The sequence below is a fragment of the Schistocerca serialis genome, chromosome 7 (assembly GCF_023864345.2).
Source record: "Schistocerca serialis cubense isolate TAMUIC-IGC-003099 chromosome 7, iqSchSeri2.2, whole genome shotgun sequence".
NCBI lineage: Eukaryota > Metazoa > Arthropoda > Insecta > Orthoptera > Acrididae > Schistocerca > Schistocerca serialis.
This window is the reverse complement of record NC_064644.1, coordinates 264590066-264878423: the sequence shown is the minus strand read 5'-3', so window position 1 is coordinate 264878423 and position 288358 is coordinate 264590066. Positions and strand designations below refer to the sequence as shown.

General features: G+C 41.2%; 1 protein-coding gene and 1 non-coding gene across 2 annotated transcripts; one reads left to right on the top strand and one right to left on the bottom strand.

Annotated features, from left to right (window-relative positions):
* The first annotated feature begins 44744 nt into the window (after window positions 1-44744).
* Window positions 44745-44819, top strand: Trnas-cga (transfer RNA serine (anticodon CGA)). Its single transcript has one exon. It is a non-coding gene; the product is annotated as a tRNA-Ser (tRNA).
* Window positions 44820-57287: 12468 nt separating this feature from the next.
* Window positions 57288-224645, bottom strand: LOC126412093 (SURP and G-patch domain-containing protein 1). The gene is made up of 13 exons (XM_050081513.1): window positions 224495-224645; window positions 224135-224408; window positions 200439-200578; window positions 200267-200365; window positions 180202-180864; window positions 179994-180126; window positions 131819-132060; window positions 123345-123452; window positions 115875-116008; window positions 103791-104039; window positions 101881-102041; window positions 78937-79066; window positions 57288-58182 (listed from the first exon to the last, which is right to left on the bottom strand). The coding sequence occupies exons 2-13, from the start codon at window positions 224401-224403 to the stop codon at window positions 58156-58158; spliced, it is 2355 nt and encodes a 784-aa protein (XP_049937470.1). The 5' UTR covers window positions 224404-224408; window positions 224495-224645; the 3' UTR covers window positions 57288-58155.
* Window positions 224646-288358: the final 63713 nt, after the last annotated feature.

Genomic DNA, 288358 nt, shown 5'->3' with positions numbered 1-288358 from the left:
ACTTAAAGGCTTCTTCAGAATGATTAAGCATGATGCCTATCAGCTTGCAGAAATGGGTTGCATAATCCCAGTGTCTTGCCATCTTTCCAATTCCTGAGCAACTTGCACACATATTGCCCAGGGAACAGGTCATACATCTGTGTTTCAAAGACTTTTGCCCTTCCTATACCTGGTTGAAATTTTTCCTTGTACTTACTACAAAAGCTGGAAATGTTAGTGTGAGGCACAGCTACGTAAGCCAAGGACTGAATTACTTATCCATTGTAGGCAGAGCATATAGAGGTAGGTTGGTGTAGCATTGGGCTACCGATTGTGGCATAAGTGTCTTTATTTATCAGGGAAACTGAAGCACCTCTGCGCAACTGTCACTTAATTCTCATATGTTTCATTTTTAAATGTACAAAAAGTTTGTCCACCTGCTGGCATTTTGCAACAGAAGCTTTCCGCAATGCGGAACTACTTGGTTCGACTCATGCCCAATTGAATGGCTGACCTGTACTGTGTATACATGTTAACAGTATTGCATGCTGCCACATAAATATACAGTTTTAATGTGACATTCACATCGACACTGAAAGCATTGACAATTTTTCCTATCATGCTTCAAAAAATACTTAAGAATTTTCTCTCAAACAATGGAATGCAGGATGGAATGTAACAATGTTATGAAAAGGATAGTTGCTACTCATCATGTAGTGGAGATGCTGAGTTGCAGATAGGCACAACAAAAAGCTGTCACAAAATGAGCTTCCGGTCAACAAGGCCTTTGTCAGAAATAGACAACAGGCACGTTCACACACTCATGCAAAAGCAACTCTCACACACATCACCACAGTCTCTGGCAGCTGAAGCCAGACTGTGAGAAGTAGCGCATGATCGGAGGGACAGCTGGGTGGGGGTAAGGAGGAGTCTGGGGTGGGGAGGGTTTATTGAACCATATTATTTTTTCATTCTTTTCTTTTCTTATATAAAAGCTATATGTAAACTGAATGATTTATAGACATTGCCAAAAATAAATTAACAAGATGTTTTGTGGCCAGGATAATGTTTTGATACATCATTAAATATCGCTAAACAAAGTAGGAAATATGTTCTTCAATTTATTAATTCATGTATCTTCATAGTTTTGTTTCAAAAAGTGGTAGCGTACGGATGTATATTTGGATCCGTCATACCAGCATTGTTAAAAAATGTGTATTTCAAAGTTCATTAAAAGTGTATAAAAGTTATTAGAAAAGCAATATTTATTCATACAGTTAAGAGGTCAATTCCTATCTGTTCATCATTTCACTTACTGCTGGCTTCCTGCATCAAGAGGTTTGGTGCAGACAAGAAGAATTTACGTGGTATCCGGCGGAGCGTTTCTGCATCAACATTGTCACAATCAAGACTAAACACAATGGAATTAATGTGAAGCAGTACATTATGCAAATTATGTTTATTGATGTTGAATGTATTGATATTAAAAGTCTGTTGATTTTGGTACAGTTAAAGTTCAATTCATAAATTACCTTCAAAATTTTCTCAACTATTCTTTCCAATCAATTTTTCCAATTATTCAAGCAATTATAATCCATTTCCATATCCCTGTTCAGTGGTAACTGTTTAAGGGATGGCACCAAGCAAAATGTGAACTGGCCTTTCAATTGCTGAGATAATTTTTTTGAGATTAATAATAATAATAATAATAATAAAATGTCGTGTGACAAGGGCCTCCCGTCGGGTAGACCACTCGCCTGGTGCAAGTCTCTCGATTTGACGCCACTTTGGCGACTTGCTCGTCGATGGGGATGAAATGATGATGATCAGGACAACACATCACCCAGTCCCTGAGTGGAGAAAATCTCTGACCCAGCTGGGAATCGAACCCAGGCCCTTAGGATTGACAGTCTGTCGCGCTGACCACTCAGCTACGGGGGGCGGACTTGAGATAAATGATTCATGTTATTTTTGCAAGGAACAGCTTCATATTATTGTTATGTGTCCACGAGATTGGGACTAAAAAAAAAACCATTGGAGGAGCAGATTAAAATTAAATTCTGCCAACAAATGAGATGAGCTGAGAATGCTGATTTCAGGGGTAAAGGGAAGCTGCTACGCTGTATGCTTATATGGCTATGCTTGGTGCCATCTCTCTGGTGGTAGATAATCTCTTTTCCTTCCAATTAATATCCTTTACTGAAAGTGCATTTCAACAGAAAAGACAACAATTTGTACAAAGTCATCATTAAAGTGCAAAATAAGTCATTTAAATTTTATAAAACTGTGTCAGATAATAATCAGATTCATTAGTAAATTCACAGCTAAACCTACTTTAATTGGAAAGTACCAATACAGAAAAAATATCATTTTTGAAAAAAATTTATTCATAATTTTGTTAAAAACTATTTGCAATGGAGTCAAAGGAAATGGCCATTTCATTACAAAATGCAATCTGCCAAGATGTCAGAAATCAGAGCTTGGCAACAGTTGAAGGTAACACGCCAACTTGTGCACTGGCCAATGGCAACTTAAACAAAAAGGTTGGCGTCCCACTATCAATAAATGATGACACTGATAATTTAATTGATCATGATGTCACTTTTATGACAGTTGATGAGACAGTTTCTCAGTTCTCATCAGGAAACATTTTTTCAAATAGTGAAACTGAAGGGTGCGACAGCGAAAATTCCTTTGATTACCTGCTCAAGACGTCACGAATGCAAGAACAGGAAACAGTTCATAAAAACAATGTAAATGCTAGTGGGACACACACTTTGACACAGCTCATGCAACAAATGATACAACAGTTTACAAAGCAACAGGAATTTCAGGAAAGTGTAACACAACAGTTTACAAAAGAACAGGAATTTCAGGAAAGTGTAACATAACAACTTAAGGGTATGACACAGCAGTTCACAAAACATCAGGAAAATATAGGACAACAGTCTACACAGCAAAATCAGGCATTTAACAATTTCAAGAATAGTATTAGTCAACAGTTCAGTGATGTGAGCGAAACTATACGCACTGAATTATCTGATGAACTATCCAAGAAGTTGACAAAGCTAGGTAAACAACTAAAACAAGAAATAATTACCGACATATCCCACAATATAAATACAGTAACGGAAAGAGTATCATCTGTAGATGATTAACAGGAACAACTTGCAGGTGAGTTACAGAACCTTAGTGAAACATATTCTCAAATTCAGGAGACACAATCCCAGTAAGATACATTGGTAAAAAATGTGACAGATGCAGTCAGCAAGCCACAAGACATGCAAAAACTCACATACAGAAGTACAAAAGTTACATCTAACAGTAGACCACTTAAGCTTACAGTCAAAATTTGCCAAAAAACAGAGAGATAAGATATGTACACAAGTAAAGGAAATAACTGAAAAAGCTGAAGGCGGGGTGCTGGACAAGGGCAGCACCCTTGCTGATAAGTTAGTGTCAGAGTGCAAAAATTATGTAAATACAGTAGAAGAAGCTCTAAAAAAAAAAGAAAGTTTCTAGCTAAAATAGATTCAGATTTAAAGGAAGCAGAAGAAAGGTTATGAGGCAGTATTGCTAAAACAAAACTTGACAGAAAACAAACCCATGCTTTTAGGGAAGTTAGATACTTTCACTGGTGATGCACAGCACATAGCTAGCCCATCGAAGGAAAATAGCAAAGGTTGCAGAATGCAGCAACACTTGCCAGCAGCTCTACCTGTCAAGCAAGCACAATTGCCATGCACTACACCACAAGCGAACATAAACACATCTGTCACTGGCAGTGTGGCATGTTTGTCAACATTACTTGCAGATGAGGGATTACTTAGGCATCGACAATTTCTGGTATTTTTCTCTGAGGGGGAAAGAACAAACCCCATGGTCTTTATCAGAGCATTTTGGAATGTTTTACCTCGTACCTGGACCAAAGCCCAGAAAATTAGATTTGTTGTTGGATACAAACAGGGTGACATTCTATTACGGGCTACGGACATGGCGAAACATTGCAACTACTATGAACAGTTTCAGAGAGCTTTTCTGTATAAATATTGGTCTGAGGCTGTACAAGAGAGGCTCAGACGTGAAGTATTCAACCCAGTTCCATTTGATAGCAAATATGGAAGCTTAAGGGGCTATTTTGACAAATATTTAAATAAAACCTGATGCTGGACGAACCCAGTGTAGACATGCTGAAAATTTTAAAGAGTCGTCTTCCCGCCCACATTAGGGGAAAACCTCATTAACATTCTGGAACATGACACCAAATACTTTCTGTCTGTACTGGACTCAACAGATTTGATATATGAAGAGAGACCAGTACAGCCCAAGCCTGTTAATATGCAGATAGTGCCACAGAGATTTATAGACCAATAAGTGAACAACGGATTCATAGTACAACACGGATTGCAACCTTAGCCCACACAGACCAATAGTAATGGTGGTGATAATTACAATGGCTATGGCAAAAGCCATAAATTCAAGGGCAGATATAAAATAAATGGGCAAAAATTTAACAAAAACAACTCTAACGGACAAGTAGAGCATGGTCAGTCTGTACAATATGTACAGATACAAGTTACTGGCAATAATCAGCCGATCACTTGGCGAACATGAATCAATATCAGACAGTCAAATAATCCACAGACAGTGGAATTCAGCCAGCAAAGTAATGCACATGTGCTGAATAACATGCAAAGGCAGAGAGAATTTCAATTGAGAGCTTCAGAGGATACTAACTGGTGTAATCAAACACCAACAGTCCATATAGCAGAAGTTATGCCTAATCCAGAGACTGATGCCACAGCGATGCCAGAAAACTTGAACCAGTCACGGTACGCCCCCGTTCTATAACCTGGGAGGAGAGTGGGGCACAAGCTTGAGCAACACTTGCTTCATCAGATACGATCAAGGTAGTGATGTGAAAGATGATCTGTATCAAAGTAATGAGGATACACAGGAAAACTTGACAGAGGACAAGATACCAGCTACTATTAAAGCCAAAATAGTTAGTTGTTAAGAAAATTTTTTGATTTATTGTTTTTCTTATATGTCAAATGTGTAAGCAGTAAGGCAAGTTATTGTAACAAGGAAGAATTTTGCTTTTATGTTTGTCTAGAGATGATGATACTCTAAATACAACGCTTCGCCTTGCATGTACCCAGTTGTAAGCAGATAAATGAACTTGTGAAATGCAGGGTAGCATGCTATGCAATAACTCACTGCAACGCAAGTGATATCGGAATGACGCATGATGCAGCGCATGCGCACTGGGGAGCAAGCTGGTCAACAAACCGCAAGCGCATGTGCACCAGACAGGCACAGCTGGAAGTGTTGGAGTGCCCAAAACAAACAAACCTGATGAGCTACATCCCGCACTAGCATTTGTAAAGCCTATTGAATAAACAAGGACATAGCAGAGAAGGATATTGTTACATTCCATCCTGGATTTTCCATTGTTTAAACTAGGAGATGTTTAGTTAAGCTACACTATGATATACATTATATCTATACATGCACAATATTTACAAATTTAAGTATTGAAAGTTCAAGCACTAATTATACTTGATCCAGGTAAACAAGCAAGTAGAATATAAGTGGTAAACAGAATAAGATTCCAGATTTATAAAGTAAGTAGAGATGCATACATGACATTAAATAAGTTTTGTGATAGCATGACTGCACACTGAAGTGAATGAATACATGGTTGATTATATGAAAAAGGTATTAGTAGCCCATCGAACCACTATACACTTATCTACAAATATCTACTTTTAAGTTAGTATTAAGTTTTTTCTTCCAGGGAACGAAGCATTGGCAAGCCCTAAAGTGAAGGAAGATAAATGCTTGTAGCGTATTAGGTACCATATAAACATAAGAAAGGACCACACCACAAGTAAATATGGTTGTAAGTTTATGATAAGTGTGAAAGTGATAGTGCAAAAGTATGTGAAGATGAAAATAGCTGCAGTACATAATCAAGGGGTCGAAACCTAACTACTGGGAGCATCAACTACCCATGAAAGCATCAAACAGCTGAATCACATTGAAATTTTTATGCACCTTTGTAACTTATGTGAACATTGTTTTATGCTCATTATACGTAACATATCATATTGATGATACAACTCTAAAAACCTCAGCAAATTAAATGGTTATCCTTTATACAAATGAATGTAACAAGTAAATACTGAGCTGCACTTTTAAACACTGAATAAGTATTTGATACAGTTGGTATGGTCAGATATGAGCTGTGCATAGAAACAACAAAGTATTTTGTTCTTGGGATCACAATTAAGTCTATTAATGAGACGTATCTGAGCACATAAATGCTTTCCATGGAATTTCTGCAACCCTGTAGTGTGTAGATCCTTCGTGGAGAATGCTAGAGAGGCGAGGCCATGTGTAGTTATATGAACGGCGCATAGTATCTATTGTAGTGACTACTGTGTATTTCTTGGATTCTTTTGAATTAGTAAATGTGTTCCAACAAGAAGTCATTGTAAATTGAAATGAAATGTATGTCAATTTATGCTATAAATGAAAACAGGATCATATTATTATATGAATGCTATATGAAGCAAGTATAACCAAACGAGAGTAAAATGTGTACTCATATAATTGGAATCGAATAATGTAATGAAAATGAAATCTAACAAACTGTGCTAAACCAAACTGACAAATAATGGCTCTGGATATAAAAAGTGGAGATAATATGTTACAGACTGTAATGTATATGAGCAATGTTAATGGCATGTCAGCAAATGAATAGGATAAGTGTATTTTGTAATTGTATTTGTATTTTATTATGTTATGTGTACAGTATGTGGAAAGGACACTACAGAGACTGTATGTAATGCAACTGTATGAAAGACACTCAAAAACCAAGTGCAAAAACATATGAAACATGGGTACAAAGTGTTAAGTGTACATGTGTTAAAACTATACATGGTTGTGCCTGTGGCAAACTAAAGTTGGCAATACTTCATATAACATCAATTTTCTGTGCTCAACAGTGTCGAGAAAGCAGTTGTCGACAGAAGTCGAACATTCAGCTGGGCTCCCCACGGAATAAGAGAGAGGGAAGAGGTGAAATAAATTCCTCGGCCTGCTGATATGGAAACTAGTTGTCACCGCATTGAATATTTCACAAAGTATCACGCCGCTAAACACGAGGTTCATGAATTTGTGCTGTGAAAGCCACTGCAAACACACGACATGGACACTCTGGCCTTGTACTGAACCTATGAACACAAACTGTGATGGTAACAGACATTGGGCTGCATGCGCATACTTTAAAAGCTGAACACTGTGCAGATGCTGACTGACAACAATGGGGCTATGCTGTTACAGCAATAACTTTATTAGGAGAGAAAACTTATATATGTATGAGGCGCTATCCAAAATTTTCAGGACTGGTGCTACCATCTGTTGAAACTTTACCTTTGGACTAATGGTCACCATCACCCTCGAAGTAGTTCCCATCCGCAAGTACACACTGGTCCCAGCATTTCTGCCACTGACCAGATGTTTTCTGGAAGTCATGTTCTTTGAGGGTGTTTATCACCACCAGCGATGCTTCTTGAATCCTCTCTAGAGTGTCGAACCGACGGCCTTTCAACTTGAGTTTCAGTCTTGGGAATAGCTCGAAGTTGCAAGGTGCCAAATCCAGTGAGTACAGTGGGTGGGGTACAACCGCCATGTTGTTTTTTGCCAAAAAGGTCCTGATGAGCAAGGATGTGTGACAGGGTGCATTGTCGTGATGCAGCAGCCAGTTCCCTTGACGCCAAAGTTCAGGCCATCGTCGCTGCCTGTTTTCATGGAGCCATCACAAAATGTCACAGTAGTACACGGAATTCACTGTTTGCTTGGGTGGGACAAATTCTTTGTGCACAGTTCCCTTGGTATCAAAGAAAACAATGATCATACTCTTCATTTTGCTCTTCACCTGTCTCTCTTTTTTGGGTTTTGGAGAGCCCGAGCTCTTCCAATGGGATGATTGTTGAGTTGTCTCTGACTCATATCCGTACATCCAGCTCTCGTCGCCAGTAATAACCCGTGACAAGAAGGTTGTATCATCAGATGAGGTCTGACAAATTTGATACACATGTGCTGTTCAGTTCGTGGATCCATCGTAAAATTGCCACACACCAGACACAGAGTATTACGGAAATCACTGTGGACACACAACACGTCCTCCCAGCTGAATGCCACTCCGCACACTGGCTCATCAGATATGCAGCTCTCGCCACCTAGCGGGGCAAAGATCTGCTACTACTACTTTCCAGATGGCAGCACCAGTCCCGAATATTTTGGATTCCACCTCATATGTTTGAAAGAAGGTGACATGTCTATATAACTTGATAACCATTCAGGATAACTCGAATGGCCAAAAATAAAGGCTGTGCCCATACTGGCCAGGATTTTCAAATGTCAAAAAGGGAAATAACCTCAGACACAGTGCACTTCCATATGATGTCAGTACACAATCAGGGTCAATTTTATTGAATCATATTATTTTGTTGTTCTCTGTTTTTCTTACGTATAAGCTAAATGTAAACTGAATGAGTTACAGACATCACCAAAGGAAAATTAACATGTTGTTTTGTGGCAAGGATAATGTTTTGATACATCTTGAAATATATCTCTCTGAAACAAAGTAAGAAATACACTCTTCAATTTATTAATTCATGTATCTTCACAGTTTTGTTTCAAGAAGTGGTAGTGTACAGATGTATGTTTGAATCCATCATACCAGCATTGTTAAAAAATGTGTATTTTAATCATTCATCAGTGGAAAAGGAAAGAAGTAAAGAGACTTGGTATGTTGGTGGAATAGCAGGCTGTGTAGAGCTGGATTGGGAAGAGGGAAGGGGTTGATGGGTGTTTTACATATTATCCTTGATTTTCTGTTGTTTGATTTTGCATGGCCACATTTCTTCCATCCCTAACCCAGTGCTGTTTTCCTTTGTTATTATTTTCTAATGCATTACTATACTCTATGTCTGTCCTCCTTTCTCTTCTTTCTTGTGTTTCTCTTGTTGCCTTACAAACCACACTGCATGCTCTACTTATGAGCCACACTGTATCAACCATCCCAGCTGCCCACAACAGATGGCTACAAGACCATGCTGATTGTTGATGCAGCATGTTATGTCCCACATTACTCCTGCTGCTATCAGTAATCCTATACCTTCAAACTGATCACTCTTTGTGCGCCACTCTCCCACATTTTTGCAGCTTATTTCTCGCACCTTTCCTGTGCCACACAATCTTGTATCTCATCGTACCGATCCCTCCCCAAACCCTACTCCTTCTCCTCTCTGTTCCAGTTCACACCAACTAATTTCTCCTAATCCAGTCACATCTGCTGTCACCCATATACAAACGTATCCACCCACTGACCTGCAATACACACACACACACACACACACACACACACACACACACACACACACACACACACACACACACACACACATGTATATACATATATATTAATCTTCTTGGGTCTCACTGTGACTTCACGCCAGTTTCAGTTGGTTTTCATGTTTCACCATCGACGTACTCCCTCAGATTTCATCTTGTTTCCCCTTATTTCATGTGTCTTCTTTTTTGTCACTATCCCCACGTATTTGGGTGTATTTTTGTGAATTTTTTGGGACGTAATTCTACATTATTTACGTATTTTTACAGTTTTTCTACCACCATGGTTCCTTGCTCCTTCCATCAGAAAAGTTCCCTCATCCATAGCCAGAACCCACTCCCAGACACTATCCCTGTGTTGTTGCTTGGCTCATGGGACCCCCACAAATGGCCTTACAATCAAATTACCCATCTCTGGCTGCCACCCTTCCTTCCACAATGACCTTCATTTGTTCAAATTCCACCAGTCTTTAGCCTTCACCAATACAATCCTGCAATACCACATCAATCAAGCCAAAATCTCCTTGCAATATCTTCTCTCCATCCGTAAAATTCTGCTGTGTGAATCCAAAATCCTGGATCCCATAACACACATTGAAACTCTTGCCCTCCAGGAACTCAAGCAACATGTACAATGCAACCTCAAAAAAACTCTCCACCCTGCTCACTTCCTACTACTGCCTTGGATGACCACTGTCCACTACCTTCACAACAGCCTCCAAACCTTCCCCATGTCCCATCATAGCTGACAAACCTTGTCTCACAGACATACTACATTTACACTATCCTCTAAAACTCATTCCTCTTGCCACAAAGAATCCAGAACCGAAGCAGACCCAAAGCACAGTTATGAACCTTTCCTCCAAAAGCCTTAGCCCCACAGGTATATCAGTCCTTTCCCACTCTTAAATTCAATCATGCGGGACTTGTTAAGGACCTTCTCTCCTTCTCCTGGTCCCAACAGGGAAACACTTTTTTACACCAACAATATCAGTTAGACTCAACGAAAGACCAATGCTAAAACCTGCCTGACTCAGTTCATTCCTCCATCCAGTTGTAATCCATGCCCACTGTCCCCAAATCACCCCCCCCCCCCCCCTGTAAACCTTCCAGAATTTCTGAACTTCGAACTTTGCCTCACCATCATTCCCCATATCCCTCAACATGCAAAGTAACCTTACAGCCACGGAAAGAACCACAATCCACCATCTAAAAACTGATCCTGACATAATCCTACCTACTGACAAAGGCTCCACCACTGTTGTTTTGAACTGTAAGCATTACCTGCCGGGAGGACTCCTCATCTGTCTAATTTACCTGCAAACCCTGCCATAGTGACCCCATTCCAGAAATCCAGCAGGATCTCCAGTCTCTCCTCAAATCCTTGGGCCTATTCCAGAACCTCTCCCCAGAGTCCTTTTGTCTCTTCGTCCCTACCACTCCCTGCTCTCCTACCTTCTACATGTTTTCAAAAGTCCATAAACACAAACACCCAGGACGCCCCATTGTGGCCAGTTACTGTGTCCCCACTGACAGAATGTCTGCTCTCGCAGACCAACACCTTCAGCCTATTAGCCACAACCTATCCTCCTATATAAAAGATACCAACCATTTCCTCCACTGAGCCTCCATAGTCTCTATTCCTTTATCACACAGTGCCCTACTCATCACTGTTGATGCCGCCTTCCTTTACACTAACATCCCTAATGCCCATGGTCCCACTGCTATTGAACACTACCTTTCCCAGTGCCTGACTGAGTGAGGTGGTGCTGTGGTTAGAACACTGGGCTCACATTCAGGAGCCGTCCTGATTTAGGTTTTCCTTGAATTCCCTAAATTGCTTCAGGCAAATGACAGGCTGGTTCCTTTGAAAGGGCATGGCTGACTTCCTTACCAACCCTTCCCTAATCTGATGGCTCTGATGACCGATGACCTCGTTGTTTTGTACCCTCCCCCAAATCAACAACCCAGTGCCTGATGGGTTCCAAACCAACAACCTCCTTCCTAATCGCTCTGACCAACTATATCCTCATCCACAATTACATCTCCTTTGAAGGAATTTCCTAAAACAAATCCAGGGTATGGCTATGGCCAGCCACATGGCAACATCTTATGCCAACCTGTTCATGGGACATATAGAGGAATCCTTCCTTCTTAACACCAAGAATCCCAAACTCCTCACCTGTTTCTGATTCACTGATGACACCTTCGTATTCTAGATCTAGTTGAGGGCACCCTATCCACATTCCTCCAGAACCTCAACACCTTCTCCCACAGTCACTTCACCTGGTCTTACTCAACCCAACAAGCCATCTTTCTCAATGTTGACCTCCACCTCAAAGATGGCTACATCAATACCTACATCCATATCAAACGTACCAACCACCAACAACACCTCCACTTCAACAGCTGCCACTCATTCCATACTAAGAAGTCAATTCCATACAGTATAGCCACCTGTGGGCATCACATCTGCAGTGATGAATGGTCCCTCTGGAAATATACTGAGAGTCTCATTGAGGCCTTTACAGATCATAATTACCCTCCCAATCTTGTACACAAACAGATCTCTCCAGTCTTAATCTTTCTGGTCGCCTCCTAAAGTCCCACCATTCGGCAACACAGAAGCATTGCCCTTGTGACTCAGTACCACCCATGACACGAGCAACTGAATTTCATTCTCCACTAGGGTTTTGACTACCTTCTGTCCTGTCCTACACACTATCCTTCCCACCCCTCCCACAGTGTTATTCCACAGCCCATAGCACCTACACAACATCCTACTCTACACAACCTGTACTCCCAAACTTCCCTTGCCTCATGGCTCATATCCCCGTAAGACCTAGATGCAAGACCTGTTCCATATGTCATCTCACCATCACCACCTACTCCAGTCCAGTCACAAACATCACCTATCCCACCAAAGGCAGGGTTATCTCTAAAACAAGTCGTGATCTACTAGCTAAGCTGCAACCACTGTGCTGCATTCTACGTGGAGGAGTTAGAGAAATAAGTTTCCCCTGTTGACTGTGGTCAGATTTGTGTGAGAAAGAAAAAAAAAGAGAATGAGACATTAAAGATAAGACATATCTTTATTTTTCTACATAATTTCCAAGTACATTGAGACATTTGTCATACCACTTTATAAGCTACAAAAAATCAGGGCGTAGCATATGGAAGAAGCATTGAACAGCTTGTTTGATGTCAGCATTGCTGCCAAAGTGCCTTCTGCTGAGAGTCTTCTTCAAAGGAGGAAACAGATGGAAGTCACTTGATGCGAGATCCGGACTGTAAGGCGGATTGTGTAGGCGCTCCCAACCAAGAGTTGAAATATGGTTTTGGTTTGCTGTCACCGGGTGTGGTCTTGCATTGTCATCCAACAGCAGAACGCCAGATCTGAGAAGGCCAGGCCACTTTTTCTGAATCACCTCTTTCAATTTCGACAGAGTGGCACAGTACCGCGCAGCATTGATGGTTGCATCCTCCAGAAAGTCCAACAACAAAACTCCTTTGGCATCCCAGAAAATGGTGAGTAGCACTTGTCCTGCAAATGGAGTGCTTTTGAACTTCTTTCAGACAGGTGATGACAGACGTTTCTACTCCATGGATGTGGCCTTTGATTTGGGCGTGTAATGGTGGACCCACGTTTCATCCGCCGTCACAATCCGAAACAGAAGGTTATTTCCAGATTCATGGTAACACATAAGCTGTTCCAGGCTGAATGCCATTCATTGTTCCATGTGTGTCAGGGTCAGTTGGCTGGGCACCCATCGTGCTGACACCGTCCTGTATTGGAGAATGTCGTGGATGATCTTGTGAGCTCGCTCATGTACGTTTCCAAGTTCTGCCGCTACTCCATTGATAATGATACGTCAGTTCGCTTTAATCATGTCATCCACCTTCCTGATATTTGCATCTGCATCTGTGCATGTCCGTCCAGGTCTCACTATGTCCTGTGCTTGCTGACGTCCATCACTGAATTGGCACCATCTCTGCACTATTTGCCTCAACTTCACACCTGACCCACACACCTGAACAAGGCAGTTCCCATTCCAGGACTACATAGCCTTCTATTCCACCAACACACACCCAGTCTTTTTACTTCTCTCCTCTCCCGCTACCCCCCCCCCCCTCCCTCTCCTCCACCCTCCGTCTAACCCACTGACTGTACCTAGCTGCCCTCTCCTCTTTCCACATCATTCCTGCACCCTTGCACTAGCAAAAGCTTACCATCTTCCACCCTTATCCTGCTATCCCTCTCGCTCCCCATCCCACCCCAGCCACATCCTTTCCCCAGCCGGTTGTCTCTCCCATCATGTATTGCTGCTCACAGTCTGCCCATGGACCTTGTCGTTGGTGGGGAGGCTTGTGTGCCTCAATGATACAGATAGCCATACCGTAGGTGCAACCACAACGGAGGGTATCCTGTTGAGAGGCCAGACAAACATATGGTTACTGAAGAGGGGCAGCAGCCTTTTCAGTAGTTGCAGGAGCAGATTGACTGATCTGGCCTTGTAACACTAACGCAAATGGCCTTGCTGGGCTGGTACTGCAAACAGCTGAAAGCAAGGGGAAACTACAGCTGTAATTTTTCTCGACGGCATGCAGCTTTACTGTATGGTTAAATGATGATGGCGTCCTCTTGGGTAAAATATTCCGGAGGTAAAATAGTCCTCCCCCCCCCCACCATTCGGATCTCTGGGCGGGGAATACTCAGGAGGATGTTGTTATCAGGAGAAAGAAAACTGGCGTTCTACGGGTCGGAGCGTGGAATGTCAGATCCCTTAATCAGGCAGGTAGGTTAGAAAATTTAAAAATGGAAATGGATAGGTTAAAGTTAGATATAGTGGGAATTAGTGAAGTTTGGTGGCAGGAGGAACAAGACTTCTGGTCAGGTGAATACAGGATCATAAATACAAAATCAAATAGGGATAATGCAGGAGTAGGTTTAATAATGAATAAAAAAAATAGGAATGCAGGTAAGCTACTACAAACAGCATAGTGAATGCATTATTGTGGCCAAGATAGATATGAAGCCCACACCTACCACCGTAGTACAAGTTTATATGCCAACCAGCTCCGCAGACGATGAAGAGATTTGACGAAATGTATGATGAATTAAGAGAAATTATTCATATAGTGAAGGGAGACGAAAATTTAATAGTCACAGGTGACCGGAATTCGAAAATAGGAAAAGGAGGAGAAGGAAATGTAGTAGGTGAATATGGAATGGGGGTAAGGAATGAAAGAGGAAGCCGCCTGGTAGAATTTTGCACAGAGCATAACTTAATCATAGCTAGCACTTGGTTCAAGAATCATAAAAGAAGGTTGTATACATGGGAGAAGCCTGGAGATACTGACCCATTTCAGATAGGTTATATAATGGTAAGTCAGAGATTTAGGAACCAGGTTTTAAATTGTAAGACATTTCCAGGGGCAGATGTGGACTCTGACCACAATCTATTGGTTATGAGATGTAGATTAAAACTAAAGAAACTGCAAAAAGGTGGGAATTCAGAGAGATGGGACCTGGATAAACTGACAGAACCATGGGTGGTAGAGAGTTTCAGGGAGAGCATTAGGGAACGATTGACAAGAATTTGGAAAAGAAATACAGTAGAAGAAGAATGGGTAGCTTTGAGAGATGAAATAGTGAAGGCAGCAGAGGATCAAGTAGGTAAAAAGATGAGGGCTAATAGGAATCCTTGGGTAACATAAGAGATACTGCATTTAACTGATGAAAGGAGAAAATACAAAAATGCAGTAAATGAAGCAGGCAGAAAGGAATACAAATGTCTCAAAAATGAGATCAACAGGAAGTGCAAAATGGCTAAGCAGGGATGGCTAGAGGACAAATGTAAGGACGTAGAGGAGTATATCACTAGGGGTAAGATAGATACTGCCTACAGGAAAGAAGATTAGATGGGTAGATCACAAAACTAATGAGGAGGTATTGAATAGAATTGGGGAGAAGAGCAGTTTGTGGCACAACTTGACTAGAAGAAGGCACCGGTTGGTAGGACATGTTCTGAGGCATCAAGGGATCACAAATTTTTACATTGGAGGGCAATGTGGAGGTTAAAAATCGTAGAGGGAGACCAAGAGATGAATACACTAAGCAGATTCAGAAGGATATAGGTTGCAGTAAATACTGGGAGATGAAGAAGCTTGCACAGGATAGGGTAGCATGGAGAGCTGCATGAGACCAGTCTCAGGACTGAAGACCACACCAACAACAACAGGAAAATTAACCTTTGGAGAAAAGAGAACCACTTGCATGAATATCAAGAGCTCTGATGGAAACCCAGTTCTAAGTAAAGAAGGGAAAGCAGAAAGGTGGAAGGAGTATATAGAGGGTCTATACAAGGGCGATGTTCTTGAGTACAATATTATGGAAATGGAAGAGGATGTAGATGAAGATGAAATGGGAGATATGATACTGCGTGCAGAGTTTGACAGAGTACTGAAAGACCTAAGTCAAAACAAGCGCCCGGGAGTAGACAAAATTCCATTAGAACTACTGATAGCCTTGGGAGAGCCAGCCCTGACAAAACTCTACAATCTGGTGAGCAAGATGTATGAGACAGGCAAAATACCCTCAGACTTCAAGAAGAATATGATAAATACAATCCCAAAGAAAGCAGGGGTCGACAGATGTGAAAATTACTTAACTATCATTTTAATAAGCCACAGCAGCAAAATACTAACACAAATTCTTTACAGACGAATGGAAAAACTGGTAGAAGCCGACCTCGGGGAAGGTCAGTTTGGATTCCATAGAAATGTTGGAACACGTGAGGCAATACTGACACTACGCCTTATCTTAGAAAATAGATTATGGAAAGGCAAACCTACATTTCTAGCATTTGTAGACTTAGAGAAAGCTTTTGACAATGTTGACTGGAATACTCTCTTTCAAATTCTGAAGGTGGCAGGGGTAAAATACAGGGAGTGAAAGGCTATTTACAATTTGTACAGAAACAAGATGGCAGTTATAAAAGATGAGGGGCATGAAAGGGAATCAACGGTTGGGAAGGGAGTGAGACAGGATTGTAGCCCATCCCCGATGCTATTCAATCTGTATAATGAGCAAGCAGTAAAGGATAGAAAAGAAAAATTTGGAGTAGGAATTAAAATCCATGGAGAAGAAATTAAATTTTTATGTTCGCTGATGACATTGTAATTCTGTCAGAGACAGCAAAGAACCTGGAAGAGCAGCTGAATGGAATGGGCAGTGTCTTGAAAGGAGGGTATAAGATGAACATCAACAAAAGCAAAATGAGGATAGCGGAATGTAGTCAAATTAAATCGGGTGATGCTGAGGGTATTAGATTACGAAATGAGACGCTTAAATTAGTAAATGAGTTTTGCTATTTGGGGAGTAAAATAACTGATGATGGTCGAAGTAGAGAGGATATAAAATGCAGACTGGCAATGGCAAGGAAGGCGTTTCTGAATAAGAGAAATTTGTTAACATCAAGTATAGATTTAGGTGTCAGGAAGTCTTTTCTGAAGGTATTTGTATGGAGGGTAGCCACGTATGGAAGTGAAACGTTGACAATAAATAGTTTAGACAAAAAGAGAATAGAAGCTTTCAAAATGTGGTGCTACAGAAGGATGCTGAAGATTAGATGGGTAGATCACGTAACTAATGAGAAGGTATTGAATAGAATTAGGGAGAAGAGAAATTTGTGGCACAACTGGACTAGAAGAAGGGATCGGTTGGTAGGACATATTCTGAGGCATCAAGGGATCACCAGTTTAGTATTGGAGGGCAGTGTGGAGGGTAAAAATTATAGAGGGAGACCAAGAGATGAATACACTAAACAGATTCAGAAGGATGTAGGTTGCAGTAGGTACTGGGAGATGAAGAAGCTTGCACAGGATAGAGTAGCGTGGAGAGCTGCATCAAACCAGTCTCTGGACTGAAGACCACAACAACAACAGTCTGGTTTCAGGTGCCGGAGTCTGTGATCATGTGTGTGAGAGATTCGTGTTTTCATGAGTGTGTATATGTGATCGTTGTCTATTTTTAACAAAGGAATGTTGGCCAAGGTTCATTTTGTGACTGTCTTTTTGTTGTGCCTATCTGCAACTAGCATCTCTGCTATATGGTGAGTTTCAACTATCATTTTCAGAATTTTTCTCAGAGTATGGTAACACACTTCATGTTCCATAAGTTTAAGTTGTTACTTTCACTGTTCTTACTGGTCTTACTCTTTGTCTGAGCTCTTTTCTGAACTACTTGAATGCTGTGTGCTGTACAAGAGACTGAGTGTCTAATGCACTGTGAACAAAAGAAATACAAATCAACTCTGTTGATTCAACAATTATTTGAGATTCCACTATAGACAGAACTGTTTTCAAATTATGGTCAGGCAGTTTTAGACTTGCAGCATGAATGCATGTGTCTGACAATTCTGAGTAATGGTATCACGTAACCTGTCAGTATAGCAGATTCCACACAAATATTTAAACTAACAATGCCTGGTGAGACATCTGAGTTCCACTATCCACTGATTGTCTATTGAGCAGGCTGCTGCTTCCAATGAAGAAATTTATACTGTGCAGCTGCTATATAGTTTTGACTAACGTAATATTTCACAAGGTCATCATGCTTGACTGTCCCGGGAACAGTTGCTCCACAGAGTTTAATACAGGGGGAGCAAAAAAATAAGCATTGTTCCATACCTACTATTTTGTAGGCGGTGAAGTGTGGCTCTAATAGTGCCCTGTAGTCTGACCATTCTTCATCTTGGCTGTGGTATGGGTGAAATTTTGAAGCAGCTTGTTTCTATAGCAAGGCTGTTAGTTGGCTGATAGTGAACAGCAGGTATTCTGTCTGCTGCACCTGAAACAGTGCAATATCAGTTAGAGACATTTCCTGTGGTGGTTCAGACATGTTGAAGTGTAGGACACACACACTAATACAACAGGCTAGAAGCAGAGCAACATATTGAGAGAAAAAGCTATGCAATAGCAGACAGCTGGCATGAATTATGAGCCACTTAAATGCTGTTTAGGTGAAACTACTTCCATCTGGCCACAACTGTGTGTTTTTCAATTGCTCGTTGAAATGACACATTAGATTAGAACATGTAATTTTGGTTCACTTTATTACATAAATGAATAAGAGATTTACTTAACTTTGATACACTTATTTGCCACTGGACTACTGGATGACTGCTCCAGGACACCTGGAGTGGCAAAGAATCACTTGATGCTCTAATAAACAACTGCTCTCTTGAGGTACAATGTCGAACATTATGCAGTACATTTCATCAGAAACTCTACTGTCACTGTCCTACTTGATGATGTTGAGCTCTAGCTCAACACTATATTAACCACAGTGTGAGGGCACTGCTTCACTGAGAGTGGAAACGTGGTCGTCAGGAGCTCCTCCTGTACATAGTTATGGATTGCAGCAAGCCCTTACTAACATCTGCGGTATTGATTCACATTGCCAACTTTAATGTGGCAATGTGATATCTGTACAATACGACAGGTTCCACATATATGAGTGGCTTGAAGATTTCTTAATTAATAGAATCCAATATGTTTTTCTTGATGGCAAATGTTCATTAGAGACAAGGGTATCATTAGGAGTGCCCCACAGAAGTGTGATAGGAACTGCTCGTTCTTTGTATACATATATGGACTTATAGATATGGTGAGCAGAAATCTGCAGCTGTCTGCTGATGATGCTGTAATGTACTGGAAAGTATCATTGTAGAATGACTTTAGAAGGCTGACATAGACAGAACTTCTGTTAGGTGTGATGAATGGGAACTTGCTCTAAATTAGAAAAATGTAAGGTAATGCAGATGAATAGCGAAAACAATTAGTTAAATGTTAAAATACAGTTTAGTGATATATTGCTTGACCAGTTGCAGGTTCATTCCATTTCATATTGTTACTTCCATCTCACCATTTCTACACAGTAACTACTCCTTTCTTCATTCTGTTTTAGTTTTCTACATCTTTCATTTTCTGACCTATTTGTCTTTTGCCGTGCTCCTCCCACATCTGTTACGTATAATGCTCTCTTATTAACTTGTGTGTGATGTTTTGGCAGTAGTTCTGTCTTGCATATTACCCTGTCTTCCACTCTTAGGTTTTCAAATATTGTCTGGTGCAGTTCCCAACGATTAGTCTTTCCTTCTTGTTCCGTCCTGTAAGTCTTCCCTGACCCAGAGTTCTGGGTGACTTTTCCTAAATCTAACCGTTTTCCTAAACCTCTCCAGTGGGTTTTCCTTCACCCGTCTTCCTTTTCCTTCAACCCTTATGATTGAAGAAGGAGCCTCTGGCTCCAAAAGCTTGCATATGTAAAACCATTTTTTATATGTGTCTTCTCCTGCCATCGCTTCTCAAGTAGATTTTTATCTTTCCAATTGTAGTATATTTACATTCTGGTTGAATTAGTCTTGTCATGAGTTTAATTACAAGTGTGCAGGCATGCCACATAAATACAGCAACTACTTTTCTTTGGTAGGGTATTTGCTTCCTGCTATACAATTTATGTCTGCCACCAAACTTATGTTGGTGAATACAACAGAAAACTGGTGGAGCTGCTTTCCCACACAGAACAGTTGCTAGGCTTCACAATGCTTAACAGCAATCTCATTGCTTGTGTACGCTGCTCTCCCAATTGGGACTGCAGCATTCCCAAGAATGCAGCGCAGCTACACCAGTATGTTCAGTCAGTAACATGACCACACATTTGTGATGCTGCTGTCCCAGTTTGGAATGGCTCCGCTACCGTTTGAGAGAGCAGCTCTACCAAACAAGATACAGCTGTTGTCTGGTGTTTTGGAGCAGACAGGTCACTATTTAGGAAAGTAGCTTTCCCAAAAGCAGGAGAGAATATGCCTTAAGACATAATTACATCATTGTAACTGCACTTATCACAATTGCATATTTTACCCACTCTGAATTTTCTTCTACATGTACAGCTACATACATACTCCCCTAGTCACCATATGGCATGTGGTAGAGAGTACCGTGTACTACTACCAGTAATTCCCTTGTCTATTCCACATGCAAACACAGTGAGGGAAAAATGACTATCTACACTGAAGAGCCAAAGAAACTGGTACACCTGCCTAATTTTGTGTAGGCCCCCCCACAAGCATGCAGAAGTGCCACAACATGACATGCCATGGACTCAACTAATGTCTGAAGTAGTGTTGGATGGAACTGACACTATGAATCCTGCAGGCCTGTCCATAAATCTGTAAGAATATGAGGAGGTGGAGATCTGTTCTGAACGGCACGTTGCAAGGCATCCCAGATATGCTCAATAATGTTCATGTGTTGGGAATTTGGTAGACAGCAGAAGTGTTTAAACTCAGAATAGTGTTCTTGGAGCCACTCTGTAGCAATTCTGGACGTGTGGGGTGTCGCATTGTCCTGCTGCAATTGCCCAAGTCTGTCAGAAAGCACAATGAATATGAATGGATGCAGGTGATCAAACAGGATGCGTACGTACATGTCACCTATCAGAGTGGTATCTAGACGCATCAGGGGGGAATTTGGTAGACAGCAGAAGTGTTTAAACTCAGAATAGTGTTCTTGGAGCCACTCTGTAGCAATTCTGGACGTGTGGGGTGTCGCATTGTCCTGCTGCAATTGCCCAAGTCTGTCAGAAAGCACAATGAATATGAATGGATGCAGGTGATCAAACAGGATGCGTACGTACATGTCACCTATCAGAGTGGTATCTAGACGCATCAGGGGTCCCATATCACTCCAGCTGCACACAACCCACACCATTACAGACTCTCCACCAGCTTGAACAGTCTCCTACTGACATGCAGGGTCCATGGATTCATGAGGTTGTCTCCATACCCGTACATGTCCATGCACTCGATACAATTCGAAACAAGACTTATCTGACCACACAATATGTTTCCAATCATCGATAGTCCAATGTCAGTGGTGATGAGCCCAGACAGGGCATAAAGTTTTGTGTCATGGAGTCATCAAGGGTACATGAGTGGGCCTTCGGCTCTGAAAGCCCATATCGATGATGTTTTGTTGAATGGTTCACATGCTGACACTTGTTGATGGCTCAGCATTGAAATCTGCAGCAATTTGTGGAAGGGTTGCACTTCTGTCACGTTGAATGATTCTCTTCAGTTGTCGTTGGTCCCATCCTTCCAAGATCTTGTTCCAGCCACATTGATGTCAGAGATTTGATGTTTTATTGGGTTCCTGATACTCAAGGAACACTTGTGAAAAGACTGTATGGGAAAATCCCCAAATCATTGCTACCTCAGAGACGCTGTGTCCCATTGCTTGAGTACTGACTATAACACCACATTCAAACACACTTAAATCCTGACAACCCGCTGCTGTAGCGGCAGTAACCAATCTAACAATTGTGCCAGACACTTGTTGTCTTATATAGGCATTGACAACCACAGCATTGTATTCTACCTGCTTACTTATCTCTGTATTTGAATATGCATGCCTATACCACTTTCCTTGGCTTTTCAGTGTATATGCCTCTATAATTTCTTTGATCTCATTGTCACAGTTGTTATGCAAAATGTACATTGGCAGCAAGAGAGTGGGTGGTGAGAAGCAAGGACATGTTGTAGCACTAGTTCCCACTTGCGGAGCTCTGAGAAACTGATGTCTGAGGGAAGAACCCAAATGGTGCATGTACTGAAACAGGCACCGAGGTCACAACTGCCATGTTGTAGAGCATGCTCTGCAACAGGATATGGAGTGTTACTGGTATACATCATCTACCTATGCCCATTCATCCTAACTGATAACTTTGTGGTAGTCATGCTGATGTTAAAGGCCGAACAGTGTTTACATAACAGCTGTGTCATTTCACAGGTGGCTCTCCTTTTGATAGTATATGTTTTGCCAGTTACAGGGCTGGTGTAGATGGTGGCAGGAAGGTGCATAGGACAAGTCTTGCAGTGGGGATGGTCACTCAGATCAGAGCCATAGAGTGGGAGATGGTTGCAGCAGGAGCATAGGATCTGACAAGGATATTGCGGAGATTGGGAGGGTGAGGAAAAGCTATTCTAGGTGTGGTGGGCAAAATCTCAGATCGAATGGATCTCATTTCAGGGCATTATTTTAAGAAGTCATGGCCTTGTCAAAGTAGCTGATTAATACATTCAGAGCAGGATAATACTGAGTGACAAATGGACTGCTCCAAAGTTGTTTTTTGGAGGGATCAACAGTATCATTATCAGTGGGATAATTATGTCTAATAAAGGCTGAGGTGAGAATGGTGTAAAGACTCTGCATCCAAACAAATATGTTTGCCTCATATGCCAAGGCTGTATGTGAGGGAACGTTTGATGTGGAAAGGATGGCAACTGTCAAAATGTAAGTGCTGTTATTTTTTAGTAGGTTTAATATGGACAGAATTGTTTAACTGTCCTTTGGTGAGAATGAGATTAACATCAAGGAAAGTGACACGGGTTTCAGAATAGGACCATGTGAAATTTAATTGGGTGAAGGTATTTAGGGATGCCAGGAATTTCAAAGTTCAGCCTCACCATGAGTCTGTATCACAAAGATGTCATCAATGTATCTAAATCAAACCAGGGGCTGAAGGCCTACAGATCCCAGCAAAACCCTCTCCAAGTGACCCATGAAAAGGTTGGCATAGGAAGGAGTTATCCTGGTTCCCACAGCCACACCCCTGATCTGTTTGTATGTCTACTCCCCAAAGATGAAATAGTTGTTGATAAGAATAAAGTTGATTAAGGTGAGCAGGAAGGTTGTCATAGGTTCGGAATCACGTGGGAGATGACACTGTGGTAAAAGTTTTGTACCTGGTCCAACCATACTCAGTGAACATGGGCCAACCAATCTAATAGTTGTTCAGTTTGGACTTCTGTTTGATGGTTTATAGTTCAGACTCAAGTAATGATAAATAGTGCCACTCAAGTCTGATTATCCAATAATCTCATTCATTGACAGCTCCTGGCTATAACTATGGCAGCTGTAGACAGTGGAAGTGGAAGTACCTCAACATCACACAGACAGTTCACAGAAACAGTATATGTGTACAAGTATTGGCCTACTGTAAAATAGCACCATGATACTGTCACATACAAGGTAACACATGAGGATGCAAGAGGTATGTGACATACTGTTAAGCAGTCATAGTTCCATCAGTCACTATCAGCCATGATCTGAAATCATACCTGGTGGGTTACCCACACCATAATGCCGGCTGGAAGACTGCTGTACATCTCCTGATCATTGGAAGAAAGGGTTCTCTCCTCATGTCACTGTTGTATTAGCTAACAATGGTCATCCAAGGTAGTGCAAAATTGTGATTCATCACCAAACACAATGCAATACCATTAGACAGCAGGTTATGCTTCCCATTTGTAGCACCACTCCAGACAGAAAAGTTTGTGTTGGGCTGGTTTTGACAGCCTTCGTAAAGGATAGTAATTCCCTAGCCCAGCTGCTGCTGATTTCTGACCAATAGTGTATGATGACACAGAATGTTGCAGGAAGTCATTACCTGTTCTCAAATGGCACCCGCAGATGTGAAAGGATTGTGAAGTGCTTGGTGCACAATATGGCATTCCTCCCTTGTAGTCATCAGAAGTGTCTACCTGAACCTTGACAATGAGTGTTCCTACCCTCACACCCCCATGCAATCCGACATCAGGGCACTGTCACACCAGAATGCTACCCAAATCTGGATATTACATGACTCGACCAGCTTGCTGAATGGAGACTCACAATGAGGTGTATTTCAAACTCTGTCAGATGCTGATAATACTGTCTCACATGAGTACTTGCCATACCCATGTCCTTCACAGTGATCACTCAACATCAGACACTGTTCATACCCCTTGCACACCCACCAGACCTGATAACAACAGTACAAATGAACAATGCTAAGGCACTCTGGTGATCATTCTACCAGTCACAGAGACTTGCAACTCTAATAATTTACATACGCACTGACAGTGTGACTGTATCTTCTTGGTACTTCTCTTTTCTTGTCAGGCAATGTATAAATGAAAAATACATAGTAATACAGAACATCCATATCATTCCTGTAGTTTTATATTTTTATGTTGATATTTTCACATGCTTTTTTATAACATAAGTGCACATTTTAATTTTTAGCACCAGCTGCAAAGAACTCTTCAGTGCCTTCTGTTTTTAAAAACTGGATGAACCATAATTTGGCTCAACAAAGATAATGAAGATATCTTTCGAATCTGTACTGAAGTGCATGAACAAAAGTTAATAGTTTCAGTACACAAGCCAATAAATCAAAGAAAGCTCAGTTTGACAGTGGATTTTCAAATGAGAAAGACAGAGAAGATTTGATAAGGACTCATGCAAGAAATTATTTTCATGTTAATTGCTCTGAAGCATTAAAAAAAATGATGAAACTGCCAATGTTGTTCAGTCAACATTGTCATTTCATTTGCAAAAAATTAGGGATATTTGAACTAGAAGCAGACAACGACAATTCCATTTTTAGTCAAATAAAATATCAGGATTGTAGTTGCAAATATGCAAAGAAAAGCCTCGAGCCTTGTTTGTTCACTGAAACGTTCATCATTTTAATCTCGTCACACAGGAGGGAATTGAAAAAGTTTTGCCAGCAAGATCAGTTTTGGAATAGTGAAACATTTAATAAGCTTTGCACAGGACTCACTGAAGTGCTGTGCTCAATACAAAGAGCAACAGACTGAAGCTGAGAAAGAAAATGAAAAATGTTACCGTCTTTTTTATCAGTCCCCTGTTCTCCAACAACGTATATATTGTTATTAAAAATGTTACTGAATTGTGGTTGATGTTTTATGTTTATGTTTGCTTGTGGATTCCAGGTAGGCAGGTAGCAGGGATGATACTTTTGTTCATTGCAAATAAAGTATTAATAATATTTATTCATAGAATTGCGGAGAATGTACACAAGACATTCACACTACCAAACAGCTAAGAACAAACTGACCTTTCATGAAACACTCCAAAGATAATTATACACTGCGTTTGTACACAATAATGTGTCACTTGAAGGGAGAAGTCCCCATTGATGCCCCCCCCCCCCCTCCCTCCATTGTGGGGCACCATTAGGAAAGACTGGTGATACTGTTGGAATCTCCTTTTCTCTTCACTCAGCTGCCTGATCATGACTGGCCATATTGCAGCAGTCAGAAAATCAGAACATGACTGAACTATTTAGTTGACACCCTGTTCTGACCAGTTGTGAAGCTGGCGGCTTGCACAGACAATAGTCAATGAACCAAAACATGTACATTAGTACAGTTGGTAAAGATGCAGGGATGATAAATTCTACTACACAGTTGAGGCTTTGTCATACAGTAAAGCATGAGGTAAACTTTGGTTTATTGGTAGAATACTGTGGAAGTGCAATCAGTCTACAAAACAGATTGCTTACAGATCACTCGTATGACTGGTTCTAGAATATTGCTCAAGTATTGGGACCTGTAACATATAGGACTAACAGCAGATATTCAAACAATCATTCTTACAGCATTCCATACGTGAATGGAACAGCAACAAACCCTAATAACTGGTACAATGTGATGTACCCTCTGTGATGCATCTCATGGTAGTTTTTGCATAGTATAGCTGTAGATGTAAATATAATGATACCTGTAAATTGTCTTAAGAGCACCCATGGCAAGGTTTCTGTAAATTGCTCTTTGTGGCATATAATTGCTGCCTTGAGGATACGGTGCCAACTCTCTGGAGCCCATTGTTCTCTGGGTGATAAACTGTCATTCTCAAATGTTGGACACCACAAAGATTACAAAATCTCTCAAAACAGGACTGACTGGAACTGACAGCCCTTGCTTATTGCAACAGATACATGACAGCCAAAAATCCAGGTTTGCAGGAATGCTGTTTCTGTTTTGGCTGTAATATCAGGTAGTGGCACTGCTCCTACCCAGTGAGTAATGCAATCTATTGCTGAACATATGTAGTGATAACCGACTTACTCAGGCATAGGTCCTACGAGATCAAGCTGGACATGTTGCAGCCAGCCTTTTGGTATGTGATATTTGATGTGCACCCTACTTTACTTCATGATTCTTGATGCAAGCTTGGATCCACATCTTGCAGTCCATCTTCACTTTTGGACAGATGAAACTTTCTCTTATTAATAATGGAATTGGTTGTATGCCTGGGTGAGTCACTATGTACAGATTCTCAAAATCAGTCTTCTGATATGTTTGTGGAACTTCCAGGTGTAACATGGGAGACATCACACCATAATTGATTAGCAGTTCTGGGGATTGTCACTTGCTCTAAGTCAAGTTCTGTAGCAGAATCTTGTAGTAATTCCTTGATTTGTCGGAATTGCTGTTGTGCTGCAGAGGGCTCTTCATAATGGATGCTGACTGCTACTGCATTTATGCCCCAGAGAAAATTAGCCACAACATTGTCTGTGCCCTTAAGATGCTGAACATCTCTAGCAAACTGGTCAGTAAAATCTAGGTGATGGAATCAGTACAGGATACAGTCCTTGCCTGGGTTAATAATGATGCTAAGATGTAAACTTCTTCAACCAATGTATTTTATTTCTTGACACTGAAACGATATAACCTGATAGCAGTTTCGAATCCATGAAACATGAACAGTTCAGATGGGCAGTGCAACTCAAGTACTTGCCCCCTTCTTATATGACATCCTGGAATTCTTCCCAGGAACAGGATATGGATGCATATCCATTCAGCATGCTAGGTGATGTAAATAAACATGACATTTTATTACTCAGAATGACATAGGCAGTCTGTTGCGAATATTGGATCAACAGTGAGCCCCAAACTCCACTCTTATATACATTTTCAAACAATTACTTCATTGTCAGTATTCAGTTTTTTTAGTTATTACAGTTAAAAAGTATCTCTTCAAGTTAATTAGACATATGTGCAGAAATGTTACAATTGCTAATATTCACTTGGTAAATACAAATCGGCCAGAAAACAATGTTATCATTTGAATTTGCATCAGATATTCAGAACAAACAATTAACTTAACAATTTCATGAATTACACAAAAAACATTAAGCTGTATTCCTACCTTGTTTTTGGTATATCTTTGATTAGAGCTTTTTCTCGATATTAACAGTAATTCTGTCTTTTATATTGAAAGTATCTTTTGACAATTTGTTTACATGCAGTGGGTTCCATTATTTCACAAAGTCTCACCATTATTTCATTAGGTACAAAGATGGATAACAGCGGTTCTCATGTTATTTCAAACATTACATAAAGTATTTTGGCTGATATGGTATAACACAATTTCATTATGTGTTAATAAAAACATAATATGACAATTTCAGATGTTCCTACCAGTTGACTGAGTTCCACAGGTTTATTATATTGGTATTCCCTAATCATTTACATATCACATCATTCAGGAGGTAGATATTACTGGTTCTGACATTATAATTAACTTGTTAACTGACTTGCCCTCGATGAACTGAGAGTTGTGTTACTGATCTGTTCAATATGAATATAATAGAGGGAAACATTCCACGTGGGAAAAATATATCTAAAAACACAGATGATGTGACTTACCGAACGAAAGTGCTGGCAGGTCGATAGACACACAAACAAACACAAACATACACACAAAATTCAAGCTTTCGCAACAAATTGTTGCCTCATCAGGAAAGAAGGAAGGAGAGGGAAAGACAAAAGGATGTGGGTTTTAAGGGAGAGGGTAAGGAGTCATTCCAGTCTTGGGAGCGGAAAGACTTACCTTAGGGGGAAAAAAGGACAGGTATACACTCGCACACACACACACACACATATCCATCCGCACATACACAGACACAAGCAGACATTTGTAAAGGCAAAGAGTTTGGGCAGAGATCCTCTCCTTCCCTCCTTCCTGATGAAGCAACCGTTTGTTGCGAAAGCTTGAATTTTGTGTGTATGTTTGTTTGTGTGTCTATCGACCTGCCAGCACTTTTGATCTGTTCAATATGTTTTTGAAATTGGTATGTATGTTTAAGTGTCCACTAGTGACCAGTGGTCTGTAAAAATTGTGACTGGTCTGTCATAGATGTCTTCCTGGAAATGCTTGACTGCCTTGTAAAGTGTTAACAGTTCCCAGTTGTAAGCTGGCCACTTAGGCTGCGATGACCTGAGCTTTGGGAAAAAAAAACTGTAGCGGTTGTTGCAACCAAATGGAGCTGAAGATATCACATGCATCAATGTAATGGCTTGGCATACTCTGTCTTTTATTTGCTCAAACGCAAGTTACATTTCACTGGTCCATGACAATGTTTGTTTGCCAAGAGCATATTTTCCTGCCAATGCGTCAGTTAACATTGCTTGTATTTCCACACCCTGAGGTTGTGTTGATGGTAGAAGCTGATCATGCTGAGGAAGTGTCTCAATTCATGGAATTTTGTTGGCCGAGGCATCTGATGGACAAGATCTGTATGATGTTGTGTGTGTCTAATCCCCTTCTTTGCCACAGTGTGTCCAAGAAAGATGACTTCTTGTTTAAGGGAATTGACATTTTTCCTCATTTACGACTGCTACAAATTACTCCAAGGTTCCAGCCAATTCTCTCTTCAGTGCAGTTGCACATCATGTGCTTGTAATGAGCACTGTGTCTAGATGGCTCAATGGTTAGGGCATCTGTTTAGTAAGCAGGTGACCTGGGTTTGAGTCCCAGTACAGCAAAAATTTCGACTTTCCCCATAGATTTAAATCAATACCCACTCACAACCAATGTTTGTAATTCCTTTGTGTCTTAATTAGATGAATGTGCTCTTCATTTTCTTGGAGGACATAGCAATGTCATCCAGGTAAGAAAATCAAAATGGAAATTTATGGAGGATTTTATCTCTATGACATTGCCATGTCTGAATGGCTTTTTTTAGTCCTTAGGGCGTAAACAGAAACTAATCTAGCCCCTAAACAGCATAATTATCATGGTTTTTAGTATTTCTGTGGGGGCCATTGGGATTTACAAATATACTGTCTGGCAGTCCAATTATCACTTGCTGACGTGCGTACAAAATCTTGCGTATTAGGTATTGGTTACTTACCAGATACTATTCAGAATTTAAAAGACTGGTAATACCCACATGGGTGGTACAAATCATCTTTTTATGGTACAAAATGTATGGGGGTTACCCACAATTTGCCCGAAGGCTGTAAAAATCATCAATAGTAACCTGTAACCTGTCTGTGACTAGCCAGTGAGACCTGCGAAAAACTGGTGGGCCTTACATAAAATTTACCCTATACACCATATCATGTCTAATGCCTCTCTTTGTTCTAGAAACATTTGTAACACTGATAACATTGGGAGATGGGCATGTGCACTGTTATGTATGTTCCCTGTATCAATCTGCAGGCATGGTTCCTCATTAGTTCCTTGTGCATTGTTCTGAACAAAATTTTGCTTCATTTCCTAACATTTGATTTCATCTGATGCATTTGCATTGGGTTCTCACACTAGTCATCCACGGTTCTTTCAATTCGTAATGGCGTCATCTTGTGACTTTCAATTTATTTTTTGTGGCGAATACTTTCCCCCTTCAATTTTTTAACTCCATTTTAGTATCTTTCTGTTCCCTTTCTATGGTAGACAACTTGGGTTTTAAATATTTGTTTTCTTCATATAATTCTTCTTTTCCTTTTCTTTTAGTTTCCTACTTCTTTTTCATGACACTGGGATTAGATTTCAAAGCACTATACATATTATTTAATTATGAAAGGTCCTCAGATTAAATTCTGGGAGTTCAGGTTTCATCTTGACTGCGTGTAGCTTCACTGTATTTGTATGGAAAATCTCAGATGAGTTGACATTGTTTTCTGTGTTCTTACTCAAATCTGGTATATCTTCATGCTATCTGTCAAATTTTCCGTTGCTTGTACTGTTGTGTATTTGCTCTGACCATTGTTTTGCACAAGCAGGAGGAACCTTATCCTTGCTTTTTTCATTTTCTTGTTGCTCTTACTCACTGTTTCACAGTTGTAGACTGCATGCTTGTATGTGTAGGTGGTCTGCTGATGACTCCTCTCACCAAATCTTCACTGCTGGTGTGTCAAAGTGTGCCATCTGCTAGACCAGAAGAGAGGTGGAACTTCTTAAAATGTCAGCTCCCATTATTGGTTCATTTATGCGAGCAGTTATGAAGTGGCAGGTGAAAGTTTCTCGCAATCTGAGGTCAATTATGCATGTGTGACTGTTTCATATAATTTGATGTGCATGTCATTGGGCAAGCAAATGGAGTACGGTATCCAGAATCTGTACTTGAGATGCTTCTTTGGGAAGGGTGCTCACCTCTGAGCTGGTGTCAATAAGAAAATACTGGTTTTGCTATATTGTCCAGGATGTATGATCTGCAACTGTACTGCATAGGTTGTTTGGCCAACCCATCTGTATTGGTGGTGTATTTTTGATGTGTCATGACCCTTAGTACTTGTTGTAAGCAACGCCTCGTGTTTGGGTGAATGGATGGCGCAGAAAATTCATGTACTTGATTCCCAAAGAGCGTATGAAACCAAGACAATGATGTCTATTCTTTCTCCTAGTTAGTATTCCTCACCCCGTCAGCTGAGGGCATGTTTGATGGTACTCTCACTGGTTGATGCAACCTAGTGTTTACCTGTGATGTCACTGTTATAAATTTACATGAGTTCTTAGTTGTTGTGGCAGGTGGACTGGGAACTGCTGCTGCCTTTATTTGTTGCCCCATCCACAATAGTATTGCTGTTGTTGAATTGCAAAATTTCTATATGCTACTTGTAATCTAATTTCTCACAACTGATTTTTATGCAAAATCATCACTGTTTGAATATGTGGTGATAACTTATTTACCAAAAGTGCCCAAAGTGTGGTGTCTGACACGTTATTTGGATCTATTGGTTTACGTAATTGCCTCGAAAACTCTGAAAGCATTCTGCTGTCCAATTTTCCTGTATATACCACTTGCTGTGTATGGTGTTCTGGTGATCCAGCTAACTTATTGAACAACATTGCTTTTGCCGTATCAAATTTGCTGGTGGCAGGCAGTGACTGTATCACGTCACTAATAATGTAAGCATATTCTCTGACTTTGCTGAGGAGTGCAGTAAAACAGAATCATCTTTCACTATGCCATGGTTGCCAGACAGTGTTTAGGCTGAAAGGACTGCCTCACATGTACTTTGCAAAAATACTTTCTGTTTGGCATTTATTCTGTCCATTGGGGAGTTTTGGCAAATAAAGCCTCATCAATTGTACACAATGTGCAAGCATCACAGGAAATTTTTTCACATAGCCTAGCTGGCTGGGCTTACATTTTTGTATTAATGGGTTTAGCTGCATTAATTGCAGTGCAGATGCACTAATAAAAGTAAATGGAGCATTATTGCACTGGTGTGAATTACCAGGGCACGCAGAATTTTCTATGTGAATAGTGCCCTGTAGTTTTGGAATGTGTTATTTCTAAAGACACTGAGAAGATCAAACTATGCTGAACATTGTCTGTGCAAATGTTTTGTATTGTTGACACTAGGAGGAGGCTGACCAAGTTTGTCATTTTCCAGTTTCATAACATTTATTTTCTGTGCAGATTTGTTGAAAGCATTTGGAGAGCCACAATTAAAGTCATCAAGCTCGTAAAATTGTCCAGGTAAATGTTGTTCATTACAACAGGCCTTTGTCATTGAAAAGCACTCCATTGCATATCTCAAGTTTTGCCGAAAATAATTTGCTTACTTGCCTCAGGTAACCAATGTGGATTCCAGGTAGCTAGTTGCCAGGAACGATGTTGGTTGCATGGAAAACATTAACAATATTTATTCACAGAATTGTGGAGCAAATTTACAAGAAATTAGCACTATCAAACAGCTAAGAACAAACTGATATCTCATGCAATACTTCCAGTATATTGCTAAACTCAAATAGTGTCTGACACTGAGTTCATATAAAATAATTTCTCATTTGGAGGGCAAGGCCCACACATATTTTTATTTTACAGATGAGCAGAATGAATAAAATCCCTGGAGTCTATAAGGGCAAAATATAAACAACTGGTGGCGTTTTTGTATGAACGTTCTATTGAGAAGGAGACTTTGTTATGGTACCAATCAAATCAACAGGATAAAATGATTGATTGCAATGTTTGAGGGCAGTTTTAATTTAACAATGTGTATTGAAGTTTTTCAGAAATTTTGAACACAGAGAAGTCTGTTGCATGCGCCACCAATTATTTATTAATATTTGATTCTGCATATAGTCATCAAATGATGGCTTTTGGAAATTCCATGTTGTTATAAAGGCATAGTACATGTCACATTTGCACATAAAGGTTTAATACATAATGTACTTAACTGCAAAGATTAATACATAATATATACAGCTTTGAATTCTTTCAGTGAATAGGGACATTTATTTACAAGAAAAGTTTTTAATTTTGTTTTAAATGGATCCCCAATATATTTTCTTATTGACTCTGGCAATATTTTGTACTCTGTTTCACCCATATGCTACAAGATCTGTAGTGTCCATCCTTTTCTAACTGAAATTCATGTTGAGGAGTTCAGCCAAAAATAGATAAAACACAATGCTCCCCTCTCTTTGCTGATGTGCAGTGGCATGTAAATGTTTTTAATCATTTTAATAAAGTCTTTATTTACTCAAAAGTCTCTTTTAGTGAATATTCACATTCGTAGGTAGGCTCGTCAACCGTATTTTATTGATTCATTTTGAAATTGCGTGCACAGGATTTCTAAATGATAATCTGGAAATGAATTTAATCTGAAAATCAATTGGACTTCTTTACAAAATTTGGCAGATTATATTTCGCAAATAGTGAGAAAATCAAAATTGACGAAATGGTGATCAACACCGACTTTGTTAAAAAACACAGATCAATTCCATTTATGACAGGTGGCCTCATTTACATTTATTCAAAAACTGTGGGACTGAAGGGAAAGGTAACTTTAAATCAGTAACACATTTAAACCAACTTGATTATTATCTCAATAATATTAAACACTTACACAAGGGATGACTTCCAAGACAGTACAAGAGTTTAATCAGCTTCACAGTCAGAGTGAGCCCAACTTTGATATTATTACCATTTTTGTAAACCAAAAACAAAGATTAATTATTGTGGTGTAATTACATGTACTTTAATTTTTTATTCTCTCTTTGGGTTTATTACCCTGATTACTGTTGTATGATATCTGTATTATGAAATATATATGTTGTATATGAAAAAAGGGATGCTATAGTACCACAGTGAGCTACTGACAGAATGCACTCTGTTACTTTTAATTTTGTACTTTGTCTATAATAACTGTTCTTATTCTTTTGTTATTACTATGTACATCATGTTATTTGTGTGTGACTCTAATGGGTTACAAAAGTGTGATAAGTCTATATACGTATAATGAGTACACAGTGAGATATTTATTTTTGATAAAGATATCGTGACAGGTTTCCTTGTATCCCAAACAGTATATCAACTTATTAGCTCTCTTTTGTACCAGCAATATTCTGTTCAAGTGCTCATCAGTGGCACATCCCTGCAACTCTACCCCGTAACTTATAAATGGGAAAATCATCCCGTAGTACCCTGTTTTTAGCATTTTATTACATACAACTTTGAATAGTTGGCTAAGCAAGCACAATGCGTGCTTATTTTCCTGCACACATAGTTAACATAGTTTTCTTCTTTACAATTGCCATCCTAATGCCGACCAAGGAATGTAGAGTTTCATTGTCTGTATACAGAATTTCACAAATATTTCCTAGACATCTGTGGCACAAATTGCCTACTTTCAACTCCAGTAATTGCGTTTTCCTAGCAAACAGAACACAGCATGTTATTGTGAACAGAGAGAAATCTTCAAACATAAAAGTAACTTTGGACATGCCCCAAGAGTGTGTTATAGGACCATTACTTACCACAAAATAAAAATAAATGACCTAGTAGATGATCTCAGACATTCCATGAGGCTTTTTGCAGAGATTCTGTTGTATACAAGGAAGTCACAATGCTAGAAAATTGTAGCAAAATGCAGGAAACCAGAAGACAATCAGTATTTGGTGGAGTGAATGGCAATTGACCCTCAACATAAAAAAGGTAACATATTGTTAATACATATACAGAGAGACCCTTTATTGTATGGTTACAAAATTGTAGAACAATCACTGGAAGCAGTTACTTCCATAAAATAGCTAGGAGTATGCATATGGAGTGATCTGAAGTGGAACGACCACATAAAATTAATTGTGATAAGGCAGATGCCAGACTGAGATTCATTGGAAGAATCCTCAGGAAATGTAGTCCAATAACAAAGGAGGTAGCTTAAAATTTCTCTTCAATATGGCTTATGTACCTGACAGGAGCGATAGAGAAAATAGAGAAGGTCCAAAGAACAGCACATTTTATTAAAGGTTAATTTAGTAAGCACCAAAGTGTTATGGAGGCACTCAAGCTGTTCCAGTGACAGATGTTGCAAAAGAGGTACAGTCTACTGTTAAAATTTGGAGAGTGTGCATTCCTAGAAGAGTCAACCAATATGTTGCTTCCTCCTACATGTATCTTGCAAAAAGGCCATCAACATAAAATTAGAGAGATTTGAGCCTACATGGAGGCTTACCAGCAATCGTTCTTCCCACAAACCATATATGGCTGGAACAGGGAAAGGGGGAAGTAACACTGATACACAAAATACCCTGTGCCACACACTGTAAGGTGGCTTGCAGAGTATAGATGTACTCACCAAGTGACAACAGAACACACACATAAAAACCGTTGCAAAGGAAGCTTTTGGAGCCGGTGGCTTCTTCTTCAGGCAGAAGGGTTGAATGGTGTGTGTGTGTGTGTGTGTATTTGCATTATGTTTCACTTACATTTTCTTTTTCTTATCTTCATCACTGTCAAACAATGTGTATTGAGCTGTCACTGTCACTGTTTCACTGTTTACAGCAGTAAACAGTGAAACTGGGACAGTGACAGCTCAATATATAGTGTTTGACAGTGTGTTCACTTACATTTGTAGGTGAAACATAATATAAACAAACACAAACACACACACACACACACACACACACACAATTAATTAATGTCCTTTTGTGACCTTCTTCAGTCTCGGGAATAGAAAGAAGTTGCAGAAGACCATGTCTGGCAGAGAGAGTGGCTGAGGCAACGTAACAGTTCTGTTTCTTGCCGAAAAATCATGAATAAGCATTGAGTTGTGATTGGGAGCATTATTGTGATACACTTTCCATGAGATTTTGCCGCAGTTCCGGTCATTTTCTTTGCATTGCATCACACAAATGGGGTATAACTTCCTGGTAGTATTCCTTATTGACTGTATGACTGGCAGGAACTCATGATGAACTATCCCATTGTAAACAAAGAAAACAGTGAGAAGAACTTTCACATATGCTCAAACCTGAAGATGCTGCAACAGCAGTGAAACATTTTTGGGTTAAAAAACAAAATTGTGTTTTGCTAAAGGTGGACCCTATCCAAAACATATGTACTGTTAAAGCAAACAGGGGAAAAAAGAGCTTCAACCCTAAGATGATTAGAATCATGAGTTTTTCTTCAGCATTGTTCTTTAGTACTCTTGATAACTTAAAATGTATTGGGATTTTACTGTCATCACCATGCTGCCCTCTGAAGAAATTTGTTGATATACAAGGTGTGATCAAAAAGTAACAGAAATTTTTTAATTTTGTGGGCTTTATCCAAAAAGATGGATCAAAGAATTTGCATCAACTTTTGCTTGAAAAATGGAGTCAAGTGCAGCACCACATTCGAAATGTTGACTGTGGCTTTTGGAGAATCTACTATGAGTAAGACAAAAGTTTCTGAGTGGTACAAATGTTTCAGAGGGTAAAGGAGACATTGAAGATAATGACTGCTCTGGACATCCTACATCATTTGCTGATGACAATGTGGAAGCAGCAAAGAAAATGGTTGTGGAAAATCACTGAATCACCAGCAGAGAGGTTGCTGATGATGTTAACGTATCCATTGGCTCAGGCCAAGCAATTTTTTGGATGGTTTGGGCATGAGATGTGTAGGAGCAAAGTTTGTTACAAAATTTTTGAATTTCATCCAAAAACTGCATTGCACAGATATCACTCAGGAGCTTCTGAATGAAGTCAACAATGATCCAGAACTTCTAAAGAAGATAATAACAGATGATGAAACAATGGTACATGGATATGGTGATGAAACAAGGCTCAATCATCTCTGTGGAAACTGCCTGTAAAGCCAAGTGCTCCCATCACAACTCAATGCTTATTCATGATTTTTCGGTAAGAAACAGAACTATTACGTTGCCTCAGCCACTGTATCTGCCAGACATGGTCTTCTGCAACTTCTTTCCATTCCCAAGGCTGAAGAAGGCCACGAAAGGACATAAATTTGGCATCACTGATGAGGTACAAAACAGAATTGCTGAAGGAGCTGAACACCATAATGAAGAGTGAGTTCCAGAAGTGCTTCCAACATTGGAAAATGAGCAGGCACAAGTGTATTGTATCTGAGACAGATTACTTTGAAGGGAAGAATGTTGATGTTGATGAATAAATAAAGATTCTGTAAGAAAAATTCCTGTTACTTTTTGATCACATCTCGTATATCAAGAAGATGTAAGCTTCTCATGAAGGAAACAAGGGTCTGGCTAAAATACCTTAAAAATAGATTAAAAACAGTCTTGACTGCAATAAAATGTTTATTTGCAAGGGTTATCAGTGTTGATCAGAATGTGACCATCTTCAGATCATTTGCACCATGGTGATGAATGGAGTAGGTGGTGTAGTGTAATGTGCGTTATTCATGAGGATGACGTATGCTCCAGTGAGGACACTCAAGCTGGCAAAAGATGGCCATGTCTCTTACAAACATTTCATCTAGTGGGAACAAATTACTGGGTGTTCTGTGATCTTTGCAAATGGTGCGTATGCTGTGACGTAACATAACAGGGACAAGGAGTGATGTGGCGAGTGCAGCAGTACTTGTTGGATGTGGGTGTTTATGCGTTGGTGACACCCCTTGAAGGTGTCATGGTCACCTCAGAGAAAATAGACATGCTACAATGTAAACACCCAAGACAAATGAAGATTGTAAATCTTAGATCTAAAGTCGTGTTTGATGTGGTTGAATGTATTAATCAATGTTTTTGCACTTATTAGTTACTGATATTTGGATCTATCTTCACAACTGATGTAAGTAGTTGGAACAATACAGAAGATTTTCGTTGAAAACAACTTCATCATTTAGTGGTTGGAAGTAGTGTGAAACACTTACAGCATCACCCTGCGTGGATACGAAGTCAAGAAGAATAAGTTTGTGCATTGCTGTGGTTCAGAGAAGCCCGACCATGAGAAGAAAACTAAAACGGGGCTGTATTGGAAAAAGAACAATCAAATGTAACTTAGACCATGTCACACTGACAGACCCACCATGCAGTGTTCCCTACTCATGGTGTTACAGCCAAGACACCACATACACATACACGGGAGGAAATGCAGCATTGTGACTCCATGAATGTCAACTGCTTGAGCAGTTGACATTTGTGGAGTCACATATGCTGTTTTGTTCACTGCCTGCCAACATGGTGTAAATGGTCTGAAGATGGTCATGTTCTGACTGTAAACGGTAACCAATATTTTATTGGAGTCAAGGCAGTTTTTAATCCATTTTTAAAATATGATGTAAGAGAACTGGGCCCAGCAGACTCTCTTGGGGGACTCAAATCTTTAACTTATTCTGGGTTCGAAAGACGTTTCATGGTATGACTAAAGATCGTTCGTGAGACTTCCATCCACTGAACTCTGTTTTTTAGGTAGAAATGAAACCACTTATTTATTATGTTCCTTATTTCTAGTGCATCCAGATATGTATCAGTATTTTGTGGTCCACTATATCAAAAGCTTTGGCGAAGTCAAGAAAAATCTCTGTAACTTGATATCCTTTGTCTAATACTTCTAGAACAGCATTTATAAATTGAGTTATAATTAATCCTGTGCTTTTTACCAGATCTCATGCCACCTTGTAACATGATATAGTAAAACTGTTTACAATTTCTGCACATGCTACCAGCATGACACAGATTTTGTATGCACATGTTTCCCATTGATCCAGTCAACACAATTAAGGAATTTCCACTGACTCCATAACTGGTTAACTATGGACTACAGCTGCTCATCTTTGGGAGGAACCACATATAATATGCAGTTGCTCCCAATTTGCCTTTTATGTACCTTAAACTACTCTTACAACAGCTATATCTGAGCTTCTATTGCCTTGAACTAACATCCTGTCTGTTTGCAGTTTTTTGGGCCCACTGCATGGTACATGTCTTTTAGGGACATTATGTAATTACAATTTCAAAACTGCTGCTAAGTTGGATCATTTTATTCATAACAATAGACTATTTCGGCAAATTTTCACCATCAGATTATCTGTACACAGTTTTGGTACAGCATTTCTAACATTATAGGTAAACATTAATTAGTAAACATTACTATAAAATTGATGATATCAATATAATATAATATGTCTGCTTGTGTCTGTATATGTGTGGATGGATATGTGTGTGTGCGAGTGTATACCCGTCCTTTTTTCCCCCTAAGGTAAGTCTTTCCGCTCCCGGGATTGGAATGACTCCTTACCCTCTCCCTTAAAGCCCACTTCCTTTCGTCTTTCCCTCTCCTTCCCTCTTTCCTGATGAGGCAACAGTTTGTTGCGAAAGCTTGAATTTTGTGTGTATGTTTGTGTTTGTATGTGTGTCTATCGACCTGCCAGCACTTTTGTTCGGTAAGTCACCTCATCTTTGTTTTTATACATAATTTTTCCCACGTGGAATGTTTCCTTCTATTATATTACTATAAAATTGGTTACATACTTCAGATGAATTTGAGATCCATACATTATTGTGCTTCTGTCTCTGTCTCTATGTTTTAATTACACTCCATTAATGTTCTTGGAGTAACAATGGTTGGTTATACTAGCTATGACTTGTTGACAATATTATGAAAAGAGTAGCTGCCAGTCACTGTATAGCAGAGATGATGAGTTGCAGATGGGCACAACAGAATGACTGTCGAAACAAGTAAGCTTTTGACCAAAAAGGCCTTCATCAGAATTTTACACACACACACACACACACACACACACACACACACACACACAGGAGTGCGCGCACAACTGCAACTCACATACACATGACCATAGTCTCTGGCTGCCAAGACCTGGCCTCGTGTGTGTGTGCGTGTTTTCTAATTCCAATGAAGGCCTGTTTGGCTGAAAGTTTACTTGTTTGACAGTCTTTCTGTTGTGCTTATCTGCGACTTAGCATCTCTGCTGTATGGTGAGTAGCAACTACCTTTTTCATAATATTATCATTATTCCATCCTGGATTTTCCATTGTTAGATATGACTTGTTATCTGTTATAATATTCAGATTGTCTTCCTTTTCCTTGAGAGCAATAATTATGTGACAGCTCATTTGACAGATTTACTAGTGACAGTGTATGGTTACAATCAAGTTTTGTTTAACGTGCTGTAATTTTGGTACATCTGTCAAATAAGCAGTCGCATAATTATCGCTCTAAAGAAAAGGAAGACAGTCTGAAAATTATATCAGATAACAAGTCATATCTACTATAACCAAACATTATTGCTTCAAGAACCATGTTGTTGTTGTTCTTGTTGCTGTTGCAGTCTTCAGTCCTGAGACTGGTTTGATGCAGCTCTCCTTCTGTATCTGTTTAGTTTATTCATCTCTTGGTCTCCTTCTATGATTTTTACCCTCCATGCTGCCCTCCAATACTAAATTGGTGATCCCTTGATGCCTCAGAACATGTCCTACCAACCATCCCTTCTCCTAGTCAAGTACAGAACCGTGATTATGTATGGATGTTGAACCCATCTGACATATATAACAAACTTTATAATAATGTTTTTTTAATCAATAGTCTTTTTCCCAAAATTATGTACCATTTACTTACAGATAACCTGATGAAATATGCCTAATGTAACAACAGTACTTTGCCATCATTTCACCACCACACCCAGTCTTTTGATTTCTCTCCTTTCCGCTACTTACACCCCCCACCCCTGCCCTCTGTCTAAACTACAGCACTTCACTGCCCACCATATTAACCCTCCCCCTCCCCACCCTAGCCTCCTCCTTACCCCCCCCCCCCCCCCCCCCCAGTCACCACTCCCATCATGCAATGGTGGTGCTGCTCACAGTGTGGTTTCAGTTGTCTGAGACTGCAGATGTGTGTGCAAGTTGCGTTTGTGTGTGTGTGTGTGTGTGTGTGTGCACATTTGTGTGTGAGTCTATTGCTGATAAAGGCCTTAATGGCCGAAAGCTATAATTGTGTGAATCTCTTTGTTACGCCTATCGTGACTCAGCATCTCCGCTACATGGTGAGTAGCAACTTTCCTTCTCTAATATTGTTACATTCCATCCTGGAGTTTCCATTGTTTGATATCTCCTCTTTGTGGTGAATAGCAATCTATTCTTTCTTTTTATTGTTAATTTCACTTACTTCAGAGAGACAGTTAGCTGCTCCATGGTGACACTGTCCCCTGAATTCCACATTTTGGTGAATGATGGCTCTATAATATTCGAAATGTAGTAAACTTCTGGATGCATCCTGTAATAATCAGAGGATTGTAAGTATAAATCTGCAAATCATGCAGATGACGGAAATCTCCCATTGACTTTGTTCTGTTACAGATTCGTATCTGACAGCTCATGAGGTAGGGGCTCTCCAAAAAGTACATTTCAAAAAAATCACTGAAGAACTGCAAAAACCGGTAGACTACACAGCTCACTGATCTGTGTAGCAAAAGCGTGGACTGATAGTAATAAGAAGTCACTTGCAATTGACAACACCAACCACGTATAGTTGCCCGATTCATAATCAGGTATAGTTGCCTAACACTTCGCTTCCAGTGGACTATCAGTCTTGTAACTCTGTAATAGGATTGATCCAAAAATTAGCGAAATTCTGCCTTGTTTACATGCTTTTCAATGACTCAGCACTCCTACTGTTTGGTGAGTTGTTACCTTTAGTCCTTAAATAATTTACATTACACACCAGGACTTTTCATTACCATTTTGATACATCTTTATTAATTTCCATGCCTCAATGGAAGATGAAAAATCATAAGGTCTTTGAAAACTGATTAATTCAAGAATACAGTGGATATCAGAATCGCAAAGATCCCAAAACGACCATGAACATCTTACTAAGTGAATATAATCCTCAAACTGGGTGCGGGGATTAAGTATAGGAATATTGTCGGAAGCTACCCAGTTCTTCATATACCTAATTTCCCCTCCAATTTGATCATTATATCACCAGTAAGAAGCTTGTTGGTATTTTGGTACCTTCACCAATCAGATATCCATCCTTTTCTAGAATTAATAAGTTTTTGAAGGTCAACAAAAATGGAAAATGCCTTATGGAATTAAGACGTTTGTGAGGGCCATCTTCTGCAGCAGCTGTTAACATCTGTCATTATAGGTTATCTGTCTTGAGCTGACTGCAATGTAATGTAATTTATTCAATTATGTAATCTAATGTATTGAATTATATGAAAACTATAATTATCAACTAATCTCATCCACAATCAGCACCCATTCAGAAAGCAGACATCATCATAATTATGCAACGCAGCAATAGGAGAGTTCCAAATAGAGCATGTTGACATTGTCAAAGACACAGCCCAGAAACAATGAATGTCAGAGTCTAAAAGATTTGACCATTAAGTTTCAGTAATAAAGTTCAGACCTACTCTTAACAGAGAGAGCAGCACAACAGCTATGTCCTGAGGCAACACCTAGAAACTAAAAGCAAAATAAACTGAATTGAAACCCTTAGTCTAGATAAATAACCCAATAGGAAAAACTTCAAAAATACGAAAAGGCTACAAAAGAAATGCCAGGAATCAAAAAGAGAAAGAACGTGCAGATACTGTGAAGTGGCATTGAAGGATCATTTAACTGCTTGGAGAAAATACCATATGTCCAACAAGCAAAAAGTCTGAGATGTATATAACCCAAGGAGCAAAACAGCAAATCAAATGTGTAGTGAGAAGTGGAAATTTGGAAATGATAGCTTGAATCTATCTTGTCCAATAGTTCAATAAAATGAGTCCCAGAAATAGAAATTTTTAAAAGGGACACAACCCACCCACCTTCCTCTATTTTTAAAGGAAAGATGGAACATTAGCAACAGCCAGTGAAGGAAACATTGAAATTCTTGCTGAATTAAGAAATTTTTAAGTTGTGAAAATCAGTTGATCCACTCAGAACTAATAACCAGGAAATCAAAAGCAGCTGTCTCCTTGCCCATGTAGCCATGAGATCAAATGCAATACCCAGACTAAAAAACGAGGCTGCAGAATTATGGAAGCTTGCATCTGAATAAGGAATAGATGTTTCACATCTCACAGAAAACATGGGAGAAAGAACTACATGATGACGGGAAATTACCCTTGATTCAATGTTTGTATATGAAAAGAAAAAGTAGAGGTGAATAATTACCACAGCAACTCATTATTGCCAGTAGCGAACAAGATTACTGCCACTACTCATCTGAAAAACAACTAGAACAACAAGTTAAACATAAATTGGAATAATGTAAAGGATGATTCTGGAAAGGTCAGCTGACAGTAGGAAAAAGAAAATGAATCTGAAAAAATTAATATGATATTATTGCTGAAGCTGAGAGAGCGAGAGAGAGAGAATGTGTATATATACCCCAGCAGATCTTAAAAAGGCATATGACCATTGACCATAATGGGCTACCATACTGGCAGAAATTGGAGTTGGTGAAAAACTGTCAAGGATTATAAATAACAGTCCTACCATGAAACAAAAATTAAAATTTCAAGGATGTTTCTCTAGACCCTTTGAAATCAAAAATGTATGTCAACAGGGAGAGGAACTCTGACCATTCATAATGTGATATATTTTTCTGATGTTGATGTATAACGTTACGTATGCTGCTGAACTGTTATATCTTCTCATTATCATCAGGTGCTCTCCACTGTCCTGAAGCATCAGGGTGACTGACTACCTTCACTTCACATATGCTGATTACCCCCTCATTCTGCCTTTCAGCAGTCCTGGCTTTGGTGTTATCTACTCTGTTCAGGACTGGTGCTCCTTGCCTGCCCGAGGTGTTCCACTCTTCTCCTGCCCTGTATTAGTGCTGTCACATTAAATAGTGCATGGGTTTCTGTGTTTTCCTTCTGTAACTTCCACATTCAAACATATGTCTATTTTTTTACCACCTCATTTTGAAAAATAATAAATGTGCTCTCTTCCTTGCTAAGTGTCCACATCTCGGCCCCATATGTTAAGACCAATCATAATCATAGTGTGTAAATTTGGAGTTTTAATATTCTTCTTAGCAGTGACTAGTTCACTCATTACAAACTTGCATCTCTCTGTTATTATGCCAATTAACATGCTTCCCTAGATATATGAAGGACCAAGTCGTCTTAAATGGCAAGCTTCACATCACCAATGTACCCTCCACTTTTTTTATCTTCCATTATTGCTATCATAGTCAGTTCTTTTCTGTTTGTTGCTCTTTAAACCCACTTCTTGACTAGCTGTCCTTTTTAGTTTGTCTTACCCTTATGCTACAAGAACAAGAATATTGGCAGAGACTGAGAATTTCACCTCATAACCCATTGCTCACATGTACCAACTGAAGCTGCTATTTTTCAAGCCTTTTCCCAACACGAGACTAATCAGGTTGGAGGAGATGCAATTTCCTTATTTCACAGCTCTCTCCATAGTGAAACATCAAATAAAGTCCTGGTTATTTAGTTGTCTTCCACAAGCTTTCTCATTTTACACTGTTACATGCTTTCTTGAAATCTATAAATAGACTGTATACCTTCTTACCAAATTCCCAAATATTATGTCATTTGTTGGAGTATTAATATATGAAACTTCCTGGCAGATTAAAACTGTGTGCCGGGCCGAGACTTGAATTCGGGACCTTTGCCTTTCGCGGGCAAGTTCTCTACCAACTGAGCTACCCAAGCACGACTCACGCCCTGTCCTCACAGCTTTACTTCTGCCAGTACCTCGTCTACTACCTTCCAAACTTAACAGAAGCTCTTCTGCGAACCTTGCAGAACTAGCACTCCTGAAAGAAAGGATATTGTGGAGACATGGCTTAGCCACAGCCTGGGGGATGTTTCCAGAATGAGATTTTCACTCTGCAGCGGAGTGTGCGCTGATATGAAACTTCCTGGCAGATTAAAACTGTGTGCCAGGCCGAGACTCGAACTCGCGACCGTTGCCTTTTGCAGGCTGTGAGGACGGGGCGTGAGTCGTGCTTGGGTAGCTCAGTTGGTAGAGCACTTGCCCGCGAAAGGCAGAGGTCCCGAGTTCGAGTCTCGGCCCGAAACACAGTTTTAATCTGCCAGGAAGTTTCATATCAGTGCACACTCCGCTGCAGAGTAAAAATCTCATTCTATAAATATATGGTCTGTCACTAACATGACTTCAGAAAGGTGGTCTGGTGTTATTCAAAGTTTACCCCTGTATAAAGAAATGGTTTTTGTAGGAGAGAGTGCACCAATATCTTAGGGTGATGATCTCCATCCCACTTCCCCACCCCAACCCCCCTCTTTCCCTGTAATTCTCTCATATTTGGGTCTTTTCCCTTTCGTATATATTTGATATACTATTTCTTCTTCACATTCATCCAGCATTTTTTTCAGTCTTTCAAACCTGGAGAATCAAACCATACAGTGCTTTTCTGCACACACCAACTTGTTCTAGTACTACTGCAATGCTGTCAGTTCCTGATGTTTTATTGTTCTTCATTGGCCACAACATTGTCCACTTCTCTTACTATATGCTCTTACAATTTTGGTTCATGTCGTTTATAGGTCCCACATGTATGTCTACATACACACTCCGCAAGCCACCGTATGGTGCATGGTGAAGGGTATGTTTTACCACTACTAGTTATTTTCCTTTTAGTTCCACTCATAAATAGTGAGGGAAAAATGACACTCTATACGCCTCCGTAACAATCCTAATTACTCTTATGTTCGTAGACATTATGCAAAATATACGTTGACAGCAGTAAGACTGCTCCACAGTCAGCTTCAAATGGTTCTCTAATTTTCTCAATATCGTTCTTCGAAAAGAACATTGCCTTCCCTTCAGGGATCCCCATTCGAGTTCCAGAAGGGTCTCTGTAATACTTGTGTGCCAATTGAACCTAATGGTACAAAATCTGGCAGCCTACTCCTGAATTTCTTTGATGTCTTCCTTTAATCTGACCTCGTGTAGATCCCAAACATTCAAGCACTACTTAAGAATGGGTCGTACTAGTGTTCTATATGCAGTCTCAGGTGAACTACGCTTTCCAAAACTTCCTTAAAGTAGCACACTACTAATGCTGTATTCGAACATTGAGGAATTTTTTCCAACTCAACTGCATTAGCTTACATTTTTGTATATTTAGGGCTAGCTGCCATTTATCATACCAACTAGAAATTTTGTCCAAGTGATCTTGTATCCTCCTACAGTCACTCATTGACACCTTTCCATGCACTACAGCATTATCAGCAAACAGCCACAGATTGCTGTTCACTTTGTCCATCATGTATACAGAGAATGAAAGTGGTCCTATCACACTCCCCTGGGGCACTCCGATGAACACTCGCCATCAAGGATGACATACTGACTCCTATCACTTAAGAAGCCTTCGAGCCACTCACTTATCTGGGAAGCTATTCTGAATGCTCGTACCTTCATTAACAGCTTGCAGTGGGGCATGCTCTTTGGTAATCTAGGAATATGTAATATTCCTGTTGCACTTCATCCACAGTTCACAAGGTATCGTGTGAGAAAAGGGATAGTAGAGTTTTGCATGAGCAAAGCTTTCTAAAACTGATGGTTTTTACACAAGCTTTTCCTTCTAAAGGAAATTTATTATATTTAAACTGAGAATATGTTCAAGAAGTCTCCAGCAAACCAAAGTTAAGGACATTGGTCTGTAATTTTGCAGTTCAGTTCTTTTATCCTCCTTATATACAGGAGTCACCTGTGCTTTTCTCCAATCACTTGGTACTTTACGCTGGATGAGAGATTAATGATGAATGAAAGCTAAGTAAGGGGCCAATGCTGTAGAGTACTCTTTGTAAAGCAGAATTGGGATTTCATCTGGGCGTAGTGATTTGTTTGTTTTCAGCACTGTTTCTCTATGCCAGGGATGCCTATTACTACGTCTTCCATATGGGAGTCTGTGCGCTGATCAAATGATGATATGTTTGTAAGACCCCCGTGTGAATGATTTCTTGAACTTTAAATTTAAAACTTCAGCTTTCCTTTTCCTATCATCTATTGCCACTCCAGATTCATCTAGCTGCTCAAGACCCATTTTTCAGAAAATGTATTCAAAAGTATGCAATGAATATATGGATGTCCCATTCTATATTTGGTAGTTTAAAGTCATGTCCAACTAATATTGCATGACCTGGGTATTTCTACACTACTAAATATAGTCTTTCTTTGTGAATGATTTGAAAACTGTCAATGGTGGAATGAAATGGTTTGTAGAAACATCTAGTGATTAACTTGATTTCATCTAGACCTATTTTACACATACAGGTAACTTCACAGTTGCACTCAAAAAGTGACCTTATTAGAGACAGCACTTTCGTCAACTGAAACGAACATTCCCCCTGCAATGATTAGTAATATGTCTTTCTCATAGATGTTCCAGGACTCGTTAAATATTTTCCACCATCTTGTTTTCTAGGAAACATTCAGTAACCCTTCCACAATTTTGTATTTTCTTCTTGGATGGTCTCCAAGCCACTTTATAATAGTTTCCATCATTGTGATTTGTGGTCTATACTTTGTTTTGAACAACCTTTTACACCTGTAGAATAATATTATTTTTACTTCTGTCTCCCACAGCCTTTTTTCATTGCTTGTTGGTGAAATGCTTCTTTTCTCTTCATATTACCTGTCTGGTTTCCCTTGCTGCTTTGATGTATTTCACTGAAGCTATTTCCCTCCCTTGGCTTCCACCTTACATGCTACTTTAGTCAAGTTTACTACTGATTTTAGGTTTTCCTAACAGTTTTTCTTCCCTTCATATTTTCTTATACATTTTCTTCTAGTTCCTCCAGGATTTAAAATTGGATCTTTAACATTAACTGGTATTTACTTCCTCTCCTCTATTTCCCTGTATATTACATCTATGTTTCTTTTGCTGTGCTAGCTCTTGTAATCTTTTCTTTTGTTTGCTTTAGTTACAACCAAGTTGTGATCACTTCCAATGTCTGCTCCTTGATTCCAGTTTCAAGCCTTGACTGCACCAATAGAGGGTCAATCTAATTTGTATTCCTCTCTCGAAAACAATCTATGATACTAAATATGGGAATATTGTACTGGTTATCTCCAAAATTCTTTGCTGTAGCAAACATAATCAGTCTTACCTCACATACCCTTTGTGTAAGGTATATAAGTCTACTAACCGATCTGTTTGCAAGTTCTCCATTGACTTTCTCATTTGCATCTTCTGTTACCATCTTCATGTTGAATTGTGGCGTCCTGCCACATACTTGTTCCACCATTTCATAAAAATAATCCTGTTCTTCTGTAAGGACATTTACAATGAGGATGGATACTTTCTTCAACTGCCCTTTGATTTTAATGTAGCAGAGTTTTTCAATGACTACTTCAAATTTAAGTACAGCATGCACTGTTGTACTGTTGGTTGCCATAACCGTCCCTCATTGTTCTTTCTTTTTTCCAGTTCCTCTTTGGAAGATGGGGTAGTTCTTTCCCTTTTGTGCATCTCCTCTTCTATCTGACCTTTTGCAAGGTGACCACATAAAAACTGTATTCCCAAAATTTGTTTCAGACACCTCGTACATTCAACATTTGAACTTTCCCTCTCCCAAGCCATTAATTTTTGTATAATAATCCTTCTCCACTGGAATGTCTGTCAACATATGATTTCATTTTTGAGGTTTGTTTTGAATGTTTCACGATTTCTCTCTTCGACAGAGTGGATTGTGGTTCCAACATCTTAACACCAAACCCAGAGGACCAGAACACAAACTAGCTTCACTCCACCTTAATAAGTTTCCTCAACCTATGAACTTCTATTAGGATTTGCTTTGTCTTATAAACTGTGAGAAGACTTTGTAACTCTTTAGTAAATGGAATACTAAGAAATTTTAACAGCTTCTTAAAAAATAAATCCACCAGAGGAGCAACTAATCAGTTCCTTGACGAATGTTATGGGAAGCAAGTAACACATGATAGATCTTGGAAAAGCTTTTAGCTGTGTTAATATTAATAGCATATTAACAATGTAATAAAAAGATTGATTGCTACTTACCACAAAGATGACACATCAAGTTGCAGACAAGCACTATTAAAAGACACTTATACAAAGTTTTCGGCCCCAGCCTCCTTCCACAAAAGAGAATCACACACACTCATTCACACAAGCAAGCACACCCCAGGCACACATGACCGCCAACTCCAGTAGTTTGGGCCACAATGCCGACATTATTCTGGTCTGAGCTGCTGGAGTTGGTGAACAAGAGTGCGCGAGGTGTGCTTGCTTGTGTGAATGAAGGCTGTGGCCAAAAGCTTTGTGCAAATGTCTTTTCATTGTGCCTGTCTGCATCTTAACGTGTCACCTTTCCGGTAAGTTGCAATCTGTCTTTTCCTACATTGGTGATGTTCCTACCAGGAGTTAGCACATTGTAAATTAATTGTTGAATATTGGTGTAAGAGGTATTACGCATGATTTTATTATATCTACTTAATGGGAAACAGTTTGTAATGCTTAAAACTGAAACCACTGATGTTAAGTGCATTGTGCCTTAAGATTCCACACTAGAGAAACTTTTCCTTATTATACAAGGTATTTCAGGAGGAATACTAAATGTTTTAGGAGGTGGCACTATATACTAATTCAAACAGAAGATTCCACATAAAGTTTGTTCTACTTTTCTTGGTTACAGACCTAAGCTGATCACAGATGTAAGTTTTCATTTCGCCTTTTGTCACTCCAGTTGCTAAGGGTTTATTTATTGACTAAGATTATTATTTTGAAGTTGAAGTTGTGTTCAAATTTAAATTAATTGAATTTTTCAACTGATACTGTGATTTATGAATCAATTCTACTGTATCGTTTAATCATGTTGTATGGATTACAAAAGCTGAGATGGTATTTGTATACAGGTTCTCTAATGGAAATGCTGGTGCTGCTGTTTCTTCTTGTAGAGAATACTGTAAACAACTTACAAACTGCAGAGTACCAGATTCAAGGTGTACGTGTGTTTTCGCTAGAGTGTCTGAGATTAGTGGTGCATTGACCAGTCATATTCCATCTGAGCATGCAAATGAAATGCGTATAGATGAAATATAAGACATTCAGTTGGTGAAACATCTTCCTTTAACAATCACTTACAGAATTTCTACACGTATCAGTGTTCCGCCTACAAGACTGTGTTGGGCATTAAGTATGCATGCCCCTACCCTTATCACCTGGAATTTTGTCATTGACTAATTACAAATCATTCAGTAATCCTATTAATACTATTTGCTGATGAATCCACTTTCACTCGTGATGGTATCAATGACACTCGTATGTCATATCCCATTGTGGAGACACATTTTCAAGAATACTTCTCTTTACAGCTGTGGTGTGATAAACAGTCAACTGATCCTGTTGTGTTACTGCATCATCTTACAGGGTCCCATTACTGAGACATTCTTGAAAATGAGCGCCCAGCATTACTGGAAGAATCTATTTAAGCTACTGGGATGAGTTTTTCTTTCACAGTTGGATGCTCACACATCCCGGTAGACAGGTGACACATCATCTAAACCAAACATACCCCAGAAGATGGAACAGCAGAAATACCTGTAATACCACCTCCTAAAATATTTACCATTCCTCTTGGAACACCTGGTATATGTTAACAATAAAGCATACCTGCCAACTTCTCAAAAGGGCTATCAGTAAAACTCAAGTGCAACAAAAAATCTATTCATTTTCGACATACCTCGGCTTGAAGAAAGTAATAATATTACTGGGTTACAAAATACAATAATTCATGCTTTAATCAAAATACTTCAATGAAATCACTTCTACTTAAATCGTAGGCCGATGATTACATCAAACAATGGAAAATCCAGGATGGAATGTAACAATACCAGAGAAGGAAAGTTGCTACTCACCATATAGCGGAGATGCTGAGTCGCAATAGGCACAACAGAAAGATTCACACAATTATAGCTTTCGGCCATTAAGGCCTTTGTCAGCAGTACACACACACACACACACACACACACACACACACACACACACACACACACACACACACACACATGTAAACACAACTTGCACACACGTCTGCAGTCTCAAAGAGCTGAAACTACACTGCGGGCAGTGGCACCAGTGCATGATGGGAGTGACAACTGGATGGGGATAAGGAGGAGGCTGGGGCGGGGAGGGGGAGGGATAGTATGGTGGGAGTGGTGGACAATGAAATGTTGCAGTTTAGACGGAGGACAGGAGAGAAGGTGTGGAGGGGGGAGGGGATAAGTAGCAGAAAGGAGAGAAATAAAAAGAAATTAAAAGACTGGATGTGGCGGTGAAATGACAGCTGTGTAGTGCTGGAATGGGAAGAGGGAGGGGGCTGGATGGGTGAGAACAGTGACTAATGAAGGTTGAGGCCAGGAGGGTTGTGGCCTTTTTAGCTTCCTGCAAAAAGTCTTGAGAAAACGTTTTGTCGTAACAGGGACCAGAACTCCTCGTCTTAAAAACAGAAATGCATTTCAGAGATTCCTTGGACATGGATGATCTGAACTCTGTTCTATTTTTCTTCACAAGGCTGAAAACATGTTCACATTCTGCATTGCTGTGAGGAATGGTGAGAATAAAGAGCATTAGAAATTTGGTTATACTTAAGAAGTGCATTGGTTCCACAAATTCTTGATATTTGTGCCCAACTGGAATCACTTGCAGCATCTTGATTTGCAGCCAAAATGTCATCTGCCTGAAGAGTTGTGAAATGCCTCTGAAGCTCATTCACAACCTCATCTGTAGTTTCATTCTCTTCCTTATCTAACACGAAAGGAAACTTTTCCAAGAAAAAACAGATCGAAGAAAACTGTGCATCTTCAGTTTTGTATAACCTAGCAACTTGGGCATGTTTTATCACATCATCCTTGAGAGCAAACTTGATGATGTGGTCACAAGCAGTACAAAAGTAGTTTCTCACTGATGAAAAGAAAAGGGATTTATCTTTATCCTGGAGATCATTCACTATGTTTGTAGTCTGAAATATCTAACTCTTCATCACCTCTTTGATTTTGAATCAAGTTGTACTCAACTTCAAGCAGTGATGAGCTTTTGACAATTTTGGGCTTAACAAACTTGGTGAGTAACTGCTTTAGCAAACCCATTAGAAGTTCTAATGAAAAGTGAACTTGTGGAGAAGAAGTCTAAAGGGCAACTTGTCAAATAAAGGAACATTCACATGAAGGACAGTGCAGAACATAAACAATTTTTCCTCATGTGTTGAACCATAAGTCTTACTTTTTACGATGGGTTTGTCAAATCTGAAAGGAAATGCTATTCTTTTAGGAACATGTGTACTCTTTTTTGTTCAACTCTATGTATTCTGAAAGATGTCAAGCTTGTGGAATTGTTTTGGGTACATATTACTTCCTCCTTGAACAAAGAAAGAAGCATGTCCCACTGGTCCAGTAGTATATCCAAAAATCTGCCTAAAGATAACCACCTAGTACATACATTCTTCAGAATTTTCTTTGCCCCTTTATTGTGCAAGTTCTGAAGGCATTCTTTTCTTTTGACACTCTTCTCTAAAAAATAAAATATATCGACAAGGATCTCACCGACTGGGGCAATGGAAGTGTCTGATTCACCCGTCTGCTTTGACCTGTGACATAATAGGCGCAGAGTTTTTTGAGTTGGTTGTGTTTGTAGATGTCATGTTGTTGTGTTTGGTGTAGCCCTCTAGTTGTGTATGTGTACATGCCAAGTTTAACGTATCATATTGGTTTTCTTTGAGGTTTGGTTTTGATCATGCTAACGTGGCTCTGAGTTTACAGAACTGGTGCAGTGACACAGGTTGTGAAAGTGTTTTCAGTGAGTTACCAAGGTTCTTTTTGTTTCTGTGTTTTCTGGTTTTGTTAGATCTTATTAGTTTGGTGTTTGTTGTGCGGAAAGACGTTTTATTACTTTTTTGTTAGGTATGGATATGACAGTAAAGTTCACGAGCGTATCATACAATTAGAGGTGATATGGTGCCTGTCACGAAATTTCTGCAGATGTTTGGTCTTATTGCAGAATATGTAAGGTGTCACATTTTTGGCAACAACATGAGGCTGACAAGAGTTCCTGCAGCACAAACCTGGGACGCATATATGTGGCACCGTCGGCGCAATAATATCTGGTTTATGATTACATGTGGTACCTCGTTTGAGAAATCTAGGTTGGCCATGAGAGAGCTTTTCTTGCCCACCTATTACTTTTTGTTATAGGTCCTCTTAAGTTTTTGTGCGCACAAGACTAGTGACAGTGAGAGAACTCTTTTGGATTCATTTTCGTTTTGTCGAGAGGGTTGTTCGGAGTATGTCAAGTATAGGGGGAAGTTGGTTGGGTCGGGGGTGGTTGTTAAATTGATTGTATCACAGTTTGGTAAGAGAAAGTATTGGAGGGGCAGTTCTCAGGTTGGTCTGTGGGTGTGGGAACACCGATTGTGTTTTTAGGAGTTTGTAGGATCATAGTCAGGGGGAATTGGTGGATTTGATTGAAGAATATACTGAGGAGGGTATCATTATAGTTTCTGAAGCATTTTCATCTTCTAGGTGTTTGGGGACAAGGTGTTGTAATCATTTAGTAGTTAATCACTGTATTGATTTTAAGGATTATGAAACTGGGGCTTGTACTAACATGATAGAGGGTTTTGGGGGGACAATTAAATCAGTTACAGATAGGGGGTAGAGGTGCTCTTCCAACCTGCAATCTCATTTAGATGAGTAGTGCTGGTGGAAGAGCACCCTGAGAATTACTGTATTTTTCGCACGATTTTTGAGGGCTGTGGGAAGGATGTACAGGCGGGTGATGAGTTAAGGGGGTTGGGTGTTTGGGGAGGGGGGTTGTGGGTATTTGTTGTGAGATTACTGGGGCAGGTTATGGGTTGGAGGAGGGGGGGTTGTTTTGAGATTATGTTGGAGAGGACCCGTATGGTTGTGATTTTTTTTTTTTTTTTAATAAGGTGTGATTGATTTTGGTTTATTTGTGTTTGTGTGTGTGTGTGTGTGTGGGGGGGGGGGGGGGGTGATTCAAGTGATTTAAGGTTGGTTGATGGACAGATGGCAGGCTGTGGCTGTTTTAGCAAATTTTTTTGTTTTGGTGTGTGCAGGTGGTGGCCAAGATGGCACTGTTGGAGGCTTCTGTTGGTAAGTAATTTTTGGTTTGGTTTTATTCTGTAGTAACTGTGTTGTTTTGTGTGTTGTATACTCATGGCAGGTCAGTTGTGTTTTAATTGATGTACTGAACAAGGAGTTTAAGTGCTGTGGTTTTCGTTCCATTGTTTGGAACTGTTGGTGTTGGTTATTTGGAATCGATAGCTGCGATTGAGCTACAGAGGATAGGCAAAATAATGTGAACAGTGGTAGTAACGGGATGGTTGTGTTTGATGGTCAACAACACAGGTAAGGCACATGTCGCACTGTACTGTGTGTGTTCAGTGCGGACTAGGCACTAGTGCAGGTTGTTTACAAGTAATGCACACTTCATACTTGTATTCAGAGGCTGAGTTCCAAAGAAGGTAGATTGTGGGGGCCTGATTAGCTGGAGCATCAGTAACCAAGACAGCCAACTTATTGAATGTTTTAAGAGCAACTGTTTCAACAGTCCTGACAGCCTACACAAAACATGGAAAGACATCTTCTTGTAAACGTAACAGTGGGCACAAATCAAAACTAAATGACAAAGACCATCATACGCTAATGCGAACTGTGTCAAAACAAACAAAACTACAGCAGCTAAAGTGACTGCAGAGTTCAGTAGCCATCTATGAAACCCTGTATCTATTGACACTGTCTGCCAAGAACTCCATAAAGCAAATATTCGTGGACGAGTTGCTATACTGAAACCATTAGTGATGACAACCAATGCAAAGAAACGTAAAACATGGTGTCAGGAGCATAAACCCTGGACGGCTGATCAGTGGAAACACGTCATATGTTATATCCAACACTGGGCTCGGTTTATGTCTGGAGAATGCCAACAGAAGCCTGCAATCCTGATTCCTTGATTCCAATGGTTAAACATGAAGGTGGAAGTGTGATGGTCCTGGCAGCCATATGATGGTATTCTGCTGGTCCCACCATTAATCTCAAAGGCCTTGTTACAGCCAACGATTATGTGAACATTTTAGGTGATCAGATGCTTCCCATGATTCAAATGATGATGCCCAACAATGATGCTATATTTCAGGATGATAATGCACCATTCACACAGACAGGAAAGTACAACCGTGGTATGAGGAGCATGCAACTGAAATGCAGCGTCTCCCATGGCCACCACTGTCCCCGGATTTGAAAATTGTCAAACCCCTGTGGGTTGTATTGAAGCACAGACTCTGAAGCAGATTTCTGCCTCCCTCGTCAATATGAGAGTTAGAAGAAGTTTTGATCAAAGAGTGGCATAACACTCCATTGATGACTATACAATAATTACATGCCAGTATTCCAAGAAGAAATTTAGCTGTATTGGGGGTAAATGGACGTCCAATCCCTTATTAATAAACCATTCCGAAGAAAGTACAGGTGTTCACAATATTTTACCTATCTCCTATATAAAGGTCAAGGGAAATGTCTGATTGTACTTTTTGGAATTGCAGATGTTGGATATTCAGCACTGACAGCTGCAGTTGAGCTAGAAAGGGAGAAAAAATTGCCTTTTGCATGGTACATAGGTGTGTTGTTAATATTCCACATGGTGGAAGAAACGATTTAAGTAATCATGTGAAGTGCGGTAAGCACATAAGTTATGTTAGATAGAAGGAAGATGACAAGAAAATCAACACCTTTTTTGCCAAGGCTGGAAATGTTGACAGTGACATAATTAGGGCTCTGTGCCTGAGAACAAATGTCTCAATATGTACTGAAATAGCGAAAGGAATCTGGATCATTGAATGTTGCATAAATGTATAACAAAGTCTCAAGGCAGTGAAACAGTTCATTGAAACAGGTCAAAGCACACAAAGTCGTAAGCCACTAAATAAATACAACGCCAAACTCGTGAACAAAGAACATGCACATGGTGGTAGTAGAAGTAGTAGTAGTAGTAGTAGTAGTAATATAATAATAATAATTACAACAACAATGAAAAATAACACACACACACACACACACACACACACACACACACACACACACACACACACACGCGCGCGCGCGCGCGCGCGCCCGGAACGACTGTAATTAGCCCATACATGGTCAAAGAATGTGGGTTAAATCACAACAAGCTTATGGTGCGGAACAAAGAATTTGCAGAGCATAGCCTGTTGACACATAAGATTCACATGGACGAACTGTTATCCCTGCTTTAAATTCTATTCCAATGATGACACAAACATCACATGGTTAAAAGTACCAATCATATCAAAGAGTAAGTTATCGACTGTCGTAGATTTGCCTTTGAGCCACCCAAACAAACAGTTGTACAAATTGTGATGACTATTGAATGTTAATGTTTCATATTTTTGTTCACGAAACCATAAAATGTTGCAATTTTCGTAAACTTTATAGATAAACCATAAAAGTTGGCAGGTCTCATAAAGATTTTGACTCTTTGTTGTAAAATATTCCTTTATACAGATGTTACACTAGTTGATTTCCAACATAAAGCCTAAGAGGAATAAATGACCTGCCTCAGCAGCGTTACGAATGATTTCAATGAATAACATCTCTTTGTAATTATCAGTAAATCATCAGACATGTAATTTTGGAAATAGCCATTTTAGAAATTTTGAATTACTTTTATATGATCTGTAACGCTTACACAGATCTGCAAAGGATATAATTTTTGAATGAGTGAGATGTTCCAAGAAACTTCAATGGAATGTCTGAGTGGATCTGCAGTTGCCAGATTCCAGAGAGCAGGAGGAGACTGGGGAAAAAAATGTTAGCAGCAGCAGTATATTAAAGTATCAAGGTCTTATTTCGAAGAAAGTTAACTCAATGTAACAAACAAACAAAACTATTTGTGTGTGTGTGGAATGTCTGAGTGGATCTGCAGTTGCCAGATTCCAGAGAGCAGGAGGAGACTGGGAAAAAAAATGTTAGCAGCAGCAGTGTATTAAAGTATCAAGGTCTTATTTCGAAGAAAGTTAACTCAATGTAACAAACAAACAAAACTATTTGTGTGTGTGTGTGTGTGTGTGTGTGTGTGTGTGTGTGTGTGTGGGGGGGGGGGGGGGGGGGGGGGGGGGAAGACCTGAGCCTAACAAGCAGATGACGATGCAGATAAATGCAATTTAATTCATTCTTTGTTTTCTCGACAAATCTTTTGTATTTCTGAACTGATTATAAGCCATTTTCCTGCCCAATGTGCAATCTGCAGAGAAAAAATATTTTTAAAGTACTTCTATTGGTCAAATCTCAATCATCTGCACATTCAGCTAATACCAACAACATTATCTGCATATCTCATATTTTACTTTCAACTTTACATTTAACTGCAAAACACACACACACACACACACACACACACACACACACACACACACAGAGAGAGAGAGAGAGAGAGAGAGAGAGAGAGAGAGAGATTAAACAAAAAAATGGAAATGCTAATGCAATATGTATTTATTGGTGGTTATAACTTCACAATTTGATGCAAATAAGAAGTACCACAAAAACAATTTCCACAAATATCATCCTTTCAGTATTTACACAAAAAAGATCTTCAGCCACAACACCTTTTCATGCCCACTCTTACTGTTATCACCACACTCATAATATTTATATGAAAAATAGACTTGGATATGAAAATGACAATTTAGTGAACAGCCAGCAAATTCATACATGTTATACCAATGGTTGGACAATCTATAAACTGTTTAAACAAAAACAAAGAAATGATAGCTCAATAGGTTGCTACTACTTTATGAAGGTAAGAAGTTTCACCCATTGTAGGACCAGTAAGAATTTCCAAAATAGATTTACAACAGTAAAAAAATTAATTGTCAGATGCATTAATGTAACTGATTTTCTTCCCCCTTCACGAAAAAAAAGTTTTCAGATTTTGTGACAAACCTTGCATTTCACAAGAATACAACCAAGTGGGGAAAATAGTTACACATGACACATACTTATAATGAAATGTAATGTGCAAGCTTCCTCCAGTCTCCCATGAACTTCCAATTATGATGACTAGCATACAAATAGACATTTATTGGTACACAAAGTAAATCTCTCAAATACAGTAAAGAGTTTATGTTATAAAAAGTATATCTGCAGCACAAGGCAAAGCAACACAGCTTTCTCAACAGTTCATACAAAAATCTAACCACTTGATGCATGGATGTTTTATGTGCTTCAGTGGCAGGTCAAAGCATCTTAATTCATGCATATTTCCCAGCCTGAAGTACAAATTCTCTTGACAGCCTACTGTACAAGCAGTGGCACACATCTTGAAAACTTTTGTTGCAGGTCTTCAGTAGTATGGCCGCCTTGGATTGTTCTGAAAAATAGTAATTGTACAATTCAGGAAACACTACCACAGCATCTTACGACTATTATCTATCACATTTTACATCAAAAATTATGTAAAAAATTCAAAATTTAGAGACTTTTCGGTACACACTTTATACCCACAAATTACTTATTGTAATCAATGGGCCGAAATTCTAAGTTCCATTTCAGTGCTGAAAATGGCATGGTACCATTCCTTAACAAACAAAGAACTTGATATAAAGCTTCCTGGTAAAGCACTTGCCTGCGATAGGCAAAGGTCCCAAATTCGAGTCTTGGTCCGGAACACAGTTTTAATGTGGGTGGGGAAGGGGCGGTGGTGCACCCCCCCCCCCCCCCCCGCCCACACCCACACAACTTGATATAAAGCTTCCTGGTAAAGCACTTGCCTGCGATAGGCAAAGGTCCCAAATTCGAGTCTTGGTCCGGAACACAGTTTTAATGTGGGTGGGGAAGGGGCGGTGGTGCACCCCCCCCCCCCCCCCCCCCCCCCCCCGCCCGCACCCACACACCCACACACACACACCCACACACACACACACACACACACACACAGGCACAACTCACTCACACATGGTCACTGTCTCTGCCACTGGAGACCAACACAACTCCAGAAGAAGAACTTTGTCCAAAATCTTAATATTTTACCAGTCATTTACATTGTGTCACCCTGTGGCTCACCGTCTCCTCTGTGGTGAGTAACAGTCTACCCTTTCCGTATATTTACTACAATATTACCTGAGGCGTATAATAAAAGATGCCAATGAAATTTATTTCTCAATGTTATTTCATGTTAACCATCTACTGATAACATGTTGAACTCAGAATGACAATTCGTTTTTTAAACAGAAGAATAACATGCATTATGAGACAATGGGTCACTGTGACATACAACTTCAAAATGTTTAGTGACTGAATTTATTTCAGAAAAGATGTTTTCATAGCAGATATCCACTGCCTACTGTAAAATGTATATAGTTATCAATACAAACTGATGTCCTTATGTAGCCTATTCATGAAGGAACAAACGAAGTAAGTCACAATTAATAAACCTTTCCGGACTATTATGCCGTGATTGAATAGATTTCACTTTAAAATCCGATATGTTGTCCCCATCTGCAGAGGGCTAGTCAAGTAGCGAGCCAGGGTGTGAACCGGATGTTCAACAAAGCTACGCTCCCCCTTGAAAATGTCCTCCACAAGTGAGGACAAAACACTGGATTTTTAAGTGAAATCTATTCAACCACGGCATAATAGCTCAGAACATGATATTAATTGTAACATTTTTGGCTAGGAAAGTTTACATTTTACAAACAAACCAAATAAATGTGAAAGGGAAATAATCAGGCATCCTTTTCACAGTCAAGATCTTGCTTACTGATCTTATTTGGTATTTGTCAAGGCCTAGATAGAATAGGAGGTATGTATGTTTAGGGTTAAATGCCCTATTGACATCTTTGGGGGGGAACAGCACAGTAGCAAACAGGGGTGGAATTTGAAATTACTCTATTCTTACACACTGATTCAACAGAGTTCGACGAAGGAGCTCTTTTAAAAATCCTCTAACTTTGGAGCAATTATACTGAACTGCAAGAAATTTGTGTCCAAGAAAGTATGTAGACTTTCAGTGGCATATTTGTTTTTCCTTCACTCATCGGATCACACAATGCGAAATGGCTGCCATGTCATCCTCTGCCACATATCATCAATCAGATGCAGTATGGAGGGAGGGTCACCACACTGATCTCCTGACTTTTCAGCTTTCTACAACTTGCAGCCACAGTTTCCCATTCAAGTTTTTCTGCAACTGGTCTCCTGAGGCTCCACATGGCAGTCAAATATACTGGTCACTAAACTATGGAGGTGAATTACACACTAATTCCAATGGAGATAAAGATTGTTCTATTTAATGTATGAGTGTAATACTGCCAGCATCATCACAACCCATGAGAGTGATTCAAAAAGTACGTTGGTTGGTTGGTTTGGGTGAGGGGACCAAACCCTGAGGTCATTGGTCCCAGTGAATTAGGAAAGGATGGGGAAGGAAGTCGGCTGTGCTCTTTCAAAGGAAACATCCCGGCATCTGCTTGAAGTGATTTAAGGAAAATCTAAATCAGGATGGGTTTGAACTGACATACTCCCAAATGTGAGTCCAGTGTGATAGATAACCACTGTGCCACCTAACTCGGTACAAGGTAAGGTCACAAGTCCTTCACTCAGGATATCCAAGTAGTCCATAAAGTTACTAATGTAGAGGTACGTATTACTTTCCCATATAATCACCATGTTTGTCAAAGCATTTGTTTCACTGGTAAACAGGTCAGTTGAAACTGGCATAAAAGAAAATAGGGCCCAGGACGAGGAAACTCCGTTACAAAACAGTCCATTGAAAATGGTGGACCAAAACATACATTGAGATAGGTCATATGTGGCTGAGTGTTGTTGTGCAACAATATGATACCCCCAAAAGCAATCTTTGTAATTTCCTCCTAATAGCTTACTTCAACTGTTCCAGCATGGAGCAATAACTGACAGCATTGAGGGATGAGGAAATCAACCAGCATATACCCTGTGTGCCCCAAACCAGTGTGTCTGTAACTTTCTTCACAAATACTGTTGTCTAGAACTTTTTATTGGGCTGACAGCACATTTGGGAATGGGGGTGGAGTGTGGATGTGGGAGTGGAATGACACTGGTGCTTCCATCATCTCATGTGTTGCATGACGCACCCACATTTTGTTCCCTCGATGATATGGTCCAGGAATGGAACACATTCCAACTGTTACTGTATAAGTGCTGTCAAGGCAACACCAATCACTTGATTTAATTCTTGTCAGAGTTGCTGTGGTACCCAAAAAGAACAAATATTTCAGTAGTCTAATATATAATGCACAATATCCATTACAAAATCAACGAAGATCTTGAGCGTGTATGTGCAGTCTGCCTCTCATGAATGGCACACTTTCAACTGAGGTGAATGTGCTTCTCACCCTGATCTTTGCTCTTCTTGCTCAACAGTTCTGCATTATCAAATTCTTGGGATCAAAACCACACCTATTTTCGTGGCCGTTCTCTCACTCCATTAACTTTCATTAGTTGATCACTGCAGCTGGGGAAGTGTCCTTTAAATGCAAAAACCTGATTACACTTACTGGATCTTCTAAAGCGACTAGGTTCGGCAACTTTTTTAATCAGAATAATTGATAATTTTAAGGCTACAGAAATTAGTAAGTTAACATAACTTTGCATACTTTCACTCTCTGATGTCATATGAAATAATATTTTGGGGTAACTCAACACTTACACAAAAAATATTCACTGCTCAAAAAAAGTGGTTAGAATAATGTGTGAGGTTCATAGCTGCATGTCTTGTAGGCATCTTTTTAAAAGATTGGGAATTCTTACAACAGCCTCACAGTACATTTATTCACTAATGAAATTTGTTCTCAATAGCATGGACCAGTTTAAAAGCAACAGTGACATTCATGATTATAATACCAGAAAAAAAGAAAGAATTACACTATCCTTTACTCAACCTATCTTTGGCACAGAAAGGGGTAAAATATGCTGCTATAAATTTTTTTGACAAATTACCAAATGAAATAAAATGCCTGACAGACAGCAGTAATAGCTTCACAAATAAACTGAAATCATATCTCCTTGACAACTCCTCCTATACCATAGATGAATTCTTGAATAGGAATAAATAAATCTATTAATATAATATATGCATGTTGTGCCACTTAAGGAAATGGGGTAAATAATAGAAATATTCATCTTTAACACTGTACTATAATATATATATGAATATAATACAGGGAAACATTCCACGTGGGAAAAATATATCTAAAAACAAAGATGATGTGACTTACCAAACAAAAGTGCTGGCAGGTCGATAGACACACAAACAAACACAAACATATACACAAAATTCAAGCTTTCGCAACAAACGGTTGCTTCATCAGGAAAGAGGGAAGGAGAGGGAAAGATGAAAGGATGTGGGTTTTAAGGGAGAGGGTAAGGAGTCATTCCAATCCTGGGAGCAGAAAGACTTACCTTAGGGAGAAAAAGGACAGGTATACACTCGCACACGCACACATATCCATCCGCACATACAGAGACACAAGCAGACATTTGTAAAGGCAAAGAGTTTGGGCAGAGATGTCAGTCGAGGCGGAAGTACAGAGACAAAGATATTGTTGAAAGACAGGTGAGGTATGAGCGGCGGCAAATTGAAATTAGCGGAGATTGAGGCCTGGCGGATAACGAGAAGAGAGGATATACTGAAGGGCAAGTTCCCATCTCCGGAGTTCTGACAGGTTGGTGTTAGTGGGAAGTATCCAGATAACCCGGACGGTGTAACACTGTGCCAAGATGTGCTGGCCGTGCACCAAGGCATGTTTAGCCACAGGGTGATCCTCATTACCAACAAACACTGTCTGCCTGTGTCCATTCATGGGAATGGACAGTTTGTTGCTGGTCATTCCCACATAGAAAGCTTCACAGTGTAGGCAGGTCAGTTGGTAAATCACGTGGGTGCTTTCACACGTGGCTCTGCCTTTGATCGTGTACACCTTCCGGGTTACAGGACTGGAGTAGGTGGTGGTGGGTGGGTGCATGGGACAGGTTTTACACCGGGGGCGGTTACAAGGGTAGGAACCAGAGGGTAGGGAAGGTGGTTTGGGGATTTCATAGGGATGAACTAAGAGGTTACGAAGGTTAGGTGGATGGCGGAAAGACACTCTTGGTGGAGTGGGGAGGGTTTCATGAAGGATGGATCTCATTTCAGGGCAGGATTTGAGGAAGTCGTATCCCTGCTGGAGAGCCACATTCAGAGTCTGATCCAGTCCCGGAAAGTATCCTGTCACAAGTGGGGCACTTTTGGGGTTCTTCTGTGGGAGGTTCTGGGTTCCCACCAACAAGTAACAGTACCTCCATTATGACAGCTGCCACCCATTCCACATCAAACGGTCCCTTCCCTACAGCCTAGGTCTTCGTGGCAAACGAATCTGCTCCAGTCAGGAATGCCTGAACCATTACACCAACAACCTGAAAACAGCTTTCGCATCCTGCAACTACCCTCCCGACCTGGTACAGAAGCAAATAACCAGAGCCACTTCCTCATCTCCTCAAACCCAGAACCTCCCACAGAAGAACCCCAAAAGTGCCCCACTTGTGACAGGATACATTCCGGGACTGGATCAGACTCTGAATGTGGCTCTCCAGCAGGGATACGACTTCCTCAAATCCTGCCCTGAAATGAGATCCATCCTTCATGAAATCCTTCCACTCCACCAAGAGTGTCTTTCCGCCGTCCACCTAACCTTCATAACCTCTTAGTTCATCCCTATGAAATCCCCAAACCACCTTCCCTACCCTCTGGCTCCTACCCTTGTAACCGTCCCCGGTGTAAAACCTGCCCATGCACCCTCCCACCACCACCTACTCCAGTCCTGTAACCCGGAAGGTGTACACGATCAAAGGCAGAGCCACGTGTGAAAGCACCCACGTGATTTACCAACTGACCTGCCTACACTGTGAAGCTTTCTATGTGGGAATGACCAGCAACAAACTGTCCATTCACATGAATGGACACAGGCAGACAGTATTTGTTCGTAATGAGAATCACACCGTCCAGGTTATCTGGATACTTCCCACTAACACCAACCTGTCAGAACTCCGGAGATGGGAACTTGCCCTTCAGTATATGCTCTCTTCTCGTTATCCGCCAGGCCTCAATCTCCGCTAATTTCAATTTGCTGCCGCTCATACCTCACCTGTCTTTCAACAACATCTTTGCCTCTGTACTTCCGCCTCGACTGACATCTCTGCCCAAACTCTTTGCCTTTACAAATGTCTGCTTGTGTCTGTGTATGTGCGGATGGATATGTGTGTGTGTGCGAGTGTATACCTGTCCTTTTCCCCCCTAAGGTAAGTCTTTCCACTCCCGGGATTGGAATGACTCCTTACCCTCTCCCTTAAAACCCACATCCTTTCGTCTTTCCCTCTCCTTCCCTCTTTCCTGATGAGGCAACAGTTTGTTGCGAAAGCTTGAATTTTGTGTGTATGTTTGCGTGTCTATCGACCTGCCAGCGCTTTCGTTTGGTAAGACACATCATCTTTGTGTGTGTGTCTATATATATATATATATATATATATATATATATATATATATATATATATATATATATATATATATATATATATATATAATGGAAGGAAACATTCCATGTGGGAAAAATTATATATAAAAACAAAGATGAGGTGACTTACCGAACAAAAGCGCTGGCAGGTCGATAGACACACAAACAAACACAAACACACACACAAAATTCAAGCTTTCGCAACAAACTGTTGCCTCATCAGGAAAGAGGGAAGGAGAGGGGAAGACGAAAGGAAGTGGGTTTTAAGGGAGAGGGTAAGGAGTCATTCCAGTCCCGGGAGCGGAAAGACTTACCTTAGGGGGAAAAAAGGACAGGTATACACTCGCACACACGCACATATCCATCCACACATACAGACACAAGCAGACATATTTAAAGACAAAGAGTTTGGGCAGAGATGTCAGTCGAGGCAGAAGTGTAGAGGCAAAGAAGTTGTTGAAAGACAGGTGAGGTATGAGTGGCGGCAACTTGAAATTAGCGGAGATTGAGGCCTGGCGGATGACGAGAAGAGAGGATGTACTGAAGGGCAAGTTCCCATCTCCGGAGTTTGGATAGGTTGGTGTTGGTGGGAAGTATCCAGATAACCCAGATGGTGTAACACTGTGCCAAGATGTGCTGGCTGTGCACCAAGGCATGTTTAGCGACAGGGTGATCCTCATTACCAACAAACACTGTCTGCCTGTGTCCATTCATGCGAATGGACAGTTTGTTGCTGGTCATTCCCACATAGAATGCATCACAGTGTAGGCAGGTCAGTTGGTAAATCACGTGGGTGCTTTCACACGTGGCTCTGCCTCTGATCGTGTACACCTTCCGGGTTACAGGACTGGAGTAGGTGGTGGTGGGAGGGTGCATGGGACAGGTTTTGCATCGGGGGCGGTTACAAGGATAGGAGCCAGAGGGTAGGGAAGGTGGTTTGGGGATTTCATAGGGATGAACTAACAGGTTACGAAGGTTAGGTGGACGGCGGAAAGACACTCTTGGCGGAGTGGGGAGGATTTCATGAAGGATGGATCTCATTTCAGGGCAGGATTTGAGGAAGTCGTATCCCTGCTGGAGAGCCACATTCAGAGTCTGGTCCAGTCCCGGAAAGTATCCTGTCACAAGTGGGGCACTTTTGTGGTTCTTCTGTGGGGGATTCTGGGTTTGAGGGGACGAGGAAGTGGCTCTGGTTATTTGCTTCTGTACCAGGTCGGGAGGGTAGTTGCGGGATGCGAAAGCTGTTTTCAGGTTGTTGGTGTAATGATTCAGGGATTCCGGACTGGAGCAGATTCGTTTGCCACGAAGACCTAGGCTGTAGGGAAGGGACCGTTTGATGTGGAATGGGTGGCAGCTGTCATAATGGAGGTACTGTTGCTTGTTGGTGGGTTTGATGTGGACGGACGTGTGAAGTTGGCCATTGGACAGGTGGAGGTCATCGTCAAGGAAAGTGGCATGGGATTTGGAGTAGGACCAGGTTAAACTGATGGAACCAAAGGAGTTGAGGTTGGAGAGGAAATTCTGGAGTTCTTCTTCACTGTGAGTCCAGATCATGAAGATGTCATCAATAAATCTGTACCAAACTTTGGGTTGGCAGACTTGGGTAACCAAGAAGGCTTCCTCTAAGCGACCCATGAATAGGTTGGCGTACGAGGGGGCCATCCTGGTGCCCATGGCTGTTCCCTTTAATTGTTGGTATGTCCGGCCCTCAAAAGTGAAGAAGTTGTGGGTCAGGATGAAGCTGGCTAAGGTGATGAGGAAAGAGGTTTTAGGTAGGGTGGCAGGTGATCGGCGTGAAAGGAAATGCTCCATCGCAGCGAGGCCCTGGACGTGCGGAATATTTGTGTATAAGGATGTGGCATCAATGGTTACAAGGATGGTTTCCGGGGGTAACAGATTGGGTAAGGATCCCAGGCGTTCAAGGAAGTGGTTGGTGTCCTTGATGAAGGATGGGAGACTGCATGTAATGGGTTGAAGGTGTTGATCTACGTAGGCAGAGATACGTTCTGTGGGGGCTTGGTAACCAGCTACAATGGGGCGGCCGGGATGATTGGGTTTGTGGATTTTAGGAAGAAGGTAGAAGGTAGGGGTGCGGGGTGTCGGTGGTGTCAAGAGGTTGATGGAGTCAGGTGAAAGGTTTTGCAGGGGGCCTAAGGTTCTGAGGATTCCTTGAAGCTCCGCCTGGACATCGGGAATGGGGTTACCTTGGCAAACTTTGTATGTGGTGTTGTCTGAAAGCTGACGCAGTCCCTCAGCCACATACTCCCGACGATCAAGTACCACGGTCGTGGAACCCTTGTCCGCCGGAAGAATGACGATGGATCGGTCAGCCTTCAGATCACGGATAGCCTGGGCTTCAGCAGTGGTGATGTTGGGTGTAGGATTAAGGTTTTTTAAGAAGGATTGAGATGCAAGGCTGGAAGTCAGAAATTCCTGGAAGGTTTGGAGAGGGTGATTTTGAGGAAGAGGAGGTGGGTCCCGCTGTGACGGAGGACGGAACTGTTCCAGGCAGGGTTCAATTTGGATGGTGTCTTGAGGAGTCGGATCATTAGGAGTAGGATTAGGATCATTTTTCTTCGTGGCAAAGTGATACTTCCAGCAGAGAGTACGAGTGTAGGACAGTAAATCTTTGACGAGGGCTGTTTGGTTGAATCTGGGAGTGGGGCTGAAGGTGAGGCCTTTGGATAGGACAGAGGTTTCAGATTGGGAGAGAGGTTTGGAGGAAAGGTTAACTACTGAATTTGGGTGTTGTGGTTCCAGATTGTGTTGATCGGAATTTTGAGGTTTTGGAGGGAGTGGAGCTGGAAGTGGGAGATTGAGTAGATGGGAGAGACTGGGTTTGTGTGCAATGAGAGGAGGTTGAGGTTTGCTGGAAAGGTTGTGAAGGGTGAGTGAGTTGCCTTTCCGGAGGTGGGAAACCAGGAGATTGGATAGTTTTTTGAGGTGGAGGGTGGCATGCTGTTCTAATTTACGGCTGGCCTGTAGGAGGATGCTCTGAATAGCCGGTGTGGATGTGGGAGAGGAAAGATTAAGGACTTTTATTAAGGATAGGAGTTGACGGGTGTGTTCATTGGCTGAGTTGATGTGTAGGTGAAGGATTAGGTGGGTGAGGGCAATGGATTGTTCAGTTTGGAACTGGTATAGGGACTGATGGAAGGAAGGGTTGCAGCCAGAGATGGGAACTGTAAGTGTGACGCCTTTGGGGGTAATGCCAAATGTCAGACAAGCCGGCCGCCCCATTGTAGCTGGTTACCAAGCCCCCACAGAACGTATCTCTGCCTACGTAGATCAACACCTTCAACCCATTACATGCAGTCTCCCATCCTTCATCAAGGACACCAACCACTTCCTTGAACGCCTGGGATCCTTACCCAATCTGTTACCCCCGGAAACCATCCTTGTAACCATTGATGCCACATCCTTATACACAAATATTCCGCACGTCCAGGGCCTCGCTGCGATGGAGCATTTCCTTTCACGCCGATCACCTGCCACCCTACCTAAAACCTCTTTCCTCATCACCTTAGCCAGCTTCATCCTGACCCACAACTTCTTCACTTTTGAGGGCCGGACATACCAACAATTAAAGGGAACAGCCATGGGCACCAGGATGGCCCCCTCGTACGCCAACCTATTCATGGGTCGCTTAGAGGAAGCCTTCTTGGTTACCCAAGTCTGCCAACCCAAAGTTTGGTACAGATTTATTGATGACATCTTCATGATCTGGACTCACAGTGAAGAAGAACTCCAGAATTTCCTCTCCAACCTCAACTCCTTTGGTTCCATCAGTTTAACCTGGTCCTACTCCAAATCCCATGCCACTTTCCTTGACGATGACCTCCACCTGTCCAATGGCCAACTTCACACGTCCGTCCACATCAAACCCACCAACAAGCAACAGTACCTCCATTATGACAGCTGCCACCCATTCCACATCAAACGGTCCCTTCCCTACAGCCTAGGTCTTCGTGGCAAACGAATCTGCTCCAGTCCGGAATCCCTGAATCATTACACCAACAACCTGAAAACAGCTTTCGCATCCCGCAACTACCCTCCCGACCTGGTACAGAAGCAAATAACCAGAGCCACTTCCTCGTCCCCTCAAACCCAGAATCCCCCACAGAAGAACCACAAAAGTGCCCCACTTGTGACAGGATACTTTCCGGGACTGGACCAGACTCTGAATGTGGCTCTCCAGCAGGGATACGACTTCCTCAAATCCTGCCCTGAAATGAGATCCATCCTTCATGAAATCCTCCCCACTCCGCCAAGAGTGTCTTTCCGCCGTCCACCTAACCTTCGTAACCTGTTAGTTCATCCCTATGAAATCCCCAAACCACCTTCCCTACCCTCTGGCTCCTATCCTTGTAACCGCCCCCGATGCAAAACCTGTCCCATGCACCCTCCCACCACCACCTACTCCAGTCCTGTAACCCGGAAGGTGTACACGATCAGAGGCAGAGCCACGTGTGAAAGCACCCACGTGATTTACCAACTGACCTGCCTACACTGTGATGCATTCTATGTGGGAATGACCAGCAACAAACTGTCCATTCGCATGAATGGACACAGGCAGACAGTGTTTGTTGGTAATGAGGATCACCCTGTCGCTAAACATGCCTTGGTGCACAGCCAGCACATCTTGGCACAGTGTTACACCATCTGGGTTATCTGGATACTTCCCACCAACACCAACCTATCCAAACTCCGGAGATGGGAACTTGCCCTTCAGTACATCCTCTCTTCTCGTCATCCGCCAGGCCTCAATCTCCGCTAATTTCAAGTTGCCGCCACTCATACCTCACCTGTCTTTCAACAACTTCTTTGCCTCTACACTTCTGCCTCGACTGACATCTCTGCCCAAACTCTTTGTCTTTAAATATGTCTGCTTGTGTCTGTATGTGTGGATGGATATGTGCGTGTGTGCGAGTGTATACCTGTCCTTTTTTCCCCCTAAGGTAAGTCTTTCCGCTCCCGGGACTGGAATGACTCCTTACCCTCTCCCTTAAAACCCACTTCCTTTCGTCTTCCCCTCTCCTTCCCTCTTTCCTGATGAGGCAACAGTTTGTTGCGAAAGCTTGAATTTTGTGTGTGTGTTTGTGTTTGTTTGTGTGTCTATCGACCTGCCAGCGCTTTTGTTCGGTAAGTCACCTCATCTTTGTATGTATATATATATATATATATATATATATATATATATATATATATATAATAGAAGGAAACATTCCACGTGGGGAAAAAATATATCTAAAAAACAAAGATGATGTGACTTACCAAACCAAAGCGCTGGCACGTCGATACACACACAAACATACACACAAAATTCAAGCTTTCGCAACAAACTGTTGCCTCATCAGGAAAGAGGGAAGGAGAGGGAAAGACGAAAGGATGTGGGTTTTAAGGGAGAGGGTAACGAGTCATTCCAATCCTGGGTGCGGAAAGACTTACTTTAGGGGGAAAAAAGGACGGGTATACACTCGCACACACACACACACACACACACATATCCATCCGTACATACACAGACACAAGCAGACATTTGTAAAGGCTTCCCTCTTTCCTGACGAAGCAACCATTGGTTGCGAAAGCTAGAATTTTGTGTGTATGTATGTGTCTGTTTGTGTTTCTATCGACCTGCCAGCACTTTCGTATGGTAAGTCACATCATCTTATATATATATATATATATATATATATATATATATATATATATATATATATATATATATATATATAAAAAACAAAGATGATGTGACTTACCAAATGAAAGTGCTGGCAGGTCGACAGACACACAAACAAACACAAACATACACACAAAATTCAAGCTTTCGCAACAAACTGTTGCCTCATCAGGAAAGAGGGAAGGAGAGGGGAAGACGAAAGGAAGTGGGTTTTAAGGGACAGGGTAAGGAGTCATTCCAATCCCGGGAGCGGAAAGACTTACCTTAGGGGGAAAAAAGGACAGGTACACACTCGCACACACGCACACATCCATCCACACACACAGACACAAGCAGACATATTTAAAGACCAGATATGTCCGCTTGTGTCCGCACGCGCGGATGAACACGTGCGCGTGCGCGAGCGCACACCCGTCCCTCTCTCCCCCCAAGGCAAGTCCCCCCACCCCCGGGACCGGAACGACTCCCCACCCTCCCCCCCAAAACCCACCTCCCCCCGCCCTCCCCCCTTCCCCCCGACGAGGCAACAGTTCGTTGCGAAAGCCTGAACCCCGTGTGCATGTTTGCGTTTGCTCGTGTGTCTATCGACCCGCCAGCGCCCCCGTTCGGCAAGTCACCTCATCCTTGTTTTTTATATATATATATATATATATATATATATATATATATATATATAGTTATAATAGAGGGAAACATTCCACGTAGGAAATATATATCTAAAAACAAAGATGATGTGACTCACCAAACGAAAGCGCTGGCAGGCCGACAGACACACAAACAAACACAAACACACACACAAAATTCAAGCCTTCGCAACAAACCGCCGCCCCACCAGGAAAGAGGGAAGGAGAGGGAAAGACGAAAGGATGCGGGCTTCAAGGGAGAGGGCAAGGAGCCACCCCAATCCCGGGAGCGGAAAGACTCACCCTAGGGGGAAAAAGGACGGGTACACACCCGCACACACACACACATCCATCCACACATATACAGACACAAGCAGACATATTTAAAGACAAAGAGTTTGGGCAGAGATGTCAGTCGAGGCAGAAGTGCAGAGGCAAAGATGTTGTTGAATGACAGGTGAGGTATGAGTGGCGGCAACTTGAAATTAGCGGAGATTGAGGCCTGGTGGATAACGGGAAGAGAGGTTCCATCAGTCCCTATACCAGTTCCAAACCAAACAATCCATTGCCCTCACCCACCTAATCCTTCACCTACACATCAACTCAGCCCATGAACACACCCGTCAACTCCTATCCTTAATAAAAGTCCTTAATCTTTCCTCTCCCACATCCACACCGGCTATTCAGAGCATCCTCCTCCAGGCCAACCGCAAATTAGAGCAGCATGCCACCCTTCACCTAAAAAAACTATCCAATCTCCTGGTTTCCCACCTCCGGAAAGGCAACTCACTCACCCTTCACAACCTTTCCAGCAAACCTCAACCACCTCTCATTGCACACAAACCCAGTCTCTCCCATCTACTCAGTCTCCCACTTCCAGCTCCACTCCCTCCAAAACCTCAAAATTCCAAGCAACACAATCTGGCACCACAACACCCTAACTCAGTAGTTAACCTTTCCTCCAAACCTCTCTCCCAATCTGAAACCTCTGTCCTATCCAAAGGCCTCACCTTCAGCCCCACTCCCAGATTCAACCAAACAGCCCTCATCAAAGATTTACTGTCCTACACTCGTACTCTCTGCTGGAAGTATCACTTTGCCACGAAGAAAAATGATCCTAATCCTACCCCTAATGATCCAACTCCCCAAGACACTATCCAAATTGAACCGTGCCTGGAACAGTTCCGTCCTCCGTCACAGCGGGACCCACCTCCTCTTCCTCAAAATCACCCTCTCCAAACCTTCCAGGAATTTCTGACTTCCAGCCTTGCCTCTCAATCCTTCTTAAAAAACCTTAATCCTACTCCCAACATCACCACTGCTGAAGCCCAGGCTATCCGTGATCTGAAGGCTGACCGGTCCATCATCATTCTTCCGGCGGACAAGGGTTCCACGACTGTGGTACTTGATCGTCGGGAGTATGTGGCAGAGGGACTGCGTCAGCTTTCAGACAACACCACATACAAAGTTTGCCAAGGTAATCCCATTCCTGATGTCCAGGCGGAGCTTCAGGGAATCCTCAGAACCTTAGGCCCCCTACAAAACCTTTCACCTGACTCCATCAATCTCCTGACCCCACCGACACCCCGCACCCCTACCTTCTACCTTCTTCCTAAAATTCACAAACCCAATCATCCTGGCCGTCCCATTGTAGCTGGTTACCAAGCCCCCACAGAACGTATCTTTGCCTACGTAGATCAACACCTTCAACCCATTACGTGCAGTCTCCCATCCTTCATCAAAGACACCAACCACTTTCTCGAACGCCTGGAATCCTTACCCAATCCGTTATCCCCAGAAACCATCCTTGTAACCATTGATGCCACTTCCTTATACACAAATATCCCGCACGTCCAGGGCCTCGCTGCGATGGAGCACTTCCTTTCACGCCGATCACCTGCCACCCTACCTAAAACCTCTTTCCTCATTACCTTAGCCAGCTTCATCCTGACCCACAACTTCTTCACTTTTGAAGGCCAGCCATACCAGCAATTAAAGGGAACAGCCATGGGTACCAGGATGGCCCCTTCGTACGCCAACCTATTCATGGGTCGCTTAGAGGAAGCCTTCTTGGTTACCCAGGCCTGCCAACCCAAAGTTTGGTACAGATTTATTGATGACATCTTCATGATCTGGACTCACAGTGAAGAAGAACTCCAGAATTTCCTCTCCAACCTCAACTCCTTTGGTTTCATCAGATTCACCTGGTCCTACTCCAAATCCCATGCCACTTTCCTTGATGTTGACCTCCACCTGTCCAATGGCCAACTTCACACGTCCGTCCACATCAAACCCACCAACAAGCAACAGTACCTCCATTACGACAGCTGCCACCCATTCCACATCAAACGGTCCCTTCCCTACAGCCTAGGTCTTCGTGGCAAACGAATCTGCTCCAGTCCGGAATCCCTGAAGCATTACACCAACAACCTGACAACAGCTTTCGCATCCCGCAACTACCCTCCCGACCTGGTACAGAAGCAAATAACCAGAGCAACTTCCTCATCCTCTCAAACCCAGAACCTCCCACAGAAGAACCACAAAAGTGCCCCACTTGTGACAGGATACTTTCCGGGACTGGATCAGATTCTGAATGTGGCTCTCCAGCAGGGATACGACTTCCTAAAATCCTGCCCAGAAATGAGATCCATCCTTCATGAAATCCTCCCCACTCCACCAAGAGTGTCTTTCCGCCGTCCACCTAACCTTCGTAACCTGTTAGTTCATCCCTATGAAATCCCCAAACCACCTTCCCTACCCTCTGGCTCCTACCCTTGTAACCGCCCCCGGTGTAAAACCTGTCCCATGCACCCTCCCACCACCACCTACTCCAGTCCTGTAACCCGGAAGGTGTACACGATCAAAGGCAGAGCCACGTGTGAAAGCACCCACGTGATCTACCAACTGACCTGCCTACACTGTGACGCATTCTATGTGGGAATGACCAGCAACAAACTGTCCATTCGCATGAATGGACACAGGCAGACAGTGTTTGTTGGTAATGAGGATCACCCTGTGGCTAAACATGCCTTGGTGCACGGCCAGCACATCTTGGCACAGTGTTACACCGTCCGGGTTATCTGGATACTTCCCACTAACACCAACCTATCCGAACTCCGGAGATGGGAACTTGCTCTTCAATATATCCTCTCTTCCCGTTATCCACCAGGCCTCAATCTCCGCCACTCATACCTCACCTGTCATTCAACAACATCTTTGCCTCTGCACTTCTGCCTCGACTGACATCTCTGCCCAAACTCTTTGTCTTTAAATATGTCTGCTTGTGTCTGTATATGTGTGGATGGATGTGTGTGTGTGTGCGGGTGTGTACCCGTCCTTTTTCCCCCTAGGGTGAGTCTTTCCGCTCCCGGGATTGGCTTGGCTCCTTGCCCTCTCCCTTGAAGCCCGCATCCTTTCGTCTTTCCCTCTCCTTCCCTCTTTCCTGGTGGGGCGGCGGTTTGTTGCGAAGGCTTGAATTTTGTGTGTGTGTTTGTGTTTGTTTGTGTGTCTGTCGGCCTGCCAGCGCTTTCGTTTGGTGAGTCACATCATCTTTGTTTTTAGATATATATTTCCTACGTGGAATGTTTCCCTCTATATATATAAAAAAAACAAGGATGAGGTGACTTGCCGAACGGGGGCGCTGGCGGGTCGATAGACACACGAGCAAACGCAAACATGCACACGGGGTTCAGGCTTTCGCAACGAACTGTTGCCTCGTCGGGGGGGAGGGGGGGAGGGGGGAGGGCGGGGGGAGGTGGGTTTTGGGGGGGAGGGTGGGGAGTCGTTCCGGTCCCGGGGGTGGGGGGACTTGCCTTGGGGGGAGAGAGGGACGGGTGTGCGCTCGCGCACGCGCACGTGTTCATCCGCGCGTGCGGACACAAGCGGACATATCTGGTCTTTAAATATGTCTGCTTGTGTCTGTGTGTGTGGATGGATATGTGCGTGTGTGCGAGTGTATACCTGTCCTTTTTTCCCCCCTAAGGTAAGTCTTTCCGCTCCCGGGATTGGAATGACTCCTTACCCTCTCCCTTAAAACCCACTTCCTTTCGTCTTCCCCTCTCCTTCCCTCTTTCCTGATGAGGCAACAGTTTGTTGCGAAAGCTTGAATTTTGTGTGTATGTTTGTGTTTGTTTGTTTGTTTGTGTGTCTATCGACCTGCCAGCGCTTTTGTTCGGTAAGTCACCTCATCTTTGTTTTTATATATAATTTTTCCCACGTGGAATGTTTCCTTCTATTATATATATATATATATATATATATATATATATATATATATATATATATATATATATATGACACACACACACTCCTGGAAATTGAAATAAGAACAACGTGAATTCATTGTCCCAGGAAGAGGAAACTTTATTGACACATTCCTGGGGTCAGATACATCACATGATCACACTGACAGAACCACAGGCACATAGACACAGGCAACAGAGCATGCACAATGTCGGCACTAGTACAGTGTATATCCACCTTTCGCAGCAATGCAGGCTGCTTTTCTCCCATGGAGACGATCGTAGAGATGCTGGATGTAGTCCTGTGGAATGGCTTGCCATGCCATTTCCACCTGGCGCCTCAGTTGGACCAGCGTTCGTGCTGGACGTGCAGACCGCGTGAGACGACGCTTCATCCAGTCCCAAACATGCTCAATGGGGGACAGATCCGGAGATCTTGCTGGCCAGGGTAGTTGACTTACACCTTCTAGAGCACGTTGGGTGGCACGGGATACATGCGGACGTGCATTGTCCTGTTGGAAAACAGCAAGTTCCCTTGCCGGTCTAGGAATGGTAGAACGATGGGTTTGATGACGGTTTGGATGTACCGTGCACTTCACCAGTGGTGTACGGCCAGTGTAGGAGATCGCTCCCCACACCATGATGCCGGGTGTTGGCCCTGTGTGCCTCGGTCGTATGCAGTCCTGATTGTGGCGCTCACCTGCACGGAGCCAAACACGCATACGACCATCATTGGCACCAAGGCAGAAGCGACTCTCATCGCTGAAGATGACACGTCTCCATTCGTCCCTCCATTCACGCCTGTCGCGACACCACTGGAGGCGGGCTGCACGATGTTGGGGCGTGAGCGGAAGACGGCCTAACGGTGTGCGGGACCGTAGCCCAGCTTCATGGAGACGGTTGCGAATGGTCCTCGCCGATACCCCAGGAGCAACAGTGTCCCTAATTTGCTGGGAAGTGGCGGTCGGTCCCCTACGGCACTGCGTAGGATCCTACGGTCTTGGCATGCATCCGTGTGTCGCTGCGGTTCGGTCCCAGGTCGACGGGCACGTGCACCTTCCGCCAACCACTGGCGACAACATCGATGTACTGTGGAGACCTCACGCCCCACGTGTTGAGCAATTCGGCGGTACGTCCACCCGGCCTCCCGCATGCCCACTATACGCCCTCGCTCAAAGTCCGTCAACTGCACATACGGTTCACGTCCACGCTGTCGCGGCATGCTACCAGTGTTAAAGACTGCGATGGAGCTCCGTATGCCACGGCAAACTGGCTGACACTGACGGCGGCGGTGCACAAATGCTGCGCAGCTAGCGCCATTCGACGGCCAACACCACGGTTCCTGGTGTGTCCGCTGTGCCGTGCATGTGATCATTGCTTGTACAGCCCTCTCGCAGTGTCCGGAGCAAGTATGGTGGGTCTGACACACCGGTGTCAATGTGTTCTTTTTTCAATTTCCAGGAGTGTGTGTGTGTGTCTATATATATATATATATATATATATATATATATATATATATATATATATATATATATATATATATATATATATATATATATATATAAAAACAAAGATGAGGTGACTTACCGAACAAAAGCGCTGGCAGGTCGATAGACACACAAACAAACACAAACATACACACAAAATTCAAGCTTTCGCAACAAACTGTTGCCTCATCAGGAAAGAGGGAAGGAGAGGGGAAGACGAAAGGAAGTGGGTTTTAAGGGAGAGGGTAAGGAGTCATTCCAATCCCGGGAGCGGAAAGACTTACCTTAGGGGGAAAAAAGGACAGGTATACACTCGTACACACGCACATATCCATCCACACATACAGACACAAGCAGACATATTTCAGACAATTTTTCCCACGTGGAATGTTTCCTTCCATTATACAAGAAAACTTGTAATAGGAAGCTTCAATTTCAGCAAGACCACAAAAGATGTGGATGTCAACAGAGAGGAGGAAAAAAAGAAACTGCTTGAGAGTGAAATTTGCAAGTTTCACACACAAATAGTTTTATTTGGGTGCCTATGAGGCATCGTAATCAGTCTGCATCTAATAATGACACAATTGTTACAGTAGATACACCAAATAGCTGCTTATAATTAGTAATCTTTATGTTCATTTAAATCAATCTGTTTCGGCTTTTCAAGTACGTCTACATTGATGTGACGCCCATATTGCGTTGTTAGTGGACTGTTGTGTAACTATCACTGCTTTAACAAGATCGTAAATGTTGTTAAGATATTGAAATTAAATATTAATTACTACATGACAACTGTTTTGACAGTTCCACTATTACATGACGCTGTAAACATATAGTGTTGTAATAATGGAAATGTCAAACTGCTGTCACGTAGTAATTAACATTTAATTTCAACATCTTAACAACATTTACATTCTCGTTAAGGCAGTGACAGTTACACAACAGCCTACTTGTGACGCAATATGGACGTCACATCAATGTAGATGTACTTGAAAATGGAGATTAGAAACAGTCATAAATGAAAATAAATATTACTTATTATAAGCAGCTATTTGGTGTACCTGCTGTAACAATCATGTTGTTATCAGACGCATATTACGCTGCTGGTCCTAAAAAATAAAAAAAAAGTCTCCATCTACATAGTGGGCAAAAGTCTTCATACCTCCTAATATAGAATGCTATAATGGGTTTGATCTATTTTAGCACAAGTACATACTTATGCATTAAATGTCCAATATATTGATATGTTCCCCATCATGCTGAACACACATTTCCATACACCTCCACGACGTTCCTGACATATTTTGAGCATATCCAGTGTTACAGTGCGAAATACATCCTCAACAGCATGGCACAGTTCTTTGTTTCTAGCTTAATGATGTGCAGATACATGTGCCTTAATTACTCCCATAATGAGTTTTCAAGCGTGGTGAGGCAGGCCTTCTTGGTGGCCATTTCAAGGGAGCCACTTTTCCTGATTAACCATGGCATAACCACCGCCCTGGAAAGTGTTCATTTATGAATTCATGCATTGAAAGAGTGTAGTGAGGAGGCACACCGTCTTGCTGCAACCATATGTGTTCTGTGAGGTCCCTTTCCTCAAGCTGTAGTATTAGCCATGTTTGAAACACGTATAAATAAGTTATGCCATTAACAGTCCCTTTAAAAAAGTGATGTCATCACTGCCCATAACATCATGCGAAGCAAATTCCTTTCCAACTATACTGTGTAATGAGGATTCTCTTTGGCCCAAATGACAATATTTCTAGCACATGAGCTGCAACAAAAGTCACATTAATCTTTAAACATAACCTTGGCATGGTTCACTGCATTTGTAAATTGAGTCAACACAGCACAGCATGTTAAAACGTGCTCATTCCTCTCTGTAACTAGTAACTTGTTTACAAATATCAGTTGAGCAGGTCTGACCTTATGGCTTACAGTCTTTTTTCCATGTGATATCACACAGTCATTCTCAATATACCAATTTCTGAAGCACACTTGTGTGTTGACTTCATAGGAGATCGTTCGACTAAAGCAGATACTCCAGTATATGTTTCTTCTCATGTCTTCTTTCTTCCACTCTGCAGCCCATCTTCAACAACCCTAAAAGCAAAAGCATGTCTTTCCCAATCCAAAAGTGCTGCCTTTCGTGGTGGAGCCTTATTACATCTTTCATGGAATCTCCCATAAAAACGGTTGCTATACCTTTGAGTCTTCAGCCAAAAGGTCTTCTTCTGAAGCAGAAGACACACACACACACACACACACACACACACACACACACGCGCGCGCGCGTACACACATATGTATTCACATAAATCACTGTCTCAGTTCTGCAAATCATGACTGCTACATTATAACAACATTTTTTGTGTGCAAAACGTAATTTACAATTTTGTCTAAGCATTTTTGGATTAGATGGTTTATTGTTTTTACAAGTGTGTTTGGGGATTCTCAGCAACAAGACATATCAAATCTATTTACGACTTTAAAACTTTGTATACACAAAACATTGCCTGTAATAGCACAGTGAAATACTTTTTATGCCAAAAGTTTATATACCTACCAATGGATTAGGTCGGAACCTGTATGCTAACATCATTCTTTTCCTGTAAGCGTCATACTCGTCATCTCCCTTAGACACATCTTCTGGCCGTTCCAAGCCCAAACCATGGTTTTCTGGTCGTGTTGTTGCCCTGTAAAATATAATTAAAAAATACCGTATTTCATCAGAGTAAAGTGGGATCTGGAGCTTAATTTGCTAAAAACATGTAGGCAAACATATCAATGCCCTCTCTCTGGTCCTAGATAAATGTCTATTAACACATTTTTAGGTGAAGGGTATAGATATTGACTATTCCTTACTTATCACATTTTTTATATATATTTTCCATGTCCTTTTGGTTGGTCTTATATTTCTATGAAACTGTTTTATTCTTTTGATACCACCAGGAAACAATTTCTAAGGTGGCATGTAGTATAACGAGTACATCATTTGGTTGGAGTCTTATAGTGAGCAGCAAAATATGTGCTCGATCCATGAAGAAGGCAACTAGGAAAACTGTTGAATTATTGTGTAAAAATATGAACTTGGCAACAAATCCAAAATCTTGTAAATCAATAGCTTCACTAAGAAAACCAGAAAGATGTGAATTATGTAGCTCTTCCAAAATACTATCTACTTATTAGCAGTATGATGATGAAATCTAAGTTGTCACATTAAATAGACCAGTAGATTTACATTTCACATTATCAATAATATACTAGCGCAGGCCAAAGGTAAGAACTAATTAACTCCACAACTGGCAAATTAATTGATTGAAGATGAATTGTGAAACAGAGAGGAAGACACTTAATAATAATAATAATAATAATAATAAAAAGATGTATAAAGGAAATAAAAAGTAAGGCAGAGAAAGGGGGAACCAGGCAGAAAGGGATCAACTAGCAGTACGAGCAGAAAGAAAATACCGTGCCAAGATATTGGGAGAAAAGACCATAAGGGAGAGACCATAAGAAGCTAACAATTTCAGTTTCAATTGGCTGTGACGCATGTGAAGAACTGCAGAGGGAAGAAGTCCCTTTAAGGAATCATTACAAATTGTTTTTAACTGATTATCTCTGCTTTCCAGGCTTTAAGGAATTATTCCTAAAAGCTTTTCCTGAAGATCTGTGAAGGATATCACAACACTGATACCATAACTAAGTTGTATTTTAGGAACATTATACCTATACTGTGTGGTCTGAGTGTCCTGCCAGATTCATCCATAATGTTGTTTTATAGATGACTCCATACAATAAAAAATATTGAACCACCTGACAGCTTTAATTTTTGAAAATAGCATTGCAGAATGACAATGGAATCCAATGAACTGAACCTGTTATATCTGAAGAGTTGCAAAGAGGTTTAAGGCCACAAAATGAACTGTCATATCCACAGTAATTCCCTCTACAGACGAGCAAAATTCTACCATTTTTTTCCTCTCTTTTTTTTTTTAGACTAGAGCAAAACTCTAGTAACCAAACTACATAATCCACACATTAAAGACTACAAACTATGCTCACTACCACATTACACAATCTGTTTCACATAATTCAAGAAACTGACACTAATAATAAAAATAACTACATTACACAGTTTACACAATGCTGGTTGGCCTTTTCTATGCTCTCTCTCTCTCTCTGCTTTGATTTGATGTGGTGAACAGGTGGAAGTTTTTCAGTATGCCATGGAGCTGATGTGCAGTGCTCCTAATAACCTTGTACACCAGATAATTTTTGAATTATGTCATTTAAAATTATACTGAGAGACAGTGGCTGATTGGACTTACCTTCAGGAGGCAAAATTCCTGTATCACTGAGAGATATAAAAACAATAAGATCTACCCTAGCTTGCAGAACTATTAGCTCCTTCCTCAGGGAGGCAACAGTGATAGGTTTTTGAAGTTTGGAAAGGAGGGACAGATCACTAGGACCTGTAATGAGAAGGACATATGTGTTATGAGGATAAGGGAGACAAATAGACTTGTTTCTCATGAGCATTCTCCCTAATTTTTCCCAGATTTCCCAGTTAAAAATACACTTGTTCTCAGGGGAAATTCGCTTTTTCCCTGGTGAAAATTCACTTTTTCCATGTTAAGTGACAATATACTTTCCCTCTGAGCTGTAAAGCTTATCAGTCCTTTGAATAGTGATGGTTTTCTACATTGGCATAGTACTTCCTGACACTTTAGGAAATGAAACCCAACAGAAAATAACATGTTTTGTAAAGATATTTAATGCGTGGCAACATTTACACTGCATATTTTCATATTATGAAGTATAAACACAAATTCCACCAAATATAGCTAGGAAGCTTCCGAAGCACTGAAATCTAATTTGCTACACACTTTTGTTGGCCAATTACAATTCACGTCATGTGATCTCGCCAGCCAATGACAGCACATATTCAGAGCACAGGGCATGTGATGTAGTTAGCCAACAGCAGCATCATTGTTAGTAGTGCTAACATAAATAAGGAAAACTGATGGTTTAAATAAATATCCTATCATATAGCTACAAGAAAAGATAAGCTTTCACATATAGTATTGATTGCCAAAAATGCTTTTTTTTTTTTTTTTTTCAAGGGTACATTTAGGCAGGATCCTAAGAACACAGCTTAAACTGCAGCAGCTGAATATTTCTGACAAGCACGATTATAAATTTCACTACTGTGCACCGAACTTTTTGTAGGTTACCTGGCTGAATACATGTTCCGTCAAGTATTTACTTTTCCATAGAAAAGCCAATTACATGTGAAATTCCTTAAGACCTCACTCTCCACTTTTTTTGAAGGATAATTATACTTCTTGCCATTGTTATTGCACAATTTGTAATCTATGAAAGAACTAAAATGAATATGACAAATTAACCTTGAAGTGTGTTACCCTTTAAGATACGTCAAACACAAATGTGCCAGTAACATTTTAAGTAATGATATAAATGGCAGGTCTTTTGGGCCTAAAATTTTTCAAGTGCCTGGTCCTCAATGTTAAGTTTTGAATGAGGGTCTACCGCTCCATGATTTAAGAAATTCATCGCACATTCTCACATATAACATAATTCATCTTGTGAAACGTAATGCTTCTCAAACCACCATTCAAAATATTTTCCCGTGACCTGTTAGAAATGTATACAGTTGTGACATCATGCTCATCGAAACGAGTCCCACAAAAAAGACATATCAAAAGAAGTTTGTTGTTCTGAAGTTTTTGCATAGTTTTTGACGTATTTTGCTGTCAGCAGATGCTTGTGTGTGCACTGTGTGTATATGGTGCATTTTCGTTTTATTGAAGTTTTATTTCGGTATTACTCACTCGTTCTATTTTATGGATTCAATTTTATTCTGCAGTAGTGGGCTAACATAAAATTATTTGTTACAATATCAGTTCTTACCATTCAAAATTACAAAAATTTAACTGAAAACTAAAACAATGAAAAATTCCTGGGTATTTCCAAAATATCCCAGTTGCCTCAGGGCATATACATTCTGCTATAGTGTGGTCATTCTGAGCGACCGGATTACTCTTTCACTCATTTAAAAATAAGAAAAGAAAACAATGAGCAAGGGAACAGCTACTGTGCATTTGCATACTGAGTTTGGTAGTGTGCTGTAAATGAGGCAGTTCAGGCCTGATCTCGCACTGTACCTGATGCAATCGCTGTTCGAAACACCTGCCACCTGAAACTGTCAGTTAAAAGTTTTCGCATTATATCAACTTTTGAACTCAAGCTAGCAGACAAGCTGAAGTATTTCTTTGTTCTAAGAAGCTACGTCCCATGGATAAGCACTCCACTACATGGCATGTATTTTACAGACAATTCTGCCGCACAGAATTGGCATGGCTCCGTAGAATTGAGTGCACTGATACGCAGATGTAGTATTTGTGTACTTTCTATTTTGCAAAAATTTTCATATGCACATTATTTTTCCAAAATGGACTTCACCAGATGATCTGCAACACCAGTAATCTAAAATTGGTTACATTCTCTATATTCATTTGCATAAAATAAAGCTACTTCAAATTATCTCTGATAAAATAGTTCGCCTGGATACATTCAACCATGAAACGACATCCAACACGTAATTTCGCATTTTCACATGGAATTCACATCTATATTTGCATTTATTGCAAAGTGCAAATTTTTCAGGTCCCTACTTATAACATTTGGAAAATGTCAGAACTCCATACGGGTAACTAAAACATCCTCAGAACCAAAATGGTAGACATATTAGGTTGAATTCAATGAGTTCACTTCAACCTCTTCACCTCTCGATTTTTTCCTACTTCTCCAATAATATTTTTTACGTATAGACTGAAGTGGCGAGTGAAAATTTGTACCAAGCCTGGGAATTGAACCCAGGTCTCCTGCTTACTAAGAAGGTGCATTAACTACTAAGCCAACTTGGCACAGCAGTTCACACAACTGCATGGATTACCCTGGCATGCCTCCCTCCTCAATCCAAATTCTCACTGCTGCCTCAGTCTACTTTAAATTCCCCCTTACACACGAACACAACTACCAAGGTTCTCCATGTTCAGGAATCACATCTCAACATCCAATATACATACATATATATATATATATACATATATATATATATATATATATATATATATATATATATAAAAATCATATCTGTGTGAGACTAGTAAAGTCTCTTAAATTGTGTGGTTTATTTTTTATAATCCCTGGCTCATTTGGCAGCAATGAATTGCCAGATCCTTGGTGAAAAAAACGTCTCATTGTGGCACCATCCATCTTATTCACAATGCTTTTTTACCTCTCTGGGTTATTTACTCTTCCCAGAATCGGATGCCCAACTGAAGATTCAACTTCTTTTAAGGAGATCCTGAAGGCAGCGACATAAAAATTCGAACGAAATTTTGAAAGGAGAAAAAGTGAAAACTCATGCCGATTAACATATTGCATTGAGTAGGATCTATTTTGAATAAATAGACTCAAAATTATTCTGACTTTGAACTTGTAATTGTCTTATTATGGTAATATGCTGATCAAATTCTGTAAGGAAATTTAAATTTCACTTGTTTTTGGGGAAAAACACAAAATTAAATTTTTCTCAAGCATGTCTCACTCACTCCTTCAGGCTTGAAACAAAGGTAAACAATCTAAAGTTCTTTATTATGTATCTATTTAACTCGCAGCCTTTTGCATGAAAAATGGTGTTATGCAAATTTCAATCATGATGTTACACGACAAAGAAAGTTGGCAATACACAAACTATCTCAATTGTGAACATCAGACACTCTCCTAAAGTGACACATGATTTAGGACTGATTACGTGTGTAATACAATTGGTGGTATCCTTGCTCAATGAGTCACATATCAAGTGTATGTCAGGACTGAAAAATATGTCAATGGCAGGTACCTTTGTAGTTTGCTTGACTTGGGACAAACCAAGAGACTCTCAAATTACTTCTTGTCAGAACAGTGTTATGCTCAATATATTTTTTTAAAGTGAAAGTTTAGTCACAGGAGACCTAGTAGGACAGCTGATTGTGCCTGATGATGCCCCAAAGCACATAATAAGCATTTGGCCAATATACCATTACTGACTGTGCAGCTCTCAAAGAAGATAAGAGTTCACTGTTTAATGTACAGTTAACAAAGACCATTGTATATAAAGTATAAGTGGAGACAGATGGGCAGGAAATCAGCTGTAGTCTTTTTGAAGGTACTATGAAAGTCTTTGCCTGTAGCAATTTACAAGAAGTCTAGCTGTGGACAGCTACAAACCCACTTTACCCACACAAGCATCCAGAGTGCAATTCTAGGCAGTAATGAGAAAGATCCCCCCATGAACCATGGACCTTGCCGTTGGTGGGGAGGCTTACGTGCCTCAAGGATACAGATGGCCGTACCGTAGGTGCAACCACAACGGAGGGGTATCTGTTGAGACGCCAGACAAACATGTGGTTCCTGAAGAGGGGCAGCAGCCTTTTCAGTAGTTGCAGGGGCAACAGTCTGGATGATTGACTGATCTGGCCTTGTAGCATTAACCAAAACGGCCTTGCTGTGCTGGTACTGCGAACGGCTGAAAGCAAGGGGAAACTACAGCCGTAATTTTTCCCGAGGACATGCAGCTTTACTGTATGATTAAATGATGATGGCGTCCTCTTGGGTAAAATATTCCGGAGGTAAAATAGTCCCCCATTCGGATCTCCAGGCGGGGACTACTCAAGAGGACGTCGTTATCAGGAGAAAGAAAACTGGCGTTCTACGGATCGGAGCGTGGAATGTCAGATCCCTTAATCGGGCAGGTAGGTTAGAAAATTTAAAAAGGGAAATGGATAGGTTAAAGTTAGATATAGTGGGAATTAGTGAAGTTCGGTGGCAGGAGGAACAAGACTTTTGGTCAGGTGATTACAGGGTTATAAATACAAATTCAAATAGGGGTAATGCAGGAGTAGGTTTAATAATGAATAAAAAAATAGGAGTGCAGGTTAGCTGCTACAAACAGCATAGTGAACGCATTATTGTGGCCAAGATAGACACAAAGCCCATGCCTACTACAGTAGTACAAATTTATATGCCAACTAGCTCTGCAGATGATGAAGAAATAGATGAAATGTATGACGAGATAAAAGAAATTATTCAGGTAGTGAAGGGAGACGAAAATTTAATAGTCATGGGTGACTGGAATTCGTCAGTAGGAAAGGGGAGAGAAGGAAACATAGTAGGTGAATATGGATTGGGGGGAAGAAATGAAAGAGGAAGCCGCCTTGTAGAATTTTGCACAGAGCATAACTTAATCATAGCTAACACATGGTTCAAGAATAATAAAAGAAGGTTGTATACCTGGAAGATTCCTGGAGATACTAAAAGGTATCAGATAGATTATATAATAGTAAGACAGAGATTTAGGAAGCAGGTTTTAAATTGTAAGACATTTCCAGGGGCAGATGTGGATTCTGACCACAATCTATTGGTTATGAACTGCAGATTGAAACTGAATAAACTGCAAAAAGGTGGGAATTTAAGGAGATGGAACCTGGATAAACTGAAAGAACCAGAGGTTGTACAGAGTTTCAGGGAGAGCATAAGGGAACAACTGATAGGAATGGGGGAAAGAAATACAGTAGAAGAAGAGTGGATAGCTCTTAGGGATGAAGTAGCGAAGGCAGCAGAGGATCAAGTAGGTAAAAAGACGAGGGCTACCAGAAATCCTCGGGTAACAGAAGAAATATTGAATTTAATTGATGAAAGGAGAAAATATAAAAATACAGTAAATGAAGCAGGCAAAAAGGAATACAAACGTCTCAAAAATGAGATCGACAGAAAGTGCAAAATGGCTAAGGAGGGATGGCTAGAGGACAAATGTAAGGATGTAGAGGCTTATCTCACTACGGTTAAGATAGATACTGCCTACAGGAAAATTAAAGAGACCTTTGGAGAGAAGAGAACCACTTGTATGAATATCAAGAGCTCAGATGGCAACCCAGTTCTATGCAAAGAAGGGAAGGCAGAAAGGTGGAAGGAGTGTATAGAGGGTTTATACAAGGGCGATGTACTTGAGGACAATATTATGGAAATGGAAGAGGATGTAGATGAAGATGAAATGGGAGATATTATACTGTGTGAAGAGTTTGACAGAGCACTGAAAGACCTGAGTCGAAACAAGGCCCCATGAGTAGACAACATTCCATTAGAACTACTGATGGCCTTGGGAGAGCCAGTCACGACTAAACTCTACCATCTGGTGAGCAAGATGTATGACACAGGCGAAATACCCTCAGATTTCAAGAAGAATATAATAATTCCAATCCCAAAGAAAGCAGGTGTTGACAGATGTGAAAATTACCGAACTATCAGTTTAATAAGTCACAGCTGCAAAATACTAACGCGAATTCTTTACAGACGAATGGAAAAACTGGTAGAAGCGGACCTCGGGGAAGATCAGTTTGGATTCCGTAGAAATGTTGGAACACGTGAGGCAATACTAACGTTACGACTTATCTTAGAAGAAAGATTAAGAAAAGGCAAACCTACGTTTCTAGCATTTGTAGACTTAGAGAAAGCTTTTGACAATGTTAACCGGAATACTCTCTTTCAAATTCTGAAGGTGGCAGGGGTAAAATACAGGGAGCGAAAGGCTATTTACAATTTGTACAGAAACCAGATGGCAGTTATAAGAGTCGAGGGGCATGAAAGGGAAGCAGTGGTTGGGAAAGGAGTGAGACAGGGTTGTAGCCTCTCCCCGATGTTATTCAATCTGTATATTGAGCAAGCAGTGAAGGAAACAAAAGAAAAATTTGGAGTAGGTGTTAAAATACATGGAGAAGAAATAAAAATGTTGAGGTTCGCCGATGACATTGTAATTCTGTCAGAGACAGCAAAGGACTTGGAAGAGCAGTTGAACAGAATGGACAGTGTCTTGAAAGGAGGATATAAGATGAACATCAACAAAAGCAAAACGAGGATAATGGAATGTAGTCAAATTAAGTCAGGTGATGCTGAGGGAATTAGATTAGGAAATGAGACACTTAAAGTGGTAAAGGAGTTTTGCTATTTGGGGAGTAAAATAACTGATGATGGTCGAAGTAGAGAGGATATAAAATGTAGACTGGCAATGGCAAGGAAAGCGTTTCTGAAGAAGAGAAATTTGTTAACATCGAGTATAGACTTAAGTGTCAGGAAGTAATTTCTGAAAGTATTTGTATGGAGTGTAGCCATGCATGGAAGTGAAACATGGACAAGAAGAGAAGAGAAGCTTTCGAAATGTGGTGCTACAGAAGAATCCTGAAGATAAGGTGGGTAGATCACGTAACTAATGAGGAGGTATTGAACAGGATTGGGGAGAAGAGAAGTTTGTGGCACAACTTGACTAGAAGAAGGGATCGGTTGGTAGGACATGTTTTGAGGCATCAAGGGATCACAAATTTAGCATTGGAGGGCACTGTGGAGGGTAAAAATCGTAGAGGGAGACCAAGAGATGAATACACTAGGCAGATTCAGAAGGATGTAGGTTGCAGTAGGTACTGGGAGATGAAGAAGCTTGCACAGGATAGAGTAGCATGGAGAGCTGCATCAAACCAGTCTCAGGACTGAAGACCACAACAACAACAACAACAACAACAATGAGAAAGATTTGTCAAACAAATATGCAAATATGCAACATAACAAGGCACAGCTTGGTAAACGTCAGCTGCAGTCGGTGAACAATCTATGTGATGTGTCCATCTATGGCACTAAACACCTTACATCCACAAACAACTTATGAGATAAGACAAATTAGAACAGAAATCTCTTCATAGGAGAAAGAGCCCAATGCTGCTGTGTCACCCTATCAAAGTGCACCACCCTTTGATAATTGCAGACTGATGCCACAGGAGCCCCCCAGTACAATCTGATTGTAGAGCAATCAGAATAGTTGACAACTGAAAATCACAAGGGAATTGATTTTGCAAGCTTTATACATCTGACATCCAATTTTTTTTATCTTGTTGGAACACAAGTTGCTGATGTACATTTGCATTTTCAGCTGTTCTGAATATTTAGTTTATTGTTGACAGTCGGAAATGTTTGAATGTTTTCAAGCTCTCCATAAATTTTTACTTTCGAAAAAAATGGATGCTAGAATGTGCATTAAATTTTGCTTGAAAAATGAAATGAAGTGCAGCACAGCATTCAGAATGCTGACTGTGGCTTTTGGCAGATCTACTGTGAGTAAGATTAAGAGTTTATGAGTGGTATAAGCTTTTCAAAGAAGGTTGAGAAGATGTCAAAGACCAAGACTGCCCTGGATGCCCTAGCACAGCAATTACTGATGACGATGTGAAAGAAATTAAGAAAATGATTCAGGAAAATCTCTGAATCATCATCAGAGAATTTGCTGATGATGTCAGTATATCCTTTAGCTCGTGACAAGCAATTTTTTTTTTTGTGGATAGTTTGGGTATGAAATAGGTAGCAGCACAATTTGTTCTGAAATCACTGAATTTTGACCAAAAATGACATCACAAGATATTGCTCAGAAATTGCTAAAGGAAGTCAACACTAATAGAGAACTTCTCAAGAACGTTACAACAGATGGCAAAACATGGGTATACTGGTATGACTTTGAAACCAAGGCCCAATTATCCCAATGGAAACAGTCCGGGGGGGAAAGAAAAATGACAAGTTTGATCGCATGTTAAGGTTCTTCTGACTTTTTTCTTTGATTACAACGGGACAGTGTACAATGAGTTTCTACCATATGGTCCTATGGTCAATAAGGAATACTACCTGAAAGTTGTGCACTGTTCACACGAAGCAACCTGAAGAAAACTACTAGAATTCTGGAAAAACCACTTGTGGAAATTTCATTTGTTAGTGCTCTCACTCACACCTCAATGACTGTTCATGATTTTTCGGAAAAAATGAAACTGTTATGTTGCATCAGCACTATATTCACCTGACAATCCCCTGTGATTTCTTTCTACTCTTGAGGCTGAAGACACTCATTAAATGGTGTCGTTTTGTCGCCACTGACAAGATAAAAACATGATCCCCGAAGGAGCCGAACACCATAATGAAAAGTGAGTTCCAGAGGTGCCTCCAATATAGGAAAAAGTGGTGATACAAGGGTCTTAATCTGAGGCTGCTCAGGTTACCACACAGAGACAACGGCTGTGATTGATATCTTCAATAAAAGTAAGTCCAACAAGCATAGACCTGATTTGAAGTTAGCTCTTCAAGATCAAAAGTTAATCGCTTGTCAGTGATAGATTCAGATATGGATAAGAAACTGTTGGTGTAAGAAACCAGATTTGCATATTACAAAGTGGCGCATAACTTGTGTTTCAAGTTCGTGGAAGGCATCATACTGTGAATGTTGGAGTTGGTGAACCATGGTGTTGGAGGTGCAAAGCATCTGACTTCATATATCTTAGAGGTGTTGGAAAAGTTCTATCTTAAGAAAGAGGTTGTAGCGATTCTAGCTGAAAGGACAAAGAAAGGAAGAAAGATTAGTGATTATCATGAAGTTGACAACAAGGTCATCAGAGATGGAACAACGAACTCAGAATACGGCAACATGGGGAAAATAAGTCAAAAACTGGCTTTTGCTTTAAGTGCTGTAGGGAGACCAGAAAAAACCTAAATCTGGATGGATGGACAGGGATTTGAATTACCGTCCTTCTGAATATGAGTCCAGTGTGCAAACTACTTGGCCATCTCAATTGATAATGTTGACTGACACCACAAATATCAATTATGGAGGGAAGAGAAGGAAAGATAAAAACCGGCTTTATTTTAAGGTGCATAAAAAGTGATGATGATTAATAGGTGTAGGATGTCATGTTCATACTGTGCTCAATGCAACTTAAACTGTCAACAGTGATTTTACCCATTGATGTACCAACCATAATTGGTTAAATCTACCAACATTTACATATTTATGCTGCAGGTGTTTAAAACTTAACAGCTTTCTGTGAGTTCACTGAAGTAAAATGCAAGAGACTTTTAAGTTGTGATAAAACCAGCTGTTGAAAGAGTCACTGATTTTTCCCAAGCATTAAAATCCTACCTCCTATCCCTTGATAAGTGTCCTATCAACCTGAAGGTTTTTTCAAAAAAATCTACTCTCCTTTATCATCCCTCAATGCCTTTCAAGCCAGTTAAATACTTCATCCAACAGTGTTCACTGTTTAAGTGAGGTGGAAAGTGAATGGATCTTACTCAATTTAACGCTATCACCACAGCTTTTTACATTGAGGTGACGAAAGTCATGGGACACCACCTAATATCATGACAGACTTCCTCCTGCCTGGCATAGTGCAGCAACTTGACATTGCATGGACTCAAAATGTTATTGGGAGTCTCCTGCAAAAATAATGAGCCACACTGCATCTATAGCTATCCATAATTGTGAAAGTATTGCCAGTGCAGGATTTTGTGCATGAACTGACTTCTTGATCACGTCCCATAAATGTTTGAAGAGATTCATGTCGCGCAATGTGGGTGGCCGATCATTCATTTGAATTGTCCTGAATGTTCTTCAAACTAATCGTGAACAAATGCGGTCTAGTAACATGGTGCACTGTCATGGAAACATGAAGTCCATGAATGGATGCAAATGGTCTCCAAGTAGCCAAACATTACCATTTCCAGTCAATGATTGGTTCAGTTGGACCAGAAGACCCAGTCCATTATAGGTAAATACAGCCCACACCATTATGGACTACCACCAGCTTACACAGTGCCTTGTTGACAACCTGGATCTGTGGCTTGTGGGGTCTGCACCACACATAAACCCTACCATCAGCTCTTACCAACTGAAACAAGGACTCATCTGACCAGGTCATTGTTTTCCAATCACCTAAGGTCCAAACGATATGATTGTTAACAGAGTCGTGAATCGCGCCACATTTCTCAGCTGGAGCCCAGCTGTGGCCGACTGCTCTGTCCTGTTGTCCACACCTTGGGTAGTCAAGTTCAAGTGTATAAGCAACAGAGTGCACAGGCAGCGATGTGCCATCGAGACACATGGTTCGTTTGGGTACATGGCCAAGCCGGGATGTCAACAGGACTTTGCAGAACAGGGAAACAGGCAGCGCTGAGAAGACTGGCCATACAAGCATGGAATTGCTTTCTGAATCATTGGCACTCCTTCAATAATCATGAATGTTTGATACGCTAGGAACAAGGTGCTCTTGATCCTTTACAAAGAAAAATAATGTGTAATGTGAAATCATGGACATAACACAAAAAAGAACTTACTGTAACATGGAAGTAACTGAATACAAAGCAAAGAGTTTAACAGCCCTAATGCTTTTATAATGCTTTATATTTCACCTGTACCACATCAAAAGGTCTGGTGAAGCGTTTGCGGAATGGATAGGTATAATATGCAATATTAAAGTATTTTACATGTTTCTGTTAATTTGAAAGTTTCAAGTATGAAATTAACTGGCTCAACATTTCCTCGGAATTTGTTGAGGAAGATCCGTCTGCTTTGCATGTGACGTAACTTTGAAATCAGGATCCACAGAAGGTAAAGACAGTTTCAGATTATGCGCTTTTAAGTTTGTTTCTGGTTTTATTTTTTATATACATGTAAGAAGGAAAGGCCTTTTTGTACAGATATGTGGACGAGACAAATAATAAACTTATTACTGCTTTATTTGATGGCACTGGAAACTCCATCTTTAAGCTCAACCAGAAATTTATGGGTGAGAAAGATTTATTTTCTAAAACTTAGTCACTGGAAGTGTCGTATAGCTGTTCATTTACATTTGCACTTTATGTGGATTCCAAAATTATTGTCTCTTCCCAGTGACTGAAAAACCAGTTGTCATTACTAGACAGAGCACAGAAATAGAGTTTGAAACTTTTCCAAATCCCTTCAAATGTTCCTTGACTTTATTCTTGACATTTATGTTTGAAGTAAGACAAATTTCTACTAGAAAATAGTGACGGGTATCAAAGTGCTCAATCTGATAGAAATTTAGACAGATTTCCCAAACTCCAGGGCGGTCTTGCAGGTCACACAGGTTTCTGTTTGGTCTGTGAGGTAATGAATTTTGACTGATCATTTTTAACAAAATTTATGTCAAATAAGCTACAGCCGGAAGTCAGATTTTGTCTAGGAAAAGGTGTACCAGGTGAGAAAAAGATAAATGTTATACAATATGAGAACATTTCTGCTGTGATATAACCATCTTACATCCGTATTAGTCAACAAAAACTTAGGTCAGTACAAAGATTTCGTTTCACACTTGCAATACTGTTACGCCTGGCTGGCGTGCGACTCGCCGAGCAGCCGAGTTACACGGGTGCACGCAGGTGGACTCGGGTTCTGGTGGGGTACCACACAGACCAGCTGGGCTTTGTGCGGCTTGACTGGGCAGCTTACGTTGAGGCTCGCCCGACAGCCAACACTACAGTACCAGGGCGCGACGCTCAGGCTCTGTGCACGCCTCTGGTTGTGCACCCAGGAGAAGCACTACAGGTGATCTCATGCTGTTAGCTATGGCACTCAATTGTCTGCTGCTATAGCCCATTAATGCAAAATTTTGCCTCTTTTCCTAACGGATACATACCTCATACATCCCACATTGATTTCTGCAGTTATTTCATGCAGTGTCACTTGTCTGTTAGCACTGATAACTCTGCGCAAACACCGATGTTCTCGGTTGTTAAGTGAAGGCCGTTGGCCAATGCATTGTCTGTGGTATGAGGAAATGCCTGAAATGTGGTATTCTCAGCACACTCTTGATAATGTGGGTCTCGAAATATTAAATTCCCTAACAATTTCTGAAATGGAATGTCCCATGCATTTAGCTCCAACTACCAATGTTGTGTAAAATATAATGTCATGAAATTAACTGTAGATGAGGGAGAATGTTTTTATGACTACTGTTGCATAAGTAAATACCGTGAAGGTTAACTGCTCGTTGGTTGGTTGGTTTATGGGGGTTGAAGGGACCAGACTACAAAGGCCATCGGTCCCTTTTTCCACGATCATTAAACACCCACAAGGAAGAAAAACAAGCAACGGAGATGACAATGGACGACACAGATCAAGAAAGACACAGACAAAGACCAGAAAAGAGGAATTAAAAACACACAGAGCGTTACAGTGGTTGGCCAATGATGGAAACAAAAAAAGGAAAAGCCAATCATGAAGAAACACACTAAAAACCCCAATCTAAAACCGTAGGCCAAGGCCAGGCTCAACAAACAAAAGAGACAAACCCTCAGACTGAGCGATAAAAGCCCCTTGCATGAATAAAACTCAAAGCTAAGCTGCCACTGCAGCATCATCTGTTAAAAGTGCTGGGAGCGTATCAGGCAGCACAAATGTCTGCCTGAGCGCAGTTACGAGCGAACAGTCCAACAAGATGTGGACCACTGTCAACGCTGATCCACAGTGACATAGAGGCGGGTCCTTGGGGTGCAGTTTATGACCGTGCGTCAGCCAGGTATGGCCAATGCGTAAGCGGGAGAGAACAACTGAGTTCTTGCTAGAGGCTTGCATGGAGGAGCATCACACACCTTGATAACCCAAAGTTTGTTGGGTGAAGGCAGGGTGTGCCATTCATCACCCCAGGTACCAAGAACTTCCTGCTGCAATACAGACTGGAGATCACATTCCGAAAGGCCAATCTCCAGGGCCAGTGCACCGATAGCCAGAGTGTCAACACATTCATTACCCAGGATGCCGACAAGACCCGGGGTCCACACAAAAACCACGGAGCGGCCGCAACGGGCAAGAGTATGGATGGACACCTGGATAGCCATCAACAGACGAGAGCAAGGAAAACACTGGTCGATAGCTCGTAAACCGCTCAGAGAGCCACTACAGATGATGAAGGACTCACCTGAGTAGGAGCGGATATACTGGATACACTCTAGAGCGTGAGGGATGGCAACCAGCTCTGCAGTGACAACACTGCAACCAGCCGGCAATGAGCATTGTTCAGAATGATCCCCAAGAGTAATAGCATAACCAACTAAACCAACAACCATCGAACCATTGGTATAGACGACATCAGAGCCATGAAGCGTGTCAAGGACATAAAGAAAGCAGTGGCGGAGGGCTTCAGGAGGGACTCAGTCCTTTGGGCCCTGTGCCAAATCCAGCCAAAGGCATGGGCAGGGCACACACCACGGGGGTATACGTATATGGGCCCGGAAAAGAGGTGGGAGATGGAAAAACTCAAGCCCAGAGAGAAGAGCCTGGATGCGAACCATGATCGTACACTCTGACTGGGGCCGCCGTTCTGGAAGATGGGCGACCGAGTTGGGGAATACGAATCTGTAATTTGGATCCCCGGGCAAGCTACAAACATGTGCATGTTAAGCGGCCAGTAGTTGTTGGCGCCGGATCCACAATGAAGGGACACCAGCTTCCACAAGTAGGCTGTTTACAGGGCTTGTGTGGAAAGCACCAGCTGCGAGCTGGATCCCGCAGTGAAGTATGGGGTCAAGCAACTGCAATGCGGAAGATGATGCTGAACCGTAGGCCAGGCTCCCATAATCGAGACAGGACAGAATCAACACCTGATACAGTCGGAGACGGGTAGACTGATCAGCACCCCAGCTGGTGTGACTCAAGCAACGTAGAGTGTTAAGATACGGCCAGCATGTTTGTTTAAGCTGCTGAATATAAGTCAACCGGGCATCAAAAAGCAATCCCAAAAACCGATGCGTCTCCAAAACAGCAAGAGATTTGCCGTCAAGATAAAGCCACGGTTCAGGGTGAACAGTGCGACGCCGGCAGAAATGCATGACGCAAGTCTTGGCAGCCGAAAACTGGAAGCCATGCGTGACGGCCCACGACTGCACCTTGCAGACAGCACCCTGCAGCTGCCATTCAGCAACCGCAATCCCAGTGGAGCTATAGTACAGGCAAAAGTCAGCATATAAAGAAGCCGATATGGACGTTCCAACAGCTGCAGCTAGCCCATTGATAGCAACCAAAAAGACATTCAAGACAGAGCCTCGCAGGACCCCTTGCTCCTCGACTCAGGAGGAACTTTTGGGAGGGACCAACTTGCACAAGGAAGGAATGGAGCTACAGAAAATTCTGAATAAAAATCGGGAGCAGGCCCCTAAGACCCCACCCATGAAGCGTGGTGAGGATGTCATGTCACCATGTTGTATTGTATGCCTTCCGCATGTCAAAAAAGACGGCAACCAGATGATGATGACAGGCAAAGGCCATACGGATGGCAGACTCCAGGCAGACCAGATTATCGGTGGCACAGTGGCCCTTAACGAGCCCACCCTAAGACAGAGCCAGAAGGCTCTGATACTCAAGTACCCAACTCAACCTCCGCTCACCATACGCTCCAGCAACTTGCACAGATTGTTGGTGAGGGAAATGGGGTGGTAGCTGTCCACCTCCAGTGGGTTTTTGCCAGGCTTCAACACTGGTGTGATAATGCTTTCCCACCACTGAGAATGGAACTCACCCTCGACCCAGATAGGGTTGAAAAGGTCTAGGAGATGTCACTGGCAGTCCACCGAGAGGTGTTTGAGCATCTGATAATGGATGCGATCTGGCCCGGGAGCCGTATCAGGGCAAGTGGCTAGGGCACTTTGGAATTCCCACTCACTGAATGGAGGATTGTATAATTCAGGGTGGCACGTACGGAATGAAAGGCTCGGACGTTCCAACCGCTTTTTCAGGGAGCGGAAGGCCAGCGGGTAATTTGTAGAAGCGGAACTCTGAGCATAATGCTCTGCTAAGCGTTCTGCAATAATGTTGGAGTCAGTACAGACAGTTCCATTTAGGAAAAGCCCATGTACACTTACGGGATTCCGATAGCCATAGAGTCGCCTAATCTTGGCCCATACCTGTGATGGAGAGGTACGGATGCCAATTATGGAGACATACCTTCCTCAGCACTCCTGCTTCCATCGGCAAATAAGGCATTGGGATCGGGCATGGAGCCGCTTAAATTCAATGAGTTGGTCCAGTGATGGGCTTCGCTTATGATGTTGGAATGCCCACCTGCGATCACGAATCACTTCAGCGATCTCTGGTGACCACCAATGCACAGTCCTCCGCCGAGGAAACCCAGGAGAACAGGGAATTGCAGATTCTGCTGCAGAAACAATACCAGTGGTGACCATGTGAACCACCACATTAAGGGCGTCATGAGAAAGAGGCTCTACAGTGGCAATGGAGGCGAACGAGTCCTAATCAGCCTTATTCAAAGCCCATCTGGGAAGGCACCTAGAAGAGTGAAGCCGACAGAATGATCGGAAAGTAGTCACTACCAGACAAGTTGTCAGTGGACGGATGGTAGAACGCCAGCACTGCAGACAGAAAGGTCGATGGCTGAGTACGTGCCATGCACCACACAAAAATGTGTGGTGGCACCATTATTTAAGAGAGAAATGTCGAGCTGTGCCAACACTTGCTCAAGGACAGTGCCTCGGCCTGTTGCCACCAATTCACCCCAAAAAGGGTTATGGGCGTTAAAGTTTCCTCATTAACAGAAAAAGTGGCGGCAGTTGGGCTATCAGCACAGCCAATACATGCTGTGGGACATCACCATCTGGTGGAAGATAGAGACTGCAGACAGTAACAGCCCGAGGTGTCCACCCCCTAACAATGACAGCCTCTAAAGGTGTTTGAAGAGGGACACACTCGCTGTAAATAGAGTTAAGGACGTAGAAGCAGACTCCACCAGATACCCTCTCATAAGCTGCCCGATTCCTATAACAACCCCAAGAGCTACAGAGGGTAGGGGTTCGCATCACTGGAAACCAAGTTTCCTGGAGAGCAATGCAGAAGAAATGGTGAAGGCTGATAACTTGTCGGAGGTCAGCAAGGTGGTGGAAAAAAAACAGCTGCAATTCCACTGAAGAACGACATCATCCGACGCCAAAAAAGGCGTGTAGGGATCGAGTAGGCAGATTATGCCACCGGGTCATCTACTGCCACCGAAGGAGAGCCTGAATCTAGAACCATCACGTCTGCGGTAGAGGTGAGATTGAGGTCGTCGGTGGGCGCCAGAATCTTCATCTCATCCTCAGACGCAGAGCTGGTAGGTAACAGTGGTGGTGAGGATGCGACCGCAATCTCCTTGGTCTTAGGGGTATTCTTTTCTTACTTTTCTCATTGCTCCTTTGGTTTCTCTGGCTGGGAGGGCTTCACGGATTCAGTCTCCGGAACTGAGGAGGATTGTGAAGCCCTACAACGAGCTGCTTCTGGACACTTCAGCCACTGGCGGGCGTCATACTTCCCACTAGGCGAACCCTGGGAAGGAAGGGACCCAAGGGACCCATTCTGAGCAAGAGGAGCCAAAGCTTCTCCGGCTTATAAGTGGGGATGGACGTCCAGGATGGTTGGGGGGGAATTGCTCTCGAAGTAGTAGTGGAGGAGCATTAGGGAGGGAAGCACACCCCACCATCAAGGGGGCAGGTGTAGTCTTACAGCGCTGAGAGTTGACCAGAATTGGTGCAACGGATGGGGCTGGAACTGCAGTTATGGCGGCGGCATAAGACATTGTCATGCACATCGGATGGAGCCTTCCAGATTTTCTTTTTGCCTCAGTGTAGGTCAGTTGGTCCAGGGTCTTATATTCCATGATTTTCCTCTCTTTCCGTAAAATCCTCCAGTCTGGCGAGCAAGGTGAATGATGCTTACTGCAGTTGACACAGATGGGAGGTGGGGCACATGGATTATTCAGATGTGATGGGCGTCCGCAATCTCGACATGTGACAGTGGAATTACAGTGGGAAGACATGGCCGAACCTCCAGCACTTAAAGCACCACATTGGGGGAGGGATATAGGCTTGATGTCACAGCGGTAGACCATCACCTTGCCTTCTCAGGCAATATATCACCCTCGAAGGCCAAGATGAAGGCACCGGTGGCAACCTGATTATCCCTCGGACCCCAATGAATGTGCCGGACGAAATGAACAACTCTCCATTCAAACTGGGGCGCAGTTCGTCATGTTGTTGTTGTTGTTGTTGTTGTGGTCTTCAGTACTGAGACTGGTTTGATGCAGCTCTCCATGCTACTCTATCCTGTGCAAGCTGCTTCATCTCCCAGTACCTACTGCAACCTACATCCTTCTGAATCTGCTTAGTGTATTCATCTCTTGGTCTCCCTCTACGATTTTTACCCTCCACGGTGCCCTCCAATACTAAATTGGTGATCCCTTGATGCCTCAGAATACGTCCTACCAACCGATCCCTTCTTCTAGTCAAGTTGTGCCACAAACTCCTATTCTCCCCAATTCTATTCAATACCTCCTCATTAGTTATGTGATCTACCCATCTAATCTTCAGCATTCTTCTGTAGCACCACATTTCGAAAGCTGCTATTCTCTTCTTGTCCAAACTATTTATCATCCATGTTTCACTTCCATACATGGCTACACTCCATACAAATACTTTCAGAAACGACTTCCTGACACTCAAATCTATACTCGATGTTAACAAATTTCTCTTCTTCAGAAACGCTTTCCTTGGCATTGCCAGTCTACATTTTATATCCTCTCTACTTCGACCATCGTCAGTTATTTTTCTCCCCAAATAGCAAAACTCCTTCACTACTTTAAGTGTCTCATTTCCTAATCTAATTCCCTCAGCATCACCAGACTTAATTAGACTACATTCCATTATCCTCGTTTTGCTTTTGTTGATTTTCATCTTATATCCTCCTTTCAAGACACTGTCCATTCTGTTCAACTGCTCTTCCAAGTCCTTTGTTGCCTCTGACAGAATTACAATGTCATCGGCCAACCTCAAAGTTTTTATTTCTTCTCCATGGATTTTAATACCTACTCCGAATTTTTCTTTTGTTTCCTTTACTGCTTGCTCAATATAGAGATTGAATAACATCAGGGAGAGGCTACAACCCTGTCTCACTGCCTTCCCAACCACTGCTTCTCTTTCATGCCCCTCGACTCCTATAACTGCCATCTGGTTTCTGTACAAATTGTAAATAGGCTTTCGCTCCCTGTATTTTACCCCTGCCACTTTCAGAAGTTGAAAGAGAGTCTTCCAGTCAACATTGTCAAAATCTTTCTCGTCATCAGACTGCCAAATAAGATCCTTGCGGAATATAATGCCCTGGACCAAATTTAAGCTCTTATGGGGCGTGATGGTAACAGAAATATCCCCCAACCTGTCACAAGCGAGTAATGCCCGTGACTGGGTGGAGGATGCTGTTTTTAACAAAACTGCCCCAGAGCGCATTTTGGACCAACCCTCCACCTCTCCAAACTTGTCCTCTAAATGCTCAACAAATAACTGAGGCTTCATCGTCACGAAAGACTCCCCATCAGCTCTTGTACAAACTAGGAACTGGGGTGAATAAGTCTCTCTGCCATCCTTAACCTTTCACCCCCCTACCGCTTCCATGGTGTGGACAGGGAGGGGAATGACTGGGGGTCATACTTCTGCGCATTGAAGTGAGTCCTTGGACTGGCTGCCGTGCTGGATATCAGGCGCAAAGAAGTCCATGGTCATAATCGGTGCAGAAAGCGACACTGCATAGTGCATGGCAGAAACCGCACCCAGGAATATATCCTCGCCCAAGAGATGGAGAATGAGCAGGACTGCAATACGACAATGAACAAGGGGGGTGAAACATCTCAATGCACGATGCACACGATGCACCATGAAGGCTCCCTTCCCCAACTGGCTTGCTCTTCAGAAAAATTTGGAAGTATGGAGGTCAATTCCTACAGGGGACTATTACATAAAGGCCTCTTATGACAGGCAGGAATACCGCGTGCCTATTCTTATCCCCGGATCCGCACGGGAGGAAGTTAACTGCTGGATGTAATATTAAATCAAATGTTAGGTTCAATGAAAAATAGCACGGAATTTTCACTGATTTTCACAAAAAGCAAAACGAATGTTTTACAAGCTCAATCAAATTTTCACTAGCTATTCTAGGTTCTAATGCAATATTTTAATGCAATTAAAGCTTGTGAGCAGATGAAAACAGACTCAAATTAGAAATAACAATTCTTTGACAAAGATAAAAACTGTGTTTGTTAGCCTCATTTATATGGGCTTCTACAATTTGATACTTAGCAAAAATAAATTCTTAGAGCAAATACACACCATTACAAAGAACTGAAGGACCAGGAGCATGTATCATCATCTTCAATGCACAAAGTGTGACATCTGTGTTTATTTACATCTAAATTGAATAAGCAATTCTGCTTTTAATTTCTCATCAGCGGTGTGGTAGTTTATGTGAAAACAAATTATTATTATTATGCCTATATTAACAGTAATTCAATGTGTCCTGAGTTTGACTCATTGATCCTTAATTTTTGAGTGGCATTTGGAAAAGGTACTGAATTTGGTTAAAAATAATTTGGGAACCCTAACCACAAGTTAACCTAGCAGATCCTCAACAATATTGTTGACGCTGTGTCCAAAATGGGTTGGGAGGCACATCATCATCTGAACCAATATATTCCCCCTGCACTACTGGAACAGCAGCAATATTGAAGTACAGGTCTCCATGCAGAAAGAATCCTAGATAGGATGACATGGGTTGTCACACAGCAAAGATCGACACTGAATATGAGAATGTGCCCTAGGAACAAGGTGATGGTAGGCAATGAAAACATCAAACTCCGTCTGTTTGTGGAAACCCCTTAATTCCAATAACAAATAACTCCATTATCAAAGAGAGATTTGGAAGTGCAAGTATTTCCCTAATCTGTCAATAACATGTCTTCTACAACGTAGTTACGCATTTAGCACCTTTACCTGTATGACTTTCTACTATTCTTTTAAGAAACTGTTTTGTTGCTCATCTAAAATTTAACAGATTGGATTAACGAAGTTTGCACTGTCTACCATCGAAAGGATTTTCAAAAGTGACCAGGTAGCTCAGGAGGAAAATGGGCAGTCAAAGAAAGACTGCATCCAGGAGGAAAATGGGCAGGCAAAGAAAGACTGCATCCTTAATTGAAATGGATGAAGATTTCAGATTCCTTCCCAGTGTCCTCTGCAGTGCCCACTGAGCCAACAGTGAACGGACTAGGGGGCCACTGAATGACGGAAGAATCTATAATGCAAAAGCTGTTAAACAGCAAGAACATTTTCTATAGTTACATATAACAGATAATAATGGCGGAGGTAGATATAGTAGCAAGATTAAATAGGGATAGCAACAATAATAATAATAATTTTTGCTATATTGTAGCTACAGAGTTATTATTTTATTTAAATTAAATCTAGAAACACAAATTAGGCACCAAATATGACCTTGTACAGAAAATTATATAATTGATTATAATGTAGAGTAAATAAATAAATAAAATAGTCACTGAATCATGTATGAGCATAAGGTTTTGTGGTCAGGGTCTCTTTCCATAAAAGTGTCGGGGTGTACACTGTACCATGTAAATACACAAGGTTTGTTTATGTTAGAATATAAGTAAACCACTAGTAGATTGTAAATAATCCATTTAGGTGTACTTGTTTTTCAAAATGCATACACTACAGTACCTCAATATATATTTCAACATACTTGTTAACGGGATCAACTATTCCAGTTCCATCAGAGCCAAGACCTTGGCCTTCCGTCCAACCAAGTTTCTGCAACATCTGGAAACCTATGTTGTCTTCCTTAAGTTTGTATTCTTTGTAATCAGATAAATCTGGTTCTCGACCTTCCTTCAAGGCCTGAAACTAAAAAAGAAACCTAGCATTATATTTGACCCATGAAAAGCCCTTTTATGGCACTCTGCTATGCTGGTCAGCTTTCCATTTAAACTGAAGCAGTTTATAAATGAATGTGTTGATTTCATCCATTACTTGGTTTACAGAAAATTTCAAATAAACATAAGAATAATCTGTATACAAGTATAAGGAAGCCACATGCTCAGAATCTAATAGTGGTGACAATGATGAGGAACCCCCTCCCCTCCCTCTGTGTGTGTGTGTGTTTTTTACGTACAGAGATTCAATGAGTGGCAGTTAAGTTTGTCCTGCCATACATTTATGTTAGAATGAAGCTTAACAGCCTCAACATATTTATCATCCTGCCCTCAACATGAAATGCACAGTAAATTTTCGGGTGATTCTCAACCATATACTGCCGATATTTTTTCCATCCTCAGGATACAGGCTATTCATCGCTAACAGAACAGCAGAATATTGTCAAAATTAAGTAATTGTGATCACAGCTTTTCATAGTGTTCACAGTGGCCACAGACTGTATCCAATGTGTGTGTTTGATGTGCTTGTGTTTTCTATTTCTGAAGGCCCTCTGGCTGAAGGCTTAAATGTTTAGCAGTCTTTTCATTGAGCCTGTCTGTGGTTCAATGCTTCCTCTATTATTGATTTATGTTTGTCACTTAAAAAAAAAATAGCCATTAAATGTTACTATGCTGCAGCCTTATATAATAGTACAGAAAACGTCTTACAAAATTTTTTAAAAACGTACATGTACACGTATTTATAGTATGCGTCACACTGTAACATATTCAATATTAAACTGTTCTGTAGCTGTACCTCCACCTAAAATATGCAGCCAATGTTCCTTTGGAACAACATGCCATTGGGGTGGGGAGGGGGCATGTGAGCACCGAGGGGGGGAAGGGACGTGCGAGTAATGAGAGGGGGGGAAGGGACGCATGAGCAACGAAGAGCAGGGAGGAGGTGTGCGAGCAATAAGGGGCGTGGAGGGGGTGTGCGGGTAACTACAGGGAGGGAGGGGTGTGTGAGCTATGAAAGGCACGGAGGGTGCGTGCAAGCTACGAGAGGCAGGGAAGGGGTATGCAAGCAACTGGGAGGGGTTGGGGTTGGGGGCACAAGAGCAATGAGGGGGCGTCCAGGGGGAGGGGGGGGGGGCAGCAGTGTGCTCATCAGGGGGCAGTCAGGGAATGTACGGACGCCCAAGGGAGCAAAGGAGGAAGGGGTCTTCAAGATTGGGGGGGGGGGGGGGGGGGGGGTTGAGGAAGTGAACAAGTTATTGAACAAATAATAATTGGTACTCCTGGAAATTATCTCTAAAAGTATTGTTTTTTTAAAGGATTGTTTCTCATTACTTTGTACATGTCATGCTGTGAACCCACTGAACATAAAACAGGCCACATTGTTAAACTTAAGTCACAAAAGAATCATATGAAGGTGAATAACCCAATCTTATGTTGTAATACATATTAGTCTTCAGTTATGAAAAGTCACAGAGATATATTTTGTATAATTTGTACTGCAAAATTTGTATCATTTAAATACCATCTTGTCGCTATTTGTTAGTGATACAAATTATGAATGTGTACCAAAATTACAATGTGTGTTTCTTTACAGTTTTAGAACAGCACACGCCAAAACAGCAGGAGTAGCAGCTCAACATCCTCATAGCATTAACTCTGAAAGGTGAGAACTCTTAACAATTGCTCATCATATGTTTTAGGAGCTAAATCAATTACAAACCTTTTCCATAAAGCGTTCCAGTTCATCTGGTGGCAAGAAATCACCAATATGATGCTTTCCTTCAGCCTTTTTAGTCAGTTCTTCAGCCCACAACTGCGTGGCTTCCATTTCAGCCATCCGTAATCTATGCTCCCATGTGCCTCCATCAGTCTCCTCATCACTGTCATATTCATACTTAAACTTCCCAGCGCGTGCAAGGCGTTCAATTTCTTGTCGCTTACGGAGCATATCTTGATAAAGCAAATTTATCTGTTTCAAAAGAACACGTCATTAATACATAAGATTTACACAAAAGAATCCACAGTGATCATGAGAAGTATCAAACAAAAACATCAATACAATAATAGTAGTTTCTTTAAAATGAGCCTTCACACAGACAATCAAACAAATTTTAATTAAAAAAAGTTTTAATACACAAGGTTCCACAAATTAACAATTTTCAGTGTGAGATATCTGCATCTACATATATTCTCCACAGGTCACTGTACAGTGTGTGGCAGAAAATATTTCATACAAATGTTACTGATTTTCTGTCATATTCCATTTGCATATCAAGAGAGGGAAAAATGACTGTCTCTCTACCTGCTCTAATCTCTCATATCTTATTCTCATGATCCCTATGTGGGATATACGGTAATGGCAAGCATACTGGTCGCATAGTCTTCTCCAAATACAGATTCTCTAAATTTTCCCGACACAATTTTGCAAGAATACATCATCACCATTCAAGTTCCCTGAACAATTCTGTTACACTTTTGTATGATCTATACTGACCTATTATGATCCCAGTAGGCTCTCTTCTAATTTGTTCATTTTCTATTGTCATGCCTCCTTGACTCCCAACACTAAAACAAAATTCTAGAAGAAGTCACCAGTTGCGTATCTTATAGACTTTCATTTCGAGGTGCGACAAATCTGTCTTCCATTCCCCCTCCATGCTAATGATTTGATGTGACTGTCCTATTTCATACAGCTCCTCAGTATTACCCTACATACTTGTACACTGGTGTACGAAACTTGGCGGAAGTAACTTGCACTTTGTGTCACAGGCAAATAACATAGCTCAACGAAACTTGGAACATACAGGGAAAGAAATGCTAAAATACATTACAGAAGGTAACTGAACAAAATATCTGGTGAGACAAACTGAAAATTTTTATTCGAAAACAATAACTACACTAAGTCACCGTACTTTACGATGGTCCCTTGGACATTACAAAAGGTGGAACATGGATCTTAAAAGGTTGTATGATCACCACAGACAGAAATGCATGTCACTGCAAATGTGCTTCCACGCTGGCCACAATGTTGGGAAGGAGTTCTTGTGGTAGGGCATTGCATTCCTCCACCAATGCAGCTGACAACTGTTGGATGGTTGCTGTGAATGTGGACATGTTGCAATACATCTCCCCAATGCATCCCACATGTGCTCGACGTGCTTTAAGTTGGGGAAACAGTCAAGCCAGTCCACTGGTCGAATATCCTCTCATTCCAAGAGCTGCTCCATCTCCACTGTCTGATGTGGTTGGACACTGTCATGCATTAAAAAGAAGTCAGGGCCGAATGCAACACCGAAAAGAGGTATGTGGGGAAGAGATACAGTGTCACAATAATGTTGTCCGATCAGTGTATCATTTTCAAAGATTGGGAAGTCAGTATCCCCAAGTGACATTATACCTTGCCACTCCTTAACAGCTGGACCACCAAAACAACCATGTTTGACAATGTTCCTGAGTGCATTACACATTCCCACCTCCACCATATGAGGGTACATTCAGAATCGCTACTCAGCGTGAATTTGTTCTCATCCAAGAAGAGCATGTGACCCCATTCCTCATTGGTCCACTTCTTACAGTCATGGCACCATTGCAAATGGTACTGCTGATGTGTGTATGTCAGTGGACATATTGTGCACAGACTAGTAGGTAATATCTCATTTTGTATCCCATGGTACCTCTAGCTGTTTACAGGGCTGCTACCATAGCAATGCTGTTCAGGTTGGGTGGGTGACAGAACCCCATTTTAGGAGGGGTGGGAGGTATCTCGGGCGGAATGTCCCTCATTTCATGGCATGATGATAGGCAATCAAAGCCCTAGTGAAGGATGTGGTTCAGTTGTTCCAGTCCAGGGTGGTACTGGGTGATCAAGGGGACACTCCTTTGTGGCTCATTCTTGGGGCCAGTGGGAGGATTGGGGGTTTGAGGGGAAACAGTGGACTAAGTCTGGGGGATAAAGCCCGTCTGTGCAGGTTTTAGTGAGATCCTCAACATACTGAGCAAGGGCATTTTGTCATTGCAGTTAACACACTAACCGGGTGGCCAGGCTCTGCGGGAGCGACTTTTTGGTGTGAATGGGATAACAACAGTCAAACGCAGTACACTCTGTGACCAAGAGCAAAGTAGACTACCCTGTGGCACAAAAGGCATCTGAAGATAACACACTTGATTTCAATGGTTGCTTCACTACCCGAGCGCCCTGGATCTCTCCCCAGGGCGGAAAGATCCACCCACCTTTTCTGAACTGTGTAATTGTACTGGATGGTTACAATTAAAGTTCAGCTACTCACAGAGGTAAAGTGTAGCCTGTAATTATCATATGACTGAGAAACTTGATAGATATGTTAATCCATTGATGCAGAACTGATTTATGCACACAAAAAATGCTCCAATTTTGGTCACCAGGTGTACATCTGGCACCATACAACATTTCACCACCATCTCCAACACTCATATCAAACAAACTGTGTAAGCAGTGGTTAATAATCCAATTAACTTTATGCCTTTCTCATTTGTTTGGCCTTTCCTGCCCGCATCCCATTCGTAATCTATCAAATATGGAAATACGAGGGCAGTTCAATAAGTAATGCAACACATTTTTTTTCTAGGCCAATTTTGGTTGAAAAAACCGGAAATTTCTTCTGGAATATTTTCAAACATTCCCACTTCGTCTCGTATAGTTTCATTGACTTCCGACAGGTGGCAGCGCTGTACAGAGCTGTTAAAATGGCGTCTGTAACGGATGTGCATTGCAAACAACGGGCAGTGATCGAGTTTCTTTTGGCGGAAAACTAGGGCATCTCAGATATTCATAGGCGCTTGCAGAATGTCTACGGTGATCTGGCAGTGGACAAAAGCACGGTGAGTCGTTTGGCAAAGCGTGTGTCATCATCGCCGCAAGGTCAAGCAAGACTGTCTGATCTCCCGCGTGCGGGCCGGCCGTGCACAGCTGTGACTCCTGCAATGGCGGAGCGTGCGAACACACTCGTTCGAGATGATCGACGGACCACCATCAAACAACTCAGTGCTCAACTTGACATCTCTGTTGGTAGTGCTGTCACAATTGTTCACCAGTTGGGATATTCAAAGGTTTGTTCCCGCTGGGTCCCTCGTTGTCTAACCGAACACCATAAAGAGCAAAGGAGAACCATCTGTGCAGAATTGCTTGCTCGTCATGTGGCTGAGGGTGACAATTTCTTGTCAAAGATTGTTACAGGCGATGAAACGTGGGTTCATCACTTCGAACCTGAAACAAAACGGCAATCAATGGAGTGGCGCCACACCCACTCCCCTACCAAGAAAAAGTTTAAAGCCATACCCTCAGCCGGTAAAGTCATGGTTACAGTCTTCTGGGACGCTGAAGGGGTTATTCTGTTCGATGTCCTTCCCCATGGTCAAACGATCAACTCTGAAGTGTATTGTGCTACTCTTCAGAAATTGAAGAAACGACTTCAGCGTGTTCGTAGGCACAAAAATCTGAATGAACTTCTCCTTCTTCATGACAACACAAGACCTCACACAAGTCTTCGCACCCGAGAGGAGCTCACAAAACTTCAGTGGACTGTTCTTCCTCATGCACCCTACAGCCCCGATCTCCCACCGTCGGATTTCCATATGTTTGGCCCAATGAAGGACGCAATCCGTGGGAGGCACTACGCGGATGATGAAGAAGTTATTGATGCAGTACGACGTTGGCTCCGACATCGACTAGTGGAATGGTACCGTGCAGGGATACAGGCCCTCATTTCAAGGTAGCGTAAGGCCGTAGCATTGAATGGAGATTACGTTGAAAAATAGTGTTGTGTAGCTAAAAGATTGGGGAATAACCTGGTGTATTTCAATGCTGAATAAAACAACCCGTTTCAGAAAAAAAAATGTGTTGCATTACTTATTGAACTGCCCTCGTATTTCTATACATCTCTTGCATTCACAGAGCCAAATTTGCGCCTGGTGGCAAAATTTGGAACTAATTTTTTGCAGCATAAAGAAGTTCTGCATTAATGCACTAGAATCTCTCCCAAGTGTCACTGCAATAAGATAGTTACAGCTTGCACTGGACTTCTGTGAGTAGCTGCACTTTAATTATAGCCACCCAGTATAAAAATAAGAAAACCTCTTAATGTACAAGCAATTTTTAAATAAATTAATGAATCTTTCTCTTTAAATGGCCTTCAATTTCACATTCTTTAATTAAGTTCAATCATTTTTATTTTAGTAACTATTTCATTTTCTTTACTGAGTTTTACTTTTTCATGATCATCTGAACTATTATATCTACTTCTACATCCACACTATGCATACCACTGTGAAGTGCATGGCAGAAGTTATGTCCGTTATATCAGTTATTAGGGTTTCTTGCCATTCCATTCATGTATAGAATGCAGGAAGAATGATTGTCCGAATGCCTTGATGCATATTGCAGTTATTCTAATCTCATGTTGTTGTATATTCCTAGAGTCATAATTCAAAGCCAGCTCTTGAAACTTCGTTACTAGACTTTTTCAGCATAGCTTACATCTGTCTTCAAGAGTCTGTGGGTTCAGATCCTTCAGAATCACTGTGACACTTTCCCATGGATAAAAAAAACCTTGCTGCCCTTCTTTGAATACATTCAATAACTTCCGTTAGCCCTACCTGGGGCCCTATTCTGTATCGTTCATATCGAGCGGTGTAGTAGGTTACTCTCGGTAGTGATGTCATTTTTGGTTCTTTATCGAAGTCTCCTATTCAGTAAGCTTCTGAGACCTACTACCGAATGGTCCTCCCACCGATTTTACGACAATTGTACCGAGTGGTTTTGGATTTCGGTGTGGCCCTGTTGATCGGTGAGCTGTGGTTTATGTACACCTATAATTTGTTATTTTAAACATATTTAGTAGTCTTAGCTTTGGATTTAGTGATTGTGTTACTAAAGAATCACCAGAGGACATATCTGGTTGGAAAGTGAGTTCATAATAGACTATTTTCCTCTGTTAGAAATATGGTTAGGTTGTTACTGTGAATGATTACACAAAAAAACGTTCTCGGTCAATATTCTTTCCAAATACATGTTTTTTAATGCAAATAAGAGTTTAAATATCATTAAATATCAAGATATCAGCTCTGCTTATGTATATTGCATGAGTGTGAACTGACGTTACTAGTGACTTTATGTACTTTTCCTCACAAATGGTTTAGTTAGTAATTATCTAAATGTGTTTACAACATTCAAGTAACAATGGAAAGCAGTTATGTGAAGCCTGATATTGGAAACCTTCCAAACTATAATGCATTTATGACTTAACACAGCCCCGTTTGTCAATGAAGTTAGCCTATGTTCCTCTACAAAATAGTATGAGAATTGAGCACTGTGCTTCTGTTGTTTGGCACGGCCAAGAGGTTAGCACGCCGGAATGCAATGCGAAAGGACACGGGTTTGCGCATGGATGGGTGAAAAAATTTTTTTTCATCTTCATATATGCAACATGTTCTGAGACATTGTTATTCATGTAAGTTAAGATTTTTCTGCAATATTCGTTATTACTTACACATAAGAGCACACTTCCTCAATAATGATTTTGTGATTTGTGTGTGTTTAAAAAGCGAAATATGAAATTGCTGGAGATCAAATTATTGTGAGTGAAACAACTGACAGCGACCTTTATTTTTTTCTTGTCAGAAATAATTCATCATTTTTTCCGAATATGTAGCGATTTCCAAGTATGCAGTTACTCATGAATCTAAGAACACAACTTAAATTACTGGGAATGTAACTAGCAGCAGTCATCTCCATATTCTTGCTTGTCACAAGTATTTATCTGTAATCAAATCCTCAACTACAGTAGACAGAGAAGAAAGATCTCTGCCGTAATATTTTAGACTGTAGCACCATATAAGAAACATTTTCATTCGTAAGATGCACGTTATGAACTTCGATGAACTGCAGGAGCTCTCAAAAACGCTTTTTTTCAATTTTGTTTTTAAGACCCAAGTAGTTGATGTATCATATAGGGAAGTGGGCTACTTAATCATTTCGATCTCTAGGAGTGAGTTATAACCACATTCTGTTTATCTTCTTATTCTTTGAAACTCTCAGAATCAATCTTTTGAGGGCCATATAAAATAGTGGCAGTGGTCACCAGGCTTGAATTACGATGGCAGTGTTCCACACACAGATTTTACAGTATGTGTGTGGATCACCTCCATGAAGGCAAACTGAGTACTCCATTGCCGCCACATTATCCCCTACTTTAGTGTTTTCTGTAACTCATAACCATAACTTCGTCAAGAAGCTCAATCAGGCACGTGCATTAGTTTTGACTTGATTCTAGACCATTTCAGGTAAAATACACTAATCTTGAATAATGACCATCTATTTTATATGGCCCGTATTGCCGGGTGTTACAGATTAGATTTAGACCTGTTCATAAGTTCAGTCATGACCATTTGTGTGCTAAGTCAATAGGATGTTCATGCGTTGTAACCATAGCTAAGCAAGTGCTTAACATTTACGTCTCAAAAATTTCTAGACCAAGTCATAATAATGACAATGTTGGCTTTATATTATCCTTCCAACTCCTAAGTTTTTTTTAGGTGATTAAACTTCGTGCTTAAGCACAAAATTTTCCTCGACAGGCCATACCTTGTAAGCACATGATATCTTCCTCATATCATGACCAATGAATACTTCACAAATGTTAAGATAATCGATCTAAGTACGTTCTGCACAGGATAACATATACGCCCTTTTCCTCAGCTATACCTTTTATTTCACTGTACTAGTAAATTCAAGGTCAGGAGTTAGGTTTGCTTCTTGTCACAACAAGTAACTATCACACAGTTTATGCGTAGGTGCAAGGTATTGTGTGCGCCTAGGCGGGGCTCATGATGCTATGGTCAGTTCCAGTACAGCACTCATGGCTGCCGCATCGCGGTCGCGAAGTGGGACTGAGGCAGTTTCAGATAAGTTTTTACAGTCTGACGATAATTTATGGATTTGTAGTTTTAGCTTGACAATGTCCACGATGGACAAACAGTAGTTACTTTTACTCTGAAGAACGTGGGGTTATCCCGACTGAAACCTAGGTAAATTTTAGGTAAACGTTGTAACTGAGGCTGTTGGTTATTAAAATTAATCTGCAGAATACAGTCAAATACGCTAAATGATTCCAAGTGTGAACTCATTGATATTATTCTTTTAGGGTACCATGTTTTTGTTTTTGTTCTGTGAACAATTTTACATTTTTGAAAATTTAAAGCAACTTGCCAATCTGTGCAACACTTTGGAATCTTATCAAGATCTGACAAAATATTTATGCAGCTTCTTTCAGATAGTACTTCATTATAGATAACTGCATCACCTGCAAGAAGCTGGAGGTTGTTATTAAAATTGTCCGCAAGGTCATTAATATACAACATGAAGAGGAAGGGTCCCAACACATTTCCCTGGGTTACACCTGAAGTTACTTCTAAATCTGACGATGATTCTCCAGCCCAGATAACATGTTGGGTTCTCCCTGCCAAAAAGTCCTCAAAGCAGTCACAAATTTCACTTGACACCCTATATGATTGTGCTTTTGACAATAAGCATAGGTGTTGTACTGAGTCAAATGCTTTTTGGAAATCAAGAAATACTGCATCTACCCGACTGTGTTGATAAAAAGCTTTCAGTGTGAAAACTGCGAGTTGGATTTCCCATGATCGATGTTTCTTCGAATCCATGCTGGTTGGCACAGAGGAGGTCATTCTGTTTGAGATATCTCATTATGTTTCAGCTCAGAGCATGTTCTAAGATTCTAAAACAAATCGATGTCAAGGATTGGATGGCAGTTTTGTGGATCGCTTCTACTACCCTCCTTGTACATGGATATGATCTGTGCTTTTTTCCAAGAACATGGTACTGTAATATTAATTTCATTTCCCTTCCTCTTAACCCATGTTTACTTTTCACTTTGTCACTGTCATCTGAAATGAAGCTGGCACGTTGTTTACCAATGTATTATTTCAAATATCCCTCTCTTTCTGATGACTTCCTCTTTTGTCTCCTACCATTCTGATACCAGATGGGTCCTTCTCATTGTGGGGTCTGAGTGACCTGCCCTTCCCATCTTAACTTTCCCAACCTACCACTCTTACCTCATTAAGGAAAGAACTAATAGTTCTGAAAGCTACGATCATTTTTGTCTTTTGTGTTTGTCTATAGGCAGTACTAAGAATTTCATCTTCTGAAAGGAAGTACTGTCTGCTGTTCTATCTCACAATTTTATAGTTTTCTCAAGTGACTTTTCCTTTTGGTACAGATAATAATATTTTCCATGTCTGCTGATTATCCTGACTTATAAAAAAAGTTCATTAAATTTATCAAAACTAGTCTCTATTAGCCTCTCTCCCTCTTCAATGCTCTTGTTCAAATGGCTCTGAGCACTATGGGACTTAACATCTGAGGTCATCAGACCTCTAGAACTTGGAACTACTTAAACCTAACTAACCTAAGGACATCACACACATCCATGCCCGAGGCAGGATTCGAACCTGGGACCATAGCGGTCGCACGGTTCCACACTGAAGCGCCTAGAACCGCTCGGCCACACCGGCCGGCAATGCTCTTGTTCATTTTATTAATATCCAATTATTTGGAATTTTTGTTCACACGGTGTTTCAAAAAGAGTGACCCGACTTACAAATTCCCTACTTACTGACAAAAACAGAATGCAAACACGGAATAAATTGCAAAATACACACAAAATCTTAAAGTTTTAGGTATGCTACTGCAAATGCTCCCTGTGTCCACCATAAGCAGCATGAACAGTGTCTAAATGATTATAAACTCTACACAATATATCTGCTTTTACAAAAGTTATGGCGGCTGTTATCCCGTTCTTCATTTCTGCTATATCGTGAGGTAAACAGGAGATGAACACAATTTCCTTCATATATCCCCATAAGTAAAAATCACACAAAGTCATGTCTGGCATTCTCGAAGACCATGAATGCAGTGCAGAATCTCTGGGTCTCATGCGCCCAATCCAGTGTTGAGGCAGAGTGTCATTGAGATACTGACATACGTTGTTGTGCCAGTGTGGTGGAGCTCCATCCTCTTGGAAAATGGAGTCATCAGAGTACTCCTCAAGTTGTGGAAAAAGTCAATTCTGCAGCATTTGAATATAGCTCTTTCCAGTCACTGTTTTCCTCAAAAACGAAGGGGCTGTACACTTTTCCACAAGAAATGGCATAAAAAATGTTCACTTCAGCTGAGCCTCTTTCATGCCCAATAACGTAACAAGGGTTCTAAAGTCCCCATACGCTCATGTTACATCGGGTTACTTTACTGCTAACATGAAATGTTGCTTCATCACTGAAAACTAACCACGGTAAAAATGTATCATCTTCTGTGTCCTCTACCAGAGCATTGCTGAAGTCAATCTGTTCCCATTTATCACCAAACAGACGAGCTTGCACCAATCATAGTCTGTATGGTTTATAGATCAAACAATGCCTTAACATTCACCAGTCAGTCATATAAGGCATGAAGTATTCCCAGTTCTCTGTGTGCGTGGCAAGCAGACTTTCATGGACTCTGCTCAAAAGCCTGCAGAGTCTCTCCACCGTGTCATCAGAAGTGTGAGGTTGACCTGGGCTCTTACCTCTGCACAAGCATCCTGTCTCTTCAAATTGATACCGATGATGAATGTTTTTGGGTGCAGATGAATAAATGCCAAGATGCCAATGAAAAGCACACTGGACCAAAACCATTGACTCACTCTTTCCCAACTGCCACACACAAAATGCTTTCTGTTGAGCTGACGCCATCTTACTTCTGACTGATTGCAGAGTGAGATGACGCATTGACTGAAATCTAATGGTGATTTTCTGAAACTCTAGGCCACATCCATTCAAACAGCACACATTTTCTTGCCTGCATGTCCCATGTTTTGTAATTATTACTGTCCAAAATAAGGCCATTCTTTTTGAAACACCCCGTACATATAAAGTGAATTATATTTATTTGACAAAACATTCTACTACAGTTTGAGGTCTGTTTTATTTTTCTTGCTTCTTCTGCTATACAAGATTAACAGTGTTCCTTCTTTGCCTGCAGGTATAAGCTACACACTATTAAACCGAAATATTTCACTAAAAGTGAGTCTTCCACAATTATCATCACTTAATTACCATAAATTCTACAAGGTGTACAACTTTGCCTTCACCATTTCCCCCCCTACATTTGAGGCTTTAAGGAAACAAATTGGTTACACATGTATCATTCAACATATTTTCAATCACTGGCCACTACTTTCTCCCATCTTTTGGGCAGTGTATGAATCCTGTGTCAAAAAAATTGTTCATCTTTTGAAGAGAGCCACGAATCGATCCAGTTTGTGACTTCTTCATGAGATCGGAAGTGTTGGTCAACCAGGCCACGCACCATTGATCTCAACAGGTGATAGAGGGAGCAATGTCTGGAGAAAACGGCAAGTGGGGTAGGACTTCCCATTTTAACGTTTCCAAGTACGTTTTGACCTCTTTTCGCAATGTGGGGCTGAGTTTTGTTGCAGATGAGAAGACACATTGACTGACTTCTAATGGCGATTTTCCGAAACTCTAGGCGGCACCCATTCAAACAGTACACATTTTCTTGCCTGCGTGTCCCATGTTTCGTAATTATTACACATCACTTTATTGTGCCTCTCGCTGTATTGAGGCCGTTTGTCTTTTAATGCTCTGCTCAAACGCATTAATTGCATTCGATGAGCACCTGTGATTGTTTCACTTGGTTTTAACACCTCATAGTACACGACGATGAGCTGGTCCCACCAAAAGCAGAGCATGATCTTGAAGCTGTGAATATTCGGTTTGGCTGTTGACGTGGAAGCATGGCCGGGATATCCCCATGATTTTTTGCATTTATGGTTATCGTAATGAACCCATTTTTTGTCCCCGGTCACAATGCAATGCACAAATCCCTTCCGTTTCTGCCTCTGAAGCAACTGTTCACAAACACGCAAACGCCGTTCAACGTCTCTTGGTTTCAGCTCATACACGACCCAAGCTGCTCCTTCCCAAATCATGCCCATAGCCTTGAGACGCTTTGAAATGCCTTGCTGTGTCACTCCCACTAATCTTGTCAATTCTTCTCGAGTTTGACGCGAATCTTCACTGTGCAATGTCTCCAATTCTGCATATTCTCTTTTCCACCACTATGCTGGTCTACGGCATTAAAATCACTGTTCTCGAAGCATTGAAACCACTCACAACACATTCTTTCACTATTAGTGTCCTTACCATACGTACTTGAGAGCATTCGATGAGACTCAGCCGCTGTTTTCTTCATACTGAAACAAAACAGTAACACCTCCAGCAAATGACAAGAATTAGGCTCGTAAACTGTAATTTTCAATCACGAACAACTTTATGATGCAGACAAAAATCAACTGTGTTTGAATGAGGTTATGTTGAACGAGGTCCAAGCTAACTGCCCAACGTCTGGGATCTGTTTCCTTTGACCGCTACTTACCATTGTCACCGCCTATCGGCAAAAGCAAAATTGTACACCTTCTACTGCATTGCTTGCATTAATTCCTGACAACACTTTTTACTTACCGATCATTGTGCAAAACTATTTGGGGGGGAGGGGTGGGAGGAGGGGGGGAGGGGGGGGAAGGAAAAAACTAGAAATGATGTTGCTCAAGCAGATTATAAAACAAGGTGAATATCAGTAGGCTGCATAAATGGGCAATGAATCAATGTGGCAGTGCAGTAATCAAAAATTAGAAGCAAAAATAAATACATGATCACCTCACTCTCATAATTATATGATAACATATACTACCTTGTAATGGTCCTCTGCCTTCTTCCAGTCCTCTTCTGATAGACTGCTAGTTCCAAACGCTTGAACTGCATACTGAATAAGAGCAGGATGATTGCGTGATATTTTTGTCAGTAATGGGCTGGTACCTGTGATTGCTGTTGGCAAAAAATATAAAACTTTACAATCAAGTTTGCAGCTCAATGAAATGATTCATGTTAAGCTGATCATAGAATAGGAAGAAAATGTTGCAAGAGATAAGTATTTAGAAAATTATGATTAAACAGCTGAAAGACATTTTCCACACATCCGCCTTCCGTCTTCTACTACACCACTGTAACTAAGGTTTCGTCCCCCATCTAAACACTTCACTGTGACCACAACTCTGAGTTGTAAATAGAGCAACAGCATAGATCAACTAACCAAATGCACATTCACCTTTCAATTGTGGCCAAGAGAAAATTGGATTGTCCATCTGAGTGGAAAGTACCAATAAGTGTACAGGGGTAAACTTAAATGGCTGTGAATATCTGTGCACTATTTGGACTCAGATTCTGTGCTCATTAGAACAATGAATATATCATTAACACATGTGATGCCAGTACTGGTATTCTCAGATCTGCCATTACAGTAGAGCTGGAAGTCGTCAGTACAGTAATAAATTTTTTACAGGAAAACAGTACTAAGATGTCATTGACATACATGGGGGAACTACAGCAGACCTAAGAGTGTGTCCTATGGCAGTTCAGACAGCAAACTGCTTTTTGTTCCTCAAGCAGATTTAAAACCATTTCATCTCTCTGTCTGAAAATTCTAGGAGTAACAATTCTGCAAGCAAGAAGTCAAAGTTGGCGTTTCCAAAACTTTTCTAAAGTGTAGCTTACAGATGTCGATAGTCTATTGTGTATTTCAGGCTATCACTTACCTTAGATAGTGCAGTATTCAGTCCATTAACATTTACACAAATGAGACACTGTCATATATGATGAAAGATGATGAACGTGCCTTTGCAATCAGTCAGTTCTTTGTAGCCATCATATTCCAACCCTTTGGATACAGTGGGTGAAAGGTGTATTGTGATTGGATGGTAATCATAAGATTGTTGTGATTATTACTCTTTGGGATAGGTGAGCTTAAACTTTATTTCCATTCAGTGGGATGCACCCAATTTGCATATATTTGTTACGATTGGTATGCAACATTATTGAGCATGATTGTAGTGGGACAATCATTGTCTGTGGTTTCACAGGATTTTCTTACTACTATTTCTCTTGTTGCAAATATTCAAACATTATTTGTGGGAAAAGTGTTTATTTGAGATATACAGTCTCAGGACTATGGTGAATAAGCAGAAGCATATCCAGCACAAGGTACTGAGGGAATGCTAATACACTTCTTATTTTCGATCACAAATTGTGGACGCTAACAAATATAATTTTGATCGCTGTTTCCATGCCTCTCTGTCTCCTGCTGTCCTCTGCCAGCTGAAGCCTAAGATTTTCTTCAGTGCTCTATCCCAGTGGTCAGGTGGTCTCCCTTGTGGTCTCTCTCTCTCTCTCTCTCTTTCTCTCTCTGAATCCATTTTAGTACAGTCTTTGTCCCTCTGCTGTCATTTTTTGTGTAATATATTCTGCTCATTTCTGTTTTAGAGCCTCTGCCCTTTCCACAACATCCTGAACTCCTTTATGACTCCTATTCTTCATTTCTTTCCCAATCATTCTTAGTGAGATCTAGGAACAACCTTCCCATAGTCTTTCCAAATGTCCTTTATATCCATTATATGCTCCAGATAAACACATTCATTAACACTTTATGCAATTTTTGTTCAGTATTATTTTTCTTGCAGTTACCTACTTCCTGTGGATCAAATTTGTTTTGCACAGCATTAGGCAGCTACTTCCGTCCATGTAGCACCATAACAGAGCACACCATTTTGCTTGTAAACTGTTATGAGCTTTTAACCAGAAGCAACTTATTTTGATTTTTCTGTGTGGTTTTTAGTTTAAATTCTTAAATTTCTTGTATGCTTATAAGCACAGTCCCATTTTTAATAATTACCTAGTATATAATTCAGCCAGCTTTAGTATGTATAGGGACACTGATTGATGTGTTTGGATGTGAGCTGATTTGGTTATCCTCCACCACACCTTGAGGTGGTGCTGACTTCGGTCATGCAGCTTGACACTGTTGCCAAAGGGGGAGCGGATGTGGGGATCAAAGGGACGTCCAGCAAATCACATGATGGGGGAGAAGATAGTGGGCACAGACTGAGTACAGAACAGGTGGTTGGAGGGAGGAGAGAGAAAAACGTCACACTGGCCCCTGAGCAGTCAGTTCAACAGCACACCTGATAATGGCAACATGAATGCTCGCTGAAATACTGTGCTATTTAGACACTGAAATCAGCATTCACCTGTGAACTATTCTGTTACGAATTACGGTGGTAGAAGCTGTAGAATCGCATCACATGCCTCTACAAGGAAAAGTTGTCTCTCAGTGTGGCAACTCCCTTCATTTGTCTCCACAGACCGCTGCAGACGACGTGCTGCACTCACCATACATCGGTGGCCAGCAAAGCTCCCGTCAGCAAGTGTACCATCATCTTAGTCCAGTGCATCCATGCTGGTAACTTCCACTGTGTGTAGACTCTGAACCCCATGCCTTCAGGAAGGCGCATGCACTCTTAACCACCATGAGACCTAGTCTTTGCTCCTGCTTCAGTAAACAGCTCCTGATTGCATTCTTGGCAGCTCAAATTGCACAATGTAATGCGGCTTGGGAGCTTCGCTAACACACTTCACCACAGATTTTTTTTATCAGTGAAATTTCGTATTTGGAACCAGTTTACCATAGATTCTCACAGACATTCAGTCCCATCTTCCTTACCCCAGTTTTGAACTACACTTTCTCAGTAGGCTTCACAGTTCCGCAGTACAGTCTAATGCCCCTTTATCTGCACTGGGTTAATAAGTGAGTTCAGTGAGCACTTGTTCAATTTAATTACAAGCAAGTACCAGAAGTAGCAAATGACTCTTTTACCCATTTCACGTCTGGCCATTTGTCCACACCTTTACTGCCTAACTGTGCCCAGAGAGAAATCCCTTTCTGACTGTGCTGGCTCCCTTCACTGTCAGACGAGTCAATTTCACTTGATAACTTGAATATCTCCTCTTTTCATTATCCGTCGTTTATACCCTACTGTTGGACGCAAGGAACGGATGCTACCCGAAAAATCTCCTGTCTGTGCTAACATAATAGGTTTCCTGTACAGTGATTTCTTTAATGTTTCTTAGCGTTTGATTTTGGAACATGAACACTTCTCCAATGATATCTTCTTGATGGTTTTAATCAGCATCTATTGATGTACATTGCCTTAGAGAGAGACTTAAAGTGTGAGGCACTGTCTCATCAAACACTGTAATCTGTTGCTAAAATCTACCCGTTTCTGAACTACAGGTTACGAGCCAAGATTCTTATTTAATTCCGCAAATTAAATTTATTTTCTCCTAACCTTCCAGTTGTGTGGTGGAAAAATAGTTCTTTAGAATAAAGCTGAGATTACTTTCATCAAAAGCAACTGTAAGTTTCACCTCTATGCCCATGAGATCACACAAAATGGCTTGTGTGTTACTCTCAGTGTATTGTATTATTATATGTTATTTGTTTAAATTTTTGTTCACTTAAAAGTGTGCTTACACTGGTAGGTTGCACATCTGATTTCCATAGTGCTAGTCACTAATAATAGTAGTAATAATAATAATTAATTATAATACTAATAATAATGACAACAATTGTGAAGAAAATGAAGTTATTCCTTCAGCAGCATGGAAAGACTTGACAAGCTGCACCACAGAGAAGCTGTTTGCTGAGTGCCTCTGCATTCCTTATGAGATGGTGTGAAGAACATGTGGCATCAAACTTTGCCATGTAATGCATTACAGAGTCAGCAGCAGCCTGAAGAATCAAGAAATTTGCCAGCCCATCCCTGGTAGGGGAAAGAGTACATTTCATGCACTGGTGCCTCGACTCGACTAACAAAAACTATGGAAATTACATCTATGACTGGCCAACCAGTTAAATTTCTTGATGTGAGAATGGACTGATGGTGTCATATGGTGCATGGGTTCCACACAAAGGCAGGCCATCAGACAGCAAACAGCAAAATTCAAGAGTATATCAAAGATGCTGCCTGCAAGACTATCTTCAGGCCCTCAGTCAAGCAGTTGTATGAGGATGTAGTTTCAGTTTTTAGAAAGGACTACATTTTGCAGCCACTCCTAAATCTGCACATATCACAGACATCATCAGAGCCATGAAACAGGCAGCTGCACGACTACCACCTGAAGCAGCCGTAGAATACATTGTGAAACCTGTCGTGTTTTCATACGAACAAAACCTATGAAACCAAACATCTCCAGCAGAGAGAGGGCAGCCATACAAAAACTAAGAGGAGATATAGACTTTGTTGTCTTATTAGCTGATAAAGGCAATGCACCTGTGGTCCTGTCTCACCAGGATTAGACTGTGAAGATGCATGGCACGCTAGAAGACTGTGCATAATGGAAGATCCACACTGGTCCCACCAAGAGGGTGGAGAGGAAGACTATGTGCTTCTCAAAGAATCCAGCTCGCCAGACAAAGTTGTTAAGAATCTATGAAAGAGAGCACCAGTTCCCCAAAACTACATGGACTTCCAAAAGTTCACAAAGATGGGGTGCCTTTACACCCAATTGTTGCCAACATTGGTGACCCAACATACTCACCTGCTAAGTACCTCCACGATTTGCTTAGCCCTAATGTCGGAAGGTGATTATAAGTATAACCCTCTGAATTTTTTTGGACACCTTAATAACTTTAAGCTTAAGAATAGCGATATCCTTGTGAGCTTCAATGTTACCTCTCTTTTCACTAGCGTGCCTTTATAAGAATCCTTAGAACTTATTTGCCAGAAATTTGACAGAGATGAGAAACCTTTACAGGCATGTTTTGACAACTACACACTTTTACTTCAATGATGGTTACTATGAGCTGACGGAAAGAATAGCTGTGGGGATTCAACTTTCAACTGTTGTCGCCGATGTGTATACGGACATTTTGAGAAGGAAGCTTTCTAATGAGCCCAATGGAAACCTACCTGTTTTTTTCCAGTACATAGGCAACACCTTCGTTGTCTGGCCACATGGAAGAGACAAGCTGAATAATTTCATGCAACAGAACATCAGTTTTACCATGGGAGTCAATGTGGATCAATTGATTCCCTTTCCTGGTAAAAAGGGCAGACAGCATATTGGGCCACGGCCTGTACAGGATGAAGGTGCACACTGACACTACAAGCTGACAGCTGGCAATCTGACATAGAGGAATGGGGTGCTAAAAACATTGGTACACAGTGCTTGCACCCTCTCAGACAATGTAAGTCTCAAATAAGAACTTCAACATTTGAAGACAGTGTTCTGCAGTGACAGCTTCTTTGGGTGACAAATTTGGAGAGCCCTCAGTCCTGCACCCATTGTACAACCAGAAGAAGCAGGAGAACTTCAGGAGGATGTGGCTACTGTGTTTATTCCATTTTGTGGTGCATTATCTGGGAAGATAGGATGAATGGTCTGGAAATATCAATTGAAGGCAGTCTTCCACCAACCAATTAAAACACAGGCATTTGCTTGGTAGTGTCCAAGATGACCTTGGACTACGGAAATCTGGCATCTACCAGATACAAAGCCAATGTGCAAGACATATATAGGTCAGATAGTGCATACTGTCTAAGACCTTTGCTGAGAACATTGATGGCACATTAGATTGCAACAGTTTAATAAGTTGGCAGTCATGGAATATTGCCTTTCAGAATTACATAGAATTGATTATGGGTTCACTACAATTCTGACACAGATGTCTAACATGTGGGACTGTGTAATTAAAGAATCTAAACGAATTCGAGTAAGGGAACCACTGACCAATCATGATATTGGCTACACCCTTAGCACAACACTTAGTCTGATTAAAAGAGAAAGAGATATCACACACTGAACTCACTTTGGGGGCAGACTGAGCAAGAGCAGAGATGCTGCAAGCAGGCATCTCTGGGTGCAAAATGAGTACAGAGCAATGAGTCAACGAGAGGAGTGGAAGAAGGTGCTGGGTATGGACCACGGAGTGAGTGGGTTATTGGAGGGAAGGACGGGGGAAGAGGTGAAAGCATTGCACCGGTCCCTAAGCACTCAGTTCATCAGCTTACTTGATGCCAATGTCTTTGCTTACCGAAATATCATGCCCATTGGACACTGATATTTGGCTATTTAACTATGAACTATTTTGTCATGAATTGTACTGAGAGACTATGAAGAATCACAAATACCATTTTATCACTAACATATCATTTTGTATTGTATTCAACTGGGGTCCAAACACATCTGCACTTCTTACTCAAACGTAATGACAATGAGAGGTGATATGGTGAGAGCATGCACAAGATACGCATATTACAGCAACTGATTGTTGCATTGAAATCATGCCTTCCAGCATTTTCTCTGATGGGCAGATGTGTTTATTAGCAAGGGTCAGTATCATGTCTTATAAATATACTGGCGATTAGTTTCCTTTTGCCCTCCCTGTATATACTAGCAGTACAAAGGCACTCATCACAAGCTGTCCAGACACTTGCTCTGCTGCATGGCAAAGTTCTCTTCATAGTTAACAAAAGTTCGCTCAGCACTGCGATTTAATTATTTGTGATTTTTCTAAGTGGTATATTAAATCACTAGTTTACGGTAACAAAGATCAAACTATGACTTGGCTTTAGCAGAAGAAGCAGGATAAAACAAATCAATGTATAAGAGTGTGAATTTCACAGATGTAGTGAGAGTTTCTAGATGTATTACAGTGCATACCAGATATTGTTTTCCACGTTTGAGCATAGTAAATGACAAACATTAAATGATGACAGGTTTCTTTTCTATTTAAATTAAAATGATTGAAATGCTATGAAGTACAGCACATTTTCTAAAACATCCTTTACTTATAAAAATAGGCTCAAGCTGACATATTTCTTATATGATAAAAGCATCAGCACATTTATTTGCAAATTGCAAAATATAAAAACACACTACTCAATTTTCTGTTTCAGCTTGACAACTACAACTCAGGATTTGATGTGTTAATCCAAGTTACTTTTTTCTTTCACAAATTTCTCTGATTTTATTACATTTCTTGCAATACTATTTTATCCCCCTCCCCTTTCTGTTTCCCAACTTCTCGCACTTACCTAGTCTCTCTCCTCCATGTAAGTCAAGTCCGTGTCTCTAAATGCCTACAGCTGTTTCTGGAAATACGTACTTTTTGACATTACTTTTACAGCACTATCTAAATTAGTATTAACTACTTAAGCCACAAAAATAATATTTTTCTGTTGCTGCTCGTATAGTTTTCAAATAACTTCACCTGGAGTTCTGTGCGATAAAACAAAAATGAACTTCATCGAATATGTTTCCAGAATACCTTGAGTAACAGGAGGAGCAATTTCCACTTTTTCAGTTTCTGGGGCCCAGCGACTACGTCTCTTCCTTTTACGACGACTACTATCACTTTCATCTCCAGACTTTCTTCCTGTTATAAAAAAACAAAATAAAAATTATTGTTTTTGTCTCTGTAGTAATTAAAGCTATTGGTATTCCGTAAAATTAGAAGTGCCACCATTGCTGTTTATAAAGGTAGAAAAACTTCGATATTTTTTAAACTGGTAAAAAGAAACCCAACAGCAAATCAATGAACAGTCAATTAAAATAATTACTTCAGTTTTTCATCCTAGCTTGAAGTTTCTAGCAAGCTGTGTACAACATCTAAATTTTTGGAAACTGAAGAACATAATACAGAGTGTCCATAAATTGTCTTTACAAATTAAGACTTTAATAACTTTAAAACTAGGCTAGATATTAACAAATGGTTTTCAACATGTGAAAAAAATAACTCAAAGAGTTTTTTTACCTTTCAGTCAACGCAATTTTAATGCAAAATTGAATTTGAAAACCTGATAAAATGTGGATGCCACAGGAGGAAGCTCAGAGTGTGGCCTGGTTCATACAGACAATATCTGATACTCAAATGCAATGAAACTTTCAAACACGGTATGGAAGGCAACCACTGTCTTGACCAACTACTCAGACTGGGTGTACGTCATTTATGGAAAAAGGTACTGTTCTCCATAAAAGGGGGGTGGGCCACCCATCTGTTTCAGATGCTAACTTGGGCAAGGTACAGCAGGCATGTATGAGGAGACCACGAACCCCTGACCTCACACCACTGGACTTCTTCCTGTGAGGTTTCCTAAAGGACCTGATGAGTCAAACGAAGTTAGAAACCTACAGGACTTTAAAGCACGCACTGGTAATGCATTTGAACATGTCACCGTGGAGTTTCTGAATCATATGTGGAGGGAAATTTAATTCCAACTGGACTTATCTGTGCCACTAAGGACGCGCACATTGATGCGTATAAATGAGGAAACAAAACTTTTGAGTTATCACATACTGAACACCATTTGTTAATATCCAATATATTTTAAAGGTATTAAAGTCGTAAGTTATAAAGATAATTTATGTACACCCTGTATTTTGGATATTGGTTCTGCATTATGCAAATACTGTTCTGTTTATGTTCATCCAAATCTTTTCTTTTAATACTGTAGCATTATCACTGAATTTTCATTATTTATTCTCACATTATCAACTTCTTTTCCATTTGCATATTTTTGCATTAACTCTAGTAATTTTTTGAATCACTGTATGATGTTTGAGTTTAGTACGAGATTAAGAGTTTTCCCTACTTGTATCTTCAGTTTTTCACATTGTTGCTATACAAACGAAAATTATGAATCGGGAAAATACCAGGTGGTTTTAATCGCAGTGCAGCTACTCAGGGAGGTCCAGTGTGGGCTGCAATTATCATATGGCAGTGAAACTTTGTAGACATGCTAGTACATTAATGCAGAACCAATTTACACGGGAAGGGGGAATTAGTTCCAATTGTGGACATCAACTGCAAATCTGGTTCTATAAATTGTTTGTATGATGGTATGACATTCATGCTTTCATTTGACAAGTCATAATGCAAGTGGATAGTACAGCTATAGAAAAGAGAAACAACGCGCTGTTAGTGAAACTGTTTTATGGGAACTGCACCAATTACAGTACCGCACTTAGAGGCTGTCGCCAACTGAGAGGTCTGAGGAGAGACCCAACATCATTTAATGGTTTAAAGAAGATCATACTGAAATTTGATAACAGGGGTGAGCTTGGTGTGGCATCTGGTAGAGGAAGGAGTCCTATCCCAGTGAAAGTTATTGAAGAGGTTGCTGTTATTGTATCTGACCATGCAGCAAGTGCCACGGATAGTGCTAGTGCTCACACAGTGTCATGGGAATTGTCCATCCCATGGTCAATAATATGAAAAGTTTTGTGGTCTATTTTACACTGGTACCCATACAAGATCCAGATCGTGCAGCAACTGAAACCTCTTGATCCACAACAACATTCGGATTTTACTCTTCCGTAACTGGCAAGACCAAAGTTGATGACATGTGACCAGGCAATATTCCATGGAGTGACAAGGTACATTTTACAATAAAGGTGCAGTGAATACAAAGAATTGCTGAATCTGGGGTATTGTTAAACTGCACGTTGTGCATGAAGAGCCACTGCCCTTGCTGTATGTGACTGTGTGGTGTGGATTTACAAGCACCTTTATTCTCAGTCCGTTCTTCTTTGAAGAGAATACACCCAAAGGGCATGCCAGGTGCACCGTAACGCTTGCACGTTATTGAAACAATCTTGTACAGCATTTGATTCCTGGTTCGGAAGAGTACAACTGTGTGGAAACCACTGCTTTCATGCAAGATGGGACAACACTTTACGTTGCTCACCCAATGAAATATCTGCTTAATGCAACCTTCCACAAACACGTTTTCTCCAGAGGGTTTCCAGATGCATGCCCTGCAGGACCACTTGATCTGAATCCATGTGACTTTTGGCTCTCAGGATATCTAATAGAATGTGTTTACCAAGGGCATATCGATCTCTATGTGATCTCAAGAGCAGTTTACAGGAACACGTTGCTTGGATTCCACCAAAACTGCTCCGAGCAGCTGTTGATCATGTTGTTTTAAAGATGTAGCACCTCATCGATGTCTCTGGTGCTCATATTGAACAAATTGTGTAAGCAGTCATTAATAATAAAATCAACATTATACCTTTTTCAATTCTATAAACTTTCCTGCTCATGTCCTGTTCCTAGTCCATTACACACGGAAACATTTATATACTTTTTCTTGCATTCACAACACCAGACTTTTTATTTATTTATTTATTTATTTATATACTTGTTCCATAGATCTGTACATGTGAGCAAGTCACTCAGATGTGGAACGTGTCAATATACATAATAAAATACATAGAATAAAGACATTGTTATAGTATTAATAACAGTGCACAAAAGTCATACTTATTAGCTTAAAAACTAGTCAACATAAATGTGAAGATAGCAGTTGCATATTTAGGGCATTATTGCATTTATTTTAACCTTGAACAGTAATCAAAACTTCCCACTTTGGGTTTAAAAGTGACCCAAAAATGGAAATGAGAAAAACAGGAATTTTTACATTAGGGCATTATTACATTAGTTTAACAGTAAACAGTGTCAAAAAATTTAAAAACATCTTTCCAATCTGGGTTTTACTTATTTCTCTGAAAGAATTCCTCTAGAAAGTGAGGTCTCAAGTAAATAATTTTTCAGGCTACGTTTAAATACTGATGTACTACTCCTTATACTTTTGATGCTGTTGGGTAGGGAATTGAAAATTTTCGTTCCAGCGTACTTTACCCCTTTCTGAATAAGTGTCAAGTTCTTTAACTCACAGTGGAAATCCTCTTTTCTTCTGGTGTTATGTTCATGATGTAGGCAATTCGTTTCATACAGAGCGGGGTTATTTATTATGAAGCACATCAGTGAATATATGTACTGAGATGTTGCTGTCAGTATTTCGTCGTTTAAAAAGATTTCGACATGAGGTTTGTGGGGGTACATCACAAATGATTCTTATTGCTCTTTTTTGTGCTGTGAGGATTTTCTTTGCGGCAGGTGTATTGCCCCAGAAGATGATGCCATAACATGTGACTGAATGAAAATAGCCAAAGTAAGCTGACTTTGAGATGGTAATGTCATTGAAGCGTGACAAAATTTGTAAAGCAAATGTTGCCGACGTCAGCCGTTTTAGTGTTTGTAGAACTTGCTTTATCATCTGATCATTCTGTGTGATAACTATTTCTTCTGGGTTTTTGTGGGTTGTCTGGAACTGGATAAAATTGTTTTTTTTTTTTTTTTTTTTTTTCAGGTTTATTGAAAGGGAGTTAATACTAAACCAACCCAGAACTTCTTTAAGGATATCATTGACCTCGGATTCTAAGTCAGTAGTTGACACATTATCCACCACAATGCTCGTATCATCAGCGAACATTGTAAATTTACACTGCTTATTGATGGATAAAGGCAGGTCATTAACATATATGAGGAACAGGAAGGGCCCAAGCACTGATCCCTGTGGCACTCCATGCTGCACAATTCCCCACTCAGAGTCCACTATATATTGTGATACACTATCTGAAACATCTAGAATAATCTTCTGCTTCCTATTTTCGGGGTACGATTTTAACCAGTTCCCTACAGGTCCTGTAATTCCATAATGACAGGCCTTCTTGAAGAGTATCTGGTGATCTACACAGTCAAACGCCTTTGATAGGTCGCATAAGACACCAATTGGCAGCCTCTTGCTGTTTATAGACTCTAGAACATCATTTGTGAATGAGAAAATTGTGTTATCTATCGAAACTCCCATTTGAAAACCAAACTGCTGACTGTTAATGATGTTCAGGTCACCAAGGTGTGCCACAATCCTGTTGTACAGAGCTTTTTCTAGGACTTTTGAAAATGTTGTTAATAGAGAGATAGGGTGATAGTTTGACACATTTGTAGCATCCCCTGCTTTGTACAGGGGCCTGACAACAGAGTATTTCGTTCTGTCTGGAAACACTCCTTCTTGCATGGATGTGTTGCAGATGTGAGACAAAACTTCGGCCACTTCACTACAGCAAGCCTTCAACAGCTTGCTTGAAATATCGTCCATACCAGCAGAATGTTTATTTTTCAAAGACTATGATTTTTTTGATTTCATTGGCAGTAATGGGAAGCACACTTATTTGACTGAAAGGTTCTGGAAAATTATTTTTCATTATACAGGCAGCTTTATCTACAGAACCATGGCAACCTATCTGTGTTGGGACAGTTAAAAAATGTTGGTTAAAGATTTCAGCAATTTCCTCACTATTAGTTATCTCTGAGTTGTCAACAGTTAAAACAATATTTTTGTCTTTAGTGTAGTTTACAGTCCCTATTTCTCTCTTTATCACGTTCCAGATTGTTTTAATTTTATTTTCAGAATTAGTAATTTCAGATGCTATACACATACGTTTAGAGTTTTTAATTACTTTGGCAAGTATTTTACAGTAGAGTTTATAATGTTTTAGCTGAGCAGTGTTGTTAGAAGTCTTTGATGCTATGTAGAGTTGTCCTTTTCTCTGACAGGAAGCTATGATGCCCTTAGTGAGCCATGGTTTTTGTGCAGACCTAGCAGGTTGGACTCTGTATGACTTTTTTGGAAATACACTTTCAAAGGTACCTGCTATCTCATTTGTGAATAAATTGTATTTTGAATTAGCAGTTTCTGCTAGATAAACAGGTGTCCAGTCAGTATGCTGAAGACATGATCTGAACGTTTGAATAGCTTCCTCACTTATTTTCCTTACTGTTTTCCATCCAAGTGAGGTGTCACTCAGAGGAATTCCCAAGCTGTTGAAAGTAACTCGTTGTCCATCATGGTCAGACAGACCATTTATAACCATTTCAATATTAATATGGTTGACTTTACTCTGATCAACAAAAACGTTATCAATGAGAGTACTGGAAGAGGTTGTGGTTCTGGTGGGCGAGCAAAACACGGGAACAAGGTTGTACGTGCACATGAGATTTTCAAACTCCACCTTGCAGGGAGAATTAACCAAGAAATCTATGTTAAAATCCCCAACAACTACCATGCCCCTATTTTTTCTACTTAAGTACAACAAAAGAGTATCTAATTGTTTAACAAACACTTTAAAATTACAAGATGGTGCCCTGTAAACTGCCACAACTGTTAATCTGGAGACAGTGTCTGGCACCTCTACAGCACATACTTCAAAATGTAGCTCAAAGCAGAATCTTTGTACATCTATTGCCGTGAACAAGACATTGTTTTTTACATATACAGCTACTCCTCCTTTGTCCATATAGTTCCTGCAATAAGACGTTGCCAAAACATAGTTGGGAATAGGGACCACTTCAATACCAGCAGTGATGTGGTGTTCTGTTAGACACAGAATGTGGGCACTGTTTATACCTTTTGTGTCTTCTATATTTGCTGTGAACTGATCCAGCTTGCAGTATAGGCCTCTCATGTTCTTGCAACTGGTAGGCAAAATTGACACTAAAGTTTTTTTTCACAGCATAAATCGGTTCTGCATTAATATATTGGAATATCTAACAAGTTAAGTTGTCTTACAAATTACAGCCCACACTGACTTCCTGTTAGTAGCTGCACTTTAATTATTACTAGCCAGTATCTTCACACCAGACTGTAATGTAACAGGTAAGACAAACAAATAGGAAAACCACTTGTCTAAAAAAGATAAACAAAATATTCTATGAGCATTGATAATCTCTAAATAAACACTACAAACACTCACTGCTGATGCCACAGAATGGCACAAGGTAGTCCCTCATATTTAAAATACCTATTGTTATATGCAAATATGGAAAAGTTGCAGGAACGATGACATTCTATGTACAACTGACCACACACAGTTCAAACTTACTTTCTTGTGAAATATACTGGATGCTGCAATTACTTACAAAAACTTTGACAAACACGAATACAACAGAAATACAATTCTGAATTTAAAGTATAATGTAAATCACTCCCAACCCTGATTACTTCCATGACAGAAGTTACAACAGTCAGACAGGTACTTTACATATTTTACAGTTTCAAATCAGTACCAAAGAAATCTCTAAATTTTATTATCTGGTTAAGTGTTTAACACTGAATTCAAATACATTCTATTTATAAAAATCAGAAGACATGAATAAATAGGAACACACACAAAGGTTATTTAAAATGTATGGCTTCACCAGACAATCCCTCATACTTCTCAAACTTCACAGAAGCTCTGCTTGCAAAACTATCACTCATGGAAAAATAATGATTCAGAGAAATGGCTTAATCACAGCCTATGGGAATGCATCCAGAAAAGACAATGACGCAAATGCTTATAGTTCTGGTTTCTCTTATCTTTCCTATCTTCAGCAACTGCTGTGATGTCTACCTTTATTTGGTCTCCTGAGTGACCAACCTACATAGTTCACAATTTCCAGAACAAATCTTTCACCCTGCAGCAGATTGTGCACCATTTTCGAACTTTCTGGCTAAAACTGTGCTGACTAGGAGCAAATTCAGATGTCTTTCATGTATAATGGTCTTACTGAGATATTTTCACAATATCCTTTCTTCCAGGAGTGAAATTTAGAAAGCAAGATCGAGGTGCTGGCAGAGTTGGAGCTGTGAGGACATGTCATGAATTATGTCTGGACAGCTCAGTTGGTAAAGAACTGCCCAGAGATGGCAAGGCTCCACGTGAACATCCAGTCTGGGGGACTTATTTAATTTTGCCAGAAGCTACAAATTGCAAACATTCCACTGGAGAATGAAGCATTCATTCTGGAAGTCATAGGTTATTCAAGCAAATCACTCACGACTCCAAGTCTAAGTAAACATCACAGCAGCTGCACAGACAAATGGTACAAGAAGCAGATTTATTATTCCTGTCATGGTCTTTTTTCAATTTATGTCACCCTCACCATTTCTACCATTATTTTGCAGTCACATATTCCTTTCATATATCTCTTGTACGTCTGGCTCCTCACCTTTGTCCTTCCTTGGTCAATTATTGCCTATTGGTCTCATTTACTCTGTTACTGCCAATTTTTTTCTTGCCTAACTTTATCCTTTTGGGTTCTTATCCATTTTCACTCTCCAATTACTTCAATTTCCCAAATTTTCAACCCTCATACACTGGCAGCATTTCATCATAGATTCACTCTACTTTTGTGCTGCTGTACTCTGCTGAACCAGAGTAACATGAGGGGAGGGTTAGATTTTAATATCTCATTAGCATCAATGGCATCAGAGTTGGGACCAGTGGATCAGTCTGGTAAAAATGAAGAAGATAATTGGTAACGAAATTTTTCAGATTAGATGAATGGTTATTTGAGCTATACTTGTTGAGTGTCTTCATTACTGAATCACTTCTCTTGATCAATGGACTGAAGTTTCTTGATGATGTTTATATTAATCTTTTATTAGTACTGTTTGTTCCAATCATTTCCTACTTTCTTTTTCAAGGGTGAAGGAAACTGGTTTTTAGTCTAATGTTCAGAAGATTCCTATTCATGCTTGTCACTGCTGTCACTTTGTCAGCAGAAAGCTTTTTCTATTTATATTTAATTCTGCTATCATTTTGGTGACCAATTTTTTTCATAAAAATTTTGTATGCTGTAATTGTTTCTTATTTCACTTCAAAATTTTGATACAAAAACATCAAATAGTCCAATTGTGTTACTTTATACTCTGTCTGCAGCATTCAATGGTGTTTTCCCTCTAAACGACTTCCCCCCCCCCCCCCCCCCCCCCAGTCCCCGTCCCCGTCCCCCTTGCACACACTTAAACATAGTGAAGTCAACTCTCTATTCAACAATACTCTGCTAATCTACTTCACACATACAAGACATCACAACAGACAAGTATACTGAAACATCTGGCACAAATTTCTTACCTTCACTTGCACAAGAGTTCTCATCATCAAGTTGCTCCTGCTTTACTGTACTCTCCGCCACCCTGTTATCAGCCTCTGAAGGTTCTGTTTTCACACTATCCCTACTATTGTCAGTATCTACTTCTGTCTTTACTTTAGGTTCATTGTTTTCACGTTTTCTCTCTTCTTCCATTTCAGATTTGAACTTCTCCACCAAGCAACGATACTGCATATATGCAGTGTCTGTCTTATCTCGTAAGAACCTTGCAAACAAAATAAGTTACTTTAAGTTTAAAAAAGCAGATGGAAGCATTATATTTTGTAATGTTACACTTGATATGAAATAAGGTAACTTACCTAAAGCCTGCACTTTTTATACATTATGTGATCAAATTCCAATTATAATACAGCTACAAACTAACTACACACCCTGCTTCACACTTTCAATATACAATTATGTATAGTCTAAATTACAAGAACAGTGCAAGTTATTTCTCTACGAATGACCAGCAAGCCAAATAATGACACAATGGCAGCGACATGTCTGAACTGTAAATAGTAATCTGATTTCAGTAATTTCGAACAGTTTGTGATGAATTTTATAAAAGACCAAACTGCACGACATTATTTCAGTAAATGATTGTAAACAACCACGATTCAAGGGATGAAGTTCCAAGTTTTACAAGTATACTTATTTGACATATTAACAAAATGTAATCCAAAGTTAAGGTAGCTAGCAATTGGGATACAAGAGCCACATAAAATTTAAAGCATGGAGTGCTCATGAATTAATCTATGTTTGACAAATAAACAAGTTTATTAAGTAAAAAAGGAAACAATAATCCAGCCTTCACAGTAACAACTTAAAGACTGCTCAAGACTTATCAACAGAAAATGGTTTCCCAAATGATTTATCATCAAAAGTTGTGAATTGTTTCTGTAAGATCTTGGAAAACCTAGCACACAAATTTTGTGATTACCCACTAAGAGTAGTAGATGAACAAAATTTTCTTCAGTTTCTTTCAGCATCCGGTTTCAGTGATAATTCAAGATTTGAATGGAACTGTGGCAATATCTTATACAGTGTGTGTCAAAACTTTTGGGTCAAACTGAAACAGTTGATAGCAGGTCCACAGCCAATTATACTGAGACAAGTAACAAATGGCCAGAAATGTATATTTATTGTGTTATGGATATACACAGTGAGCACTACGTAATAACAAATTAGCTCATAACAAGTGTCAAAACAACAACCGGCAGTCTCAATGCATATACTGCAATGATGCATGCAGTTCTGCCACACTCTCACAAAGATCCCGGTTGTCTGTTGAACAATGGAAGAGGCAGCAGGTAATAAATAGCGTACGGGCATGCGTTGTCCAAGATCACATAACAGAACCTTTTTGCTAACTCCCCATTTGACTATGTTACCTGGTGTTCCTCCAAGATGTGTTACCACAATTTTTGGAGACTGCATCCTTCGTTGTCCACAAAAGTATGTGGTTTCAACATGACAGTACACCAGCACACTTCTCTGTTAATATGTTTGAGCACCTGAACACACACCCTCATCAACAGATTGGAAGGGGAAGTCCTGTCCCGTGGCCAGCATCACTGCCGGATCTCACACCTCAGCCAGCTAGCTTATTTTGTTGTGATGTCATGCAACTGTCAAGGAGTTTACATATGCTACAGAGATTATGATGAGGTCTGTAATGACAAGTTAGTAGTGGTGCCACTGATCCATCACATGATCCATGAAGTAAAGAAATTGACACTTTTCTCTATGGTCTCTAAGTACCGAGTTCACACTTCCAAGTACCACTTACGGGTATAGCTGCTACCCATATTAAACTCGTTGCAATTTCCAATCTCAATGGCTTCCTTGACGACAGAATTTCTGATGGTCTGTGCACGGCAAACTACTTCTGTTTCATCAAATATAATTCAATACCTATTTTGATAGTGCGCGCGACACACACAAACACACACACACACACACACACACACACACACACACACACACACACACACACACACCAGACAGAAGGGGGGGGGGGGGGGGGAGAGAGAGAGAGAGAGAGAGAGAGAGAGAGAGAGAGAGAGAGAGAGAGACCGACCATTTTTTCCCCCTTGTGTGGTTAAAAAATATTTTAAATGAATTGTGAGGGGGAAGAAAACTAGGTCTATTTTGGTATGTGCAGTTCCTCTCAGAAAGAAAATAATGTGGTGAATTATTTTGTAGGGAGTTTATACCTACAACTTTTTTTCTTCTTAAAGAGTGTTTCCTCTTCTTTTCACTAGTGGGTCCACTTTTTCAGGACTTGGAACACTTTATTTTATTATTAAATTTTGTGGATAGACACCCGTCCTGATGACACAATAATCAAAGTAACCTAAGGGAGGGATGTTGTTTGCCTTCTGTATGTGACTTGTGTAAACTTTGTTCTGTGTGTCATCATATAGGGTAAGTCAGTGTTGTCTGATGGGTTTTGACTTTCTAGTACAAACTGTTATTTAAAGATATAGCAACGTATTTTATTTCAAAAGATACACAATGACTAATAATTAATGTCTTATATGTTAATTTTTACAGAAATTAATTATTTGTGAAAGATAATGTCCTTCAACTACTGGCCCTCTTTTTTGGCACACTCATTGATCCTCTGCATGAAGTTTGTCACCACACTCTCCAACATGTTATGGGGTATAGCATGAATCTCTCGCTCAATGGTATCCTTTACATTAAGTACAGTACAAGGCTTACTGATGTACAATTTGTTCTTGAGGAAGCTCCACAAGAAAAAGTCACATGGAGTAATGTCTGGAGAGCAGTGCAGCCAGACAACATCTCTGTTGGATACCACTTTCCCTGGAAACAGCTGACTTACTTCAGACATTCACGTATTGGAAGTGAGAGCCATCACGCCACCTTTCTGAAACCAAATATTTAAACCATGTGTGCCATGGCAACGAAGGTCTGGGATGAGAAATTCACGTAACATGGTCAAATAACGTTCCGACTTCCTTCAAAGAAAAAAAGGCCCTAGACACCAAATTTCCATAATCCAGCCCACACTGTTACCCTGTTACAATGCAGTGGGCATTCGTGCAGTTGCTGAGGGCAGTTTGGAGACCATTAACGACAGTTTTGTTTATTAACAGTGCTATTTACGTAAAAATGAGCCTCATCTGACATTAAAATCACAATTCCAAGTTTTTCCTCCAGCAGCTCTTTCATTATTTCAGCAAAATGTCTCCTCACAAAATCTTGAGACTTCAACTCCTGAACAGTCACAGTTTTGTAGTGATGAAAATTTAGATGGTGTAAAATGTGTCAAATGGATGACTCTGATAATCTGAGAGACTATGATGCCATCCTGCTGATTGGCTGGGGCTCTGTTGAACTACATGATGCACAACTTCAATGTTTTCAGATGACGTGGCCATCTTTGCACTGCCTCCCCGCTTTTTCTTCAATTCAAAACCTGCCTCACGACAGTTCTTAACCCACAGCAGAATGGTACTGTGGATCAGAACTGCACCATCACATGGAACATTGAGTTGGAGATGGAACTTCCTCTGAGTGGTGGTCACAGATTCTGCATTTTTAAACAATGTATCTACAATGCAGGCTCGGTATGGTGCAGTCCACCTGTCCATTGCAACAAAACTGCTGCAGTAGTGGAAAACAATGAGCCCAAGTATGACCCTCCACTACACTGACTCACCCTGTATTTTAACTGTTAGTCTGCTGTATTCTCTGATTTCCAATTTAGGGACCAGCCCAGCATTTGCCAAAACTAGTACAGGAAACTGCCTGAACACCGGCCAGTGTACCAGCCCACGGTGACTAATCCACCTTGCGAACTTGATCCAAGTTTGGCTCACATCCCTGCCTTGCAAGACAGCCAGCCGCAGGTTATGGTATATGAGCAGTTCCATTTCTTAAAGACTGCTACTATCACATAATTAAGCTGAATGTTAAATCCAAAATTTCACCACAAAGATCAGCTCCTGATAATTATGAAGATGGTAACTGAAAGATTGTTGTATCATTCAAACCCAATGGAGCAAGAAAACTGAGAAAATATTATCAACTAGCTGTACCCAGCCACACTTTGCTGTGGTTCAGTCTGCTTAAATGGAAAAGAAAGGCAAGAGAAAGCACACATTTATAATATGCACGGGAATTGGATATCTGTCCTAATTTCCTTCTCTCCCCTGTCTCTGTCCATCTCCCCCCCCCCCTCCACCATTTTTTTGTCCATCTCCTTCTCCTCCTCCTCCCCCCTCTCTGTGTGCCAACCTTCCCCCCCCCCCCTCTCTCCATCTTCTCCTCCCTCCCCTCTCTCCCACTCTCTCTGTCCATCACCTTCCCCCCCTCTCTCTCCCCCCCCATCTCCTCCTGCCCCCCCCCCTCGGTCTATCTTCTCCTGCCTGTTCTCCACATCCAAAACTTCACACCCTCTGCCCATATCCTCCCCCCCCCCCCCCACTTCCCGCCACAACCTTGAGCCTTGTTTATTTTTATTTTAAATTCAGATTCTGTAGTAGTAGTATTCTAATCAAAAAAACAATAAGCCATAAATACAACTTTCCTGTTTGCTAATGACAATTCACTATAATATTTCATAATGTTTTCCTGTTATTAAGCTCACGTATTAAATATATTTAAAACTCAGGTAAATAAAAACATGTGCATTGTGTCAAAATTTCAAAGCAATCAGTTAAGAACATTCAGAGATACATGATTTTGAACAAATGAACATTTATATTTTTATTTATATAGATTAATGTGTTCACAACAGGGAAACAGAGGCTAATGGAATATTGCACTCAGGAGGAAAAAAGAACATTATCTGTAACAGCATGTTTCACAAACTACTATGGAGGTAAGATTTCTGACATTGCAGTAATTAGCCACTTGACATTCTCAATACAATTAGCATAGGTGCAGTTATCAGCAACAAGAGACAATACAAATGATTAATGAAACTATTAATGATAAGGAATGTTTTCTTGTTTACAATTTCATATCAAAGTAGCTAATCCAGACACCCAATTTCACAAAAAAAAAAAGGCTACAGGAATCTTGTTGTTATGTCAAAGTGTGTCATTCAACAGGTAACTAATGAATATATAACAGTCACGGCAAGGAGATACAATAAAAGGCCCTCAAGACTGCAAATTACTTCATGAAACTATTAAAGAGGTTATTATAGGTTCAATAGAACCCTTAAAATTGCAGCATAAGAACCGCAGTTAAGCTCAGAAGGTGTCTTTGAGAAAGTTGAAGACCAAACTATCCATAAGCCCATCAAATAACATTAAGCTGTACAACTGGTGAGTGAACTGAAATTGTTGGTCCACTTGCTTATGGATCAAACTGACCTAGTACCAGATGATTTATACCATTGTGGAAGTTAGAACAGAGACTCGTGCATTTTGATACTGTGTTGTTTCTGAGCAAACTTTAATAATAATAATAATAATAATGAAGAACACTGAGTCAATGTGAAAATATTGTTGGGGAATGATAATGAACACAAATGTTCCAGCACATTAGCTGTATTTCATCACCAGTTTGCAATGAAATTATGGTTGATTGCTATAGTACACTATCAATGTTCTTTGAATCTGTGCTGCACTATTCATTAGCCAATACTCCTATTCATTAACCCATACCATGTGCACTTGTAGAATATCCACTAACATATGTAACTCACGAGGCAGAACTCAATAATGAGCTCTAATGACAATATTATTAAAAGGATAGATTGCTACTCACCATGTGGAGGAGACATAGAGTCACAGACAGCCGTAGTGGAAAGATTGCTATACATTTAAGCTTTCTGTTAAAAGACCTCCTTCTGAAGTAGAAAGCTCTCTCTCTCTCTCTCTCTCTCTCTCTCTCTCTCTCTCTCACACACACACACACACACACACACACACACACAGACAGAGAGAGAGAGAGAGAGAGAGAGAGAGAGACCACGGCGCAAGGCTTAAATGTACAGCAGTCTTTTTGTTGTGCCTGTCTGCGACTCAACAGTTCCTCTATACGGTGCGTAGCAATCCATCCCTTTCATAAAGTAGTTGTTATATTCCATCCTGGACTTTTCACTGTTTAATAATAAGTTCTGGATAGATACATCATAAAACATGAAAGTTAACACAGTGTGCCTTAGAGATACAGCCACAATAGGTTTAGTTGAAATCAACAGCCTCTAACATTGATTGTGGACAATCCTGTTACTTATAAAGCAGTAAACTCTTATATGAGCATGAGAATTTGGAGAGCAGTACTCTAAACTGAAGATAAAGGAAAAAAAGATCTTTAAACATGAGTAAATTGAAAATAATGTATATAAGTAGATGAAAGTCATCTCTTCTTATAGAATACAGCATAACAATAAACCTGAAATGAGTAACCTTATACAAATACCTCAATATGGTGGTCATTCAGAACAAAATTATCAGCACCAGTGTGTGTTTCATTGGGAGAATTCTTGAGAAGCGTTGCTTCCTCACAAACAAAATTGCTTACTAAATGCCCAAGCTATCCACTCTTCATCATCATCATTTGTCTACCTAAGATCCACAACATGTTGGACTGACTAAAGAAACTAAAATGTTCAGAATGGTGGTGTGAAGTTTCTGACAGGTTTGTTTGTCTGGTTGGTACTGCGGTATCAGCTGCTATCTGTTCTGCCGCACTTTCAAATAAGCATGCTGCCAGTTGTGCCACTGTGTTTCCTACAGCTGCCACTGTGGCACGAGGGCACTGCCATGAACAATTATGCCACTGCTAATAAGATGCAAGCACTGCCGATAAGATGCAAGCATCCCCTATCTGGAGCTCTAGCAGTGGGTGTACATAAGTTCAAATATTCATGCAATGACCCCCTTTTGTGTGGTTGCCCACTGGATAACATTTATAGATTTTCATCTGATTTATAGACTTACATCTGATGTAAATATTGCCAAAGTATCAATGGATGTACGTGAAATTACTCTTTTATTATCCACAATGAAGCCTAATGATGCCCTTGGATATTTGACTCTGTGCATGCTATTATGGTTAATTTAAAAAATGCTGAAGCTGAAAGATTAGTTAAATATCTGTTCCATATCTGACAACATGAAACGTGTCTGTATGGTGTAAAAATGCAAGAAACTCTGACTGAATTCATCAAAGAAACATGTTCAAATGTCAAATGAATCCGTCATTTTTGTGGAGGCGTACAGACCAATAAAGACAAACTTTTATTAACATGTCTTTATCAAAACTACTTTAAAATCAGTGCTGAGTGATCATTCTTTGCAACAATCCATGGGAAATCTGAGTGTGATGGCACAGGAATATCAGTTAAAGGGTTAGCACAAAAGGAAATTTTACAAAGACTCCTAATAAATCAAATACTAACTGCATCAGATTTGTTTCAGTCTTGAAATGTTAACATCAGCGAAGTCCAGTTTTATTTTATTTCTGAAGAGTCTATAGATCATACACATTCTGACCTAACAATGATTTGCAGAACTTAAAAGTTTTAATAAGTTTAAGTCATTATATTGTTCAGGGAAACTGGAAGAAAGGAGGATCAGTAGTGATATAGAGACCACCTTGAATAACATTTAAGGAATAATTTGGCATTCTTTGTGAGAAAAAAAAAATGACTCTCAAGATATTTTGCTTGTAAATATTCCAATATGTGGTACTTTGGGACAATCTTTGAAATAAAGCTGACGGAACATGGTGTTTGCGTATAGTTTATACATTATTCAGGACCTTCACTGTCATTCCATTGGCCACATGAAATAATATTCACCCAGTTCCCCTACCTCATGTGCTTCCTGTTTTTGAATGTCCTAAAACAGGAAACTTTGTACAACAAGAACTTACAAATTTTCAGAGGTAGGTGTGTGTGTGTGTGTGTGTGTGTGTGTGTGTGTGTGTGTGTGTGTGTGTGTGGGCGCGGGGGGGGGGGGGGGGGGGGGGCGGCATACACACGCAGCCACATATGGGGCATGGGCATCGCCGTGCACGCACGTGTGCATACTCTATTCAGAAAAAATGACTATTATTTATAATATCTAACACATGTACTGATGTTAAAAAAATTGAATCAGCTTGAGCTTTTTAAAAATACTGTTAGCTGAGGCTGTTTTATTTCATCACTCAACTTTTCAATTTAGTCGAAAGTATGTTATTCAAGACTGTTCAAATTTCAATAGTTTGCTGTAATTTTTCAAGGAATGAAAATACTATTTTTTGTTATAAAAAAAGGAGCAAACACTCCATTAGAACCGTGTCTTTTACAGAATGAAATACAAAAATGTAAGTATACAATTTTTTCCTGTCCAGGCAATTACACTTAAATATATAAGATATTTTTTCTACTCTCCTTATATTACAGAGTATTCCCTGTCAGGCAAAAAATTTTGGGACTGGATTACTAAGAGAAAGAGAAAACATTAACTGAATTTTTCATTGGTGCTTGGCGAACATAATGAGAAAAGTTACGATGGGGCTTCTTGGTCCATCAGGTGTTTTACAGTCTCCTCCCACTTGAGTACAACAAATGGAACATTCATACAACTATGTGTTACTGGTCCTTTTTTTTTTGGGATGTTGTTATCTCACCTCATGCATCACATTAGCTTGAATGTCTTATGTCAGCATTTTGTCATTTCATGGTAGGTTCATATTGATAAGGCCAAGTCTTGTCACTCATGACAATTTTTTGCAGAAAAGAATTGTCTGCATTTTGCATTTCAATCAAGTCATGGCAGGTATCCACACATCGTCATTTTTCTTCAGGAGTCAGGGAGGGGGGTGGTCACCCTTTCCACAAACTACTTTCTTCTTCAAAACTTCTGATGTAGATATGTTGCTCCACTGTGGTTTGAGACACAACAACAGTCGAATATACACTACTTAACACTGCCTGCACACAGCTGACTAGTCAAACTCACATCTGTTGTTTACATATTTCAGTTCGAACTGCCACAATGGTTATTGCACTGATGTTCCATATGTGCCAGGAACAAAATCAGTCTCTTACGTTTTTGGATGGATGGTTTAAAACCTCTAAATTTCACATTGATTATGTGATAAATACAAGCAATGGTAATTTATTTTCAAAATGTTGGCAAGTGTCATGTTCTGCTATTGTAATTTTAAAAAAATTAAAAAAACTTATGGACTTTGAAGTACCATAAAATGGAAACAGATAGAGATAAATTGCTAAAATTTGCTATAGCTACTTGTCTTCATAAAGAGAACAAATAAACCGCACTTCATCTAAATCTGAGATAGTAAGTGAGGATTTTTTTTTCCTGTTTGAAATGTCGGAGAATAACCCAGGATTTGTCAATATGGAAAATGTGTTTGGCAACAGAAAGAGGTGCAAAATGTTTGAAATCTTCAGAAAAAAATGTATACACTATAGAGAAAGATGCATAATATATAATATCTACAAAAACCAAGGTGTTCCAAAGGAGGGGGATGAAGGCAATAAGGATGAAAGACGAAGGTACAGAAACATTCAGATTAAGAAGGCATACGGCAAGGATACAGTCTTTGCTCTCGACTGTTCAACATGAACACCAAAGAAGCAACGAAGGAATTCAAAGAAAGCTCCAGAAGTGAGATTAAACTTCAGCATGAAAGGTCCCCAGTGATATTAGTTAATGACATTGCTGTCCTCTGTGAAAAAGGGGAAGAATATAGCAACTGCTGAAAGGGATCACAACCATCTACTGAGTACAAAATACAGATTGTGAGTAAACTGAAGAAAGACTGAAGTAGTGAGGAGCAGCAGGAATATTTGTAATAAACTTAAACACCAAATATAGGGACCATGCAGCAGATAAAGTGAAGGAATTCTGTTACATCTGAAGCAAAATAACATATGGGCAAAGCAAGAAGCCTATAAGAAGTAATCTAGCACAGGAGACCATTGCTCACTAAAAGAAGTGTCTCAGTACAAAATATAGGTCTTAACCTGAGAAAGAAACTTCTCAGAATGTACAATGCATGTGATAAAAGTGATGCGACTGACAACACTGCAAATGATCTGGCAATGCTGCATATAGCGATCTATTCATCCCTTAAACTTGGGAAATCTGTGTGTGTGGCCTCTGAAAAGTTGAAAACAGGTCTATGGAGAACATTTCTTATCAAGAGCTCAAGTTTTTCACTGGTGCAAATCATTTTTGGAAGACCAAGAACATGTTGAAGATGAACCCCACTCTCCAACTTCAAAAACTAGTGAAAATGTTGAATGTGTGGGTACTCTTGTGAGATCAGGCCGATGTCTAACAATAAGGATGATGGGTGCCCTGTTAAACTCGAATACTTTCACCGTGCATCAAATTTTGACTGAAGATTTGCACATGCAAAAAGTCTGTGGCAAAATGGTGCTGGAAATCTTCACAACTGGACAGAATGACAATTAAAGAAACGTGTGCACTGACAATTAACGAAACGTGTGCACTGACCTTCATGAGAAGATTGCAAACGACTACAAATGATTCAGTTATGTTATCACATTCCTGAGAAAAAGTAGCAAAGTGAGGAGAGGCACTCTGAGACATCTCCTTGATTGAAAACAGCTCAAATAAGCAAATGAAAGATCAAAACAAACACATGCAGCTGACTGAAGAGTGTCCAGTTAGCACTCCTAATCAGCCATCTTGGTGGCTTCCATTCAAGGACTTCTCTGCCTGGCAGGTGAATCCAGAATTGGAAATGGTCACCAGAATGTAGGTCAATAGGTACTTCACACTCAGCAGAATCTGTGAAGACTAGGGAGCAGAAAGAGAGGTCTCCTGCTGGAGATTTTCCAGTAGGAATGTTGAAATGAGTGAGACTGCCCTTGCTGAGGGTGTACAGCTCTTGAGACATCACAAGGCTCTCTAAAACCCTGTTACTGAGCAAGTAGGGCTTGAGTCCCATGGTACATAACGAACATTGAAGTCTTCCAGTACGAGAAAAGGTCATGGGTCAGGAGTTGTTCTATAAGAACCTCAGAATGGTACATGCACAGAGCATATAGTGATCCTTTAACCCATATGAACTTCAATTGAAACTGCTAGCAAGTCAGTAATTAGGAATAGAGTAAATGAGTAGTGTGTATTACTGACAACCACAGCCCTTTCTTTAGTCAGGTATAGCCCTATAATACAGGGGAATCAGTAAGTTTAAAATGTGTCTCTTGCAAACACAAGCAAAGGAACATTCTTGTGATAGGAGTTTCAGTTCCTCCATAACTGCCCTAAATTCACTGATGTTCTGCTGTAGTGTGGGAGCCATTTGATTGGTAAGGTTATTCTCTTGCCTTGTTCCTCTGTTGTTGCGTGGATCACATGATGGTGGGAGGTTTAGCCGATGGGCTAGATGTTTGCTTCAGGCATAGTTTGTATTCCACTGTCTCACAAAGTGAGAACATTAGAACTGTCAGAGAGAATGACATCTACGTTGTCTAAGATTTTACAATTGACTTGTTTGTCAGAGAAGACTTTGTAGCAGCCGCAGCATCAGTGCTGGCCTGTTTACTGAAGTCTGCCTGATGAGGTGCCAGAAACTCTAAAATGCGGGCAATCATGGCCTTTTTTGATTTGCTAGAGGGAGCTTGCTATTTGGGGAGCAAAATAACTGATGATGGTCGAAGTAGAGAGGATATAAAATGTAGACTGGCAATGGCAAGGAAAGCGTTTCTGAATAAGAGAAATTTGTTAGCATCGAGTATAGATTGAAGTGTCAGGAAGTCGTTTCTGAAAGTATTTGTAAGGAGTGTAGCCATGTATGGAAGTGAAACATGGACGATAAATAGTTTGGACAAGAAGAGAATAGAAGCTTTCGAAATGTGGTGCTACAGAAGAATGCTGAAGATTAGATGGGTAGATTACATAACTAATGAGGAAGTATTGAATAGGATTGGGGAGAAGAGAAGTTTGTGGCACAACTTGACCAGAAGAAGGGATCAGTTGGTAGGACACGTTCTGAGGCATCAATGGATCACCAATTTAGTATTGGAGGGCAGCGTGGAGGGTAAAAATCGTAGAGGGAGACCAAGAGATGAATACACTAAGCAGATTCAGAAGGATGTAGGTTGCAGTAGGTACTGGGAGATGAAGAAGCTTGCACAGGATAGAGTAGCATGGAGAGCTGCATCAAACCAGTCTCCGGACTGAAGACCACAACAACAACAACAACAACAACAGAGGGAGCTACAGGCTTCATAATAACAGTACCTTTGCAAATACATTGAACAGGCTTTGTGACAGCTGAAGCAAACAATGTAGTGAAAGTGGGATGTTGCAAGGCCTTGCAGACCTTTTTGGCCTCACCTATGGGGTACGCTTGGTCATTTTTAGCTCCTGCGTCTTACTTTCACAACACAGTCTCTATTCCAGATGGGGTGAACCCAGCTAATTCACACTTTTTGGAGGAAACAAACACCATGGATGGCTACCACATTTGCCCCAAGTGGCTTCTCCCTTACACGCTACAGTGGTGTGCCCAAAGTGCTGGCACTGAGTCAGCGATATAAGGTCTCACATTTAAGCAAATGAAATCTGCATAGTTATGTTCTGGAAGCTCACAAAGGTAAGATAAGTGAAATTAGGGCTTGTACGGAAGCATACGGACAGCAGTTTTTCCCTTGCTCTATTTGAAAATGGAAAAGGATAGGAAACGACTAGTAGAAGTATAATGCAGGGTGCGTAATTTATGGTCGCCAGCTCACCACTGGCAACTGAAGATTGGCAGCTCACAACTCAGGCTTACATGTAAATTTTAATTTGTTTTCTAAAAACACTAGGGCTAGGCTCAGAATAATACAGACAACACAAACCTGTGCAAAGTTAGTGTACTATAGTACTGTACTTGTATGTAAGCCATGCCAAGTGTCGGCAACAACAAAAAAATGTCCTAGTTTGTGAAACAAGAAAGCACCACCACCCATTAAAAAAAGCTGGTACCATATGATCCATTAGTACTTTCTTGATAATGTGGCACCCTCTGGTATTCAACTTTTATGGTTACCTCTTTGTGTCTTCCATTTCAAGACTTTGTGCACCTTCTGTGTTTGGCAGGAAAATTAAATGTGACTACATTAGCACAGTAGGGCAATGAACAACAGTGCAGAGAATTCATTTAATTTATAGTGAGTACTGTGAAGCAGGATCTCGCACACAATTTGAACTGATGGTTCCACTGATCAATCTGCAAGCGATCATGCAAATGTGTATGTTAGACACATGGATACAAATGACAGTCACATAAAGAAGGACAGTTAAAGTGTAATAAAACTACCGAACTCCACTTTCTCTGGTTACTTCACAGCTTTGACTGATTATTTAGATAAGACTGTAGGCCCAAGTGAATAAAGAGAAAAATGTTTATTACAGGCTAAGGTACTAATAGTGTTGCAAATACGGTTGGGCACAAATCAGAATTACATGTGCAAATGAAAGCTCTTTGCCCAAAACTGATACGCATTCATTGCCTTGCACACGACTTGCAGTTAGCTGTGTTACATGCCCATTGGGAATTTGAACATCCCAAAACATTTGACTCTGTGGTTAGAAATATTTTCAAATTCTACAATGTATCAACAACACAAGCTGTAGGTGAAGAAATTCATAAGTTGAGCAATATTCACACCATCATGTGGTTAGCCAGCAAATAAATTGGCATTCGTGCTCCCCTGCAATCATGGAAAGTTGTTGTGACCTACCTTGAACCGGTAGCCCATGGCTATAACGAAAATGCTGCTAAAGCGAAGTGTTTGCTGAAAAGTCTAAAGCAATTTAAATTTGTCAGGCCTCTCAACTTACTCTTCGACGTCTATCAGAAATTGAAACCACTGAGTGTGGCACTACAAACAAAGGAACTCCTTTTTTCATCCCTGAAAATGAAAACTGAACACTGCATCTCAGGTTTGGAGGACCTGCATTCTACTGTTGGACCAAGTGAACAAGGGTTTCTGGGAACAAGTATCCATTTCAGGAAAAATGAATCATGTTCAGCTGACAAACATTCAAACCGGGGAGTAAGAGTACCAGACTGTGAAAGAAACTCGATAAAAATGCAAAGGTGAACATCACAAAAATTTTGCAGTCTGTCTCATCAAATGTTATTACCTCTAGGCATGTTTTTCACACTTTGGACTCTTTAGGCTGGCCTCACAAGGACAAATTCTTTAGTTTAGAAATAACGAAATAAAAATTCTCTTCGTGTATTTGAATCCTACTCTCTTTGATGAGAAAGTGGATGTTCTGTTGGCAGTGTGGTAGAATACAAACTTTTTTTCCCTCACAAACACTGAATCAGATGCTTTAGAAAATTTACAATGAAAATTTTTCTACAAGACTGTCAAACCTGCTTCAGGTTCTCACATTCTGTGCTGTTTTGTCAATAAGCAGAGCTTCATGTCAGAGACGTTTCAGTTGTCACAACAGACTAAAAACTGTGTACCCTGTACAGAACTTGGCTGAAGACAGGCATACAGGAGGATTTGTTGTTGATATCTGACAATGTTGGGAAGGGAGTGAGACAGGGTTGTAGCCTATCCCCGATGCTATTCAATCTGTATATTGAGCAAGCAGTGAAGGAAACAAAAGAAAAATTCAGAGTAGGTATTAAAATCCATGGAGAAGAAGTAAAAACTTTGAGATTTGCCGATGACATTGTAATTCTGTCAGAGACAGCAAAGGACTTTGAAGAGCAGTTGAACGGAATGGATTGTGTCTTGAAAGGAGGATATAAGATGAACATCAACAAAAGCAAAACGAGGATCCTGGAATGTAGTCGAATTAAGTCGGGTGATGCTGAGGAAATTAGATTAGGAAATGAGACACTTAAAGTAGTAAAAGAGTTTTGCTATTTGTAGAGAGGATATAAAATGTAGACTGGCAATGGCAAGGAAAGCGTTTCTGAAGAAGAGGAATTTGTTAACATCGAGTATAGATCTTAGTGTCAGGATGTCGTTTCTGAAAGTATTTGTATGGAGTGTAGCCATGTATGGAAGTGAAACATGGACGATAAATAGTTTGGACAAGAAGATAATAGAAGCTTTCGAAATGTGGTGCTACAGAAGAATGCTGAAGATAAGGTGGGTAGATCACATAACTAATGACGAGGTATTGAATAGAATTAGGGAGAACAGGAGTTTGTGGCACGACTTGACAAGAAGAAGGGACCGGTTGGTATGGCATGTTCTGAGGCATCAAGGGATCACAAATTTAGCATTGGAGGGCAGCGTGGAGGGTAAAAATCGTAAAGGGAGACCAAGAGATGAATACACTAAACAGATTCAGAAGGATGTAGGTTGCAGTAAGTACTGGGATATGAAGAAGCTTGCACAGGATAGAGAAGCATGGAGAGCTGCATCAAACCAGTCTCAGGACTGAAGACCACAACAACAACATCTGTAAATGGACCTTCTCTGTCTGAGTCTGACCCAAGAGCTGCCATTGATAAGCAGAACTTCTCTGCAGAAAGACAAAACTACACAAACGTGAAGTGCTAAACCACTAGACTATGGTACCGGTATTTATACATGTTTGCAATTATTATGTTGAACCATAGTACTCTGTTAAACAATTTGATTTGGTGTTATGTGCAAAGATACCATTCAAACAGTTTGTCTGTCAAACAGTCTCTGTGGTGAGAGGGGGAGGGAGAGGGAGAGGAGAGAGGGGGGAAGGGGAGGAGAGAGGGGGGAAGGGGAGGAGAGAGGGGGGAAGGGGAGGAGAGAGGGGGGAAGGGGAGGAGAGAGGGGGGAAGGGGAGGAGAGAGGGGGGAAGGGGAGGAGAGAGGGGGGAAGGGGAGGAGAGAGGGGGGAAGGGGAGGAGAGAGGGGGGAAGGGGAGGAGAGAGGGGGGAAGGGGAGGAGAGAGGGGGGAAGGGGAGGAGAGAGGGGGGAAGGGGAGGAGAGAGGGGGGAAGGGGAGGAGAGAGGGGGGAAGGGGAGGAGAGAGGGGGGAAGGGGAGGAGAGAGGGGGGAAGGGGAGGAGAGAGGGGGGAAGGGGAGGAGAGAGGGGGGGAAGGGGAGGAGAGAGGGGGGAAGGGGAGGAGAGAGGGGGGAAGGGGAGGAGAGAGGGGGGAAGGGGAGGAGAGAGGGGGGAAGGGGAGGAGAGAAGGGGGAAGGGGAGGAGGGAGGGAGGGGATAAAGAGGTTGTGGTGACCAAAGTTTTTAGAGTGGCTAGTAACAAAAGAATTGGAATTTTGCATCCTGGTATAAGGTACCCTCCACTAACCATGTGGTGGCTTTCGAAGTGCCTAATTTGATGTAGAAGTGTTGTGCTAATAAATGCAAGAAGCAAGGCTTCTGATTTTACCAGTTTGTATGCTACTCATTTTTTCATATTTTGCACAGATAGTTGAGCCCACTTGTCTTCCAGTTCCTCTTTGAGAATACCCATGGTGTATGGTACACTCGTTCTGCTGTGATGAGATAGGGATAAATTTGATAGTTCTGTCTTGGTTCCAGGAGCACCTAGGAAAATAATGCCATCCAGGCAGAACCTTGAATGCCTGCGTAAGCATCATACAACTGAGGTGGGCCAGTTCCCTAGAGGTTTCCTGCTAACAGCTGTCCTGCCTCAACAGCCACGAATCTCATCGAGACACAAAACTCCTTGAGACTGAGGTTTATTATTATTATTATTATTATTATATATTAAGCCAAAATCCCTATTCCCTGTAGCACACAATGTTCCACCACCACACCACACAGTACTTGCTGGAGCACCAACACAGCTTACGGTTAAAAAGGACTGGTGGCACTTCCCAGTCCCAGGCCCCCGCAGCTCAGGAAACCCAGGTTTTCACCTAGCCCATACCCAGCAAACAACGGCTCAACTCCTTGAGGTGTCTCCCATTTAGAACAACCAGGGGCCACATATGGCTTTATGAAAAATACCATGGATGCAGCATGCATTACCCTCTACTACTTCTGATGGTTGTTCCTGTTAAAGAGTGATACATTGAATTCCATCTGTTAGGAAGTTCCAAACCCAGTCACATAATTCATTTGATTTTCCATAAACTCATATTTTCTTCATTAGGCAACAGTGGAAAACTAGTGAGTACCTCCTAGAATTTACAGTACCAATCCAGACATCACTATGTACAGCCTCTGGATCTCATGGGCGAAGTGAGCATTCCCCCATGTGAATTGAAATACATCACACATTCACCAGTAAATAACATGCTTGAGCGAGAGACAGCATTTGGAAATAGTGATAACAATGCAAGACAAACAGGTATTTATTGCTCCGTGTTGTCCTCAGATAATTCATTCACAAATGTCGGTCTAAATCTTTTCGTAACTTTCAATACGATAGGGTCTGCAGCTGCAATGAACTTTTTGAAAGAGTTCATGATGCCTTCAGCTGCTGTTCTTTTTATTCAAGTACAATTGTACAATTTTGGCCCTAGGCCATCTTCAAGTATCTAAAAGACAGTATTATACATTGGATACATTAGTGACACTTGTAATTTTGATGTTGTTGTTGTTGTTGTTGTTGTTGTGGTCTTCAGTCCTGAGACTGGTTTGATGCAGCTCTCCATGCTACTCTATCCTGTGCAAGCTGCTTCATCTCCCAGTACCTATTGCAACCTACATCCTTCTGAATCTGCTTAATGTATTCATCTCTTGGTCTCACTCTGCGATTTTTACCCTCCACGGTGCCCTCCAATGCTTAATTTGTGATCCCTTGATGCCTCAAAACATGTCCTACCAACCGATCCCTTCTTCTAGTCAAGTTGTGCCACAAACTTCTCTTCTCCCCAATTCTATTCAATACCTCCTCATTAGTTACGTGATCTACCCACCTTATCTTCAGCATTCTTCTGTAGCACCACATTTCGAAAGCTTCTATTATCTTCTTGTCCAAACTAGTTATCATCCATGTTTCACTTCCATACATGGCTACACTCCATACAAATACTTTCAGAAACGACTTCCTGACACTTAAATCTATACTCGATGTTAACAAATTTCTCTTCTTCAGAAATGATTTCCTTGCCATTGCCAGTCTACATTTTATATCCTCTCTACTTCGACCATCATCAGTAATTTTGCTCCCCAAATAGCAAAACTCCTTTACTACTTTAAGTGTCTCATTTCGTAATCTAATTCCCTCAGCATCACCCGACTTAATTCGACTACATTCCATTATCCTCGTTTTGCTTTTGTTGATGTTCATCTTATATCCTCCTTTCAAGACACTGTCCATTCCGTTCAACTGCTCTTCCAAGTCCTTTGCTGTCTCTGACAGAATTACAATGTCATCGGCGAACCTCAAAGTTTTTACTTCTTCTCCATGAATTTTAATACCTACTCCGAATTTTTCTTTTGTTTCCTTTACTGCTTGCTCAATATACAGATTGAATTTTGATGTAGGAATTACTTTATGAATTATTTTTTATGCCATGTATGCCGTTGTTCCTATGACTTCATGTTATGCTCATAAAATAAATCAGAGATGTTTTCCGCTATTATAGGAGCATGTTACTTTCGAGCAGTTGTTGGAAAGCTCTCATATATAAGACCCATGTATGAACTAGGAAGATTATTATTATTTTATAGAAATTTGTTAATTAACCTGCATATGCTTTTGTTCTCAATCATATTTAATTATTACTCATCATTGATGTAAATATGACTACATAATTTCTTTAAATAATTTGTAAATATTTAACAAACGTAATTGTTGGGTTCAAATTAATGATATGGTTATAATAGAGGGAAACATTCCACGTAGGAAAAATATATCTAAAAACAAAGATGATGTGACTTACCAAATGAAAGTGCTGGCAGGTCGACAGACACACAAACAAACACAAACATACACACAGAATTCAAGCTTTCGCAACAAACTGTTGCCTCATCAGGAAAGAGGGAAGGAGAGGGAAAGACGAAAGGATGTGGGTTTTAAGGGAGAGGGTAAGGAGTCATTCCAATCCCGGGAGTGGAAAGACCTACCTTAGGGGGGAAAAAAGGACGGGTATACACTCGCACACACACACATATCCATCCACACATATACAGACACAAGCAGACATATTTAAAGACCTGCAGCTGTTATTGAACTAGAAACGGTGGATTTTATAGCAGCGGTAGTGTTGAAAGCGGAAAATAAAATTTTTTTTGTTATGATTTGGAAGTGGGTTACGTATTATTGAGTATATATAGGCGGGATAAAATTGTATTACGGTAAAAAGGGGAAGGTGAATCCAAAGTGAGACTACTGGTAAAAACAGAAAGAGAAAATAAAGAGAAAATAAGACGACAGGAAAGATTTCGAAATGCAACAGCGACAATAACAAACGTAATTGTTTGGTTCAAATTAATGATATGGTTATAATAGAGGGAAACATTCCACGTAGGAAAAATATATCTAAAAACAAAGATGATGTGACTTACCAAATGAAAGTGCTGGCAGGTCGACAGACACACAAACATACACACAGAATTCAAGCTTTCGGAACAAACTGTTGCCTCATCAGGAAAGAGGGAAGGAGAGGGAAAGACGAAAGGATGTGGGTTTTAAGGGAGAGGGTAAGGAGTCATTCCAGTCCCGGGAGCGGAAAGACTTACCTTAGGGGGAAAAAAGGACGGGTATACACTCGCGCACACACACACATATCCATCCACACATATACAGACACAAGCAGACATATTTAAAGACCAAATATGTCTGCTTGTGTCTGTATATGTGTGGATGGATATGTGTGTGTGTGTGTGTGTGTGTGTGTGTGTGCGCGCGCGCGCGAGTGTATACCAGTCCTTTTTTCCCCCTAAGGTAAGTCTTTCCGCTCCCGGGATTGGAATGACTCCTTACCCTCTCCCTTAAAACCCACATCCTTTCGTCTTTCCCTCTCCTTCCCTCTTTCCTGATGAGGCAACAGTTTGTTGCGAAAGCTTGAATTCTGTGTGTATGTTTGTGTGTCTGTCGACCTACCAGCACTTTCATTTGGTAAGTCACATCATCTTTGTTTTTAGATATATTTTTCCTACGTGGAATGTTTCCCTCTATTATAACCATATTTGAAAATATTTATTCATTTAATGTGGGAGAAAGTCTTTTTTGAATAGTTGGTACAAAGATCTTATATACGAAATCTATCATAATACTCTAATGAAACAGTACTGAAAACTATGATAGTCGAACAAAAATTGTTGTATGGTTGCATGGTGTTTTGCATTACAGTCATATTTATTAATGAATGTAGCGATAATTTTACATTCTATGGTTATGTAATGATTTGTCATAGATTTGGTAAAAAGTTTTCTACGAATTTCCCACTTTGCAGGTCTTTTTGCTCATTTAAAACTCTGACTGATCTTTTAGATGGATGCAAATTTCAATTCCTTCCATTAAATCTGTGATTTTTCCTTTCGGTATATTATTCATTATATTACAAAGTTACAGAATGGAAAAATCGTGGATGTAATGGAAGAAATTGAAATTTACATCCATCTAACATAGCAGTCAGTCAGAGTTTTAAATGAGCAAAAAGACCTGCGAAATGAGAAATTCCTAGACAACTTTTTTACCAGTTCTACGACAGAGCATTACAGAACCATAGAATGTAAAATTGCTACATTCATTAATAAATATGATTGTAATCCAAACACCATGCAACCATACAACAGTTTTTAGTCGACTCTCAGTTTTCAGTACTGTTTCATTAGAGTACTATTATAGATTTTGTATATAAGATCTTTGTACCAACTATTCAAAAATGTCTTTCTCCCACAATAAAGAATAATTATTTACAAATTATTTTAAAGAAATTACATACAAGCCATAATTCCAGATGTGGAAAGGGTCCTTCCGGATGCCATGAAGGGTACAGGGTGCACCCATCTGCAGGTGGTCGCTCATGTTGGCACCAATGATGTGTGTCGCTATGGATCAGAGAGAGGAAATCCTCTCTGGCTTCCGGCGGCTATCGGATTTGGTCAAGACTGCCAGTCTCGCTAGCGGGATGAAAGCAGAGCTCACCATTTGCAGCACCGTCGACAGGACTGACTGCGGATCTTTGGTACAGAGCCGAGTGGAGGGTCTGAATCAGAGGCTGAGATGGTTCTGCGACCGTGTGGGCTGCAGATTCCTCGACTTGTGCCATAGGGTGGTGGGGTTTCGGGTTCCGCTGGATAGGTCAGGAGTCCACTACACGCAGCAAGCGGCTACACGGGTAGCAGGGGTTGTGTAGCGTGGACTGGGCGGTTTTTTAGGTTAGATGGCCTCGGGCAAGTACAGAAAGGGCAGCAGCCTCAAAGGGTGCGGGGCAAAGTCAGGACATGCAGGGGCCAAGCAGCAACGGTATTGTAATTGTAAACTGTCGAAGCTGCACTGGTAAAGTACCGGAACTTCAAGCACTGATAGAAAGCACCGAAGCTGAAATCGTTATAGGTACAGAAAGCTGGCTGAAGCCAGAGAGAAATTCTGCCGAAATTTTTACAAAGGCACAGATGGTGTTTAGAAAGGATAGATTGCATGCAACCAGTGGTGGCGTGTTTGTCGCTGTTAGTAGTAGTTTATCTTGTAGTGAAGTAGAAGTGGATAGTTCCTGTGAATTATTATGGGTGGAGGTTACACTCAACAACCGAGCTAAGTTAATAGTTGGCTCCTTTTACCAACCTCCCGACTCAGCAGCATTAGCGGCAGAACAACTGAGAGAAAATTTGGAATACATTTCACATAAATTTTCTCAGCCTGTTATAGTCTTAGGTGGAGATTTCAATTTACCAGATATAGACTGGGACACTCAGATGTTTAGGACTGGTGGTAGGGACAGAGCATCGAGTGACATTATACTGAGTGCACTATCCTAAAATTACCTCTAGCAATTAAACAGAGAACCGACTCGTGGAAATAACATCTTGGACCTACTGATAACAAACAGACCCGAACTTTTCGACTCTGTAAGTGCACAACAGGGAATCAGTGATCATAAGGCCATTGCAGCATCCCTGAATATGGAAGTTAATAGGAATATAAAAAAAGGGAGGAAGGTTTATCTGTTCAGCAAGAGTAATAGAAGACAGATCTCAGACTACCTCACACATCAAAACGAAAATTTCTGTTCAGACGCTGACAATGTTGAGTGTTTATGGAAAAAGTTTAAGGCAATCGTAAAATGCGTTTTAGACAGGCACGTGCCGAGTAAAACTGTGAGGGACGGGAAAAACCCACTGTGGTTCAACAACAAAGTTAGAAAACTACTGCGAAAACAAAGAGAGCTTCACTCCAAGTGTAAATGCAGCCAAAACCTCTCAGACAAACAGAAGCTAAACGATGTCAAAGTTAGCGTAAGGAGGGCTATGTGTGAAGCGTTCAGTGAATTCGAAAGTAAAATTCTATGTACCGACTTGACAGAAAATCCTAGGAAGTTCTGGTCTTACGTTAAATCAGTAAGTGGCTCGAAACAGCATATCCAGACACTCCGGGATGATGATGGCATTGAAACAGAGGATGACACGCGTAAAGCTGAAATACTAAACACCTTTTTCCAAAGCTGTTTCACAGAGGAGAACCGCACTGCAGTTCTTCTCTAAATCCTCGCACAAACGAAAAAATGGCTGACATCAAAATAAGTGTCCAAGGAATAGAAAAGCAACTGGAATCACTCAACAGAGGAAAGTCCACTGGACCTGATGGGATACCAATTCGATTCTACACAGAGTACACGAAAGAACTTGCCCCCCTTCTAACAGCCGTGTACCGCAAGTCTCTAGAGGAATGGAAGGTTCCAAATGATTGGAAAAGAGCACAGATAGTCCCAGTCTTCAAGAAGGGTCATCAAGCAGATGCGCAAAACTATAGACCTATATCTCTGACGTCGACCTGTTGTAGAATTTTAGAACATGTTTTTTGCTCGCGTATCATGTCGTTTTTGGAAACCCAGAATCTACTCTGTAGGAATCAACATGGATTCCGGAAACAGCGATCATGTGAGACCCAACTCGCTTTATTTGTTCATGAGACCCAGAAAATATTAGATACAGGCTCCCAGGTAGATGCTATTTTCCTTGATTTCTGGAAGGCGTTCGATACAGTTCCGCACTGTTGCCTGATAAAGTAAGAGCCTACGGAATATCAGACCAGCTGTGGGGCTGGATTGAAGAGTTTTTAGCAAACAGAACACAGCATGTTGTTATCAATGGAGAGACGTCTAGAGACGTTAAAGTAACCTCTGGCTTGCCACAGGGGAGTGTTATGGGACCATTGCTTTTCACAATATATATAAATGACCTAGTAGATAGTGTCGGAAGTTCCATGCGGCTTTTCGCGGATGATGCTGTAGTACACAGAGAAGTTGCAGCATTAGAAAATTGTAGCAAAATGCAGGAAGATCTGCAGGGGATAGGCACTTGGTGCAGGGAGTGGCAACTGACCCTTAACATAGACAAATGTAATGTATTGTGAATACATAGAAAGAAGGATCCTTTATTGTATGATTATATGATAGCGGAACAAACACTGGTAGCAGTTACTTCTGTAAAAAATCTGGGAGTATGAGTGCGGAACGATTTGAAGTGGAATGATCACATAAAATTAATTGTTGGTAAGGTGGGTACCAGGTTGAGATTCATTGGGAGAGTCCTTAGAAAATGTAGTCCATCAACAAAGGAGGTGGCTTACAAAGCACTCGTTTGACCTATACTTGAGTATTGCTCATCAGTGTGGGATCCGTACCAGATCGGGTTGACGGAGGAGATAGAGAAGATCCAAAGAAGAGCGGCGTGTTTCGTCACAGGGTTATTTGGTAACCGTGATAGCGTTACAGAGATGTTTAGCAAACTCAAGTGGCAGACTCCGCAAGAGAGGTGCTCTGCATCGCGGTGTAGCTTGCTCGCCAGGTTTCGAGAGGGAGCGTTTCTGGATGAGGTATCAAATATATTGCTTCCCCCTACTTATACCTCCCAAGGAGATCACAAATGTAAAATTAGAGAGATTCGAGCGCGCACGGAGGCTTTCAGACTGTAGTTCTTCCCGCGAACCGTACGCGACTGGAACAGAAAAGGGAAGTAATGACAGTGGCACGTAAAGTGTCCTCCGCCACACACCGTTGGGTGGCTTGCGGAGTATAAATGTAGATGTAGATGAAAGAAGGAACCATGTTTCCTGCCCTCTGCAGTGAAACAATTTCAGAATACTGAACTGAGTGTTTCAGCCTTCATTATTCATGAACATATAATCAAAATTCATACTTCTTAACACAACAGTGAGTCATCAATTATTTCAAATGACTCCAGGCATTGAGGTGTAGTTCCAATGTAAGACAGTGCTTGCTGTAGTTCCTAGAGCACAAACATCAGCAGTCTTGAATTTAGCATTTGCTGATGAGGGACATTATCTGTAATAACCATACCATGGATACTTGATTGATTACTTTCACTACTGTATCCATTCTGACGTTTTTTATTTTTAAAAGTAGCTTGATGTTCAAATTGGCTCATGCTAGAATGGAATAGTGCAAATAGTCAGTAATGAGTAACTTTCACATCATACCACAAGATTCTGTTAGGGCATTACACCAGAAGAATCCAGAACTAACCAGTCATTCTGAAGACAAAGCACTGATGTAAAACATTTTCAATGAATATAGAGTAAGCTAGTTCCTTAAATCAATTACATTCAAGTGTAAGAAAAATAAGTTATGGCTCACATGTTTTCTTGTGAAGACACAAACCTTTAAAATTAAGTATGTTACCAGGATTCTCTCACTGGCTTGAAGGGGAAAATAGAGGTGTGGGTGGGGGACTTCCTTCCCTTGTCATGCTTATGAATGTGCCTTCACCAAAGTCATACAAACAGTTTGTATTCCAAATTGAATTAATTTACAGTGGAGTGTGTGCCATTAACAAACTTACAAGCAGATTGAAACTCTCTGTTAGAATCTTGTCTTTTGTAGGGAATGCTCTGACTCAGCTATCCACACGACTCGTGTCGTGTTTGGACATTGCAATGGAAAGAACATAATTTGCACTCTTCAAAAAGGTTGTTAAGTTCTTCTGCTGAGGGTTAAGTCTCTGATATATTAAACGAATTTGAGGTGTCATATTTGGCAACTCGCTTGTGTAGAACTAAATTGACAGATTAAGATATTTTGGCTCAACACCCCCCCCCCCCCCCCACTATTTTTTTCAGAAAACCATCCCTAAGGTTCCTTTTGGCTCAACACTCCTCCCCCCCCCCCCCTCTCCGCTATTTTTTTCAGAAAACCATCTCTATAAATTCATGAGGTTCCTGGTGCTGTGAGTATATTTCCTTTGAATGTTCATTTGACACTCGCCATACATCTAGTTGTTTGACGGATATTGAGGACATGTAACAGAGTGAGTGAAAGAGCCATTGTAAAGTGAGCAGGATTAAATTTTTAATTCTTTACTAATTCAAGTTGTCTGAGAAATTTATTTGCACACCTTCTTGTTATTCGTCATTGTTTTACTTACCTTAGTAGCCCCGCTACTCCAACCTATTTCAACGCAGAAAAAAAATACAAATATAAAAAAAACTGCAGGCTGCATCTAGGAACTCAACAAAGGTTCTCTGTTCCCAAGCCAGATGCCGTGGTCACTATGTCGGCAGCATTCTCGAACAGCGTTTACTTTATGGGTGCGTAAGTGGCAATTACAAAACTTTCTTTCCTCAATTACTAGGAAAATATAAGTTTTTGGGACACAATCTATAATGATGAAAAATGTTCAATGTCTGCTCGGAAGCTGCACAGTCAGTGCAGTGGATTGCCAAGTGAAGAGGCCTGGGTCTTCACTCCTGGACAAGTTGGGGATTTTCTCTTCTTGGGGACTGGGTGCTATGTTGTCCTTATGTTTGTATCCTCATAAGTGACAGTCCACAGTTATGCCGATTGAACAGGCACCACTCAAATGTCAATAAACAGAGAAAAAAGCAAAAAAATGCTCAATTTTCAGTTAAACAATAGAAACTCTAGGTTGGAATATAAACAATATTAGGAAAAGGATAGATTGCACATATGACTGCTATCGCCGGTAGATTCCCCCAGTTGGAGCTGCCAGAGACAGCGGTCATGTGTGCATGATGTGTGCTTGCTTCTGTGAATCTGTGTTTCTTTTCTTTGCTGAAGAAGGCTTTGGCCCGAAGCTATAATTTAGCCTTACACACACACACACACACACACACACACACACACACACACACACACACACACACACAGTTCCCTATCAAACACACATTTGGGTACTGCAGGAGCTGAGGGAGGTGAAAGTAAATGTCCTACAATAAAATAAAAAATCTCAGTGCCATTTATAAAAGGCTGCAAACCTGGAAGCTAGTCTATTTTCCTCCATCATTTACTTTTCTCTTCCAAAGAAGCAGCTTCATTTTGAAGATTGAATTGTTGACAATAAGGTGATTGAATTCAGTTTCATTTTCTTGAAGAGCTTATTCAGTGAGCTTTAACTTCTCAACTCTATCACATAAGTATCAACCTCTAGTAGAAGTTCAGCATTGAAAAAGCACGTAGCACTGAGCATTATCTTCTTCCAGGTAAGAGCAGACTTTTCGTCCAAGTTAAAAAATGCATGATAAAACATTTCCCCTGGAAAACGAATGAGCACTGCTATAAAATAAGAGAGATTTATGTTCGGCTCCTATATTGTAACATGTCTGTCTAAAAAAAAATCTAGCTTTCTGAGAATGAGTTATTATAAAGTTCTCCACATTAAGACAGTTTCCAGTACTTGATTCAAATCAACACTCAAATGTTCCACAGCAAGCACTTCTCTACGGATAATGCAAAGGGACCAAATAATATTAGGAGCTTTGTCAAGGGTAAGTGCTAACAGACCACAGTAATACCCCAACATGGATTGCGCACCATCAGTACACACACCAACACAATGAGACCAGTTAATTTGATTTTCTGTTATGACATTGACCACATCTCAAACAGATCCTTGACTGTCATTTATGCAGTTATTTCCTTACAAAAAGTAAGATCTTCCATTGTTTTGTTACTTTTTTCATCAACAAATTGCACAGAGCAAATTAAATGAGCATCCCTATTGCTATCAAAGGCTTCATCAAGCTGCATAACAATATTCATCCCTCTAATTGTTCTATAATTACTTCAGGAAGATGCTCTCATAAATCTTGAATTTGATGACAACGGAATGAGCAAAAGCTGTTTTGCTATGGGCACCATGGCAAGAGCACACTTCTTCTTCTTCTTCTTCTTCTTCTTCTTGGTGTCACAAACACATGTAGTGTGTTGGCCGCTCACAGACGGCTATCTATTCACCCTGGCTCTATGCAGCACTTCAGCATTGCTCAATTTCTCAATCCATGGTATTTTTAGTAATCGGTGCAAGAACCACATTTCTGTTGCTTCTAATCTCTTTATAGAAGCTGCTTTAATTGACCAAGTTTCCACTCCACAGAGTAGGATGGGGATAATGTAGCATTGTACCACCCCTATTCTCAGATGGAGCGACATGTCTGTGTATATCAGCACATTTCGTATCTTTCAGAATGTTTCTTTGGCAATCCCACTGCGAATCTTAATTTTCTCATAACAATCAAGTTTCGAGTTTATCACAGATGCTAGGTATTTAAATTTGGTTACTTTCTCAATTTTACTACCATTAATGACTAGGCACTCGATTTGACCAGGGGTTCTTTCAATTGATATCCACTTAGTTTTCTTGGCATTTATTCTGACAGCAAAATGCTGACCAGCTTTATCTATTTCTGTAAGTATTTTCTGTAGCTCGGCTACAGATGGCGCAAACAAAGCCGTGTCGTCGGCATACCACAAGTTCCAGATCTTCACGCCATTTACTTTTATACCAAATAATTCTGAGTCTTGACTGGATTGAAAAATCTTGTCCAGATACAAATTGAACAGGAATGGGGATAGTATATACCCCTGGCACACTTCTTTCAGTATTTGCACAGATTCTGTTTTTAAATTTTTGTTAATTCTGACCTCTGCTTTGGCAACAGCACACAATAGAATTAATTCTTCTGCAATCGTATGGGCTTTCTTACATTTTGCTACACAGTAAGCTACACTGCAAGAAGCTAGAAATGCTTCACTTGAGAATTCTGCATGCTTAGAAAATGATGATTTTTGTTCTTTCATTTGATAAACTTTTATATAAACATATGCCACTGGTTTCACTGTGTCATTCTTATGGACACTTTCTGAAAGACATTTTAATTTTCTAGGTAGCATATATTCAACAGAAAGTACTTTCCAACACAAAACACACTTTCCACAGTTTTCATTTTTTCACAACAGTGCACACGAAACCAAAATCCAAGTAGGTATCGGCATATTTTCTACACTTGCATTTCCTCTCTTCATTGCCACTTTTCTTGCTGTTCTCAGCAAGTTCTCACTTTTTACTTCCACTTGACAAATTTAAAAACTTTCCCATAGTTCATCACCTTTATCAAATTTATAACAAAGTCACAATATAAAAAAAGACTGGTTGAAAACACAACACTCAGTGCTGATGCTAACCATCATCTAAAATGGTGAGAGACCACTCAGTTTGACACCGGAAATAACAGCTGTCTTCCTTGCCACCAACGACAAAACAAATCCATGATGTCAGATCGTCATTCATGATTCACCAGGGAGCCATGCCATACAGGTTGAATGCCACTGCTTTAGGTGACTAGGGAAGGCACATTTGGGGCGGCTTTAAAGTTTCACCTTTTAGGACTAATATTTGTCCTCATTGGTAATTTAAAGAGTTCTGCAAATTACTAAATAACAACAGGCAACATCTTTACTTTTCTGCAGTTCAGAGGGCAACTGTGCAGGAATACTTGTATAACATGAAACATTTTCTGATTTTAAAGGTCTGTTTAACACCTGCCAGTTCACTGCACCCGTTATTAAACAACCAAATACAGCTGCATTAGTTTTAGTCATGCAGGCACTGTTTTCACCATGAACTGGCACTAGTTTTGATAATACAACTCTTACAAAGATTAACCCTTTTGGTGCTGTGGGCATGTATACAGGTCCTGATACACCATTTCCCAGGTGTTGTGGGCATGTATATATGCACTGTTTGGGTTTTCCTACAGTGCTATGGATGTCAGACAGTGCTCTGAGCCACAGACCTCACTGCTGCAGATGAGTGCTTGCATATCTTGATGAATAAAAAAAATTTGTGAAAAAACCTTATTTTGATATGAGCTCATTCCATCTCAAATCAGCACACCTATTTCACCTCACCATTTAAGATTTTGCTAAAATTTAGTATACTTATAGTGAGTGCTGAGATTACAAAAAATTCCAAATATCAATTTTTTTAATCTCAAACCAATCCTGAAATATGGCTATGTAAACTTTTCAAAAACCAGCCAAAAACGTGTGAACGGACTTTTTTTTAAACTGCCCTAGGAGCTGCTCTAATTGAGCTAGAGAGCTGAGAAAGGTGTCACTTTACAGCCTTTTGCATGCTCTTCCCAGGGATATACAACAAAACATAGCTTTTAATTAATAACCTTTTTCAAAATACTAATTAATATTTTGATTTAATTTTTTTACAAAAAGTACATAATTGAAAATTTTCAAAACATTTGCACAACTACTTCACACTGTTGTAAATCACATGGCAGAATATAAATGTGGGATGATGATGGGTTCATTGATAAAAAAAATTATACCGGGCTCTTGTTTTTCACTAACAGCCATAGTTTGACCAAAGTGACCTTTAAAAAACAGGAATTTCATGAAAATATACTGAAAGGTAAGTAAAAAAAAAAGGTATTAGAAATATCAAAACATCACCTTATTAACACAAAACTAATCAGCATATTTTATAATTGATTGCTTATTTTAATTTCATACAACTTAACTAACCGTATATTAACTGATAAAACAAAAAAGTTTGAGCATTTAACTACAAAATGAAATAAAGTATGAAAAAGTACAAGTATTCACATAATAGTTCTGGTCCATGATGTTTGGAATGAAACTCTTAAAAAAAATTAAATACATAAGACTTGTTTTTGCATAACACGTATCTATACGTAGTCAAATTTAACACAATAGGTACTAGCAGTAATTTTGAAACAACTTTCTATAAAATGTACATTAGCACTAACCTGGGACAAAAATTAAGTTTTGGGTTGAAAACAGTTTCCCAATAAATTGTCTTGGAACTTCACAGATTACATCTTAATAAAGCCGACTGGGTTTGGTTTACATCACTTTCATTACGAATGTATGTTCTCCCTGTCGGAGTAAATGGATTTACTTTTGTGAGAACATCCACAAATGACACCCACACGACTTCTGCATGTGCAGGATAGGAGAATGACTTAGCTGGTCCAATTGGATGAAGAAAAGTTATTTTCAGTTCATCAAGTTCTTTGTTTTTTCTAAAATGTACCCAAGCCACCAGTTTCTGCCATATACAGTGGTGACTGTCTTGTAACTTCAGTTTGTCTGGTGATATAGTTACTTCCATCTCCCAAATCTGCATATCACCTGAAAAGTATTTGACTATTAATTTTGATGTAGTGTTGGGAATGAACACATGAAATTGCTGTGTTCCTATGATTGTCAATGCCTCTTCAAGTCGGCTTTTTAAAAATATTTCTGAAGCAGCACAGTCTTCTTGAGTGGACTACGCAAAATCAACATTTTGATATTATCTACTGCCCACTCAAATAGATCTCATGGAGCTTGGATATGATTTTGGTATGGCCTTTGCAAACTTGCACGAGCTGCCAGTCTCTTAACTGAACCCTCTACTCCACCACAAGGCCCTTTCCCATGTGCTGTGACTGAAAAGTGCCACTCAGCTTTTATGTTGAAGTTTTCCTCATGAAGGCAAAGGTTCAGGAAGTTTTTCTTATTTTTCTACTGAGCAGCAGAACTGTCAGAATAATAGTATATCTTTTTTGGAAGCTTTTGAAATTTATTTGTTAGATAAAAAATAAACTGCTTTTGAAAGGAGTAAACCACAACTGTATTGTGCTCCAGACAATCAGAAACAATGACAAAGCTCATATGCTCAATTTTGTCTTCCTGTTTGTAATAGATAACAAAAGGATGAATGGTAATCTGTTGTCTTGTCCAGTGGTAACTCTGAGCTTCATCCTGTAGAACTATACTATAATTTTCTGGAAAATCACATATGACAACAAATTCAGATTCCATAAGATTTACTCTTGTGGAGTTAAGGAATGTTCATTGTTGCTTGGCAATGAAGTCATGCCGAATCAAAGTAGACATCTTTTTACAGTTGCTTGGCAATGAAGTCGTGCCGAATCAAAGTAGACATCTTATTACAGTTGCTTGGCAATGAAGTCATGCCGAATCAAAGTAGACATCTTATTACAAAATAAATCTATGAATTCTTCAGAAGTTTTCTGAACAATTTGTAGAACACAGCGGTCAACTGACATCCCATGTCAGAACTGACCTCTTTCAATTAAGTTTTCATCAAAAGTCTTGTAAAATTTTACATATGACAATTTCTCCAGGGCAATATTCACAGTTTCCCATGTTGTAATCAACTGATGATGGGTTGCAAAGCATTTTTGCAATGCACTGCTTATAACTGTTTAAACTACTGTGTGTTACTATATTTAGTTTGGCATTTTCTATCATTAATTTTATGTTTTGGTGAGTTGTGCACACACAGACAGTGTGTGTGCCATTCCAGCCAGCAAATACACAATGTTTCGGTCTCGACTTAGTAAATTTAGAGAAACCTATTTTTATGTTAGGAAACTTGTCTTTAAAATGTTTGTAAGCTTCTTTAAGGTTACAGAAAATAAATCTTTTTGATATTTTTGTTTTACTTCCACTTGTTTCTGTAATTGTCACAATATGTTTAATACCTGGCATTGCCCAGCTAACTTCATCATTTTCATAAAATGAATGTAAAGTTTTGACAGTTTCTGTTCGTAAATACGTCCCTGGTTTTAGGTTTGGACCTTCGATGAATCCTTTCTCTTTCAAAAGTTTTTTGGACTGCCGAACAATGTAATTAGGAGCATTAAATTCCCTCATTATTTTCCTGACACTCCACTTTTCAGGTAAACTTGTAAGAATCGTTAGTTTTTTTGCTCTATTTATAGAATTATTAAAGTTTGTTTTGAGATTTTGAAGAACGGATTCATCAGCATCAGTATCTGATGAAGTTTCAACAGCAACAAAAAGTTTAAGTGTCACTGATGAGGAGATTTTGTTCACTTTTGATTTGGGAACGCCTAGGTGTTACTTTTTTCTTATCAGTTGGGGGATGATTATCTCTGATCCAGAAGAATCTTCAACACTTTTACCACTGATGGGTTCTGGTGTATTTTTCGATGTGGTTACATCTTTACTACATTTATCACAAATCCTGCCACCACTAGGTATTTGTGGTAATAATTTGGGAATCCATGCTGTGACGTTTCTCTTTTTTTCCCTGTCTCTAGTAAAATGATTTGACTTCTTCAATGGATTACAACACTGCACTCTTAGAGAACTGCACTTTTTACTTGGTTCCATATTGTTACAAAAACCACTTATAAACTCTCCTTCAATTTATAGATTTACTTGTAAATGAACTATTAAATATACTAGATACAAACTGGTCAACGCAGAGGTAACAATTGATTTGCACTAAAACCACAGTGCACAATAATGCTACAGGCACACTAAGCCTTAGAAGGTAACAGTCTCGTATCCTCTCAACAATGGCTCCAGTCTCTGAATGAATGCACAGACATCAAGAGCTGTGCTTGTTTCAACTTGTTCACAGCCTGCTGCCTACATAGACAGGAACACAAGCATGCTCAGCCTTCATACAGTGGCTAAAATCTGTGCTAATGAAATGTGAATTTTTTGACCAGAAGTATTACATCACACCTTATTTAAATCTTAGCCATAGGTCCCACACTCAACATTTCGTTTTGCCAGTTAATAGACTATTAGTTTTGTAAGAAACTAAAAAAATAAGTAATCAATTATAGAAAATGTTGTTTAGTTTTGTTTCAAGAAGGTGATATTTTGATATTTCTAGTACTTTTTTACTTACCTTTTGGTATATTTTAATGAAATTCCTGTTTGTTAAAGATCAGTTTGGTCAAACTATAGCTGTTAGTAAAAAACAAGAGTCCGGGATAATTTTTTTTAACAATGAACCCATCATCATCCCACATTTATATTTTGCCATGTATGAAGTAGTTATGGAAATATTTTGAAAATTTTCAATTATGTACTTTTTGTAAAAAAATTAAATCAAAATATTAATTAGTATTTTCAAAAAGGTTATTACTTAGAAGCTACATTTTTTTTGTATATCACTGGAAAGAGCATGAAAAATGCTGAAAAATGACACCTTTCACAGCTCTATAGCTCAATTAGGGCAGCTCCTAGGGCAATTTTAAAAAAGTCCGTTCACGCATTTTTGGCCAGTTTTTGAAAAGTTTACATAGCCATTTTCAGGAATGGTTTGAGGTAAAAAAGTTTCAGTACCCACTATAAGTGTACCAACTTTCAGCAAAAGCTAAGAGGGTGAGGTCAAATTTTTATTTAAAGTGTTTTGATTTGACATGGAATGACCCTATGTTGAATCATTCATGACATGATGATTGTCATGACCACGTGATTAGCAATGCACAAGGATGTGAAAGGGTGTGTCTTTGGATATGAAACCCAATGGGTGCTCTCAATTGTAAATTAAGTTTCAATACCGTATCTATATTTCATTCACTGCAATGTATGAGCAAAAACCAATCTACCTGCCGTGCGTTTTAACCCTGCGAGATATTTTAAAATTTTGCGCATTGTTTTACTTAACTTGATGCAACACAATGACTATATCATATAATCAAAAGAAATTCAGTCATTTATGAAGCAAAGATATCAGGTTATAAGATCTACAAAAATCCAAACCCGGGTCTCCTGCTTACTAGGCAGGTGCGTTAGCCACTAAGCCACCTTGGTACAGTGGTTCACACAACTGCACAGATTACCCTAGCATGCCTCTCTGCTCGATTCAAATTCTCACTGCCATCCCAGTCTACTTTAACCCCCTTACACAGGAACAAAATTGCTGTTGCGCTCCACGTTCTGGAATAGCACCTCAGCGTTGAACGTAAATGGGTGATCCAGCCTGAAACCCAGGGAAGGGTACCCATACAAATGAAATGACAGAATTTCAGAGACTTTTCTGGTTTCATATAGTTTATATATACAAAATCTATATACATAACATCATATCTGTATGAGACTAGTAAAGTCACTGAAATCGTGTCAGACTTTAAACTACCCTCAAGATAAGCTATGTAACACATGGTGTCCCACAATGACCATTAGTAGGTCTGTTCTTAACCTATATGAATGATCTTCCGATGACTTCTCGACACGGCCCAATCTCGACACGGCCCAATCTCGACACGGCCCAATCTCGACAGTCATGAATGATGATGATGATGATGAAGACAACACAAACACCCGGTCCCCAACCTGGCATGGAATCTAACCTAGGATCCCATGATCCAGAGGCAATTTCAGTCAAGTGTTATGCATAACACTCTGCATGCACATCAAATGCTAAACAGTCACCAGTATGGTTTCATTACAATAAACATAAGGCTAAGTTTATATAAACTTATTACTTTTCTGATCAGCCTCTGTACTTATTCCTTAAACAACAAAATTTATACATATTAACTGGCATGATAATACTTATCTTATTGGTTTGGAAGAACAATGAATAGCATTACAAATGACACATCTTGTGTACTGTAGCAATTATAATGTAAATAATAAGAGTGAGTACTTTTGCATGGTAATGACTGAATTCCTGTGATTAACTTCACTCTGACTCAATTTCTCATAATAACTTTTGTATTAGAGCTGACAAAAATATACTTCTTCAATGCAGTTCCTTAACCCATGCACTAAAAAAAAAAAAAAATATTAAGCTCAATCTGCGTATGCGTCTTTTTTGTGGTGAAAATGGGGAAAGTACTGATATTAAAATCATCACTAACTCAGATCCTTGAAGTGACACTGTCAAGTGTCTTTACTTAATGATGTGATTATTTCATTCACCAAATTTTTCAAAAGAGCTTAATTCTGCCATTTTTCATTATGCATTATATATGACTGATGGCTTTCTTCCTGTCTGAAGAGGTGGCACTACCAACAGCTTCGTGGGTGAGCACTTCAACTGCAGAAAGAGTGGGTTTTATTATTATTCCTGTCAATGAAACAATTTGAGCCTAAATCAAGTATGTTACCATAGTCACCCAAATACAGGTTGGAACTTCTTGACAAATGGCTTTCAGCTACAAAAGTGTCCACAGAGAATACAATGTTCTGTAGAACAGTGAAAGAGCAATTCATGCCTCCCTGGAAAAGGAACAGCTACATCAGGAGCTCAACAATTTTGTGTGTTGCTGTTCCTTTCTGTAATATTAATAGTAAACACGACAACTTACTGTATACTTCACAAACAAATCTATGATAGTAATCCACCTGGCCATACAATCTTTTTCCATAGATGTTCTAGCTTATCTTCTTCCCAATCCATTTTCTCGACAATCTTCATAGCAGTGTTTTCGTTTATGTTCAGATATGCAGCAGTTATTTTGATCAATGGAGAGAATTGGCCCACCATTATGTTTTCTTTTCTCAAAGTAGGCACATAACATGCAAAAACATTTTACCTGACTTATCTTGTACAGGAATCCCATGGCCAAGAGAGTGACACTAACATTTCCAATGTAGATCTACTGTATGGCTTAATGGTGAGAGCCTCCTCTTGGATAAAATGTTGTTGTTTTTGTGGTCTTCAGTCCAGAGACTGGTTTGATGCAGCTCTCCATGCTACTCTATCCTGTGCAAGCTTCTTCATCTCCCAGTACATACTGCAACCTACATTCTTCTGAATCTGCTTAATGTATTCATCTCTTGGTCTCCCTCTACAATTTTTACCCTCCACGCTGTCCTCCAATGCTAAATTTATGATCCCTTGATGCCTCAGAACATGTCATACCAACCGGTCCCTTCTTCTTGTCAAGTTGTGCCACAAACTCCTCTTCTCCCTAATTCTATTCAATACCTCGTCATTAGTTATGTGATCTACCCATCTAATCTTCAGCATTCTTCTGTAGCACCACATTTCGAAAGCTTCTATTATCTTCTTGTCCAAACTATTTATCGTCCATGTTTCACTTCCATACATGGCTACACTCCATACAAATACTTTCAGAAACGACTTCCTGACACTTAAATCAATACTCGATGTTAACAAATTTCGCTTCTTCAGAAACGCTTTCCTTGCCATTGCCAGTCTACATTTTATATCCTCTCTACTTCGACCATCATCAGTAATTTTGCTCCCCAAATAGCAAAACTCCTTTACTACTTTAAGTGTCTCATTTCGTAATCTAATTCCCTCAGCATCACCCGACTTAATTCGACTACATTCCATGATCCTCGTTTTGCTTTTGTTGATGTTCATCTTACATCCTCCTTTCAAGACACTGTCCATTCCGTTCAACTGCTCTTCCAAGTCCTTTGCTGTCTCGGACAGAATTACAATGTCATCGGCAAATCTCAATATTTTTATTTCTTCTCCATGGATTTTAATACCTACTCCGAATTTTTCTTTTGTTTCCTTTACTGCTTGCTCAATATACACATTTAATAACATTGGGGAGAGGCTACAACCCTGTCTCACTCCCTTCCCAACCACTGCTTCCCTTTCATGCCCCTCAACTCTAATAACTGCCATCTGATTTCTGTACAAATTGTAAATAGCCTTTCGCTCCCTGTATTTTACCCCTGCCACCTTTAGAATTTGAAAGAGAGTATTGCAGTCAACATTGTCAAAAGCTTTCTCTAAGTCTACAAATGCTAGAAATGTAGGTTTGCCTTTCCTTAATCTTATCTTCTAAGATAAGTCGTAAGGTCAGTATTGCCTCACGTGTTCCAACATTTCTACGGAATCCAAACTGATCTTCCCCGAGGTCAGCTTCTACCAGTTTTTCCATTCGTCTGTAAAGAATTCGTGTTAGTATTTTGCAGCTGTGACTTATTAAACTGATAGTTCGGTAATTTTCACATCTGTCAATACCTGCTTTCTTTGGGATTGGAATTATTATATTCTTCTTGAAGTCTGAGGGTATTTCAGCTGTCTCATACATCTTGCTCACCAGATGGTAGAGTTTTGTCGTGACTGGCTCTCCCAAGGCCATCAGTAGTTCTAATGGAATGTTGTCTACTCCCGGGGCCTTGTTTCGACTCAGGTCTTTCAGTGCTCTGTCAAACTCTTCACGTAGTATCGTATCTCCCATTTCATCTTCATCTACATCCTCTTCCATTTCCACAATATTGTCCTCAAGTACATTGCCCTTGTATGGACCCTCTATATACTCCCTCCACCTTTCTGCTTTCCCTTTTTTGCTTAGAACTGGCTTTCCATCTGAGCTCTTGATATTCACACAAGTGGTTCTCTTTTCTCCAAAGGTCTCTCTAATTTTGCTGCAGGCAGTATCTATCTTACCCCTAATGAGATAAGCCTCTACATCCTTACATTTGTCCTCTAGCCATCCCTGCTTAGCCATTTTGCACTTCCTGTCGATCTCATTTTTGAGACGTTTGTATTCCTTTTTGCCTGCTTCATTTACTGCATTTTTATATTTTCTCCTTTCATCAATTAAATTCAATATTTCTTCTGTTACCCAAAGATTTCTACTAGCCCTCATCTTTTTACCTACTTGATCCTCTGCTGCCTTCACTGCTTCATCCCTCAGAGCTACCCATTCTTCTTCTACTGTATTTCTTTCCCCCATTCCTGTCAATTGTTCCCTTATGCTCTCCCTGAAACTCTGTACAACCTCTGGTTTAGTCAGTTTATCCAGGTCGTATCTCCTTAAATTCCCACCTTTTTGCAGTTTATTCAGTTTTAATCTACAGTTCATAACCAATAGATTGTGTTCAGAGTCCACATCTGCCTGGAAATGTCTTACAATTTAAAACCTGGTTCCTAAATCTCTGCATTACCATTATATAATCTATCTGATACCTTATAGTATTTCCACAATTCTTCCATGTATACAGCCTTCTTTTATGATTCTTGAACCAAGTGTTAGCTATGATTAGGTTGTGCTCTGTGCAAAATTCTACTAGGCGGCTTCCTCTTTCATTTCTTACCGCTTATCCATATTCACCTACTATGTTTCCTTCTCTCCCTTTTCCTACTCTCGAATTCCAGTCACCCATGACTATTAAATTTTCGTCTCCCTTCACTACCGGAATAATTTCTTTTATCTCATCATACATTTCATCAATTCCTTCATCATCTGCAGAGCTAGTTGGCATATAAACTTGTACTACTGTAGTAGCCGTGGGTCATGTCCATCTTGGTCACAATAATGCGTCACTATTCCGTTTGTAGTAGCTTACCTGCACTCCTATTTTTTTTATTCATTATTAAACCTGCTCCTGCATTACCCATATTTGATTTTGTATTTATAACCCTGTATTCACCTGACCAAAAGTTGGATAAAATATTCTGGGGATAAAATAGTCCCCATTCATATCTCTAGGAGGGTACTAATCAGCAGAATCTTGTCATTAGGGGGGAAAAAACTATCACTCCAAGGGACCAAAAGTGAAGCGTTAGATTCTTTAAGTGGATAGGTCGATTAGACAATTTAAAATGGGGAAATAGATAGATTTAAGGTAGCCCTAGATATAATGGGAATCAGGGCATTATGGTGGCAAGAAGAACACGTCAGTATAGGTTTTTTTAACAGATGTCCTACCATATTGTTCCCTCCTTTTGTCAGTGTTTTCCATACATTCCATTCCTCACTGATTCTTTGGAGAACCTCCTCATTCCTTATCACATCAGACCACCTTTTCTTCTGTAATACCATATCTCAAATGCTTTGATTCTCATCTTTTCTGGTTTTCTCACTTCCATGTTTCACTATTACACAATGCTGTCATCCAAACACACACGCTCAGATATTTTTTCCTCAAATTAAGGTCTATGTTTGATACTAGTAGACTTTTCTTGGCCAAGAACGCCCTTTTCACCATTGCTCGTCTGCTTCTTACGTCCTATTTTCTCCATTTGTCATGGGTTATTTTGCTGCCTAGGTAGCAGAATTCCTTAGTTTGACCTACTTCGCTTTCATTAATCCAGATGCTAAGTTTCTTGCTGTTCTCATCTCTGCCACTTCTCATTACTTTCATTTTTCTTCAGTTTACTTTCAATTATTATTCTATAATCATTAGACTGCTTATTCCATTCACCAGATTCTGCAATTCTTCTTCACTTTCACTAAGGATAGCAATGTAATCAGTGATTATTTTTATTAATATCCTTTCATCTTGAATTTTAATTCGACCTTTCTTTTATTTCCGTAATTGCTCCTTCTATGTAGTCATTGAACAGCGTGGGCAAAAGACTACATCCTTGTCTTATGCCCTTTTTAATCCAAGCAATTTATTCTTTGCCTCATACTCTCATTGTTCCCTCTTGGTCCTTGTACAAATTGTATATCACCTGTCTTTCCCTACAGCTTATTCCTATTTTTCTCAGAATGTTGAACATCTTGCACCTTTTTACACTGTTGAATGCTTTTTCTAAGTCAACAAATCCTATGAACGTGTCTTGATTTTTGTTTAGTCTTACTTCCATTGTCAACCGAAATGTCAGAATTGCCTCTCTGGTACCTTTAGCTTTCCTAAAGCCAAATTGATCAACGTTTAACACATCCTCAATTTTTTTACAGTTATCAACACGAAATTAAATAGGGATAATGCAGGAGTAGGCCTAATAACAAATAAGAAAATAAAAATGCCGGAAAGCTACTATGAACAAAAACGTGAATGGATTGATAAGCACAAATCCAGTATTCACTGGACTATTACCAGTTTGCATGCCCTCTAGCTCCACAGATGAAGAGATTGAAAGAATTTATGAGACAGAGGAAATTATTCACATTGTCAATGGAGATGGAAATTTATTTGTGTTAAGTGACTGGAATTTGGTAGTCGGAAAAGGTAGAGAAGGAACCATAGTAGAACATGGACTGAGGGAAAGGATTGAAAGAGGAAGCAACCTGGTAGAATTTTCTGCACAGTGTAATTTAATCATTGCTAACACTGACAGAGCACTGAAAGACCTAGGTGGAAACAACACCACTGGAACAGCTGCTACGCTTGGTGTGCAAGATGTAAAAAACTTGTTAAATACTCCTAGACTTCAAAAAGAATGCAATAATACCAGACCAAAAGAAGGCGGGTGTTGAAAGGTTTAAGGAATAATTCCAGATCAAAAGAAGACAGGTACTGAAAGGTTTAAATGATACCACTAAACCATCAGTTTCATACGTCATAGTTAAGGCCTTTGTCAGGAGTAGACACACACACACACACACACACACACACACACACACACACACACACACTCACGCAAGTGCAAGTTACACACACATCTGCAGTCTCAGAGAGCTGAAACTACACTCTATATTTATAGCTTTTGTATATTTAGAGAAACGGGTTTGACAATGTTGTCTGGACCACAGTCTTTGAAATTTTGAAGGTAACAGGGATAAAACACAGGAGCAAAAGGTTATTTATTAGTTGTACAGAAACCAGTCTGCAGTTCTAACAGTTGAAAGGCCTGAAAGGAAAGCAGTGGTTGAGAAGAAAGTGAGAAAGGACTGTAGCCTACTCCCAATATTATTTGTTTTTTTACACTCAGCAAGGAGAAATTTGGTGTAGGAAATAATGTTCTAAAACAAGAAATACGAACTTTTGAGGTTTGCCAATGACACTGTAATTAAGTCAGAGATGACACAGGCCATTGAAGAGCAACCGAATGGGATGGACAGTGTCTTTAAAAATGATTGTAAGTTGAATATCAACAGAAGTAAAATAAGGGTAATGGAATGTAGTCGAATAAAATCAGGTGATGCTGAGAGAATTAGATTAGGAAATGAGGCACTCTGAGGAGTATAGTCTCCATTTATTTGTCATTATCCCAAATGTTTATTTAACAAATCTTTTTCTCAAGGGCATACAACTGTATTAACTTTTCCCACAGTCCAAACTTTTCTGAACAGAAGGCTGTCTATTAAGTTCTATAACAAGGAGGTAAGTAACTCCCGAAGTGACATATGGCATTTTATTTTGCATTCTTAGAAATATAGTACGCGCTCGTAGCAAATTCAGTATTTTTCAGTTTTCTATACAACGTATGTTGTGTGAACACACCCCTACCATGTTTTTTGCCACAGGAACCAGCACCGAGAACTAATAGTAGACGTCAGCAACTGCTTGGAGTATGACAGATTAATATTGTTTGTGATTTTATTAGAGCATCCCAAGAGAATTTTTAGAACACTGTATACACGTCCTTTCAGCTAGACAAACTACTTAGTTTTAGGAACCCCTTTCACATATTTTTCACCAATGACGTATTTAAATCAAGAAAAACGTCACCATTGGTAAGCAAACTGATGCAAGATAAATACATTCCCGTAGTCCAACAATGGAAAATCCAGGATGGAATGTAACAATATTATCAGAAGGGAAGTTGCTACTCACCATACAGCAGAGATGCTGAGTCGCAGATAGGTACAACATAAAGATCTTCACAATTAAAGCTTTTGGCCAATGGCCTTTGTCAACAATAGACACACATAAGCGCACGCACGCACGCACGCACGCACACACACGCACGCACGCGCACGCACGCACACACACGCGCACACGCAACTCGTGTGTGTGAGTTGCATTTTCGTGAGTGTGTTTTCCCTTAGTCCACCTCTTTTCGTTGGTCTGTAGTAACAGGGAACTAAAAATCCATATTTTCTTGTATCCTTTTAGTGTTCTTTCAGTTTAAATAGCAAAATGAAAGTAGAAATATTACACACTGTTATATAGAAGAACTTTAAAAGCTTGACTGAGAGAGATCAAGTGGTCCAGGGAAAGATTCTTCAAAACACAGCTACTGGTTTCACTATATATGAATCACCTAACAAAAATTTGATTCTTAATAGGTATGCACAATTCTGTGGAGCTAGAGATGGTGGTGACATAAAACACGAACTTTTTTCAGCTTGTGGTAGTGCATTCTCCCAGAAGTATGAAATCAAAAATTGAAAGAAGGAACAACCAAATTATTAGTGCTTTAGATGTAGAAACAACTATAAACTTAATTGTATATTTTGCATCAGCAGCTTTTCACTTCCAATTTAAAGCAATAACGTAAAACACTGCCAGATTTTACTGCAGTCCAACCATAGTGATTTTCATCTTACATAGATCTGTGGACTGTTCTTCACTTTTGTATCTTCAAATGTGAAATGTACTTTCCACTTAAAGGTAGCATTTGGATAAGAACTAATGTGTTGCTCTGTATAGAATAAGGTGTGAAGTTCTGTAAGACCGTATCAGATGATTCTGCAATTCAAGCTGACAAAGCTGATTAAAAATTCAAATACAGTGAGCACTGTTCACTCTCTGTAAAGTATGATACAAAACACAGTGTATAGTAAGCTAGACACTATATCGCATCACTTTAAACACAGCTGTGAATCATGTGAACATGCCTGACAAATAGTGTCTTTTCCCAAAGACCTTTCTTTTTACTGGATACATTCTTTGCCTGATGTTTTGTTAATGTTGATGTTTTTATGATCCTTTTTCTTTCCTTTTTATCTGGCAGGGTCAAGTCACGACGTTTACTCAGCAGATCTTAAAATGTCACAATTCTGTGCGGTCTCACAGCTGATGAAATATTTAAAACATTTTGCCATATAGTTACATTTCTGTTTGTTGTTCAAAAGTAATTTACCACAACCAATTTCATAAGAGATGTTCATCGGTGGATAGCCTCAAAGTTTTAACAGAAAAGATTTGATACAAGTCTGATTTCATTTCAATTCTTGTTGGATGATGCTCCGAGTTAAGTTTGGATACTCTTCAGACATACATTATGTCTCTTGGGCTGATGGTTGCTACATAATTAACATGAAACATACCTAACACAGAGTTTGGCAACCGTCATATCTTCATATACTTTAGGTCATCTTGTACTGTGTGGACATAATTTACAAATTGGACATCTGCAAATCTATCATCATTTCTGTATTTTGTGAGCTGAAAAGTTTCATATCACTTTCCTTAACTTCTTTTCATTTCAAAACTGATCTCTGAAATCTCTTCTTAGAAGTCTTACATACTTAGCAAGAGTCCTGAACAATTCTACATGTTACAATCGAAATTGTGTATTCCCTCTAAATTCTTTCTATTGTTCACATTAACTGAGACATGGGAACTGAAAATTATGTACCCTTTTGATTCTATATTTTAGGGTCAGTACAAAGAGTCAGAGATGGAGATCTGAAATCTACTATAGATTCTGTAACTGAACTGATGCTCAACACTTTAAGAAAGATGGGAGTGGCAGTTTCAAATGTGGCACTGGTACCTTGGGGCACCTTACATAATTGGTTCTGTCATAGATCAAGTGGCTGCGAATTCACAACTTGCCGTCCACACACACATCACCTCCCAGATTTTGTAATCGTCCTCTTGTAAGTGGAATACCGTGCTAGCACTGGCAGTCAGTGGTTTTTTGCTCCTGACGACGATGGCAGCGACAGCTGTCAAAAGCTCCAGTGTTTTATTTGAAATTATGCAACAACTTGTACACCTAGAAGAGTTTATTCAGACACAGAAGGCTGGTGCATATTCCCTGACTTGTTTACTTTGATGGTACGTTCTCCCTTCAGTACTCAATAACTATCCACAGTTAAAATTTTCTCGTTTCTTGAACAGCTAGTAACTTAATGTAATCAAGGTGGTGAACTTGACATTTTACATCACACAATTACATTAAGTCCCTAACGTTATTAAACAATAATACACTCCTGGAAATTGAAATAAGAACACCGTGAATTCATTGTCCCAGGAAGGGGAAACTTTATTGACACATTCCTGGGGTCAGATACATCACAGGATCACACTGACAGAACCACAGGCACATAGACACAGGCAACAGAGCATGCACAATGTCGGCACTAGTACAGTGTATATCCACCTTTCGCAGCAATGCAGGCTGCTATTCTCCCATGGAGACGATCGTAGAGATGCTGGATGTAGTCCTGTGGAACGGCTTGCCATGCCATTTCCACCTGGCGCCTCAGTTGGACCAGCGTTCGTGCTGGACGTGCAGACCGCGTGAGACGACGCTTCATCCAGTCCCAAACATGCTCAATGGGGGACAGATCCGGAGATCTTGCTGGCCAGGGTAGTTGACTTACACCTTCTAGAGCACGTTGGGTGGCACGGGATACATGCGGACGTGCATTGTTCTGTTGGAACAGCAAGTTCCCTTGCCGGTCTAGGAATGGTAGAACGATGGGTTCGATGACGGTTTGGATGTACCGTGCTCTATTCAGTGTCCCCTCGACGATCACCAGTGGTGTACGGCCAGTGTAGGAGATCGCTCCCCACACCATGATGCCGGGTGTTGGCCCTGTGTGCCTCGGTCGTATGCAGTCCTGATTGTGGCGCTCACCTGCACGGCGCCAAACACGCATACGACCATCATTGGCACCAAGGCAGAAGCGACTCTCATCGCTGAAGACGACACGTCTCCATTCGTCCCTCCATTCACGCCTGTCGCGACACCACTGGAGACGGGCTGCACGATGTTGGGGCGTGAGCGGAAGACGGCCTAACGGTGTGCGGGACCGTAGCCCAGCTTCATGGAGACGGTTGCGAATGGTCCTCGCCGATACCCCAGGACCACCAGTGTCCCTAATTTGCTGGGAAGTGGCGGTGCGGTCCCCTACGGCACTGCGTAGGATCCTACGGTCTTGGCGTGCATCCGTGCGTCGCTGCGGTCCGGTCCCAGGTCGACGGGCACGTGCACCTTCCGCCGACCACTGGCGACAACATTGATGTACTGTGGAGACCTCACGCCCCACGTGTTGAGCAATTCGGCGGTACGTCCACCAGGCCTCCCGCATGCCCACTATACGCCCTCGCTCAAAGTCCGTCAACTGCACATACGATTCACGTCCACGCTGTCGCGGCATGCTACCAGTGTTAAAGACTGCGATGGAGCTCCGTATGCCACGGCAAACTGGCTGACACTGACGGCGGCGGTGCACAAATGCTGCGCAGCTAGCGCCATTCGACGGCCAACACCGCGGTTCCTGGTGTGTCCGCTGTGCCGTGCGTGTGATCATTGCTTGTACAGCCCTCTCGCAGTGTCCGGAGCAAGTATGGTGGGTCTGACACACCGGTGTCAATGTGTTCTTTTTTTCATTTCCAGGAGTGTATACCATGCAATAGATGATACTTAATTTACACTTATCCTATTTTCCATAATCTTGTGTGTTTTGCCACTATTGTACCAGATATTTAAATTTAGTGATACTTTCTGGAAACTGAGTGAAGATATTTTGTTAACTGTTCCACCCTTTTAGCCCTCTACCAAAACAAGAATATTCAACTTCACTGTTCCATGATTTCACACTTATTTGGTGTTGATTGTCATTTCTTGCCTTATATACCTCATCAGGACAAGCCAATACCCTATACACTTTGGTGACTTTCTATCATCAAAAGATTTTCTTTGGTTTTACCCCAAATTCGGCTAGGACTTACAGTTTTGTCAACAATTCCGTGTTTTATAAGTTGGCCACACCTGGAAATTCATTCTTTACTGTTGTCCATCACCACCATTTTGTGCTGTGCCATGCCATGCCATGTGATTCTGTGATAACTTCAAGTAAACAAGGAATGAATACACTTTGAAACATTGCTAATGGGCTGTGATATTGAAAGTTTGATTGCAACAGCATGTTGTTTCAAACCTGCCACTTTTCGCAGCTACTGAGGAAACTTGACACTGTGAGTAAGTTGGGAAAATATTACTTCCCACTGGACATGGTGAATAAAGAACTGAAGCATGAATATTCATTGCTAATACATAAAACCTGCACATTCAAATATAGATCTATGTTTACATTTTTTATGAAAGTGAAAACAGCACTTTTGCTTTTGTGTGAATGATAAATTCATAGCTGCATGACAAATTATCGTGCACCGGAGGTAGCAACAAACATCACAACAATTCTTTTCACCTATCCCCTTTATGGTAGGATATATTTCCCTGTTGTTATATGTGAATCTGTTGACTACATCCCTCTTATCCCTCGACTTCTCCCCAACACACTTCTCAGCTGTATCCACCACGCTACTGTATTTCTAATTAAGTAGCTTGCTTTTTCTGGATCTCTTGGTATTATTTTGTTGCCTGCTTGAACATTGGAATAATCCTTAATGCTCCTGTATGACTTCTTATATACCCATACACGTTTCTCCTTTTCTCTTGGTAATGTTAGCTGTTTCAGGAAGCATAATCCTTTTTTCTGTCATCACTGCTCTATAGTAATAAAACAGATCTGGTGATGTGCTTTATTACTTTTAGTGGAATATGTTTTGCTTCCTACTCTGATATAATCTGCTAGTCTGATAACATATTGTTAGCATCATCTACTGTAGTCAACCACTGACTGAATGTTTCAGCTAGATACTTTTCTATTTGCACCCACATTAATTATGTGATATTCAGCAACTACTGTTTTTGTCTGCTTTTTACTCTCTAAGTGTACTTCAACACTACTGCCTTCTGGCCATTTACTCAGTAATGACATGTATTTTCTACCATATGTCATCAGGTTTTATCAGAAAAACATCCAGTAAGTTATCACCCCTTGTATTTTCTGAACAAACTGCATGTAGGCTTCTTCCTAAATCAGCCTGTTTGCTATGAGTTGATTCCTGTCCCGCGAATCAAATTTTCATTCCTGATGTTATGTCTGCACCAATCACTATACTTCAAACCTGCTTGTCAGTCAGGTTCCCAGTTCACCAATTTTTCAACTGTATTATTGTATCATACTATGTTATGTGTTTACCACACTATGTTGTATGTTTCCCAACATAAATTGCATATGGATATTTAGTTAATAAGGGGTGATATAACAATATGTCTGATACACTGCTACTTGTTACTATCCCATTTGCAATAATAAAAACAAGAAGTCATTCCATGGCATTAAGTTTCACCAAAAAGCGAAGGGGAAAAGTATTACGTAAAACTGAGATTGACATCAAAGCAAATTGTTAATCCTCAACAATTCAACAATATAAAATTTTCTACAGCCTTAGGTCAAATGGGCAGGATAACATACAAATCTTTATGCAAAGAATATTACTTACACACACACACACACACACACACACACACACACACACACACACAGAGAGAGAGAGAGAGAGAGAGAGAGAGAGAGAGAGAGAGAGAGAGAGAGACCAGCTTTAAAAATCTGAGCTGTCAAAAGACCTCTTATAATTGAAGTTTTCATAAGTTTCAAATACAGCTTACAGCTCACTGAGTACAATAAAGTGCCATGAGTTACTCTGGTAGTATGAAAAATATAACCAAATTCCAATGACTGTGATTTTCTGATTTCAATAATATAACTGTAGCAGCTATGGTGTAGGGATTGCTTTCTCCATTAAAATGTAAAGAAAGTGTGAGAAACTGCCACGGTCTCAAAGATATCAAGACAAAAGCAAACAAATTCTGCTAACTGAGAAAGCTCTCAATGGATTCCTGCACACCTGCACCATAAATGAAGAATTCATACAAATCCAGTATATGATCTCACAAGATGATAAATTCAGTTTCAGTCCACTGTAGATACACCACTATAGTTCAATTAATGCAACATGAAATTTCAACTATCCAGATGCCCTGTGTTCTACACTATCAGAACAGCTGCATACAGGCATAGCAACAATTTTGCATACTTTGACTGCTATGCTATTTAAATGAGTCCTTTAAAGTTATGTTCTCCAAAATATTGATCAAGTCAAAACAAAACAAAAAGTCACCTTTTCCAGCTCCTCTGGACTTGTGATCTGCATTCTGCTTACCCTGATTAGTAAATCAATAAAGCAACAGCTAGCCAACATTCCAAAAGTAACACGTATATGCTAACATATCTGTTTGGCAGTTTTACAACTGAATGTCAAACATACTAGCTACTCTCATGCATTATTACCAAAATCAAATTGACGACATCTCAACAGAAACTTACCATACGGACTGGTCATCAGGATTTCGTATCTTTATGATTTCTTCAATATCATCCCCACACTGCGCCACCATCCGTGCTACTTCCCTCATAGACTCTTCTGTCGACGGTACATGGGGCTCTGCAGCTGAGGAGACTAGGAAACTCTTATGAGCACCGTGTTTTGATTACACCTGTAGCAGTAGCAACTGCAGCTGTGTGGAGTAGTTACCTCCAGTCGGGGGCGGCTGAGCGGCGGCCACGAGATGCGGCATCGGGGCTGAGGTCGGCGGAGGCTGCTGCTGGAGGGAGACCAGCTGAGGTGGTGGTACAAGCAAAGTCTGAGGAGGGGGAGGGCCCTGCACTGGCAAGGACGCAGCTGCCGGAGTCTGTACTGTCGGTGGCAGTGTCTGGAGTTGGACCGGTGCTGGCGGTGGTGGAGGGTACTGCATGTACTGTGGTGCCATTGGAGGAGGATGTGACAGAACCACAGTCGGAGGAGGAACAGAAGGTGTGATGCCCAGAGGAGCAATATTAGGGGCTCCACTGACTGGGGCAGCCACTGAGGTTACTGAATGTGACTGTGGAGCCAGCACCAATGCTGGAGCGGCTTCAGGTGAAACCAGAGGTGGTGCTGGAGTTTGTACTAATTGAGGAGGGTGTTCCACAGCAGTCAGGCAGTGAGCCATTGTTAGAGGAAGTGTTGGAATCTGCATTTGCTGCAGAGGCTGTGCCTGTTGAACTGGTGGTGGAGGTGGCTGTGAAAAATCACTGACAGGTGAAGTGCCTCTGGTGGGAGAATAAGGGGATGATGGTCGAACTTGATGAGACTGCCAGCTTTCCCAACCGCTGTTATTCCTGCTGCGTTCACTCCTCTCGTGTCGATCTATTGTTTCTGTTTAAAAAAAAAAGTAACATTCTCAGATTTAACAGTTTGCTTTGAAACTCTCCACAAATATTTCTGACTAATAAATAAAAACTAAAAGATAAAGAGACAATTTAGGCAATATTTAGAGACCGTAGAATATATCTGCATTCTCTACAATCTCAGTTAGCAATATAGTATTGTTAATTCAGAAAGACGCATTACTTAGCACGGCAAATTGGTTACTCAGCCATAATAGTCACTACCTTGGTTACATGACTAGAAAAAGTAGCTTTCCAATTCAAAGTAGAGAGTATTGTTACCTCACAGTGTGAGTGCAAAAAGTGATCACAAAAGTAACCATGGAAAATATCTTCACAGAAAGCAACAACAACTTTCCATTAAGTCACTAATTTTACTGACAATGAGGAAGAGAACGGTGTGACAGAGCCAACAGAAAAGGTGACAGTAGGTGCAAAAAAACGTAAACAAGCAATGGTTAAGTACATCAGTGTGGAATAGAATTGAATTATTTGCCTCGAAGCAAAAGAGTAAAATACACACAACAAATATTTAACTGACAATTTAGATAAATGTGTTATTAGACAACATTTATGCAACATTATGAACATTACAAGGAAATATCATATTTGCATAAACTTCACAGTTCTCATCACAAAGGAGTAGATTTCCATGCTAGCAAAGAAACTTTGAGAAATTCTGCTCCACCTACAGTATTTGATTTTACATGTGGACATGAGTTACATGTGGACAAGAGGACATCATTGAGAAAAGAGCATCTACATTGGGTTTTTTATGCAAAAAAAAAAAAAAAGAACAATGCCAGGCAATTTTTCATTGTTGTAAATGCAAAGTTCTCTTTCATGTTCACTTCTCCTCTATAATAGGAAAACTTCAGAGTATCATGTAGAAATGGACAGAATAAAGTTAAAAATTTGTGGAGAGAAGGCAAGCCACAATTTGGCATTAATTAAGGACTGCCAACCTTCTCCTCTTTAATCTATCCACAACATTTTTGAAGAAAATGTTTACTTTTCTACTGTATCCATGCCATCTAGTCCTTCAACTTATAGAACTGATTGAGAGTCTCACAAATAACATCATCCATAATCATGACAAATCAATCATCACATTTTCTAAACAGAAAAAATAATAGTGAATGCTTTTATTGATAGTAAATAACCTCTGTGAGATGCCTAGCATGGTGCAAGCCTTTTTGACATAATGCTACTTCAGTGATTTGCGAGTAATTTTGCGTTTTTTTTTTTTCCCCCTCCCCAAGCAACTTTTCAGTTGGCCTCACAGGGCTGAGTGAACGTCACTGCAGATCTTTCCACAAGAGAAAAAATTTAAGGTAGTCATCAGGAGTTTAAACCTGGACCCCCATCATTACTGGGTAGTAACACTAACCACTAGATTACATTGTCAGTTTAATTTTTATGCTGTGATACTAGAAGTGCTGTGTATCATGCCAAAGAAGTACACGATTACTGGAAGAGACAATGGAACTGAAAATGTGATAAGTTTGCTCAATTTAGATTCGTCCATAACGGATGGAAGATGACAAATCAATAGGCACACCTGTGGGAAAGAGCAACATCACCAGCGAAAGAAATTTCATAGATAAGCTCCTATGGCCAACAAAGGATCGTAAGCAGCCAAAATGTGCATCTCCTCTTTCTGTTCTGGTTTTCAATGGGCACTTCATTCAGTGGCACTTATGACATCACTCCACTTGTGAGTGTACCAGAGTGTATACGGAGCAAGCTGGGTCTTCCATCTGATCTTTTCACTTACGTATGTCCTAAGTGCATGTGTAACATACGCCTGGATCTATCCAAACTTTGATCAGTTTGTACCTCATTTAGATTTATTATCGGGCTTTCCTTTTCAATGTGCTGATTCCATTAGTGTAATTAGTTTTGCTGGAAACCACATTAATTAAAAATGATTAACAACGGAAAATTTTACAATAATACAAGGTGGAAACTGACGTCATTCACTAGAAAGAGTGGCATCCTGATGTTATAGTATTGTATTAGGTTAGTGATAAGTTCATAGCATTTTGTTTCGCATATTGGTATTCTGGCAGCCGTGGGTTTATTTATCGACTGATATTTTTTATTCGTAGTTCACTGTTGCTATTTGTTTATGTACTGTCATTTGGAGACAGCGGAGCTGTAGACACTAAAAAATGGAAACCAAAGTTGAGAAATCTGAACATTTTTGACATATTCTTCTGTTTGAGTTCAGAGGTGTGACAGCAGCAACGGCAGCTAGAAAAATTGTGTCATGTATGAGAATAATGCCACTGAGTAGAGAATGGCAGCAAATAGTTTTCTTGTTTTAAGGAGTATCTTGCATGCAATGGGGAAGGTTCAAAAATCAGGTATATGGGTACTTCGTGCACTAAGCCAAACTCACAAGAATCTGTGAGTGGCTATATGTGCATCTCTGCTTGCTGATCAACAATTGGCTCATAAACAAAACCGACCATCCGTATTCTGTATCATTATTGGTGACGAGAAATGGTGGTGTTATTCTAAAATATGGAAAAGAAAGCAGCAACTCCCCATACAAAGATCTGCACACATCCATAATATATAACTGTTTGCGCCTGATGGGACACCAACAGGGTGGTGCATATTGAAGTGCTTCCCTCAGGTGTAACCATCACAGCTGACATTAACTGTCAAAAACTGAGACATCTTGCAGACACAATCCACCACCAGGAAAACTGTGTGAAGTTGTGCTACTCCATGATAATGCCCATCCGCGTTCTGCTACACTAACAAGAAACAATATTCAGAAGTCAGGTTGGAAAGTCATTCTGCACCCAACTTACTCAGCTGATATTGCACACTCAGATTTTCACCTTCTCTACGCTCTATTACACAACCGTCAAGAAACTTCCTTTCCTGATGAAAATATGCTCCAAACAAGGCTTGTTGCATTCTTCACTTCAAAACCATGGTTTTTAAAGTTGTGGAATCGAACAGTTGCACCAGCATAGGCAGACTGTTGTAAATAGTGAAGGGGAATATATTTTTGATGACTGAAGTCTCTTATGTGCCTCTGTTGTTTTTTTAAGCTTATAGAGAAATGCTATGAACTTATGCCCCAACCTAATAGTTTCATTATCCTGAAACTAATTAACTTATCAGATACTGTAATTAATGTTAAAGTGGGGAAGTACCTATATTTTTCAGCTCAGGTTTAGTCATTGTATTTGTTAGATTTCAGACTTTATCGCTATACTTTCGTTGCTCCACTTTTTATTAAGGTAGTAACACCTTTCACAAATTAAGTAGGCAGTGAGTAAGGTTTCTTATAAATTTGCATCAATGATAACACATCTAAAGTGGTTCCTACACTCGAAAACATGTCATTCGCAATGCAAATGTATCAAATGGTTACATGATCTTTTGTGTTTTCCTAAATGACTACATGTTTCGTAAACCAAGTTACTGCTATAACACATAACTCATACAAATTAAAATCTAACCTAGCCATTTTTCAAACTTCTATGTACGAGGATCATTTCAAAGTCCTACACACTGTAAGACAAAACTGAAGAAAATAATTTATTTTACAAAATACCTTTACAAGCCTTCAGTATAATGTCCATTCTTGCTTATGACACCTTCCCAACATTCTGGCATCTTCCATATTCCTTATAGGGCACCTTCATTGTTGAGCTGTCTGATTACTCTGTTTACCTCCCTGAAAGCTTCATCAATTGTATCGCTGGGCTCATATCACGACCATTCAGTGGGTGGGGAAGTATTTGGCATCCATATTTGTTGAGCTTTTCTCTCATTGGTAGGGCCTACAAGGTCTTGGATTGTTGTGCAAAATGAGGACACCAGTTGTAAGCATGTCAGGGCTTCTTTCACAAATTATCGGCAGTAAAACATTTTGCAGAACAGCTTGTAGTACGTGCCTGTTACAGATGTCCCCTGGGGCAATACTTGAAGCTACAACTACATTCATGTCACATGCAAAGATCATCAGTAGTTTCACCTTTGATTTTTGGGAGCAAAATTTTTTCAGGCACTGCGAACATGAATTTCTCCACTGTGAGAACAGACTTCAGTTCTGGCTCAAGATCTCATATGCAGACTTCATCAAATGCAATAATCCTTTTCAGAAACTGTTCTGTTTGATAATGATGAGGCAATACTCCTGCGAATATTCTGCGACCTGCCTTCTGCTCTTCACTCAGATCATGAGGAATTCATCTGGCAGCAAATTTTTTCATCTTTCAACTTTTTAATTTATGATTCTGTAAACTAAAGTGACAAGACATTCTAGCCTCATATGCAATTTCCCCACATTTTTCACTGATCCTCTCTCAAAATGTCATTAACAATAACCTGAGAGATGTAGTCTGTTGCAGTTAATGGCTTTCCACTTCTTGGACTGTCCTCAGTGCTTATCTGACCTTCACAGAAATGAGCAGACCACTGTGATATGATCCAGTACATTATTCCCACATACCTCTCTCAAAGCATTGTGAATTTCTGTTGCGTTCTTGTATGGATTAGATTTTGATGTAGGACTGCTGCTCGCTACATGTAATCCAACCTGACTGTTTCAGCTTCCATTTTACACTGAATTACTCATGATAGACACGCAAACCAGCAAACATATATACGACTGTCACACCTCAAGTCTCGTTCACAACTGACATGAATTTCAACTTGATCACATCGCCAAAACAGTCGCGCATGTGCAGTATGCAGGACTTTTGAAATGACCCTCTCAGTTTCTGAAATCACAATATGTTCATTTACCAGTCTTTATAAAGTAGTGTGTTGTAAATCTTAGAGACAACATCTATGCAGAAGTTTGAAAACTACAGTTAGTCAATGTTATGTTAAAGTTTGCAGCTGGTAATCATGGTAATCACACAACTAACATCTCAGTTTCAACAATATCCATTTCTGTACATTATTACCAGCCATCATCAAACTTAATGCCCACAACTCTTTATTTTGATACCAACTTCAGAATGTCCATGTTTCAGACTTCAAGCATGAAAGTGCACTGTATTTGCCATTGTCAAACTGTTTCCTATGTGAAAATGTCTGCCTGTAAACAACCTTTTCACGTGAAAACTAGAACAGGTCATTGTACTAGAATGAAATTTTCACTCTGCAGTGGAGTGTGCGCTGATATAAAACTTCCTGGCGGATTCAAACTGTATGCTAGACCAAGACTCAAACTTGGGACCTCTGCCTTTCGCAGACAAATGCTCTACAACTGTGCTACACTAGCATTACTCCCAGCCCATCCCCACAGCTTTGCTTCCACCAGTAGCTCATTTCCTACCTTCCAAACTTCACAGAAGTTCTCACCTGAAACTTGTGGGACTAGGATTTTTGGAAGAAAGGATACTCTGGAAACATCCCCAAGTTATGGCTAGTCCATGTCTCTGCAATATCCTTTCTTCCAGGAGTGCTAGCCCCACAATTTTTTGTGAAGTCCGGAATAGGATATAAAGTACGGGGGAAGTAAAGCTGTGAGGAAGAGTCGTGAGTCATACATGGCAACTCAGTTGGTAGAGCACTTGCCTGTGAAAAGCAATGGTCACAAGTTCGAGTATTGGTCTGCCACACAGTTTTAATCTGCCACAAAGTTTGGTCATCTATGCTTATAGTGGCAATAAATGTTGGATAAGTCACACTAAAAGTTGTGTGGGACACATTATTGGAATACTTTTCATATCACTAATTTCACAGCTACACTACGAACGTTCTTCGATGAGAGGCTGAGGGCAGAATAAAGGTTTGCAGGTAGGTCTTCATACAGCTATATGCTATTACTACCTCTCCTCCATACTTCTCAGATGCAAACATGATGGTGCTGCCACCATGGCCAGATAACCAGTTCATTTTGCCAGATCATAATCATAGTGTCCCTATTTACAAACTGTTAAAAATAATTTTAAAAATGATACTATAATTAAAAATAGGGTGAGGAGAATTGAATACGATTAAAAAAAAAAAAAAAAAAAAAATCACCAAATTTTTTGAAGTTTTTTTAAAGAAAAAGAGTACTTTTTGAGATAAAATTGGGTATGTAAGGGAGTATAGATCCTCTAAACTGACACTGAATCTATGTCTTTAAAGTTACAAATGCAGACTAGGAAAAATTTTTGGACTGAAAATTTTAAATATGATATAGCAGATCCAAAATATATTTTGTCCTTGTCTGCAGACTCTAGACAAAGACAGAGTGACAAAGTACTTTTTGAATGGTGCAGACATCTGTGGCTGTATGAATTCCTCTTTCCCCTTTGAAATTTAGCCAAGATATAAGCTCCTCCACCTACAGCTGCTGGATCAGTCATTGAAATAGAACCTGGTGTGAATTCTTCAAAGGGATTGACACCACACATTCTGCTATCACTCTTCAGCGAAACACTGGAATCGGACTCCTCAGTTTCCCTTATCTTGCAACAGCTTTGGTCACAGGCACAGGCTCTGCTACTTCTGCCCCCCCCCCCCTTTCTCTTGTTTGGAGGCTTTTCTTTTTCAGCAAGGAGTTTGCCGTATTCTTCTGTTCTTATCTGATCTATGACAAAGGATATATCCTACATTTGGTCACATGTTTATCAGTCTCCCCCTCCCCTCAAGGAGTAAATTCTCAAAACTTGCTGAAATTTCACTGCTGCAAACAGAGGTTACATTTTTTCTTTCAAAATCATTAGTTTCAACTTTATCTCCATCACAACAAAGCATCTTCAGAAATGTTGTGAAATGACTCATTTCTACCACAAGTGACGTTTATGAGCTCATTCTGTTTCGTCTTACATAATTTATCTCTGAACTTTTTCAGGATCCAGTAGAAGAGGCTACTATGATCCGTTGTACGGACAGATTGTTATCCAGTAGAATAGGATGATTCTGTGACCTATAAAAGGGTCAGATTATTGTTTTCTTTAATTATGAAATTATGTTTTTTAGACTTCAAAGCATGTAGTTGTGCTCTGCAGACCATATCATCAAACTCTGATTTAGATGGTGTTCTATGATTGCTTCTTTGCCACTGGATCAACACAGTATTCCAAGTGACCTTGAATGGCTTGCAGCAACACTTAAATAAAAATTGCAGCTGGTTAGCTGTGAGTAGTGGCAGTTTTGCAATTGTAACTTTCCCATTCCTTATTTTTTCTGTGAATTTGGGATCGAAATAAGTAAGGCAACCATACAGTGATAAAGGTAAAGTCATACTTCTACAGTATCACACGAATGACTAAAGTAGATTGAAAAGATGGACAACGTCATGGCACTGTAAAGTGCATTGGAATAAAATGTGCTATGTAACTGAAGCTTTGAAACCTAGCAGTCTATATTTTCTGGCACATTAATGGCAACAGCAACAAGGCATAGAGCACAGTCTATACTACCTGGTGCATTATTGCCAAAAGCAGCAAGAAATACATATTTCAGTGTATAGGACCACACGATAAAAAAACTTTTGGCCATCACTTTTGGAAACCATCTGTTTCACATTTTGGGACAGAGTGAAAGGTATTTAAGGATTATATTGACTGCTTGATAATTATCTCCATATAATAAATATGATGATAATGAATAACTCAGCAGACAGGGCACCATTTTCTGCATTCGGATATTTGGTAGAAACAAAGTCATTAATTTCAAGAATATGGCAACAATTCTAGAACTATGTACACATTTATGTTCAATCCAAAAACGTTGTTTGTCAAAATTGTTTACTTATTTAAAAATGAAATTTGTAATGGAAAAACAAATTATAACTTAACTGTTCCTAAACAATGGCAGCATAAATAACGGTAGGAATAGTTGTAACATCCATGGTTTTCTTGTAAATACACTGGGTACATCATTTTTTGGAAAATTTTGGCTACATCAGTTTCAGAGCACCTTATCCTAAATACTTGAATCACACACATCAAAGTTCCAATTTCAACTAGTTGACATGACAATAGTTCAAATAAACAAAAGATCTTCAAACAAAAGATATTTAATTTGCTGGAGCACAAAATGAACAGCAGTCATGATATCTTCAATTCCTGGAGCTAAGAAACCTACTAAATAGAACCTAGTTACAGATAAATATTTACAGAAAACAAAATGAAGTGAGCTCATAATTAAAAGTCACAGGCACTTCAAGGCTTACATGAACAAAGAAGGAAGCAACCAAAACACTACTACAGAATCATACCTACTTTCCTTGAAGTGATATTAACAAATAGCTAAGTTTAAAGCAGTTCAGTACACAAACTGTTGCATAATTAAGAATGATATTCAAGGGGGAGAATACTTATGTGGCTGTCAACTGCCTACCTCATGGTACCATGTAGAAAACCAACTCTTGCCACACAAACACTGAAATGACATACTGAGAAATCTCTGATTTATGAACAGAAAATCATTCCAACATAAAACTGGTGAAGTATGAATCCGTAAAACACATTGCACCCCTTCTAGCAGACCATCATCATAGGTCATCGAATAGTGTTTGAAGTCATTCAGAAACATGACTTATGAGAATGGATATCTCCTTTGTAACAATCAATATGGCTCCCATAAATGGCAGTCTTGAGAAGCTCAGTTTGCTCTGCCTCTCCATGAGATTCAGAAGGCAGTTGATAATGGCTCCCAGGTTAATGCCATGTTCACTAACTTCTGGAGAGATCAGATAAATCTTCAGTGTCCCCAGAGAAAGAATACATAGCTGCTCATGGAACGTTAAGCTGGTTTTGTAATGGAATTTGAGATTTCCTAACAGATGGAACTGAAGATGTCATCCTTGGCAAGGCAAAATTGTAAGCTCTAAAAGTAACTTCTGGTGTATCACATGAAAGAGTTGAAAGTGCCACTATTGTTCAGGACATACATAAAAGATACGTGGATAATGTAAGATGTTCTTTGAGGTGGTTTTATATAGGAGGGTTTCAATGGCAAAAAATTATCATAAACTGCAGGAAGACCTCCAGAAAATCAACACTTAGGAACTGGCACTTGACCCTCAACATAAATACATGGAACATACTGCATGCAATTAGGTGGAAAGGTCTATTATTCTTTGTTTACATTACGGGCCATAAATCACTAGTAACAGTAACAGTTACGCAATACCTAAGAGTATCCATCCAGAGAACAAAGTGGAACAACCACATAAAACTAACACTGGACTACCAAGAGGAGATGCAGGTTGAGATTCACTGGTAGCATCCAGAGAAGATGCAAAACATGCACAATAAAGTTTGTAAAATATTCATTCAATTGATTCTTGAGTACTGCTTATCAGCCTGAGCCCAAGGAAAGGTCAAAAAACAAAAAAGAGCAATGTGTTTCATCAGAGGTTCATTCAATAAGTGTCATACAATCATAGGAATGCCCATTCTACACCCATGGTAGATGCAACAAGAAGCATTGAATATCAGACAGACTTACTGCTAAAATCATTTGATGATACATTCTTCCCACATATGTCTCACAAAATTACTGTAATTAGAAAATTATAGCTCATACAGAAGCACAGAAGCTTGCCAACAGGTCTTCCCATGCACCATTCACAAACAGAACAGGAGAAAGGGGGGAGGAAACCATAGTACACTAAACTACCCTCCACCATAAAGTGGTTTGCAGCGTACAGGTGTAGATGTAAAACAATCTCAGAAACACATTTATTGAAAAAAGAATTTATTGGTTAAAAAAAATCTTGAATGTACACTGATACCTATCACGATTTCCATAACTGCTCAAATACTCAAATATTACAGTACTATGTGGTGTAGACACTAAAATCTCTGACACTGTTGCGCAACATAGCACTTCGGCGAAGGACATACGTCAATAGTTTTAAAATCAAACAATGGAAAATCCAGAATGGAATGATGACAATATTATGAAAAGGATGGATTGCTACTCACCATATAGCGAAGTTCAGTCACAGACAGGCCCAACAAAAGAGACTGTTAAACATGTAAGCTATTGGCCAAAAGGCTTTCTTCTGAATTACACAACATGCATGCACGCATTCACACAAATGCAACACACATTCACATGACCACTTTCCCTGCCTGCTGTGGCCAGACTTCAAGCAACAGCACAGGAGAAGCAATCTGGGTGGTGGGGTACAGAGAAGGTTGGGGGTGGGGAATGGGAGGGATAGCAGGGTATGAGTGGGAGGTGGTATAGTGCTGCTTTTGGGAGCATACAGAGGATGAGGTGGAGAGAAGGTAGGGAAGCTAGGTGCAGGCCGGAGGTTAGACAGAGAGTGGTGAGGAAGGGGGGGGGGGGGGGGGGGGGAGAAGAGAAGTAAAAAGACTACAGGCGCATTGGTGGAATAAGGATAGGGATAGGTGGGTGAAGGACAGTGACTAATGAAGGTTGAGGCCACGAGGGTTACATGAATGTAGGATATATTGATGGGTGAGTTCCCACCTTCGCAGTTTAGAAAGGCTGGTGTTGTTAGGAAGGACCCAGATGGCACTGAAATGAAATAGTTTTTGTCATGAAGCCTAAAAAGGGAGAACAAAATGCACAAGTTGTCAATAAACTACTTTAAAAATGTAGATGTTGGTTCTAAACTTCAAATGTCCATTGTTTATTTGAATTTTGTAATAGTGACAGCCTCATTCGTCTAAGGAGAGGGATATGTAGTGTAGCATATCATTTGGAAAATTTTATTTTTGAGATGAATTTAGAAGGGTATGCTGTGTGTGTGTTTTTTTTTCCTGTTTGTATGGGAGATCTGCTGTGGAAGGGATGCACGTATCTGCAAGCGGAAACAACAAGAGTTGTACTGATAAGTTTTGGGGCACCTGCTGGTCAGTGGTTCATTCTTTGTCATCAGGTTCTGCCTTGGAGATAAGGTGTGCTTCATAGAAGAAGGACATAGGTGACAATCATAATGATGTCATCAATATCTGTAGAGTCTTGGGCGTCATTCTCCAACTTTTGGTCATTTTGACATACATCATCTGTCACAAACTGTTTAAGCTTTATGTATTGAGCAAATACAATGTTTCAGTTCATCTTTGTGTGAAGTGTTTCCACTGTGTCACAAGCGAAGTTCAGTATACTCTGATTACCGAACATGTAAAATACATCACTCTGTAGAAAGTTGCAACACTATTTGAATTTACAGTTTACCGCACAGAAGACGGTGCAGATGGTAAGAAATTCCTATCTATGCTGAGTTACATGGTTATTTTGGATCTGCATTGGAAGTACAGCAGGTTCAAAACTATTAATTACAATGGTGACTGGTAAGTTATTCACAAATTAACCCACACAAGGAGTGGAAACATTTCAAGGCAACTGGGCATTTACAGCCTTAGGAATTAATCGTTATACAAGGTGAGGTAGAATGGACTCCCTGATTTGACAGATCAACTGTAAAAAACCCAACAAAGATAATTAAAAAAGGTTTTTATTTTTGAAAACTACATTCAATGCCATTTTATTTTCATTAGGTTTCGAAACTTATACCAGCCAGGTGACGACCTTAGTGAACGACACACATATTGAGCCACTCAAAAAAGTTTCCGAAAACTCTTCTCAGCATATCTTCTGTTGTTCCAGTGATGACATCTGTAATTGCCCACTTAAGAGCTTCCAAGATCCTTGGTTGAACTTTGTAAACCTCTGCTTTGAGGTATCCCCCCCCCCCCCTCCCATCATAAGGAGATCAGGCTGCCTGGAAACTGTTCTTGCAAAATTTGGCATGAACGATTGGCAGTATGAGCTGTGGCACCATCACATAGAGCGTGATGCAGGCTAATCAATGGACACTCCAACTGCCATGTTTTCAGGTGTCCTCACTGGTTTTCTAGGAAGTGCACATCCTGTCACCTCAACACTAGTAATCCATTTCCTAACGGTTTTAGCATCAGAAACCCTGTCAAGACAATTCAAACCAAACCAACTGTGAAGAGCCCTCTGCGCTGCCATTGTTTTTAACAAATGTTTCTACAACAAAGCCCCGATGCTCACTAACCACAGCAAGGTGACTATTGGAAATGGCACCATTTCCTCCACCTAGCACCGCTACTTTCACTCCGCTACCGCACCTGCATGCTCTTCAGTGATTGTTTGAAACTAGGGAGTCCATTCCGCCCACCTTGTATTTAGATTAAAGTAACTTTGTCATTTTGATGTTTCTGTGAAATGTGTGGTGGTTTACAAACATCACCGAAGCATAATTCTTTCTCATATGCCATATGCTCATTTCACTTGTCTGTGCAGCATCTTACAAAACTCAGAAAGCTGCTTGGTTGGAGGACAAAAAGCAAAATACTAATGGAATCTGAGTGCCCTCTTTTGCCCCTACAGATAAATTTTAAAGTAAATGAAGCAAAACTACACCCACTTCCAATTTAAGTCTTTGTTGCTACAAATTTTTCCTTTCTATAGAAAATAGTATTTTTAGTCACATTTTTTCACTACATAGTCTTTTTCAAACAAGTCAAACAATTCAGTCAAAAATTTGAATCTTTCACATCATAAACACACATCGCAGCTTGTGCACAGAGCTGCAAAAACAGAAACATCTCACACACGTGTTGAAAATATTTTTAATATAATAGCAAAATAGTGTTGCATCATGTTTGAAACCCTTGTACAAATCTCTGAATCCATCTGTGTGTTCAGTATTTCTCTGTTGTATATGGTCCATCAAGTCACTCAGGCTATCAGTTGGCTGATCAACCAAGAGATGTAAGTTTACTTTGCAGTAATAATTGCTTTCATTCTGCACTCTGATTAAGAGTCAATTACAATTCAAGTGGCATATTCATCTATATTATAAGTCATAGAAGTCACAACATCCTAAATATTTCCTAATCAGTTTCAAACATCAAAATAAGTTGTTTGGTAAATGATAATACACTAAAGGCTGATTATTTTGCTATGCAGTTAATACTTGAAACTTTTTCATACCTACTGAGTCATCCATGTCTGACAATTGCGATTCCCTACATAACTGACAACTATTTCTTTTTATGTTCAACTGTAGTGGTCATGACTGTCTTCTTTGATTAAGTTAAAGTTTGCGGAATTGAAGTCAGACTGCTCCCTGTAACAAATTCTCACTCCAGGAAGTGTGGTCCTATGCATCACTAGATGCTATGTGGGGAAAAACAGCTTACCATTCCTTGGTCGCTTCATTTGAAGAAATTAAAGTATTCTCCTCTTTCAGTGTATCACGAAGTAGCAATGATCAATCTTTACTAGACATACTGTTGACTGATAACCATATTATGATTGTTGAAGATGTACAATTGACTGAATCCATTAAAGCCTGCCATCATGGTGTCCAAATCTTTACAGAGTTGCCTGCCTATCCAAAGCTGCAGAGTCACATTCCTCACTCCACAGCGTCTGTCTGTCTTCTAAGCTGACTAGACAACTTTAGGGTTGACTGTTTCAATGACTTGGTGAATCACACTAGTAATGTAGCTGATCATGTTAGCACCGGTCAGGTCACGGTGTTAGGCCGGTAACGCACTAAGCAGCCAAGCTGCGGCAGCCGCAATTTTGAGCAGCCAGCCGACGGCTAGTCGTGACGAATGGGCTGAGCGAGATGGACGTGGAAGACACGATAATTGTCCACCTTTTGTCTCAGAAGAAACGCAGAACCAAACAGAGATACTGGATTCATCCTCTACTGTTGGAGCGACACACAAAGGGTTTATTTAAAAATTACTTCAAGGATCTTCGAAACTACCCATATCGTTTTTTTAACTATGCAAGAATATCAGTGGAATCTTTTGATAACCTTGTGGAAAATATAAGAAATTCCATAATGGGTACTGATACTCCTATGTGAGCTTGTGTAACTTCGGAAGAAAAATTGTTGATTACTTTGAGGTGAGTTCAAAAACAAATATGATAGTTCATTTTAATAATATTTGAAAATAATTGGCCAGCAGTTAAAATGATAAGTCACAATTTATTTATTTCTTTTTAGAGAGAAAAAAAATTACCCTTTCCAAATTCTGCAGCAACCATCAACACCAAAGATTTATGTTGCTGACTAACAGTGGTCGCTCGTATTAGAAAATGTACAATTAAAAAACTTCAAAGCAGTAAAACGCCAAATTTGGGTGAAAAATTATTGAATTATCATCGGTTTCTCCCCTGGCCCTTCGATTCTAAAGTTACGAATTTGAAGGAACTGAAAATGGATGAAATGAAAACGAACGAAATCAGAAAACAGAAGTGATAGTTTGAAAATAATAAATAATACAACATGTATGATGATTTGACATTATTATTTTAATTTTATATGCTAAATTATAACAACATTTGGAAAGAATATTAATATTATAGTAGTAGTTGTACTGATGACTGGAATAGATCAAGTATTTCAGAATTCTGGGTTGACACAGTTGAGTTAGTGGGCGATGACAGCTCATTGTATTTGGCGGCAGTGTCCTGTCTGTATGTAATAGGCGTAGAATAATCACGGCGACTTTCCTTCTGATCTCTGCTGAAGTCTGCTCGACCATCATTTGGCTGTAGTATGCATCCATGCTGAAACGGCTGTCTTCTCGAGGCTTCTGGTTCATACCTACTGCTATATGCTCCAGCCACTGTTGTTTCTGACGCATGATCAGAATAGCCTTGGGTGATAAGTCCGCAGTGGAAGCATTTGTACTCTTTTTATGACGTCAATAATCTCCATTTTGGTAGTAAGCTTGCAATGTACCAGAATCTTTTTCATGTCTTCTGGTAATGAAAACAGAAATAGTCTATCTGAATCATATTCTTGATGCCTTTCACACTCCTCCTCCAGTGCGATACTCTGTTGTAGTACATCAATCAATCTGACGTCATTACTTTTCTGCTTCTTTCTGGGAAGAAGTGAAGGACGTTGTATGCCACAGCTCCCATAGTTATTTTCAGCAACGTCAGTTTCATCCAGGCTACCTTGAGTTATATTGTCTACAACAGTTTCCTTAAGAAACTGTAATTGCCCAAAATACACATTAGGGCTTTTACGCAAAGCTGCTGATCCACTTTCGGCACCTGCTCTGCGTTTTAATTCCCTGCTGAAACTTGTCCTAATAGTCTTCCACTTCTGCTGTAGAGGTTTGCCTGCAAAAAAAGTCTCTGTTAGTGGCGCCGATGGGATGAAATTACGGATGTTAATATGACTAATCTATTATAATAATTTAATAGTATTCCGGACAGAAGTACGTGGGTTTCATTTTTTCATATGAACATATATTTCATTTCAGATATCTGGCTACAGCAGCACTGAGTCACAATTTTCGGGTCGGACGTACTACTGTCCGAGAAGTCATATATGAAACTTGCTTGGCGATTTGGGACAAAATGAGACAGACTGTGTTTCCAGACTTAAATGAGGCAAGATGGATTGAAATAGCAAATGGATTTAATAGATATGCAAACTTTCCCAATTGCATCGGTGCCATCGACGTGCAACATATCAGAGTAATGAAACCCTGTCATTCAGGTTCACTTTACTATAATTACAAAAATTATTTTTTGATCGTTTTACTTGCTTTATGTGCTGCAGATTAGAAATTCACTTACATTTATGTTTGAGAATATGGAAAATGTAGAGACTCGTCTATTATTAAGAAATCAGTTCTGTATGAAAAACTCCTAAATAAAAATTTACAAATACCAGAGAAAAGCTCAATATTAAACAATGGAATACCGATGCCATATATCATTGTCGGAGATGAGGCGTTTGGTATGTCTGAAAATTTAATGTGTCCTTATGGAGAAAGGAGTTTAACAGACAAAAAAAGTATCTTTAACTACCGACTGTCTCGGGCTAGGCGATTTATAGAATGCATGTTTGGCATTCTGGCAAATAAATGGAGACATTTTTCATCACCCTATGGATGTTCGGGAAGAATTTGCAATTGCCATAATAAAAGCATGCTGTGTTTTACATAATTGTGTGAGAAAGAGATGGCTACAAATTTGAAGACACACTGTACATCCCTCTAGAACTGGAAATTTCCCCAGGTCCTACTAAAGCAGGATGCCGTTCATCAGCATCAGCATACAGAGATTTATTTGTGGATAATTTTACAGATGGAAATCTGCTGGAATGGCAAAACAGAATTGCATTGGGGTAATAATTATATGTGTTAATTGAATTATGGACATGACTATTACTGCTTTCACGTGAATTATTGTTAAGTTTACAATGATACCCTGCACGTTTGGCATTCTGGCAAATAAATGGAGAATTTTTCATCACCCTATTGATGTTCAGGAAGAATTTTCAATTGCCATAATAAAAGCATGCTGTGTTTTACATAATTATGTGTGAGAAAGAGATGGCTACAAATTTGAAGACACACTGTACATCCCTCCAGAACTGGAAATTTCCCCAGGTCCTACAAAAGCAGGGTGCCGTTCATCAGCATCAGCATACAGAAATTTATTTGTGGATAATTTTACAGATGGAAATCTGCTGGAATGGCAAAACAGAATTGCATTGGGGTAATAATTATGTGTGTTAGTTGAATTGTGGACGTGACTATTAGTGCTTTCACGTGAATTATTGTTAAGTGGACAATGATAGCCTCTTCTTGATTACTGTATGTATAACCATTTTTATTATGTAACAAATAATGACTTACCGAATTCATGCTTTTCATTTTTCGTCATATTCTCCTCACACATTATATTTGTGATTTCCTCCCATCTCCTCCTCTTCACGTCACGGTCACTGTACTCCTCACAAGATAAGTCCCAGATTGCTCTTTGTCTTTCAATTTCTTGAATAATTTTCTTGGTGTCGAAAGCCATTGCAACTTTTGGCTCGAGGTGCAGAAAAGGTGTGGCTGCTCGGACAAGTGCACGGAGACTGAGGCAGCCACACACGCTCTTTGTGGGCCCCACAGCCCACCACTGGCTGTGCACAGCTGCCTGGCTGCCGTGCAGTCGCCCATGTTCTGTCGGCTGCCGCGGCCACAAAATCCTGGCTGCCTAGTGTGCGGCCTGCAATCAACTGTCACTGTTTTATCGGCTGCCACAGCCTGGCTGCCTCGTGCGTTACCAGCCTTAAATGTAGCCAGTCAGCTGCACACTATCCATATCACCCTGCTGATTTTCACCTGGAAGCTTCCTTTAGGTGACAGCATTTTCAGGTAGGCAAATACTATGCACCAGACACAGACAGTAACAGTGTGGGTAAGAGTAGTTGTCGTTTAGCACAGAAACTGAAAGGAGGAGGGAGAGGGGGCGGGGGGTTAACCTCAGGTAAGAAATGAGTTGGGAGTGAACCAGGTGCATTGCCTAAGGAGGTAGTCAATTACATACTAGCACTGGTTTTCTAAAACCAATGGAACATCCATGTGGTCAGCAGTCCTTTCCATCGATAACATGTAAATGGAAAAATCTAAAATCATTCTGCAATGACCATTGAAAATCTACATACACTAAACATATCCTCAAAACAAATAAAATAAACCATACATAAACTCAATACAGTAAAAACTATGAAAAGCAATAATATGATGTGTCAAACAAAAGGTACCCTTATACATTAGGACATGAATTTCTTGAGATGATCAAAGTTTGGTTGTGGCAGCAGAAAACTACAGTGCACAATATTGAAAGTATAACCCTACAAATCACAATGTGCTCAAGTACCACGTATTCACACATGATCCTCATTATTCTACTTACCCGTAATAAAGTACATCCTTTCATAAAACAGCTAGAACTGACGTCATTCAAAAGTAGTGCATACTGTCATGCTTCTAGATACCTACAGCACACACTGATCAGCCAGAACATTATGACCATCTGTCTAATATGTAGTATGTCCACATTTGGCATGGATAACAACAGCGACACGTTGTGGCATGGAAGCAATGAGGCCTTGGTAGGTTACTGGAGGGAACTGAACTGACACCACAGCTCTGAAGTGAATGCCACGAAGTGGTTCCTTCATCTTCGGAATCAAATCAAAGTCACAAGGACTTTAGTCCAGGGAGTATGGTGGATGGTACAGTACTTCACAGTCCCATCGAGTGAACAGAGCAGCCACAGCTTGCGCTGTATGCACCCACGCATTGTCATGCAAAATGATGGGTGGGTTGCACAGAAAGCGTCACTGCTTCTTGCGCAAAGCTGGTCACAGGTGATGCCCCAAAAACAAACAGTAATACTGTCCATCGACGGTCTGCCATGGAGGAATGTAATGCGTTAGGATAACGCCATCACAGTCGTACACGAGAATCACCATAACTTTCTCCATACTGGGGCTCTGACGCACTGACTTTCGCGGCGACCCATAATGAAGCCATTCGCTGGATTGGCATTTCAGTTTTGGCTTCGTGGCATTCGCTTCAGAACTGTTCCAGAGATTCGACAGGCAGTAGACAGCTCCATTCGGACCACCAACAGAACAGGCACTGCTAATGGTATACAATGCCTTTCACATCACTGGCAACAGGTTCTACACAATGCTGGTGACTACTTTGAAGGACAGTAACAGTGCAAACATGTAACCCTTTTGTATCGGTTGTGAATAAATAGTTACCACTATTTAAGTTCCAAACCTCATATCTACCCCATAAACTAGATGCACACCTAGAGATTCACTTCTTAGTAGAAGTTTCAAACTTATTCAAAATCCAGTAATTAAGTGAAGTCCTCCACACTCATATGTGCAATGCACAGCACCTAACATTGGTTGCTAAAGATCTTATAGAACTTCTAGTTACAGAGGAGTTGTAGTGCTGACTAGTACAAGGCTGCAAAAGCTTGGACTTGCCTTACATACTACAGACTGAGGGCCTGGGAGTAAATGCAACGCTGATTAAAGTGAACTTTTATTTCAAATCTGACAAAATAAACCATAACATCTATCTACTGAATCTGATTTATTTAATATAGGTTGAATCTTACACAAAAGATTACAGCAACCTGGCACTTTTTACATAGCTATCTATTAATATTAAACAGTGCCATTACCGGTTTCAAATTGATAGGTTCATCTTCAGGTGGCTAGTTCACATTTTACATTAGATTTCGTGTTTTGTTTCCCCACGTGACAAAACTTCCTTGGGGTGGTGATGCCCTACAACCAAAACAAGATGTGAGACAACGCCTTTTAAATGGTAATTGTGCCTCATGACGATGTAAGTGATGTAAACAAATTATTATTATTAATAATAATTTGTGTACATTATTAATAATAATCATTTGTTTACATTACTTAAAATTTTTTTCTTTTTTTTTCCTTTCTTGCATATCTTCACTCTGACATGTTCTAGCCTGTAGTTGTGACATTCCAAATTTTTAGACCATCTACATAATTCAGCAAACTTTGTGTGTCGGCTGCACAGCACAGCCCCAAATTCTTTGTGAAGACACTTGGCACGGAAGACCATAAGTATGCACGTTCTCACCTCTATCCCTTTTGTCAGATGCATGAGTATCAGTGGCTTGAGGAGTATTCTTTATGTCAATAATACTGCTGACGGCATCCTCTCTTCTCTGTTTACCTTCTGAAAGAAAAACAGTCATTTCAAAAACCAAAAGAAATATGCTTCAAAACATTTCTTAGTACTATTATTTTACCTTTAACACCAGACATCTTCTTGAACTGATCCAAGAAGCTTCCATCATTTGAGAAAATGTTCAAAGCACCAGAGGTTTTCTGCTGAGAAGAGTTACGATCTGTATGTGATTGTTCTTTCTTCCATCTGCTATCAAGGTTGCTGTAAATAGACCTTGCAATAATTTATTTTTATTTACAAAAGAAATACATCTACAGAGTGTATAAAACAGTCTCACTAATGAATGTTTATGATATTTACATTTGCCATGCGCAATGTGTTAAATAAATAAAATAGATGCTGTTACACAATAATGGAAGATAAATTCCACTGGATCATTATTATGGGCAAAATATGAAGCAATTTTAGAATTTGGGAAATGTTGAATTTTCATTTTTATCCACTGTGGGCCTGATGGGCCTAACACAGCTTCACCAGTGGTCCCATTTATTGCCATTTTTCAGGGTTCCTGTAGGGCCTGCACAGTTAGTAAAGCAGTCAAAGCACACACGCCTTTGTTGTACTTTACCCATACAGGCAGCCCCTTGCTTCATGCCAAGTGGCTAAAACAAAGGGAAGAAAGCATTTGGAAGTGAGGAGAAGACTGGATCAGAGTGACAACAGAGAGGTGGAGGAAGACTGAAGAATGGGAAAATGATTGTGTTCCAAGCAGACCCTACCACTGGCAGAGAAGTAGTGGTGTGGTGTGTTGTTGTTGTTGTTGTTGTTGTTGATGGTGGTGGTGGTGGTGGTGGTGAAAATGCTGTATAATATGCATGAGGAAAATATGATAAATTTTTATTTCATCCATCTCAGTTGCACAAATATACAATTTATTGCTGCAATGGTTACTGGCTTTGGATTGACTTGCCCATTCTCAAATCACACATCTTGTTATTAGCCATAACTAGTTACACAACATGAGGCCAAAAGGCATGCACTGCTTCATACAAGAAAGTCACACTGTGAGCAACAAATATGCTCACTGATATGTGATGGCCTGTGTGTCTGCTTTTTCACCTAAATGACACAACCAAACTTCAGTTTGTCATATCAATGAGCGTATTTGTTGCTCACAGTTTCACTTTCTTGTATGCAGCAGTTCAGACCTTTTGGCACCATGTTGTGCAGCTGGTTACAATTACTAACAAAGTGCGTGGTTTGAGAATGGGCAAGTCAGCCCGAAACTGGTAACCACTGCAGCAATAAATTGTATAGTCATGCAACTCAGAGGGATAAAATAAAAATTTACCAAATTTTCCTCAGTATTATATAGCTGTAGACCTACCATTCTGAGCAGCATGGCTTGAATTAGCAAGCAAATAACTGTTTGACAGAAGTACAGTGGCTGTAACTAGTTCACTATAAAACTGTGTACATTAATTGTAGTTCACCTTTAAAAATTACCAACAGAATACTATTTAGAATCTCACAATATTAGAACATTGTTTATTTAAACTTTCTGTGAAGCTGGAATTTTTCCCTGTTCTCAATAATGTAAATTTCAATTATTCCCTTTCATGAGTGAAATTACTTTAATACCTACACATCCAAAATATTTTAAAAGTTGACATACTTCAGTATACAAGATTTTTAAGAGTTATACTGAAATACACCATTTTTCAGTAAGATGGTGTTTTAAACAGGGAAATTTCTAAGTATGATACGACGGCATTGCCGTGTAATTAGTAAATCAGTCAAAGAGGTACCATAATTCTTGTTCGAACAGAAAAAGTAAGTCTACAGTTTGGTTGGAATACTGCGGTCAAAAGCAAACAAGACCTCGTAAAGCAAAAATGGAATAGAACCACTGATGCAATTAACAATTCCATGCTTCCATCTTAAGTTGGAAATACATGTGAATTGCACAATGCGACATCTGTGATCTCACAGAACAACAGTTATAATATCCACCAAATTATGAGAATATTACAGAGACTGGTGTTGTCAGAACTAATGTCTTACATTCTTTAAACAGTAACCTTAGACGTGCACATCATCATTTTTATACGCATTAAAAGAATACAACCTGACTGGAGAATGCAATCCCGCTTCACAACCTTTATCAACTAAATCCTACACAAAATAGCAGCTTTTCTGAATTACATACACAATGTCCAGTCAAAGTTAAATATCTCGAAAACTAGACCAACAGACAGGTGCAACAAATGGTACATTTATTGTGAAGGCTTTAAAAATTTCATACAGAAAGCTGTTAACAGATGGTACTGAAGTCGGAATACACACTGCCTTTAAAATAGTGTGGTGCATCTCAGAGCAATCAGTTCCACTGTTTAAACTTGAAAGGAGGCTAGCATACCGAAGGAAAAGGTTGAAATCATGTATTCCACTGAACGTGTTTTTCTGGTACTGGAATGCCCCAAGTTAAAACACTGTGCTACTACAACAAGGTGTAGTTTTCAAACATTATTTAATTTCCAAAAGGATCTACAAGCTCTTCGCCATATTCCAATGGACTGGCAGCGTTGCTATTGACCTAGCGGAGAATTTTGGCCCAAGGCCAACATTAGTTACTCCTGAGAATGTCGCCACGGTTTCTGGAATTATTCAACAAAACCCAAAGGAATCCATCTGATGAAGTGTAGCACAGACTGGTTTGAAGCATTCCAACATGAAGAAAATACTAAGACAGAACCTACTTGGTTCTATTCAAATTACAAAGCCACCAGGCCATACCTATATGAACTGTGCAACAAAGGACTGAATTGTACACGATGCTGGCTGCATCTGGTTCACAGACGAAGCACACTTCCACCTGAATACAGTCGTGAACAACAAAACTGGCTATTTTGGGGTTCTCGATACCACCATTTGTGTGAAGCAAAACCGATGTGTTCTCCCAAAGCTACAGTTTGGGTTGAGGTATAGAGCAAAGGCATTACTGGCATTTTTCCATGCAAGAAACTATCAATAATGAGCACTATGCTGCAATTTTTGAACAGTTTGAATTGCAGTTGACTAAGCAATTATATGATACAAGCTCCTCCCCCCCCCCCCCCCTGTCTGTACCAAGGCATGTTCATTGATGCCACATTCATATCCCACTCACTTGCTGGACTCCCTCGCAGCCTTCAGCCTCCTTTCCCTCCACTTCTCCAAGCTCCCAAAATTATAATACCACCTTGACAGTAGTGAGAAATGGATTGGTTCAGTGTCACACAACAAATCTGAAATTTCCCTGTTAGTCCCAAGATGTATTTCATCTCTACCAATGAAATGTACATGTGAAATGACTCAAGTTACCCAAGTTGCTCAAATGGTTTGGAGCCCACATTAAACTACAGGTCCCTCTAAAACTGGATGGGTATTAGTTCAAAAGGTCAGAAAAAGGCATGTGCATATCAACTACAACAGGATCAGGCAGAGTACAGCTTTCTGGTGTTCAAATTAAGCTTTTGGTTGAAGGCAGGTTAAGTTTAGGCAGTTAGAAAAGCTGACAAAATACTGTGAATTGTATCAAAGGATAATACATTAAGCTAATTAACGAGGCACAGAGCTCCACAACAAAATGGTAATAATTATTACAACAATTTTCTGGGGAGAAGTACAAGAGCACCGTGGCTCTTATTGGGGAATATTATCAAGTGCCTTTGGCTGTGGAGTTGTCAAATTAAACTGCATTTTTCTTTGATGGTAGAAGTTACTGGTGTGTCCAACAATTTAGCCCTCATATACAAGAAGCATTCTCTTTAAGCAACTTGTACCAAGCTATGGGGGTAATTCTATTAGAAAAGGCCACAATGAATACAGAGTGCACTGACGGAGCAGCCATAACATTACTCAGTATTGCACTCCCCTTTCCATACACATGCACACAGTGAAAGATTCTTCCAGGTCATCCACCTCCAATTCTGTTGAAATTTATATAGAATGTACCTAATGGACCAGTAAGAACTTGACCAAGTTTCAGTTCCATCTGAAACTTGATATAGGTACTAGATTCATTTTCACATAGGCCACTTTCTTCAGAACTAGAAACATACAAAAATATCAATTTTGAAAAGTCACTGTTCCTGACGCAATGTTAAGACTAGTGCTTCATGGTGAAAGTATATCTTCATCCCAGCATTATGTAGTACATGTTCTGAAGAAAAGTCTCTCAGCTTTTAGGCCTTTAAACCTAACACACAGTTAAAAAGCATAGATTAATTAGCGTTTTCAAACCTGCAATGATTCAATATTCTTTCAATTTCATACAACAAATTCCATGCTGATAGTTTCCGTCACTACAATGAAGGGCAGTAGTCTGTCTTGGAATCATAAACTCCTTGTTTCATATGTTCAATAAAACATAGGATCTGTAGAATTACAATGGTTCAAACATATTTTGTAAAATGGGAAACAGAATTTAAATGCACTGCTGAAACAATAAAAAATTTAAGTCAAATTTTTGCATCTTAACTTAAATGGCACCAAAATGAAAATAAGTATTTCTGATAAATTTAAATGTGCTCTTTTAAGTGGAGTAAAATATTGCAAAATCAAAGACATCAATTTTACAACATGCAGTGTAACATAATGCACAATTTGTCAACTTCGGTAATATGGAGGAATAGAAGATAACTTACTGACAGGTAGATGGACAATGCACTGACAAATGACTTTTTCCAGTGCCCTCTACTTAACTATATATTCCTTGTTAAAAGATGGGGAAAAAATCTATGACAAGATTTTCATCAAGCCTGGAGATGAATCTCATTCATGTTATTTCTGTATTCTGTGCAGAAAGCTGTCATATACCAGAATCATAGTTCCAATACATTGGGAATAATGCCTTGCCAAACTTTAATATTTCTCACACTTTCCAGTCGCAAAGAATGTGGTTGTTGTGAAAATAGCTCTCATAACTACAAAAACTTGTACATGGAACTGAAAGGTGTAACATTTCTACATTTTCTAAGTGTCCTGCCAATAAAATACAGTCTTTGGTTAGCCTTCTACACAACATTTTCTGCGTGTTGGGTCAACTGCCAATTTTTGCACCATTCAGATATCTTTTCTAAATCATTTTGCAATTTGTTTTGATCTTCTGATGACTTTATCAGTCGGTAAACGACAGCGTCATCTGCAAACAACCGAAGACAGCTGCTCAGATTGTCTCCCAAATCGTTTATATAGATAAGGAACAGCAAAGGGCCTACAACACTTACTTGGGGAACGCCAGAAATCACTTCTGTTTTACTTGATGACTTTCTGTCAATTATTAAAAACTGTCACCTCTCTGACAGAAAATCACAAATCCAGTCTCATACATAACCGAGATGATATTCCATAAGTGCACAATTTCACTACAAGCCACTTGTGTGGTACAGTGTCAAAAGCCTTCCGGAAATCCAGAAATATGGAATTAATCTGAAATCCGTTGCCAATAGTACTCAAAACTTCATGTGAGTAAAGAGCTAGTTGTGTTTCACAGGAACAATGTTTTCTAAGCCTATGCTGACTGTGTGTCAATAGACAGTTTTCTTCGAGGTAATTCATAATGTTCATATGTTCCAAAATCCTGCTGCACATCGACATTAACAATATGGGCCTGTAATTTAGTGGATTACTCCTACTACCTTTCTTGAATATTGGTGTAACCTATGCAACTTTCCAGTCTTTGAGTACGGATCTTTCGTCGAGCAAACAGTTGTATATGATTGTTAAGTACGGAGCTAATGCATCAGCATACTCCAAAAGGAACCTAACTGGTATACAGTCTGGCACAATTGACTTGCTTTTATTAAGTGATTTAAGTTGCTTCACTACTCCGAGGATATTTACTCCTACATTACTCATGTTGGCAGCTGTTCTGAATTTGCATTCTGGAATATTTACTTCATCTTTTTTGTGAAGGCATTTCAGAAGGCTGTGTTCAGTAACTCTGCTTTGGAAGCACTGTCTTCGATAGTACCTCCATTGCTATTGTGCAGAGAAGGCATTGGCTGCTTCTTGCCGCTAACATACATCACATATGACCAGAATCTCTTTGGATTTGCTGCCAGGTTTCGAGACAAAGTTTCATTGTAGAAACTGTTATAAGCATCTCGCATTGAAGTCCGTGCTAAATTTCGAGCTTCTGTAAAAGATCGCCACTCTTGGGGATTTTGCGTCTGTTTAAATTTGGCATGTTTGTTTCGTTGTTTCTGCAACAGTGTTCTAACCCGTTTTGTGTACCAATGAGGATCAGCTCCGTCGTTTGTTAATTTATTTGGTATAAATCTCTCAATCTTGGTAGAAGTTCAAACAAATCTCCTTAGGTACATTCCACACAACTTCCAACGAAGTGAAGGTCACTGAACTGGGGCCCCTATGTCAAATGACCTAAAGGTAAAAAGTCACTTTGGATGACAGATGAGATCTCACTACAACAGAAACAATGAACCTCCCGACAGTTACACCACCTAAAATCCCATGTGCTGACAATCATTGGGATACTGGTGCTGATGAAAATAGTTGGAATATATTTACAGATTATGCTGTTATATGCACATAAATTAAGGATTGTGGTGTTATTTTGTTACTTAGTGTTCTCTAATTCTTGAAGTTTTAAGTAAGCTACTTTAAATCTATTAAGTGCCCTCTAGTATGGAAAGCAGAACTTGTGTATGCTGGGTTTAACAATTTGTGTAAAAGAGTTTGATGCAAGTGCCAGGAATGACAAGATATGAAACATGACACTTTGCCACATCAAATTCTTTGTCATGTTTACGTCAGTTGTTGAAAGTTATAATGCATAATTACACCCAAATCATTTGATGTATGCAAAGATGAAGATATACAGAATATGGCTCTAAAACCGTGTAGGCATCTTACGACATTTATGTTCAGGCTAAGAAAGTAAAAAGTACAAGTTTTGACTATGTAATCACAGGCAAAATGTGTGTGGTCCCTGTCAGACAAGGCTCTTCAAGGGTGCCAGGACAATCATGATAGAAAATTGAACCTCCTTCGCCATCCTACCACGAAGAATAAATAGAAAAACATAATGTACAGCTCAAGCTGTATCTGTTAGAATATCTGATAATTAAGATGGCAAATATACATTAAAACGTAAATTGTTATAAAATAGGCATTGGTTCAGAAAAAGGTGCACTGTCAACGGTTGTTTGCAGTAGGCACAGAGTGGTGGGGGTCTCACTTAACAAATAACAGTGACTGAAATGACAGTGCCCAATATGCAGCTGAACTAAAAGTTTCTCCTCACAACTAGAGGGGCAAGAGGAAGTCATCCAAGCCACTGGAAGGGGTTTAATTTCCCGGAGACTTTTCCCATATAGGGGAGGGGACCAAATAGCAAGGTCGGCAATCCCATGATCTAGGATGGCAGAAATCAAGGGAAAACAGCACAGTCCAGTTATGGGGAAGGGATAACGTGCAAACAAAGGGGGAAGAGGGATGTCAGGGCAGCAAGAAGAGAAAAGAACAGGAGGGGGTGGGTGGAAATGGGGAGAGCAGGGATGCCCCATAAAAGCTACACACGTGTGGCACGACACCCACACTGTGCCATACCATTATCATGATACAACGGAGACAACACCAGGAGAAGAAGACACAATAAAAGAGGAAACAAAACAGCACAACAGACTGGGAAAAAGTATTTAAAAGGAGACGAGAACCTGGCCGATGGGAGGCAAGGTCAAGGCCTCCATAAACAATGCCTATACTAACTGAGACTCAAATTCCAGGAAAAAATTCAAGGACTTACATCTGTGATTGTAAATCACTTAAAAAGAAGAAAAAAATTGAGAACAGGTGTAACCAGGTGAGGGTTGTCAGCTAACACCCTAAACAAGAAAGGTGGGATGGCATACTTAGTGTGAAGGGCCAAAGGGTGGGGCAGTCCATCAAAATATGGATCACCATGAACTGAGAGCCACAACTACAACACGGGAGGAGGGGGGGGGGGGGGGGGGCCTCGATGTCCAATAGAAAGATGGCAAAGGATGGTAGATTCCCACTCCCGGTACACTCACATGGCCAGGAACCCAAAGGAAGTCGACCAAATATGCAGCATCATCAAGATCAGCGAGAAGGTCATTGATGGCACACATCAAGTGTCGGCACAAAAAACAACAAGCAATAGCCTGAAGGCCGCTCATTGAGTCTGTACATAACAAAGTGCGGGTCAGGGAGGACCATTTAATAAAACAGAGGGCCCTATAGATAGCCATGAATTCTGCAGTAAATACCCCATGTGTGGCAGGCAACAGCTAGTGTTCCGTGCCAACAGAAGACGTGAAGGCACATCCCATCTGATAGCGAATTTAGAGCCATCAGTGTAAAAAACAACTCCATAGTAAAACGCTGTAACAGCATTCAGAACAAACAACGGAACACCACTGGAGTGATGGAGGCTTTCAAACCCCAGAAGAGGTCCATATGAATCTGTGGCTGAGGAACTAATCAAAGGGAGGGGGGGTGAGTGAGGGGGGGGGGGGGGGGTTGGGGAGAGCACGAGGAAGAGGACAAGAAGGGGAGATGGAAGTCACAGTGGAGAGAAACGAGGTGAAGCCCAACTGATAAACCCACCCGAGGGTGGACAGCAGGAGTGTGATGGCCCAAAGCTGCAAAAAGAATAGAATAGGAGGGTAATCAGGTGAGGAGTGAATAGTAATGGCATCGGAAACCAGGAGCTGGTACCACCAAATCTAAAGGGGAGGGATCCCAAGTTCAACCAGAAGACTATCAACAGGACTAGTGAGAAAGGCATTGGTGGCTAAACGGATACCACATTGGTGAACCAATACCAAGAGGAGCAGCATGGAAGGGCTTCAAATGATGTATATGAGGCAACCAAGTAAGCTTGTTGCCAAAAAGAAGACCCAAGAAATGAAACTGGGGAATCACGGTCGGTGTTGTGCATCAAGGTAGAGCTCTCGATCAGGACAGAGCATAGTACAGCAACAGAAATGTGCCACCCTCGAGAGAAGGAGAGAGAAATGAAAACTGTGTGAGAGTGTCCACATGGAAGCACAGTGGATGGCACCCTGGAGCTGTCATTCTGCAGAGGGCACTGCGTGGGAGCTAGCCTAAATGCAGAAGTCATCCACATACAGAGCAGGGGTGAGCAACAGTCCAGCAGAAACTGCAAGTCTATTAATAGCGATTAGAAAAGGACATGTAATATGGAGACCTATGACAAGCCATTTTCCTGGATCTTCAGACAGCTGAGAACAGTTCCAAAGAACTGGTGGGACAGGAAGGGACAAATAAAAATAAGGATGGGGTCCTGAAGACCCCACTCATGGAACGTGTAAGTAGGATGTGATGGCACCAAGCGTGTCGTAGGCCTTACGAAGATGGAAGAAAACTGCAACAAGATGGCAATAAGAAAATGCCTACCGAATTGTGGTTTCCAATCGAAGTAGATGATCAATCAGAGACCGTCCCTCCCAAAAGTCGCACTTGTAAGGAGATAAAAGGTCCCGAGATAAAAAGACCTGAGCCAATGAGCCATCATCCATTCTAGTAACTTGCAGGGAACACTGGTCATACTAATGGGCTGGTAACTATCAAGGGACAACGGATCCTTGACAAGCTTCAGGGCAGGAACCACAATACTATCCCCTCCACCGAGAGGGGAAAATATCTTGGCACCACATACAGTTAAACACCTGGAGGAGATATTGGCATTGTGGAGGATTGAGGTGTTGAAGCAATTCATTATGACTGGAGTCAGGAGCAGGAGCTGAATTCTGGGAAGAAGAGAGGGTCAGAAGAAACTCCCATTCAGTAAAAGGTTCATTGTACGATTCCATCTGACAAGAGGTAAAACATAAGTGGGGAGCTTCAGCCTACTGTTTCCAGAGGAGGAAGGCAGCTGGATAGGAGGCTGATGCCAATGTCGTTGCAAAATGAGGTGTTCCATGAGAAAGGATGGATCTGAACAAAGGCCACCTGGAAGGGCAAGGCCTAGAATGGAAGACTACTGCTTAGAACCTTGGAAGGTAGGGGGTGTAACCCACACCCATGACGAAGGAACAGGAGTAACTAGAGAGGAAACAAAGCATTCCCATAACACCTGTTTGCTCTGTTTGATTTGGCACACAGACATTTAAAGGTAATATGACCGGTGGAGGATTGGTGCCACTTAAGATATTGCAAGGCACGATGACGATAATGGGTAGCAGTCGCAATGGCCATGTTCCACCACGGAGCTGGCTGACAGAGAAAGAGGCCTGTCAAGTGGGGAACAGCAATACTGGCAGCACAGATTATCTTATTGGACAGATCACGGACAACTTCATCAATACAATCTGACAAAGAGGGTGGAAACATGACCTGGTATCTATATAGAGACCAATCAGCATGATGGAAAACCCAGTGGGGTAACCTGGTCAGCACAGGCTGGAAGGGAACAAGAGAATCAATGGGATGTGGTCACTATCACAGATGTCATTGTGTGGCAACCAGTGTAAGGAAGGAACAAGGAGAGGGGAAGAGAGTGAAAGATCAATGGCAGAAAAAGAGCCATATACAGCACTAAAATGAGTAGGGGAACCATCATTAAGAAGGCACCCATCGTGGTCCGCAAGTAATTGATCAATGACAAGCCCACGACTCGATGACGAAGCATTGCCCCACAAAGGATGATGCATACCAAAATCTCCAAGGAGGAGGAAGGGAGGAAGGGGGAAGCTGCTGAAAGACAGCAGTTGGGGCAACAGATGTAGTTGGTCTGTCAGGAGGGAGATAGAGATTGCAAACTGTGATGGCAGAGTCCAACTGCTTCCAATGGGATACGAGGTGGGACACATGTACTAACAATATCCTTACAGACCAACATGCAGATGCCACCAGAAGCACTCAAAGGGCCGACCCGTTTCCAACAGAAAGCACGGAACCCACGAAGTGTCAGTGAGTGATCATGAGTAAAATGAGATTCCTGGAGAATGAAAGCTGCCGAGTAAAAGGCAGTAAGGGATTGCAACTCTGGGAGGTGACAGTAGTATCCATTACAGTTCCACTGAATAAGCGTGGAGCGGGTATCCAAATGGGAGGCGAATGAGCTCGAGCTAACTACACTGCCAGGTCACCATCCATCCCCAATGACACAGTGACACCCATAAATAAGATGTCGGACTCAGATTTCTAGGGCGGAGATGGCAGTTTGGGGGTGGGGGGGCACCAGCAGGGGCCTTGTCCTGTGACTTATGTTTCTTTTTCTTCTCTTTCATAGGTAGAGGAGGGCAGGGCACAGAGGGAGAGCAGACTTCTGCAAGATCATGAAGCAAAAGAAAGCTGACGACCTTTGGGTGCGAAGACTATGCGTCTCATGGCCGGGTTGTGGTAGCAGGCCTCCAGTCTGAGAAACGCTGAGGGGAGGGGTCCTGGAAGGGAGCCCCACCACTGGCAGGCACCAAAGAATGGGGCAACTTCTTTGGATGGAGAAGGGAGAGGCATGCACAGGGAAGGGCAGGGAACCACAGGGGAGAGGGAGAGAAGAGGGGGACGAGACCTGGGTAAGGAAGAGGAAAGGGAGGGGGGGGGGGACAATGCTACAGAGGCAAAAGTAAAAGTCATTGATACGGATGAAGTTGCTCAAATTTCTGACAAGCCTCAGTGTAAGATAAACAATCCAGTGACTTATACTCTTGCATCTTCTTATAAGCCGAGCAAACTGATGAGCGTTGGAAAGTGAGGGTTGTGACAATTTACACATGGGTGGTGGAACACAGGCACTCCCTTCATGGAATGGTTGTCCACAGTCACCACAAAGCGTGTCCCCCATACACTGCGAAGACGTGCTAGAAACGCAAGCACCTAAGCATCTAATGGGTGGCGGGACATACGGCTTCACATCATACTGATAACACATAACCTTGGGCTTCTCTAGGAGGGTATCTCCTTCAAAAGCGAGAATACAGGCGCCGGTGTTGGTGTGGTTGTACTTACGACCTTTCCGCATACGCCGCACAAAATGAAGACCCCATTATTCCAGATTGGCAAAGGGTTCCCCTTCATTAGTTTGAAGGATGAGATCCTTATGATAAATGACTCCATGGACCATATTCAAACACTGGTGATGTGTAATGGACATGGGGACATCACCAAGATGATAATAAGCATGAGGAGCTCCAGATTGTGTGGCAGAATACATTTTGATCAACAGGGAACCCACTGCACCTTACTGTGAGACTCTACTTCCCCAAACTTGTCTTTGCTATTTTACACAAAAAATAACGGTTTTGTGGCAGTGAATGTGTCCCTGTCTGTCCTAGTACAGACCAGGTAGTGGTAAGTGTTTAACCCAAAGCCGAAGAGCCTGGCCCTCCTCCAAGGGTGTAGCCAGGGAAGAGAACGTCACAGGGTTTTTTTTAAAAAAGCAGCAGCATTCAATGATCTGTTATTACTCAAAGTGACAGCCATAGGAGAATGGCCAGATTTTTGGAGCTTGATATCCTTCATGTGCAAAGCATCCACTCAAATACCACCCACTCCAATCAGGGGCTCTCCCCACGGGTGCCTTCCCGCTACAACAAGGGGTGTCTGGCATGGTGGCTGATAACAGTCCCATCAATGGACTGCTACAAATGCTGGTGACATAGTGAGGCGTGAGTGGGCCACATCAGAGAAGGAACAGGGGAAGGAAGGAAGAGAGGGAGAAGAATCCACACTGTAGATGCTAAGGAGTGAGTTCTTCCTAAATGGCTCACACTATGAAGAGAAAATTTAGAAGTGGAGGTCAAAGCCCAAATGGGGACAGAGAAAATGCAAGGGGAACAAAACTGAAATGAGTACAGGAAAACCAGGTAGATAGCCAGGTTAATGTAAGTAAGAACACCGATTGAGGGGAAGGAGGGGGCAGAGGGGGAGAAGCAAGGACCGGGAGGGAGGGGCGCAGGGAAGGAAATTCAACCTGGTAAGGAAGAACAGTCTGCAATAGCTTGGGCCACAAGTACGCCATGCACACACTCACAAAAGAACAGTGAGCACCCTGGAGGGTTGCTCCCATTTAGCAAAGATCAGTGTTCATGCCAGAAAGGAACAATGTTCTCAAGTGCAGCAACACAGATATCATCTGAAGGGACAGAATAGCTAGAAGGTCTAGGTAGTCGTACTGCAGCCTTGACAGCAGCATCGGCAGGTTCATTCCCTGACACTATGATGTGACCAGGGACCCACATAAACATCGCACTGGCTCCAACATCAGCGAGTGAGTGGAGGCATTCATTGATTCATTGTATTAAGGGATAGTATGTGTACAGTACACAGACGCTGTGGAGAGCAGTAAGTGAATCTGAACATAATACACACTTCAGAAGCCTGTGCTGTCAGATGTACTGGGTGGCCTAATAGAGGGAGGAAAGCCCTGCAGTGAAAATCAAGCACTGGTCTCAAAGCCAGTATCAAGTGTTTGTTGCTAACAACAATAGCACAACTGACACCACGATCGGTCTTTGAGCCATCACTGTAGACAAATGCGCTGTTTCCAAGTTGCATGCAAACTTCGAGAAACTTACAGTGATTGATCAAATCTATAGTAGTGTACTTGCGAAGCCAACTAAGTCCAAGGTGAATGCAGATTTCTGCACAAAGCCATGGTTGTGAAGGACTCTCACCCTTTGGGAAAGTGGCAGGTAATGTAAGGTTCAGTTTCCAAAGCAGAATATGAAAGCAAACTCTAGGATGCAACAAAAAAGTTGGGCTTATCTTGTATTGGCAGTCAAGGGAGTCATCAAAAGAGTATGCATAGGATGGATGATTAGGCATAGAGGACAGACAGCTTGCTTGCCTGCTGAGGAGAACACCATGTCAGTATGACAACAGCTTGGTAGAATCTTCACAGACACTCACAACTGAGATAGTGTACAAAACTCCAGTGGCCAAATGTATGCCTAGATGGTGGACTGTGCCAAAAGGAAACCTGTTGTTGATGCTCCATGAGTAAAGACGGCCGAGTCATCACTGAAATTGTTGCTCAAGTAAACAGTTCAGCTGAGAGCTGCAACAGACTGCAAAGTCATTGACGAAGAGAGACCCTGAGATGCCTCTGGTGAGACTGTCTATTATAGGGTTAATTGCTAAGGGGAGTAGAGCTACACCCAGCACAGAGCCCTGAGGCACCACATTCTCCTGAATAAAAGTGTTCGTCAAAGTCGAACCCACAAATACCTTAAAAACCCAGTCTTTTAAAAACTCCTGAATGGTATGATGCAGATGACCTCGGAAGCCCCATATGTGCATTGTATGGAGGATGCCTGTCCTCCAACAGATATCCTAAACCTTCTCCAAATCTAAAAACACAGCTACAACCTGGCGTTTCTGCAGAAAATTGTTCATAATGTGGGTTGAGAGAGTGACGAGATGATCAACTGGCGACTGGTGCTTACAAAATCCACATTGTGCATTTGTTAGCAAATACTGAGATTCAAGGCACCAATTGCCCAGTCCTGGAACAGAGGATCATGATGAGCTGAGAGCACGCACGCGCACACACACACACACACACACACACACACACACACACACACACACACACACAAATGAGTTATGAGCCCCTGGGGTCCACTGACAAGTATTTTGATGCATTTGATGTACAAATACCATAGGTAAACTATGAAAAATGAAAGGGGTCCACACATAACTTCTACCTAATTTTCATTACATGTATTTATTATCTGGCCAGCAAATAAAAAGAATTTCAGGGAGGGATTTATTTCTTTGAAAGCAGAACTGCTGTTCTGTCAGTAAGAAGTTACTTTTAAAAAGATCGTGCATACACAATTTTTTTCCAATTGCTTTGGATACATTTTGATGGAAGTGTACATTGGTTAATGATCATACACCTCCTGTTTGTCATCTTCTACACCCTACAACCATACGGTGCATGGCAGAGGGTACCTCGTATCACTACTCACCAGTCCCCTTCCTGTTTCATCCACAAATAGTGAGGGAGAAACATCTATCTATATGCCTCTGTAAGAGCCTTAATTTGTGTTATCTGCATGGTCCTTACAATAAATGTAAACTGGCAGCAGTACAATAATTTTCAGTTGGCTGGGAATGCTGGTTCTCTAAAATTTCTCAACATCCTGCTTCGAAAAATGAATGTTGTCTTCCCTCCAAAAATCTCTATTTGAGCTCAAAAAGCATCTCTGTGATACTCGGATGTTAATCAAACCTCTCAGTAATAAATCTAGCAGCATGCCACTGAACTGCTTCAGTGTCTTCCTTTAATCTGATCTGGTGGATACACTTTACACTCATGCAGTACTCAAGAACAGATCACACTAGTTTTCTATACAGAATCTCCTTTATAGACGAGCTACACTAAACTAAAACTCTGCTAATAAACCAAAGTTTACCATTCGCATTGCCTACTACCAACATTACATGTTCGTTCCATTACATATAGTATGGCAATGTTTCACCTACGTATTTAATTACCTTGACTGTAAGCACATCACCAGTACATCATCAAACACTGTTAGTAAAGCAGTCAGCAATCTGGAGATAGTTTTGAACACCACAGTGCTGTACTAGGCGTGGACCTGCTGGACCACAAACAGGTGCCTTGGTAACGGAGCTCATGGGTGAAATAAGTGACACTTGAAGTGTCTCATGTGACATGCCAGTTTCTATGCCACCACTACACCCAATGACTTCAGCCAGCTGATTGCGGTCAACAGTCTTCAGCTGTTTGTGTAAACTAGGCGAACTCCTCCTGCGTTCACACATAGCATGCACACTGCCTATCCAGCCTACTGTTGAAATTTGAATGAAAACAATAGGTACAAAAAAGATAAAACTGAACCCTGTTGTCTTTTATAAAAGTATTTGCACTTTCAAACTTGTTAAAAATGAATACGAGCTATTAGACGATATTGCCACTGCCTTCCACTCACCTTTGAACCGACTTACCCAGCCAGTTATATGGGGACCTACAGCTTAACATGGATTCCAATCCACAGTTAATGTGAGCATTTCTCACAACAAACACTGCCAAGGTGAAATAACTGATAAGCAAGAAAAATCCCAGGACTGACTGGAAATCAAACTCAAGCCCTTTGGACCTGTAGTCTGGCACTGTACCACAGGCTTGTTTTTTTCTACTCATTTATATTAAACTACATTTTTCTGCATCTACAGCAAGCTACCATTCATCACACCAAACAAATTCAAACTCTGTTCATTCATTGTGGATAAGGGACAGCGGCCGGTCAAATAGCTACCAAGGAAAATTGCCAAACAGCCGTATGTTTCAAGAAGTTATTTTATTTAGACAACCAGTTTCAGCATCTCATTACTGCCATCTTCAGGCCCCTATGCACTCCATGAAAAGACAACCAAATATATTGATACTTGCATAACTGGAGCCATCAATACCTGTATTCTGTAAATCTTTTTTGGAGTGTTTACTTCGAAGACCTGACAGCTTGTGCTCAGGTGCAGAATTAGTTCTTTCAGCAGATAACACTAGCATTACCTAATCATGCATACAGAAACAGAAGAAATGGTAAACAATGTTCTTAAAAGCATCACTGACTGGTTTTCTGTGAATGGTCTGAAGTACTCTGCTACCAGAGTAGCTGCTTCCTCTGTGTACTGTATGTGTGACCTACTATCAAGAATAGTTCTACAATCCAACACCCCACAACACAAATCCAGAAATATGTAACCAAGACTTTAACAGAATCAACTGAGTCTTTGGTTGAGGCCCTCCAGTTAGTTCCAAAAAAACCTCAATCAACTTTAGGTACTACATTGCAAACTGTAAGCTCTGCTTGCATCCCATGACTGATGTCCAGCAGACTTTACCAGTTCTACCAGCTGCCTGTACAAATTATGGTGGGCCTCAGATCCCAATCACTGAGAGGTACAGCGCAGTGTTTAGCACATCAGACACACATTCAGGATGACGACAGTTGAAATCCATGAACGACCATCCCAATTTAAGTTTTCCACGATTTCCCTAAATCACATAAGGCAAATGCCAGGATGGTTCCTTCAAAAGGGCATGGCTGATTTCCTTCTACATCCCTCCCTAATCCGAGCTTGTGCTTCATCTCTAATAATCTCGTTGTCATTGTAACGTTAAACACTAATCTCCTCCTCCTCAGAACCAGACCAACAATCATCATTGGTGCCAAGATAGTTCACAACTTGGATACGACTGCACCTGGATAGCCACAGGCAGGCATCCTCTATCTCTCAGACAAAAGGCCCCGATGCAGACATACCGAGTGCACAACTGACTTCTTTCCAAACCTGGATGCTATTTTCCGATGGGAATCTGTAGAGCACCTGACAATGGAGCTCATAACAACTACCAAACTCCTCCCCATGAGTATGCTCAGACCCTGCTGAAGCAGAGATCCCCTGTCATTCACAGAGTAAGTGGGCAAGGCCAGACACCACACTGACTCTCCACCCAATACAAAGCAAACATGCTACAATAAGCCACTCACTCTGCAATGAGCACGATTGGCCTGCATCAGTTATGCTGGAAGGTGCATTGGGAGCACAGCCCATGGGTGAAATAAGCAACAATTGAAGTGTCGCTTGTGACACAGCAGTTTCTGTATCACCACTACACCCAGAAACTTCAGCCTGCTGATTGCAGCCAATAGTCTGCTGGCTGTTTGTATGAACTAGGCCAGCTCCTCCTGCATCCACAGACAGCATGCACACTCCCTATACAGCCTACTGTTAAAATTCAAATGAAAACAATAGATATAAAAAAGATAGAACTGAACTCTGCTGTCTTTTAGACAAGGATTTACACTATCAAACTTGTTAAAAAGAAACACGTGCCATTAGAAAAAAATGAGTGTCACTGACACTAGTTTACTGCACACTGGCAGAGAGAAAGAATCTACTCTCCTGGCAGTTCACAGATGGACACTGGCACCTCTCAAGGAAATCTGAGTGTGGGTGGTTACGTTACTATGTTCAAAACAGGATTACAGAAGTGTCCAATTCCAGCTGTCTGCTTTGAGCCATGACATCATCAATACGGCGGAAATGGCTATTCTAAGCATCTCCAATATGGCGCCTATGACATCATTATATACACACAGGAGCAAACACGAAAATACATATAGATAAAACAATAACATCTCCCTCCAAAAATACACTCAAACTAAAGGGACAACTACGGGAAATTTGGGGTTTTAGGGTGAGGGAAAAGCTAAATATAACAGTAAAAAATACCACGATCCCAAATCACACAAAATGAAGAAAAAACCAAATTACAACATTCCACTACACCAACACAATCCACAGGAGTCTGGCACTTCCCTTGACTTATACAGGTCAATCACAGCTGACGATACCAAAACACCAGAAGTACAGAAACGTCCGATCCTACCCGTCAGCTTTGACCCATGACGTCACAAATATGGCGGAAACGACAATTCCAATATGGCGGATATAAAACCATTGCATACGTATCATAAAGACGAAAATAGACAGATAAACAACACACACACAGGTTTCACAAAAAGCCTAATGACTCTAACGGGACAAGCGTGGGAAATTGGGGGTTTTTGGGTGGGGAGAAACTAAATATAAACAAATTTAGCCACCCACCGCCATACAAAACCACGCAAGACGACGAAAAAAATCGACATCACAAAACTCAACAACTACCACAAAACACAATCTTATCTGGAATCGGACACTTCCCTTGACCTATATAGATCTACAGTAGCTCCCGATCCCATAAATTGGGATCGAACACTTCCCTTGACCTATATAGCTCAACAGCATCTCCCGATCCTATCCCCCAATACAAAAATCAAAATACACCGCAAAACATTGCGAACAAACACTTCCCTTGACCTACAAATATCTACAGCAGCTCCCGATCCCATAAATTGGGATCGAACACTTCCCTTGACCTATATAGCTCAACAGCATCTCCCGATCCCATCCCCCAATACAAAAATCAAAATACACCGCAAAACATTGCGTACAAATACTTCCCTTGACCTACATATATCTACAGCAGCTCCCGATCCCATAAATTGGGATCGAACACTTCCCTTGACCTATATAGCTAAACAGCAACCCCCGATCCCATCTCCCATACCAATACCAACCCTCACAGCCACAAATTTCATTGAAACACTTCCCTATACGCCAATACACAACACATACGCCAAAAACAAAAAAAAAGGGATCTTACCACAAGAAAGTTCCAGCCCCACAAACTACATTGGCCACCACAATCTCACACACACACACACACACACACACACACACACACGCAAACATACACACACACACACACACACACACGCACACGCACACACACACACACACACGCACGCACAAACCAACGAAAAAATACTGAACCAAAAGAAAACCCCAACCCACCCACACCTCAACCCCCTCCCCCCCCCCACAACCCCAAAATAAAAAACCCACAAACAAAAACCAAATACAACATAAAAAGCATCTCAATCACACACTACAACTCAACAAAAACTTCAACAAAATAGATCCTCCACAACTAAAACAAAAAACAAACACACTCCCCCTCCCCCCCCTTAACAAACACTATACAACAAAATAAACCACCCACCCCACCCTGAACCACAGCCACCCACCCACCTACCCAGCCCCCCCTAACTAACCACTTTCGGCCTATACATTTTACCCACAGCCCTTAAAAAAACCCGAACAATACAATAGCCCTCCTAGACACTCTTCCGCCAACAGTACTCATCTAAATGAGACTGAAGGTCGGAAGAGCGCCTCTTCCCCCTCCCAAGAACTGACTTAACCACCCCCACATCCCCTCTATTGTATTAGTACAAGCCCCTGTATCATAATTCTTAAACTCTAAACTATGGTTCACTACTAAATGATTAAATCCCCTCTCACCCAACCCCCTATAACAAGAAAAAGCATCGGAAACTATTGTGGACCCCAGCTCTATATATTCCTCAATTAACCCCACTGATTCAGCCTTCGACCTCCCTTCCACAACCCTAAAAACACATTCGGAACCCCCACCCCCCGGAACAACAGCCCCCCACACCCAAAGACCAGCCACAGACTTCCCCCTGCCATACTTCCTTTTCCCAAACTGTGACTCGTCCACCTCCACAACCACCCCATGCCCCCCCCCCCCAACTTACCCCTGTACTTAATAAATTCCGAACACACTTCACGTCAAAAGGAATACCAATCTAAAACAGTCCTCTCACTCACACCAGTCTCATGCGCGCAAAAACTCTGTGGGGATCTATAACAAAAATAATATGTAACAAGCACAATCTCACGCATGCCCAATCTAGACTTCTCGAACCAGGTACCGCGCCGTATGGAACGCCATATGTCATCTTTACGACAGCGCCACATGTAACCGTCCCTGGTCCGAGAGGCCGGAACTTTAACCAATTTCATTGGTTCGCGGCACCGCACTTCACGACTTCGGCAATCAAGCCAAATAGCTAAAGAAATTTAATCAGCTCTATAGCTGTCTCCCCCATCATAGCCCTCAACTGAGCACTATTAATCCGGTCTTTCATATCCATTCCTGAACAAAAAACCACAAGCGAATACACTTAATAACAGACTCACCCGACGTACAGCAATCATCATTACATTAACCATCACACAAAACCGTTAACTCACTGATACAAATTCCGCTTCAAAATGACACACGCAGCACTCACCACTGAGCAACAGCAAACTGAGCCCAACACACCAAACAAACGAAAACCATGAACATACCACCAGAGGGCACAACAAACAACAACACGACATCTACAAACACGCCACACTCACAAACCAAACTCCGCGCCGTAGTGACGTCACACACCACAACACCCTTACGTCACAGGTCAAAGCCGACGCGTGAGATCGGATCTTTCTGTTGACCCAAAACACCAATACCTACAACTAAAACTATGAAAACTGAAATCAGTAATTTCCCGTAACCTATACTGGTCAACCACAACTACTGATACCAAAAAACTAACACCTACAACTACAAAAAACAAAACCAAAACACCACCACCTGAAAAATCTAATAATCAAACATCCCTACAAATATACACCATCCAACCCCCCCCCCCCCCCCAAACACAGACACACTCACTCTAAGCCACATGTACACGTCCCTGGTCTCCCATGACAGAACTCTGGTGAACCTCATGTTCTCACGACAGATACTACCCTTCACAATCTCAGCGATCAGTCCAAATAACTGGAAGAATTAAATAACGGACATGTGCTCCCCATCTCTGAATGCAACATAGCACTATTATATTTCATTGTCATATGTATAGCCACACAATAAATTAAGTCTTACCACACCACAAACAGCAAACCAGTAATACCTAACGAAAACACCAAACACATACATAAAAAATATTAATACATAACCCACTGAATAAACTTCCAAGTCTCACATGTCGAACTACTAACACTGCCAAAGAATTCACATCCAACACCAAGGCTCAAATGAACCCCATACAACACAGCAATTGTTGGCACATTTATCCTATTGTGACAGTAGTTGGTCGATTCCATCCTTGAGGAAGCTAGCAGGCTGCAGTCGAATCCAGGCCTGAACTCAGTAACACACTTTGTCGGCCATTGTGAATCGATGTCTGCGAATAGCTTGTTTTAGAGGTCCAAACACATGAAAGTCACACGGTGAAAGGTCGGGACTGTATGGCAGATGTTCCAGTGTTTTCCACCGAAACTGACGCAATGCCGTCTTCACCACATTGGCTGTGTGTGGGCGGGCATTATCATGCAGGAGGATAATGCCACTGGACAACCTCCTCAGTGTTTCGACTTGATAGCTTGTCTAAGGTTCTGTAAAGTGGCTTGATAATGCTGGGTACTAATGTTAGTTCCCCGTTTCAGGAACTTGACAAGCAGTGAGACCTTGTGGTTCAGTAGTGGATGGTAACTTGTGTGACCACCTTCTCTGACATGAAACCACACTGGGGCACTACGCAACATCACACGGTGTGCATGGATCAGTCTCTCACCTTATGTGTAAGGCAAAGGTAGACGCACTGTCCAGGTTCCATTTGAATGAACCTAATACAAACACACCTCCAGAGGGCACCATCAAATACAACAGGCGACATCTACAAACACAACCAACTCATAAACTTGACGCCATAATGACGTCGCACACCACAATGTCCTAGCATCGCGGGTCAAAGCAGACAGTTGGAATCTGACACTTCCATTGACCCTTCTTCAAAATTACACAACTGAGGTGCTCCTGGTGCGAAGCTACACTACAAAAACTAGATCCTATAAAGAATGAAAACAGCAAATATGACATTTGTCGTCTTTTACACAAGAATTTGCACTACCAAATTTCCTAAATTCACAAACACAAGCTATTAGAATGCACTGCCACAGACTCCTTCACTGAACACTGGCAGACAAGGAAATGCGTAATGGAATAATTTTGGAGATTTGGAATAGGTGAGGTAAAATGTAAGTAGGCTACTCACACAGCAGTTGATTATATGACACAGCGGATTTACTGTTTAGCTAATTATCAACCCATTCTATTATGTAGTTATGCACATCAATGAAGACAATAATGAGATTTATTACAAGTTAAATTTCGGATAGTTGATGTATTGCATTAACTGAGGGAAATGATTACAAAACAAGTCAATGTTATCTAAAAAAATCAAGTAAAAGTTATCCATGAAGCAAATTATCTGAAGCAAAGTGTGTATAAGTCAAGGAAAATTATACAACGAGGATTATTGAATGAAGCAATGCAGCTGTTAAGATACTGACATCACATTTTGCAGGATGGAGTTTCTATCCGGCCATCCTGATTCTGGTTCTTCTGGTTCCCTAAGGCAAATCGCAGTAAGGTTTCTTAATTAATGCCACATTGACCACCAGTCTTATTCCCATAGGCTACCTGCCCTTTCCTCATTAAGCATATTATGTATGCAGTGTACTGTATATTTTGGCTTACTGATTTGCACTGTATTACCTTGCCAAATCTTACACCATTGTGAGGTGATTCTTCAATGAATAAAGACACATAAATGAATAAAATAAGAAAGTGTGTAACATAATATCCTAACATAATAGAGATGCATATGCAATGCGCATTATTTACAAACTATGCATGATATATTGAACTTTACTTCCAATGTGTTGATTTACATTACTCTGGTAGCCCTACATAACTACCATACATCATAGGCTGACAAAGTAGCAATGGTTTGTGAAATATTTACAAGAGATGGTGTCAAAAATCTTTAACAGAATTAAATCCAGTCACTAAGTCAAATCCTTCAATGGGATTTAGAACATTTCCAATAAAGGATGTCTAATAGTCAAAATAGGGAGAAAAAATTAACTTTGTATTCACACTGAGGTTGTGGTGACTATAGGCAAATGTGTATATTAAGAATGATTTGAGCACAGTAGAGCATAACTTAAAATACCCTCATTTCTTGCTAAAGGTGCCGGTGGCATAAACACAACGAGAACAAGCTCTGTTGATAGGTAACATTCAAAGAAACACAAGAATGTGACATGTGTACCGCGTTATGTGGAGGGATCGCATGAATTCTTCACACATTATGACCAATCCATGCTGAATTACAAAGGTTAATGTTCCTACGCCTGTATCTGAAGACTAAAACTGGATATATGTTACAAATAAACATAAGAACTCAAAATGTTTGGTTCCACACCAAACAGAGACTACGGGTTATTTACATAAGCACGACAAAAAAGGCATAAACACCGTACCTCTTTGTACTCTGCTTCTGACTGCTTTTGTTTAGTGATGCGGCAGCAGACACTTTATTGTTTGCTCCTGCTTTCCCACTGCCTGAGACGCCATGCAATTTTTTCAGTGCTTCATCTGCTTCCTTCTTCTTTTGCTCTTCCAGTTTAGCTTGTATTTCACGTTTCTTCTGTTCAATGAGTTGCTCTTGTTTTGACATTTGGGCAAACCTTTCATTTCGCGTCGTTTTAGAGGTGAAAGGATCTGGAACTTTGATCCCACGATACGCCATTACGGCTACGACACAAATCAAACATATCAGAGATGATACCGACAACGAGTTGAAGCGCCATTAAAAATACTGTCTATGATTCAATACTTACCTGATTGTTACGACAGGTAGAATGACATTGAGCCAAATTGTGTTTCCACCTCAACACTTGTTGGGAACACTGGTGTGAGGGAATGTTTGCGCAAGTTTTCATTACCGTTTGACACTCTGTCTAAGGCAAGGCAACATGATACGAATTTTCTCTGCAAAAAAAAACATCTGCGCTGACAAATCATAGCGCATGGACAGGAAATTTGAGCAGAGAACTCCGAAGAAAATTAGTCAAATGTGAGTGCACAGCTTACATCTGGCCAGAAAAATAGCAGCATTTGGATCGAAAAACACCTCAGATCCGGCTTTTCTGGTCAACGATTCTCGTTAAGGCCGGTCCACATGCAACAATTTATTAATGCAGATATCTGCGAAAATCTGTAGTGTACAAACAACACAGTTCCAACCTACTTCTGGTGCGCTATCTATCGGTCTACGAATAAAATTTCAGCGACAAGCGGCTACGCCCTCGCAAAGTAGTTGAAGTGTTTGGACAAAATAATATTGTTTTCATCTGTTATGCGTGTGTCCTGGTTGTGAACAACTTTTCTTACATGTTACACGAATAATCGTAAATAACTTATATGCAATATGGTAAATGATCTAACTTTGACACAATATGTCCTGTCAAGACTGGTAAACGACGCAGGTTTAGTAATAAGTGATATTTCAGTTCGACAAGTTGACTCGTAATGTAGGAAATTCATGGTGTGATACTGCAGTTCCTGTGTTACTCCGAATTAAGATGTATGCATGTCTGAAGGAAAACGCATTGCAGCGACTACAGCCGATATGAAATACCTGAAATAGATTCGCGGTTGCGAATGTGGACAACCATCAGCTGTATAAGGGAACAACGACATTGAAAATTTGTGCTGCACTGGGATTCGAACCCAGATTATCTGCTTATCGCGAGTGGTCGCCTTTCAATTTGGCTATCCGAGCACGACTGAGTTTTTTTTTTTTTTAGTTTTTTTTTTTACCTTTGCCTTTCGCGGGCATGTGCTCTTCCATTTTTTTTTGTGATTTTTTTAAATTTTATTTATTCATTTATTTATTTTGAATTTTTTTTTAATTTTTTTTCAGTTTTTTTAAATTTTTTTTAACAGTAAGGAACTGAAAACTAGTAAGTGCACTCTTTGCGTCGAGTTGGGGACGCACATAACTAAAACCATGCTAATAGTTGTAGAAAAAGGCATAAAGAAAGAGAGTAAAGTGCGGGGCAAAGGAAACCATGAAACAAAACTGAAGGGTGGAATCCATACCACCATTAACCAGTGCTACATCTTGCACCGGATGGGGAAACTAAAACTGCGAAGACCTTTTCGCACCGGGTACAAAAAGAGGAAATGGGGCAAATACTGCTACAGAGTGTGAGGGTTCACAACGAAACTCTCCATCTGCTGTATCATCCAGGTATGACTTCTCGTAATGATGAAAGTAGATCCCACGTCGTACCGTGTAGTGTTCTATCATCGTATTGTAATTTTAGCTTCTCTTACCCGTGATGTTCCAGCTACGTGGAGGGTCGTGGAACGCACTCCACAAAAAATTGGAAAAATATTGTCGATACTTAGGGTTACGGAGGATCTTGCAATGTCGTTCCTGCAAATAGTTCCAAAAGTCTAAAGTGTCCTTAGTGCCGTCTTGAAACAAATAATGCACTGCATGTCCACGAAGCCACGTCATTGCATTAGTTTTAGTGCGTGGGTAATACGTTTCATCTGGGAATAAGATAGTCTTGGGGTCGATATGATTCGGCGTTACCCGAAGGAAGTATGCTGACATTTGCCTCACTAAGTGCCACACTGCCGTAGACTTTCCACAGCTAAGACGGTGTTCATCGTCGTCTTGAATGCCACAGTTCGTGCACGTGGGTGAGTCCACCATGTGGATCGCATGTAGCCTTGATCTGGTCACCTGCTTACCGTTGACAGTGATATACCACATCGCCGTGACGTCAGTGTCCAGTGTTACGTGGTGAATTGTCCTCCACACTACTCGCCAGTTGACGTTCGGGTGCTTACTCTCCACGACGTTATCGGGTCGTCCACGTTGCAGGACCCTATAAACCGTCTTTGCCGTCGCCAGTTGAGTCGCTGGTAAGGCAAGTCGAACGTAACTGAGTTCGAGGTAAAAGACACCAATGTAGAAGAGCGAGGAGGGGACGTGGCATATCGGCACAGGCGGCAACAGGGAGGGCGGTGCTAGTTCTTCTATTAACAAACTGGTCAGACTGTCCGGATGGCGGTGCCGTAGTTTGACTAATGTGCTCACAAATAGGGCGACCGCTCTGTCATAAACATGATAAAGGTTAAGCCCTCCCCGATGGGGGGGAAGGGTCAGAGTCTCATATTTGATCTTGAAAAGCATTCCTGAACTCACGAAGGACCCAAAAGCCGCATGTATACGGCGTGCTAACATCACCGGTATAGGTAATATCTGGGCGATGTGCGGAATGCGTGACGCTAAATGTGAGTTAACATACTGGGTCCGTTGGACGATGTCCAGGGCTCGTAGGCGGTTGTTGGCAATTCCAGTCCGAACATTCCGTAAAAGCCGTCGAAAGTTGTGAGCAGCTGTCCGTCGTATATCGTCTGTAAAGTCAATGCCGAGACATTTCAAACTATCTCTGAGCTGTAAGGGGGTGACACTGTTCTCAGACAATCCGACCCCGATGTTCATCGCCACCGGTTTTGCGACGTTGATACGACTACCAGCGGCCATGCCATATTTCGTTATCCAATTTAGTGCGCTAGCGGTGTCGTCACCGTGGCGGATGACAATCACCAGGTCGTCAGCGTACGCTTTACACCGGAAAGTGTGGCCTCGTAACGTCATACCCGTTAGTCGTTGGCGTAGGACGCAGAGGAGAGGTTCCATGGCCACAGCGTAAAGTAAAGTGGACAGAGGACACCCTTGGCGTATCGATCGAGAAATGGTGAGGGGCTGCGAAGGTCGGCCGTTGACGATCACCTTGGAAGTCGCGCCACGGAGTAGTCGCATGACGACAGTGACGAATGGCTGTGGGTACCGCATATGTTGGAGGACCGCTTCCAAATAGTTGTGGTCCACTCGGTCGAAAGCTTGACTAAAATCGATTGCCGCCAGTGCACCCTTCAGACGACATGCCCTCGCCAGTGAGATCAAGTCACGATATTCACTGAGTGCTGTTTGAATATTATTGTCGCCTCCTAATGACGTTTGATCGGGTGAGATAACATTTCGTAGGGTCTGGCGTATCCGCACCGCCAACAGTCGAGAAAATATCTTAAAGTCGCAGTTCAATAGCGTCAACGGGCGGTAGTCCTGCAGTCGTGAGCCACTGGACAGTTTGTGAATAGGAATAATCATCCCTTCCACAAGGGCCGCAGGGAGCGGCACGTCCGGGGATAGGAGTTCGCGACAGATGTCCGTCCATCAGGAGGCTAATAAATATTGAAAAGTCCGGTAAAATTCCAAGGGGAGGCCATCAGGACCCGGAGACTTGTTGACAGCACCTTTTCGAAAGGCGTCGATCACTTCTTCTTCTGTAATTTCTTCCATCAAGGCCGCTTCTATTGCCGGGGTGACGGTGCCATAAATCGTCTGAGAGACGTCCTCCAGTGCTGTCGGATCAGGGGTCTGAGCGGAATAGAGTTGGGAATAATGATTGTAGAACGCTGTGTTTATGTCTTGTTGCGTGGTGAGGCGATGACCGTCCTCCGTGTCGATGAAGCGTATCAGCGCTCGTTGGCGTTGTTTACGTTCACGAAGGACGTGGAACATTGACGGGCGTTCGCTCGGTATCCGATCCTGTGTCCTCGAGCGGATGACTACCCCCTCTAGGTGGTGTCGCATATGAGCGAGGATCTGAGCCTTACCACGGTGGACCGCCGTTTGTCGTTCCGGAGACGGCGCCATAGCATCGCAGTCGCGCAGGACCCGGAAGTAAAAGACGAGTGTATGTCTTCGCCAGGTAGCGTGGTCACGACCGTAGGTTATCAACGTTCGCCTCAGTGCCGGTTTGGCGCAGTCCAACCACCAGCGGATCGTTGTGGGATATGCACGGAGGCGATTTTCACACGAATGCCACGTATCCTCAACGGCTTGGCGGCAATCCGGGTACGACAGGTGAGCGATGTTTAATTTCCACGGGCTGCGGCTTCTCCACACTTGTTGCCGCCGCAGGGTGACGGCACAAATGTAAGCTGAGTGGTCCGAGAATGCTGCAGGCCGCAGTTCCGCATCCTGTGTTCCAGCGGCGAGAGAGCGTGAGACATAAATCCGATCGATACGACTGGAAGAGTGACTCGTGAAGTGCGTGAATCCCGGTCGGTGGCCGTGAAGATGTTCCCAAGTGTCCACCATCTGCGGGTCTCGAATTAGCGTCCCGAGTTCCGGGCACGGATTATGTCGTGGGAGTTGATCTCTGGGCGCCAGTACGCAATTGTAGTCACCTCCAAACACCAGATGGTCGTGGCGGCCTTGGAAGAGCGGGGCGACGTCTTCCGCAAAGAACCGTGAACGTTCGCGACGTTTGTCCGTCCCGGAAGGTGCGTAGATATTGATAAGGCGGACACCCAGTACTGTGAGTGCCATTCCTCTTGCCCCAGGCAGAGACAGGATTTCGTCCGCCACTATCCCTTCCCGAAGAAGTACAGCGACACCGCTGCCTGTTGGGGAAGCTGGAGAGACGCAAGCATCGTAACCGTACATGCCTGGGAAGTCGTCGACGTACACTTCCTGGAGAAGGGCTATGTCGATGGAAGCAGAGTTCAACATATCCTGAAGCAAGGATAACTTAGCGCGCGTCCGTATAGTGTTAATGTTTATAGTTGCAACGCGATAAGTTTGAGGTCTATCCACAGCATCCGTGTTGGCCATCAATACCCTGGTAAGGCTGTCTCATCACTGTAACTGACGGCGGGAAAGGATCAACACTGGTGGGGTAAATTTCCCCCCGTGTCGTCCGACACGATGGGCAAGGAGTGTTCCTCACAGTCGTCCGCCCAGTCGCCATGAAACACCATCGGCTGTTGGTGGCTGTTAGTGGTTGCTGCGGCACTCGGCGCTGACTCCATCGGCTCTGCTGGCTGGGAATCGGCAGCGGATGTCTGCTTGTGATCCTGCTGTGCTGTGGGGTCTGAGGGGCTGAAGCCGTCACCACGGCGATCTGTTGAGTTTGAAGTTACAGCGGCCTCTGTACCGCCGGTACCGTCGTCGGAATTTCCATAGTCCATGTCAGACGATCGCTGCAAACACTCGTCCGATGGAGCACGCCGCCGTCTCTTGTGTTTTCTTGGGGAACGCTGTTTACGGACGTGTGTTTCAGTATCTGAATGTGGGTGGATTTCGTCAGCTGCTCCGGTGTCTGGAAGAAAAGCCGCTGTCGGCACAACCCGTGGGTCAATGTCCATTCTGGCATCCACGCCTTCTTGCAAGGTCGATCGGTGATTATCTTCAGGTGGGGGCGCCGTTGTAGAGGCCGGATCCTGTACTGCAGAAGCCATTTTGGTCTCTCCATCGGGGGCGGCTATCGGACTACTGTCGTCAGCATCGGAAAGAGTTGCTGCCCGTGTAACTTCGGCGTAATTGAGAGGAAGGGTCGTCACCGTAGAAGGAGTCATAGATTCACCTGTCGGGATTTGAGTAAGCCGTCGTCGGAGACAATCCGACCGGACGTGCCCTTCTTGGCCACAACCAGAACAAGTGCGTGGCTGACCGTCATACATAATGATCGCCCTACATCCGCCGATGACAAGATATGATGGAACATATTTGGTCAGTTCAATTTTAATCTGTCGTACCCCGTTAAGAACGGGGTACGTTGTAAAGGTGGTCCATTTTTCGGCCATATGGCTGATCACTCTGCCGTAGGGCTGGAAAGCCGCGGTGACTACGTCCGGTGGTACTTCGAAAGGGAGTTCGAAGACGCGTATCGTACGGAGGCCAAGCCCCGCGTGATCGATAGAGACCGCCCCAATATGGCCATCAGAATGTTTGAATTTAAGATCGTTCGCATGTGCGCTCACGATTCTGTTGCACACCTCGTCACTTATTAGCTTGACGTAGACAACACTGCTCGTGATAGAGAGATGGATACCAATTATGTCTCGCGGGTCAATTTTAACGTCGTCACGTAGAAAACGTTCCACTTCAAAAGCTCGTGGTCGTGCATGATCGGTTTGAAAACTGATCTTGATGGTGGTTTGTCTGTATGAATGTGCCATGTTGCGTCGGTAGTGATGGACTCTAAACTAGCGGCGACGAAGTAGTAAACAACTACGGGCACTCGCGACCGCGCGGACGGGACGTAAACAAGACGTCCTCGCCGCAGCGCTGCGGAAAGCAGACTGTGGTTCAGACCCAAACCTCCATACGTCGTCAACCACGTGTCTACAATTTGTATTCGCACATACATTATGTATATTCCTAAATAGGGGAGACATTTTACTTGAAAGTCGCTTGACCGTTGTCGGCGGATAAATACGATGTTGCAGTGCCTTTGTTATTCTGTATTACGCTACGGTGAATGCGACTGCTAATATATTCGATAGAAATTCATCTGTCGTCTGTACTCACAACAAGTATTGCAAAATAAATGAAATGTAAGTAAAATGTGAGCGGCAGAAAGAACGGTCAAAACGGGGACGATAGTTTTCGCATATTAATTTACCTCTCGGGTTAGTTACCGGGCGAACACAATGACCGGCGAAATTATTTGTGAATGGACATGGAGACTTTCAGATATATACCAAAGCTTATAACTCTTGTATTCCATTTTCTAGAGCATTGCTTCCCCAATTTCTGTCTCAGTAGTGTTCTTCTGGGGCTTGGTATTTCCTAGTCGATCGGAAAGTACATGAGATCAAAATACCACAAGCTTAGTTTATGTATTTGGCTGTCTCCGGCGCCAGTTCGAACAGACTGACGTACTTTGCTTGTGGTAGCTGTACCACAGAATTGCATAGGCGGCGGCGCGCCAGTCGGTCGAGTACAATACGCGTTTCCCACGTAACCTTTCGCGAATCTGAAGAGATGTCGATTGTTCGCTCCGTCCCGTCGTGTCCGGCCGCGAATTAGGCTGCCGTCACAGTAGCACCAGTGATCTCCATAATAATAGAGATCACTGAGTAGCACCGATATCAGTGAATTACGCTGATGACCGACATCGTCCCAAGACAGTCGATTTTTCAAATCAGAACGCCACCAAATATGCGATCTCAGTGTAACTGACCTCATCGACCAAACGTACGGATTTCGGACGATAATCGGTGAAATTCAAATCAGTTTGCTTTTTCCGGTAATAATGGACGACACGGCACGAAACTAATAAGTTTAGTCACAGGAGTAGTTCGTGCATCCTGAGGATCAGGATGAAAAACATCATAGTCAGGATACAGCTCCGAATCTAGGATTTGTAATCGCAGGTTTATTGGAAATCACAAGCAGGCAAAATCTTTATCAGAAATTTTAAGAGTAGATTATAACTTCGAAAAATAATTTGTTCAAGTGACAAGTATGGGGTATTTTACGATTAAAGTTCCTGTAGTGGGTCTTTTTGGGTTGTGGTAGGTAGTCATTAGCTGTCTTCAAATTACTGTTGCTGCTAACTGGCGATTTTATGGCGGTAGGCTGGTTATTCTGAACCATGAAGTGGTTTGCAAATGTGGTACACGTATATTTTTCCACTTCACAATGCTTTACGTTTCAGAATATCTTATTCCAGATTTCGTGTTTGTCTTTACACATATGCTGAGTGACAGTCACTGAAGGTTAACAGATATACATCTGCAAAACTTCACATAAATCAGCAAAACAGATTTCTAATGCTTGCCGGGAGGTGTGATTTGAGCTCTATTAAAAAATCCGATTCTCAGTTAAAGATGATATTCTGGCCGTAGTAAAAGTAGAAGTGACAATTTGATGTCTGGCAATTACATCTTTCCAATGATTAGGCCTATACCACGCTCTGAAAAGCAAAGTTTCGAAATTTTTGTGTAATGTGTTGGATGTTATTTACCACGCCCTAAACACTAATTTCAAAGCTAATATTTTCACTCTTGCAACACAAATACTACGATTTTTTTAATTTATTCCATATCGAATTTTTGAGCTATGCTTCGTGCAAGTGCCGCAAAAGACGTTGTAATACACTTAATTTTTTTTGTTAATACATCCTTTCTCAAATCCCTTGGGCAAATGATCAAAGAGCCATGAAGCTTTTAGTACTGAAAGCTGATTATCTGAATATACCGGTAACTACTGCCAATATCACATTAATACATACCATTTCTAGGATAAAGTGAGTTGCTGTAAAACTGCAAATATACTTTCTGTTAATTAAATAATTCTTGCTTACTCACACACAAGTTTATCCATTCATCACACAATAAAAATATCTATAATCCATTCATAATAAGAATAAACCTTACAAACGCAAACGCAGTGACTGGTCAGAAGCCGTAGCACATGCACACTGGTCTCGTTACGCTCTGGGGAGTAGGTCCTACTTACGTATTAGATATGTTATTACTAAGTTACATTAAATGAAACTTTAAGATATTCAAATGTATTAACAGCCATCAACGTTTTTCTTAATACCCTTTAGCTACGCAGTTTTTACTTTAAAAAATCGTGTACAGTCACAGCCTATGCAGCTTTGTGCTCTGATTGTCGCCCTGTTATTGCGCGGTATGAAAATGGCCGAAGCTGCTTTCTGTTCCGTAGTGAAACAGGCGTGTGGAATACCGTTAAAAAGTGCCGAGAAATACGCTGTTCTTAATGTTTTTCATAAATTTACAGAGATAATCAGCTTTGAAGTTTCCCCATTCTCTGAATATATTACACTTACTACATAATTCTAAGTCATAGCTAATGGTTCATGAGTTCAGATCTTCCCAGTATCATTTTTTTTTCTTCATTCAATTTGGAATACCTACATCTCGTAATTATCAAACTCATCTTCATTTTTATGAGTAATACACGTCTTCTTGTTTCTAATTACGTATTGGACTCGAAATTCCTCTTTCCATTTCAAATACAAATTCTTAGTTATCGATGTTTTATGAAAGACTGTTCATAAAAGTTGCTTTAAATTAAGCTAACATAACAATTTAATTTTTAAGGCAAAAATGAAAAACCAAATTCTCTTTATTTGGACTATGTCCGTCGTTTTATACCACAGAGGTAGACAAATATCCTAGAAATATGAAAAGCAATCATTTTCACATCATCGAACACATCATACAAATGCTGCATTTTTACATTTGCTACTGTACCATTACAATATGAACCCAACAGAACTGATCTGGAGCCAAGTTGCGGGATTTGGCCCGATAAGTAACAAGACTGTTAACCTGACACACATACTGGAACTAACGCATGCAGCTTTTTCACATGTCACTGCCGAACGCTGGCGTTATATAGAGCGCTCGTCAGAAAAGAAGAAGAGAAAATATGGCGCCTTGTTGGCTTCATGGATTCTGCTGTTGATAGGCTCGTTATCAACGTAGCAGCTGACACTTCCAGAACTGAAATGTATTTCTCGGATTCGGATAAGGAAGGAGCTAAGGGATTATGAGACGGCTGGCTGTTAATGCCTACAGTGGCTTCAGTGTTCAACGGTGCGGTATGCTTTTACATTAAACACAGCTTGCTAAGAAAAATTACCCTAGGTTTAAGTTTTGAAATTTTCATCACTCTTGTTTGTAATTAGAAAACTATGTCAGGTGAGAACGAGTGCATTTTATGCTTTCCGTCTGGTCACCTAAGAAGCATGCGATAGTACTGGAGTTTTTCCGAATATAATTTCATTCTCTTTAAAAATTAAATGACATTCGAAGCTGTATTGTTTCTTTGCTTGTCTCTTTTTACGTCTGAACTGCAATTGATCGCCGGCCGTTGTGACCGAGCGGATCTAGGCGCTTCAGTCTCGAACCGTGCTGCTGCTACGGTCGCAGGTTTTTTACCTCCGCTACACGCGCGCGGACTGAGAGTCCGCATTGCGTTTTATACCATTTTCATGAACAATTCTGACATTACAGTTGGCAAATATAATGTATTCGAGTCTGGATAACATAACTAAAACAATGAAATCGTAAACACAATGTATTTCAGCGTCAGTAGTGTACATAAAATATTTTAACTCATAATTTACCCGTAAACCAATAAGAACATTTATTGTACTCGCTGAAATTTACGTTCATTCTGTTTTTTTCATTGTTTTTCCAAATGAATATTAACCAATACTTATCTTAAGTAAATTAGCTCAGAAACTTTTTCAGAAAACTATAGTTTACAGCCTCACTGTCAATTCGAATAAATCACTCGTGGTGGTTGTCATTTTCACTGCACTCACTGCACAGATATGCACCGACATGTTCCAGACATACAAATTTATTGCATACATTGCAGGAAAATCTCGTCGGTCTGTTTTTTTTTCCTATCACAGAAGTTGCATCTTCCTCAAGCTGTTGTTTGTGGAGGTCTAGGAATAGCTTCAGCTGTTGGTAATCCCAAAATTTCCTTGATACGATTCTTGATGTTCACCGGTGTACTTAGATGATTGACCTTCATTGTCATATAATCATGCAGTTCTTTAGCAAGAACTTTTAGATTGTCTTCTCTGGGAATTATTGAATCCGAATTGCTCTTGTAAATTATGTATCCATTGATTCCAGCAATATTTAGAAGAGAGGAAAAAATTATAAATGGCCATCTTCTGGTAATTCTTGTCACAGAGCATGTACATTTCATCTCATCAACTTTATCCACACCAGTTTTAGTCTCGTTGTAAAATGTTATTATTTCCGGCTTGCACTTGTCAGGATCACTGGCAATACTGTCATCATCATGGAAAGTAGACAGTACCAGAACAACCTTGTCTTTCTTAGGTTTATATGAAACCAGTGTCATATTCTTCCTACATGCAAAAATGCTGGATTCCACAGGACGATCTTTTGTTACTGTCATAAATGGAGGAATTTCACGTTTATTTTTTCGAATTGTTCCAACCATTGTCAGCTTGTCATTTTCCAACAAGTCAGCCGCAAGTGGAATTGATGTGCTCCAATTATCACATGTTACATTTCTGCCAGATTTGGATATGCATTTCACCATTCTTTTGACAATAGCATGAGGTGTTGTCACAGAGATAAGGCCCATCCACTTGCTTTCCACAGTATATTTCTAAATTGCTAGTATAGAACATCCTGGCATCTATAAGTGCAAACATTTTTATACCATATTTTGCTGGTTTTGATGGAATGTATGGTATAAATCCACATCTTCTCCTGAATGCGTCCATTTCATCTACTGTAGCTAGTTCTGATAAACTATAATGTTTCTTGTAGTTTTCATTGAACTGATCTATAAAGAATCGGACAGCAGCTAATTTGTCTGTTTCCTTCCGATGAGCTCTGCTTCTGACGTCATCAAATCTCAGACATGTCAGCAAGAAACAAAACGGTTTATGCCCATTGAAAGTCTGAAGTACTCCACTCTAGTACCATCTGCAGCCCAGAGATCTAGTAAATTTATGTGTGATGTTCGTAGCATACCCGTCTAGAAAAGGGGTCCTAAACAAGCTTTGATTTCTGTAATGTTACTGTCTGCAGCATCTCTTTCTCTGGAATATTTAGAACGGATGGTAGCAATGTAAATATTAGTGCAGCGAACAATTTCTTCTAAAATATCATCTGTGAAGAAAAGTTGTAAACAATCAATTGGAGGCTTGGCATTTTTTGCTTCGCCTATGACTCCCGGTAAACGCTTGACAATATTATGTTGAGGTCTTCATACTCTTCTGTTTTGGATTAGAGGTCGATGGCTCCATTGTATACCATCTTTCCCAAAATACAAGTCAAATTTTTCGATAGAATCACTTTAGTCCAGCGACTGTTCACTATCTGAATAGTGATCACTTTCGAATATTGACTCCAGATCACTACATTCTTCATTACCAAGCTCTGCGTCCAACCACTGCAAAACATGATCGTCATCCACCGTTCTTCTGAAAAAAAAAGTGTATAACTTATTTCACTAATCGTTGTTGGTCAATGAAAAGGCTCATAATTGTATGACAGTTTGGATAATAAATAAATAAAGTTTCTAAACGTAACTGTCTATGTTTTGTAATATTATAAAGGAAGAAACCTCCTTACCTGCAATACATCGTAAAAGAACTGATGATAGAACCGCGCCACACGAATGCATACACGCGGACTGACATTCCGCACCTCACGAAAGGTGGCAATAATGACTAACTTCAATTGTTGCCAATAATTCGTTACGGAAGGAGGGGAAGGTAGAAAAAGCCGCTAATGGAAATCGTGAATTTATAAGTGATTGTTGATGGAAAGATAAAACTGCGGACTCACAGTCCGCGGTGTCTGTAACGGAGGGTTAAGTAGTTCTAAGTCTAGGGGACTGATGACCTCAGATGTTAAGTCCCATAGTGCTCAGAGCCATTTGAACCATATTTGCAATTGATCACATCGTTGCAGAGTACCGTAGTTGGACTGCTGACTGGCCAGTGCTGTCCAAGTTTAATGCGCCACTGATGCTGTTGTCCCGCATTATCCCTCAGTCTATGTGCGTGTAACACAGCATAAAATGTATCCTTATGACCGTACTTGACTGTACTGGTCACAGCTTGGCTTATGCTCCACTTGAAACGAAATCAAATGAAATTCAAGCAAACACAGAAGAATACTGTTCATTTTTGGAGCATCACCTGCGACCAGCTTTGTGAAAGAAATGACGACGCTCTGCGTAACCCACCCATCATTTTGAACAACAATGCGCTGGCGTATACAGCGCAAGCTGTGGCTGTGATCGATGGGACTGGCAAGTACTGTACCATCCACTATTCTGCCAAGACTTCAGTCCTTGTGACTTTGATTTGATTCCAAAAATGAAGGAATCACTTCGTGGCGTTCGCTTCAGAACTGTTCCAGAGATTCGACAGGCAGTAGACCGTTCCATTCAGACCATCAACAGAACAGGCTCTGCTAACGGTATACTGCGACTTCAACTCACTTCAATGGGTTCTACACAACGCTGGTGACAGTAACAGGTGCAAACACGTAACTCTTTTGTATCGGGTCTGAATAAATAGTAGACACTATTTCAATTCAACCCTCGTAGCTATCAGCCACCAGACACTTGTACATATACCATGAAGACAGACAAATCCCAAAATAACATAAGCAGATGCACTGTATACAGTCCTCACCGCACTATATATTTCCTGTGATATCAGTTGGTTATCCACCACGGCCAGTGGTCACAAGTCAACTGCCCCCACATATGCTGCCCTGACACGCGATGTGAGTGCCCTCAGTGGACCACAGTCGCTCAACGAACTGGTGTACAAAGGCTGGGCTGCTCTCCCTCCCCCCCCCCCCCCGCCCCCCCCCCGCCCCCCCCCCCCCCAGTACAAAGCCATTACTGTTTTCAGCCCAAAACCTGCTTGCTTGCTTGCTGCCATGCTTTCTACAGCCATCTACTGACTCTGGGATTACAGCAACATCAGTATTTTCACATGGTTCACCAGGTTATCATATCATTTACATGATAGTTTTCCATATCAAGCACATAACAGTATGCTACCGATAGCTTGCACAATATAATTCTGAAGATAAAGAGTGGAAATTATTTCCCTAGAAACCCAAAACGTTAGCGAGGTGGAACATGCTGCAAACCACTGAGTAATTCGACACTTATCTCGTCTGTGAAGATTTTTATGCAAAAGCTAGAAAGTAAAGGAAACTGGTAGTTCCGCTAGTATTTTTTTCACGAATACTGATATCAATGATACAACAGATTTCAAATCATCCTTCTACTTTATAAAGTCACTATGGTGTCTCTCATATCTAGTGAACCAGGAAACGTCTCTTCCGCCTGTCTTTTACCATCTAGACGCATACAACACTGACGAAAAGTGATGTTTCCCCAACCAAATAAAGACAGGAAATATATAGAAGCAGTCAACTGGACAATTCATATGGGAAAGAATAATTGTCCAGCGCAAACACATGCCCATATTGAATCTTCTCAAATTTCCATGGAGAATACTCACGATCATGAAGGTTGTCCAACACATACTGATAATTGGTTGGTTTGTGGGGGTTGAAGGGACCAGACTACAAAGGCCATCGGTCTCTTTTTCCATAACCATGAAACACCCACAGGGAATGAAAACATGCAACAGTGATGACAAGGGACGACACAGAACAAGAAAGACACAGACAAAGACCAGAAAAAAGGAATTAAAAGCACACAGAGTGTTACAGTGGTTGGCCGACCATGGAAACAAAAAAAGGAAAAGCCAACCACCAAGAGACACACTAAGAACCCCAATCTAAGACCATAGACCAAAGGCCAGACGCAACACACAAAAGAGACAAACCCTCAGATTGAGCGATAAAAGCCCCCTGCTCGAATAAAACTCTAAACTAAGCCTGCCATGGCAGTGTCATCCGTTAAAAGAGCAGGGAGCGTATCAGGCAGCGCAAACATCTGTCTGAGCGCAGTTAAAAGTGGACAGTCCAACAAGATGTGGACAACTGTCAACGCTGATCCACAGCAACATAAGGCGGGTCCTCGCAGCGCAATATATGACCGTACCTCAGCCAGGTAAGGTCAATGCATAGCTGGCAGAGAACAAATGGGTCCCTGTGAGGAGCTCGCATGGTAGAGCGCCAAACATCTGTAGTCTCCTTGATGACCCGAAGTTTGTTGGGAGAAGATAGGGTGCGCGATTCAGCATCCCAGGTACCAAGGACTTTCTACCACAATACCGACTGGAGATCACATTCTGGAAGGCCAGACTCCAGGGCCAGTTAACTGATAGCCTGTTTGACCAATCTGTCAATATGTTCATTACCCAGGATGCTGACATGACCCGGGGCCCACTCAAAAACCATGGACTGGCCGCAACGTGCAAGAGTGTGGATGGACTCCTGGATAGCCATCACCAGACGAGAGTGAGGAAAACACTGGTTGATAGCTTGTAAACCGCTCAGGGAGTCACTACAGATAACAAATGACTCACCTGAGCAGGAGCGGAATACTCTAGGGCACGAGAGATGGCTACAAGCTCTGCAGTAAAAACACTGCACCCATCCGACAATGAGCGTTGTTCAGATTGATCCCCAAGAGTAAAAGCATACCCAACTCGACCAGCAACCGTCAAACTGTCGGTATAGACTATGGCAGAGCCGGGAAACGAGGCAAGGATGGAAAGAAAGTGTCAGCAGAGGGCCTCAAGAGGGACTGAGTCTTTTGAGACTTGTGGCATATCCAGTTGAAGGCATGGGTGGGGCACACACCATGGGGTATACGTATATGGGCCCGGAAAAGAGGTAGGAGAGGGAAAAACTCAAGCCCAGAGAGAAGAGACTGCACGCGAACCGCAATCAGACACCCTGACCGGGGCCGCAGTTCGAGGAGATGGACGACCGAGTTGGGGAACAGAACACGGTAATTTGGATGTCTGGGTAAGCTACAAACATCTGCAGCATAAGCGGCCAGTAGTCATTGGAGCTGGATCTGCAATGGAGGGACACCAGCCTCCACAAGTATGCTGTTTACAGGGCTTGTGCGGAAAGCTCCAGTTGCGAGTTGGATCCTGCAGTGAAGTATGGGGTCAAGCAACCACAATGTGGAGGGCGATGCTGAACCATAAGCCAGGCTCCCATAATCAAGATGAGACTGATTCAACACCTGATACCGTCGGAGGAGCGTACACCGATCGGCACCCCAGCTTGTGTGACTCAAGGAATGAAGAGCGTTAAGATGCGCTAGCATGTTTATTTAAGCTGCTGAATATGAGGGAGCCAAGTCAACTGGGTATCAAAAAGCAATCCCAAAAACCGATGCATCTCCACCACAGCAAGAGGTTCGCCAGCTAGACAAAGCCATGGCTCAGGGTGAACAGTGCGGCGTCAGCAGAAATGCATGACGCAAGTCTTGAGGGCCGAAAACTGGAAGCCGCGTGGTACGGCCCAAGACTGCACCTTGCAACTGCAATGCCAGTGGAGCCGTAGTACAGGCAAAAGTTATCAGCATACAAGATAGCTGATATGGACATTCCTACAGCTGTAGTGAGCCCATGATAGCAACTAAAAAGAGGCAGACACTCAAGACAGAGCCTTGCGGGACCCCATTCTCCTGGACTCGGGAGGAACAATGGGAGGGACCAACTTGCACGCGGAAGGAACGAAGCGGTAGAAAATTTTGAATAAAAGTTGGGAGCGGGCCCCTAAGACCCCAATGAAGCAAGGTGAGGATGTGATGTTGGCATGCCATATTGTATGCCTTCCGCATGTCAAAAAAGATGGCAACCAGATGCTGACAGCGGGCAAAGGCTGTACGGATGGCAGACTCCAGGCAGACCAGATTATCAGTGGCAGAGCGGCCCTTATGGAACCCACACTGAGATGGAGCCAGAAGGCCCTGAGACTCAAGTAGTCAACTCAACTTCTGGCTCACCATGCGTTTGAGCAACTTGCACAGAATGTTAGTGAGGGTTCTAGCCAGGCTTCAACACTGGTATGATAATGCTTTCCTGCCACTGAGACGGGAACTCACCCTCAACCCAGATATGGTTGAAAAGGTCTAGGAGGTGTCGCTGGCAGTCCACCGAGAGGTGATTGAGCATCTGATAGTGTTGCGATCCGGCCTGGGAGCTGTATCAGGGCAAGCAGCTAGGGCACTTCGGAATTCCCACTCACTGAATGGAGCATTGTACGATTCGGGCTGGCGAATATGGAATGAAAGGCTCCAACATTACAATCGCTCTTCCAGGGAGCGGAAGGCCAGTGGGCAATTTGTAGAAGCGGAACTCTGAGCATAATGCTCTGCTAAGAGTTCTGCAATCGTGTCTGATTCAGTACAGACTGCTCCATTCAGGGAAAGCCCAGGTACGCTGATGGGGGTCTGATACCCATAGAGTCGCCTAATCTTGGTCCAAACCTGCGATGGAGAGGTATGGATGACAATGGTGGAGACATACCATTCCCAAAACTCCTGCTTCCGTCCGACAATAAGGCATCAGGCTCGGGCACAGAGTCACTTAAAGGTAATGAGGTGTTACAGTGATGGATGCCGCTTATGACGTTGGAGGGCCCGCCTGCAATCTCTAATCACCTCAGCGATCTCCGGTGACCACCACGGCATGGTCCTCAGCCAAGGGGACCCAGAAGAACAGTGAATTGCACATTCTGCTGCGGAAACGATGCCATTGGTTATTGTGTGAACCACCACATCAATGGCGTCATGAGAAAGAGGCTCAATAGTGGCAATGGAGGCGAACGAGTCCTAGTCAGCCTTATTCAAATTCCATTTTGGGAGGTGCCAAGAAGAGTGATGCTGTGGCAGTGACAGAAACATCAGAAAGTGGCCACTACCACACAAATCGTCATGTACACTCATTTGGACAGATGGTAGAAGGCTAGGGCTGCAGACCGAAAGGTCGATGGCTGAGTACATGCCATGCGCCACACTGAAATGTGTTGAGGCACAATTATTTAAGATAGAAAGGTCTAACTATGCCACCACTTGCTCAACAATAGTGCCTAGGCCTGTTGCAACCAATCCACCCCACAACGGGTTATGGGCATTAAAGTCGCACAGTAACAAAAAAGGTGGCGGCAGTTGGGCTATCAGCAGAGCCAATACATGCTGTGGGACATCACCATCTGGTGGAAGATAGATACTGCAGACAATAACAGCCTGAGGCATCCACACCCAAACAGCGACAGCCTCTAAAGGTGTTTGGAGAGGTACACACTCATTGTAAAGAGAGTTAAGAATGTAGATGCAGACTCCACCAGATATCCTCAGATAAGCTTCCCAATTCTTATAATAACCCCAATAGCCACGGGGGGTGGGGGTTTGCATCGCCAAAAACCAAGTTTCCTGGAGAGCAGTGCAGAAGAAAGGGTGTACGCTGATAAGTTGTTGGAGCTCAGCAAGGTGGTGGAAAAAAGTGCCGCAATGCCACTGGTGGATACTATGATCGTGAGGCTGGGAAGGTTTTGAACATTCAATGAGACAGTTTATGCCTCAGGGTCACCTGCTGCCACTGACTGATTTCCTGAGGAGATGATATCCATTGTGTCTGAGGGTCCGGTGAGATCCAGGTCCTCAGCAGATGCCAGAATGTCCACCTAATCCTCAGATTCAAAGCTTGTATGTAGCGGTGGGGTGGGTGCCACCGTAAGGTCCTTGGCCTCAGCGGCCTTCTTCTTGGACTTGTCTTGCTGCTCCTTGGGTTTCCCTGGCTGGGAAGGCTTCAGTGAGTCAGACTCCAGAACAGAGGAGGATGGTAAAGCCATACGACCAGCTACTTTTGGGCACTTCAGAAACTGGCGGGCGTCATCTTTTCCATTGGTGGGAACCTGGGAAGGGAGGGACCCAAGGGACCCCTTCCGAGCGAGAGGAGCCAAAGAAGGTGGACATTTCTCTGGCTTAGAACTGGGGACGGATGTCCCCGATGGTTGGGAGGGGGGGAGGGGGGGGGGGGCAGGGTGTTCCTCCCAACGCAGGTGGTGCAGAAGCAACAGGGAGGGAATTGCCCCCCATCATCAAGGGGGCAGAGGTCATACGAACAGGATCGTGGATTTCAAACTTCCGCTTAGCCTCAGTGTAGGACAGTCATTCCAGGGTTTTATATTCTGTGATTTTCCTCTCTTTTTGTAAAATCCTGCAGTCTGGCAAGCAAGATGAATGGTGCTCTCTGCAGTTGACACAGATGGGAGGTAGGGCACATGGAGTATTGGGATGTGATGGGCGTCTGCAATCTCAAAATGTGAGGCTGGAAGTACAGTGGGAAGACATATGGCCAAACTTCCAGCACTTAAAGCACCACATCAGGGGAGGGATATAGAGCTTGACATCACAATGATAGACCATCACATTGACCTTCCCAGGCAATGTATCACCCTCGAAGGCTAAGATGAAGGCACCAGTGGCAACCTGATTATCCCTCAGACCCTGATGAATGTACCAGACGAAATGAACACTGCTCCGCTCAAACTGGCACACAGTTCGTCATCAGACTGTAAAAGAAGATCCCTGTGGGATATAATGGGGACATGATGGTGACAGAAACATCCCCCAACTTGTCACAAGCAAGTAATGCCTGTGATGCTGTTTTTATCAAAACTGATGCAGAGCGTGTTTTGGACAAGCCCACTACCTCCCCAAAATTGTCCTCTAAATGCTCTACAAAGAACTGAGGCTTCATCATCACGAAAGACATACATACTATGTACAGGGGCTAGTAAGCTTAACTGCCAACCTTAGCCTTTCATTCCTCCCATGGTGTGGCCAGGGAAGGGAACAATTTGGGGTCATACTTCTGGGCATTGAACTGATGCCTCGAACACTTAGAGACTGCTGGTGGTTGGCGACCAACAAGAGAAGATATGCCACACTTCACTGAGTGTCATCCACCCTGATGCCACACACTCCGACCATGGGTGCTCCCCACGGGTGCCACCCAGCCGTAGCAAGGGCCACCTGGCAGGATGGCCATTGCCGGGAGTCCCGATGCCCCAGGGAGATAAGCATCTACTCCTTGGCATAGATTGGGAGTTAATGGCACAGGCATCAGCAGAGCGATCCCTGTGTTGTCAGGGGGCTACAACTAACAGGGTACATGGCGGCCCCACCACAATGGACTGGCTACCGTACTGGATATCAAGCACAAAGAAGTCCATGGTCGTCATCAGCGCAGAAAGCGACGCTGCATAGCTGCATAGTGCATGGCAGAAACTGCACCCAGGATTGTATCCTCGCCCAAGAGATGGATAATGAGCAGGACTGCAATGTGACGACGAGAAAGGGGGCTGAAGATCTCAGTGCACTATGGACACGATGCACCATGTAAAGTGCCCTTCCCCAATTGGCCTGCTCCTCAGGAAAATTTGGAAATATGGAGGTCAAACCCTACAGGGGACCATCACAGAAAGGTCAAAATGTGTGAGACTCCTTTTAGTCGCCTTTTACGACAGGCAGAAATACTGCAGGCCTATTCTTATCCCCTGACCCGCAGGGGGGAACACATACTGAGTATCAGTTCACTACTCAACTGCCCAGATGGTGACACGGTTAGATCAGCTGCATTCTTGTACTCCAGCCCGTCCAGTTCAGACAGCTCCCGCTGTAAACTGGAAATGTCAATCATTCTGGCCACAGGCTACAGCTGCCACATGCCGTACACACCTCATAGGCAGAATCGTCCTAGGAAATCAGCAGCATATATTTTATCACTGTACTTACAATTAAATACTGCAATTGCAGCCTCAGTCTGATAACTGACAATGAGCGAAGTATTAGAAATACCCTCTCCTGACAACTGTAGCTCTGGAAATATAAATATCTGTATCATTCTTATGACTGGACACGATTTTCCATGTGAAAAAAATCTTTCATCTCCCATACGGCTATTGTAATTTTCCGTGTCAGATCCATATCTTCCTTATGACAGGAACAACTATGGTAAACAAATTCTGTGCAAAGAAATATTAGAAAAAATTAACAGCACACAAGAACAGGTATGTAGACCTATACCACTGTCAATGAGGGAAGAAATAGAAGATGCAATACTGTATCCACTAACAGACCCAAAACAACCACAAGATGAAAGAACAGAAGAGGAACCATCACTTTGCCCTGCAAGGGGGGAAAAGCAGTGTCATCACCAGCAGGAAAAAAGCAGTGTCATCACCAGCAAAAGAAGCTGTGTCATCACTTGCAGAAGAAAAAGATGTGACATCTACAGGAAAAATGGAAATTCCACATTCAACAAATGGGAAGAAATCATCATCAAGCAATCCAAATAAAAAGTTGTTGGGCAGAAGAAATGCTGAGCCTCCTTCACATCTCAATGATATTTTAATGTGTTGGCCTGAAGAAAAAACAGAAGGTAGTGCCAAGTGTCTCCTCCCTCCTGTCTCAAGGCAGACTCCAGTGGTATCTCAGTCAGGTGACGACAGCACAAAAACCAAGGGAAGGCATCTCTTTCTTCCATCAAAATATAAGAGGCATCTTAAGCAAAACAGACCAACTTCTTATTAACATAACTGAAAAGGATTGTATAAGTAATGCTTAGATTTTGTGCTCTTAACTGATGCCTTGCCATCCATAGTAAGTTATAGTTTAGTAACATACTACTGTCGGGAAAGTAAAGACAAGGTGGAGCAGCAATTTATGTTAAGAATAGTGTAGCATACAAAGCTATAGATATTAAGAAATATTGTGTGGAACAACAATTTGAGGCACATGCAACTGAAATAATAACTAATTCGTACACAATAGTAGTGCTGGCTGTCTACAGGGTGCCTTCAGGTGACATAAAAACTTTTCTACATATAATGGAACTCCTGCTGGCAGGGTTACATGCAAAAGCAAACAATATTGTAGTTTTAGGTGATTTCAATATAAACTTCATGACAGAAAATAAGAATAAAATTGACTTTTACATTGTGATGACCTTATATAATCAGATATTGGTAATAAACTTTCCAACAAGAATTCCATGTGAGTCGCAAACTATGAAAGATGACTCTTTTTAGATGTGTAGCCGTCACTGCCAAATGTAGATGTTGGCATGCGGTGGAGGAATGTTGGATGTGGATGGAAACTGTCAGGATTTGCTATTTAAAACTCAGGCTTGATCTTCGAGTGATCAGAATAGAGTACTATATTTAAGAATAATATAATATGAAGAGACTGAGGAATTAACTATTTGATTATAGTGTATAATTTTCTATTTAGTATAGAATATTATACCTTTTATGAGATGTGATGTAGACGGGGCTAGTTTATATCGATTTTGAAAAGGGTGGGAAGTGTAAGTACATGCATAACTAACACTAATCACACACCCCACCTTTCAGACAACCCTTGCAGACAAGTGTAACTGATTCTTCACCACTTGCCATTCCATAGGAGTTGCTAAGATATTTCTTCGGGGGCTTCATAGGTGAAAGTGAGAATGTCTGTTCTGCAGGAGACGTTTAACATCATGCCCCCTCCAGCTTCTCACTCAAATACCAGCAAAGTAGGGATCCTGGGGAAGGGGTGGGGGGAAGGGGGAGGGGAGGGTTTCCTGTCTTTGTGGCTGTTTTCTTTCACTTCTTTGATCTTAGCAACCGTTTCTATTTTTTCCTTTCTTACTTCTCTTCTGAGTACCGGTGTATCTTTCCCTCTTTTCTCATGCATACACTTCTATTGTTGAAGTCCTTCTCAATTTCCACGGTTTTCTATGACCTTTAACTTATTTTACATAAGTAGGCCGAAGAATCAGGCTACATAACTACCCACATGCATATGCACAAAGACACAAACCAGAAAAGAACAGTTTGAGATGATGTGAGAACCATGAAGTGTTGTAGGGGGAAATACGTGCACATAAGGAAGTATGCGCACATGGTTAGGCATGTACAGGGATATGTTTATATATGTTAGAACTATGAGCATTAATGTCATATGGTTAGTTTCACTGATGGTTCCACATTGCATGTAGGCATGTACAGGAATATGCTTATATATGTAAGAACTATGAGGGTTAATGTTTATTATGACAGATTACATGGGTATGTGTACATTGGAGGAGGTGGTACACATTGTGGTTCTTTATGAACATGCTACATTGTATACGTAAGTAGAGCAAGCCAGAGGAGAATGGATTGTGATAATCGGTCAAGGAATGTCAGTACAACAACTATTCTGATGAATTGTAGGATAGTGGGACAAGTATAGCATATGTAAGAGTATTATATATTTAAATCTACATATATATGTGTGGTGTCCACTGGAAGTGTAGGAATGGAAATGTAGGAATGGAAATGTAATGGAGGACTCTAGAATGTATTAAGAAGCACGAGTGGAGAGTGAGGTGGATTTTAATATTTCCAAGTAGTTTTGAATTATAGTATACATAAAGAGGTATATTAGGGCAAGGAACTATGAAGCATGCTCAGTAAGGAGAAGGAGGGCGCACCAAGCATTTATTGGATGAAAAAGGCAGATAGGCAGACCCACGAGAGGCTGACCTATACTGTGCGGGCAGGGGCACCAAGAAGGGGATTGACCTGTACCATACTAGATTTGAAAGTTTAAAGGGGCATACCTACCAAAACGGAAGAAGGAAGAGCATCAACCCATATGTAAGGTATAGGTATTGGGCCTAAAAGGAAAAGGGCAGTATCATGACAAAAGTCACACATTTTGGAGAGATTATTCTGGTAAGTTTAAACTGTCTATTCCACTAGCATTGTCAAGTTTTATCTTCATAAGTGTCAGAGAGAACCTTTTCATTTGCCCAGAGTTCCTCCAGACTACAAGAAATGGTGGTTAATGAAGTTGATACATACTAAAGAAAAAACAGTATGAAGGAGTAGAGTAAAGAACAACATAATTAAGGGTCTATGACACCTGGAGTTTGTGATTGGGAATCCAAAATGTGGTCTGTGTGATCCCTATATGTAAAAGTACTCACTCCAACATCGGGTGAAAATATCAGATAATTATTAGCGAAACGAACAAAAACAAAAAAGGGAAATCTAGGTATTAAGTACACAAGGACTAAAATATAAATTAGTGTTGTGATAGATATTGATGTACGTGATGAATATGCGTAAAATATCACGTGTTTGAGCTAAGGAGAGAGGTATGTAGTGCTTCGAAAATTTCAGGGTAAATTGGCTCTCCACCATCTAGAACAACCAATATTTTAATGACAAGGGTGAGAGAGCCTTTTTACTGTGCCACACATGTCTGTGTGTGCAGGAAGGACAGCTGTCACGAGGAACCAGGAGCCATGTCAGTCGAGCGGCACCAGCAAGTGGTTACAAGCAGCACCCAAGAAGTTATATCAAAAAGTTAAAGAGTATCTGGATAATGTTCCATGGTGTGTGGTGTCATGAGGATTGTTAGAGAGACAGATGAAGTGTGTGTTATGTAGTGACTTTTACTTTATGTCTTGGCTCTGTATGTGGCAGTAACTGTATGAATGTATAGTAGATTCTAACATTTATCTTGGAACCAATTGGCTTGCTGGAGTTTGTACATAATAATTGTTACTTTGGGATGAGAGTCGAAAATATATTGTTGTTTAACTGATGAGAGCCAATGAGTACATAATTTATTGCAAGAATATAGAGCTGGTTAATAATATTCAAGAGCAATGTAGCTGATAACCCAAAGAAGAGGATCGACTGCACGCACAATGTGTAAGTCAACTGGAAGAGACATGTGAGTCATGCAACCCAAGAAAGCGTTAGAATTTCTATCTGTTCTACTGCTCATAAAAATTGGTATCATCAGCAAATAATGTAAATTTACAGGGCAGGCTTGTGCATGATGGTAGATCATTTATAAAAATTAGGAATAATAGTGGCCTAAGAATTGACCAATGAGGCACTCCACATGTAATGAAACTCCATTCAGAATGCGAGGAAACCTCACATACTCCACCTGAGCTATTCAAGACAACTTTTTGTTTTCTCTCTTGGAGATACGACAGTAGCCAATAGCCTGCAATACTACTTATTCCTACTAATTTTGCTTTTTTGCAAGAGAATCAGGTGATCAACACAGTCAAATGCCTTAGACAAACCACAGAAGACACCAAGTGCTAGCATTGCAGCAGTGCTGCTGGAATTGCCCAAGTCCATCATAATTCACAATGGACATGAATGGATTCAGGTGATCAGATGGGATGCCTATGTATGAGACACCTGTCAGAGACGTATCTAGGGGTGCCATATTACTCCAACTGCACAGGCCCATACCATTACAGAGCCTCCAACAGCTTTAACAGTTCCCTGCTGACATGCAGGGCCCATGGATTCATGAGCTTGTCTCGATAACTGTAAATGTCAATCCACTCAATACCCAATTTGAAACAAGACTTGTCCGACCATGCAACAGCCCAGTGTCAGTGTTGACGGGCCCAGGGGAGGCAAGAAGCATAGTGTTGTGTAGTCATCAAGGGTACATGAGTGGCCCTTTGGCTTTGAAAGCCCATATCCACAATGCTTTTGACACTGTACCACACAGGCGACTTGTAGTGAAATTGCATGTTTATGGAATATCATCTCAGTTATTTGACTGGATTTGTGATTTCCTGTCAGAGAGGTCACAGTTCATAGTAAGTGACAGAAAGTCATCGAGTAAAACAGAAGTGATTTCTGCCATTCCCCAACATAGTGTTATAGGCCCTTTGCTGTTTCTTATCTATATAAACGATTTGGGAGACAATCTGAGTAGCTGTCTTAGGTTGTTTGCAGATGACACTGTCGTTTATTGACTAATAAAGTCATCAGACGATCAAAACAACTCGCAGATATCTGTATGGTCGAAAATTGACAATTGACCCTAAATAACTAAAAGTGTGAAGTCGTCCGCAAGAGTGCTAAAAGGAATCCATTGAACATCAGTTACATGATAAATTAGTCAAATATAAAGGCTGTAAATTCAACTTAATATCTAGGGATTACAATTATTAACAACTTAAACTGGAAGGAACACATAGAAAATGTTGTGAGGAAAGCTAACCAAAGACTGCATTGTATTGGCAGGACACTTAGAAAATTTAACAGATCTACTAAGGAGACTGCCTACACTATACTTGTCTGTCCTCTTTTAGAATACTGCTGCACGATGTCGAATCATTACCAGATAGGATTGATGGAGTATATCAAAAAAGTTCAAAGAAGGGCAGCATGTTTGGTGTTATCATGAAACAGGGGAAAGAGTGTCACTAAAATGATACATCATTAAAACAAAGGCATTTTTTGTTGTGGCAGAATCTTCTTACGAAAGTCCAATCACCAACTTTCTCCTCCAAATGTATAAATATTTTGTTGACACCAACCTACATTGGGAGAAATGATCACCATGATAAAATAATGGAAGTCAGAGCCCATACAGAGAGGTATAGGTGTTTGTTCTTCCCTCACTATGTGAGATTGGAACAATATAGAAATGTGACCGTCATTCGATGAACCCTCTGCCAGGCACTTAAATGTCATTTGTAGAGTATCCATGTAGATGTAGATGTTTCATTGAGTGATTTACATGTTGACACTTGTTGATGGTCTAGCATTGAGACCAATGACCACGCAGTTCGGTCCCTACCCCCCCCCCCCCCCCCCCTCTTTTAAACCAACCAACCAACCTAGCTTTGAAATGTGCACGAATTTGCAAAAGGGTTGCGCTTCTGTCACATTGAACGATTCTCTTTAGTTGTCATTGGTCCTATTTGTGCAGGATCTTTTTCTGGCCGCACTGATGTCAGAGATTTGATGTTTTACGGAATTCCTGATATTCACAGTACACCTGGGAAATGGGTGTATGGGAAAATCCACACTTCATTGCTACCTTGGAGATTGCTCATGTGATGACTATAACACCATGTTCAAACTCACTTAAATCTTGATAATGCGCATTGTAGCAGCACTAACTGATCTAACAACTGCACTAGGCACTTATTGTCTTATATGCACATTGCCAACCACAGCACCATATTCTATCTGTTTTCATATCTCTGTATTTGAATATGCATGTCTTTCTGTGGCTCTTCAGTGTAACTTCAAGGCTCGGACATGTATCAATTAATAATACAATAAATACACTCCCGGAAATTGAAATAAGAACACCGTGAATTCATTGTCCCAGGAAGGGGAAACTTTATTGACACATTCCTGGGGTCAGATACATCACATGATCACACTGACAGAACCACAGGCACATAGACACAAGCAACAGAGCATGCACAATGTCGGCACTAGTACAGTGTATATCCACCTTTCGCAGCAATGCAGGCTGCTATTCTCCCATGGAGACGATCGTAGAGATGCTGGATGTAGTCCTGTGGAACGGCTTGCCATGCCATTTCCACCTGGCGCCTCAGTTGGACCAGCGTTCGTGCTGGACGTGCAGACCGCGTGAGACGACGCTTCATCCAGTCCCAAACATGCTCAATGAGGGACAGATCCGGAGATCTTGCTGGGCAGGGTAGTTGACTTACACCTTCTAGAGCACGTTGGGTGGCACGGGATACATGCGGACGTGCATTGTCCTGTTGGAACAGCAAGTTCCCTTGCCGGTCTAGGAATGGTAGAACGATGGGTTCGATGACGGTTTGGATGTACCGTGCACTATTCAGTGTCCCCTCGACGTTCACCAGTGGTGTACGGCCAGTGTAGGAGATCGCTCCCCACACCATGATGCCGGGTGTTGGCCCTGTGTGCCTCGGTCGTATGCAGTCCTGATTGTGGCGCTCACCTGCACGGCGCCAAACACGCATACGACCATCATTGGCACCAAGGCAGAAGCGACTCTCATCGCTGAAGACGACACGTCTCCATTTGTCCCTCCATTCACGCCTGTCGCGACACCGCTGGAGGCGGGCTGCACGATGTTGGGGCGTGAGCGGAAGACGGCCTAACGGTGTGCGGGACCGCAGCCCAGCTTCATGGAGACGGTTGCGAATGGTCCTCGCCGATACCCGAGGAGCAACAGTGTCCCTAATTTGCTGGGAAGTGGCGGTGCGGTCCCCTACGGCACTGCGTAGGATCCTACGGTCTTGGCGTGCATCCGTGCGTCGCTGCGGTCCGGTCCCAGGTCGACGGGCACGTGCACCTTCCGCCGACCACTGGCGACAACATCGATGTACTGTGGAGACCTCACGCCCCACGTGTTGAGCAATTCGGCGGTACGTCCACCCGGCCTCCCGCATGCCCACTATACGCCCTCGCTCAAAGTCCGTCAACTGCACATACGGTTCACGTCCACGCTGTCGTGGCATGCTACCAGTGTTAAAGACTGCGATGGAGCTCCGTATGCCACGGCAAACTGGCTGACACTGACGGCGGCGGTGCACAAATGCTGCGCAGCTAGCGCCATTCGACGGCCAACACCGCGGTTCCTGGTGTGTCCGCTGTGCCGTGCGTGTGATCATTGCTTGTACAGCCCTCTCGCAGTGTCCGGAGCAAGTATGGTGGGTCTGACACACCGGCGTCAATGTGTTCTTTTTTCCATTTCCAGGAGTGTATGTTACAGATTTTTTGGGTGTATGAAAACTCATAAACTTGACTATCTGTAAAGTGTGTCTCTGTGTGTGCTGTGCCAGAAAATTTCCATCATAATTATTATTCTTAAAAATATTATTAATCAAGAGAACTGGCCACTGTCCCTAGGATGGTGTTCCATCATAATTATTATTCTTAAAAATATTATTAATCAAGAGAACTGGTCACTGTTCCTAGGATGGTGCCAGGTAGATCAGACAGGTCCAATGATTAAATAATATAAAACATGTTATGTAGCATTCTATTGCACTAATTGGTTTTTTATTTACTTTGCTTCATGGCTGTAGTATTGCTAAGAGAAAATCAAGGCAAAACACCACATGGTATGCATAAATTACAAATGGTTAACCTCAGAAATTGTACCAACAAGATTTAAGAAGATCATCCGTAAAGTAGGAAAGAACTCCAACTTACAGCTCGTATGACTGTGCTTGGAAATGTCTCAGTTAACAGGATTATCAGTACCTTACCCTATCCAGTCACAAATTTGAAGCATTTTTTAAGCAATAGAGATCTGAGTTATCAATATTTTTATTTTTTGGTTGCAAATGTAAAAACTGTAAATAACAACAATATGCTGCAATACTGGCATAGAGTACATTATGTACTGACCAGGAAAATTGTCAAAATCAATTTTAAGATAAAAATTAAATTTTATTTCATATTTCTAACTTTAAAAAAGATTTACAAAATGGAACAAGGTGAAAAGGTTGTGCTGACTCGTGGAAATAGTGTAGAGATACCACAGTGGGTGTGATGACAAATGATAGTGACACCTAAAATATTGATCATATTGGAGGCAGCTGGGAATATTACACAAATTCAGTTTATACTAATGGCAATAATGTCTTATCTCATGATGCTACAATGCTCATAGTATACAAAATTAGTTCACAAATCACATCAAGAAATATTTTGTCCCTTGAAGCTAGTGAAAGACGCTCTAGAGTGGAATCAGTAAATTTCAAATTTTCCAAGTCATGAGAATTTGTTCCAAATATGATGGAAAAAAGATGTAGTTACACAAGACAGTAATTTGTCATTAATACATTCAGTGTAGGACAAGTGCAAAGACCTTACTGACTTAATGAAGAATTTATTTAATAATTTTTTTAGACAACAAACCAAAAAACTTGATGAAAAATTTTGTGATTTTTAAAAATGAACAAAAGCAAAAATTTGTTGGTTTTAAGAATAGCCTATCACAAAGGTCCAATAATTTAAGTCAAAATATACACATTGACTTTTCTAATGATTTAAGAGCCAATTGGCAGATATGGGGAAGAAATTAAAGGTGGAATTATTGGCCAGTTTGTCGCAGGAGATAAACCACCTAGATCAAAAAGTGTCCATAGACAAGGCGCAAGAGGAAATGGTGGGTAAACTAAAGATTGTGAGTGGTGTGCAAACTCAGATGCAAGAGTCTCAGTTGGAAATTTGTAAAAATTTAGTTACTATGACAGGTACTGTTAATGAGTTGCAATCTTAATGTAAAGATTTGCCAGAAGTAGTATAGGAGCTGTCGGTAATACTGAGTTATTTAAATTTAGGCACTAAGCTCATAAAGAAAGCACAAGAAAAAATAAAAAAAAAAGGTAAAGAATTAAAAGGACAGAGCCAAAGCAGGAATGCACAGAAGGTCATACAAGAGCAGAAGACTTATGTTGAAGCAGCTGAAGAAGTAGTAAAGGAAAGGAAGAATGAATTGATTGCTAGGAGTGAGCTAGGCTTAAAGGCAATGGAAGCAAAGTTGCAGAGCAGCTAATCAATGTTGCGGATGTCACTACAGAGACGCCTGTAGCAAGCAATCAATTGCAGTTGGGCAGGACAGATAGTGGTAATATTTATGAACCATTTGCTACCAGCCCTTCAGATGGAGAAGAAAGGAATGCAACAGGCACTGCCAAATTCAATACCAATTGCACAAACATATCCAGAGTATAATCATCTGCACCTGAACAACGCCATGACAGCAACAGCCAATACTGCATGTTTGTCTACATTATTAGTGGATGATAGTCTGCTTTGTCGTAGGCAGTTTTGGATTTTTTCAACGGAGGGTAAGAGAATGAGTCATGTAGTGCTTATAAGAGCTTTTCACAACAAGTCACCCCACAACTGCACAGAAGATCCAGTTCATTGTGGGGTACACACAGAGCGATGTTTCACTGTGGGCAACAGATATGGCTGAGAGATGCCATACCTATGAGCAATTTGAACGGGCTTTCTTGGACAAATATTGGTCCACAGCAGTCCAAGAGAGGCCACATTGAGAGGTTTTCAACCTGTCACCATTCAATAGTAAACAAGGGGGACTGAGGAAGTATTTCGAAAAATAGTTAAACAAAACCAGCTATTGGAAAAACTGTTTCTTGATACACAAAAGGATGAGCAGCTGTCTGAAGAAGACATGAACCTGGAGACTGTCCGAACCAAGGTAAGTGAATCTGCATGTTCATCAGAGGATTGGAAGGAGGAGTTACTAGAAGTAATTCTTTGGTATGCGCAACTATTTATAAGGTGCCCCACGGTAATAAAGGGTTAAGTGCATAAAATAGACATTTACCCACATGAGACATTCTGCTTTTCTCCATATACAAGTCCTTGGGCAAAAACAGAGGCTTAGGGGAAAGAAATTGAAAGGATAAATAATTTCAAGGCTTGAACAACTATCAGCAAATAATAGAATATTGTATGTTACAGATTTTTTTGCATAAACGAAAAATCATAAGCCTGACTGTTTGGAGTGAGTGTCACTGTGTGTAAATTAGCTGAGACACACACTCCCAAGAGAGCTCACTGCTGTTGCACCTCTTGTGTGGAGCCAGCAAATTACCATTGTAATTATTATTCCTAAAATTATTAATTAATCAGTAGACACAGACACTCCGCTTTCCACCATCCATGGCCTGCCATATGCTAGTGGCATTGGGATCAAATGTTTGCCGTGGCTTGATTTTCAAGTTATGGTATGAGACCCTCACCCTCTCGCAGTGTAGGGATGATTTATGTCTGTATCATCTCTCTGACAAAGCAATAGCCCTTTTTGTCAGCTCCCAAATGGTGCTGCTGCACTGTTGGCTCATGTGCCTTACCAAGCTGTTGCTGGAGTCCCTAGCGCCATGCTTTCTCTCAGTCCCTGTCTAGCTTTTGGACATCCCATCGTCCTTCTTTTACTTCCGCCATTTTTTCCTCAAACTGAGCTATGTCTGTACTGTGGTCTTGCCAGCGCACTTGATGTCGACAAAGGCAGTCTGTGGCTTTCTTCAGCAGGGCAGGTTGGGGGGAAGCATTCCCATGTTGACTGGTATGCTGTCTGGGAATTGGTGTGCACTCCTTATCTAGTCACTGATGTCCAGTCTGCGTGGAACCTTAAGGTCAATGAGAAGCAAGTTTACAGGTTTCATCGTCCTGCCTGCTATGTTCTGGGCATGGACGAGCATTGCCTGTTGTTAGGATCAGTGATAGGTGTCTGGTTCTTGGTGCAACAGATGCTGGTCCCAATTACCAGTATGACTCCTCATGAGATACCTCCTTGTCTGCTCCTCTTACCAGACTCATGATACTTCCCACATATGAAGACACACACCATGACATGCGTTTGTGGACATGCAGTTCACTACTTGTTGTTGATGGCGAGAAAAATGTCCTGACCCTGTGCAGTTGTCCGCAATCCAAAATACAGACAGTTTTCGCTTCAGTTTTCTTTATAGTGTCTTTCTTAACTCACCTCAAAGTTAGGGAATTATTGCAATTAGGAGTTGATCCACGCATTTTCCACTCTTAATATCAGTTATTCTCTGGTCATCGGAAAACCTCATCAAGTGTGGTGATTTGCAACGCCCTCCTCCTTGCTATGTTGTTTTCCTGCTATGCTTGGTGGTATTACAACAACAAAAATAAATAAAAAGATAAAATGAAACAAAAATTTAAAAAAAACATTGATGTCCTATGTGCCTCTAATCCATGTACCCTGTGTTTGCTTTGGTTTCTGGAGGAGCAAACAGGACATGGTGGCCAGGCCTTGGGTTATGACCCCTCCCCCTTTGCTCCTACCCCTCCTTTTGGATGACAGGAAGGTTCCTTTGAAGTAGGAAAAAAGTTTTTTTTTGCTCTGCCACAAACCTGGCATTCATCTGTCAATGAAGAGAAGATATATGACAACAGTTTCAGACTGTTAACTTCTGCCTGCCTCAGATTAGCAATTGCAACTCGTATTTTTAATTCAGTGAAAAACTTTCAAACAATGGGGAGTGAATTACTCAACTTTGAATTATCGTAACAGACATGACTAATAATGAAAAGATAACCACCTCATTATCAGAATGTGATGGGAGACTTGCAGTTTGAAATAATCAAATATTGTTAACCAATAGTTTCCCTGCAATCGTTTGAGAACAATTGCATAGTGAAAAACATTTGTATCCTAAATAGGTTGTGTTTTATTTTTTATGCTACAAGGAAAACATTTTATGAAAATCTACTTTAGGAATTTCAGCAACTTTGCTTTGTTTACATACAGTACATTCTTTCAGCAGTGCAGCAGATGACATAGCAATCAGCTTTCTGGCTTCCTTCAATCAGACCTAGATGTGGACACACTTCTTTGTATGCCTTGGCAAAGAATTTTGTCATTAACCCAGATAGTCCTGAATTATTTATTTTTTCAAAATTGATTTATATCTTATCTACATTCATTCACAAGGTTGTAAGGAAGAGAGTAAAAACAATTTTGAGTATTTATTTTTATTTAGTATTTCCAAAAATGGGCGTCCTTCTAGAAGGACGTCAGGACAATAAGGGAACATGTTCTTAAAGTATATGACATTGCACAATTAACTTGTTTTGGTTTTTATACTTTCAAATAAACATAAATAAATTTGAGTTATGGGCTAAAACAGCTAATAAATACAAAAAACAAAGAAAATAACCTATAAACATATTTTATGCACTAGTATGATAAGACAAAAGCAACAAACATGAAGTGGTTCGTCACATTTTACGCACATAGTAGTAGTTTTTTTGTGGCAACTTCAATATTTCAGCTGCTTCTTCTTTTTTGTTATCTCATCCGTTGGTAATTCAGCAACATAATGTTCTCTTCCATCAAATATAGAATCTAGTTTTGCCCTCTTACTAGAACGTCCTCTGCTGGTAATGACTCTTTTGTTACTTTCTAGAATTGCAGTGACAATTCGACGACGAAATGTCAGATGATCTATGGGTTCTTCGTTGTGCTTGTAAAGATCCCAGACATTTTGCTCTGCAATGTCTATAAAATGTGCAATGATAGGGAAATACCACTTTTTTCCTCTTGTAGAGCATCTATATAGGGATACATTTGGTCAGCTCGATCTATGCCTCCCATATGAGTATTGTAGGAGTGTAATAAGTTAGGTTGAGGCACACTAATCCTTTTCTATTGTTCCCTGGAAAATCTTGCTACAGAGCGTAGTGGTTGCACTCTGTCAAAGTTGGTGGCTACAGTAACAACAATGTTGTCATTCCAACATGCAATGGAAATTCCAGATGCTGAGTCAGAACAAACTTCATATGATCCTTTATTTTCTTTTATCATTTTATCTACAGATGATAGACTGCAATTCTTAACTCTGTTAGCTCTTATTGTTCCTGTTGCATCCACGCCCCTCTCTTTTAGGTCATGTAGTAGTTCAACGCTGGTAAAGAGGTTATCAAAGTATATTCGGTATGGAACATGGAAAGTAACTTGTCAACAAAAGTCATTACCACACCGTACCCCATACCTTTCGTTTCATAATCCTTATTACACGCGCCACCTCCTTGGTAGGGTTCGAACCAAATAATATATCCGCCACTTGTGCCTCCACACCAAAATTTGAATCCGCATCAGATTGGTTTCCCTTTTATGAATAGGTTGCACCCGTGACTTTCGAAGTATGTGGCCATCGATTCATCGATAGAATGATGCCGCATGTGAGGCGCAAATTGTTTGAATCTATCATTCAGCATACACAGTAATGGGCGGATTTTCCCAAAAGGGTCTGATTTATCTAAATTGTCATTGTTGCATACATGCAAATTGGAAAAGATAAAGTCAAATCGATCTCTGGAGATGGCATTTGTTACAAGGTTGTTGTGACTATCTTTATCTGATTGCCAGTACATCTTTCTGCATGACACTGTTACTTACCCACTTAGCCGAAGTATTGCAGTAAACACCAACATCTCATTGTCTGAACAATCACCTAATCTATTTCTCTTGGCTGCGTACTGATTTGTGTAAGTGACCATCATTTGAAGCACTTCGTGATCAAAAAACTGTTGGAAATATTCAAGCTGTGTTTGCTCTTTCTTCATTGCAACTTTGAACATTAGAGGTCATACAGGTGTTGGATTAACTATTTCACCACTTTTCCAGTTTATTTCTTGAGGTTTAGAACTTTATTCTTCGATAGCCTTGCTGGTTTGTTTGTGGTTGTTGTTGTTATTGTTGCTGTTTTTGTACTGCTGGAGGGTCCTGGAACAACATCAGAGGTAAAGGATTGTTTCCTTGTTGCATTCACAGCATTACCATTGGTAGAAATGGCCAAATCACAAAGTGCAGTAGCATTCAGCTGACTTGCTGGTAATTTATCTACACTTAGATTTTCTTCAACAGCCGAATCTTGATCTGTTACGTCATCAGTTGAATTTAGAGGACGGTGTAATGTTACATTCAAACCAGTATTAGGTATTTCCTCATCTTTTGATTCTAATATGTCCAAAAGTTCCATCAGTGTACATCGTTTTCTGTGAATATAAAATGACAACATATTACCCTGACATCCTTCTGGAAGGACGGTTGAAAACATTATGGAATTACAACTGACGAAAACTTTCAATCCTAATATGAGCCCCTAAATAATGTATGTTAATTCTTTAAGATATTATATGACGAGTTTCAGAATTATTGATCCATTATGAAAGAAAATATACAAACCCATCGAAGACAAGGTCAGACAGTTCGTCCATGGTAAAATTGGCCCTATTTTCAAGACACAGTTTCTCACTCACTATTAACGACAGTGTCAAACTGACTGTCGCAGCGCGCAACTGACTCTGCCTACTTCATATAACAATGCATCACAGTCCGTTGCAACAATGCGTTATTCGCAAGAATAAATAATTTCAACAGTGAGTGACGTTGTTCTTCCAGAAGGACGTCAGGGTTATCTGGGTTAAGAGTCCAGGATAAAGAATTGTGGTAGTAAGTCTCAACAATGTATCACAGGTTGCACTAAAAGTCACAAGAGGATTGCTTAACTCAAGTTAAACATGTACATCATTCATATTCTTTTCTTATTTTTTGTCTTTTGTTTGTACCATCTCAGCCAGCCTCCAGTACATATTGAATCACTCACACACACATACACCCATGATTTGCAAACAATATTTACATTTGTTGCAGACTTATTATTTACATCATTACGCGCTCCAAACATTGCCATGAGATGTCACTCCAAATACCAATTCAATATGGAACACCTAACACTCACCTCCAAACAACTTGTCTGAAGTGTGCTGCTCACATCATGTAAGTTATATGAAAGTAATGATACTCAGTTACTTAATGTTTGTCTCTGAAATTTATTCATAACTCTATGTGATGGCCAGCAAACAAAATACGCTACACCACATAATTTTTTTTGGCATTAGATACATAATATTACCAATGTGAAGCTGGATCAGGCCACTAGTAAAATATAGTTTGCAAGAGTGAAGCTAGTTACCACTAAAAGTTTTTACCTAGGCTAGCAGAAAACTGAAGCTTTATCGCATGCATCTACAACATGAACAGATGTATTTGCATGTACAGCTAAATCATAATGAGTGGACAAGACTTCAAGCTGTGTTGCCACAAGCACTGAAAACTTGCTGTGTATGCCCCCAACACCAACAGTACCAGCGACCTTGGCTCTGGAAACACCCTACTTATTTACTCCCATGTCAGGTGGCATGACAGTCTGAAGAGTTAAAAGCAGTTAAACTTGCATCTTCTTACAGCTTCTGTCACCACAGTCCAAAAGTTTCAGTAACTGACATAAGACAGAAATATTCCATTCTCAATTCATTTGTTCCACAGCATAGGTCGCGAGTCATTTGGTTATGTAAGTGAAAAGTTAGTGTCATGCCAAAAAAATTATCTTTGTCTACAATTATGTAAATAAGTACTTCGTAAAGTGTCAGAATGCTCCTAAACCTTGTGACAGGAATCACAATCTAGCTTTCAGCAATTCCTTTCAGTCACCAAATAGCATTAAAGTAACAGTGCATAATTTTACACTTATGCAACATATTCCAAAGTGCAGTACGGGCATGGTAAGATTCACATTATTGCAGGCACATTAAAGTTATTAGCTTATCGGTACCACTTTCCTCCTGAAACTAACAAACTATTATGCCATATTGTGAAGGTCATCTACTTTTTATATAATGGTAAGTTTTGTGAGATGAATGACCAGCATAATCCCTCACCCCCCCCTCCCCCCTCTCTCCTTCCTTCATCCATCTATTGTCCACATTAAACAATGCCCAGTCCAAGTAATAATAAGCAAAGTCTTTTATGAAGAACTGAGTGGAGCGAAGATTACAATAAACTTACAAGTTTACTCAGCTGGTCATGTTGAGATGACTCCAGTTCTTCTTGTTTATCGGTCTGATTCTTGAAGCTGAAAATCTAACATCAGGTCCTCATGGTTGGTTTGAACTAAATAAATTGGAAGATTGTTGTTGCAGAATTTTTTACATAAATATATTTTCCACCGACTTTCACACATTTTAGTATATCATACAGTATTTTGATTTTTCACATTAACAAAGCTGAAATTACATTGTTTCACATCTATTATACAAAAATATGTCCGATCACATCAGAGGCAAGCTTCTGACCCCACTCCCTGCAAAAATAACAATATTCCATAGGGTTTACAATTTTTCTTAACAAATGAATTCCTACTAGTTTTTGTTACATTATTAATTTTGAGTATTATTTCATAAAAGAATTTAGAAATAAAGATAGCAAACAGTACAGGATAGCATAATTAAGAATAAAAACTTAAAGTGTGTAAATAATTTATAGTTTCAAATGTTTCTAAAACAACAAAAAATAATTTTAACTGTATATTCAGAACTAGTACTTATCGATTATAACATTGAAACTAAAATGTTTTATAAAGTAATTCCCTTTCATAATTTTTACCTTGAAGTATAACATACTACGTATAAAATTATGTGACAGTTTTCAGAAAAGCAACTGAGATGATATTGACCTGTCAAAAAATAATACTGGTATCAACAACTACTGTTGAGCAAAGGTAATGCTAGAGGAGGAAGTCCCATTACAACATTCCACTCACGTAACAGGAAATAATGTGCTTACAATATTCTGTGACCTACTATAAGGTTTGCCAAATAGTGTACAAAAAGATACCAAAAGATAGAATAGTGATTGTCAAAGTAAAATTCCAAAATTACAAGAAAATTTTAGGTTGCAAGGTCATCACTTCCCTATGAACAAAAGTATAGGTTAGCTTAGAGAAAACTGCAAAAGGTATAGAAGGAAATACATAGCATCTGACAAATTTCTGATTACAACAAACAGATTGCTTGATAGGTTCCCGGGCCTTACGCCGGATAATATTGTAGAAACCGCACAATATTTCAGCGATACCACTGCCCGCCATCTTCAGGTGCTACTGTCGCGTCGCTGAGAAACGCGCCAATTTATATGCTGGCTTTCTAGAACAGCGCAGGCGCCAGCGGGGCATAACGTCATCGAAGACCAATCGTAGACAGCGTCGAATACCAGAGTCCTCTGCTGGAGAAACGGGTCGCGGTCTGCAGAAGCGCGCTGCGGCGTGGGAAAATGTGGCCTGGAGCGACGGACCTCGTTTGCGCGCAAGAGGTGTTGTCGCACGATTTAAGCATCTATGCTAAGGCTTCCCATCTGCGTTGACTCGGTGCGGTTGCTAATCTGTGGCTGACGATTCCTTAGTGCCGCCAAGGCTGGTTCCCAGGCTTTTCTCAGGTGAAACCCCGTGTCTCTGTTTATTAGGTCACTGCTTATACGTATTTCGACCGCCTCTTTGATGATGGAGTCCCAGTATGTGGAAGCATGCGAGAGGATCTTGGTTTCTTCATAATTCATGCCGTGTCCCGTGTCAAGGCAATGTTCAGCAACCGCAGATTTCTCTGGCTGACCCAACCTCGTGTGACGTTTATGTTCGTCGCATCTGTCTTTGACCGTACGACACGTCTGGCCAATATAAGATTTCCCACACTGGCACGGGATTTTGTATATTCCTGGTCTCCTCAGGCCGAGGTTGTCTTTAACAGAGCCCAGCATCGATTTCACTTTTGCTGGAGGCCGGAAAACACATTTAATCCGGTGTTTCTTGAAAATTCTGCCCACCTTAAAACACGCGCCACCAACATACGGTAGAAAAACCAACCCTGTGGTGTTATCTGCTTCTTCAGGTTGAACTTGAGGTTTGGAGCGTGCTGGTCGAAACGCGTTCCGGATCTGCTTCTCGGAGTACCCGTTCTGGGCAAATACAGAGCGGAGATGGTTGAGCTCTGCCGATAAGCTGTCCTGATCTGAGATGGCTCTAGCCCTATGCACTAGGGTCCGTAATACACCGCTGTGCTGTGAGGGATGATGACAGCTCGTAGCTTGTAAATACAAGTCTGTGTGCGTAGGCTTCCGGAACACACTGTGACCCAAGGAGCCGTCTCCTTTTCTACGCACCAAAACATCCAGAAATGGGAGCTCACCATCTTTTTCTACCTCCATGGTAAAACAGATACTTGGATGGATGGAGTTCAAATGTTCCAGGAAAGAAGGAAGCGTTGCTGTGCCATGCGGCCATACCACAAACGTATCATCTACAAATCTCCAAAAACATTTGGGTTTCAGAACCGCCGTCTGAAGTGCTTTGTCCTCGAAATCTTCCATAAAAAGATTTGCTACTATGGGAGACAAAGGGCTACCCATAGCAACACCGTCAGTCTGCTCGAAATACTGGTTGTTAAATAAAAAGTAAGTCGAGGTAAGCACATGTTTGAAAAGGTGTAAGACGTCCCCTTCCAGCTTGGCTCCTATAAGTTGTAATGAGTCCATCAGAGGCACCCGTGTGAACAAGGAAACCACATCGAAACTCACTAGTAAGTCTGTAGATTCAAGACGCAGGTTCTTCATTCGCCGTATAAAATCTTCTAAGTTTCGAATATGGTGTTCACATTTCCCCACCATGGGACTCAGAAGAGAAGCCAGATGTTTAGCTAGATGGTATGTTGGGGCACCTATATTACTAACGATAGGGCGAAGCAGAACATTCTCCTTATGTATATTAGGCAGGCCATAAAGTCGTGGCGGAACTGGCGCTCGTTCTCTTAAACTCTTCTTCAGATGGTCAGGAAGTTGGCTGGATTTGAGGAGAGCAGATGTCCTCCGTTGTACGGCATCTGTCAGATCTTTCTGGAGTCGACGATACGCTGTATCCTGTAGTATGTCCATCATCTTGCCAAAATAAGATGTAGCAGGCATAAGAACAGTGGCGTTACCCTTGTCAGCTGGTAAAATTACTATATCATTGTCTTCTTTTAAAGAACGGAGCGCTCTTCTTTCTTCAGTGGTGACGTTCTGCTTGGGTGCAGGCATCCTGGTTATTGATCTACAAGCCTCTCGCCTTATTTCTTCAGCAGCATCATTCGGAAGTTTTAAAATACCTTGTTCAACGGCACTGATGAACTCCTTGATGGGCAAGGTCTTGGGAGTAGGCGCAAAATTACGTCCCTTTTCTAACACTGACATTGCAGCGTCACTCAGTGGTTTATCTCTGAGATTAAACACAGTACGTCTGCTAAATTTCTCTTCTTGCAATGACCGGTGTGTAAGGCGTTGGAACTTAGAAGTTTGACGCACTGTGATTTGCAGCCGCACCCAGTCCGAAAACGCCCAAGTAGAGCTGTCCACCCACTCCCAGGAATCCGCTGACAGACCCGACGAGATCTTCAGGTGAAGTGAGAGCAGGCTTCTGGAGACTTGGTCTAATACTCGTCTAGTATAACGGATTCTTTCTCTCACCAGTGCCCTGCTTGCTCGTTGTTTAATTCTCCTGGCCTCCGCAGAGTCCACATAATGGGTAAACTTGGCGAAAGTTGGTGCAGTTTGCTGGTCCCGACAACTCAGTAAGAACGCGAGAGAGCACAACAGTCTCTCCCTTTTGTTGCGGAGTTTATCGAACTCACGTACTGCGTTAACCATCTCCTCCCCGTAGAGGTACCAGATGTGCTGTTTGAGGCTTTCCCGGCACTGCATCTGCTTGATAGGTTCCCGGGACTTACGCCGGATAATATTGTAGAAACCGCACAATATTTCAGCGAGACCACTGCCCGCCATCTTCAGGTGCTACTGTCGCGTCACTGAGAAACGCGCCAATTTATATGCTGGCTTTCTAGAACAGCGCAGGCGCCAGCGGGGCATAACGTCATCGAAGACCAATCGTAGACAGCGTCGAATACCAGAGTCCTCTGCTGGAGAAACGGGTCGCGGTCAGCAGAAGCGCGCTGCGGCGCGGGAAAATGTGGCCTGGAGCGACGGACCCCGTTTGCGCGCAAGAGGTGTTGGCGCGCGATTTAAGCATCTACACTAAGGCTTCCCATCTGCGTTGACTCGGTGCGGTTGCTAATCTGTGGCTGACGATTCCTTAGTGCCGCCAAGGCTGGTTCCCAGGCTTTTTTCAGGTGAAACCTCGTGTCTCTGTTTATTAGGTCACTGCTTATACGTATTTCGACCGCCTCTTTGATGATGGAGTCCCAGTATGTGGAAGCATGTGAGAGGATCTTGGTTTCTTCATAATTCATGCCGTGTCCCGTGTCAAGGCAATGTTCAGCAATCGCAGATTTCTCTGGCTGACCCAACCTCGTGTGACGTTTATGTTCGTCGCATCTGTCTTTGACAGTATGACACGTCTGGCCAATATAAGATTTCCCACACTGGCACGGGATTTTGTATATTCCTGGTCTCCTCAGGCCGAGGTTGTCTTTAACAGAGCCCAGCATCGATTTCACTTTTGCTGGAGGCCGGAAAACACATTTAATCCGGTGTTTCTTGAAAATTCTGCCCACCTTAAAACACGCGCCACCGACATACGGTAGAAAAACCAACCCCGTGGTGTTATCTGCTTCTTCAGGTTGTTCTTGAGGTTTGGAGCGTGCTGGTCGAAACGCGTTCCGGATCTGCTTCTCGGAGTACGCGTTCTGGGCAAATACAGAGCGGAGATGGTTGAGCTCTGCCGATAAGCTGTCCTGATCTGAGATGGCTCTAGCCCTATGCACTAGCGTCCGTAATACACCGCTGCGCTGTGAGGGATGATGAGAGCTCGTAGCTTGTAAATACAATTCTGTGTGCGTAGGCTTCCGGAACACACTGTGACCCAAGGAGCCGTCTCCTTTTCTACGCACCAAAACATCCAGAAATGGGAGCTCACCATCTTTTTCTACCTCCATGGTAAAACAGATACTTGGATGGATGGAGTTCAAATGTTCCAGGAAAGAAGGAAGCGTTGCTGTGCCATGCGGCCATACCACAAACGTATCATCTACAAATCTCCAAAAACATTTGGGTTTCAGAACCGCCGTCTGAAGTGCTTTGTCCTCGAAATCTTCCATAAAAAGATTTGCTACTATGGGAGACAAAGGGCTACCCATAGCAACACCGTCAGTCTGCTCGAAATACTGGTTATTAAATAAAAAGTAAGTCGAGGTAAGCACATGTTTGAAAAGGTGTAAGACGTCCCCTTCCAGCTTGGCTCCTATAAGTTGTAATGAGTCCATCAGAGGCACCCGTGTGAACAAGGAAACCACATCGAAACTCACTAGTAAGTCTGTAGATTCAAGACGCATGTTCTTCATTCGCCGTATAAAATCTTCTGAGTTTCGAATATGGTGTTCACATTTCCCCACCATGGGACTCAGAAGAAGCAGATAACACCACGGGGTTGGTTTTTCTACCGTATGTCGGTGGCGTGTCTTTTAAGGTGGGCAGAATTTTCAAGAAACACCGGATTATATGCGTTTTCCGGCCTCCAGCAAAAGTGAAATCGATGCTGGGCTCTGTTAAAGACAACCTCGGCCTGAGGAGACCAGGAATATACAAAATCCCGTGCCGGTGTGGGAAATCTTATATTGGCCAGACGTGTCGTACGGTCAAAGACAGATGCGATGAACATAAACGTCACACGAGGTTGGGTCAGCCAGAGAAATCTGCGGTTGCTGAACATTGCCTTGACACGGGACACGGCATGAATTATGAAGAAACCAAGATCCTCTTGCATGCTTCCACATACTGGGACTCCATCATCAAAGAGGAGGTCGAAATACGTATAAGCAGTGACCTAATAAACAGAGACACGGGGTTTCACCTGAGAAAAGCCTGGGAACCAGCCTTGGCGGCACTAAGGAATCGTCAGCCACAGATTAGCAACCGCACCGAGTCAACGCAGATGGGAAGCCTTAGCATAGATGCTTAAATCGCGCGCCAACACCTTTCGCGCGTGAACGAGGTCCGTCGCTCCAGGCCGCATTTTCCCGCGACGCGGCGCGCTTCCGCAGACCGCGACCCATTTCTCCAGCAGAGGACTCTGGTATTCGACGCTGTCTACGATTGGTCTTCGATGACGTTATGCCCCGCTGGCGCCTGCGCTGTTCTAGAAAGCCAGCATATAAATTGGCGCGTTTCTCAGCGACGCGACAGTAGCACCTGAAGATGGCGGGCAGTTGTCTCGCTGAAATATTGTGCGGTTTCTACAATATTATCCGGCGTAAGGCCCGGGAACCTATCAAGCAGATGCAGCGCCGGGAAAGCCTCAAACAGCACAACAAACAGTGTTCTTGCTTACAGCCTGTCTACAGTCCAAATAAGTGTAAACCTGAGTCGTGAAATGGCAAAATTAACATATGGTGACAATTTCCAAAATTATGGACAAATTCACATGAAGTTGCTCAAACACATCTAGCTTCATACAAAATGGTCTTATTGGTTCAGTGGGGTAGGATTGCCAGATCCAATGATATACACTATACACCGTGTAATAAGTACGATTTTATTGGTCCAAACCACATATACATGTAAAGATAGCGCCTGGGGGGAGAGGGGGTGTTTAAACAGAAACAATACATGACATAAGTAAATGAAGTCCTTGAGCCAGCAAAGGACGGGGGGGATGGTCCTGCCCAAACAGGCAAATCCTCATACAGCAGTGGAGGAATTCGGGGAGCACCAGTGGATTGTGAGGAGCTGGGTAGTGAACCTGAATGCCTTTTGCAGTACAAAGGACTTTGTCCATTGTCAGGTTAGAACAAACAGGCAAGGGGACAGACTGGAGAAGGTGAATCTGGGTCAAAAGTTGTCATTGTGGGAGCTAGCTCATTCATAGAATACAAACACATTATCAGGATGCACAGCAAAAAACACTTTAGAGCTACAAATGAAAGTGTTGACATTAACTACCACTTTCCACTTTCATAGAGGGGGTGACACAATCTCCACACAAATCATCATCGGCAACGTCACACATTCTGAGGCTGGCCCCTGATACATCACTAAATACATGGGAGAGGCAGGGGGTTTCCTGTAGGAGAGGGAGTCATCACACACATCACTCTGTAAGGTGATGTCACACAAACCTGTAGCACTGTCATAAATTGGGAGTAGGTAACATCAAACATGCAGGAATGGTCATCACTCATCCGTGGACCATCAATAGATACCTCATGCAAGGTGGGTCTAGCTGGAGATGGGGGCTGACTGGGTGGAGTATAGAGCAGTTCTCCTAGAGACCATGCCTGTTTGAGGCGGCAGACAGATACGGTTTGAGATGTGCCATTAATGAGCACTTCAAACACATTGTTATGGGTGACTCTGCGTGGACCTGAGTATGGAGGGCTGAGCGTCTGTCAGATGCTGTCATCATGCACAACGACATGAGTGCATGATGCTAAGTCCTGTGCAGGAATACAGGGGCAAGTGAGTGTGGCCGAGGAGGGGACACATGAATGTTAGTGATTATCTGCTTGACAAGACCAATGAAAGTCAACTCGCAGATTTGATCTGGAGGGAGGGAAGGCTCGACTAACTGCTGGGAGTGTGAGGGGTTCTCCGTATAGTACTTCTGCCAGAGATGCACCAAGGTTCTCTCTATACACGACCCGAATGCCTAACATAACACATGGTAGGGCATCAGCCCACTTGTCTCTGTGGTACATCAGTGAAGCTTTAAGCATTCGGTGCCAGCATTCTACAAGCCTGTTGCTCTGGGGGGTGGTTTGCTGTTGTCCTAAATTGTTTCACCTTGCACAATTCACCAAGCTGCTGGAAGAGGGCAGACTCAAACTGGCAGCCCTGGTCAGTGGTGATAGAAGCTGGACGGCTGAAGTGCAAGACCCACATTAATAAAAGGGCTCTGGCCACTGTGTCAGCTGTGATAGTAAAAAGGGGAATTGCCTCTACCCAGTGGGTAAACCCATTGATGGAAGACAGTATGTAACAAAAGGGGGCCAAGAAGGGTAAGGGCCAAAGGATATCAATGTGTATATGTTGAAATCTTGCCATGTTGAATGTACCAATGGGGAGCTGCGCATGACATCCTACTTTTGCACACAGACAAGCCACACACACTCACGCCCAACTGTGACGTTGTTTTATTACCCCAGGCCAAACAAAACACTTGGATGCCAGACATGCAGTGGTGTGTATGCCATGGTGTGCCAAGTCATTAGTACTATTAAAAATGTCCCAGTGGAGGGGTGCGAGAATCACCAGACATATGCGTCCTGTTGAAATGTTGCACCAGATGGGTGACAAGAACCCGGGAAGTGTCTGTAACTCGAGCTTGAGTCCTGTTTTAGTATTGGAGCGCTATGCAGCAAGTTCAGTATCACCTGTTTGCAATCTAGGGAGTTTGCTGAGGTCCAGTTGTAAGATAATACCAACGCATAAGATAAAAAATTGGCAATGATGCTGTCTGCCCTCTGACGTAATGTATGTCATTCATAAACTGGCATATGAGGTCCATATGATGGAAATATCTCGGGGACGAGTCCTTGCCTGGGTTGTGGAAAGCATTTATGAGAAGTTCATAGTTGGTAAATACCACGAGATGGTGACCTTTGATATCACCTTGGAAATGTTTGATAGTGGCGTAAATAGCAAATAGTTCCCAGTTGAAGGTCGAACATTGAGAAGCGGACAGTTTGTGGGAGAAAAATCTGAGCGGCTGTACAACAGTACCGCCCACACTTCTGTATCACTCGTGTCTGTAGTAAGCAAGATTGAAGCATCAGGGATGGGGTGAGTGAGCGTAATGATCATCTGTAAGGCTGACTAGAGGTTATCAAATGCACGTTGCAAGTCAGGAGTCCATGTGACCGCCCAAGACCCTGAAGTGTTTTTGTCTGCAAGAGTGTCTGTTAGTGGGGCATCTATGTTGTCAGCTGGAGAATGTGTTTGTGGTAGTAATTTACAGTTCCTAGGAAGTGGTGGAGGCCGTGAAAGTCTTTGGGCAAAGGTACCGTACTAATAGCCTCAACCCCATTTGGGTAGGGGGTGGATGCTGTCAGCAGAAATCACGTGGCCCAGAAAAGTGACACTAGTATGGTGGAACTGTGACTTAGCTTTGTTCACCGCAACACCATTTGCTTTAAGAGTTGTAACACTGTATTTAACTGGAGTTCATGTTCATTGAGTGATGAAGAAAAAATTAACAAGTCATCCAGGTATGTATATACAAAGTCCAGTTTTCCAGCCAATGAGTCAATGAACCATTGCCATGACTGTGTGATGTTTTTAAGACCGAATGGCATAAACAGATACTTGAACAGTCCAAATGGGGTGATGATGGTGGTTTTTTCAATGTCCTCAAATGCCATTTGTTGTTGGTGGTATGTCCTGTGACAGTTGATTACACTGAAAATTTGTGCCCTGTGCAGTTGGGAAGCAAAATCTTGAATATTAGGGATGGGATACTTATTCAAAATTGTTCTGATGTTAAGTGCTCGATAGTCTCTGCAGAGACGGAAGGTGTCATCTATCTTAGGCACTAAATCAATGGGTGGCAACCAACTACTAGAGGAAGGGCAAATAGTCTTACTGTCTGGAAGTTCCTGAATAATTGCTTAGGCATGTTTAGTGTTTAAACGCCTAGCCTTTGCACGCACCGGTAGTCCTCCCATGGTATTGATTCTATGGTATCATTGTTGATCACAAACATCGACAGGGATGCTCGCATAGTGGTGGTGTATAAGTGGGGGGCTTCATTGGTGTCCTGAAGCTCGTCAATTTGTGATTTAAGAGAGAGCGAGTTAAAGATTAGTTCACCTCATTGTGGGTAAGATGAAAGAGCATTGGCTAAGGGAAAATCTACCCTGAGCATGGGTTCATCCACTTCGGCGATAATGAAAGTCCACAGTAAGGGAGTGTTAATGTCCTGCAGTTTAAGATTTAAATTAGTTATGTCATGAGATTGGAGCAAAGAATTATTAGCAGCTCAAAGTGGGGGGCAAGGCTGAAGCTCAAATTTAATACCTGCAGCCAAAGGTATGGCACTGACCTCAGCCCCTGTGTCGACTAAAAATGAAAGACAAGACACTATGTCTTTCACGTACAAGCATCCTGGAGCATGAGATAAAGAAGTATTAAGAGACAGGAGTCTGTGAGTTGCAACGCAGACTGCGGAGGTCCGGTGTAATGTTAAGCTCTCTCTATTCAGCGCGGTGGCCTGGTGTAATGTTAAGCTCTCTCTATACAACTTAACCGTTTTTGTGGACTTACTAGTTGAAGAATGCTGGTTCTGCTTTCTTGCAGCGCCAATGTCTTCTGCTAGCACCGGATGCTTCTCCGAAGATTTCACTGCTAGGAAGGGGAAATTTTCAGTCTCTCGCTCTCTCTCTTCTTATTTAAAAAATACGATACTCTTGGAATATCAGTCAATGCACCAGAACATATTTATTTCCACTTTATACAAAAAAACAACTAAACTTTATGATGTAAGCTCACACATTACTGGGCACCCAGAAACAGTTAATTGCACATTTTTGAATACAATAGGCTGCACACCGCCTCCAGCATTGGGCTCTTTACTTGTCTCGTTTCAATTATAAGATTCATTTCCGGCCGATGGCTCAACATGCAAATGCTGATGCACTGTCCCGCCTTCCCATGGGTCCTGATCTGGCATTCGATAGGGACGAACTTTTGTGTTTCCACCTGGATGTTGGCGAGCAGCGGGTTGTGGATGGGTTCCCCATCACCGGGTACCGGCTGGCGGCTGCTATGGATTCTGACCCTACCCTCTACCAGGTTTTACGCTGTATTCAGAAGGGTTGGCCAGATCGTCCGTCCACTAAAACTTCTTATCCGTTGCAGAACTATTATGCTTTGCGTTACCGCCTCACGGCTAGGGATGGTGTTATCCTCCTTTCCACAGAAAATGCTTTGCCGTGTGTTGTGGTACCTGCATCTTTGCATGCTTCGGTCTTGTGCCTCCTTCACCAAGGGCACTGGGGTGTCTCTTGCACAAAATCTCTGGCGCGCCGTAATGTGTAGTGGCCCGGCATCGACTCTGAAATCGCACACATGGTCGCTGCCTGTGGCCCTTGTGTATCACAGACCGCCGCCCTGAAGTCATCTTTGTCACCGTGGCCTCCTGAGGAGCCCTGTGAGCATATTCATGCTGACTTCGCGGGACCTTTTTCAGGTACTTATTGGCTTCTCGTTATTGATGCCTACTCTAACTTTCCTTTCATTGTCCGTTGCATGTCGCCTACCACTGTGGCAACTACCAATGCTCTAGCTCGTATTTTCTCTTTGGAAGGCCTTCCCTCTACTCATGTTACTGATAATGGTCCGCAATTTGCCTCTTCCAATTTTGCAGAGTTTTGTGCCCATCACGGCGTCATGCATGTCACGGCCCCTCCGTTCCATCCACAGTCAAACGGTGAGGCTGAACGACTGGTCCGCACATTTAAGGCTCAGATGAGGAAACTCCTGACTTCTTCTGCTGCTGCTGATGTGCGTCTCCAATTTCTGGCTTCTTACCGTTTCACCCCCATGGGTGACCACAGCCCGGCTGAGCTCTTACATGGCCGACAGTCCCGCACGCTACTTCATCTTCAGTGGCCCTCCACCTCATGGCCGCGGGTGCCTTTGCTTGGCCGGTTCACCGATAGCAACCTTGTATGGGTACGGGGATATGGAGGCGGCCAAAATTGAGTCCTGGCCGCATCTTACGACACCGTGGCCGACGCCTGGATAAAATCCAGACGGACAAAGGTGTTGCAGTGGATCATTCGGACCAGCTTCGGACTCGTGTGCCGGCAACGTCTGTTCCGGATGCCACTACACCACCTTCGGCTCAACCTGACGCTCAGTATCTTGGCATCTCTCATCACTCACAACGCAGTCCTCTCACCATCATATCGGTGCCAGCACAAGAACTGACGCCAACAGGAGACATGCCCTTGCAGGAACCAGATGACCATCATCTGTCAGAGCAACTCCACTCGCTTCCTTCTCCTACGGACGCCGACACATCGCCCATGTCTCCTGTTATAACAACCGGACTTGCCGCAAGGGGAAGATTGGTGCATGGGGCCCCAGCAGATTCGACCCCCACATCTTCTGTCATCTCGACCCGTTATCATTGGGGACACTTCCGTCCGTACGGGAAGCCTCCTCCTCGAGACTTTACACCCAGTCAAACAACACCTATGGATGTTAGCAATCTACAGACCACCTCCATCAAGACCTGTGCAAAAACTTCAAAGGGGAGAAAAGTGTTGTGACTCACCGATCTTTCAAAGTGCTGCCGTGCAGTTACGCACGTCCTCTACATGCGGCAGTCTGCCAGCTATGCAGCAGCAGTGGCACCTAAGCGGCCAGCCAGCCAGCGGCCGCTAGACTCGGACTCAGTTATGATTTGACTGTTAAAGTGACACGCGTCTGACTCTGTTTACTTGATCTGTGATTTTCATGTATTGTGTCGTCCTTGGTATATATTTGTTTAACTTGAAGTTATAACAATTAAGCTGTTGGTAATATCTTCCATAGACATATTAGTATGATAAACTAATAGTACAACAAGTATTAGCTATTTCCAATAGATTTATCTACTCTTCCACCGGTTTTCCGGGTCTGAAAAAAAATTTGTTGTACTGGGGGTTTTCTCGTTTTTCTATCTCCTCACGCAGGACCCGATTTTCTCGTTTTTCTATCTCCTCACGCAGGACCCGTCTTTTCTATTTCAAAAATTTTAAAATTCAAATTTACCAGGAGAAGCTTTCCACTACAATCTCAGGTCACTTTAGCACCCTTTCCCTTTGGGTTCCAATCTATGTAAGGGTTGGTACTATGGAAACATCTTCTTCCTCATCCTTGGGTAGGTACGCCCCTTCCATTTATACTAAACTATGGTACAGGTCAATCCCCTTTTTGGTGCCCCTGCCCGCACAGTATAGGTCAGCCTCCTCTGGGTCTGCCTACCTGCCTCTCCTTCTTTCATTTCATCTATATCGGATGCGGCCTACCTATGTTCTCTAACAATGATTCATAGTCTTGCCTCTTTCATACTCCTCTGCACACTGTTTTATTTAAATTTCCTGGTAAAATTTCTATATACCTCTCCTTTCATCCACCTGAGTCCTTCAGCCTTCCTGCTTAAATTCTTCGCTTGTTCACTGCTTACAGCTCACTTATATAGCCTTAATAACTAAATATGTTTTGTCCACGGTTGTAACTTTATTTCTTTTCTTCGGGCTATTCGGACTGCACAATCCTTTTATTAATCAGAAACTTATTTGACTCAATATCTCTGGCTTAATATCTATTTATTTTTATCTCCATTCACATTACTTTGTACTACTATAGCTATGAACACAGGTGGATATACACTTCGTCCCCCCTTGTTCCTTTAGCTTAAGCTTACTATACCATTTCACCGATAGAAGTATATGAATGTGGACAGTGGGAAAGACAGATTGGTACTCTTAAGAGAAGTAAGAAAGGAAATAAAAGAATTGGTTGCTAAGATCGAAGAAAGAAAGAAGACAGCCCCAAAGACAGGAAACCCTTCCTACCCCCCCCCCCCCCCCTTTCCCCAGGATTCCCACTTCGCCAGTACTTAAGTGAGAAGCTGGAGGAGGTAAGATGTTTGGTGTCTCCTGCAGAACGGACATTCTCACCGTCACCTTTGAAGTCCCCGAAGAGAAGATCTTAGCAACTCCTATGGAATGGCAAATGATGAAGAACAAGTCACACTTGTTTGCGAGGGTTTTATGAAGGGCGTGGTGTATAGGTTGTGTCTGTGCCTATGCTACCCACCCCTTTCAAAGTTAGATATAAACCCTCCCCAATCACATCACACTTTACAAAAAATATAAAACATTCTATAAAAATAGAAATTATATACACTATAATCAAACAGTTATTCAGTTAGTCACTTCACTTTTTATATTTCATACACATGTTCAGTTTATGTCATCTAAGTGTCATTCTTCCTAAACAGCACCATCATATTATATCTGTTTTGGTTGGCAGGAGAGCCAACACCGGGTTACTAGAGGAGGCCGAAAGGTACGCGTTTTAGCTCACGCAGGCTGGCGTGAGGTCTGGAACAGGACAAGGAAATTAGAATTTATAAAAACGGATGTAGCTGGTGGAATACTTAACTTTAATCCGTTAATGAAGAACATCAGTCTTGATGGTACATGATTCACACTATCAATGGTAACTGATAATGGCGCCTTGCTAGGTCGTAGCAAATGACAACTGGGGCGAGTGCTAGGAAGTCTCTCTAGACCTGCCGTGTGGCGGCGCTCGGTCTGCAATCACTGACAGTGGCGGCACGCGGGTCCGACGTATACTACCGGACCGCGGCCGATTTAAAGGCTACCACCTAGCAAGTGTGGTGTCTGGCGGTGACACCACAATATCTCCTGTTAGAATGTGACCCTATTAGTTTTATCTCATGTTTATTGTGACTCCTTAAATTAGTCATAATCGTGTAGTCATAATTGGTCTCTTTTAATACTAATATGATAGGATAGCTTAAGGGCTATAAATAGATTACAGGATAGTCAAAGATTTGAAGGGAGTTTGGTGTAGGAAAACTACTGTGGAAGCAACACTGAACCCAACTCGGGAACCGGCGGACGTCACTCCGCCCGTTGACACAGAACATCAACGTCCCTGGGGGTTTTGTACATATCGTTTTATATCCTTAACATTATACATTCCCTTTTCCTCTCCCATCACAGGATCTACTAAATATTTTGCCCTTGTCAAATGCCAGTCAAAATACTTGCGCATTGTACCCCAGGTATTTAGGATCCCACAAATCTGAGGTTAACTTCTCCACCCGTGATTTGATCCCTGAAATTTGTGCCTCTACTAGGGGGAGCAACTTATCTTATTTCTGGACATTGGTTTTTAGCGTAGTTAATTCTCGTTCAACCACTTCAAATGTAACATTACATACATTTTTCAAAGAGTCGTATTTTTCGTTAAATTGTGTTGCCAAATTACTACATTTACAATCTACATCATATTCTAATTTTTGAACTAAACCTTATAGATTAGCTTCATTTCTTCGTTCTAAATCCTTAAATAAAATATACGTCTGTTCACTCAGGGAATCGGACAATTCTTTTTTCAATTCTTTTTTTCCATTCTTGCATCTGACTACTTAGGATATTAACTTGAGCCTCTAGTTTTGTGTTTTGCAAATCTAACTTAGAGTTTAATTCTGTCTTCAGTTTGTCCTGTTTTGTGTTCTGTGATTCAAATTGCGCTCTGATAAACCTCATTAATTCGCCTAAATCTGGCCCCTGTTTTTCAATTCCCATAGCCCCAACAGACTCTATGAATTGATGTTCCTTTTCCACTGTGTTTTGATTTGCCTTTAATCTAGCTATGATTGATTAAAAGTACACTCGCTTATTTCCACAACCCCCCACACTTCACAAACAAAGGTCAGTAGTAGCTCACCCAGCATTGGTGGAAGGCGGCGTTGGCACCAGTGTGCGGCGGCGTCAGCGTGGATGGACGTCGGTGTCGGCGTAGGTGGATGACGGCATCGGCTTTTGTGGATGGCTGCGTCGGCGTTGGTATGATGCGACGTCGGCATTGGTATATGGCGGCGTCGGCATTGGTGTGCGGTGGCGGCGGCAATTTGAGACTAACTGCAGCGTTGTGCGATTTTCTTGATTCCCTTAATCATTTCACCATTTATCAACACAATATTTCTGGATAAGTATCGTGGAATCGCTCTTCAGCCTCGCTGGTATCGGTTGCTATGGCAACTCCCAACTGTTTTTTTATTTTATAGCTTCTTCTTTAATATTTCCCCTTCTTTCTCAGTTCCTTTCCTTACGGTCGCCACGTTCTTGCAGTGGCCCGGTGTAATGTTAAGCTCTCTCTATACAGCTTAAGTGTTTTCGTGGACTTACTTGATGAAGAATGCTGGTTCTGCTTTCTTGCAGCGCCAATGTCTTCTGCTAGCACCGGACGCTTCTCCGAAGATTTCACTGCTAGGAAGGGGAAATTTTCACTCTCTCTCTTCTTATTTTGTTTTTCAACAATACACAGCTACATTACTCTTTGCAGCCGGCCACGGAGCTTCTGGGCCATATTTAATTATTCTTGGCAGGTCGCACTGAACACTTGCCAGCACCGACGAATTATCTCCCTTCCAGTTTCGCCTGCACAAAAAGTAAATGGGTGCAGTATCCCATGCTCATCCTTATGTCCTGCTTTAAAATAATGCGTGTTCGAAACGGCTGGAACACAAGTGTCGCCAGACTTTCGTAAAATTCTGGGCGCACTATATATCCCTCCCCTTAGCTCGAACACTCGTTAGACCTTAGCGCCTGCGTGGGGTTGTGCTATTAGTTTGGAATGAGTATGGGGAACGACAAAGCGGGAATGAAAATAACACCAAGCAGAGTGGCACGTAGCATCATCCATCGAGTTGCCTGAGGCCGAAGTAGCAGTGGAGGGTGTTGTGTATGTAGGTACCTCCAACGGCAGCACTGCAGTAGAGTTGGTAGGTGAGGAGTAACGATCATTGTTGCCAGGTGGTGTTGGGTTGGCTTGCATTCACAGAGCACGTTGTGAGCACTCTGTACTGGATGATGGAAACTGCAGTGCAGGTGTGCCAACCCCTGAGGCCTGAGAGCCTTCCATGGCGGTTAGCAGGGGTGGCAGGATGTTGTTAACCTGGTCTTTGATCTTCAGTTTAGCGTCCAATGGAGCCAAAGCTAGATGGAGAAGGTGAATTTGAACTTCCGGAGACTGCTCAAACAACCAGAAGGTACAAAATGTAGCATCCGGCATATGATGAGTGTCAATCAGAGCGTGGAGATGATGCCGGAGCTGCGATGGGGATCTGGAACCCAGTGACTTGTTACTGATGATAAAGTGGATAGCTTCCTCTGCAGATCTGGATAGGTGCTCGAGGATTATGCATTGGGTGATTGCATATTTGTCCATAACGGGAGGCGAAGCCACAAAATCGCAGATCAGGCCCAGTTCACCATGGAGGTGACACAATAAGCAAAGGAATTTAGAGTTGTCATCAGCGACGTGCTGTAGCTGCAGGATGTGGTCAACCGAAACAAACCGTGTGCATGGGTGGTCCTTGAAAAGGAGGAGTAGTTTAGCCTAATGGATGGGGGAGTCTTGGCATAATGGTTTGTCAGAGGCTGCCACTCCCTGTCTGTAGCACTGCAGTGTAACTTCCTTGGGTGCAGTAATGGTGTACCAGTTCACGACACCATCATGTAGGATAGCGAAAAGTTATTGCCTGTGGAGATGTAGAAACACTGTCCTGTTGAGTACAGCTGGTCAGTGTGTCCAGAAACTGCATCGAACTATTTTGAGCATGAGGCAGGTTGTTGGAAAATGATGGCAGTGTGTCCATCGGGAAAACTAGTTGGCACGTGTGCAGTGTAACGGAAGGCACACGGTCCATTGTGTACTGCACAGTGGGATGAGAGTTCATTGTGGCACTTGCGAATAAATTCTGGATCACCGGTATGGGTTTAGTGTTGTAGGATTTCCAGATCCAATGACGTACACTATACACCATGTAATAAGTATGATTTTATTGGTCTGAAGCAAAAATATACACATGTGTTTACAGTTTCGCGTGAGACCACATACTGTCCCCAAAGAGCTTGGAGAACAAAAATGTTGATATGTGACTTGGTAAATAGTCACCACTGTCTAATGTAGTGTAATCTTTAAATTGTAATGAATGAGGTTTAAGTGTCTGTTAATGTTATGTGAAAATAATACTAAAATATTATAGAAAAATATTACCATAACAACTTAATGTAAATGAACATAATACAAAAGTGAAACATTATTCCTACAAATGTAGTAAACACCACAAGTTTAAACACATAAACCATCACAAAGAAGAATTCAGATGTCTAGAAGTATCTGATACATATCATATTAACTACAAGAATATTGATTACACCAGTTTATAGACCTCATTATCCAACAATACTTAAGACTGAATGACCTTTGTGAGTGTAACAGGCTGTTAATTAAAAATGAAGCTGTGCCAGAAACACTGCTTCAAATCTGCAACTTAAGAAGCACATTAGTTTTAGTTCTATAGAGGTTTAGATTAATGTGTTACAGAACAAAATTACAGTGATCCCAAAACCAAAATCTTAATATTTTACAGGAAACATAAGAAAAATATCTGCCATACAAATCATAATCTATAAATATACGAGGACATGGCATTCAAATTTTCCCTTCTGTGGAACATTCTGTCCCGACACAAATGATGCAAAGTGAAAACTACAACATTATAACACTAAACTGTAGATATAAGTGCAGAGGCAATGTAAAATGCTAGAATTACAAATTGCAGTTTTACAGCTATAAAGTCACACCTTCAAAATTATCAAAAGAGAAAAAAAAATTCAGAGTCTAACTGTACAATGAGTGAGGTTGCGGCGTTCGCCTGCTTTATTTCTTCGTTGATTGTCCTCAGTGTCAACGTACTGTGTTGCTACACTGGGTGAAAAATCGTGGGGGGGGAGTACAACACTGACTACTTTAAGTGATGTAGCTGACAGATGCACATTTGCATTTCACAGCTCTTTACTTTGACTGCTCACAACCTCCCCCCCCCCCTCCCCCCAATAATACACAGTTATACGGGCAGTGCACTATTGTTTAACATTCAATAAGTCTCATTAATAGGTTGCAAGCAAACATCAATATACTGCTACAATAGTTTACTGTTGAACATCTGTTGTTATTGTGGTCTTCAGTCCTGAGACTGGTTTGATGCAGCTCTCCATGTTACTCTATTCTGTGCGAGCTTCTTCATCTCCCAGTAACTACTGCAACCTACATCTTTCTGAATCTGCTTAGTTTATTCATCTCTTGGTCTCACTCTACGATTTTTACCCTCCACGCTGCCCTCCAATACTAAATTGGTGAGCCCTCGATGCCTCAGAACATGTTCTACCAACCGATCCCTTCTTCTAGTCAAGTTGTGCCACAAACTCCTCTTCTCCCCACTCCTATTCAATATCTCCTCATTAGTTATGTGATCTACCCATCTAATCTTCAGCATTCTTCTCTAACACCACATTTCAAAAGCTTCTATACTCTTCTTGTCCAAACTATTTATCGTCCATGTTTCACTTCCATGCATGGCTACACCCATACAAATACTTTCAGAAACGACTTCCCTCAGCATCACCCGACTCAATTCGACTACATTCCATTATCCCCATTTTGCTTTTGTTGATGTTCATCTTATATCCTCCTTTCAAGACACTATCCACTCCGTTCAACTGCTCTTCCAAGTCCTTTGCTGTCACTGACAGAATTACAATGTCATCGGCGAACCTCAAAGTTTTTATTTCTTCTCCATGGATTTTAATACCTACCCTGAATTTTTTTCTTTTGTTCCCTCACTGCTTGCTCAATATACAGATTGAATAACATCGGGGAGAGGCTACAACCCTGTCTCACTCCCTTCCCAACCACTGCTTCCCTTTCGTGTCCCTCGACTCTTATAACTGCCATCTGGTTTCTGTACAAATTGTAAATAGCCTTTCGCTCCCTGTATTTTACCCCTGCCACCTTCAGAATCCGAAAGAGAGTATTCCAGTCAACATTGTCAAAAGCTTTCTCTAAGTCTACAAATGCTAGAAACTTAGGTTTGCCTTTCCTTAATCTCTCTTCTAAGATAAGTCGTAGGGTCAGTATTGCCTCACGTGTTCCAATATTTCTACGGAATCCAAACTGATCTTCCCTGAGGTCAGCTTCTACTAGTTTTTCCATTCGTCTGTAAAGAATTCGCGTAAGTATTTTGAAGCCGTGACTTATTATACTGATAGTTCAATAATTTTCACATATGTCAACACCTGCTTTCTTTGGTATTGGAATTATTGTATTCTTCTTGAAGTCTGAGGGTATTTAACCTGTCTCATACATCTTGCACACCAGGTGGTAGGGTTTTGTCAGGACTGGCTCTCCCAAGGCCGTCAGTAGTTCCAATGGAATGTTGTCTACTCCCGGGGCCTTGTTTCGACTCAGGTCTTTCAGTGCTCTGTCAAACTCTTCATGCAGTATCGTATCTCCCATTTCATCTTCATCTACATGCTCTGCCATTTCCATAATATTGTCCTCACGTACATCGCCCTTGTATAGACCCTCTATATACTCCTTCCACCATTCTGCTTTCCCTTCTTTCCTTAGAACTGGGTTTCCATCTGAGCTCTTGATATTCATACAAGTGGTTCTCTTTTCTCCAAAGGTCTTTAATTTTCCTGTAGGTGTACCTATCTTACCCCTGGTGAGATAAGCCTCTACATCTACAAACAGTAAAAACCTAACCACGCAGTTCTTGCTGCATACTATACATATTGAACAGACACTGTTCCTGTTTTAGCACACAGCCTATTACACTTATTTCATAGTTAAGTGGGTACATTGTTGTTGATCTAACCAATACGGGCTCCTCGTCTGAAACTCGGCCGTGGGCTGACTGTCTTGGGACCAAAAATCGGGCTCTTATATACAATCACAATGATAGGCACTGGAACTACACATTGTTCAATGTTTAATCTACAGAAATTAACTGCTTCAATTAACTGCATACATCAAAAAATTGTGTCTTTTTAACAGTTTCGTCTACTACACGGGTTAATCCATATTATTTGTTTAAATCATGGAATTAACAAAAATACAGTTATGCAAACAATACCTTTGATGAAACTGGAAATTACTTTGGAATTGATTAAAAGCTGGCTTTGCTAACATATTTCGAACAGAGCCAAATAGATCCTATAAGAATACTGTTAGTTGTTCCTCCAAATGTTTATAATTGTTATAGAATGTTTATAAGTCAGCAATATAATTTAAATTACAAAACAATTAATAATTTCACCCTATAACAAAAGATGCTAACTAGTTGTTGTTGTTGTGGTCTTCAGTCCTGAGACTGGTTTCACGCAGCTCTCTATGCTGCTCTATCCTGTGCAAGCTTCTTCATCTCCCAGTACTTGCTGCAATCTACATCCTTCTGAATCTGTTTAGTGTATTCATCTCTTGGTCTCCCTCTACGATTTTTACCCTCCACGCTGAACTCCAATGCTAAATTTGTGATCCCTTGATGCCTCAGAACATGTCCTACCACCCAGTCCCTTCTTCTTGTCAAGTTGTGCCACAAACTCCTCTTCTCCCCAATTCTATTCAATACCTCCTCATTAGTTATGTGATCTACCCATCTAATCTTCAGCATTCTTCTGTAGCACCACATTTTGAAAGCTTCTATTCTCTTCTTGTCCAAACTATTTATCGTCCATGTTTCACTTCCATACATGGCTACACTCCATACAAATACTTTCAGAAACAACTTCCTGACACTTAAATCTATACTCGAAGTTAACAAATTTCTCTTCTTCAGAAACGCTTTCCTTGCCATTGCCAGTCTACATTTTATATCCTCTCTACTTCGACATCAGTCATCTGTTGGAGTATAAATATATGGTCTGTCACTAACATGACTTCAGAAAGGTGGTCTGGTGTTATTCAAAGTTTACCCCTGTATAAAGAAATGGTTTTTGTAGCAGAGTGTGCACCAATATCTTAGGGTGATGATCTCCATCCGCTCCCCCACCCCCACTAGGCATAATCAAAATAAATCAGAAAATCAATTACATATATAAAACTAAGCACAAAATTAGAACTGGTGTTATATTCTTTAAAACTGAGGGCCAACCTTTGTCTTTTATGAAAATGCAGATTATGCTCATGTATGAAACTTCCTGGCAGATTAAAACTGTGTGCCGGACCGAGACTCGAACTCAGGACCTTTGCCTTTCGCAGGCCAGTGCTCTACTATCTGAGCTACCCAAGCACTACTCACGCCCTGTCCTCACAGCTTTATTTCTCCAAGTATCTTGTCTCCTACCTTCCAAACTTAACAGAAATTCCCCAACACATCTCCAGCAAAGAAAGTCTCCTGTACTGCATTAGTTTATGTGAGAAAGTAGGTCTGATACTCTTTAAACACTGCTCATATACCTCAGACTGTAAAGCTTTCATCATTCAACCCAAAAGCAAGCAGTTTTAAACCTGCCCTGATGTATTCAGTTAAAAAGTGTCTCTGACAAAGGCCATCTGGATTCAGATATGAGGTAAGTGAAAAATGTATTGGGGAAGTACAACTACCATGAACAAGATGCTAAGTTAGCCAACTCTAGAAATGAAAACATGGGTTCATCACAAAATTAACAGACTGTAGCAGTCCTTTCTTTCTTCAGAGCTGCAACAAAGAAGATAGGCAAAGCTCTAGATAAATAAGATATTTAGTCAATTTCCCAACCAGCAAGAAAATCAAAGTGTTACTATGTCAGTAAAAGACACCCTTGGCTGCTATGTTCCTCGAAATTTATACAATTCCATGTGGATGTCGTAGCAGTTACATTGGTCAGTCTGTATTTATACATTTTCTCAATACCACACAGAGCACTAAGCCACATTAAATGTCACAATTTTACAAATTTTTTGTTGATGACCACAGTCTCACAAATAAATGTCATTTATGTTTGCTGAAGTGAGAATCTTTTATTATGCATCTTCTAACTGGGAGTCTATAATAAAAGAAATCATTGAGATCAGAAAGTAAAACAACAACATTAATGGAGTGGCAGCTAAACCCTTAGAAGTGCATGGAAATGGGCACTCAATGCTGCAGTGCTACAGGAAAATTAGCTAAGTTATCTACCATCTAACTGAATCAGCATTTCTGCTAATGTTTCTCCATCGCAGATGTTAACATTGTGAGGCAGAAAACAAATGGTACAAATTCCACACACAGGTTTTACAAAATAGGCGAAGAAACCAATGATACACGGTCTGGACAGTGGAAAAATTAAGGCATTATGCTTTAATTCAACACTATACACCCAGAGTACATACAGTGTTGACAAGAAAAAAATCATGGAGTATTCAAAGAGTATCTAACCCATATTTTTTCATGCATGTAACATGAGCACAAACAGCAATTTTAATGCCCCATTTGCGGAAAAAGATTTCAAACCAATTTTATTCTATTAGAATTTAATAGTTAGCTCTAAAACTGTGCAGTATTCACAGTATTGCTTAATGGTTTCATACGTCCAAATACAGAACAGACAACAATGCTTTTTAAATCAATAACCATTGGTCATATATACAGATCAAATAGACCCTAAACACTCATTATTTGATGTGGGCCCCAATTTTTTAAGTAAGTTGTGAAAAGAGAAACGGCACCACATAAATGGAATGAGTCTACATTTTCTACATCTTGAATATTTCAGTGAAATCATATATGTATGCAAAATGTAAATCAAAGATTAACAATAACCTATGAAAAGTTATGTTTGTATTCTATACTTTTAAAAATTAGAATAAATGGTAACAAGAAGGATATAAAAGACTGTTGTGACTTGCCGATCTTTCAAAGTGTTGCCGCACAGTTACACACATCCTCTACATGCAGCACTGTCTGCCAGCCATGCAGCAGCCGCGCCACCTAAGCGGCCAGCCAGGCAGCGGCCGCTAGACTTGGACTCAGTGCAGATTGGACTGTTACCGTGTACACATGTCTTACTTTGTCCACTTGCTCTGTGACTTACATGTATTGTGTCATCTTTGAAATACATGTGTTCAACTTGACATTATAGCAATTGGCGACGAGGTGGTGGATTTTTTCTTTTCATCGTTGACCGACAGGTTTCCATGGCTACTTTAGAGCAACTATTGCAAGGTCTCATTGAACAGCAAACGCTTCTCACATCGGCGATTCGCGATTTCGTTGCGGCATCCAATGCGAGGCATCCCTCGTCATTGTCTATACCTCCTTTTCATCCTTACGACGAGACGGTGGAAGACTGGTCTGATTACGAAAAACGTCTTCGACAGCACTTCTTGGCATTTCACGTCACGGATGAACAAACATGTAAGTCTCTGTTCCTTTCATGAATTTCACCTCAAATGTATCGGTTGTTGTCGCAATTGGCTCCTATGAAAGATCCTGCGTCTTTGTCCTTCGCTGAAATGTGCTCACTTCTGTCCGTAAATTTTCAAAAGCATACGCATGTGGTAGCCACTCGTGTTGCCTTTTATCGTTGTCAAAAACAATCGCATCAGTTCGATCTCGCTTGGGCTGCTGAACTTCACGGCCTCAGTAGAAAGTGTCAATTTGTTACTGAAGTTCACAAAGAATCCTACGCCGATTACATGGTACGGGATGCTATTATCCAGTCGGCATCCGACAAAGAAGTTAGGCAATGTGCCCTTTAGTTGGAAAATCCGACTCTCGATGAAGTCCTATCCATCGCGCAGTATTTTGAAATTTCTCGCACCGCTAGAGCGCAAATAGAGGTGTGGGGCGACGTCGGGGAAATACAACCTCTGTGCACTGTTAACAACGCATGCGGCGTATCTCCACCAGCCGACGTGGCCACAGTACGCTCCCAAGCGCAGCCTCGGCCTAACCGTAAACAAACCTCTAAGAAACTGCAGCAAAACCCCCGGCAACTTCCTTCATGTCTGCGGTGTTTTTCGAAACATTCACGGGAGGATTGTCCCCAATGTTGGGCTGTGTGTCACAAATTCAAAAAAAAAAAAAAAAAGGGTCATGTGTCTTCTGTTCGCAAATCCGACCGCATACATGATGTTCATGACCGTGACGCTGATTCTGCTTCGGTGTTCTCTGTCAATGGTACCTCGTCCCTTTCAGGGAAGTTATTCCTCACTGTCCAAATACTTGGTCGGGATGTTCACATGCAGGTGGATACTGCTTCTGCTGCAACTATCATCAATTCTCAGACGTATCTTCAGTTGGGTTCTCCAACCTTATCACCTGTCACTAGGCAATTATGGACTTACAATAAACAGAAGATTTCTCTCTTGGGACAATTTGATGCTAAGATATCTTACAAATCCGTCGTTCGCACTGTTCCCATATTTGTGGTCGACCATAGTAACGCAGAGAATCTTTTTGGTTTCGATCCCTTTCGCGTTTTTGGGTTCTCCACAGATGACTCTGTCAATATCGTCTCTGATGCCATTCCTTATGCTCAATTGGATTCCTTGTCGACAACATTTTTGTCCCTTTTTTCTCCTGGGTTAGGCCATTAAACAACTTTGAAGCTCATATCACGCTCAAACCCACTATTCGGCCTAAGTTTTTTCGGGCTCGGCCCATTCCTGTGGCCCTTCATGATCGGGTCAAACGGGAGGTGGATCGTCTCACTGCCTCAGGGGTCTTGCTTCCTGTCACTTCCAGTGAGTGGTCCTCTCCTGTCGGTGTCATTGCTAAGGCCAATGGTGATATTCGGCTATGTGGCGATTACAAGGCCACTGTAAATGCCCAATGCCTCATCGACACTTACCCTATGCCCCGACCTGAAGAATTGTTCACTAAACTTGCTGGAGGCCAGTATTTTTCTAAACTTGACCTGTCAGAAGCTTATCATCAACTTCCTCTCGACGCTGCTTCCCGGCAGTTTCTGATCCTTAACACGCCTTTCGGCCTCTATCAATACCAACAATTGCCATTCGGCGTTGCCAGCACCCCTGCTCTCTTTCAGCGATTCTTGGAACAATTATTGCTCCCTGTCCCTGGGTGTATAAATTACATGGACGACATTGTTGTCACTGGCTCCACCATTGAAGAACATCTTCAGAATCTCTGCACACTTTTCATGTGTTACAGACTGATGGTCTTAAGTGTAACCTTAAGAAATCAAAATTTTTTCAGGCATCTATCACGTACTTGGGGTTTCAACTCTCCCGCGATGGTATTCGTCCGCTTCAGCAAACTGTCGCTGCGATCGATGCCCTTCCTCGCCCTACATCTGTTAAGGAACTGCAGGCCTTCTTGGGGATAATCGCACACTATCACAGGTTTTTACCGTCTGCTGCTTCGGTGGCTCAGCCGTTGCATCACCTGTTGCATAAAATTGTGCCCTTTCACTGGTCCGCATCATGTGATGCAGCTTTCCATAAATTGAAGACTATGTTGAAACAGGCCCCATGCCTGGCTACTTATCAACCTGGCCAACATCTTGTTCTTGCCACAGACGCCTCTCAATACAGGGTTGGTGCAGTTCTTGCGCATCATTTTTCTGACGGTTCTGAACAACCCATTGCTTATGCCTCCAAAATGCTCACGGATGCCCAACGAAAATATTCTCAAATTGAAAAAGAAGCTTTGGTCATTATTTATGCTCTTCATAAGTTTGGTGTTTTCCTTTACGGACCACAAACCACTTGTTTCCTTGTTTCATCCATCAACGTTGCTTCCCGACAACGCTGCACACCGCCTCCAGCCTTGGGCTCTTTACTTGTCTCGTTTCAATTATGAGATTCATTTCTGGCCGACAGCCCCGCACGCTACTTTATTTTCTGCGGTCTTCCACCTCATGGCCGCGGGTGCCTTCGCTTGGCCGGTTCATCGCCGATGACCTTATATGGGTACGGGGATATGGCAGGCGGCCGAAATGGAGTCCTGGCTGCATCTTATGACACCGTGGCCGACGCCTGTATGAAATCCAGACGGACACGGATGTTGCAGTGCGTCATTCGGACCAGCTTCGGCCTCGTGTGCCAACAACGCTTGCTCCAAATGCCGCTACACCACCTTCGGCTCTACCTGACGCTCGGGATCTTAACATTTCTCATTACTCACAACGCAGCACTCTCACGATCATCTCGGTGCCAGCACAAGAACGGATGCCACCAGGAGACGTGGCCATGCAGGAACCAGATGACCATCATCTGTCGGAGCAACTCTACTCGTCTCCTTCTCCTACGGACGCCGACACATCGCCCATGTCTCCTGTTATAACAACCGGACTTGCCGCAATGGGCAGATTGGTGCATGGGGCCCCAGCAGATTCGACCCCTACGTCCCCTGTCATCTCGACCTGTTATCATTGGGGACACTTCCGTCCATACGGGAAGCCTCCTCCTCGAGACTTTACAGCCAGTCAAACAACACCTATGGAAGGTAGCAATCTACAGGTCAGCTCATCAAGACCAGTGCACAAAATTCAAAGGGGGGAAAAGTGTTGTGACTCGCCAATGTTTCAAAGTTACGCGCATCCTCTACATGCGGCGCTGTCTGCCAGCCATGCAGCAGCCGCACCACCTAAGCGGCCAG

What these genes read in the sequence shown, in the direction of transcription:
- LOC126412093 (XM_050081513.1), bottom strand. Translation starts at nt 224,403, where the DNA reads ATGGCGTATCGTGGGATCAAAGTTCCAGATCCTTTCACCTCTAAAACG. An exon ending in CAGAAGCAGAGTACAAAGAG is followed by an intron (nt 200,579 to 224,134) that starts GTACGGTGTTTA and finishes GTCTATTTACAG; the next exon opens with CAACCTTGATAGCAGATGGA. An exon ending in CCTGATGACCAGTCCGTATG is followed by an intron (nt 132,061 to 179,993) that starts GTAAGTTTCTGT and finishes TTTGTTTGCAAG; the next exon opens with GTTCTTACGAGATAAGACAG.